We start from the raw sequence: 288,358 nt of genomic DNA on the forward strand, positions 1-288,358 counted from the left end.
TATGCTGCCTTCCAGAACCAGCTCTTCTACCTCCCACTCGGAGGTAGAATTGACCTTGCAAAACTTTCTTTGTGCTCCTCTCTCACCACTATCACAGCTCCAATATAGTTCCTGTTTACCACATGCCAGGCACTAACCTAAATGCTTTCTGAATGCCTTTCCACTGATGAAGTAGGTGCACATATGATCCCTATTTTCCACATGAGAAAACTGAGTCAAACAGGCTATCTAGCTGAAGGAACGTGCCCTTAAGCACCCCAACAGCCTGTCACTTGACCACTGAATGCTATCCTACCTCTATCTCCACAACCATCTTCCTCTTCTAACCTCCTCTGACAGAGGACACTGGGTCTTTCTCATTTCTGGAATGCCTGCCACAAAGCAGGTACTGGATGAAAGAGGAATCTGCAGAGCCTGGCTCAGCTATGGAGTGGGGATCTGACTAGCTCAGAACTTGGGCTGTTTGAATGGCTTTCTTTTCTAGACTCCTTACTCTAAACTTGACTCTCAAAAAAAATCTTTAATTGGCAAAAATTGTACGAAGGAGTTTCCTTGAAATATTTCCATATATATATATATATATATATATATATATATATAATGTGTTTTGATCAAATTGACTTCCTCTATTCCATTTTCTTATTCCTCTTTCCCTCTTTTTTTTTTACATTTTAATGGGTTTCATTATTCTATTTTCATACATGCATGTAGAGTATTTTGACCGTGTGCACTTCCCCAATAATCCTCACCTTTACCCTTCCAGCTCCTCCTAGTTTCTCTTAAACTGTCACTCTTTTTCATGTCATTGTTTTCTGTCAATCGTAGGGCTTGAACTCAGGGCCTGAGAGCTGTCCCAAAGCTGCTGAAAGCTAACGCTCTACCACATTAAACCCCAGCTTCACTTCTGGTTTTCTGGTGGTTAATTAGAGATAAGAGTCTCATGGTCTGTCCTGCGAGGCTGGCATCAAACCACAATCCTCAGATGTCAGCCTTCTGTGTAGCTAGGATTACAGGCATGAGCCACCAGCACTCAGCTTTGTCTTTTCTTTTTAGGTTTAGATTTTACATATGCAAATGTCTTCCTGAACCTGGTTTATTTCACTCAGCATAATGATCTCCCATTCCATCCATTCTTGTGCAAATGACGTAATTTTCTGTCTTTATGGCTCAGTAAAACTCCACTTGTCTTTTTTTTGTGCAATGGTTCTAGGGCTTGAATTTAGAATCATGAGCTCTCACTTAACTTTTTCACCCAAGGCTGGCACTCTACCACTTGAGCCACACCTCCATTTCTGACTTTTGGGTAGTTAATTGGAGAAAAGACTCTCATGGACTTTTCTGCCCAGGGCTGGCTTTGAACTGCAATCCTCAGAGTACCCAGGGTTACAGGTATGAGCCACCAGTGCTTAGCAGATATCTTGTCTTTTTTAAAATTTGTACATTTATTTTCATTTATTAGGTGATGGACACCTAGGCTGATCCCATGGCTTGGCTATTGTGAGCAGTACTACTGAGTATACAGGGATTTCTGTTTTGTGCTGACTTCCATTCCTTCAGATATATGCCCAATATAGGAAGATGATATGGTAGTTCTAGTTTTATTTTCTTGGCTCTAGCTCCACCCTTTGCCTCCTCTCCTTTTCCCCCTCAACTGCTTACTCCTGCTAAGGTTCTTCCTGTTTTTCACTCTCCTTGCCCAAAGCTGACTGTCCAACATTTCTGTGCCTCATACTGACCAGGGTTCAACACAAGGTTAGTGGCAACTAAAAGCTCTTAAAAGACAGGTTTTACCTTCTCAGCAGAATAATTTAAGAAGTCTAGAAACATGGACATGCCATGGCCTTCTGTCCCTGTTAGCTTCATTTCTCTCTATGCCAACCTGTCCACTTCCATAGGGTGTCTGAGCCTGCACCTCTGACCCTTCCCTTTCAGGAAGCGCCACATTGTCCTACCTCTACTCCCAACCCTGATCTGTCTCCTTAAGGCATCACTTACAATCTATTAGCATGGTTAATTGTTTATGTCTTTAACTAGTCCTTTACTGGTCTCAATGAACCTAGAATCTAGTGAGGGAGCACCAAGGAAGTAAATGATTGAGGTCAGAATTAACACCTTAGGGTGAAGATGCAGTGAGAGGCTGTAATAGGGGATCTACTTAGAAGAGGCTCCCAGGCAGGGCTTCTTGGGGGAGCTTTCAGGTTGAGATCTATAGGATCTTTGGGAGCAGCCTGGTGGGGGAGGGGATATCAATAGGAGTTTATTAAACACCCTTCCCTGTACCCATCCAAATCTGCTCTTATACCATTGGCTCTTGTTATTTTTCTACAAACCAGGGTAGACTGTTTGCCTTTTTACTTAGAAGGAAGACCTCTGCAGCATTTCCCACACCCATCTCTTTTCTTTCTTTTTCTTTTAATTTTGTGCCATTTCTGGGGTTTAAACTGAGGGCCTAGTGCTCTCACTACTCAAGGTTGGTGCTATACTATTTGAGCCACACCTCCACTTCTGGTCTCTCAGTGATTCATTGGAGATAAGAGTCTCACAGGCATTTCTGCCCAGGTTGTCTTCAAACTATAATCCTCAGATCTTTGCCTTCTGAATAGCTAGGATTACATGCATGAGTCACTAGTGCCTAGCTTCCAGCTTTGCTTTGCTTTGCTTTGCTTTGCTTTCCTTCTCCTTCTCCTCCTTCTTCCCCTTCCTCTTCCTCTTTTTCCTCCTCCTCCTCCTGCACCTCTTCTTCCTCCTCCTCCTCCTTCTCCTCCTCCTCCTTCTTTCTTCTTCTTCTTCTTCTTTTTTTTTTTTGCTAGTCCTGGCACTTGAACTCAGGGCCTGAATACTGTCCCAGAGCTGCTGCTTCTTTTTTTTTTTGTCAGTCATGGGGCATGAACTCTGGGCTTAGGCACTGTTCCTGAGTACTTCAACTCAAGGCTAGCATTCTACCACTTGAGCCACAGCCCCACTTCTGGCTTTTTTGTTTATGTGGTACTGGGGAATTGAACCCAGGGCTTCATGCATGCTAGGCAAGCACACTACCATAAGCCACATTCCAAGTCCCTCAGCTTTTCTTTAATGAAACTTTTTAAGCTCTGGTTGAAATGACACCTTCCATGAGGATGTCACTGAGCACTCTGGAAAACTTTATCTGCTCTCTTGAACCATGTAAGTGATTATATGACCATCCTCTGTTCTTTCTTGCATGGTGGTTGTTGGCCCATAATATTCTTCTCCAGGTAGACACACAGCTTCTAGAAGGTCAGGCTTCTAGAAGCCACCCATCTAAAACACACAACTGGTGTGTCTTGCCATCCTTCAGAGTAGCTAATACATGCCTTGCATGTGACTGATGCTCCATAAATGATTGTCCAACTTACCCCCATTGTCTTACTTGAAAACATGATGAGACTGGGCAAACATGTCCACAGCCCCCTCCCAATTCAAACATTTATTAATAAGAAAATTGAAATTTTTTTTGTCGGTCATGGGTCTTGAACTCTGGGCCTGGGTGCTGTCCCTCACTCTTTCAGCTCAAGGTTAGCACTCTACCACTTGAGCCACAATGCCCCTTCTAGTTTTCTGGTGGTTAATTGGAGATAAGAGTCTTATGGACTTTCTTGCCTGGGGTGGCTTTGAACTGCAATCCTCAGATCTCAGCCTCCTGAGGAGCTAGAATTACAAGTGTGAACCACCGGCACCCAGCTAGAAAAATGAATTCTAAAGCACATGTACTATACTGATTCTCTTTGCAAAATGACAGTCCCTGCCTTTTGTGAATTTGCAGTTACAAAAAAAAAACAATGAGGCAGATGACATAAAAGGCTTCAATACAGCTGCCAAAGAACATGGCACATGAGCACATTCAGTTCCACACAATTGAACATTAGGAATTGGGAGGATTGGTGCCTGCAGCAAGGGAGCAAAGAATCCCTGGGACATGCCTGGAGTAGGACCAGGGGAAAATGACCTCAGGACAGCTTGAGAAAAAAAAGAAACTTTGGAACAGACTGGACCAAGAAATGGTGCTGAAGAAATATGGGAGTGGAAGTGCAGAAAGTGCCCAAGATGCCCTCTTAAAGCAAGGAGTGGTATCTCCTTAGCCTGAGTGGGAGTTATGAATCTGGTGGGAGGGCAAAGGGGTGGCAATACTGGCTGAGCCTAATCAGGTATAGAACCTGCTTCATGTCCTACAGTGAGTTATGACTAGCTTTGTGAATGTGAGGCTCTGCTGCAGTACAAGACAGTCCCCTTCTGCTATCACTGTCCCTCTCTGGTTTTCCTGGAAATTTTGCATTTTCCCTCACCAGACTGCTAAAATTGTGCTCTCGAAAGTGACTTTCAAGCCGGTGCCATTGGCTCATGCCTTTAATCCTAGCTATAGTGGAGGGGGGGGCTGGGCTGAGATCTGAGGATCATGGTTCAAAACTAGATCAGGAAAGAAAGTTCCTAAGGGTCTCACCTCCAATTAAGCAGCAAAAAAGCTAGAAGTGGAGGTGTGGCTCAAGTGATAGAGCACTAGCCTTGAGCAGAAAAGCTAAAGGAGAGCCCTCAGGTCCTGAGTTCAAACCCCAGAACTGGCACAGACAAAAACAATCATTTCCATGCTTACCAGATCTCATACCTTTGAAAGACTATATTCCTTCATCCTTCCTGCATATGTGTCACTATGAATTACAATCTCCTTGACTTTGGTAACAGTGATGCTACCTTGTTGGTTCTCCCATGTCCCTCCCTTTTCCCCTTCTCTGCCTCATTTAATTCATTTTTTACCTCCTTGCTTAAATGTTCGTTACATTTATTCTTGCTCCTCTTCACATTCAATGCCATTTCCCATTTTCAAGCTTCACCCAGACTCAAAACCTTTGCAACATTCCTGTGTCCCCACAGCTGCCTTGACCTTGGCTGCCCATCGTTTTTGCCACTATCAACTTAGTCTTTCAGTTATTGTCATCCATTCCCCAAACAAGGCCATCTGTGTCAGGCAGGGAGGGGGCGTGACAGGGAGTAAAACACACTTAGTCTCTGCCCTGAAACAGCTCACAGTTTCAGAGGTGAATCATATGGTAGCAATCAATCATACAAATAAATTCCATTTACAGATAAGCACTATGGATGGAAACCCTGGGGATTTTTTCAAGGATGAAACAGGAAATTACAATGACTTCCAAATTCATATTCCTTCTCCAATTTCTCTGCTGTGGCCAACATGAACATTCTTGTTCGGGCACAGGTGACCCACTACTGTAATCCTAGCCACTCAGGAGGCTGAGATCTGAGGATTACAGTTCAAAGCCAGGCTGGGCTGACAGACAAATGCAAGAGGCTTATTTTCAATTAGCCAGGAAAAAGTGTGAACTCGAGGTATGACTCAAGTAGTAGAGCGCTTGCTATGAGTAAAAAATCCAAGTGAGAACATGAGGCTCTGAGTTCAATCCCCAGTACTGGCATGCACACAAAAAGACTAATATTTCTACGGACTACTTTTTTTTTGCTAGTCCTAGGGCTTGAACTCAGGGCCTGGACACTGTCCCTGAACTTCTTTTGCTCAAGGCCAGCACTCTACCACTTGAGCCACAGTGCCACGTCTGGCCTTTTTTGTTTATGTGGTACTGAGGAATCTAACCAAGGGATTCATGCATGCTAGACAAACACTCTACCACTAAGCCACATTCCCAGCCCTCTAGGGGACATTTCTGACCGCAGTAACTTCCAGCTCAAATTCTTTTAATGGTTAAGGTCAAAATATGCACCAACTGAAAAAAAAATATGCACCAACTGGAAGGCTAAATGAGGAAGATTGCTTGAGATCAGGAGTTTGAGGCCATCCTGGGCAGCATAGGGAGACCATGTAGATAGTAACAAAAACATTCAGTGGATTATGTAGTGCAGGCCACACTTCACAGTCAAATAGTAGACATGCTCCGGGCTACCTTTATAACCTCTCCACTGTTCGTCTGTGAGCACTCTGAACTACTCACTGTCCACCAAGAAGGACCATGTGCCCTTACCCTGCCGTTTCTTCTCCTGAGAAAATCTTTTCCCTAATTCCATAAGTCCAAATTTTATGTATTAATATACATATTCTTTTCTTTTCCCTTCTTGACTATTTTCTATTCTTTTTGAGACAGGGTCTTACTATATAAGGCTGGCCTTGAATTAGAGATCCTCCTGCCTCAGCCCCCTGAATGCTGGGACTACAGATGTGTACCACCAGGCCTCGATCAAATGATCTAAAGCCCAGTTCACTCTTCTGTATAAATCATGTTGTAATGTCTCCCTTTGGAATCTCAGATATTTTTTATATTTAATATCTTTGTGGCACTGGGGTTTGAACTCAGGGACTCATGTTTGACAGGCAAGTGCTCTATCACTGAGCCATGCCTCTAGCCAACTTTTTTCACTGTCGTAGCACTCAATTTTCTTAAATATTGTATTGGCTCTACTTGAGTGAATAAAGCCTAAACTCTTCTCCTTTTAGCCCATAAGCTCACTGAAGGCAAGATTTGGATCTAAACCACAGTCATTCATTGGATGGAGGGACAGATGAGCAAGTGTACAAAGGAATGTGTGGATGAATGATCATCATATTTTCTTGACTGATGGATAATACAGAGGAACTGTGGGTCACAATTATGTCTGTGTCACCTCACATCATGTATTCTCACTGCTATTCCACAGAAGGCTTGAGGCAATGCTAGCAAATCAAGCATTCTGCTCTTTGCCACCTTCTTCCTGTTCTTATTCTAACAAGTGTAGACTCACCAACCTGCATAGTCTCACCAAAGGAAACAAATAATTCTCAAGGACTATGAACTTGCAAGGAAAGAATTCAAGGATTTCAGGGGACCAGACAATATATATTTTTTCTTTCTTTTCCTTTCACTTAAAAAAAATTGTGTGCCAGTCCTGGGGCTTGAACTCAGAGTGTGGGCACTGTCGCTGAGCTTATTTGCTCAAGGCTAGCATTCTATCACTTGTGTCACAGTGCTACTCCTGGCTTTTTGAGCAGTTAATTGGAAGCCAAGAGTCATGGATTTTCCTGCTCTGGCTGGCTTTGAACAGTGATACTCAGATCTCAGTCTCCTGAGTAGGTAGGATTACAAGCATGAGCCACTGGCACCCAGGTCCCCATTACCCCCTTTTTAGAAAGAGGGTCTCATTGTGTAGTCCAGGCTGTCCTAGAATTTGGATTCCTCCTACCTCAACCTCTTGAGTATTGTGACTACATGCATGTACTACTATGCTCCACCTTGTTTCTTTTCTTCTTACAAAATAAAACTGGTGCCCTGGAGTAGTAAATATATAGAATATGAAATAGCTGTCTTGTTATTTTATTTTTTGGTGTGCTGGAGTTTGAACTCAAGGCCTTATGCTTGCTAGGAACATACACTCTACTACTTGAGCTATACCCACAACCTAATCTGCTTTAGATATTTTTATTTTAGATGGAGCATCAAAGTTTTGCTACAGTCAACCTCAGACTACAGTCCTCCTACCTACATGCCTCCAACAAGTATGTGCTACTGCATCTAGCCCCAAATATTTTTTGTTAGTGATGGAATTTCATATGGGTTTTTTTGGGTCCGGTTGTGGGGCCTGAACTCTGGGCCTGGGCGCTGTCCCTCAGCTCTTCAGCTCAAGGCTAGCGCTCTACCACTTGAGCCACAGCACCACTTCCGGCTTTTTTCTTTTTGCTTATGTGGTGCTGAAGAATCGAACCCAGGGCCTCATGCATGCAAGGCAAGCACTCTACCACTGAGACACCTTCCCAGCCCCATATGGATTTGTTTTATCTGGACCATGGTTTAAAATACTGTGTTGTAGAGCTCTTGGCTAAGGATGGGGCTGTCTGTGATAACTAGAAAAATGTGTTTTTCAGAGCTTTGCTGATCTTATAAAGAGAGCTTGAAATTGAAAATAGAGGAGGAAAGGAGAAAAGTGCCTGATAACATTGAATTTTATTGTTATGGATGACATCAGATAAAACAGCAAGAACAGCATGGGGGCAGGGCATGAAGCCACAGAAGAATGTACCTGGAAAAAAAATCACAAATTGAACAGCTTCAGCTGTTTCTATATTAATAGATACCATACCGCCAGAAGCTGGTGGCTCACATCTACTCATAAGGTTGAGATCTGATGCTCACAGTTCAAAACCAGCTCAGGCAAGAAAGTCCATGAGACTCTCATCTCCAATTAACCACCAAAAAGCCAGAAGTAGAGTTGTAGGTCAAGTGACAGAGCACTAACCTTGAGTGGAATACCTCAGTGACAGTTCCCAGGACCTGAGTTCAAGCCTCAGAACTGGTACATACATTAAGAAATTGCCAAATCATAAGAAATTGCCAATACTCAACAGTTTTCAATCTATAAAAACAGAAACTTCATATGATTCAGCCTACCAGTAAAAAAGTGAACCTGAAACCTTAATACATACCAGCTAACAGGAACCATTAAGACATGGAAGAATGCAACTTACAACTGGAATCTGGCATTAGAGGACATGCATTATCAGGATCACAGCTGTCATCTCGGCTACTTAGGAGGTGGAGATCAGAAGGATTGTACTTTGAAGCCAGCCTAAACAACAAAAGTTTGTAAGACACCCATCTCAACAGAAAAAGCTGGGTGTGACGGTGCTTGCTTCTCATCCCAGCTATGACAGAAAGTATAAATGGGAGGATCACCATCCAGGAGATCCTATTTCAAACAGTGAGATGCTATTTTAAAATTAGCCAGAAGAGTCAGGTGCTGGTGGCTGCACATATGTAATCCTAGCTACTCAGGAGGCTGAGATCTGAGGATTGTGTTTGAACCTAGCCTGGGTAGGAAACTCCATGAGATTCTCATCTCCAATTAACCACCAAAAAGCCAGAAGTGGAGCCATGGCTCAAGAGGTAGAGTGCTAGCTTTGAGCAAAAATAGCTCAGGAAGAGCACCCAGGCTCCCAGGACTGGCATAAAAATATACAGCCAGAACAAAAGATAGGAGGCATCACTGAAGTGGTAGAGTACCTTCCTACCAAGCACAAAGCCAAGTTCAAACCTCAATGCTAAAAAAAACCCACATTTAAAAATATTTTACTGTTATTATAAAGGTAATGTACACAGGGATTACAGTTATGTGAGTTGGGTAAGGAGTACATTTCTTTGTAGACAATGTCATCCCTTCCCTCAATCTCCGTTTTCCCCTCCCTCTTATCCACAAGTTGTATAGTTCATTTCAACATAGTGTCTAGTAAATATCACTGCTGCATTTGTTCACCCTTTCTCCCTCCATTTCTATGCTCACCCCTTATCCTCCCAAAGACATATAAATGAACAAAGAGAACAAAATGGGGAAAAAAACTAAAACAGCAAAAAAGAAAAAAAACTCCTGAAAACCCACATTATTAAGATCAGAAGTAGAGATGTGGCTCAAGTCCTAGAACTACAGCCTTGAGGGGAAAAAAGCCAAGCAAGAGCACATGGACTTAAGTCCAATGAAAAAGAAGAAATCTTTTAGAAGGAGAGGTAGAATTGTGCTCTATGTATTGACATCCACAAAAGTTGAATAGAGTTTTGTTGGTTCCAAAGGGAAAGGAAGAGAAGCTGTACCTGGGGAAAAAAAATCATTTGCTACCACCCTATGGAATGTCACAAATGGCTAATGTTCTGATGGAAGTAAGTCACAAAAACTGGCACACGACAGAATTCCGCAGCAATGAGGGACTTTGTTTAAAGTTGCCATTAAGGTTCATTTGCCTAAAAGTAGCACACTTAGAAATCCCTTACGATATTACTCTTCAGAAAGTAAAGAAATCAACAAGAACTGTTAGTAATACATTCCTTAAATCTGACTCATGATGAAGATGTGATGAGTGAAGTGGAAACTTGAAGAGGGATCATTTTCTCTCAGAGAATGTGAGCACAAGGCTGGATGTGGCCTTGACTTCAAGCAGGCAGATCTGCAACAATTCAGAGATGATTAAAGGAAACACACAGGCAAAGAAAGCGCATGGCTTTGACAGATCAGACTTTAAACCATAGCGATGCTGTTGGTAAGCCATTAATGAGCCATGTTCCTCTGGTTAAGCTACACAATTTTCAGGTTCCATAGGAATAATAGGGGAGAGGGGGAAAGGGAGAGATAGAGGAAGAAAGAGGAGAGAGGGGTAAACAGAAGGGGAGAAGAGAGAAGGGGAAAAGAGAGGAGAGGGGACAAGGGGGAAAGGGGAAATGAAGGGAAATTGAAGGGAGGAGAGACGAGGGGAAGGGAAGAGAGGAGGGGGAGGAAAGGGAGGGGAAGAGAGGAGGATAGAAGGAAGGAGAAGAAAGGAGGAGAGATGGGAGAAAAGATGAGAAGAAAGGGGGAGTGCAGAGAGAGGAGAAAGAGGGCATGGAGGAGAATGGAGGGGAAGGACAGGAGAGAAGGGCAAGGAGTGAAGAGGAGAGGTAAGAGATGAGAGGAGAGGGGAGGGAAGGGGATAGGAGAAAGGAAGAGAGAAGAGAGGGAGAGGATGAGGCAAGGAGAGGTGAATGGAGGGGAAAAGGAGAAGGGAGAGGGAGGAGAGGGAAGAGAGAATGGAATGGAATGTTTTTACCTATTCACAGTTTTGATAAGCAATGAGTAGCTTATGTGTGGCTCTTAGCAGTTAACTATTCATTGTTAGTTGTCTTGAAATTTCTGCTAGGCTGCTCTCCCAAATGCTTTGAAAGGCTATGTTTTGTTGTTATTAGCCATGGGGCTTGAACTTGGGGTCTGGCCACTGTCCTTGATCTTTTTCACTCAAGGCTAGCACTCTACCACTATGAGCCACAGCACCACTTCTGGTTCTCTGGTGGTGAAATGGAGATAAGAGTCTCACAGACTTTCTTGCCCTCTTGCCTCGGCTGGCTTTGAATTGTGATTCTCAGATCACAGCCTCCTGAGTAGCTAGGATTACAGGTGTGAGCCACCAGTGCCCATCTGAAAGGCTATTTAAAACTAAATTCTGACCATAGAATCAAAATGACAAAGAGATGTAAAGAGAATGATACAAATGCAGATCATTGATGATGAGCCATTAAAAACATGGAAAGGGATCCCAAGGGCTGAATGCAGTATCAGAGCATGTGTGTCATGTGCACCAGTCCCTGGTTTGATTTGCAGTACCAAAACAATGTGCCAGGAGAGCATCTGAGTAAGGATGAATGGGAATCCCAAATCCTATCAGGAAAGCCTCACCACAAGGAGTGAATTGTAGGAGTTAGCAAGGAAGCTGCATGCTGCGAATATTTTTGCTGCATCATAGAGCAGATCAAGGAAACCTGCAGGCCCATGGACTGGGGCAGACAGAATGTTTTGTTTAATTCCAATAGCTATTACCAAAAATGATCTACAAATTTAATGTGATTCCCATCAAAATCCCAATGACACTCATTACTGTGATAGAGAAAACAATCCACCACTTTATATGGAACAACAGACCTTGAATAACCAAAGCAATTTTAGGTCAACAAAAAAAGAAAAATGATCACAATGATCATAATCCCAGACCTTAAGCTCTACTATGGAGCTACAATAACAAAAGCAGGTTGATATTAGCACAAAAATAGACTCAAAGATAAATGGAAACAACTAGAAGATCCAGAAATAAACCATCTACTTACAGTTATCTGATATTTAACAAGGAAATAAAATAAATGTATGGAAAAAAGATACCCTTTTCAATAATCGGTGTTGGGAAAACTGGGCATCCATATGCAGAAAACTAAAAATGGATCCTTATTTGTCACCATGCACTAATATCAACTCAAAGTAAATCAAAGACCTCAACATCAGACTTGAAACTCTGAAATTACTGCAAGCGGGTATTTATAGACATAGGCAGACACTTTTTGAAAAGAGTCCCAGGGGCACAGCAGATAGGAGAAAGACTTGACAAACGGGATTACATCAAAATAAAAAGTTTCTGCCTTGCAAAGGACATAGTTATTAAACCAGAAAGAGTCAACTGATGGGGAGAAGATCTTTACCAGCAATACATCCCACAAAGGCCTAATATCCACAATACACAAGGAGCTCAAGCATGTAACCACTAATATAGCTAATAAACCAATCACTAAATGGGCAAAGGAGGTAAGGAGAGACTTAGAATAAGAGGTAAGAATGGCAAAGAAACACATGAGTATATGCTCATCATCCCTGGCCATTATGGAAATGCAAATCAAAACAGCTTTGAGATACCATCTCACACCAATTGGATTGGCTAACATTGAGAATTCCAACAACAACAAATATTAGTGAGGATGTGGGAGAAAGGAACCCTAACCACTCTCAACAGCAGTTTGGAGATTCCTCAAAATACTAAACATAGTTCTTCTCTAGGACCCAGCCATACCACTCCTAGACATCTACCCAGAACATCCTAAGCCAGGATACCATAAAGACACTTGCACACTCATGTTCATTGCTGCACTATTCACAATAGCCAACATATGGAAACAGCAGCCACAGATGCCCTACAATAGATGAGTGGATCCAAAAAATGTGGTACCTATACACAATGGAATTTTACACATTAGAAAGAATAGTACTATGTTATTTGAAGGGAAATGGATGAACCTAGAACAAATCCTGTTAAGTGAGGTAAGCAAGCTCAGAGACTAAAACTGCATGTTTTCTCTCATATGAGGAAGCTAGATAAAAATATATGATAAATTATATACAAGACTCTAGGCATTCATACCCAGTGAGACCAAAGGAGGATACTCTTAGGAGAGGAAGAGAAAGGAAAAATACTGTTGTATTGTCCAGGAATCAATAGACACTAGGACCAAAAACCACTGATTTGTGTTTTGTTTTTTTTTTGTTTTTTGATTTGTGGTTTAAACAAAATTTTATTTGAGCGAAAGAACAACGCTCTGACGCATCAGGACTGTGCCCAAGGTCGGGATCTCAGGGCATGGCCTTGAGCCTGCATCAGCTTTTTAAGCATTTTTGACCGGAAAGGGGACGGGGGGGGGGGGGGGAACTTAGGCCTGCGCAGTTGGGCTCTTTGTTCATTTTGGCCAATGGTCACTCCAGAAGTGTTTACAATTTTTGCCAGGGCCTTCTGCCTAGGGACTGTTGATGGGAGTGATGCATTTGGTTATAGCGGAGTTACAGTTGGATTTTACCACCACAAAACAAAAATTACAATATCATCCATTATTGATAAGCAGACACTTCTAATTTCTACATGGCCTAAGTACCTAAATCAAACATTATATCTTTAATTTTCATAACACAACAATACCTATGTGTACCTGATCATACAAAATGATATTTATCAAAATGAACTCCAGGAAATGGAAGCAAGAATTTTTTTTCTTTTGCATTTTTCTTACTTATTCATTTTCTGGCTTTGGGGCATAAAGGGGGGGGGACAAAAATGGAGGGACATAGGGTGAACAAGTGCAGCAATGGTGTTCAATAGAAACTATGTTGAAAATGAGCTATACAACTCATGGGCAGGGACAGGAGGGAAAAACTGGCAGAGAACAAAGGAAGGAACAACATTGTCAAAAAAAATGTATTCATTACCTGACTTAAAAATGGTAACCCCTTTGTACATAGCTTTTATAATAACAATTTTTTGAAAAAAATCAATTCATTCAATTCTAAACAGCAAGAAAAAAATTCCACAAAAGGTATAAAATGCTATCTTTCATCCGAAGCTGATGGTTCACACTTTTAATACTAGCTACTCAGGAGGCTGAGTTCTTTTTTTTTTTTTTTTGTCCAGTTGTGGGGCCTGAACTCTGTCCCTCAGCTCCTCAGCTCAAGGCTAGCACTCTACCACTTGAGCCACAGCACCACTTCCGACTTTTCTTTTTGCTTATATGGTGCTGAGGAATCGAACCCAGGGCCTCAGGCATGCAAGGCAAGCGCTCTACCACTGAGCCAACTTCCCAGCCCCCAGGAGGCTGAGTTCTGAAGAACGTGTTCAAAGCCAGTCTAGACAAGAAAGTTCATGAAACTCGTGTCCAATTAACCAACAAAAAGCCAGAAGTGGAGCTGTGGCTCTAGTGTTAGAATTCTAACCTTGAGCAAAAAATGTCTTGGACAATGCCCAAGCCCTGAGTTGCTTAAACTAAGAAAGAACATTCATTCTCTAATCTGCATTGCTTTAGTCTTTTCTGTCGTTCATACTGTCCACTAGACTGGAGACATCATGGAAGGAGGCAACTGATGAACTTGGAAAGACAACTGCAAGAGAGTGCTCAGGTGGGAGACGGATTTTGAGCTTGTAGGCCCAGCCACAACATATAAATGTACTGGGAGAAGCTGCACTGACCTAGTCTCTGTGACCTTTAGCAATTGGGAAATTAAGAGATACTAGAAGCCCGAAGAAGGACATATTGTTTCATTTTTATCTTTTCAATTATTCAGCTATAATAATTACTACTAATTTTAGTGTTTTTGAGACAGTGTTAGCCCAATGAGCCCCCTTCCCATAGCTTAGCACACTCCTTCCCCCTTCCACAGCTTAGCATACTCCCTTCCTAGGCAACACTAGGCCCATTTAGTAAAGGCAGTAAATAATCGGCCTCCAACCCCCCTTTGCCTTGAGATGGCACTTCTCTGGGGCAGCTACCACCATATAAGGCAGCAAGAGCCTCTTGGAGTGACCTTCAGGTCTGGGCAGCTGCAGGACCCTTTATCTACTACTTGGGCAGCAGCCATAAATCCTGGTTTACCCCTGGTCCACAGATCCACAGCAGGGTCTCTGCCTCCTAGCTCCTTCTAGGCCCTCCTAAATAAACCTCCTAAGTTATATAGGTCACCTCAGACAATAGCCACCACTTCTCTCTTGTGAGAAGGGGCCTTGCCAGTCCCTTTACTGGCAATAAACCTTATCTTTGTTCTTTGTACCTGGATGCCTCTGTGGTTTTCTGGCAAAGTCTAATATACTCGAACAAACAGGGACTTGCTATGTAGCCCCTGCTGGCTGAACTCCTGTCTCAGCCTCCTTGTGTAATTGGCTTATAGGCATGCATGACAATGCCCAGCTTAATATGCTCGTTTTCTAAAGAGAAGAAGCTGAATTCCACAAGCTGTAGACAGGTAGTTATATCTTCATCTCAGATAAGTTTCTAGAAAGTGTTACTGGGAGGGATGGTTTATATGAGAGTGCAGAGAAGTACAAAGTATGTACACAATCCTTGAGCTTGCAAGAGCTCAAGATAGCATGAGCTCAGCACTTTCTGCACTAAGCTAAGTAAATCAGGGCAGATAGTGAAGTTGGTGAATGTTGAAGCAGTATAGCTGAGCTCCAGCAGTCATTGAAAAATCATTGCTGGTAATCTCCTTGGGTAATGCAGACAGTACAGTGTTTTTTTTTGTCAGTTGCAGAGCTTGAACTCAGGGCCTGGGTGCTGTCCTTGAGCTTTTGTGCTCAACGTTAGTGCTCCACCACTTTGAGTCATAACTCCACTTTCAGTTTTCTGGGTGTTAATTGGAGATAAGAGTCTCATAGCCTTTCTTGTCTGGGCTGGCTTTGAACCATGATTTTCAGATATTAGCCTCCTGAGTACCAGTTCAAGACATTACTGGCATACTGAGCGAATATGCAGATAAATGAGCTTGAGAGAGATAATACCATATGAAGGATAGACATTACCCAAAAAGACCCACTGGCAAGAGCAATTCCATATTGACATATTTCTTTTAAATTTATTTTCATTATTTAAATCTTTTATTTTTAAAATAAATTTATTGTTATTAAAGTGTTACACAGAAGGGTTATAATTTCATAAGTCAGGTAATAAGTACATTTCTTTTTGAAATTTTTTGTCAGTTGTGAGGCTTGAACTCTGGGCCTGGGCGCTGTCCCTCAGCTCTTCAGCTCAAGCCTAGCGCTCTACCACTTGAGCCACAGCGCCACTTCCAGTTTTTAAGTAGTTAATTTGAGATAAGAGCCTCACAGGGACTTTCCTGCCCAGGCTGGCTTTGAATCGCAATTCTCAGATCTCAACCTCCTGAGTAGCTAGGATTAAGGTGTGAGCCACCAGTGCCTGGCTATAAGTACATTTCTTATTCTTCCTTTACTTTCCCCCAGTTTTCCCTTCCCATCACTGCCCACAAGTTGCATAGTTCGTTTTGCACACAGTGTCTAGTGAATATCATGCCTGCATTTGTTCACCCTTCCTCCTTCCATTTCTGTGCCACTTTATCCCCTTTAAAAGATAGAAAAAAAGAGCAAATAAAACAAGCAAAATCAAAACAAAAAGCAACACTTATTTTAGTTTTATCTTTAAATAATTGTACAAAGGAGTTGCCATTCAGTGAAGTGGAAGTATATGAAGACAATGAAACTTGATCAATGTCACCCCTTTCATCATACTCCTCCATCCCTCCCAACCTCACCCTTTCCCTCAATTTTCTTAATTTTGTAGAATATGCACTGAATTTTATGACTATTTTCACCCCTGCCTAATTTTTTTTTTTACATTGAGTCTGACCGTGTTGCCCATGCTAGTCTCAAACCCCTGGGTTCTAGCAATCCTCCTGCCTTTCCCTTCCGAGGCATTGGGACCACAGGTATGTATTACAGTGTCTGGCCTCTGATAAATTTAATTAGGTCTTGAAGAAAGTGACAACATTAATGAACAGCAGTATATGTGAAAAACAGGCTTGGAAATTTTTAGTAATTCTTTCAATAATATTTATGGTAAATGAAAGAGTCTGGAAATATAGTATAGAGAAAGCATATTGTCTATGCTCCTGGAGCTTAAAGACGGTTGGAGGACACAGACACTAATCAAGTTATTCCACAGACAAATGTATATTCAAAAGCTGTGAAGAATCAAATGGAATGTTGAGAGAGCCCTGAAAAAGAGAAATGGACCTAGTCAGGGAAGGAAGGTTGCTCTGAGGAACTGATGTGCAGGTGACTTCTCAAAGTAAGAAGAGGGAAACTCAGGAGAAGACAGGGGAGGGTAAACAGAAATTCCAAAGAGGCCATAAAATGAAGTGCCTGTTTAAATGCTAGAATGGACCCAAGAGTGGTCTCCTTGGTAGGGGTTGGGGTGAGCATCAGTACTAGGGTGTGATTTCATCTGGCTTGCTCTCTGAACTAGGGCTCAGGGCTCCATAGATGACTCGGCCAGTGTCATTGAGGCTCAGCCAAAGGGGCAGGCCTCTTGGTCAAGATGGCAGGGCTAGGACTGAGGAGACAGGCTACATGCCCATGATATTGGGCATATGGACAAATAACCAAATATTTGAACTTAATGAAGTCTACATTTCTCAATGCTGAGTTACAATACTAAAAAGAAAGAGGACAAAAATAAATACAGTGGGGTTAGATTGAAAATGTAGTTGAGCATAATGGCACAATACCTGTTATCCCCGTGTTTGGGAGGCTGAAGCAAGAGGATCCAGAGTTCAATGCCAGCCTGGGCTATACAGCAAGACTCTGTCTCTAAATTAAAGTTCAAATCAAATAAAATGACTGTAGTCATCTAAACACATGACCAATGGAGGATATTCTTAGAGGAGAAACACAAAGGTACAATGCTTATGTGAATCTGATCATATAAAATAATACTGATCAAAATGAACTTCAAGAAATGAAAACAGGTTTTTTTTCTCTGTTGTTTTGTTTCCTTTCTTTTTTGTCTTGTTTGCTTATCTGTCTTTGGGAAGGTAAGAGGGGCACAGAAATGGAGGGACAAAGGGTGAACAAATGCAGCCGTGGTGCTCACTAGACACTATTGAAAATGAACCATACAATTTGTGGGTGGAGATGGAAGGGAGAAACTGGGAGAGTGCAAGGGAAGGGATGACATTATCCAAAGAGAAATGTATTATACCCGACTTCTGTAACCCTTCTGTATATCACCTTTTTAATAACAATAAAAATTAGGAAAACATTTATGATAACAATAACAACAAAAAGAAAAGGAGCCTTTTTTGTTGTTTTTGGTTTTGTAGCTTGAACTCAAGGCCTGGGCGCTGTCCCTGAGCTCTTTTGCTCAAGGCTAGTGCTCTACCACTTTGAACCACAGCTCCACTTCTGGCTTTTAGTGATTAATTGTAGATAATAGTCTTAGGAGGGTTTTTCTGCCAGGGCTGGCTTTGAACCATGATCTTCAGATCTCAGTCTCCTGAATAGCTAGGATTATAGGCATAAATCACTAGTGCCCAGTGCTAGAAGGAACATTTTTTTAAACATTTTTGCCTGGGCTGGCCTCAAACTATAATCCTCCTGATTTCGGTCTCCCAAATAAGATTACAGGTATGAGACACCAATACCCAGCTCAAATAAATTTTTCTTTTTCTTTTTCTTTTCTTTTTTTTTTTTTTGGGTCCGGTCATGGGGCTTGAACTCTGGGCCTGGGTGCTGTCCCTCAGCTCTTCAGCTCAAGGCTAGTGCTCTACCACTTGAGCCACAGTGCCACTTCCAGCTTTTTTGCTTTTTGCTTATGTGGTGCTGGGGAATCGAACCCAGGGCCTCATGCATGCAAGGCAAGCGCTCTACCACTGAGCTACCTTCCCAGCCCCAAATAAACTTTTCTTAATTTAAATGTTCCAGAAAAAAAACAAGTAAAATAAAATAGTGGTATCATTATGATCTCAAGGTTTAAAAGAGAGTATGTTTATGGATAAGCATGTATATGTGTACATTTGAGTATATGCATATACACATTTATTTCCTAGCTCTATCCACTGAGGATATCTAGAAACAATAGCACGTCAATAACAATAAATACACCTGGGATCCAGATCTCAGGCACAAACTACCATCTCCATTGAAAGGAACCAGGGCTTGGAGAAATGACTGACTCCATGTCAGCTGGGAAAGCACAAGGTGATCCTATAACATTTCACTATGCCAGAAAGTAAGGAAATGCTCAGAGATGATGGGGCCATGCCAGCAGGCCACAGAATCCAGCTCTAGGTAGCAAAATCATGAATGATGCCAGTAAATAATTTTTTGTGTGGAACTCAGGGCCTCACACTCTCACTTGGCTTTTTTGCTTCAGGCTAGTACTCTACCACTTGAGCCACAGCTTTATTTCCAGCATTTGGCTGGTTAACTGGAGATCAGAATCTCACAAACTTCCCTTCCTAGGTTGGCTTTGAACCACAATTCTTAGATCTCAGCCTTCTAAGTAGCTAGGATTACAAGTATGAGCCACTGGCACCCAGCTGATAATTGTGAATTCTTATCCACTGAATAAAATATTGAATTCACTTAGTGTGCACTAAAATGTATTCTTAAAGCATGAAAAAAGTAATTTAAAAAAGTGGGTGTGGGCTGGGGATATAGCTCAGTTGTAGAAGGAAAGTGCAAGCCCTGGATTTGATTCCCAGCACTACAAAATAACAACAACAACAACAATAATAATAATAAGTAGTAGTAGTAGAGAAGAAAAAGTTTTACCTTACCAAAGCCAACTAATAAACCAGGAGGGAATAACGGAAACAGGAAAATCACATTAAGCAGCCTTCACAAAAATGGATTCAGGTCAGAGTTATCACGCTCAAATGAGCATGTAAAAGTTTAATGAGGAACAGGATATTTACTTAGTCTCAAAATAACTCCCACCAAATACTTTGTAATTACTTACTAATTACAATGGACAAAATATTTATCAATTAACTGCATACCAGAGAAACCTGTCAGATAGTATCATAACTTGAAGCACTAACAGGGCAAATTACTGCTGGGGCTCTGCGGCTGGGGGGCTTGGGGATCTCTCTGTGCCTGCTCAAGGCACAGTGGAGATCTAATCAGTAGGACAACAGACCCACCTAATCTGAGGCTCCTGCTACAATGTTATTAATTAGCTCATACTCTTCCAAAATGTCAAGGTTGTTTCAAGATATAAAAGTCACAGGGAAACAGAGTTCATCTCATGACCCTGAATTTAGGAAGAACTATCAGCACCAACAGTAGAGTCTGGATAAGAACTGTGGATTCCATGGTAGAATTGTATACAGCTGATTTCCTCTTTGTATTTTTATTTTTTAATTTTTTGGTGCAGACACTGGAGCTTGAACTCAAGATCTAGGTGGATGCTGTCCCCTAGGTTTTTCACTCAATGCTAGTGTTCTACCACTTGAGCCACAGCTCCACTTGTAGCTTTGTGGTAATTTATTGAATAGTCTCACAGACTTTCCTGCCCTGGCTGGCTTTGAACCATGATCCTCAGATCTCAGACTTTTGAGTAGCTAGGATTATAGGTGTGAGCCACTGGTGCCCAGCTTCTTTCTTTTCTGTGACAGAATATTTCATATAGGTAAAACTGGCTCTAAGGATAATACACACTAATACAGACTAGGCAACCATTTCTCAAGACCATCAGAGAAAGACTTCATGAATCAGAAGTGCTGGATCTCATGACCATGAAGGTCTTCCTGGTGAAGCTTATGGTTCTCTCCTTTGTTTCAGCATTGGAAATTTGAGCACTCTGGGAATCGAATACTCCCTGTGTTGAACTGGGATGAGGACTCCCCTCTGTTCACATGGTGGCATGAAGCACCTTACTTCAGCATGGGGTATTTCAGTACAATCCTTTAGCGCTGTGAAAATTTCACTTGCCCACTAGATATGAAGCCAGTCACTGAGGTAAAAATCATAATACTTTTATTTGAGAAAATTTTGCTCAACAACATGAAAGCAGGATCCAGAAAAACAAAACCAGAAACTCAAAGGAACATTTGGAGTACAAAAAACCAGAAATATTTAGTAGGTCAGGATGATACATATTGCCACTGCTGTGATCCTGCCTGCTCGATGAATAGGCTCCAGTCACTCTCATGCTTCATGACACAGGGAATGTTTTCTCTTTATTTATAAGTTCCAGGACCTCACTATACACAGCATTCATCTGGGAAAGGAAATAGTAAATAGATTTTTTAAGGTGTCTCAGACTCATGATAAGGGCTCAAAAGTCTGGCCCTTAATCTAAGATTTTAGGAGCCAATTGAACCCTCTCTTAAAAAGAAGAATTCCAACAAGACACCGGTGGCTCATACCTGTAATCCTAGCTACTCAGAAAGCTGAGATCTAAGGATCTCAGTTCAAAACTAGGCAAGGTAGGAAAGTCCATGAGACTCTTTTCCCCAGTTATTCACCAAAAAGCTGAAACTGGAGCTCTGGCTCCAGTGGTAGAGCAAAAGAGCCAGTGGTAGAGCACTAACTTACAGATGTTGATGCTCATGACTGTAATCCTAGCTACTCAGGAGGCTGAGATCTGAGGATCATAGTTCAAAGTCAGCCAGGGCAGCAAAGTCTGTGAGACTCTTATCTTAATTAACTACCAGAAAACTGGAAATGTAGCTGTGTCTCAAAGTGATTGAGCAAAAGAGCTCAGAGACAGTGCCAAGCCCAGAATTCAAGCCTCAGGACTAACACACATACACAAAGAAATAGTAAACAAAATTAAAACAGGATTCCAGGCACTAGGTGTCTTCTACATTAGGAACAGGCAGCTCTTGCAAGTGAGAAGGCACTTAAAACAGGAAAGATTCTTTCCTTTAATTTGCTAACAAGAATCTTCCCCTACCAAAGCTCTCCTGGTTAGCTAATGGTCCCATTGCTTGCAACTGAGACTAGATCACGGAGAAAGGGCCTATTTAAGCCACAGTGTTTGGAACAGAGGCAAGCCCCCCTCAACCTCCACTGGTATTGACAGTGATGCATCTTTGCAGAGCTCATTCTAGGCAGGCCTTTTAATCAGATCCCATTTGCTAGCCCAAGTTTCTCCCTGGTTTCCATCCTTTCTGGTTTCCACTCACAATGCCCCGCCTCTTGAAGAGATATGGACCCACAGAAGGGAACAAGATGAAGATCCTTGCTTAATAGAAGAAAGTCGGGTGGGTCCTTATGAGAGCCCCAACCTGCTGCACACACCCTCCCCTCACCCGTATCTCATAGCGTGTCTTGAGCAAGCGAAGTTGGTTCAGAAAACACAATGCCAGGCCACACCATTTTTCAACTGATATTAACTTGTTCTTGGTATACATAAATATTCCAATATTCCAGGACTTGGTCATCAGCCAGACAATCTCTGTTTCTGGGTAGCCATCCTGAAATCCAAGAAGAGTAAAGGTTTTACACTTGTCACTAACTCATTGGAGCACTATCTATGCCACATCTTGTTACTGGGAAACCACTTTGCTGCCGCTAGCACTAAGGAAGGCTGGGCTGAGGGACAGTGGGAGGGCACATGGAAGGTTTGATGACTATAGAATGTTCTGTAGCAAGGTCTCCTGAAGTGATGTAAAAATGGTAAGACAATGAGGCCCTCTTCTACTGAAAAAAAAGAGACTGGAAACATGACAAAGCTCGTGTCAGACTGGAGCTTCCCATGATACTGTCCACAGACAGGTACCTCCTCACCATCTTCATCTATTTTTCACAGGAGGTCAAGAAGCAGCTTTACTGAATCTTAATTTCCTTGACCAGAATCTATTTCTATTCCTGGAATAGAAATTATATTAGTTTTTAGTGCTGACAGTATCTAGCAAGCTATGAACAAGGGGCATATTCTAAGATGGTCCCTTAGCCTTATCAGTGGCCTTTGACATGACTGATGACAAGATTATATTAGGTGCTTCTAAGAACTTGGCAATAGTGGAAAGGAGTGGTGGAAAGAACTACTCTCTGGTTCTTGGACAGGAGATGAAGCATGAAGCCAGCATTCACATTGAAGCTGTTCATCTATATGATAGGTGTCGGATCCCTGGGTCCCTGGATGAAGATATGTGATAGAAGCTTTGGCAGTGTCTTCCTAAAGGTCAAGGATGTTATCTCAGCTGTCATTGATTTTCTTTTCTCTTGTTTGAGATAGGGTCCTGCTATGTTGCACACAATATTCCTCAACTCCTGGGTTCGAGGCAGTACTCAAGTCCCCAAGTACTGAGACTATAGGCCTGTGCCACCATGGCCCACCGTCATTTATTTAGATCCATAGAAAAGTACTATGCATAAATACTATGCTAATGAGGACACAGAGAGATGAGACAAAGTTCTCAATTCCAAAGGACACACACAGAACTTTTAGGGAATCAAGGCATGTCACATACAAACACTACTTCACAGGCTAGGGTGTGGCTTAGTAGATGAGTGCTTGCTTAGCATTTGAGAGGCCCTGGGTTCCATCCTCAGAATCACGGGGAGAAATTACTTGCTAAGATATGTGATTACTCTGAGTGACACAAATATTGGATGCTCTGATTCAGTAGAAGAGGAGCACAGTGGTGGAAATTCTATTTCAAGGATATAGTACTCTAGTGCCTGGTATGACAGTAGGGCAAAGAGTATGAGTTCCATTGCAAATTACATATATGTCATTTCTGTACATTGAGTCTAGGCAATATAGTGTTAAGTGTTAATGCATGTATAGATGATCATTTGCTGGTACTGAGACTATAGTTTACATCACTTATATCATGAATACATAGTTTGTACTTAAAATGACAAAAATAATTTATAATTATTGCACTTATTAACAATAGTCGATCAGATCGTTACATGAAAAATTTCTCTATAAAGAGCCCCAATATTGCTAGGCCCTGGATGAGATCTGAGGAAAGTCCATGTCATGTTTTGAAGCCAGCCAGGGCAGGAAAGTCCATGGGACTCTTTTTTTTTTTAAAGTATGTTTTTTATTGTAAAAATACTGTACAGTTACAGGAGCAAGGTAATGAGTACATTTCCTATCAAGCATTGTTACCTCCTCCTTTGTTTTTCCCCTACCATCCCTTCCTTCCCATCTCCACAACTACACTCTCCCTCTTCCCCCCCTCCTCCCTTCCCTGCCTAAATTGTAAAGTTCATTTTTCAACATAGTGTCTTGTACATCTCATTGTTACAATGGGTCAACCTGTATCCCTATTTAAGTATTCTGCATCTTGTCCATGGGACTCATCTCCAATTGGCCACCAGAAAACTGGAAGTAGAACTGTGCCTCAAAGTAGTAGAGTGCTAGCATTGAGCAAAAGAGCTCAGTGACAAATCCCTGGCTCAGAGTTCAAGCTCCACAACTGACAAAAAAAAAATCTTTAATATTGACCATGTGAACTTTGGCAAGTTTTTAGTAGGAGAGTGGTGAAGTACTGTCTGAGGCACTCTTTCCCTAGATCCTTTAGAGATTATTTGATATTTGAGGATTTCAATCAATTGTAAGTTAGCAGATTTTTCAGATAATATCTACAATGTCTGTCACAATGGAACACATTAAATTATTCAACCATATTTTTGCCCAAGAAGTTACTCTTTGGAATACTTGCTTCTAATATAGTTGTTAATTTGTTTACTGGCTTATTTGTTTTTTTTTGAATTTTGCTTGTTTACTCATTTTTATTACTATATTTGATAATCAATAAATAATGTTAGCAGTTAAAAGAGGGGGAAGCACGATGCAATTCTGATCAGAGGTGGTCTAGTTTGCCTTAAAATACCATCTTCAGCCAGGTGCTAGTGGCTCACACCTGCAATCCTAACTACTCAGTAGGCTGAGAAGTAGGCTGAGATCTGAGGATAACAGTTCAAAACAAGACTGCGCAGGAATGCTCATGAGACTCTTATCTCCAGTAAACTACCAAATAAGGCAGAAGTGGAGTTATGGCTCAAGTGATAGAGTGCTGGCTTTGAGTAAAAGAAGCTTAGAGACAGTGCCCAGGCCCTGAGTTCAATCTCCAGGACCAGTGTACAAAAGAAGACCCCATATCAACTAACAAAAATTGGGTATAGTGAATGATGTGCCTGCCACTTAAGCTATGTGGGAAGAATAAATAGGATCATTTTAAGCCAGGCCTTCTGAGCATAAATTTCAAACTGCTTTAGAAAAAAATAACAAAAGCAATATAGTTAAAACAAATGGTAGAGTGCCTGCTTATCAAGTTTAAGGCTTTCAGTTCAAATCCCAGTACCCCCCAGGGGGTAAAAAAGAAATGCCATAAACTGGGTGCTAGTGGCTCACATCTGTTATCTTGGCTTCTCGGAGACTAAAATCTGAGGATTGAGGTTAGAAGCCAGGCCCAGCAGGAAAGTCCAGGAGAACCTTATCTCCAATAAAGTATTCTAAAAAAATCTGGAAGTGGAGCTATGGTTCAAGTGGTAGAGAGCTATCCTTGAGCAAAAGAAGCTCAGGGACAGTATCCTGAATTCAAGACCCAGGACTGTCACGCACACATAAAAACACCTGTCACCCTTGTCTACCTTGGAAATGTCTGCTTTTCCTTCAAATTCACAAGCAGAGTTATGTCTTTCTCAGTGTTTCCCTAGCAAGTTTTACCTACCACCATTATAATATATCATGCACACTATTTGGAAATATTACATATTTATCTACTCCAGATTGTTCTTTGAGAAATTTTTTGTTCATTTTTGTATCCTCAGAGTCCTGTCACATAATACACATACAACACAAAATTTTCTAGATAAATGAATGAATTTATAAGCAAATGATTCCATCTCCAGTCAACTGTGAGCTCCTCAGTGAGGTTTTCCCTGGCTCTCCACAATTTCTTGCTGAAACTTCTTTGTTCCTCTGACACTTTGTGCATGGCATCATAATAGCACCTTTTTGTGTAGTTCCTGGGCTTGAACTCAAGGCCTAGTTATTGTCCCGGACCTTTTGTGCTTAAGGCTAGCACTCTACTGCTTGAGCCACAGCTCCATTTCTGGCTTTTTGCTGGTTAATTGGAGATAAGAGACTCCTGGACTCTCTTGCCCAGGTTGGCTTTAAGGAACCCTCAGATCTCAGCCTCCTGAGTAGCTGTGATTACAAGCATGAGCTGCTGGTGCTCAGCTATAACAGCTTTCTGATACAGTGTTCTCTGTCCCTCTACTATGCTGAGGAGTTTCCTGAAGGCAAAATGTCATTGACCTGTATGTGTTCACAGCCTGGCATAGCATTCATACAGAGGATGCATGTTGTGATCTTAGCTAAATGCATGGAAAGATGAACAAGCAAACATGACCTTAAGGTAGACCTATAGGGATTCATTGAAATGTCTACACAGACAGATTCATAAGGAAACGAAATTTATTGGTGCTGGCTTGGGATAGGAGGAAGGAGAAATCGGGAGCAACTGTGAATGGCTATAGGATTTCTTTTTAGAGTGATGAAAGTGTTCTAGCGTTAGAAAATGAACAGACAGAGTACACTTAAAATGGCATGTTTTAGGCTATAGGAATGAAATATATCTCTAAAAATAAAAATATAGATACATAGCAAAGGGAAAGGAGATTCCTTCTGTATGGGCAGAACAAAATAAAGACACAGATTGTAGTTGAGATTGAGTGCTTTTTCAAGGAAAGTATGAGTCGTTTGGCCCATACAGAGAATTTATTACAAACACAGTGGCCTGTTGCCTACGGGAGGCACTGCACCATTCTGAGTGATGTTTTATGTTTTATGTTTTTTTCCTTTGGTTTTTGAACCAGGATCTCATTATGTAGACCAGGCTGAATACATAACTATCTTGCCTCAGCCTTCCAAAGGCTGGGATTACAGTTGTGAACCACCAAACCTGTTTGACTGAGGCTCCTATTTGAAATCAGTATTCTCTGTCCTCAGCATCTTTGTAGACATGACAATCATGTACATCACACGGGGAACTGCCTATTTTGTGTTTGTGCCAGTACTGGGGCTTGAACGCAGGGCCTGGATTCTGTCCCTGAGCTCTTTTTGCTCAATGCTAATACTCTACCACTTTGAGCCATGGTGCCACTTCTGGTTTTCTAGTGGTTAATGGGAGATAAGAGTCTCCCAGACTTTCCTGCCTGGGCTGGCTTCAAGCCACAATCCTCAAATGTTAGCCTACTGAATAACTAGGATTACAGGTCAAACTACTGGCATCCAGAAACATCTAGGGGTTTTAAAAAGTTACTCATTTTACTAATTGGGAAGATCTCAAACTGAATGAAAAAAAGACAATCACTTGATGCCAATATTGACATGAAAAAATGTGCAAACATCTGACAAAAATTTTCTGATGACTTTGAAAATAGTGGTAAAATACACACAATATAAAATTTATCCTCTTAAACATTTTAAGTGTTCACAACCATACCGGTATACTATCACCAATGCTATCCACCAGCCCACATAAAGAGATTAATCTTGCAAACTATAATCTCTACACCTATTGGACAACCCTATCCCAGTGCCTAGCAACCACCACTCAATTCTCCATCTCTAGGAATTTGCCTACTTTTCATATTTCTCATAAGTGAAGTCATACTACACTTGTCCATTTTATGACACATAATAACTTGATGAATGTCCAGAGAATTATGCTGAGTGGAAAAAAGCTAATCTGAGAGCATTTTCATGAACTGTACTATTCCAAATCTCCATATATATAGAAGGATTCCATTTAAATAACCTTCTTGAAATGATAATACTATAGAACTTGGTAATACATTAGTGGTTGCCAGAGTTTAAGGAACTGCTGGGTGAAAGTGGGAGAGAAGTGTGGTCAATGAAGGGGCAGCAAAAGGAAATTTTGGTGGTGATGAAAATTTTCTATCTTCAGTGTAATAATGCCAGCATCCTGGCTGGATATTGTGCTATTGTTTTATAAGATGTTAGTAACATTGGAGAAAGCTGGTAAGGGGTGTATAGGATTTCTCTGTGTTGTTTCTTACAAGTGCATGTAAATGCATAATCATTTCAAAATAAATGTTTTTGTATGCCAATCCTGGCTCTTGAACATATGGCTTGGGTGCTGTCTCTAAGCTTTTTCACTCAAGGCTAGCCTCTACCACTTGAGCCACAGTGCAACTTCCAGTTTTCTAGTGGTGTACTTAAGAGTCTCATGGACTTTCCTGTTCAGGCTAGCTTTGAACTGTGATTCTCAGATCTCAGCCACCTGGGTAGTTAGAATTACAGGTGTGAGCGATTGGTACCCGGCTCCAGCTTTTTTATTTAAACACTTATATTTGTTGTAATACTAACTCAAAGTATGTATTTTTTCTTTTTATTATTATCTTTAAGTACACTTGTAGGTTTTTTGATGGTTAATTGGAGATAAGAGTTTCATGGACTTTCCTACCTGAGCTGGGTTCAAACAGTAATCCTCAGATCTCAGCATCCTTAGTAGCTAGGATACAGGTTGTAAGCCATCAATGCCTGGCTTCAAGATAAAATCTTTATTAATAAACAGCATGAGGGCTGGGAATGTGGCTTAGTGGCTTTGCATGCATGAAGCCCTGGGTTTGATTCCTCAGTACCACATAAACAGAAAAAGCTGGAAGTGGCACTGTGGCTCAAGTGATAGAGTGCTGGCCTTGAGCAGAAGAGGCTCAGGGACAGTGCCCAGGCCCTGAGTTCAAGCCCTAGGACTGGCAAAAAATAAAAGAAACAATCTGAAATGATGCTTATTGAAATGAACTTCAAGAAATGGAAACAAAAGGTTTTTTTATTGTATTATTTGTGGTCCCCTGTTTGGTTTATTCCCTTTTGTCATAGCTTTTTATTTCTGTATGCTTTGTCTTGAATATGTTTATCTGATTTGGGGAGGGGAAGGAGAAGCACAGAAATGGTGGGACAGCAACCAACCCAGCACCCTGTAGTTGTACAGACATTAGAGGTTCAAAAGCATAGATAGGCATCCCCCTATTTACTTCTCCTTTTCTTTGGTTGGAGAGAGATGTTGCGGTTCAGGAGGGGGGATTACATATAGTTATAACCAGCGATAAAAAATAGTCTGAGCAGAAAGGATAACAAGATGAGCCAGTTAGGCTCAGTCAAAATGGAACTAAATGCAGTTTCACTCAGATACAACAATGATACTCACTTGACACTATGTTGGAAATAAACCATACTACTTGGGGGGAGGGGAAGAGGGAGAGAAAATGAGGGGGAAACAGTGTTTACAAAGAAATGTACTCATTATCTTACTTATACAACTGTAACCTGTAATACTCCCAGCGGGCCCCCCCCCCTCATCACCTTTACAATAAAGACACTAAAAAAAGAAATGGTGGGACAAAGGGTGAACCATTTCAACAGTGATACTCACTAGATATTATGTTGGAAATGAATCATACAACTCATGGAGAAGGGGGTCAGGAGGGAGAAAAACGGAGAAAATGAGGGAGAGGGTGACACTGTTCAAAAAGAAAAGTATTCATTACCTGATTTATATAAGTGTAACTCCTCTGTATGTCACTTTTACAATAGCATTTAAAAATAAAAAATAGAAACAACCTGAACAATTTTAATAGTGTAATACAATTTAATATTCACCTATAATCTAATTCTGAATAATCTAGAATGAGGATTTAGAATATAAGCCAACTGTGAACACACACACAGGCTTGCTGCTTTAGCATATGTTGTGTTATGTTCCTCCACCTTTCATCAGCACTAACTTCTGAGTAGCAATCTAAAGCTCTTTATTCAACTGAATTTTGCTAGTGAGAACTGTTAAAGATTCAAGTTCTAGAGGAGAAAACCCTGTAATTAAGGACAATAGACTAAATATTTAGGTCCTTCCCTATTCATATGCTGAAGTCCTGATCTTCAAGATGATATATTAGAAAGTTGGGCTATTTGGAGGTGATTAAGTAATGAGGGCATAAACATCATTAATAGAAGTGTCTTTATAAAGGAGATCTTAGAGAAATTCTTTTTTTTTTCTTTTGTCGGTCATGGGGTTTGAACTCTGGGCTTGGGAGCTGTCCCTACCGCTTGAGCCACAGCACTACTTCTGGTATTCTAATGGTTTATTGGAGATAAGAATCTCACGGACTTTCCTGCCCGGGCTGGCTTTGAACCGCGATCCTCAGGCTCCTGAGTAACTAGGATTACAGGCATGAGCCACCAGCACCCGGCTCCTAGAGAAATTCTTTATCCCCTCTGCCAAGTAATGTTATAGCCAAAAGATGGCCCTTCTACGAGCCCTCACCAGTGACTGAATCAGTGCCTTGATCTCGGGTTCCCCTGCTTCCCAACCAGGAGAAATAAATTTGTACTACTTAAAAGGTATCATATCTATGGTATATTTGTTATAACAGCTCAAACTGACTAAAACATGAGACAAGAAAGCCTGGCTTCTAGTTCTTCTCTCATTCATTAGACACAAATGATCTTACCCAAATTAGTAACTTTACTTTTTTGAACCTCTAAGTTTTCCATTTGTAAATTAAAGTTAATAATTGTAATAAAGTAATAAAGTTAATTATTTCAGTGATAGACATCACTGATGGAAGTGTTGTAGGGGTAGATGTACTTTGTGAACTGGAAAGAATCATACTCTGAGGCAAGAGGGCGTATATATGTGTAATAGAACTTTGCCAGGCTTTATAAGGCTGTTTAGAAACTGAGTGATTGGCCATTAAAAATGTCAATCAAGCAAAAGCAGAATTTTCTCCCAAGCATTTAAAACAAAAGAGATGCATCATAGCACATTTGATCAAACAAGGAAAAAACAACAAATACAAGATAAAGAACAAAGAGGGTTATTAAATTATCTCTATTAGAGAAAACCTAACTAGCCAGTCATATATCAAGGTATGAGCAACAGTGCACAGAAAACTCATCATAGGGGCTTGGAAGGTGGCTCAGGGGTAGAGTCTTGCATGCCTGAGGCCCTGGGTTCGATTCCTCAGCACCACATAAGCAAAAAGAAAAAAGCCGGAAATGACGCTGTGGCCCAAGTGGTAGAGTGCTAGCCTTGAGCAGAAGAGCTGAGGGACAGCGCCCAGGCCCAGAGTTCAGGCCCCACAACCGGACCCCTCCCCCCCAAAAAAAGAAAACTCATCATAAACATAGAAAAACATTAAGCTCTGAGACAGGCAAAAGCCAAAATATTGGACTTGTAATAACAGAGAATAAAAGTGGCAAAGTTAGGTGCTGAGGGCTCACCCCTTTAATCCTAGCTACTTCAGGAGTCTAAGATCTAAGGATCATGGTTTGAAGGCAGCCCAGTCAATTCTAGGAGACTATCTTCAAAAGCTGTACACAAAGGTGAAGCTCAAGTGATAGAATGCCAGCCTTGAGTGAAAAAACCAAGCGAGAGCCCAAGGCCTAGAGTTCAACCCCCCCAAAAGTGACAAAAGTTAATGCTCAGAGAAGTCTTGGCCCCATTCAATTATTAAAAGCCATCAATTTGGAGTTATAATACTATCTAAATTTAGTTTGCATTAGTTACTATGGCAAATGCACTTGAAGGTACAGGTGAAGTTCATCATTAATAATTTGATTTTTTTTTTTTTTTGGTTGGTTGTGGGGCTTGATCTCTGGGCCTGGGCACTGTCCCTGAGCAATTCAGCTCAACGGGAGTTCTCTACCACTTGAGACACAGCGCCACTTCTGGTTCTCTAGTGGTTTATTGGAGGTAGGAGTGTCATGTACTTTTCTTGCTGGGGCTGGCTTTGAACCACAATACTCAGATCTCAGCTTCCTGAGTAGCTAGGATTATAGGCATGAGCCACCGGCACCTGGCTAATAATTTGATTTTTTTTCTTTCCAAAAGATAGCAAAAGAAAAAGATCTGAAATGTTCAATGCTATTTTTAAACTGAAATCCATGCTAGCCATAATTCTAGAGCTCCAGGAGAACTGCAGGTTTCTTAAGTCAATGCTAGCTTGTACTGGATTGTCACCATGCCATACTGTTCCATTTTGGCTTGTGATTGCAAGTATTTGTATATGAAGAAGTAGGTGATCCCAGAGCTTTTGAGACCCTGAGACATTAACATGGAAGGAAATAATGACTTTCTGTGTAACTTTAAGCAAGCCTTTTAAACTTCCTTAATGTTTTATACCTCCTTTATAGTAAACAATAATGCCTTATATGTATATGAGCTATTAAAATTTACAATACATACCATTTTCTTTGGCTCTTAACTCAAGTGTGAGACAGTCAGAGCAGGAAAGATTCCCATTTTACAAGTGAGAAAACTCAAGTCAAATAACAGAGAAAAATATACCCCGATGCAAAAGAAAACAAACCTTGACCTATTTAGAACCTTATTTCACATCACACACAAAAATTAACTCAGAATGGATCATATTTGAGAGATGAAAATATAAAAATGCAGAAGAGGAAAATCTTTGTAGATTTTGGTTAGGCTAAGATTTCTTAGTATGACCAACCCTCCTACCCCTACAAACTACCTATAAAAGTGGAGAAATTAGACTTTAATGAAAATCATATCATCTACTTTTTTCTTTTTTTTTCAATTTTTTTATTGTGAAAATACCGTACAGAGGGGTTACAATTACATGAGCAAGATAATGAGTACATTTCTTATTAGCATTGTAGCCTCCTCCTTTGTTTTCCCTTCCCATCCCTTCTCATCTGCCCCCCCACCAAAGTTGTAAAGTTCATTTTTCAACATAATGTCTTGTACATCTCATTGTTGCAATGGGTCCACCTGTATCCCTATTTAAACTATTTGTTTTTTCCCTTCCCGTCCACAAAGTATAACAACATCAAATACAGTGAAAACAGGGGTTATATTGTGGGGGAGGGACATACAAAGCAACAAAGAAATATCTTATAAATACGTTAGAAACAATAGCCAGAAAGAAAAAACATTTGAATCCTTATCTTGGGGTTCATTTCACCTAACATCTACTTTTAAAATGATCTACTAAGAAAAAAATGGAAAAGACAATTCATGCATTATGGTTTATGCCTGTAATCCTAGCTATGTGTAAGGCTGAGGTAAGTTATGTATAAAGCAAGCTTAGATTTTTAAAAAAGTCGCAATCCCCATCTTAACAGAAAGTTTGGACATGGTGGTGCAAATCTGTCATCCTAGCTACAAAAGGAAGCAAAGAAGGATTGCTGTCCAGGCAACTAAGCAGAGCGAAAACCAGAGCCTGTCTAACAAGCACTAACTCCTGAGCTCAAACCCAGCATTGTAACAAAAAGGATGGAAATGAAAAGACTGGAAGAAAATATTTACAAATAAAATATAAAAGGATTTCTGACAGTCCAATAAAAGTACAATCCAACTTTAAAAATGCAAAAGTAATTGGGTAGACATTTTTCCCCAAACACAATAAAACACTATTAGCGATCAAGAAACTACAAGTCAGACAACAATGAGCTAGAATGGCTATAATTAAACGATAGGCAATAACACTGCGAGGGAAGAGGGGAAAATTTGGTATCTTTATACACTGTTTGTGGTGCTACCACTGTGGAAAATATATTGAAGCTCCTCAAAGCACTACTCTTAGATACACATCCAAGGGAATGAAAACACATGCTGCACACACACTTGAACTTAAATGTTCATAGCAGCAGCATTCATAATAGTCCCAAAATAGAAATGCAAATGTCTATCAATTCATGAATAGATAGATAAAATATGGCATATCAAATCAACAGAATATCATTCAACAAAAAGAATGAAATACTGGTAATGCTACAACACGGAAGAGCATCAAAACATTAAATGAGTCAGATACCAGAAAGCAATATTGTATGTACAATTCTATTCATATGAAGTGTCCAGAAAGGGAAAGTCTATATAGAGAGCAAAAAGTCTGTGCTTACATTGCACAGGCTGAGTACAGATAGGCAAGAAGAAACTTTTTGAGGAATGGAAAATTCTAGAACTGAATTGTGCCCATAGTTGTACCTCTCCATAAATTTACTTAATTGTACATGTACAAATAGGTGAATTTTATGCTATGTAAAATATGCTTTAATAAAGGTAATTGTAAAAAGTTATTGAAAAAAACCTACATTGAAAAAACAGCAGAAGGACTATGGGGTAGATAGCTGTTTCCTCTACTTTATCATCTATCTCTGAGGAACAGTAGCTTCTTTACAAAGTTTGTATCATCACAGGGGAAGCTATGATTCTGACAGGCGCTGAAAATACAAAATCATTCAAGACACCTACTACTAGTCATGCTATTTTTACCTAATGCTACTAAAATTTATATTTTTAAATGTCTAACTTTATTTAGCTCTTTATATTTCATAAATTTAGGGAAATTTTCTAGTGCCTAAGTACACAGTAATATGAATTTAGCCTAAAACTCATATCAAAAAGCATTATTGTGTATAATTTCGAATATACCAAGCAGTTCAGTTCTTTAAAATTAGCTGCAAGTTGAATATAACTGACTTACATTGTGGCTAATGAAGCTCAAAGCATCTTGAAAATGGCTCCAAATTTCTTTCAGGGGACAGAACTCTGCAGTCAATGGTCTAGTTGGTAACAAAATGAATATCAGGCTATGCATACACTTGCTGAAAACCAAAAAGAGCAAAGTCAGTTGGGTGACAGTGGCTTACACCTGTAATCCTAGCTAATCAGGAGGCTGAGAAATGGAGGGAAGTGTTCAAGGCCAGCCTGGGTGGGTAAGTTTACTAAACTCAAGCCAAAAATAAACAGCAAAAAAGTATAGCTGGAGTATAGTTCAAGTGGTAGAACTTTGGCTTAATAAGCATTCAAACCACAGTACTGCTAGAGGGTGACGGGGTAGGAAGAGAGGAGAGAAGAGAGAAGAAAAAGGAGAGAAAAAGTCATCTCAAGGAAAGAAATCACTGGCTTCATAGCTAAGTCAAATCTAGATCTCATCCCAGACTAAAAAAAAGGTTCAGGAACACTTCTGTTTTTCCCTTGGTTTTAAAGGGCATCCAACCTCAGAAGATAGATTTCTGGTTGGCTAGTTCTTCCTCTCACATGTCTATGGTTGTCTTTCACTCCTGTTTAGTTCTTGCATGAAATAGCTTGCTTGTTTATTTGAATTTATGAGCTGGTTCATTTAAAGCATCATGTTACTTTCTCAAATAAGCAAAGGAATTGGGATTTAAATTGGGAATCATTCCGGAATTGTTTCTCATCTCTCAGAAAAGACCGTAATAAAGTTTTCCAGAGAAAAATCTTATCCCATTTTTCCTTCACACACACAAAAACCTGCTCCAAAAATAGTATATTATACAACACGTATTGTTACTTAAAGTTCTTATAAAAATCGGATGCAAATGTAACAGAAGGTTACCCAGGTGTCTGATTTAAGAGTTGGATATTTTGGTGTTTGCTGTATTAACCTCTGTATTTTGCACATTTGGGATATTTAGCAAATGAAATAATAAAACTACTAAGGTACTTATTAAAAGAGAGAGAAAAGTCATCTTATAGTTCTACTAAGTACTTTAGTAGTTTTATTATATACATAGAATCAAAGAAGCATCCTTTTTCTTCTTTTTCTTCCTTTTTTTTTTTTTTTTTTTTTTTTTTGCTTTTTTATTGTGAAAATACTGTACAGAGGAGTTACAATTACATGGGCAAGATAGTGAGTACATTTCTTATCCAGCATTGTAGCCTCCTCCTTTCTTCTTTTTCTTCTTTGGGAAGTGCAGAATCCTTGACTTTGCTAAATAATCCTTGGTTTTTTTCAGCCAGCTTCAAAATGAGGGCTACCATCATGTTTTAAGTTGAGCCAGTTGATTGTGATTAGTGATTGATTGGGAGGAATTGACTACAGTTCTCAGGCTATTACTACTATTACTATGACTGCGGTTCTTTGGATTAGGTGTTGAATTGCATTTACTAACCTGTATTTCAAAACATTGAGAGATTCTTTCGTTTTGTGGATCTGCAGAGCCTTTTTCAAGGCTTTGAGTGCAATGCTAGGATAGTGTACAGGACTTTCCATAGCTAATGCTATAAGGGAAGAAAAAAAGGTTCTGAACACCATAATCTTATATATCCCAGTTTGTATTCCAGGCTACAACTTGTTTCTGTAATGAGATTACTCTGAAACAGGTTAATAGCCAAACAGTAAACACACACACACACACACACACACACACACACACACACACACACACACACACACACACACACACACACAAACACACAAACTTTATAAAATGTTGCATTCAGAGATGCCTCTCCAGGTAGCCTCTTCTTTCTAGACCATGTAGCTTGGTAGGATCACCAGATTACACTCTTTCTTCAGCAAGCCCCAACAGAAAAATCTATTGCACCTATGACTACTTAGTCATAAAGGTAAAGCAATAATCTTATGAACACAGTCAAGGAAGGGCACACTAAGAAAGAAACAGAGAGCAGATTTAGTGAGAGAGCACTAATCAAAACTAGATTTAATTAAATGAATACCAGGAAGCTGGAATTTGGGGTGTGTGGGTGGGGACTGAGGTCAAGGGAAGAAGATAGATGAATGGAGAGAGGAAAGGTGGGAGAATACAGTACATATGTGGAAATGGAACCAGGTGACTTGAGGGAATGGATTGGGGTTGGGAGAGATGGTTGAGCATGATGGAAGGGGAGACCTTGATCATGATGCATTGTACTCACAAACTGACATGTTGGATCAAAACTTCTTTGAACAATTACTTAAAGATAATGAAAAAAGAAAAATAAAACAAAACCAATTTAATGCTGCTTTTTTGTTTGGCTAGAGGCTAAAAACTGGAAACATTCCACATGAAGAATATCAGAGATAACCTTAAAACTTCCAAATACATTTAGTAGGCCTCTAGAATGGACTTCCATTATACAAGTGGTCAACATCAACATCCCACGTGTTTATAAAGCATACATTATCTGCTCCATAGCTCTAGAAATTGTCTTGGAAAGACCAAGGAAAACAAAGCAATGTGACTGACATATTTGTAGCTACCTAGCATCTTTACTAATCACACTCACATTCCTGAGGAGAGGGACAGATGACAAGGGAAGGTAACTAGGTCATTTCCTGCAGTGTATTCCCCAAATGCTCTGAGCCACCATATCCCACTTACAACTCAAGCAGAAATTAGAGAGTGGCAGTAGTGTTAAACTACTTTCAGTATTTCTCTGTGTATTTCAGTAAACTATGAGGTAGTCAATGATCATTTTAACTTCCTCAAATTTCAACTCCGTCTATTGTGTAGTTGCATAATTTAATTTCACACAAAGACTAAAGGTGAACACTTATGATGAGCAATATACTTCACTAGAGTTTGTAGGTATACTAAAATATATGTGTTTATATGTAATTATTATTCATGACTGTAGGGAGGTAAGAGTCTCATAGAATGGAAAAGCAAAATGCACACATGATTGTAATAAAAATAGTTTAAGAATGTCATGAGAGAGGTAGAGAAACAAGTGCTATGAAAAAAAGTTGTTTCTGACCAGAGGAAAGAAAACAATAACATGTAAATGGGTACAAGCCATACAAAAGTATAAATACAACACTTACTTGCGATTGCTTCAAGTATTTTACTGTCTAAATGAGGCAGCTCCCACATTGTTTCCAGGAAACTGTCCAGTGATGGGTCATTCATTTTGATCTTAGCTTCAAACTCATACAGCAGAATCAGTGCCTCAAATGAGTGATGTGAGAAGTTCTCTAAGGGGGAAAAAGCAAAAATGTAATATTCCCTGTGATCTTGTTTAACTATTCTATTAGGTTCTAATCTCTCTAACTGTAAAGGGTTTTCCTGTTTTGGAAAATTAATTTTCCTTACAATTTGAAGGTCACTGCAGCCATTGTAGACAGTGATTTGTGCCATTCCTGGGTCAGGGCCTAAGTGCTGTCTCTGAGCTTTTTTGCTCAAGGCACCTGAGTCAGTCACTTCTGGCTTTTTGCTGGTTAACTGGAGATTCTTATCTCCAATTAACATCTAATGGGCTTTCCTGCCTGGGTTGGCTTTGAACTGTGATCCTTACATCTCAGTCTCCTGAAACACTAGGATTACAAGTGACAGCCACTGGCACTCGTGCAGACTTCTAACATTGTAAAATCTATAGGCTCACCCTTATTTTGAGGAACTGTAATAGATAGCACAGCCTGTATTTTCTGAAGCCATTGTTGTGGTGCTCCCAACTATCTGGAAAAATAGTCCTGCTCCCAACATTAAGATTCTAATCAAGGAGCAGGGATATAACTCAATGAGCACTTGTCTAGCATGCATAAGACACGGACTTCTACCTTCAACATAGAAAAATATGAGATTCTTATTTAAAAAAATACGTGTACTTGTGAGTTTGTATTAACTGGGACCCTGCTCTAGACAGAAGATACAGATTCTATACAAATTGTGGTCATGTGGCTGAAGTGTTCTTACATTGTCTTCATTTAGTTTTGATTTTATAAAATCAACTGGCAATTGTGCCTTCTATTTTTCTTTTTCTGGGGATCAAGCCCACGACCTTGTGCGTACTAGGGTAGTGTTCTACCACTGACTACATTCCCTTTTTCTCCTGGAAGGGTTCGTACAAGTTTGGTATTAATAACTTTGGTACAATTCTTCACTATGGTTTTCTTTGTTGGAAGATTAACTATGAATTAAATTAATTTAATAGCCATAGGATTATACACCTTCTTAAGGGAATAGTTTGTGATTTAATTAATTTGTCCATTTCATCTAATACGTCAAATACATAGATAAAATAGCATTCACAATGGTCCCTCATTACCCTTTTAGATGTCTCTAGACTCTCTAGAGGTGACAACACCCTCATTCTTGACACTATTAACTTGGTCTTAAACTACCTGGAAAAAAGTTTATCAAAGATAAAGAAAAACAGCTTTCATTGATGTCTGTTTGGCATTTTCTGTTTTAAATTTTATTGGTTTATGCACTTCATGATTTTGCTTCTTCTTTATCCTGTTTAATTTGCTATTTAATTTCTTAGTTTATTAAAGTAGAGGCCTAGATTGAGAAAACAGAAATACTACTATTAAATGGACTTTTGTGGATTTTTCTTCCTGAGATGACTTGGTACCACAATCCTCCTGCTCTCAGTCTCCTGTGTATCTAGGATTACAGGCATGAGCCACCAGCACCTGGCTTCTCATTTCTTTTGTCATTCCCCTTTGGCCAACTGGATTATTTTAAAGTATGCTGTTTAATTTCAAAATATTAGGAGATGTAACCTGGATATTAGTGGCTCAGCTGAGATTTGGGGGTGGGAATTTTGGGTTGAGGCCAGACGAGGAAGAAAACTTTGTAAGATACACATCTATTAAAATAACAGCTGCAGTGAGAAACCTACAATATGCAGACAGCAGTTCATGTGTAAGCTTGGGTAAGAAGCCAGAACCTATTTCAAAAATAACCAATACAGCTGGGCATCCTAGCTACTCAGGAGGCTGAGATCTAAGGAACAAGGTTCAAAGCCAGCCCTGGCAGGTAAGCTTTTGGGACTCATCTCCAATTAACCACCAGAAAACTGGAAGTGGTGCTGTGGCTCAAGTGGAAAAGCGCTCGCCTTGAGCTGAAGAGCCCAGGCACAGCACTCAGGCCCAGAGTTCAAGCTCCACAACTGACAAAAAAAGTATCCAGCACATGAAAAATTTAGAAGCATGGATCAGCAGTAGAGCACCTGCCTACTTTGTTCAAGGTCCTGAGTTCAAACCAAGTAATGTGTCTAAAAATATTTGGAGATTTAACATATACCTTTGCTTTCAAGTCTTGTCATATAATTTCATCATGGTCAGAGAAAATATCTTGTAATTCCAGTAGTTTGTATAGAGGACTGATCCCAGAGGCTCACACCTCCTTATCAAGTACTCTCCCGTTGAGTTACTATTTCAGTCCGAATACTCAGTTTCTTAATGTCAGTATTTAAGAATTCATAACAAAGAATCAAATTTATTGCAGAATCACGTTTCATTTTTAAAATAGAGCTGTTTGACAATTATTGTAACTTAAAATTTGCTATCAGAAGTGCAAAAAGCATTAATAAGCTATTAAATATTGCAGTGAATAAAATTACTGGACCATGCATTTACAAAAGCCATGATTAATAGTTAAAATTTCCAGTTATACTACTTATCTGAAAGAAAGATTCTATAACTCTGTGCTTCTAATTATAACACATTCTCTTTTTGACATAATTTATCCTATTCATGCAATTACTACTGTGTCTAACAAAAAGTTTTACAAAATTTAAACCTGCCACTTAAGGAAGCATAACTTTACTGTTAACTCTTCAGTTCTTTAAAAGATTTTTGAAATTAAAATATCTCTTAGAAAGGGCTTTGTCAGAAAGTTTGAAAATCATGCCTAGAACCTTAGCTACTCAGAAAACTGAGATCTGAGGATCTTGGTTCAAGGCCAGCCTGACAGGAAAGTATATGAGACTCTTCATTTAATCACCAAAAGTTGGAAGTGGAGGTGTGGCTTAAGTGGTAGAGCATGATTTTAGGCAAAAAAGCTCGGGGACAGTACCTAGGCTCTGAATTCAAACCCCAGGACTGGCATAAAAAAGAGAATATAAGGATAATAAGCAATTCATCCAAGAAGTAATTTTAAATTTCAAGACTCTAGTCAGCACAAGAAAAAACTGGGTACAGATTACGACAGTGTTTGGCATTTTCCCCATTACCAACATCTGGCATTTTATTTTACCACAAGTTTTAAATCTTAATGTCTCACTTCTCAGAAACTCACCTCTAAGAAAATACCTGTGTCCATAAGGACAAACCTTGTTATATCCAATATCAATTTGTGGCATTCTACAAAGTCATGTAATTAGAAATTTCTTATACAATTAGATCTTTTTTTTATTGTAAAGATACTATACAAAGGGTTACAGTTACGTGAGTGAGGTAATGAGTACACTTCCTCTTGAACATTGTTACCCCCTCCATACAATTAGATTTTTAAACATAGTATGCCTTAGCCGGGCGCTGGTGGCTCACGCCTGCCTATAATCCTAGCTACTCAGGAGACTGAGATCTGGAGGATCTCGGTTCAAAGCCAGCCGGGGCAGGAAAGTCCGTCAGACTCTTACCTCCAATAAACCACTCAGAAAACCGGAAGTGGCGCTGTGGCTCAAGTGGTAGAGTGCTAGCCTTGAGCTGAAGAACTGAGGGACAGCGCCCATGCCCACAGTTCAGGTCCCACGACTGACAAACAACAACAACTACCAGTTGTGTCCAAAGGCTAAAATCAGTAAAATGCTGAAAATGGAAGTACTTATTGATTAATATTTTTTTGCTGTGAAAAAGCCGGAAATGATTCCATTCCAAGTAATAGGCGATAATAATAAAAGATATGATAATATGTAATATCTCTTTTAAGCCAAAGCATACTTTTCACCTTGGAGAGAATGATTCTTTTATACTTTTATCCTTTGTCTGTAACAGGAACTCATTCTAAACCACCATATGAATAGAGTTGAGAATCTAAAGTCATTTTTCTCCACAGGATATTTTCTTTTACAAGCTGTAAAATGGCAAATAGCTAAGACTGTTATAAATAATTTGCAATACAGATTGAATATCCCATATCTAAAATGTTTGGCTAAAAAATACTTAGATCCAGAAGTGTTCCTTCAGATTTTGAATATTTGCATATACATGAAATATCTTAAGTTTGAGACCCTAGTATAATCACAAAACTTATTTGTGTTTCATATATACACTTTCAATGCATAGTTTGAAAGTAATTTGATACAATATTTTGAGTGCACCTGTAAGTTGATTCTCATGAGGTTAGGGTGGAAGTTTCCACTTTGTCACAGCATGCCTGTGTTCATAAATATTTTGAGAATATTTTATGTTCTATATTTTCAGGTTACAGATACTCAACCTGTACATTAATACAATATCACAGTCATTACTAGCAGATAACTAACAAACTAACAACTCAGCCTGGAAGTTACTACAATATTGATGTCAGTACATAATTCTTCCACAAGCTCATATTTAATTTACTAAATCATATCATCATAATATGTTCTTAGAAAGCTGTATAATTTTCCAAATGGATTTTTCTAGTCACAGAACTCGTTTATCCCTTCAATCCTTTTTGAAAAAACCTGTTTAGCTTTTTGAAATATCTTCTTGATGGACTTTTTTTGGTCAGTCTTGGGGCTTGAACTCAGGGCTAGCTAGCTCTCCACCACTTTGGGCTGCATCTCCACTGTTTTGTTTTCTTTTTTTTTTGGTGGTTAATTGGAGATAAGAGTCTCACCAACTTTCCTGCCTCGGTTAGCTTCAAACTGCGATCCTCAGATCTCAGGCTCCTGACTATCTAGGGTTACAGGTGTGAGCCACTGGCACCCTGGCATTCTTCTTGATGTTTTTGTTTCATATTTTGCTCCTTATCCCCGGCTTCAATCCTCTTGGTCTATTTTGTGGATAGCATGGCACTTTGTAGAAAAGTGGCTTAAGTACTACAATAACTCTTCTAAGGAAACTATATGGGTCCTTTGCAGCCCATTCCACAACATACTTAATCTAAGCCTTATGTTCATCCTTGTAGCAGTTTTAGGAAAATTGAAGCTTTGAGTAGTAATCTCTAACTTTGTCCTAGGATTATTGGTGAGTCTATGATATTTTTGGATGATTTTTGATTGTTTACATTCTTTAATTCTACCATATACTTCTGAGAGGTTTAAATTTCTAATGTATCCAATAGCCCATCGGGAACACATTTACCCCTGCTTCTTGGCCTTGCTAAGATTGTCATGCCCTCGTTCTGGCCTGCAGGGGCCAGGTACTGCTTGCAGAGCTGAAGATTCCTGGGAATCCCAGGTAAGATATTCACACATTACACTGGTTGAACTATGTCTACCTCTAGTGGGCACAGGGACAATACCTTCATCACAACAGAGGTTAGAAGTCTCCCAAATCTTTTGCATGATTCGGCTTTTCTAAAAAACAGTACTGGAGATCAAACTCAGGGCCTTATGCTTGCAAGGCAGGTACTCTACCATTTGAGTCGTGCTGCCACACATTTAAATTTTTTGTGTCAGTGCTGAATTCTGTATTCAAGGCCTTGTGCTCATGTTTATCTTTTTTGCCCAAGACTGACACTACCACCTGATCCACACCTCCATTATTAACTTTTGGTGGTTAATTGGAGGTAAGAGTCTTGAGGAGTTTTCTGCCTAGGCTGGCTTCAAACCTTAGTCCTTAGATCTCAGCCTCCTAAAAGTAGTGTGAGTCACTGGCACCCAACCACTTTTTAAACCTTTTGAGCTTTAAGATTCAGATTGTGCTTTATGGTGTTAGATGTTCCATGTGCATTTGAAAAAAACATGTTCTGCTGCTGTGAAGCAGTATTCTATAAATGCCAATTAGAAGTTGATAGTTGTTTCCATCTAGTATATCCTTATAATTATTTGTTGATTTGCTCTATTATTATTGAGATGAGCATTAAACTGCCCAACTATAGTTAAAGATTCATCTATTCTTCATTTTAGTGCTCTTAGGTTTTCTTTGCATATTTTGAAGCTCTGTAAGTCACTTCCACTTATAATAGTGACAAAAATAGATTTCAGCAGGATGCCAGTGGCTCATACATGTAATCCTAGCTACTCAGGAGGCTGAGATCTGAGGATCACATTTCAAAGCCAGCCTGGGTAGGAAAGTTGGTGAGACACTTATCTCTAATTAACCACCAGAAAACCGGAAGTGGCGCTGTGGCGCTGTAGAGTACTGGCCTTGAACTGAAGAGCTCAGGGACAGTGCCCAGTCCCAGAGTCAAGTCCTACGACTAACAACAACAAACAAAATCAGTGTTATTAATAAGGTGATGCAATCTTGTGAATAACATTCTAAGCACAGCCAATAAAATAAAAACAAAATGCAACTAGAACTAATAAGTCCAAAAAGTCAATATACAAAAACCAATTCTATTTTTATATATCATCAATGACCAACCTGAAAACCAAATTACAATTTCATTTAAAATAATGTAAACATACTTAAGAATAAATTAAACAAAAGAACTTATGCTAAATAACTTAAATATTAAATAAATAAAATTATTTTTTATTTTTTTATTTTTTTTGGGTCCGGTCATGGGGCCTGAACTCTGGGCCTGGGTGCTGTCCCTCAGCTCTTCAGCTCAAGGCTAGCGCTCTACCACTTGAGCCACAGCGCCACTTCCGGCTTTTTTCTTTTTTTTTTTTTTTTTTTTGATTATGTGGTGCTGAGGAATGGAACCCAGGGCCTCTGGCATACAAGGCAAGCGCTCTACCACTGAGCCACCTTCCCAGCCCCAAATAAAATTATTAAATAAAATTAAATAAATTAAATGAAAGAACTTAGACATTAAAAACCATAAAACCTCATTGAAAGAAAGCTGAGATAAAATGGAAAAATAACCCATGTTCATGGATTAGAAAATGTAGCATTGCTAAGGTGACAGTATTCTCCACATTGTTCTACAGATTCAGCACAATCACATCGGAATCCCAACAGTACATTTTTCTTCAAATACTGACAAGTTCTTTGTAAATTTAGTAGAAAAATTCAAGGGGCCCAGAATAGTCAAGACAATCGTGAAAGATTAAACTTGAATGATTAAAACTTGCTAATTTCAAAGTTTAGAACAAAGCACTTATAATGCAAACATCATGAGATTGGCATAATTACAGATGTACATATTAATGGGTAGAACTAACAATACAAACATAAAAACATATGTTTATGTTCAACCAATTTCTCACAAATGAGCAAAGACCAACCATGGAGGAAAGCATGGTGTCTTCTAGTTATTGTTGTTTATGTCAGTCCTGGGACTTGAACTCAGGGTCTGGACACTGTCTCTTGTTTTTTTTTTTTTTGCAAAAGGCTAATGCTCTACCACTTTAGCCACAATTCCACTTCCAGATTTTTGGTAGTTTATTAAAAATAAGAGTCTCACAGACTTTCCTGTCCAGGCTGGCTTTGAACCACTATCCTCAGAGCTCAGCTTTCTGACTAATCAGGATTACAGGCATGAGCCATGGGTGCTGGGCAAGAACAGTGTTTTGAATAATTATTTCTGGAACAAGTAGTCAACCATATGATAAAGAATGAAGCTGGACCCTTACTTCATATCATACATAAGAATTAAGTCAAAATGGAGCTGATGGCATAGCTCAAGTAGCAAAGCACTTGCTAGTAAATGTGAGGCCTTGTGTTCAGTCCCTAGCATCACAAGACATAAAAAGAATTAAAATGGATCAAACATCTAAAAGCAGGAGTTAAAACTACAGAAATCAAAGAGGTGAGATCTTCATGACTTTACATTTGACAATGTAGTTTTAGATATGACACAAAAATCCTAAGCAACAAAAAGTGGATACCTAAATTAGACCCCAACAAAGTTAAACAATGTATTTCAAAAGACACTGTCCAGAAAGTGATCTAGAATATGACTCTTGGACATTTATCTGAGGGAATGCAAAGAAGGACACAACAGAAACACAAATTTTTGGTAGTTGTGGGGCTTGAATTCAGGGCTTGGGTGTTGTCCCTGAGCTTTTTTGCTCAAGGATAGCACTCTACCACTTTGAGCCACAGTGCCACTTCCGGTTTTCTGGTGGTAAATTGGAGATAAAGAGTTTCACAGACTTTGCTGCCAGGCTGCTCTGCAGCATCCTGAGTATCTAGGATTATAAGAGTGAGCCACTAGTTCCCAGCTGTTGCATGCCTATATTTATTGCAGCACTGTTCACAAAAGTCAAGTTTTGGATATAGCCCTGGTGCCCTAAAACTGATAAACGAGTTGAGAAAATATGGCATATATACACAATAGAATCCTATTCAGCCATCAGGAAGAATGAAATTATGTCATTTGCAGAGAAATGCGTGGATCTGGAAAATGTTATATTGAGTAAAGTAAGCTAGGTTCAGAAAAACAAAGTGTGCATGTTTCCACTCATACATAGATTTTAGACCTAAGATATAAACATATGTTAATACATACACATATAATATATATGGCTTCTAGTGGTTAATTGGAGTTGAGACTCTCCTGGACATTTTATTTACCCGAGTTGGCTTTAAACTGTGACCCTCATATCTCTGCCTCCTGCTAGGATTATAGGCATGAGCCAATGGTACCTAATATGTTTATATATTTCTGGTCATGAGGCTTGAGCTCTGGGCCTGGGCACTGTCTCTGAGCTCTTCAGCTCAGTGTTAGCACTCTACTGCTTGAGCCACAGCGCTACTTCCAGTTTTCTGGTGGTTTATTGGAGATAAGAGTCTCATGGACATTCCTGCCCAGGCTGGCTCTGAACAGTGATCCTCAGATGTCAGCCTCCTGAGTAGCTAGGATTACAGGCATGAGTCACCGCACCCAGCTGTTTATATCTTTTTAAATGTGTCAATGACCAAGTGTTTGTGTGCTATGTCCCTAACATCATTTTTGCACATGCACCTTTTTTGCACAATACAGTCTGCTACAATAATTTTTAGCAACGTATGTGCCATGTTCTAGCAAAAGCAACTGCACATACAAAGTATTTTCTTAATTTCTAACCTCATACACAGGAAAACCAAATTTCTTAATTAGAGCACAGTATTGTACATAGTTCATCTTGTCTTCAGCCTTGTGTCCAGTCACAATGGTATTTTTTAAAGTAATTTAAGTCAACTTTATTTCCTTACCTCCTTCAGGTTTTTTTTTTTTTTGTCAGTTGTGGGGCCTGAATTCTGGGCTTAGGCGCTGTTCCTCAGCTCTTCAGCTCAAGGCTAGTGCTCTACCACTTGAGCCACAGCGCCACTTCTGGCTTTTTCTGCTTATGTGGTACTGAGGAATCAAACCCAGAGCCTCATGCATGCAAGGCAAGCACTCTACCACTGAGCCACCTTCCCGCCCCAGTTGCACAGGTTTTAACAAATGTCTAAAGTTACACACCTAAAATCACAGATCCTTACAAAGCAGTGAACATCTCATCTATCTAACTTTTGGAAACCTCCATTTTACTTTCTGTTCCTATGCTTCTATGTATCCCAGGATGTCCTTTAAATGAAATAATATTCATTGTAATCTGTTTTATTTTCACTTAGCAAAATAAATCGAGCACTCATTTATTGCTGAGTAGTATTTCTTTTACTCATTTCAGGCTACCACTTGTGTTAATATTAGGATTATGTGGTCAGCTCCTGGAATGGCAGATGGACCAGTTATATATGATACTTTCAGTCATGGTTTAGAAATTGTGGTACTTTCATGATCCCTTTTGACAGGCAAAAGTCCCAACCAATGCATATGAATGGCAGGGATAGTAACTTCACTTCCCAATGCAGAAAAATTATGTACTCATGTATTCCTAGCATTGGGTAACTGAGGCAGGAGAATCATGAGTTAAGACCAGCCTGGACCACAAGTAAGTTTCTGGCCAGCCTGAGCAATATAGAAAGATCCCATTTGAAATAAGTTTAATAACAAATAGTTAAGGCTGAAAGAGTAAAGAACCTGCCCACAGAAATGCAGGTATCAAGCAGGGCACCAGTGGCTCACGCCTGTAATCCTAGCTACTCAGGAGGCTGAGATCTGAGGATCGCAGTTCAAAGCCAGCCCGGGAGGAAAGTCCATCAGACTCTTATCTCCAATAAACCACTAGAAAACCGGAAGTGGCACTGTGGCTCAAGTGGTAGAGCGCTCACCTTGAGCAGAAGAGCACAGGACATCACCCACACCCAGAGTTCAAGCCCCACGACCAACCAAAAAAGAAAAAAGAAAAAAAAAAAGAAAAAACAAGAAAGAAATGCAGGTATCACTTTGGGGATTTGAATTCAGGGCCTAATGTTGGAGTAGAGGCACAACTTGGCCTCAGAATTGGTGCTCTACCACTTGGCCTATGCCTCTTGTATAACTTTTAACTGGTTAATTGGAGATAAGAGTGTTTGCAGATTTCTGTCTGGACTGGCTTCAAATCCTAATCTTAAAATCTCAGCCTTTTGGGTAGTTGGGATTACTAGCATGAGCTATGAGTGCCCAGCTCAGAAATGCAGTAAATTAATGGAGAGCCAAGGCTATAATCCCAAATGTTCTCATTTACAATTCACATGTATGACTGATCAGAAGGTTGGAAAATAGATCTTAAGAAAATTACTTTTTAAATATTTGGTTTAAAAAGGAGAGAGCCTAGCAAATATTTTGGAAATGATCTTGTATTGAGACAATCAATCATAAATGGTCTTTAAGAAGCAGCAAAGATCTATGGTTTAGGAGCAATGGGTGACAGTGTTGTCAGACACCTTGTATTCGTATACTGTTTAGTAGAATGGGAACTTCTTTGTACAACTACTTAAAGACAACAATAATAAAAAGTGTAAAAAAAGCAGCAAAGAGTAATTAATTAAACCAAAGATGTGAAATACCTTATTGGGAGGCTTAGAATGATTCAAACACAATGCTGAATGGAAGTGATAGTAGTATTCACCATAACTCATTCCTGACATGGGTGAGGAAGTCTTCATATTTCACCGTTAAATATGAAAAATAGAGCTGGGGGCCTGTGGCTCATGCCTGTAATTCTAGCTACTCAGGAGGCTCAGATCTGGGGATTGTGGTTCAAAGCCAGCCTAGCCAGAAAAGTCCATGAGCCTTTCATCTCCCATAAAACTACTCCGAAAAAATGGAAGTGTCTCTGTGGCTCAAGTGGTAGAGTGATAACCTTGAGCACAAAGAGACCTAGGAACAGTGCCCAGCCCTCAGTTGAAGCCCTAGGGCCAGCAAAATCCAAATCTATAAAATCTATATATCTATGAAATACAGAAATGTGCACTTGGTTTTGTAGAATGCTTATCAGAGAGGAGTCACTTTTTATTCTTAGTCTGTGAGACTCTTATCTCTAATAAGCTAACACACAGAGATACTTTTAAGGTATATCAAATGCTATTGAATGTAAAGACTTTTAGGGACAACTTCAATCAGAGATACTTGGGTGTCTCAATATGTTAGTTAGCTTTTCTGCCATTGTAACAAAATACTTGAAATAATCAACTTAAAAAATTAATTTGTTTTGGCTCACAATTTTGGAGCACATCACTGATTTGTCCCATTGCTTTGGGCTTGTGGCAGCACAGCACATTATGGCAGGAGATCATGGTGGAGGGAGATACTTATTTCATGGCAGCCAGGGAGCAAATGAGAAAAGAAAGGGAAAATATAGGGTCCCAGTATTCCTTCCAAGAGCGTATTCCAACCTCCTTACTTTCTTTCATTAGCTCTCATTTCCTAACATTTCTACTATCTTCCAATAGTGCCACAGTGAAGACCAAGCCTTTAATACATGAGCCTTTTGGATACATATCCAAATGCTCCCCTAAGCTCAAGTTCTCCTATTTCTGCAGCTTAACTCTTGTCTTTTCTTTTCTTTCTTTCTTTTTTTTTTTTTTTTTTGGTACTGGGGATCGAACCCAGGACATTGCACTTGCTAGGCAAGCGCTTTGCCACTGAGCTACATCCCAGCCCTCTCTGCAGCTTAACTCTTAATTCAGAATGTATTTATAGAAAATCCACTCACATATGCCTGAAGATCAGTTACAACTATCTTTTCTCTTGGCTGATTTCAAAACTATTAACTCTAAGATCCTATCAATTGAGCTTTATCAATAGAGAACTAATACCTGGAACTAAAATAACCCATAGAAGATTGCTACTTATTAAGGTTATTAAGTTAAGGATCAAGAAAGTCTGCTTGCTGAAGGAATAAGCATTTAACTCCGGTTTTGATGTGTATAACTGAATAAACATAAACATTGTTAAATGGGAGCTTTTTTCAGTAGCATTTGAATAAAATAGAATGACTTCTCCAATTCTCAGCTGAGGAGCCCATAATATATAAATATCACACACACACACACACACACACACACACACACACACAGAGCTCTGCTATCAGCTGAACTGTATTTCTTCTGGCTGCAGATCCCATATTTGCCTTTGTTCCAAAGCTCTTAGGAGGTTTATCTGATTTGCTCAAACCACTAAAACTTTTAATGGTGGATAACACTTAGATACTTTATACAAAATTGAAATGATACCACTGAAGATAAGTGAATTTTTTCCTTGTGATGGTTTCTGAAACCACTAAAGACATTTCCCTATCTTTATGCTTTTGTGATAACAATTCCACTCACATTACAAAATAAACAGTTTTAAATAATCAAATAAATGAGATTACTTTCTATCCTCAACATTTAATTATTCTCTACATAGAAAGTCTGATTTGAAGGATACTCCTAGCAATACCCACAAGTGACAGGAGACCCTGAAGGGGATGTTTCCTTTTAGTCTAGAATCAGATGCAAACTGTGAGCTCCCTTAAGTCAGATGGGGAATCACTCATCAGGATATAGCATCTTTGTTGTAATCCCAACTTCCCTTTAAGTTCTTTTTCTTAGAAATCTAACCTATGTTTCTCTATTCCCTATCTCAAGTTCAGCCCCATCATGTATCTTCTAATATTCTTCTCCCAAGATGATAAAACTTCCTAGGTACTTTGCAGAGAAGTTCTCAGAGACCAAAATATAATAAAACTTCAATTACTCTAATGACAGAATTTATAGTGACATAGCTACATTTCATTTAATAAATATTTACTGACTCCTAATATGTCATAGAGCTATAAAGTACAAGCAAGACATACAACTTCTCTGCCTATATAGAATTTAGATTCTAGTTGGAGAGACAACCAAAATGCAATATGCAATTAGCAACACATATCATAAAAAGAAAAATATAAGTTGGAGGATGGTTAGTGATGAAAGGGACTCTGATGGAAAGGATGTGGTTGTTTAGCGGGCAACACTTGAGCAAATAGGGGAATAGGTCAAATGAGTATCTACAGCAAGAGCCTTCTAGGCAAGGTAAAGACCTAGAGGCAGGAAAGAGTAGATGTTAGGGTGATAGAGCATGGTTAAGCACAGTGAACTAAGAGGCAGAATGGTAGGTGTTAACCAAGGGTCAGATCACATCCAGTCCAAATAAATGCAAGAATATATACCTGATCTGATTCATGTTATAATACTCCAGTTGCAATGCGGCTTTTTGATATTGAGATGGCATAAATGAAAGTTGAGAGGTAAGCTGGGAGGCTGCTGCGGTATTGGAGGTGAGAAATAATATAGTTGGGAATAAGTTCAAACTAATGGCCTAATTGTTGGGAAGGGGTGCGAGACAAATTATACTACTTTTAGTCTTCTGTGGTTCAAATGTATCCTTCACAATTTAAGTGTTGAATCTTTTTTTTTTTTTTTTGGTAAGTCCTGGGGCTTAAACTTAGGGCCTGGGCACCGTCCCCGAGCACTCTACCACTTGAGCCACAGCACCACTTCTGGATCTTTCTGTTTATGTGGTACTGAGGAATGGAACCCAGAACTTCATGCATGCAAGGCAAGCACTCTACCACTAAGCCACATTCCCAGCCCATAAGTGTTGAATCTTATTGGACAATGTCAAAAAACTAAGATAGGGTGCTACTTAGAGATGATTGAGTTCTGAATCCCTTGAATGGAACTAAGGCTCTAATAAAGGAGGCTTTATGTGGTGTTACATTCTCTTGTTCTACCTTCCACCATGTGAGGACATAGCATCAATTTCTTAATGACAGATACAGGCATTCATTACCTTGTTTCCATAATTCCTAGTTGCCCTTAGGATTGTAATATTTAATAAAGACTTTGCAAAATGAATGTGGTTAGCTGATTTCCTTAGGTTACTCATATAACAGCATGCCACGATTAATCCTTTTGTAAAAGCCAATTCCAAAGCACTAAAATTGTAGTCATTGTTTATGCAGTTTGTAATTCATTCTGATTTTCAAAAGGATGATGTTTTCAAATTTGTCCCCAAGAGCTTATGATTCACTGGCTTTTCACTTTCTCTAGATTTATATATTTACAGTTAGTAGCTTAATGATTTATTTACATTACTCACATACTAGGCTCATAACTTGAGGCATTATCTCATTGGAAAATAACTATCTTAAGAAATATAAACCTCAGCTGGGTGCCAGTGGCACATGCTTATTATCATAGCTACTTTGGGAAGCTGAGATCTGATAATCACAGCTTGAATCCAGCCTGAGCAGGAAAAATTTGTGGGACTTTTATTTACAATTAGCACAAAACCCAGAAATGGAGCTGTGGCTCAAGTGGTAGAGAACTAACTTTGAGTTAAAAAGCTCAGAGACAGTGCCTGGGCCCTGAGTTCAAGCCTCAGGACAAGAAAAAAAGTCCCTTAAACTCATTCCTGTCCTCAAAGGTAAAAAATGTAAAAATTCTGTACATCCTTCCAAGAATTCATATATAACATATACATTATGTATATATTTGTACAAATATGTATGCATGTACATATAAGTTCACTTACATACTAACCAAAGATATATTATATACTAGTTATAGAATATACAAAGGCAAACAAAATTAGTGTCTTAGTTCATTTTTGCTATTATACTAGAATACTACAAATTGAGTAAGTACATAAAGAAAAGAATTTATATCTCAAAAAAAAAAAAAGAACTTATATCTCACAGTTCTGAAGCTAGAAGTCCAATATTGAAGGGGTACTTCTGTTTTGTTTTGTTTTGTTTTGTTTTGTTTTGTTTTTGGGTCCAGTCGTGGGGCCTGAACTCTGGGCCTGGGCGCTGTCCCTCAGCTCTTCAGCTCAAGGCTAGCGCTCTACCACTTGAGCCACAGTGCCACTTCTGGCTTTTTTCTTTTTGCTTATGTGGTGCTGAGGAATCGAACCCAGGGTCTCATGCATGCAAGGCACGCGCTCTACCACTGAGCCACCTTCCCAGCCCCAGGGGTACTTCTGGTGAGGTCCTTCTTACTGGGTAACATGACACCTTTTAAAAGTGCCACTGGCCAATACTCTCACCATAGTCAGTAAATTTCAACAGGGATTTCTGGAGGATACATGCAAACCATAACATTCTCCCTGTCTCACCCTGCAGTCCATGTGCTTTTCACATACAAAATGCATTCATCAAAAGCCACAAAATCTTAATGACTTCACCTTAAACATACAAAGTATAAATAGCCTAAAAAATAAAATATTTAGGAATAAACCTAACCAAGGAAGGAAAAGACCTCAATGGTGAAAACTATAAAAGAAATCTGAAGAAATAGAAGACAACAACAGGAAATGAAATGATTTTTCATGTTCATGGATAGGTAGAATTAATATTGTGAAAATGGCCATACTGCCAAAGGCAGTATTTTTTTTTGCCAGTTCTGCGTCTTGAACTCAGGGCCTGGGCACTTTCCCTGAGCTTCTTTTGCTCCAAGGCTAACACTCTACCCCTTGGGCCACAGGGCCACTTCCGGCTTTTTCTGTTGATGTGGTGGTACTGAGGAATTGAACCCAGGGCTTCACACATTTGAGGCAAGCACTAAGTGGTAGCACTAAGCGACATTTCCAGCCCCCAAAGGCAGTATTTAACACAATCCCCATCAAAATACCAATGACATTCTTCATTGAGCTAGAGAAAGCAATCCAACATTTCATATGGAACAACAAAAGACCCCAAATAGCCTAGGCAATTTTAGGCAAAAAAGCAATGCTGGTAGTATCACAATCCCACACCTCAAGCTTCACTACAGAGATATAATAGCAAAAACAGCTTGGTACTGTCAATAAAACAGACCTGAAGATCAATGGAACAGACCCGAAGACCCAGAATAAAATCATGTTGCTAGAATTATCTGATATTTGATACAGTAGCCAAAGACACATGGTGGAAAAAGATAGCCTCTTCAATAGTTGGTGTTGGAAAAAATGGGCATCCATATGCAGAAAAACTAAAAGCGGATCCCTGTTTGTCACTATGAACTAATGTCAATTTTCTCAGTGAGGTTGGGCCTCTAAGGCCCTGGGGAAGGTCTGCATTTCCATAGCTTTGTCCTGGCAGCTTTGTTCCTGTAGCTCTACCAGACTGGAATTGTGTACCAATGGCTCAACAATTCTGAGATCTTGAGGTTGCCTTTGTCTCTTTAGCTCCACTAGGAATTCTGGTGGCTGACTCCATATTTATGTTGGCATTCCCCTAGTAGGTGTTCTATGAGGTGGCTCCACTCCTATGGCAAGTCTCGGTATGGGTTCCAGGCTATCTGAGATAACCTTTGAAAACTAGAATGGGAGTAACCATGCCTCCACAGCACTCTTATTCTGTGAGCATGCAGACTTAAAACACCACCAAGGCTTATAGCTTATTTGTTCTGGACTGGCAGTCCCAAGCTATATCTGGGTTGACTTGAGCCATAGTTTTGGCAGCCTGGGAGCAAGAAGTGCTGTGTTAGAATGTGGAAAGTAGAGACTTGAAGGCATTCCAAGCAATAGGCCTGGGAAGGGTGCCCTGCACCTATTTTCCACAATTCGTCAGCCTTCTTAAGAGTTCTGGACGTGTGAAGGGAAGATCTCTAAAATAACTTCAGGGTCCTTCTCTCACTGTCTTGATGAATAATGCTTGGCTCCCTTCTGTCTGTAGGAATCTCTTTAGCAAATGATTTATTGGCCACATCGTGAATATTCTTCCTGAATGTGTACTTTTTCCATCTTTTATATGGCCAGGCAATGAATGTTTCAAGTATTTCCAGTTTTAATGATAAACTTCGACTTTAAGTCAGTTCTTTACTCCTTCATCTCACTGCATATGGTTAAAATAGCTATGCAGTATCTTGAACACCTTGCTTCCACTAGAGATCTCTTCCACTAGAGATCCCAGTTTCTCACTCTTAGATTTTGATTTCTACAAAGTCCTAGGGAATACACACAATATAGCCACTATTTGAAATGGTATAACAGGCTTTTCTTTATCCAGAATCAAATACTTTGTACCTTATTTCCATCTGAGACTTCATTAGGTAGAAGTGTTTTTGCTGTTCATATTTCTATCAGCATTCTTATCATAACTACTCATGTAATCTCTAAGAAGACCCAAGCTCACCCTTGATTTCTCTTTCTGAACCCTCACCATAATCATGCTTGATGTTCTATTTATGGCAATCTAGGCTTATTTTTGCCTCTTTCTCCAAATTCTTCTATCTTCTACTCATTACTCAGTTCTAAAGGAGCTTCCACATTTTCAAGTATTTGTTATAGTAGTAGCTCACATCTTGGTACCATTTGTGTGTGTGTGTGTGTGTGTGTGTGTGTGTGTGTGTGTGTGTGTGTGTGTGTGTGTGTGAGTAATGGGGTTTGAATTTGGCCTCACACTCTAGCTTGGATTTTTCACTCAAGGTTCTACCATTTGAGTCACACCTCTAATTCTGGCTTTTTACTGATTAGAAATGAGAGTCTCTGTGTTTGCCTGGCTTTGAACTGTGATCCTCAGGTCTCAGCTTCCTGTGTATTTAGAATTACCAAAAGCATGAGCCACTTGGTACTATAGTACCAGCTTGGTACTATTTTTTTGTCTTAGCCTGTTTTATGTGACATTCTAACAACATCACAGGCCTGGTTACATAAGGAAAATAAATGAATTTCTCTAAGTACTGGAGCCTGGGAAATTCAAGATTAAAGAGCTGAAATTAGAAAGGGTCTAATTTACATGAGGGTCTTCTTGCTGAATAATCCAGTGGAGGGGTCATATGGCAACTAAATTGCAACGTGCATTTTGGAGAGGACATTCAAACCCTACCAGGCAGACACAGTACTTGTCCTGATAGAACTTATAGATATAGATGTAAGTTACTCCATGTCCTGTTTCTGGAAATGGTAGAATGACATAGGGCCTCTTAGTGGTGTGTATGTGTGTGTGTTTGTGTGTGTGTGTGTGTGTGTGTGTGTGTGTGTGTGTGTGTGTGTGTGTGTTTTAATAATGAAAATAGAATTCGAAAAAGTCAACAAAAGTGCAAGCTAAAGTGAGTGGCACACCCTGAGTTGCTAGTCCTTGGTCTTGTAACAAAACCAAGTTTGTAATCCAATGACTGGAACTTTTCTGAACTTGGTTTGACTCAAGAAACACAGAAGAAAAGACTGAAGAGCAAGTAAATGATCATGAGGCAGTAGAGAAGAGTCTTTATGTTATGAGATGTCCTATAGCTGGCTATATCCTCTAGATGTAAAAAATGTTGACTACAAGAGCTCACATACCAAACACTAGATCATGAATAAAAACTTATACTATCATCTTGTGCAACAAAAAATTTTTGTAATGAAGTTTTTAAGTCAAGCAAAAACTTCAGCAGAGTATGTATGTGTGTATGTATGTATGTGTATATGTGTATGTATGTATGTGTATATGTGTATATGTGTGTATATATACATATATACATGAAAATATGATTTTTGTGTATACATAGGATGGAAAGAACAGAAAGATTGGCAGATGGAGAATACTTACCAGAGAAACATAAAATATTTTCAAATGGTGGCCAAACATGCCAGAATCAATTCTATAATATCAAATCAGTATAAAAATTACAAAGTTTGGGTGTAAGAGCTTATAGAAAGGCTGGTAGATGATAAAAAGAAATGGAATGTGAACCAGTTCAGAGATAAAGAATGAAATTTTAAAAAGCCATCACACAAACAAAAGTAAACTTACAAATAGCAAAAGGGAGAACAGACATAAGAAAAAAATAGCTATAGGGAAAAAATGGGAATTGAAATGGATTGCATGTCAGTTTCCTTGTTAATTAGTGAGTCAAATAAAATGTTTGGCATGTGTTCATTTTGTATTCATAGAGGAATGATTGTTATATTGGTTATTGACTGAAATGCCTACATAGATACATGTAATAGAACCAGGTTAATTGTATTGCCAGGTTAATTGTATTGCAAGTCATATTTCTTCAACCATCTTTCCTTGGCTCCAAGATTGTATGCCAAGTGGCAACAGAACTTCTTTGAAAATCCCCCACCCACAAACTTTCTATTGAATTTATATTTTGTTTTAGTTTCTGGTTTATGTATAGGCAATAGATTATTCCCTCATACTAACAGCAATGACAGGGAATGTGGTTTTATGGTCTGATAATTTGGTTATCTCTATAATTAGATTAATGGGCTATCTGGCCTCTGATGGGTTAGAAACAACAGAAAATTTAATTTGTCTTTTTTATTGTTCTATTTGTCCATTTTGAGTTCAAGTTAATCAATAATTTCATGCCCACAGGGGAAGAGAGCAACACTTGAATATCTCACTAAGTTCTATATTTTTTTTGCCCTATAGCTTAAATTGTAGATAGGAAGTCATAGATCTTTGTATGTCTTTGTTTATGTGTCTAGAATTGAGAAAAGCCTGTGAACTGTTTTCCTATTTCTGGAGGTTGTTGACAAATAAGCTTATAAAGACTCCTAAATTAGAGGATCTCTGTTTATAGATGTAATAAGGACTTACATATACATATTATTATACATGCATATATTATTATACACACATATTATTGAAATACCAAAAAGAAGTTGAATTTCTTATAATAAAATGTGCTAGATATTCTTACAAAATTTTTTCTCAAGTAGAAACATTTTAAGTACTCAAAATTAAGATCTTTGGCAAGTGAGATTATTTAATAACTTTTTTAAAGAGCTGTATTTCTTTGATGATTTACTTCTGTGAAGTAAAACTACTACATGTTTTATTTTTCTTGTGTCTGTTTTTCCTTAACTCAATTCTTCAATAAAATAGAATACTTAAACATGTAAACTTGTTCAACAACTCTGGAAAGCAGTGTGGATGTTCCTCAAAAGACTAAACATAGAGCTTCCCTAAGTCCAAGCAATCCCACTCCTCTGTGTTTATCCAATAGACCACAAACAAGTCCATACTAAAGCTACCAGCACAATCATGTTCATTGCAGTATTGTTTACCATAGCCAAGATATGAAATCAACCCAGATGCCCCTCAGTGGATGAATGGATCAAGAAAATGTGGTGTATATACACAATGGAATTCTATGCTTCCATCAGGAAGAATGATATTTTACTATTCACAAGGAAATGGAAAGACTTGGAAAAATATTAATTGAAGTAAGCCAAATCCAAAGAAACACAGGTCGCATGTTTTCCCTAATTTGTAGTTATTAGAATGTGTCTATAAATCAACAAGTCAACACACTGGATGGTAAAAGACAAAAAAATACTTGGACATGATAAATTATATAGGTTTCTAGATATTCACACAGTGAGAGGATCACAAAGGCTCAATAGATATGTGCCTATGATCATATAAAATGATGTTTATTGAAATGGATTCCAAGAAATGGATACAAGGGGTTTTTGTTATTTTTTTTGTTATTTTGTTTTTGTGGGGTTTTCCCCCCTCCTTTGTCACTGTTTTTTAGTTTTGTACTTTTTGTCTTATATGTATGTTTATCTGCTTTGGGAAGGGGAAGGGGAAGCACAGAAATGGTGGGACAAAGTGTGAATAAATGCATCAGTGATACTCCCTAGACATTATGTTGAAAATGAACTATACAACTTGTGAGGAAGGAGGGTCAGGAGGGAAACACTGGGAGAAAATGAGGAAGAGGTAACACTGTTCAAAATGAAATGCATTCATTACCTGAATTGTGTAATTGTAACCTCTCTGTATATCATCTTTACAATAAAAAATGAAAAAAGCTCAAAAAGTTGCAAGTCATAAATATTAAAAAATGTCATTTGACATACATTAGAAAAAGATAGTTATAGACAAAATGTAGTAAAATGTGCTCATGAAATCTACTAGTCTGCAGTAATGCTGTGGGTGAAGATGGGTCTCAATTGCACCCCTCAAATTTTCTCTTTGAAACAGAAATTCTTGTAATTAAAAGATATAATCAAGCTGGGCACCAATGGCTCATGCTTGTAATCTGAGCTACTCAGGAGACTGAGATCTGAGGATCATGGCTCAAAGCTAGCCGGGACAGAAAAGTCTGTGAGATCTTTATCTCTAATTAAACCAACAAAATTCTGGAAGTGGAGTTGCAGCTCAAGTGGTAGAGTGCTAACTTTGAGTGAAAAAGCTAAGGGACAACATTCAGGCCATGAGTTCAAACCTAGTACACACATCAAAAATAAAGTTACAATTAAAACAAGTGATTTGTGCCATACATTTATAATCTTAGCACTTGGGAAGCTGAGGCAAAAGTCACAGGTTCAAGCTCAACCTGAGCTATGTAGTGAAACTGTGTCTCAGAATATCATCATTACCACCACCACTACACCGTACTACCTCCAACAACCCACAAAGAAAGGTACCTGAAATTATATTATGACAGTAGTGACAAACAGGTGTCTGCTTTTCTTTTTTACAAGTGGAAGGAGTTTGTCCCCAAGAAAGCGGTTCTCAAGCTTTCTGTTTGTAGTTAGGATCCCTTTGCATTCTAAAAGCATTACTAACGACCTCAAAAAAACTTTTGCATATGTATATATTTTTATTATATTAAGAAATTGAAACAGAAAATTTCAGTATATTTACTGAGTGAACTGATTTGGGAAGAATGTATTGCATGTTGAAGCCAATTCTCACTATAATAATTATAGACCTGGGGTAGAGCTCTGTGGAAGAGCACTTGCCTATCATGCATGAAGCCCAGGATTCAATCTCCCCTACCACCATAAATAAATCAATGTAAATAATTATGATTTAAAAATTAATGAGAAGATTGCTTCACATTTTTGAAAAGGTCCTTAATGCCTGACTGAACATAAATAGCTAGATTCTCTTAACTGCTTGTACTTTCAGTCTCTTATAATATCACACATCATGTACCTTTCTTTGAAAAACGTTTTAATGTTACTATGAAATTAGTTTGTTTTTATCATGGCTGAGGCCCTAAATATAATAGATAGTAATTAGAGGAGAAATTTAAAAAGTGAATTTTATTTGCTCTATCTTAAACCTAAGTTTAAAATAAAACCATGCAATATGTGAAAAATGCACCAAAGTTACCTTAACTTTGATGAGCTTCCTTCATTAGTTTAGTGATTAATTTCTTCTCCTACAATGTAAAAAGTATGTTTTACTTTCTGTTTATTTTGCCTAGGTAGTAGATTCTGTATTTATTATGATGATGATTATGATTATATGATATAGTTGTACAAAGGGATTACAATTCCATAAGTCATGAATACAATGCTTCTTGGACAATGTCAATCCCTTCTTTATTCTTCTCCATTCTCCCTCTCTTATCCCTACCCTCAAGTTGCATAGTGAGATTCTGTATTTTACCACAATACTTGTCTTTTAATTTCTTTGTTCTTAGCTATTAAATGTCAAAGAAGCAAAAAGAATATTTCCTCACTTATCAATGAGTTGTAGATTTTAGAATAGTGCTGCTGAATATATGGGGTTTTTGGAAAAGTATTTGTTACTGTTTAGATAAGTTAACCAGGTACTATTTCTCAGACACCCATGAACAAACTTATGTTACTTAAGTGCTCAATTTGCTTCTACAAATGCTCTTGATTTTGCCTTCCAAAAGTTGCACCCCAAATATAGAAGAATGAAAAATTAAACTTTCAGCATGTTACATATCTTTTAAATGTAAAAGTATTTTTGAGATTACTAAATGATCTCTGAAAAATTTCAAGGATCCCTTTTCCTTATAAAGACAGGTACTGAGGATAGTTTGATTTGATTCTGTTGTAACACTTGCATAAGAATTATAAAATCAAAACAGTGCCCAGTCTTTTCTATGTTTTGTTTTTTTGCTGGTTGTGGGGCCTGAAGTCTGGGTATGGGCGCTGTCCCTCAGCTCTTCAGCTCAAGGCTAGCACTCTACCACTTGAACCACAGCACCACTTCCGGCTTTTTTTTCTGCTTATGTGATGCTGAGAAATCGAACCCAGGGCCTCATGCATGCAAGGCAAGCGCTCTACCACTGACCCACCTTCCCAGCCCTATGTTAAGTTTTTAAATAGATGAAAGCATTCATATAAAATTTACAGAAATAACATTCTTTATGGTCAATACTTAGAGATTTTGTAATGTCCTCCTTGTCCCGGTATTATCTTTTATTCCCAAGCTCTTCTAAACTGTTTCAATAATGAACAAAATATCTATCCAGAAGATCAACAAGGAATTTGAGGAGGTGAACAACAATGAAAAATGACTAGACTTAGCAGACAGTATAGATCATTCCATCATGGAAAAATAGCAAAATACTGTCACATTCTTGTCAAGTGCTCATGCATGGAACATTCTGAAGACCATGTTTGGCAACATGGTGTCTCTCTCAACCAGAGAGAGAGGTGAGAGAGAGAGAGACAGAGAGAGAGAGAGAGAGAGAGAGAGAGAGACAGAGACAGAGACAGAGAGACAGAGATTTTAAATGATTAGAATTACCAAAACATATTATCTGATCACAATGGAATAAAACTAAAAATCAGTAACAAAATGAAAGCTGGAAATTTCACAAAAAGGTAGAATTTTTATGCAAACTTTCTTTTTAAAATGTTTATATTTTTTGTTTTTTATTGTAAAGATACTATACAGAGTGGTTACAGTTACATGAGTAGGGTAATGAGTACATTTCCTATCGAGCGTTATTACTTCCTTTGATTTTCTCCCATCACTTCCCTCTCCACCTCCCCAATTCCTCCCTCCCCCCCACGCATTGTAAAGTTCGTTTTCAACATAGTGCCCTGTATATCTCATCATCACAATGGGTCAACCTGCATCCTCATTTAAGCATTCCACTAAAGCCCCTTCCACTCCCTAAATTACAAAAATGTTTATACACACTTTCAAAAACTGATGATTCAAAACTCACAAGGGAAACTAGAAAATACCTATACATGAATGAAAATGTAAACTGTATAACACAACTTGGGATACAGTAAAGGTGGTGCCGAGAAGGAAATTTATAGCTATAAATGCCTATATTTTAAAAAAGGATCTCATTGTTCTAACATATTTATAAGATTATGTCTTTGTTGCTTTGTATGTCCCTCCCCCATGGTATAACCCCTGCTTTCACTATATATGATGTTGGTGTATGTGGAGGGGAAGGGAAAAAAAACAAATCGTTAAAACAGGGATACAGGAGGACCCATTTCAACAATGAGATGTACAAGTCATTATGTCAAAAAACGAACTTTACAACTTTGGTGGGTGGAGGGTGGGGAGGATGAGAAGGGATGGGAAGGGGAAACAAGGGAGGAGGCTGCAATGCTTGATAAGAAATGTACTCATTATCTTGCCCATGTAATTGTAATCCCTCTGTACAGTATTTTCACAATAAAAAAGGATCTCAAATCAATAACCTAACTTTAAACTTGGAGTATCTAGGGAAAGAAGAGCAAACTAAACCCAAACCTGGCAGAAGGTGGTAATAAACATTAGAGATAAGTGAAATAAAAAATAGAAAAACAAACAATAAAATCAAGAGTTTGTTAATTGAAGACATGAACAAAATGGACAAAGGGAAAAAAAGACAGAAATTTGTACTGGAAAACTCATTCATTTTTACATAAATAAAAGTGATGATAAGATATTACTGTAAAGTGTTATATGACAACAAATTACATGAAATGACAAATTCCTAAAACATATAATTTGTTAAGCTGACTTAAACAGAAATAGAAAATGTCAAGAAACCTGTAACAAATAATGAGATAGTCACTAATCCAAAACAAGATCTAGACCAGATGGATTTATTGGTAAATTCTACCAAATACTTAATAATGAACACCAACTACTCTCAAACTACTTCAGAAAACTGAAAAGAAACACTTTCAGACTGGGATGTAGCTCAGTGGCAAAATGCTTGCTTAACAAGTGCCATATCCTAGGTTCTATCCCCATTACAAAAAAAAATCAGAAAAGAAAGAAAAAATACAGTTAAAAATTTTTAAGAGAAAAGAAACAGTTGTAAGTTTTGTATGGAGTCAGTGTTATCTTGGAATAAACTCCAGAAAAAAATCCTCAAAGGAAAAAATACCATAAACCAATGTCTTTTTATTAATGTTAACTCTAAAGCCCAGAACAAAATACTAGCAAGCTGAATCGTTTTGGATATTAATGAATTGTGATTTATTCCAAGAATAAAAGAATAGAATAACAAAAGCAAATAAATACAATATTCCACATAGAACAAAGGAAAAAACCTACAATCATCTCAATTGTGTATAAAAGCAACTTGATACAACCTAAGATTTTCTCATGATTAAAAATGTGTAGGACACTGGGCTCTGGTGGCTTATACCTGTAATCCTAGCTACTTAGCAGGCTGAGAAATGAGATTCATGGTTTGAAACAAATCCAGATAGGAAAATCTATACTATTTTTATCTCCAATTAAACATCAAAAAGCCAGAAGTGGAGCTGTGACCCACATGGTAAAGTGCTAGCTTAGAGCAATAAAGCTCAAGGACAGCATCAAGCCCCAGGATTGGTACACACACACACACACACACACACACACACACACAAATATCTAGGACAACATTAATTGAATATCTTCAGTTTAATACTCTGTGTGTGTGTGTGTGTGTGTGTGTGTGTGTGTGTGTGTGTGTGTGTGTAAAATCCATAGCTAACAAAGTAGCAGGGTATAAAATTAACTCTCAAAAATCAATGGCGTTTCTGTATGCCAACAATGAGAAGAGAGCGGCTGAAATCAGGAAGGAAAGCAACTCCATTTGTAATAGCCCCACAAAAAATAAAATACCTAGGAATTAACTTAACCAAAGAAGTGAAGGACCTCTATGATGAAAACTTTCAAAACCTGAAAAAGGAAATCAAAACAGAACTTAAAAAGTGGAAAAACCTCCCATACCTCTGGATTGGAAGGATCAACATGGTGAAAATGGCAATACTTCCCAAGGCTATCTACAAATTCAATGCGATACCTATCAATATTCCAACCTCATTCTTCAAGGAAATAGAAGAGGCAATCCAAAAATTCATATGGAACAATAAAAGACCCCGAATAGCAAAAACGATCCTTAACAGAAAGAACAGTGCTGGAAGAATACCAATACCAAATTTCAAACTCTACTACAAAGCCATAGTAATTAAAACAGCTTGGTACTGGCACAAGAAGAGACCTCAGGACCAATGGAATAGAATTGAAAACCCAGAAATTAACCCACAGACATATAGCCACCTAATCTTTGATAAGGGAACTAAAAAAATAGAATGGAAGAAAGAGCCTCTTCAGTAAATGGTGCTGGCAAAATTGCTTAATCACTTGTAGAAAACTGAAGCTAGATCCTGATATCACCCAGGACCAGAATCAACTCCAAATGGATCAAAGACCTCGGAGTCAAAGCAGACACCCCTGAAAACATTACAGGACAGAATAGGAAAAACCCTAGGTCTCCTTGGCACAGGCCGATATTTTCTTAATAGAGATCCAGAAACACAACAAATCAAAGAAAGGTTGGACAAGTGGGATTGCATGAAATTGCAGAGCTTCTGCATGGCAAAGGACATAGCTAGCAAGATCAATAGACAGTCCACGGATTGGGAGAAGATCTTTACTAGCCATACAACAGACAAGGGTCTCATATCTAATATATACTTAGAACTCAAAAACCTAGATCCCCCAACAACAAATCTTCAAAGAAACAACTGCTCGATAAATAAATGGGCTAAAGACTTAAAGAGAAACTTCTCTGAAGAGGAAATAAGAATGGCCAATAGACACATGAAGAAATGCTCAACCTCTCTAGCCATAAAAGAAATGCAAATCAAAACAACATTGAGATACCACCTCACCCCAGTTAGAATGGCTATAATCAACAACTCTAATAACAACAGATGCTGGAGGGGATGTGGACAGAAGGGAACCTTACTGCATTGTTGGTGGGAGTGTAAACTTGTCCAACCACTTTGGAAAGTAGTGTGGAGTCAAAAGACTCCACATAGAGCTCCCCTATGACCCAGCAATCCCACTTTTGGGCATTTACCCAAATGTTTACAAACAAGACCACACTAAAGCTACCAGCACAACTATGTTTATTGCAGCATTATTTACCATAGCTAAGATCTGGAACCAATCCAGATGCCCTTCAGTAGATGAATGGATCAAGAAAATGTGGTATATATACACAATGGAATTCTCTGCCTCCATCAGAAAGAATGACATTGCCCCATTTGTTAGGAAATGGAAAGAACTGGAAAAAATTATAAGTGAAGTAAGCCAGTGGGCTGTCAACTCTGTCCCGTTGTGTCGTTGATGGTTATGAGTCCAGGCTCAAGCTTGTAATAAATGACTCTCGTGTGCTTACATTGGAATCAGCTCCTTGGTGGTCTTTGGGGATCCTTATCTAGGCATAAGAAACCAATTCAGCAGTGATACTAGACACTATGTTGGAAATGAACTATTCAACTTAGGGGGGGAGATAGGAGGGAAAAACTGGGAGAGAATGAGGGAGGGAGTGACACTATTCAAAAGGAAATGTACTCATTACCTGACTTATGTAACTAACCCCTCTGTACATCACCTTTCAATAAAATTTAAAAGTAAAAGGGAAGGAAATGTAAGACAGCCAAAGTAGAAAGGAAGAAGGAAAAAAAAATCACTGCGTACGGATGTCATGATCTTTTATTTTATTTTATTTATTTTTTATTTATTTATTTATTTTTTGTGAACACACTGTACAGAGGGGTTACAATTACATGGGCAGGTTAATGCATACATTTCTTATCAGGCATTGCAGCTTCCTCCTTTGTTTACCCTTCACATCCCTTCCCAGCCTCCCCCCCCCCCACACCTAATCCTCCCCGCTTTCCCCCCCCCCCCATGTCATGATCTTATACACAGAAAATTTAGCCTGGTTAAAGTTGTATTCTATTCTTTTGGAGTTATTATAGATTAAATTGTTTTATTTATTTCCCTTTTAGTTTGTTCATTTCTAGTACATGAAAATACATCTGATTTTTGCATGTTAATCTTATAACTACAACCTCCCTGTATTCATAGCTTCTGGTTTTTGTGCGATTTTCCATATATAGGATCATGCCTGGCAGGTTTCACAACACAAAAATCCTTGATCGAATTAAACACCAAAAACCTGGAAGTGGAGCAGTGGCTCAAGTGTTACAGTGCCAGCCTAGTCTTGAGCAATGAAGTTCAGGAACAGCATTCAAACCCTGATTCACACACCAGGACTGGCACATACACACACACACACACACACACACACACACACACACACACACACACACACACACACACACACACACACACACACACACACACACACACACACACACACACACACTCCTTTATCTCCAATTAACCAAAAGAGCCTGAAGTAGAGCTATGGCTCAAGTGGTAGAGAGCTAGCCTTGAGCAAAGTAGCTCAGGGACAGTGCCCAGGCCCTGAGTTTGAGCCCCCAGGACCAGCACACACACACACACACACACACACACACACACACACACACACACACACACAACTCACAATTATTTTTTCCAAGAATGCAATGGTGACTTAATCTTAGGAAAACTTATTATAATTCATTACATACATAGTTGAAAACAGAAAAATAATGATTCTCCCCAGAATTTGAAAAGGAATACACTATTCAATTCAATATATACTGACTTAAAAAATTCTATAATATGAACATATGGTAGGTATCTTTATGAAAATGTTTCCTATAACAAGATCCAATGTTATCCTTTTTTTGGGTGGTGGTACTGGGATTTGGACTCAGGGCCTTGCACTTGATAAGCAAGTGTTGTAAACCTTGAACTACACCCTAAGCCAAATACAATCTTTACTGACGAAAGTGTAAGAAGCCACTTAAAAACATTTAATTATGATAATTTCATGATGAAATTTAAGAATATCTGATAATTTGATTGTGGTTCAGAAAACTCTGTAGTCTACGTTAAAATTTTGATTAGATATTAAATCTGGTAACACAAGAGCAGAAATGTCATGTTAGGCAGTAACAATCCTACTTTTGTACTTACCATTATAATTTTATTTTAAGATAGCAAAGTGGATAACACTCTCACTCCAAACTTTGTGTTAAATGACATTAGTAACATACATTGCAGAAATATTTGTTTTTAAAGAATCATTTGGTTATCAAATTTTGTACAAATTTCTGGTAGCATAAATTTCTGGTGAAAAAAGATTTTGTTATTCAGATTCTAAACTCCTTTCAGAACTGTTACCAAACTTCAAGTTCCCACTGTACCTGTTTGTTTTAGTTGATTCCAGATGACTTTACACTTCTGGATCTGATCAAGCACACGGTTCAATAGCACATTCTATTTGGCAAGAATGTAATAAGATTATACTCTAAACAAAAGATAGCTTTAAGCAAATTAGTATAATATCACAGAATTTTCACTAAAAATAGTTTAAAATGATAGTTTAAACATCCCATTTGGGGACTGATAGAGAAATATTACCTTCCAAGTGTAGTTTTTCTTACTATCTCAAGAAAATGGGGATCAAATAGACAATTTCAAGTATATCAATAGGTTTTTTATTTTGACAGTACTAGGATTTGACCCTAGGATTTCACACTTAGTAGGCAGGCACTCAACCACATAAGCCACATTCCCATCCTATTTTGCTTAAGTTATTTTTCAAGTTGGGTTCCATGTTTCTTTCCCTCCGTCCTCCCCAACTCCCTCAGACAACTATCCTACCTAGAACCTCTGACCTCTCATGTAGCTAAGACTACAGGAGTGAAAACTATTGCATATGGTATTATTTACCAATTTCTTTAATAATTTAGAGCCAAAGAGAAATATTTCTCAAATGGTTTTATGGTATTTGTTTTTCAAGCAAAATAAAAATAGCTGTTGAAAATTATAAGACACAATTAGGTAGTGCTGGGGGAATATCTCAACAGCAGAATGACTGCCAAGCAGAGAAAAGCCCTTGGTTCAACCCAGCAAAAGCAAAACAAATACAATATAATTATGTAAAGTCCCCAGAAACTGCCTCAAGGCATATAAATAATGAAAAAAAAACAACATTATTCCACAGATCTACTAAGTATTTGTAAGAATAGTAAGAACCTGTGACATTTGAACCATGGCTTCCTTACCACCCTCTGACTCAGTGTGATGTAAGCACTGCTTTAGGTAGGTGTGAACAAATTTCTAGGCTAGGTATTCCTAGGAGAGCCAGATTTTAGGCACTTCTCATGCTCTCCCCCACTCTGAGAGCTCTACTACAGAACCTCTATTATGAACAAACACAACTGAAATGCCTGGAGCTCCATTCATATACCTAGTCCTTCATTTGTAAGACAAAAGCTGCCCTAGACCAGGCAACTTCTGAACACTCGATCTCAATTGTTTTCAACTCCATCTGTGTAAAGAATAGAATTTCCACGTTGGGAGAGTCAAGGCAAACATATGAAGGACTACAAGGCTTGCCCAGTTCTCCACTCACAGAACTGGATTTTCTCTCTGATAGAATTGGGCCACAGGGCTGGGAAGGTGGCTCAGTGGTAGAGCGCTTACCTTTCATGAGGCCCTGGGTTCAATTCCTCAGCACCACATAAGCAAAAAGAAAAAAGCCGGAAGTGGCGCTGTGGCTCAAATGGTAGAGCGCTAGCCTTGAGCTGAAGAGCTGAGGGACAGCGCCCAGGCCCAGAGTTCAGGCCTCACGACTGCCCCCCCCCCCCCAAAAAAAAAATTGCGCCACAATCTCTACACCTAGTTCCAAAACAGGGTTTCATTTTCATAGGTCTGCCTGTAGTTTTCTGTGAAGGGAATCCTTGTAATCACAATAGAGACGAATAATTTCTCATCTATTTTGAGCACTTGAGTAATTTGGTAGTGAGCAACTGAGAGAAGGCTGGTGGCTCAACACTACCAAGACAAAACATTAGAACCACTTGAAGTTTACAGAGAAACAGACAAAGAGGCAATGATGATGATCCCTATCGCTGGAAAAGGAGCAAATTATGGCCAACAGCTTTCACACACACACACACACACACACACACACACACACACACAACAGCTTTCTCTCTCTCTCTCTCTCTCTCTCTCTCTCTCACACACACACACACACACACACACACACAAGAGAAACACATTTTAAATTAGGAAATTAGTCAAGACTAGCAGCTGCATGGAACATTACTAGAAGAAAACTATTTAAATGCTTAACTGGGATACCAGATAAGAGATATGTAGTATTAAGGCACCCCACTAAAACTACTGTTATCTGTTTTTGTAGGAAGATGGGTCAAAGTGATGTCACTGGCAAAGACTGCCCCCTAAGGAGTGACATCAGAGTCTGTATACTGTGGAGAAACAAACCTTACTGGATTCACAAAACAAATAAAAAAGCAAATATTAACAATATGGAGCTCTACAGGAGGTCAGTATCAAAGATACCATATTATCTAAAATATTAAATTTTCAATAAAAATGACAGGATAAATAAGTGAAAAGAAAAAAAATTGACCCCCCCACACAAGAAAGGAACAGTTAACCAAAAACAGATTTTCAAAAGGCCCAAGTGTTAAATTTAACAGATTCATATTTTAATGCTGCTATCTTGGATATGTGTAAAAAACTAAAAGATACCACACTTAAAAAAGGAAAAACAGTTAAAAAAAAAAGAGAGAGAAAAAAATCTCATCATATACAAAGAGACCTCATTAAGATTAACAGTTGAGCCAGGTGCTAGTGGCTCTTATCTGTAATCCTAGCTATTAGGAGGCTGAGATCTGAGGATCATATAGTTTGAAGACAAGCTGGGAAGCAAAGTCTATAAAAGTCTTATCTTCAATCAACAACCTAAAAGCCAGAAATGGAGCTATGGTCCAAGTGATCGAACACAAGCCTTGAGCAAAAAATCTCAAGGACAATGCCCAAGCCCTGAGCTCAAACCCCAGGACTGGCATACATACACATATCAACAAACCCTCACCCACTCACTCACTACACAAAAAACATTAATAATACATACAAAAGATTAATAGCTGACTTCTCATTAAGAACAATGGAGGTCATGAGGCAGTTGGATAACATATTCAATTTGCTTAGCCATTGTGAGGCCCTGGATTCTATCCCTCATACTGCATAGTAATGAAAGAAAAGTAATAGTGCACAAAACTATTGTTTAGAACTGAAGGTGAAATAAAGATATTCTAAGATAAACGAAAGCTGAGAGAATTTCTTCCTAGGAATTTTTTTTTCTAGGCTGAAAAATGAGATCAGACAGCAATTTAAATTCAGACTATAAGAAAAAGCACAAGTAAAAGTAATTATATAACTATAAAAGACAGTATAGTGAGTACTGGTGGCTCATGCCTGTAATCCTAGCTACTCAGGAGGCAGAGATGGAGGATTGTGGTTCAAAGCCAGGCTGGACAGGAAAGTCCATGAGATCCTTATCTCCAATAAACTACTCAAAAAAGCCAGAAGTGGCACTGTAGCTTAAGTGGTAGTGTGCTCACCTTGAGCAAAAGTAGCTTAGGCCCAGAGTTCAAGTCCCAGGACTGGAAAAAAAATAACATAACACACACATATATATGTATGTATGTATGTATGTATGTATGTATATATATATATATATATATATTTCCTCTTCATTCTGTTAGCCATTTTAGCAATTGTAGGGCTGGGAGTGTATCTCAATGGTAGAGATTTGAGTTCAATCTGCAGTACCAAAAGGAAAAAATGAATTGCCTAATAACTAATATAAACACATAAAGATATATTTATATATGTGTATATTTACATAAGTATCCCTCTAAAATAAATATACTTGACAATCACAACACAAAAAGAAAAATGGAAATGAGCTGTTTGGGGGTAAGAAAATGAAATTGTGTAACAACTTGGATTCATAGGAAGAAATGAAGAGCAGGAGAAATGGTAATTTTAAAAACTTATAATAACAAATTATAATTTATACTTCCTTTCTTCAGTTTCTTCAAAAGATGTAGAATCCTATAGAGTGAAATGATAAGATATACTGATGCATAAAAAAGATCTATTGATGTTTGAAATATATACATATATAAATGCAATATGTATAATAGAATAGAACAAAAAGAGGAAGAAGACACTGGAATGACATTTTATTTTTTCCCTTTTCTTTTTGGTACTGAACCATACCTCCAGCCCTTTTTTGCACTAGTTATTTTTGAGAGAGGGTCTAATTTCCTGTCTAGGCAGACTGTTGCACTGTGATCCACCAATGTTATGCTTCCCATCATAGCTGGATGACAGGTATACATCGCTGAACCTATCTAGTGTCATCTCATGGACTTTTCTACCCAAACTGACCTTGAATGGCCTCAACTGTGATCCTCCTGCTCTCAGCCTTCTACATAGCTGAGGTTACAGATGTGAAGGAATTTGTAATCAGATGTGAATGCATACAAATTAAGATCTCTATGGTAAGCTCTAGAACATTCACTAAGAAACTAACTAAAATACTTTGTAAATTTTATTAAAAGAACTAAAATATTACATTAGAAACATTAACTTAATACCAAAAAAGGAGGACAATCACACAAAAAGTCTGACATATAGAAACAAAAAAACATAAAATGACAGAAGAACATATAGGAAAAACATTAAATCTGCCTAGATTAAATATAATATAAGAAAAGGAAGAAATTGTCACAGTTAAAGCATGGCTATACTCTGTTGCAGGAAATAGACATTAGATCCAAAGACAATAGATTGAATGAAAAGAGATGGAAAAGGCTGTAAAGTTAGAGACTTCAAAATCCTGTTGTAAATAATATCTAGAACAACTAGGTAGAAAAGCATCCAAGACATAGGATGTTTAAACAGCACTATAAACAAACTAGGCCAAACAAATATCCATACACTATGCCATCAACCTAAATCCTATGAATACCAAAATGAAAAGATGCCCACAAAAAACATGTACTTGACTGTTTATCATAGCCTTATTCATAATAACTGAAAATTGGAACCTGTCAATGCCCATCAATGGATGAATAGATGAACAAAATTTGACATATCTATATAATAAAATGTTTTCAACTTTAAAAAAGGCACGAAATATTGATACATACTATACTATGGAAAGCCTTGAAAACATTTGAAGTTTTCTAAAAGAAGCCAGTCAGAAAAACTATGAATTATATGACATGTATATAAAGTACTTAGAATAGACAAAACTATAGAAAATATATTTGGGATGGTGGCAGGGATAAGAAATAAGTGCCAGTAGGGAAGGAGTTTTTTTGTAGGATGATTATGTTCAAAAGACATATTTATAGTTGCATATGTATGAATATTCTAAAAAGCATTAAAGAGTACCTGCAAATGGGTAAATTTAAGATGGCAGTGAGGCTTAATGGAACCATGTTTATATAGCATGCATGAGGCCTTGGTTTCATTTTCAGTATTATTAAACATAAAAACAATGAGTGAACTATAATGCCCACAAATTATACCTCAAAAAGTGTGTTAAAAATCAAGGTAGGAGCCGGGCGCTGGTGGCTCATGCCTGTAATCCTAGCTACTCAGGAGGCTGAGATCTGAGGATCACGGTTCAAAGCCAGCCCGGGCAGGAAAGACTGTGAGACTCCTATCTCCAATAAACCACCAGAAAACCGGAAGTGGCGCTGTAGCTCAAGTGGTAGAGTGCTCGCCTTGAGCTGAAGAGCCGAGGGACAGCGCCCAGGCCCAGAGTTCAAGCCCCACGACCGACAAAAAAAAAAAAAATCAAGGTAGGGGGGCTGGGAAGGTGGCTCAGTGGTAGACTGCTTGCCTCACAAGGCATGAGGCCCTGGGCTTGATTCCTTAGCACCACATATGCAGAAAAAAGCTGAAACTGGTGCTGTGGCTCAAGTGGTAGGGCTCTGACCTTGAGCTAAAGAGCTGAGGGACAGTGCCTAAGCCCAGAGTTCAGCCCCTCCCCTCCACCAATAAAAAAAATCAAGGTAGGGTTGGAGGCATGGCTCAGTTGGTCGACAGCTAGCCAATGAGCAAAAGTTTGAATCCTAGTCTCTGATAAAGAAAAAAAATCAAGGAAAAGGATCAGGAAACATTTTGTGTAAAATACCAGTAAATATTTTAGGCTTTTCTACTTGTTTTTATGTTTCTTTTTTTTAAATTTTCACTCACAATCCTTTAAAAAAGTAAAAAAAAAATCTTTCTTAGTGTATAGACTGTGCAGAACCAGTTGGTTGTTTACCCAGCCCTCTTCTAGAGAAAAAAGATGTGAATATTGACAAATTGCAGTAATGTTTTTATGTTTTTTTCACTTCCCCTTAACTCATACTGAGAAAAATTGAGGCAATGGTGATAAGACTATACAGTCTTTTGTCATCTAATTTGGAAACACTTGAAGCTATGAGTGATTAGAGAACAGAGTACAGCTGTATACAATACACTTCAAAAATAGTCTGAAACTGAACATGATAGTATATGCCTGTCATTACTGGAAAGCTGGGACAGGCTAATAATGAGTTTGGGCCATGCTGGTCTACAAAGATGAATTTGAGGACAACTTGAGCTACACTGGAGACTAAAAATACATACATACATACATATATACATACATACATACATACATACATACATAAACAAACATATAGAGGAAGTGTGGTGGTGAGCACCTGTAATCCCAGCACTCAAAAAGCTGAGGCAGTAGGATCTGGAGTTCACATCCAGTCTGGGCTACGTAGTGATACAGTGTCTCAAAACAACAAAACAGACAAACTGACATAGAATAAAAGAGAACAGTTATCCAGGTGTCAGTGGCTTATGACAAACTGGAGTTGTGGCTCAAGTTGTACAGCACCAGCAATGAACAAAAAAAAGCTTAACAATAGCAAGAGTGCAAGGCTCTGAGTTCAAGATCCAATAGTGGTACACACACACACACACACACACACACACACACACACACACACACATATACACACACACGTGTTAGAAACAAAATAAATAAGAACTGTGTTTAAGAGTTGTGATGTTTTCTTTGTGTCAATTTGATCTTTATTTACTGAGATACAGTTTAAGAAATCCAGGACCATCAGCTGAAAAGGAACAACTTTTTTTTTTTTTTGTCGGTAATGGGGCTTGAACTCTGGGCCTGAGCACTGTCCCTCAGCTCTTCAGCTCAAGGCTAGTGCTCTACCACTTGAGCTACAGCACTATTTCCGGTTTTCTGGTGGTTTATTGGAGATAAGTGTTTCACAGACTTTCCTGCCTGGGCTGGCTTTGAACCATGATCCACACATCTCAGCCTTCTGAGTAGCTAGGATTACAGGTGTGAGCCACTGGCGCCCGGCAGGAACAACTTTTTAAAAGGTAAAAGCACTATAGAAGAACTGGATGTTACTAGTATTTTTAGTGAATAAAAATGCCTATTAAGAAATTAATTTCATTTCCTATGTTAAGAAACAGACTTGTTTTCTGTTTGCTATGTTTTTCTCTTGGGCCTGGTGGCTTTATACATGTAATTGTAACTATTTCAAAGGCTAAGATCAAAGATCACAGGCCCAAGCTAGCCTGGGAAAAAAGGTTGTGATTCTTCATCTCAGTGAAAGAAGATTGCACACTGGTCTTTGCAGCTATGGCAGGAAGCACAAATTTGTAGGATCACAGTCCAGGCATAGGCTCAGGCAAAAAGTGAGATCTTATATCAAAATGACCACTACACAAGAAAGGGGCTGGAGATGTGACTCTAGCTGTAGAGCACCTTCCTATCAAGCATGAGTTCATATTTCTAGTACCACCATCAAGGGATGGAGGGAGAGAAAAAGAGGGAACCAGATTCAGGCAAAGGTAAGTGATTCAGGATTGTTTTTTTAAATGAGTCAATGAAGCTGGGTATAAGTGGCTCACACTGGTAATCCTAGCTACTCAGGAGGCTAAGATCTGAGGATCATGGTTCAACAACTGTGAGACTCATCTTTAATTAGTGTTCACGTTTCTTTTTTTTGGGGGGGGGTCCAGTTGTAGGGCCTGAACTCTGAGCCTGGGCGCTGTCCCTCAGCTCTTCAGCTCAAGGCTGGCGCTCTACCACTTGAGCCACAGCGCCACTTCCGGCTTTTTTCTTTTTTTTATGTGGTGCTGAGGAATCGAACCCAGGGCCTCAGGCATGCAAGGCAAGCGCTCTACCACTGAGCCACCTTCCCAGCCCTCATCTTTAATTAATCACCAAAAAACCCCAGATGTGGTGCTGTAGCTCAAGTGGTAGAGTGCCAGTCTTGAGCAAAATAACTCAAGACACGATCCAAGTTCTAACTTCAAACCCCAGGACTGACAAACAAGGGACATAATTTCAAACGATTATCGAAGCTTTATAAATAGATGAATTCTTCCATAGAATAATACATGAAAGGAAACATTAAGTGGAGGATAGACTTCTATGGGCCACATGTAATTACAGGAAGACAATGAAGTAAAGGATTTTAAGGAAATGATAAAAAAAAAAAAGTGGTCCGTGAAAAGGAACACATTTTAGAAGAAGGCATATTTAATCTTAAAGGAAGAAGCTAAGCTAATATAACCTTTACTTGTTAGAAGGGAATTAGCCATTGCAAACCTTTGAAATCAAGATGTTGCCAGAATGGTGGAAAGGGTTCTCTGAAGTCAACAAAAACTGTATCAGGGAAAGTAAACACCAGTAGCACTTAACTCTCATCTTTTCATTGAAGGTTTCACATTACCTCTTCAATAGTTGTTACAGCTTTTCTTCCTTGTGCAAGATCAATTGAAGTTGCCAAAAGCAAACATGTACTCTTTGCAATCAGAATTACTTTATCAGAAGGACAAAGCAGGGACAGCTGATGAGAAATAACCAGAGCATCAATGAATAGTGAAAATTATGTCAGGTGAACACAATCAGAATGAAAATCAGCAACATCCTGTCTGACAGAAAAGTCAGCTGGAAAAGCACATGACACCTTAAAAATGAAACAGACTGTAACCCTGATTTACAGTTTTAATTTTACATTGCTTTCTATTGTTTTTAGCACCTTCCTAGAGATAAAAAAGCTTCATTTCTTCACTTTGCATATCTTTCTCAGTGACAAGTGCTGTCATTTGCTCCTGTATTTCTAGCTAGTGATTCACTTCTCAATTTATGCTACAAATTGTAAGTGATTTTCCCCTGGCAAATACGTTCCCCACTGGATTGAATGGAACTGAAATTAGTACATATATTGTCCTTGTTGAAGGAGACAATGTCAAATCATGACAAGCATTACAGATAACTTCAGCATTAAACCTTGCTCTTCACTTAAAAAAAAACCAAAAACCTCTCAGGTTTGGGCTACAATAAAACTCCAGGCCATTTTGATTCTACATGCCAATCTCACAAGAATTCTCACAAATATCAAGACTAAGACTGATTTACCCACCTTATTAAGATGGTGATTATACTTGAAGTTGCTGAGACTCTTAATTTACTCCCCTCATATTTAATAACCACAATCACGACCATCACTGAATTAATAGCATCTCAAGACATCCAGTGTTTTAAATCTCAGGCTATTCTTAGGTAAGATTAAAGAACTGTGCTACATAATCTCTCCAATTCTTTCCAACTCTAAAATTCTAAACACTTGATGACCTCAATCTATAAGATTATACATTTCTAGATATGCAGTAGGAATATTCTCTAGCCCTTCTCTTTTATTCCTTCATTAATACTCAATCCTCTTTTTGGCATTTAATCTCTAGGCTAATAACCACTTTTAAATGCTTTTTTTTGTATTGTATCCTGGTATCAGTAGATCAATTTGTAATCATAGCTACTTGAGAGACTGAGAATGGGAAAGTCACAGTTTGAGGCCAGCTACAGCAGAAAAGTGCAAGAGACCTTTTCTCAACTCATAGCTGAGCACTTTGGTACACATCTGTCATCCTAGACTATGTGGAAAGCTGAGATTGAGTGGATTGTGGCTCCAGGCAGCCTGGGAAAAAGTTCCATGAGACTCCACATCTCAATGGAGGGAAGCTGTACATGGTGGCAAGAATCTATCATCTCAGAAACTACACAAAGCATAAAATATGTGAATCATAGTACAGCCACATGCTAGGGACAGAAAGCAAGACCCTACCTCAAAAATTATCAATGAGCCAGTGGCTCATGCCTGTAATCCTAGCTACTCAGGAGGCTGAGGTGTGAAGATCGCAGTTCAAAGCCAATTCAGGCAGGAAAGCCCGTGAGACTCTTTTTTTTTTTTTTTTTTTTTTTGCCGGTCATGGGGCCTGAACTCTAGGTCTGGGCGCTGTCTCTCAGCTCTTCAGCTCAAGGCTAGTGCTCTACCACTGAAGCCACAGTGCCACTTCTGGCTTTTTCTGTTTATGTGGTGCTGAGGAATCGAACCCAGGGTCTCATGCATGCAAGGCAAGCGCTCTACCACTGAGCCACTTTCCCAGGATTAAATATCAGATGTTCAAGGCTCACATCTGAATCTTATCTACTCAGGATGCTGAGATCTGAGGATTGCAATTCTTTTTTTTTTTTTTTTTTTTTTTTTTTGGGTCCGGTCGTGGGGCCTGAACTCTGGGCCGGGGCACTGTCCCTCAGCTCTTCAGCTCAAGGCTAGCGCTCTATCACTGGAGCCACAGCGCCACTTCTGGCTTTTTCTGTTTATGTGGTGCTGAGGAATCGAACCCAGGGCCTCATGCTTGCAAGGCATGCACTCTACCGCTGAGCTACCTTCCCAGCTCCCCCCCCCCCCCCCCCCCCCCCGTGAGACTCTTATCTCGAACTAACCACCAGAAAACCGGAAGTAGTGCTGTGGCTCAAGTGGTAGAGCACACACCTTGAGCTGAAGAGCGCAGGGACACTGCTCAAGCCCAGAGTTCAAGCCCCACGAATGACAAAAAAAAAAAAAAAAAAAAAAAAAAAAAAAAACTAATGAAAAATAGGACTGGATGTGTGGCTTCCTAGCAAGTCCCATAATGGGAAAAATGCTTTTAATTCAAAACAGATTTGCAAATATTCACACAACACTCCTTTTAAGAAAATATGAGCCGGAGGAAGATGGCAGAGGAGAAGCTGGAGGCTAAACAAACTCTCACATAGAAACAAGTTTTATTGTTCTGGTGAAAAATCCAAGACTAGAAAGTCACACCAAGTGTGCCATCATACTAAAGAGAGTTTGGCCAGAGAGGGAAAATTCAGGCAGCTTAGTTAGACAGATTCGAGCACTCGTGGGTGTCCACAACAGCAGTGGCGGCTGCTGCCTTGGCCACCGTATCAACAGGGAGAGCCTGGGACAAAGGTGCCAGAGGCAGTGTGCAAGCAGATTCTACTCACAGCAAGAACTGAGAAGGAGCAGAAATCTTCATCCTGCTGACCACAGACAGCTGCAGACTGTGGACGGCCCAGAAACCAAGGGAAAGGCGTGAGTACCCCACAAAAATTTTATTTAACAGGATGCTAGCAGAGAACTCCCCAAACATGCAAAAAGATAGGCCCATTCAGATACACAAAGCCTTTAGAGCCCCAAATAGTCCAGACAAGAACAGGACATCCCACAGTCACATTGTAATCTGAACAGGATCAATTGAGACCAAGTAAAGGATCCTTAAAGCTCTTAGGGAGAAAAGATCAATCACCTATGAAGGGAAACCAATCAAAATAACTTCAGATTTCTCAGAAGAGACCATGAAAGCAAGAAGGGCCTGGAATGATGTATGCCACACCCTGAAGACAAACAGCTATCAATCAAGAATAGTGTACCCAGCTAAATGCCCCTTCATAATGAAGGACAAATAAAAACTTTCCACAGCAAAGAAAAATTGAAACAATATATCTTCACCAAAGCAGCCCTACAAAAGATACTTAAAGATGTCCTACACATAGAAAACCAACAAGACCACAATAAAGGCCAAGAAACATCACCCAAACTGAGAACCCAAGAATCATAGGAAGAACAGTTGCCCCAGCCCCAAAGAAGGTGGCTAAAATGGCAGGAACTCCCAAATACCTCTCAGTCCTAACTCTCAATATTAATGTACGTAACTCTCCAATTAAGTGACATAGATTGTTTAGCTGGATCAAAAAGCAAGATCCTTCTATCTGCTGCCTTCAAGAGACACATCTTGCCCACAAAAACAAACATATTCTCAAAGTGAAAGGCTGTAATAAAATCTACCAAGCAAATGGCCCACATTAACAAGTGGGAGATGCAATCTTAATATCAGATAAAATAGACCTCAAATTAAAATTAGCTAGAAGAGGTAAAGAAGGTCATTACATACTAATTAAGGGATCTTGCCTTCAGGAGGATATTACAACTCTATTTATTCACGAAATATTGGAGCACCCAAATTTATCCAAGAAACACTACTTTCCCTAAAATCTCACATAGATCCAAAGACCTTAATTGTTGGGGACTTTAATATACCACTATCCCCGCTGGATAGATAAACCTGGCAAAAACCTAACCGAGAAATCTTGGATCTAGATCAACTAAACTTAACAGACATCTACCGAATATTTCACCCAGCAGCATCAGAATACACATTCTCAACACCACACGGAACATTCTCTAAAATAGACCACATTTTAGGTCACAAAGCATATTTGTCCAAATTCAGAAACATTGAAATTATGCCCTGCTTTCTCTCAGACCATAAAGGAATAAAATTATAATTCAACACCAAAAGCCTCCAAAGATAATCCTGTAACATATGGAGGCTGAACAACACACTGTTGAACCACCAGTGGGTCATGGAAAAGATTAGAAAGGAAATTCAAATGTTCATGATATTCAACAAAAATGAACACACAAATTACCTCCTCTGGGACACAGCAAAGGCAGTACTCAGAGGCAAATTTATAGCTCTGAGTTCCTACATCAACAAATTGTAGAGATCTGAAACCAACAATTTAACGAGGCACCTGAAGCTCCTTGAAAAAGAGCAACAAGCTAAACCCAAATCCAATAGGTGGAAACAAATAGTTAAAATTAAATCAGAATTAAATGAATCACAGTCCAAAAATATAGAAAATATCCACAAAACAGTTGGTTCTTTGAAAAAAAATAACAAAATTGACAGACCCTTAGCAAATCTTATCAGCAAAAGAAGAAAACACACCCAATTAAACATACTCAGAGATGAGAACGGAAACATCACCACAGAAAAACCAAGACTCAATACCTTATAAGGGAATACTTCTCAAACCTTTATGCTAATAAAGGTTTAAGAATCTGGAAGAAATGGAAGAATTCCTAGCAAATATTGACAAGATGACTTAAATCAACTTAACAGACCCATATCAAGCTGAAATAGAAACAGCAATGAGACCTCCCACCCAAGAAAAGCCCAGGACTGGATGGATTTACACCTGAATTCTACAAGGTCTTCAAAGCAGAATTCATACCAATATTCCTCTAACTCTTCAATGAAATTGAAAGTGAAAGTTCAGTACCAAACTCTTTCTATGAAGCCATTCTCGTCCCAAAACCAGGCAGGGACTCATCAAAGAACATGGATGTAAAACTTCTCAACAGAATTTTGGCCAACCAATATCAACAACTCATCAAAAAAATCATACACCATGATAAAACAGGATTTATTTCAAACATGCAATGCTGGTTCAAGATATGCAAATCAGTTAATATAATTAATCACATCAACAAGAGCAAGGATAAGAACCACATGATTATCTTAACAGATGCAATAAAAGCATTTGACAAGATCCAATACCCCTTTATGATGAAAGCTCTGGAAAAATTAAGAATCCATGGAACATTCCTCAATATAATAAAGGCTGTGTATGACAAACCTACAGCCAGCATTATACTTAATGGTGAAAAGCTAAAGCTATTTCCTCTAAATTCAGGAATGATACAAGGATGTCCACTTCTCTATAATTTAGTATTAGAATGCTTAGCTAGAACTATAAGACAAGATGCAAACATCAAGGGGATAAAAATAGGGAAAGATGAAGTAAAACTCTCCTTTGCAGATGACATGATCTTATATTTAAAGAACCCCATGTACTCTACTCCCAAGATAATTGAGCTTATTCAAAGCTTGGGCAAAGAAGTAGGGTATAGAATTAACCCTCAAAAAATCAGTGGCTTTTCTGTATGCCAATAACGAGAAGAGCATGGCTGAAATCAGGAAGGCAATTCTTTTTGTAATAACCCCACAACAAATAAAATACCCAGGAGTTGACTTAAAGAACTGAAGAATTTCTATGATGAAAACTTTAAAAATCTGAAAAAGGAAATTAAAGCAGAACTAAGGAAGTGAAAAAACTTCCCATGCTTCTGGATTGGGAGGTTTAACATCTTGAAAATGGCAACACTGCCAAAACACTATCTACAAATTAAAAGTTATACCTATCAATATTCCAACCTCATTCTTCAATGAAATAAAAGAAGCAACCCAAAAATTTATATGAAACAATAGAAGACCCCAAATAGCAAAAACAATCATTAGCAGAAAAAACAGTGCTGGAGGAATATCAATACCAAATTTCAAACTCTACTACAAAGTCATAGTAATCAAAACAGCTTGGTACTGGCACAAAACAGACCTGAGGACCAATGGAATAGGACTGAAAACCCAGAAATGAACCCACAGACCTATAGCAACCTAATCTTCAACAAGGGAGCTAAGAAAAGTAGAATAGAAGAAAGGCATCCTCTTTAGTAAATGGTGCTGGCAAAATTGCTTAATCACTTGTAGAAAACTAAAGCTAGATCCTTATATATCACCCTGCACCAGAATCAACTCCAAATGGATCAAAGACCTCTTAGTCAAAAGAGACACCCTGAAAACATTACAGGAAGGAATAGGAGAAACTCTAGGGTTCCTTGGAACAGGCTGAAATTTTCTTAATAAAGACCCAGAAACACAACAAATCAAAGAAAGTTTGAACAAATGGGATTGCATGAAGTTGCAGAGCTTCTGCATGGCAAAGGACATAGCTAGCAAGATCAATAGAAAGCCCACATATTGGGAGAAGATCTTCATTAGCCATACAACAGACAAGGGCCTCATATCTAAAATATACTTAGAACTAAAAAATTAAAACCCCCAACAACAAATCCTCAAAGAAACAATCGCCCCATTACTAAATGGGCTAAAGTCTTAAAGAGAGGCTTCTCTGAAGAGGAAAGAAGGAAGGCCAATAGACACATGAAGAAATGCTCAACTTCTCTAGCCATAAAAGAAATGCAAAACAAAACAACATTGAGATACCACCTCACCCCAGTTAGAATGGCTATAATCAAGAAATCTAATAACAACAGATGCTGGAGATGGTGTGGCTGAAAGGAAACCCTACTGCATTGTTGGTGGGAGTGTAAACTTGTTCAACCACATTGGAAAGTAGTATGGAGGTTCCTCAAAAGACTCCACATGGAGCTCCCCTATGATCCAGCAATCCCACTTTTAGGCATTTATCCAAATGATCACAAGGCCATACTAAAGCTACTAACACACCTATGTTTATTGCAGTTTTATTTACTATAGCTAAGATATGGAACCAACCCAGATGCCCCTCAGTAGATGAATGGATTAAGAAAATGGTATATATACACAATGGAATTCCATGCCTCCATCAGAAAGAATGACATTGCCCCATTTGTTAGGAAATGGAAAGACCTGGAAAAATTATATTAAGTGAAGTAAGCCAGGCCCAAATGAACATAGGTCCCATGGGTTTTCCTTATTTGCAATAACTAGTGTATGTCTAGGACAAGCAGAAAAGATCAAAAGGTATGTGCATATGACCATATAAGATGATACTAAGTGAAATGAACCCTAAGATAGGGACACAAGAGGTTTTATCTTTCTTTCTGTTGTTTTTAATGTATACATAATGTACTATGTCATTTTTTGTTTCTTTTGTATGTTCTTCCCCCATGGTATAACCCTTGTTTTCACTGTATTTGATTCCAGTGCCCTGCATCTTTTATATTCTCTTTTCTTATTTGTGGAGGGAAAGGGATATAAGAAAAATTTTAAATAAGGATACAGGTTGATCCATTGTAACAATGAGATGTACAAGACATTATGTTGAAAACTAACTTTATAACTTCAGGGCTGGGGGGGAAGGAGTTGGAAAGGTGAGGAGGGAAGGGATGGTAGGGGAAAAACGAAGGAGGGGATAACATTGTTCAGTAGGAAATGTATTCATTACCTTACTCATGTAACTGTAACCCCTCTGTACAGTATCTTTACAATAAAAATATATATTTAAAAATATGAAAAATCTTGAACTTCTTAGCTCCTTTTTCATCCCCTGCCTGCTATGTCCAGATACTTATTCTATAATTCTATAGACTTATTTGCATAGGCCTTCCTAATATGTTGGTAACTTGCAACTCCTTGGCATATTCCTACCCACTATAAGGCATTGCCTGAAATCCTTACAAACCTAAAGGAGTGACTTTATAATGGTAGCCCTTTAGGCTCCAGGTGGGTGTTTGTGATATGTTTGTGATTTGTTTAACATCCTTTTTTTGTGCCAGTTCTGGGGCTTGAACTCAAGGCCTGGGTACTATCCCTGAGATGTATTGCTCAAGGCTAGTGCTCTACCACTTGAGCCACAGCTCCACTTCTGGCTTTTTGGTGTTGAATTGGAGATAAGAGTCTCACAGATTTTCCTTTCCAGACTGTCTTTGAGCCATGATCCTCAGACCTTAGCTTGCTGGGTAGCTAGGATTACAAGAATGAGCCACCAGTTCCTAGCTCAACATTCTTATATTATGTTCTTTAGCAAAGAGATTGTCTTTGGTCATTTCTGCTTAGACACACATTACGAATTCCTAGATTAAAAGCCTATCTGAATCTATACTTAGCTGTTTACCGTAACAGTAGTAGTTAGAACCTTGCTGTGTCCATATATGAAGTACTTATTAGAAAATACTTACATTATAAGAAGCCATTAAAAACTCTCTCATTATCATTGGTTCTTTCTGAGACTGTGCTGCCAAGTTCCAAGCTGCAAGTTAACACAAAATGAGAAAATTATGAACATCTACTATGTAGTTGCTATCATTGTAATCTCTAGGTAATATATTACTAAAGGAACTCTTAGTGATTAAGAAATTAACTATAGGTATGTAGAGAAATTTATTTTCAAGTAATTTTGCCAATTCCTGTCACTTGCAATCTTCCACTATAGGCCAAGTATAGTGAAGGCACTGTTGATTTTGATTTTTTTTAACTAGGGACATAAAAAAATAATTTTTGACCTTTAGCAAGGGTTTATTTTAGTATAACAGGTTAATGGAGGGAGGGAGGTAAGGAGAGACAGAGAGAGAGAGAGAGAGAGAGAGAGAGAGAGAGAGAGAGAGAGAGAGAGAGAGAGAGAGAGAGAGAAAGAGAGAGAGAGAGAGAGAGAGAGAGAAGGAGGGAGGGAGGGAGAGAGAGAGAGACCCATACTCTTTCTTAAGAATAGCATGGCTCAAGCTCCATTAAAAAAGGTGGGTTTCTTTTGTTTTGGTGTGTGTGTGTGTGTGTGTGTGTGTGTGTGTGTGTGTGTGTGTGTGTGTGTGTGTGTGTGTGTGTGTGTGTGTGTGTGTGTGTGTGTGTGTGTGTGTGTGTTTATGCTGATAATGGGGCTTGAACCCAGGGCCTGGGTGCTGTCCCTTAGCTTTTACAATAAGTCTGGCACTCTACCACTTGAGCCATAGCTCCACTTCTGGCTTTTTTTCTGGTTAATTGGAGGTGAGTAAGATATGCCTAACCTGGCTACCAACTGCAATCCTCAGATCTCAGTCTCCTGAGTAGCTAGGATTATAGATGTGAGCCATGTGTATCCAACTCTATTACTGTTCTTTTTAAATTTTTTATTCTAGGGCTGGGAAGGTGGCTCAGTGGTAGAGTGCTTGCCTTGCATGCATGAGGCCCTGGGTTCGATTCCTCAGCACCACATAAGCAAAAAGAAAAAAGCCGGACCTGGCACTATGGCTCAAGTGGTAGAGCGCTAGCCTTGAGCTGAAGAGCTGAGGGACAGGGCCCAGGCCCAGAGTTCAGGCCCCACGACTGGACCCCCCAAAAAATTTTTTTTATTCTATTGTAAAGATGCTGTACAGAGTGGTTACAGTTACATGAATAAGGTAATAAGTACATTTCTTGTCAAGCATTGTTACCCACTCTATTACTGTTGTTTATATTGCCCTTTTCCCTTACCATATCCCAATGTTCCACTTTTTATTGGATATACTGCCCCCTCCTTGGTTCCATATATGTAATACTCATCTTGCTGAGACTGGCTTATTTTGTCTAACATGGGAACCTCTAATTCCAGGCATTTTCTTGAAAATATCATAACTGTATTCTTTCTGGTTAAAATCTCAATGTGTATATGTAATTCATTTTGATTACCCATTCATCCATTGATATCTAAGCTGATTCCATAACTTGGATTACTATTACTATTGTACTATTCGGGATAGTACAATAATAAACATGAGTATGCAGTTATCTCTGTGTTTAGCTGATGTTGATTCTTTTTGGTACATAGAAGTGATCCAGTTGGGTCATAAGAAGATCTATTTTTGGGGCTGGGAAGGTGGCTCAGTGGTAGAGCACTTGCCTTGCATGCTCGAGGCCCTGGGTTCGATTCCTCAGCACCACATAAGCAAAAACAAAAAAGCCGGAAGTGGCGCTGTGGCTCAAGTGGTAGAGCGCTAGCCTTGAGCTGAAGAGCTGAGGGACAGCGCCCAGGCCCAGAGTTCAGGCCCCACGACCGGACCCAAAAAAAAAAAAAAAAAAAAGAAGATCTATTTTTAGTTTTCTGGAGAACCTCCATAGTGCTCTCCAATGTTGTTGGGCTAATTTACATCCCAAGCAGTAGTGTATAAGAGCTCCTTTTATTTTATTTTAATTTTGTGTATGTGTTTTGGGCATGGGAGTGTGTACCTATAGCTTCATCCACTTGGAAGGCAAAGATCCGAAGGACTATATATACTTTGTCTTAACTCAAGCTAAAAGATAGGGAGGTCCTATCTCAACAAATAAGCTGGGCTTAAGGGTATGAATCTGTGATCTCAGCTCTTCTGGAAGCATAACTAGGAGGACCTATGTCCAAGTCCAACACAGGGCAAAAATGTGTCACCTTATCTGAAAAATAAAGCAAATATGACAGGGAGCCATGGCTTCAGTAGTAGAGCACCTACTGAGCAAGCACATGCACCTGAGTTCAAATCCCAGCATTGCCCAAAAAAGAGTTCTTTTTCTCTGTATCCTCATCACAATTTGTTATTTGTTTTGTTGATGACAGGCATTCTGATGAGGGTGAGATGGAATGTCAATGTGCATTTTCCTGATGGCTATAGATGTTAGACTTTTTTCATGTAATTATTGGCTATTTGTGTTTTTCCATTTGAAAAGTCTTCAGTTCATTTGATCACTGTTGTTTGGGTTATTTGCCCTTTTGTTGTTTCAATTTTTTAATTCTTTATATATTCTGGATATATAACTCCCTGCCAAATGAATATCTGAAAAAAGATTTTTCTCCTATTCTATATTGTATCATCATTCTCTTAACTGTTTCTTTTGCTGTGCAGAAGTATTTGAATGTAATCTCATTGTCATTTCTTGCTCTCATTTCCTGAGCTTCTGGAGTCTTATTCAAAAATTGTCACTACAACTGTATCTTAAAGTGTTTTCCCCTATCATTTCTCCTAGTAATTTCAAAGTTCAAGATCTTACATTGAGGTCTTTGATCCATTTTGAGTTGACTTTATATTGGTTTTGTTTGTCTTTTACATATGGATATCTACTTTCCCAAGTATCACTTACTAGAAGAGGCTTTTTCCCCCAATGTATGTTTCTGCAACTCTGTGAAGAGTCAGATTGTTATAACTAAGTGGGTTTGTTTCCAGATCCTTTATTCTATTGATCTGTTCATTTTTGTGTCAGTACCATGTTATTTTTGCTACTAAGGCTCTGTACCATAGTCATAGTTTGAAGCCTGGTATTATGATACAGAATATGTTTCTGCTCAGAATTGCATCAGCTATTTGGGGTTTTCATAAGAATTTTAGGATTGTTTTTGTCTATTACTGTGAAGATTGCAAGTGGTTGCTTTTTTGGGGGTAGGGGAGATGATGCCTATTCATTAGATTACTTATTAATTGGATGATGTGTTCTTTTGGTGTTTAATTTTTTGAGCCCTTCATATATTCTAGATAATATTTTATCTGATAATGGGAATGTTAAACAGGAAACTGGAAGTAGTAAATAGCAGGAGGGTAAAAGGAGAAAGTTAATGAGGGGTTATATGGTCAAAACTCTTAATACACATATTTTTTATAAGTAAAAAAAACTAAAATTGCTTAAAAAGGGAGCGAGGCTAAGGAGGAGTAATTGAGGGTGTGCATTTGATGAAAATATATACATGTAACAAAATATCACAATGATACCTCTTTACAAAATTAACATATAGAAACAAAAGAGAGACAATCTTACATACATTTTGAGTTATTTGTGTGTGTGTGTGTGTGTGTGTGTGTGTGTGTGTGTGTGTGCATGCATGCGTGCGTGTGTGCGTGCGTGCGCACCAGTCCTGGGACTTGAATTGGGGGTCTGGGGTTGTCTTTGAGATTTTTTTGCTTAAGGCTTGAGCCATAGCTCCACTTCCAGTTTTTTGTTTCTTGAGTTTTTGTAGCTAATAGGAGATAAAGTCTCACAGACTTTTCTGTACAAGCTAGCTTTGAACCACAATACTCAGATCTCAGCCTCCAGAGTAGCTAGGATTATAGGTGTGAGCTACCGGTGTCTGGTTGAATTAATTTTTGTACAGGATCAGAAACAGAGGTCCACTTTCAGTCTTATACATGTGGATTTCAAATTTTCCCAGTACAAATTAGTTGAAGAGACTATCTTTTCTCCAACATATATTTTTGGTACCTTTGATAAAAGTCATGACTTTAGATGTGTTTTATTTCTGGTTCATTCTATTCCCTTAATGTACATGTCTGCTGTTATGCTAGTGCCATGTTGCTTTTGTTTCTATTTTTCTGTAATATGATTTTTAAGTTTGGTGTTGTGATACCTCCAGTATCTGTTTTCATTTTTAGTATTACTTTTGCTATTTGGTGCATTACGTGTTTTTGTGTGTTATTTTTAGGATTAATTTTTGTATTTCTATTAAGAATGAAACTGACACTGTGTGTGTGTGGGTGTGTGTGTGTGCGCGCGCCCATGTGTATGTGTGCATCTGCTGGCACTGCATCTTGAACTCAGGACATGGGTGCTGTCCATTAGTTGTTTTGCTCAAGGGTGGTACTCTACCATTTGAAGAACAACTCCACCTAATGTCTTTTTGCTCATTGAGATGTCTAACAGATTTTTCCTACCTGTACTAGTTTCCAACTGTGATCTTCAGATCTTAGTCTCTTGAGTAGCCCAGATTACAGGCATGAGTCACTGGTATCCAACACGATTTAATTTTTTGGTTTACAGCTGGAGGGGTTCTGCGATGAGGTGTTTGTGTGGTCTCATCAGTTGTTAATTTTCTCACTGCAGTGCATCTTGATCCTTAACATTTTCACTACTCTTTGACCTATCCCTTCCCTTACTTTTTAAATTATGTGGTATATACAATGAATTATTGACTATTCCCCCTACCACATTGTTATTTGTCTACCCCTCTCTCCTTGCCCTATCTCTTGCAAGTACCTGTTTTCCCCAATGGACAAAGAGATCAAGAAGATGTAGTATATATACACAATGTAATTTTACTCATCCTTCAGAAACAATGATTCACCCAGAGAAAGGTTGCATGATTTCCCTCATTTATGGTACATAGAATGTACCTACAAATCTATAAGTAAACACACTGTGTGGTATGCAAGCAGTTGCAAGTGAATTAACAGAAGTATAATAAACTGTATGGATAGTCCAAATAGTATAATTCTTTAGAAAGGCTAATTCTCTGTAAGACTAAGTCTATGCTTTTCATGTGTATACTTTATTTTTTGCTATTAAAAAGGTGATGTACGGAGGGGTTTCAGTTATGTAAGTAGGTAATGAGTACATTTCATTTTGAACAGTGTCACCTCTTCCTCATTTTCTATGTTTTTCCCTCCCAGTTCCCTTCCCCCACAAGCTGTATAGTTCATATTCAACACAGTCTAGTGAGAATCACTGCTGCATTTATTCACCCTTTGTCCCACCATTTCTGTGTTCTCCCTTAAACTCCCCAAAGCAGATAAACTTACATGCAAGACAAAAGGTACAGAAATAAAAAACAGCGACAAAGAAAAAAAACCCTCACAAATATAAAAACAGAATAACAAAAAGCCTCTTTCTTCCATTTCTTGGAGTTCATTTTAATAAACATCACATTATATGATCATATGTAAATAGCTATTGAGCCTTTGTGATCCTCTTCTAAGAATATCCTCCTTTGGTCTTGCTATGTGAATGTTTAGAGTCCCATGTAATTTATCATGTCCAAGTGTAATTTTTTCTTTTTTACCATATAGTGTGTTACTTGTAGATATATAGACACATTCTAATAACTACAAATGAGGGAAACCATGAAACCTATGTTTCTTTGGATTTGGCTTACTTTGCTTAATTTTTCCAAGTCTTTCCATTTCCTTATACATGGTGTGATTCTTTCTCATGGACACATAGAATTCCATTGTGTGTGTGTGTGTGTGTGTGTGTGTGTGTGTGTGTGTGTGTGTGTGTGTAACATTTTCTTGATCCATTCATCCACTGAGGGGAATCTGGGTTGATTCCATATCTTGACTATGGTAAACAATACTGTAATACCTGGTTTGTAGTCTATTGGATAAGTGCCCAGGAGTGGAATTGCTGGGATGTAGGGAAGCTCTATATTTAATCTTTTGAGGAACCTCCATATTGCTTTCCAGAGTGGTTGAACAAGTTCATATTCACATCAACAGTGTAGTAGAATTCCCTTTTGGCCACATCCCTGCCAGCAGCATCTGTTATTGTTAGTTTTCTTGATAACTGGGGTGAGGTGAAATCTCAATGTTGTGTTGATTTGCATTTCTTGTATGGCCAGAGATGTTGAATATTTCTTCATGTGTCTATTTGCTGTTCTTTTTCTAAGAAGTATCTCTTTAAGTCTTTAGCCCATTTATTGAGCTGTTGTTTCTTTAAGAGTTTATTTTGGGGCATTTAATGTTTTGAGCTCTAAGTATATTTTGTTTCATTTTTAAATAACTTTTTAATGTGAAAATACTGTACAGAGGGGTTACAGTTATATGAGCAAGGTAAGGAGTACATTTCTTATCAAGCATTGTTGCCTCTTCCTTTGTTCTTTCCCTACCATCCTTTCCCTCCCACTTCCATAACTACACCTCCCCCCAACCCCACCTAAATTGTAAAGTTTGATGTTCAACAATGTCTTATACATCTCATTGTTACAATGGGTCAGCCTGTATCCCTATTTAAACATTTTGTTTTTTCCTTTCCCCTCCCCAAATTATACCGACATCAAATACAGGGAAAACAGGGGTTATACCGTGGGGGAGGAACATACAAAGCAAGAAAAAAAATCACATGTTAACTTATAAATATGTTAGAAACAATAGCAAGAAAGGAAAACCATTTGGGTCCCTATTTTGGGGTTCATTTTGCTTAACATCATCTTATCTGGTCATATGTACATAGCTTTTGACCTTTTCTGCTTGTCCCAGACATATACTAGATATTGCAAGTAAGGATAACTATAGGACCTATGTTTCTTTGGGCCTGCTTACTTCACTTAATATAATTTTTTCTAAGTCTTTCCATTTCCTAACAAATGGGGCGATGTCATTCTTTCTGATGGAGGCATAGAATTCCAATAAATATATATACATGTGTATATATATATATATATATCACATTTTCTTGATCCATTCATCTACTGAGGGGCATCTGGATTGGTTCCATATCTTAGCTATGGTAAATAATGCTACAATAAACATAGTTGTGCTGGTAGCTTTAGTATGGTCTTGTTGGTGATCGGTGGGTAAATGCCCAAAAGTGGGATTGCTGGGTCATAGGGGAGGTCTATGTGGAGTCTTTTGAGGAACCTCCATACTGCTTTCCAAAGTGGTTTGACAAGTTTACACTCATGGCAAAAGATATAGGTAGCAAGATCAATAGAAAGCCCATGGATTGGGAGAACATTTTCACTAGCCATACAATGGATAAGGGTCTCATATCTAAAATATACTTGGAACTCAAAAAAATAAATCCCCCAACAACAAATCTTCAAAGAAACAACTGCTCGATAAATAAGTGGGCTAAAGACAAAGAGAACTTCTCTGAAAAGGAAATAAGAATGACCAATAGACACAAGTAGAAGTGCTCCACCTCTCTAGCCATAAAAGAAATGCAAATCAAAACAACATTGAGATACCACCTCACCCCAGTTAGAATGGCTATAATCAACAACTCTAATAACAACAGATGCTGGAGGGAATGTGGACAGAAGGGAACCTTACTGCATTGTTGGTGGGAGTGTAAACTTGTTCAACCACTTTGGAAAGTAGTATGGAGGTTCCTCAAAAGACTCCACATAGAGCTCCCCTATGACCCAGCAATCCCACTTTTGGGCATTTACCCAAACCATCACAAACAAGGCCATACTAAAGCTACTGTAGCTAAGATATGGAACCAACCCAGATGCCCCTCAGTAGATGAATGGATCAAGAAAATGTGGTATCTATACACAATGGAATTCTCTGCCTCCATCAGAAAGAATGACATTGCCCCATTAGTTAGGAAATAGAAAGACTTGGAAAAAATTATATTAAGTGAAGTAAGCCAGACCCAAAGAAACAGGTCTCATGGTTTCCCTTATTTGCAATAACTAGTATATGTCTGAGACAAGCAGAAAAGGTCAGATAAGTTGATATTAGGTGAAATGAACCCCAAGATAAATATTCAAATGTTTTTTCTTTCATGTAATTGTTTCTAACATATTTATAAGATGATTTCTTTGTTGCTTTGTATGTCCCTCCCCCATGATATAACCCCTATGTGTGTTTTAGGTTCAATAGTATTTGTTTGATGAAGTTGGGTGCTCTAGTATTTGGTACACAAATATTTAAAATTGTTATATCCTCCTGTAGGAGATCCTTTTATTGTTAGGCAATGTCCTTCTTTGTCTTTTCTCACTAATTTTATTTTATTTTAATTTTTGTCAGTCTTGGGGCCTGAACTCTGGGCCTGGGCGCTGTCTCTTAGCTCTTCAGATCAAGGCTAGTGCTTTACCACTTGAGCCACAACGCCACTTTTGGCTTTTTCTGCTTTTGTGGTGCTGAGGAATTGAACCTAGGGCCTCATGCATGCAAGCAAGCACTCTACCACTGAGCCACCTTCCCAGCCCCTCTCACTAATTTTAATTTGAAGTCTATTTTATCTAATATTAGGATTGCTATTCCAGCCAGTTTATGGGGGCCATTTGCTAGAAAGATTTTTTTCTAGCTTTTCACTTTGAGAATATGCTTGTTTTATTGTTCTTTGGTCTCATTTTTCTATAGCTAGTAGTAATTCTGACATAAGTATGTCAAGTTTTTTTTACTTGATTTTGCTTATATATTGTATTATGTTTATCAATATGCACATGCTAAACCATCCTGCTTACTAGAATGAACTCAATTTGTTCATGGTGTGTGATCTTTTAAATGTGTTGTTGAATTTAGTTTGTAAGTATTAAATTAAGGATTTTGCACCAATGTTCATTGAAGAAATTGATCTATAGTCTTCATGTTGAGTCTTTTTCTGGTTTTGTTATTAGAATAATACTGGCTTCATAGAATCGAGTTTGGAGGTGTTGCTTCCCTTTGTATTTTGTGGGATAGTTTGAGAAACATTGGTGTTAGTTTTCATTAAAAGCCTAAAAGAATTTAGGGTAAATCTGATGGAAGTGATTCTTTGTTGGGAGATTTTATTTTTGCTCGAAATATTTTTTACCCAAAGATTTTTTTTTCACTTTGTCATGTAGAGTAGAACTGGTAAGTCAAATCAGATTCACTCATTTTCAAAGTAAGCTAATTGCCTTTTTACTACTGAGGACTTTGTGGGGTGTGGGCTGGGGAGGGTGTTCTGGGCCTGGGGCCTGAGTGCTGTTTCTGAACTTTTTTGCTCAAGGCTAGTACTTTTTTTTTTTTTTTTTTTTTTTTTTTGGGTCCGGTCATGAGGCCTGTACTCTGGGCCTGAGCGCTGTCCCTCAGCTCTTCAGCTCAAGGCTAGCGCTCTACCACTTTAGCCACAGTGCCACTTCCGGCTTTTTTTTCTTTTTGCTTATGTGGTGCTGAGGAATCGAACCCAGGGCCTCAGGCATGCAAGGCAAGCGCTCTACCACTGAGCCACCTTCCCAGCGAGGCTAGTACTTTTAACACTTGAGCCATAGTTCCACTTTTAGGATTTTTTAAAATGTATTTGCACAAATGGTTTCAATGCAACATGTCAATTATTGGGCACAATGCATCTAGATCACTGTCATAGCTATCATGCTCCTTCACCTCTCCCAATTCCACCCATTCTCTCAGTTTCCTGCTCACATATTCTATATGTACTTCAAATATTATTTATTGCCCCACCATTCCTCTGTTGTTTCAACTGTGTTATTACCTAATTTTAAAAAGCTTAAAATTATTTCTTTTTCTTTTTTTTTTTTTTTTTTTTTTTTGGTCCGGTTGTGGGGCCTGAACTCTGGGCCTGGGCGCTGTCCCTCAGCTCTTCAGCTCAAGGCTAGTGCCCTACCACCTGAGCCACAGCGCCACTTCCGGCTTTTTTCTTTTTGCTTATGTGGTGCTGAGGAATCGAACCCAGGGCCTCAGGCATGCAAGGCAAGCGCTCTACCACTGAGCCAACTTCCCAGCCCAAGCTTAAAATTATTTCTAATGTTATAAATTACTTTTGTCTGTTTTTCCATATGCAATATTGCATATTGCATTATGCAATATGTATTCTTCAATGTTTGGCTCCTTTTATTGAAAATTAAATTTGTGAGATTCACTCATATTGTTGCATGTAGTCAATTTCTGGTTGACCATACTCATAAATAATTTAGGCAATCTAGACAAGGATAACTTTGAGGGCCTGAAATTATAATTCACTATTGTGCTCTTCAATTATTCTCTATAGAAAATGAACAAAACGATTTAGAATCATGGCTCAGTTGGTAGAGCGCCAATCAATGAGCAAAGTGGCAGGTACTGAGTTTTAGTACTGGTCTTGCAATAAAAAAGAAGAAAAAGTAAAGATGAACAAAATTGAAAACTGAGGGGCTGGGAAGGTAGTAGAGCGCTTGCCTTGCATGCCTGTGGCCCTGGGTTCGATTCCTCAGCACCACATAAGCAAAAAGAAAAAAGCTGGAAGTGGCATTGTGGCTCAAGTGGTAGAGCGCTAGCCTTGAGCTGAAGAGCTGAGGGACAGCGCCCCAGCCCAGAGTTTAGGCCCCCCCAAAAAAACTGAACACTGATACTGAATTCCCTATTACTATGTACCAAGTACATATAATGTTACATATTAAACCCTTAGTAAGTAACCACATAAAGTACATATACTTTTTATCATATAAGTAATGAAACAGAGATTAAGCAACTTATACTACCCATAACTATAAAGAGCAGAATTTGAATCCACAACTGATTCCTAGCCTCACACTAATCCCCAAATGCAATTTTCATTTACCTATTTTCCGAAACCAGTGAGCTTCATTAATCCTGTTATCTTCATTAATTCTGTTATTCTGTTGTTCATCACAAAGCTGAGTAAGTTTCAGGAGTGCTACATCAAACAGGAAAATGTGATACTGAGGCCTTTTATCTTATACTCTAGCAAAGTTGTTAACTCTGCCTATTAAAACAATCACACATGTATTCGAATTCAACAAGTTCTCTTCGTGTGTATGTATGTGTGGGTGCATATCAACAATAATTAAAATGACAAAAAACATTGCCAACCTCCAAGAAGCAGTTAATTCAGGCTTTGAGAAAACAAATGCATCTTTAGAGAGATTTATAATTTTAATTGGTGTAATCATTTACCATGTGACATAGAAAGATATGATTTACATGTAAGGAAATGAACAGGAATGATAATTAAAATCCTGAAATGATGCTTAGCATGTGAGAGACTCTAGGTTCAATATTTAGTACCAAGAAAACAACCCCTTAAAAAGTCTAAAATTGAGAGTGAGAATTGGAAGAGTACCAATAGACTGGCATAATAATTTATTGCTATTTATTTCATTCAAAATAAAGATCAGTGTAGAACCAGAACATGCTTTTATTACCAGAAAGTACTTATTATGCTTTCATTGCCAGAAAGTACTTATTACTTACCCAATACTTTTCTGAGAAATAAGAATGTATACCAGTAAAATTTTCTTCATTTGAAAAGCTTTGGCTTCAAATTGGTTTGCTATGTTTAATGCCCTGATGACAGGAAATTGAGGTATAAATGCAATAGAATTTCTAAGGTATGGAGTCTTTGGTATGTTTTGAGTATTAAAAAAATAAATTCATGGGCATTAGAAATAAAAAGACCTGTTATACATAAAGGATACCTTCAAAGAAAGTGGGGTGAAAATGTGATGTTGCTAGAGATTAGTTTGCATTAAGTAGTTAAAAAGTAGTATGAGTAAATAGAGGATATGACAGATGGGTAGATAGACAATTCAATGTAGGAGTGTTGAGAGGGTGAGTCTCATCAAGGTATAATGCATGCATATATGGAGATGGGGAATAAAGCTTGCTTGTACCACTAACTGATGCTAATAAAAAATAAAAGAGTTAACAGTGTTAATTTGGTTTAGAGAGCATGAAAAACTAGCAGAGTTTTGGGCTTGATATCTTTTTTATTACATGTTCAGTTCATAGATTAGGATCATGTGGAAATTGGAGAGAAAAAATCAGTAAAGAAAGAAGGGAAGAACAGAAGAGAGGGGCATGTCTTTAGAACAAACTAAAAACAGAGCTGAAGTCTTTTCTTTGCTTGTGGATGAAGAAACCAAAATAAACTTCTATGGTCAACATTAATAAGGAACACGAAGCTGAACTCAAATATTAGGTTGAAATCTGTGTGCTTAATGTACTTGAAGAATTCAATGGAGGATAGAGGCAAGTTAAAGAACTGAAAATAACCAAGGAGATATTTACCTGTATTGAAGTAAGTTATAAGTCTATTCATTTCATTCTTTCTAAAAAAAAATAAAGAAAAAAGTTTTCAATTGTTCTAAACCTTCACTATGAATGAAACACTGAAAAAGATACTATTTTAAAATGGGACTAAAAATTTTAAAGGGTGCAGTTCATTGTTCAAGGCTAAAATTTACCCCTTTAATGCACCCCTCCCTCGCCCATGACATAGTTACTTATACCCAGTGCTTCCACACTTCTAGTTCTCTTTTTTTTCTTTTTCTTTTGCCAGTCCTTGTGCTTGAATTCAAGGCCTGGGCACTGTCGCTGAGCTTCATTTGCTCAAGGCTAGCACTCTACCACTTGAGCCACAGTGCCATTTTCAGCTTTTTCTGTTTATGTGGTACTGAGGAATCAAAACTAGGGCTTCATGCATGCTAGGCAAGCACTCTACCATTAGGTTATATTCCCAGCCCCATTACTTCTATTTCTGCATCCACTTTTATCAGAGGATTTCAGTGACATATATGGTTTTATATTACAGGCTCATTAAATTTGGGAGTAAGTGATAACCCCTGTCATTTATAACCTGTGTTTTTGTAGTGGGTCTTGCTGTGTATGTGTGCCAGTGCTGGCATTTGAATTCAAGGTCTGGATACTGTCCCTTACCCACTGGCCCTCCTGCCAAGCTTTAAAAACATTGAAAAAAATAGTTTTATTATTATTAACGTGTTGTACAGAGGGACTACCATTTTATGTCAGGTAATGAGCAAGTTTTTTTCTGGACAATATCATTGTTTTCTTTACTTTGTCCTGGACTTTTTAAGGAAGGGTAATTAATAACATGCATTATTATTAAAATGAAGTTTAGAACCATTATTTCAAATAAAATATATAGAAATCTTCTAAGAAAAGATAGGGCTGGGTATAGTTTAGTGGTAGATCATTCATCTAGTGTGCATGAGGTCTTGGGTTCATCTCTAGTGATTGGAAGGAAAGGAGGAAGGGAGGAAGAAAGGAAGGAAGAACATTTCTACCAGAAGAAGATGGAGAGCAGAAGCTTCAAATTTCCAGGTTTGTGAAGCATCCCATTTAAAAAGCCATTGCTCTAATACTGACCTCTCATTTTACAGATGAGTAAACTAATATGGTAACACGCAGTTAGAATGGCTATAACCAAGAACTCTAATAAAAACACATCTTGGAGTGGATGTGGACAGAAGGGAACCTTACTGCATTGTTGGTGGGAGTGTAAACTTGTTTAACCACTTTGGAAAGCAGTATGGAGGTTCCTCAAAAGACTCCACATGGAGCTCCCCTGTGACCCAGCAATCCTGCTTTTGGGCATTTACCTGAATGATCACAAACAAGGCTGTACTAAAGTTAGCAGCACAACTATGTTTACCGCAGCATTATTTATCACAGCTAAGATATGGAACCAACCCAGATGCCCCTCAGTAGATGAATGGATCAAGAAAGTGTGATTATATATATATATATATATATATATATATATATATATATATATAATGGAATTCTATGCCTCCATCAGAAAGAATGACATGGCCTCATTTGTTAGGAAATGGAAAGACTTGGAAAAAATTATATTAAGTGAAGTAAGCAGGCCCAAAGAAACATAGGTCCCATGGTTTTCCTTATTTGCAATAAGTAGTATATGTCTGGGACAAGTATAAAAGGTCAAAAGCAATGTACATATGACCAGATAAGATGAAGTTAAGTGAAATGAATCCCAAGATAGGGACACAAGTTGTTTTTTCTTTCTTGCTATTGTTTCTAATGTATTTATAAGGTACCATGTGATTTTTTTGTTGCTTTGTATGTCCCTCCCCTATGGTATAACCCCAGTTTTCAGTATATTTGATGTAGGTATAATTTGGGGAGGGGAAGGGGAAAAACAAGATGTTTAAATAGGGGTATAGGTTGACCCATTGCAACGAGATGTACAAGACACTTTGTTGAAAAACGAACTATACAATTTAGGCAGAGGGAGGGGGGAGTGTAGTTGTGGAGGTGGGAGGGAAGGGATGGTAGGGGGAAAACAAAGGAGGAGGCAACAATGCTTGATAAGAAATGTACTCATTACCTTGCTCATGTAACTGTAACCCTTCTGTACAGTGTTTTCACTAAAAAATTATTTTAAAAATCTGGTGACAGAGATATTTTTCCAGGTTGATGCAGTTAGTGACAGTCAAGTCTACTATCTATATCTCTTGGACTTCCTGTCATGTTTCTTTAAGCAGTATGAAAATTTCAGCACATGACTTCAACTTTTCAGTTCTACATTATGTAGACTGGAAATTGCCACTCTGTCTTAACAAGTAAAAAGCTCAACAAACTAAAAACAAAAGACAACTACTTTTATTAAATCCATAAAACAGTGAAGAAAAGTTGCAAGCCATTGCCACAAAGACTGAAGAGACAGTGAGTGAGTATAGGGAATCACATTTTACTGAAGTAGTGACTCACTTTGGAAACTGAAGCAAGATACATACATGAGAAGACAGAAATTATGTTTTTCATGAACATAATTTGAATTAAAATTTTAAATTGTAATTTTTATAGATTTAAACAATTGTATATATTTTTATAAACATTTATAAAATTTATAAATTTTTATTTTTGTACTTTAAAACTTTAGATTTTTTAAGTTATATTTTATTAAAATTAAAATTTATAGTTTTAAAACTGCCAGACTCAGAAAAAAACCCTCCCATAACAATTTAGATGTTACAAGAACAAGGAGACACACATGGACTATCTGCATCTATCTTCTGCATTCAGATGCCAAGATACTGTAAACTCTTCCAAATAGAGACAATACTGGAAGTCTTAAAAGTCACTTAGTAGATGGGCACTGATGGCTCATGTCTGTAATCCTTGCTACTCAAGAGGCTGACATCTGAGGATACTGATTTGAAGCCAGCCTGGGCAAATAAATCTGAGAGACAACTCCAATTAATCAGCAAAAAGCTGGAAGTAGAGATGATTAGAAATTACAACACTTTTTTGCTTGTCCTAGACATATACTAGTTATTGAAAATAAGGGAAACCATGGGACCTATGTTTCTTTGGGCCTGGCTTATTTCACTTTATATATATATATATTTGGGGGTATTTTTTGCTGGTCGTGGGGGCTGAACTCAGAGCCTAGGCACTATCTCTCAGCTCTTCAGCTAAAGCTCTACCACTTGAGCCACAGCACCACTTCCCGCGTTTTCTGCTTATGTGGTGCTGAGGAATCGAACCCAGAGCCTCATGCATGGGAGGCAAGCACTCTACCACTGAGCCACCTTCCCAGCCCTCACTTAATATAATTTTTTCCAAGTCTTTCCTAACAAATTGGGCAATGTCCTTCTTTCTGATGGAGGCATAGAATTCTATTGTGTGTGTGTGTGTGTGTGTGTGTGTGTATGCGTATATATATATATATATATATATATATATATATATATATATATATATAATTTTCTTGATCCATTCATCTACTGAGGGGCATCTGCGTTGTTTCCATATCTTAGCTATGGCAAATAATGCTGCAATAAACATAGTTGTAATGGTAACTTTAGTACAGCCTTGTTTGTGATTATTTGGATAAATGCCCAAAAGCAGGATTGCTGGGTCACAGGGGAGCTCTATGTGGAGTCTTTTGAGGAACTTCCATACTGCTTTCCAAAGTGGTTGAACAACTTTACACTCCCACCAACAATGCAGTAGGGTACATATGACCATAAAGATAATGTTAAGCAAAATGAACCCTAAGATAGGGACACAAGTGGTTTTTTTCTTTCTTGCTATTGTTTTTAACGTATTTATAATGTACTATGTGTTTTTTTGTTTCTTTTGTATGTTCTTCCCCCATGGTATAACCCCTGTTGTCACTGTATTTGACTCCAGTGTTCTGCATCTTGTATATACATTTTTCTAATTTGGGGAGGGGAAGGGAAATAACAAAATGCTGAAATAAGGATACAGGATGACCCATTGTAACAATAAAATGTACAAGACACTATGTTGGAAACAAACTTTACAACTGAGGGGGGAGGGAGAGTTGGGGAGGTGAGGAGGGAAGTAAGGGAAAAACAAAGGAGGAGGTAACAATGCTGGATAGGAAATGTACTCACTACCTTCCTCACTCATGTTACTGTAACCCCACTGTACAGTATTTTTACAATAAAAAACAGGAAAGAAAACTCTAGTCAAACAAGCAAACAAAAATAAAAGAATTAGAGCATTTGCCAGGCCAGTGGCTCATGCCTGTAATCCTAGCTACTCAGGAGGCAGAGATCTGAGGATAACAGTTCAAAGCCAGCCCTGGCAGGAAAGTCCATGAGACTCCTATCTCCAATAAACCACTGGAAAACCGGAAGTGTTAGAGCACTCTCCCTCAGCTGAAGAGCTCAGGGACAGGGCCCAAGCCCAGAGTTCAAGCCCCACAACTGACAAATAAAAAATTAGAGCACTAGTCTTGAGCTAGGCTATAGAATCATCTAGCTCTAAGTTCAAGCCCTAGTATTAGCATTAAAAAGTAATCTATTACCCATGTGTTTGGGATAATAGATATTATCTGTGTTTTAGAATATTAACATCACCCATCTTAGCCACATTGCTTAGTGATTAGCAGTTAATAGATACATGAGCAACTTTATTACTCCAACTCCAAACATTTAAAGTATAAACTATTAGGCCAGGGGCATGGTTTAAGTAGTAGAGTGCTTGCCTAACAAGTGTGAGATCTGAGTTCAATCCCTAGAACTGAAAAAATATATATAAGGGATATAGAGTAAAACTGCCATTTTGAGTCCTTTGTTTCTATATCCTGCATAGGGAGCAGTTTTGTGAACTGTGCTTCCAGTAGCTTTGCCAGGTTCTCACTGTGGATACTGAGACAGTGTTGTTAGGGAGTGCTCTGTTCTTAACAAGACCCTTCCTCAAGAGAAATATTCAGTAAAGTTACCCTTTGGAGATATTATTGATATGGATTTCTTTTGCTGTGTTTGCGTGGGAAGGACATGATGTTTTCACAGTCCTTACAGCCTGACAGCCCTTCCAGCTCCACAGTCATCAGAAACAGCCAGGGTTGCAGCTCTCATTGCCTGTTACTGTTGTAGCTCAGCAACAGGTTAGGCCTGAAGACGATTGCAGTTTCACACTGTTGCAACCTTCTTGAGTTCTTGTCTAAGAAATGTGATGAAAGAAGTCCACAAATAGGGCTGGGATGTAGCTCAGTGGCAAAGTGCTTCCCTAGCAAGTCCAATGTCCTGAGTTCAACCTCTAGTACTAAAAAGGAAACAGTCAAAAGGAAAAAAAAGTAGTCCACAAATAATGAAGGTTGAGTGCAAAAAAAACTTTATTTAGAAAAGTATCTTACTTGAAGGCCTCTTTATTTCTCTGGGTTGCTTAGTTTTGTGGTTTTGATACCTGGGCTGTGCTCTGATTTGTTCTATTATACTTAGATGTTTGTAAGTTGATGTTATATTGGTCAAGTCCTGCAACATCCTGACTGGGTTTTAAAATTCCCAGTAAGGGCCTTTCCACAAATCTTCATACCACATTCATGGATAGACTATGGAACTTGAGGAAATCAAAAGGGGTAGGGAGAGGATGTTTTGTTTACTGCTAGAACCTCATCTGCAACAACATGTCTCCTTATCTTGTGGTTTCTTTTGCTAAGCCAGAATTCTGTTTAAGGGTCCTGAGTCCTACCTAATCTACCCTTCCATTATCAGAGCCTAATTGACTTGAGAAAAGGGAAACAACCAATGCAGTGTACTGTAGCTATCTTGTCTTTCTTAAGAGTGGAGGAAACAAAAATAAACCTTCAAAGAAACAACAACTTAATTAATAAATGGGCTAAACACAAAGAGAGACGGTTGAAAGCAGTATGGAGGTTCCTCAAAAGACTGACATAGAGCTTTCCTATGACAAAACAATTCCACTCCTTGGGCTGGGAAGGTGGCTCAGTGGTAGAGCGCTTGCCTTGCATGCCTGAGGCCCTGGGTTCGACTCCTCAGCACCACATAAGCAAAAAGAAAAAAAGCCAGAAGTGGCGCTGTGGCTCAAGTGGTAGAGCGCTAGCCTTGAGCTGAAGAGCTGAGGGACATCACCCAGGCCCAGAGTTCAGACCCCACGACTAGAACCCCCCCCTCAAAAAAAAACAATTCCACTCCTCTGCATTTATCTAACAGAACACAAACCAGGCTACACTAAAGCTACCAGGACAAACATGCTCACTGCAGTATTATTTACCATAGCCAAGATATAGATGCTCCTCAGGGGTCGAATGAATCAAGAAAATGTGGTATATATACACAGTGGAATTCTTTTTTTTTTTTTTTTTTTTTTTTTTGGGTCCGGTCGTGGGGCTTGAACTCTGGGCCTGGGCGCTGTCCCTCAGCTCTTCAGCTCAAGACTAGCACTCTACTACTTGAGCCACAGCGCCACTTCCGGCTTTTTTTTCTTATGTGGTGCTGAGGAATCGAACCCAGGGCCTTGAGCATGCAAGGCAAGTGCTCTACCACTGAGCCACCTTCCCAGCCCTACACAGTGGAATTCTATGTTTCCATCAGGAAGAAGGATATTGCACCATTCATAAGAAAATGGAAATACTTGGAAAAATTATATTAAACAAAGTAAGCCAGACCCAAAGAGACACAGGTCACATGGTTTTCCTTATTTTTTTAACTAGAATGTGCCTATAAATCTACACTTGATGGTAAAAGACACAAAAAATAAACTTGGAAATGATAAACTATGCAGGTCTCTAGATATTCACACAGTGGGACCAAAGGAGGATATTATTAGGAAAGGATCACAAAGGCTCAATAGTTATGTGCATATGATCACATGAAATGATGTTTAATGAAATGAACTCCAAGAAATAGAAATAAGAGGCTTTTCGTTATTCTGCTTTTTGTTTTTGTGGGTTCCCCCCCTCTTTGTTGCTGTATTGGATTTCTGTACCTTTTGTCTTATATGTAAGTTTATCTGCTTTTGGGAGGGTAAGGGGAACATAGAAATGGTGGGACAAAGAGTAAATAAATGCAGCAGTGGTTGAAAATGAACTATACAACTTGTGGCAGAGGGAAAAACTGGGGGAAAAAATGAGGGAAGAGTTGACACTGTTCAAAAAGAAATGTACTCATTGCGGTAACCCCTCTGCATATCACCTTAACAATAAGAGTAAAAAGAAAGAGGAGAGGAAGCATTCTGACAAGCACTAGAGATGTTCACTTCAGAGGCACAGGCTCACTGAAAGTCAGATCTATTTGTAGGATCATATGATTATTTCTTTTCTCACTAATTCACCACCACAGTACTAAAGTTCTGTTATAGCAGTCAGTTTCTTTGAATGTTGTGTTTGGATATAAAAAAAATTAAAAGACATACTAACCAGACAAAAAGACACAAGTTGAAGAGACACAGCAAGTATCAGAAGCAAGCAAGGGAAGAACATTGCAATTAATAGACGTAAGAGTTTAAAAGAATTATGATTAAATATGGTTAAGGGCTATAACAGATAAAATAGACAACATATAAGAATGGATGACTAGTGTTATCAAAATAGAGAAAATTCCAAAAAGGAGACAAACAGAAATGATGGAGCCACAAAATACTGTAACAAAGTTGAGCATGCATGTGATGGACTTATTGATAGAGTGGATACTGTTGACCTTGAGAATATACCAATAGAAATCCTCATTATTAAAAAGCAAAGAGAATACAAGCTGGCAAGTTAGCACATAATATCACAGGAGAGTCAAGAAAGTGGTTTGCTGAGAGCCACCTTTCTTTTTCCTTCAGACTTAAAAGAGAGCCCACATCTCCACTTCTGGATTTTTTGGTGGTTAATTGAAGATAAAAGTCTTATGGAAATTCCTGCATGAGCTGACTTCGAACCAGTCCTCAAATCTCAGGCTCCTGAGTAGCTAGGATTAGTGACTTAAGCTCCATTCGTAATAGCCCCACAAAAAAAAATAAAATACCTAGGAATTAACTTAACCAAAGAAGTGAAGGACCTCTATGATGAAAACTTTAAAAACCTGAAAAAGGAATTCAAAACAGAACTTAGAAAGTGGCAAAAACTCCCATGCTCCTGGATTGGAAGGATCAACATCGTGAAAATGGCAATACTTCCCAAGGCTATCTACAAATTCAATGCGATACTTATCAATATTCCAACCTCATTCTTCAAGGAAATAGAAGAGGCAACCCAAAAATTCATATGGAACAATAAAAGGCCCCGAATAGCAAAAACGATGCTTAACAGAAAGAACAGTGCTGGAGGAATATCAATACCAAATTTCAAACTCTACTACAAAGCCATAGTAATTAAAACAGCTTGGTACTGGCACAAGAACAGATCTCAGGACCAATGGAATAGAACTGAAAAACCGGAAATGAACCCACAGACCTATAGCCATCTAATCTTTGATAAGGGAGCTTAAAAAATAGAATGGAAGAAAGAGCCTCTTCAGTAAATGGTGCTGGCAAAATTGCTTAATCACTTGTAGAAAACTAAAGCTAGATCCTTATATCACCCAGGACCAGAATCAACTCCAAATGGATCAAAGACCTCGGAGTCAAAGCAGACACTCTGAAAACATTATAAGATGGAATAGGAGAAACCATAGGTTACCTTGGCATAGGCCGATATTTTCTTAGTAGAGACCGAGAAACACAACAAATCAAAGAAATGTTGGCCAAATGGGATTGCATGAAATTGCAGAGCTTCTGCATGGCAAAGGACATAGCTAGCAAGATCAATAGAAAGCCCATGGATTGGGAGAAGATGTTCACTAGCCATACAATGGACAAAGGTCTCATATCTAAAATATACCTGGAACTCAAAAAATTAAATCCCCCAACAACAAATCCTTAAAGAAACAATCGTCCCATTACTAAATGGGCTAAAGTTTCAAGAGAGGCTTCTCTGAAGAGGAAAGAGGGATGGCCAATAGACACATGAAGAAATGCTCAACCTCTCTAGCCATAAAAGAAATGCAAATCAAAACAACATTGAGATACCACCTCACCCCAGTTAGAATGGCTATAATCAACAACTCTAATAACAACAGATGCTGGAGGGGATGCGGACAGAAGGGAACCCTACTGCATTGTTGGTGGGAATGTAAACTTGTTCAACCACTTTGGAAAGTAGTATGGAAGTTCCTCAAAAGACTCCACATAGAGCTCCCCTATGACCCAGCAATCCCACTTTTGGGCATTTACCCAAATGATCACAAACAAGACCACACTAAAGCTACCAGCACAACTATGTTTATTGCAGCATAATTTACCATAGCTAATATATGGAACCAACCCAGATGCCCCTCAGTAGATGAATGGATCAAGAAAATGTGGTATCTATACACAATGGAATTCTCTGCCTCCATCAGAAAGAATGACATTGCCCCATTAGTTAGGAAATGGAAAGACTTGGAAAAAAAATATTAAGTGAAGTAAGCCAGACCCAAAGAAACATAGGTTCCATGGTTTCCCTTATTTGCAATAACTAGTATATGTCTGAGACAAGCAGAAAAGGTCAGATAAGTTGATGTTAGGTGAAATGAACCCCAAGGTAAGTATTCAAATGTTTTTTCTTTTTTGTGATTGTTTCTATTTATTGTTGTTTGTTGGTTTTTTGGTGTGTTTTTTTGTTGTTGTTTTTTGTCATTTGTGCGGCTTGAACTCGGCCTGGGCGCTGTCCCTCAGCTCTTCAACTCAAGGCGAGCACTCTACCACTTGAGCTACAATGCCACTTCCTCTAACATATCTATAAGATGATTTCTTTGTTGCTTTGTATGTCCCTCCCCCACGATATAACTCCTGCTTTCATTGTATTTGATGTTGGTATAATTTGTGGAGGGGAAGGGAAAAAACAAACCATTTAAATAGGGATACAAGTGGACCCATTACAACAATGAGATGTACAAGATGTTATGTCAAAAAACGAATTTTACAACTTTGGCCAGAGTGGGTCGGGGAGATAGGAAGGGTTGGGAAGGGGAAACAAAGGAGGAGGCTATAATGCTTGATAAGAAATGTACTCATTACCTTGCTTATGTAATTGTGACCCCTCTGTATGGTATTTTCACAATAAAAAAATTTATTTGATTGGTTAGTAGTGGGGCTTGAACTCAGTGCCTGGGCATTGCCCCTAAGCTTTTTTTTGTTCAAAACTAGCTCTCTACAAACTGAGCCACAGCTCCACTTCCAATTTTCTGGTGGTTAATTGGATATGAGAGTCTCACGGATTTTCCCGCTCAGGCTGGCTTCGAACCACAAGTCTCTGATTTCAGCCTCCTGAATAGGTACGATTACAGGCCTGAAGCATAAGTGCCCAGCTTTTCTTTGTTATTTAATTCAGTGTTTCTCTGTAAAATAATCTATGAAAGGTCCATGACTGCATATAAATAATAAAAAAAGAAAATATAGAATAGATTGGATATATTATCAGTTTGCGTGAGATTGCTAGCCAGTTGTTGCTGCCTAAGGTAAACTAAGCTAATGATGTAACTCAAACTCAAATTCAATTACCTTGGGTTTTCTCACTTTACTAGATGCTTTAAAATTTTTAGTGTCAGCTGAGTGCTAGTGGCTCACAACTGTAATCCTAGCTACTCAGGAGGCTGAGATCTGAGGATCATGGTTCAAAGCCACCCTGAGCAGTAAAGTCCTCAAAACTCTTATCTCAATAAACTACTCAAAAAAAGCCAGAAGTGGTGCTGTAGCTCAACTGGTAGAGCACTATCCTTGAGCACAGAGAGGCTCAGAGACAGTGTCCAGGCCCTGAGTTCAAGCCCCAAGACTGGCAAACAAAAAAAAAATTAGTGTCTTTTTTTGTGATATCTCATGTTGAATTCTACATGAAAAAAAACTACTAGAAGATGTTCTTTACCTACTTGGAAACAATAAAGGCATATATTTTAAATTTCCTGCCATTTGTCATTAATTCTAACAAGAATTTCTTCCTTACATTCTTATGTGTTTCAAGGATGCATGTTAAAAACAAAACCTATACTATTAACTTCATAATATCAAATATTTGGGTTATTATACAAATTTCCATGTGCTTCATCTTTCTTTTATTTTGATTTCCCTTTTAATCAGTTCAAAGAACCTGTAACATCAAGATGTTTTGGGGGTAAATTGTGTTTATTTTATTTTTTGTTTTTTTTTCTTTGTTGTTATTGTTGTTAATGGTAATGATGGTGCTTGATTTTGCTTTTTTTTTTTTCTTTCTGGAGGGAGCAGGGGAAAGGGCTACAGAAGGAAGGGAGGAAGGGAGAACAAATGCAATTTTTCTATTCAGTATATACTATGTGGAAAATGACCACATGACTAGTGGGCAGGGATGGGAGGGTGAAACTGGGGGAAAATAAAGGAAGAGGTGACATCGTCTAAAAAAAAAGAAATGTATTCATTACCTCATTACTGAAATGGAAGTCCCTCTGTACAACACCTTAATAATAATGCAATTATTTTTTTTTAATTTCAGATATTCTAGATGGACTCATTTTGGAGAAGGGCAGAGGCAGATAGTAGGTCATGTGGGAGTGGCTTCTGTGATGGATATGGAAGGAGAATATTTATCTAGCAACAAACATACAAAGATGGAGTGATAGCACCTGCTTCTCAGGGCATTGGACAGGACAGAGTGGGAGGACTGCCCTTGGAATAGCAGTGTGGAGCCAGGGAAAGAACTGTGGCTCACACTCATGCTGAGTGCGTTCTGTATGAGGTGCAGGAGGGAAGGCCCCGAGTTAATAGGGCAATATGGGAACCCACGTCTTTAAGGGAAAGCCAAGCTCTATTCAGAGCAAGACAGTGAAGGGACTTTCCAAAGATGTTTCAAGATGGTTACTATGTCAAAGAGTTTGCTCCAGAGACTCATCTATGGGGTACAGCCACCCATCCTGGGTGTGAGGGTGTGGTTAGGGATTGAGCCAGATTGAGTGAAAGGAAGAATGTTCACACAAGAATCTCCTGGGCTCTTTTGTTATCACAATTAAGAGAGAGAGAGAGAGAAAGAGAGAGAGAGAGACAGAGAGAGACAGAGAGACAGAGAGAGAGAGAGAGGCAGAGGCAGAGGCAGAGACAGAGACAGAAATATGCCTGGTGAAATTATTCCCAAGGTTTGCTCTGAGTAGGAGGAAGATCAGATCAGGTACCCTCTTTCTAGGGAATTCTCTTCAGCTCCTTAACATTGATTTTGTATAATTGAATTACATGTCCTTCAGAATTAAATAGTGTCCCTTCAAGATGACAGATGAATGTAGTTCCCTGAGTTTGAGATAGTCATTTATAAGAGAAAGAGAATGTCACATCCAGCTGCTATTTATTCCAAGAGACATAGTAATATCCTGCTACAGCAGTGATAATTTTTTTTTCATTTTTATAAAATGTTTTGCCCCCTAATCTGACTTTAGGATATCCTTCTCCACCTTTTTTTGGTAATAGTTTACTTTGAGATTTCCTTGTCTTCCCCAGGAAATTTTGTATTTCTACCTTTAAGTAAGAAACAATGGATCTTTGTCTAGAGCTAAGAGATTTTTTTCTTGTAAGTTGTGTTTTATAGTAAGGTGAATTTTAAATCCAATTTTATCTCGGTCATATATATTTTGCCCAAATTAAGTCAAAACAATATATTACTGCCACTTATACAAAGCAAAATTACTATGGAAATACATTATTACAGAGCTTATTTCCAAGCAGAGACTACAGAACTGGCTCAGAAATTCTCTGAACATTATCCCTAATCTAGAACTTGAATAATTTCCTTCAAATCATCAGGAAGTAGTGGATTCTTGATATCTTTTATACCACAAAAACTATGAGCTGAAACATATTTCAATAGCTCTAACTGAGCTTGTAGAAAACCAGAATCAACAAAAAAATCAGGTTGTATGCTCTGTGGGACTGTAAGTGTGTCTCTTAAGAAATTTGTTATTAAAAAAAGGAAGAAACAGGTTCAATCTGATAATCAGATCATATACATTATTGAGGATTTATAAGCAGCCTGGCACTCATGTGTATTTACTTGCACTCTGGTTTCTCTTCAGATCTCATCCATCTTCTGCCTTATACATGTATTACTGTATCAGTGAGTAATCACAGCAATTCCATGAGGCATATAATATTATTATTTCCATTATGGAGAAACTGAAGTCAAGAAACATTTAAAAACATGCCCAAGGTTGCACATGTAATAAATAGCCAAGCCAAGATACGAACTCAGCAAACCTTATGCAATGCACAATAAATCTCTTTTTTTTTTTTGTCTTTTCTTTTTTGGTACTGGGGATCGAACCCCTGATGTTGCACTTGCTAGGCAAGCGCTTTTGCCACTGAGCTACATCCCAGCCCACAATAAATCTCTTAAAATAAGGTTTGTACTAGAAGTTACTATACTTTTTTCCATTTGTGAATACATCATTCTGTTGAAATAACTTACTTATTTTCAGATTCTGGCATTTGAGAAAACTTTGGAAGAACAAGACGAAACAGACACCTGTATAATAAAATGATATCAAAAGTGATTCTTAAGAATAAACACATGGGAAAATTTATACCAAGTTATTCATCTTGATTACCCTGAAAGGTAGAATTGAGAAAAGATGAGGAAATTAATCTTGTCCTGTGTGTGTGTGTGTGTGTGTGTGTGTGTGTGTGTGTGTGTGTGTGTGTGTGTGTGTGTGTGTGTGTGTGTGTGTGTGTGTGTGTGTGTGTGTGTGTGTGTGTGTGTGTGTGTGTGTGTGTGTGTGTGTGTGTGTGTGTGTGTGTGTGTTCGCAGTTCCGGTCCTGAGGCTTGAACTCAGAGCTGGGCACTGTCCTTGAACACTTTCTTTTTTTAATCTCAAGGCTAGTACTCAACCACTTGAGCCACAGCTGCACTTCCAACTTTTTGGCGGTTCATTGGAGATAAAAGGTCTCATGGACATTCCTGCCTTGGTTGGCTTCAAACCTTGATCCTTAGGTCTCAGCCTCATGAGCATCTGGCTTTACAGGCATGAACTACCAGCGCCCAGCTTAATCTTGTTTTGTTTATAGATCTCTATGTTGTAAAATGATTACAATGAAAACATACCCATTTTGTGATTTTTTTAATGCAATTTAATAATTTTGAAACAAAAGAATACTTTTTAAAACAAAATGTTAATGTTACATCACTCATATTATCAACCCAAATCACCACTAGAATGTCAGAGATAATATACGTCTTTATGTTTTTCTTTCTATAGGGAACCTGGAAATAGTTTTTGGATGTTACACAACTGAGGATCCCTATTCTTTGAAGGGAAATCAGAATGACAAGCTGACATAATAAAGCAATTTGTAGTTTCACATCTGAAAATGTTCTTTAAGAAATACCATCTGTCTTGAATGATATTCATCATTTCCTTAGTGCAACTATCTCAAATCCTTCTGACACATTTATTTCAGTCACTCCATTTGACTTTGTAAATTTGACCTGTAGCATATAGTTCGAGCAGCAGGAACACCGAAACCCTGCTTTCCATTTGACATTTGTTCAGTCAAAACTACAATAGCTATCATGTTATCACATCCCGACTTCACTCTCTGCCCTTTCACTACTGTATGTACTCCATATAGCCATACATTCAGAAATTACTTTGAGCAAAAATCAATTTTCCTTTCTAGAAATAAATGTGGGGGAAATTCAACTGCTTACTTTTTTAACTTTGCATCTGGGTTAACAGTTTTTGTAGATATCAAACTCATAGAATTATTTGGCATAACTTATACAACAATACTAAGATGAGTAGATGGAAATCCTTTTACTTCCACAGAATGTGATTTCCTTACTTTAAAGATGAAAGTGCTTGTTTTGGATCTTCTGAGTGTTGAGCTAAATATTCCAAAGCTTTTCCTGCCACAACTCGTTGTCCATTCTAAAAAGAACAGATAGAGTATTTTAATTACATTTTAAAGTGATGCTTGCAACAGGTGTTCATATTTCTGCACATTCAAGATTATATACAAATATGAACATGTTCATCTTATTTTTTTCATTCTGTCAGAGACCAGGACTCAAATTCTGTATCTAATGTTTTTGCTAATTGGCTGGTGCTCCACCACCTGAGCCATGCCACCAATCTCTCATTTTATAATCTCAAAAGAGCTACTGTGGATGGTAAAATGAAGATACAAATCATTGTTGGACATATGTTTATCATGTTTATCATCCCAGCTATTTGGGAGGCTTAGGTTATGAGTCTGGGGCTGAGATTAGGAGATTAGGATCTGGGATGGATGTCAACTGGGACAAAAAATTTATTGATACCCTAGCAACAAACAAATCTGGTTATACTGGCACAGAGTGGAATCCAACTATAAGTTAGGTAGGAATACTGAGGTTGAAAGTTGGCTTTGAAAGAAAAGTAGATAACCTATCTGAAAAACAACCTAAAGCAGAAAGGGCTTGGAGTGTGTTCAAGTAACAGTGTTTGCCAGCAAGCAGTGAATGAATGCTTCCTTAAGTTTGTATTCCAGATGTCTTAACTGTCTCACTCTATTACCCCACTGCAGCTCTCAATTTCACCTTTTCTACTTTCTGATCTATGTCTCTGATGTTTCCTACCAACTTCCTCTATTACCCTGATCCCAAAAGACTTTATTTTGTCAGTCATGGTGCTTAAACTCAGGGCCTGGGCTCTGTCCCTGAGCTGCTTCTGCTCAAGGCTATCACTCTACCTCTTGGGACACAGCACCACTTCTGGCTTTTTCTGAGTAGTTTATTGAAGAGAAGAGCCTCATGGACTTTCCTACTTTGGCTGGCTCCAAACCCCAATTGTCAGATATCAGCCTCTCAAGTAACTAGGATTATAGGCGTGAGCCACCAGTGCCGGGCTTCCTAAAGACATTTAACCTATGGATATTACTAACATTTTAATGATGCTCATCTTCATAATATCTTCCTTTACTCTCAGCTTAAATTCCCTAAGGCTTAATGATGGAACTCCCTTGGTTTCTGGATTTTCTTCCCCTAGACAAAATCCATATCTGGTTAAGATCAACATTATACAGATATTTGTGTCTGCATCTATGTAGCAGAATATGGCTGGAAAAATTATATAACTACTTTATTTTAAAATGATATCAAATGAACCTTAATGCTAATGGCAAGCATATCCCATTTCCCTAGTCCTCTCTTTGCCTGCTTTGCTGAATGATTAGTTTAAACCTTATCCTCTCTTTTCGAACACCATAAACATCTCTTTTTCTAAGGTCACCGTTTGACAAGGAGTTTGGGAGAAAAGAAACAATAAAGGAGAATGAAAGAGTATGATTCATGAGGTAGGAAAAAAACAAGGATAATGTTGTGTTTCAAAGGTGAAAGAATGGTCAACCTTGTAGACTACTGCTGATAGGTAAAATACAGTGAAAACTGAGATTTAACCACTACAATTTTCAATACAGAAGTCACTAGTGACCTTGACAAAAGTAGCTTTGTGACAAAAGTGTGACCAGAGATGGTTTAGGAGATATGGAGGAAAGGAATTAGTCACTAAGTATAGAGAGTACATTAGAGGAGTTCACAAAGGAATAAATAAATTGGGCAGTCGCTGGTGAGAGTGGGTCAAGGAAGATTTTTAGCTTTAATGATATAATGGACTTAGATTCTAGGGAAGTGAGCCAAAGAGAACAAGAAGTTCATGGGGTGAGAGATAAAGGGCAAAAGGTGATGGACACCAGTGTGTAAGTTGAGTGACTGGCTTTAGAAAGAACATGAATAGCACATCCATCAATAATAGGTTGAGGAGGCAGAAAATGTGGCATAATTCCTAGTGTGTGTGGAGTGGAGTCTCGGTAGTAGAAGAAATCTGTGAAGTTTTCTTCCTGACTAGTTTCAATCGAGATGAACCCCAAGAGATGGGAACAAGAGGTTTATTATTTTATTTTTTGTAGGTTTTTACTTTTTCTATTTTTCACCTTTTGTTGTTTTTGATTCCTGTCCCTTTTGTATGTGTTTGTCTAAGTTGGGGAGAGGAAGAGGAAGCACAGAAACAGTGAGGCAAAGGGTGAACTATTTCAGCAGTGACACTTCCTAGACACTTTGAGGAAAATTAACTATACAACTTGGGAAGGGGAGAGGGAGGGGAAAACTGGGAGAAAATGAGGAAAAGGTGACACTGTTCAAAAAGAAATGTACTCAATACCTGACTTGTGTAACTGTAACCCCTCTGCACATCACCTTTGCAATAATTTTTTTAAAAGCTAGAATATGCACATTGTCTCTTCTGGGGTGTAGAGGGGATACATTTTTTGTGTACTGATCTTGGGGCTTGAATTCAGGGCCTGGGTGCCGTCCCTGAGCTTCTTTTGCTCAAGGTTAGTGGTCTAGCCCTTGAACTCCACTTCTGGATTTTTCTAAGTAGTTTATTGGAGATAAGACTTTCCTGCCAGGGCTGGCTTTGAACCGCAATCCTTAGATCTCAGCCTCCTGAGTAGTTAGGAATACAGGCATAAGCCACCAGCACCTGGCAAGGAGGGTAAATTTTACAAAAAGTTTAAAAGATGAGATAGATTATTTTAAAAGAATAGAAAGCAATGTGTTACCTGCCTAATATCTCATTCTTACTACCATGTCTTACTACCATTCTTACCACTGGATTATTACCACCATTTCCCATTCTGTACTGCCTCCAATTTCTTCCTCTACATCTCCCAAGGCATAGCCAAAGTTATTTCTCCAAAATAACTTTTTTGTACTTTGTTTTGTATTTTTATTTTTAAGACAGTGTCTCATGTATCCCAGGCTGATTTTGAACTCTGAAATCTTCCTACCTCAGTTGTAGAGCAGGTATCATAGGCATGTGCCACTATGCTGGGTTTCCAAGAACTGCTTTCACATAGATTACCACCAAAGTTTTCTTACTGTTCAGAATATTTAAAAGTATACCCAAGGTGTGGTGGTGCTCATCTGTAATCCCAGCTACTTGGGAGGTAGAGATAGGAGGATCACAGGTCTAGGCCTGATCAGGCAATAGTTAGTGGGAACTTATTTCAAAATCAAGCTGAATGTGGTGGTGTCACAACTGTAATCCCAGGCAACTCAGGAGGCTTCCTCCTGAGTGATCTTGGCCAAGGCTAGCCTATGTAGCAGCTTGAAATCCTATCTGAAAAATAAGTTAAAAGCAAAAGGACTATAGGTGTGGTTTAAGTGGTAGAGTGACTGCCTAGCAATGTTTGAGGTCCTAAGTTCAACCAGCAGTACATTACCTCTTCAAAAAGGAAAAAATAAATAAATAAAATATATAATCTTGCCAAAAAATTAATTATACTTTGTCATAACATAATAATAAATTGGAAGTTGAGCTATGGCTCAAAGTGGTAGAGTGCTAGCCTTGAGCAAAAAAGCTCAGGGACAGTGCACAGGTCCTGAGTTCAAGCCTCATGACTGAAAAAAATAAGTTTAAAAAATTACAACAAAATAAAAAAAATTTTAAATTAGAATAAAAAATAATAAATCAAATTATATTACACATAAATAATAGAAAATTAATTAGGACAAAATGATGGAATGATAGAAAATTAACCTACTACAATTCTAACCAAATACAGTCTGTCAAGGCAATCACATTCCTTTTTGTATGTCTTGTTTACTTTCATCTCATCCTATAAAATATATTCTTACATATCTCAGTGCTACCCTTTTTAAAGCCCAACTGAAGGATTCCTTCCACTGTAGAGAATTCTCAAATCAATTCCAGTTCTCAGTGCTCTCTGCTTCCTCTGAATTTCAATAATATTTAACATGTATATTAGTTATCTGGTCTTTATCCTGTATATTGTCTTATCTTATATACTGTTTGGCTGTTTAAATGGATTTCTGAGATCCTTGAGGACCGTATTTGTAGCACCTAGACCAATTTCTTGCTTAATGTAGTTGCTAAGTACAGTTAGATGAGTAAGGTAACAATTTCTGAAGGAAGAAGCCAGACAAGGTAGAGAATATTTGTAATCTTGACTCTCAGGAGGCTGAGGTAGGAGGATCATGAGTTCAAGGCCAGCCTGGGCTACATAATGAGACACTGTCTTATACAAAAATATTGTACGAAGAGAAAAAAGTATTTAGCAGATAGAGACATAGCATGTGTTTTTGCAGTATGGGGAGAAGGAAGGAAGAGAAATTCTGTAGTAAGAAACCCAAAATAAATACCTTTTTAAAATTTCAAAGTTTGTATTTGATATAAAAAGCAGGGAATATCTATTAGAAGAATTATGGAACTATGATTCTGAACAGATTTTCATACAGAAGGAAGAATCAGAAAACAAAGTACTTTATAAGATCAAATTTCATAGTTTATGAACCATATTTTTAGTTATCTTTTCAGTTAATTTTCATATCAAATCTAGATGCAGGTAATTGACTTTATTGTACAAATGAAACTAACATTCAAAGAAAATCAGGTGCTTATTAAGTGGCAGAGTCAGTACTCAAAGTCGGTTAAAAAACTCTAAAGCTGCCACCATGCTTTTCCACGTCTGTATGTGTGTGTGTGTGTGTGTGTGTGTGTGTGTGTGTGTGTGTGTGTGTGTGTGTGTGTGTGTGTGTGAGAGAGAGAGAGAGAGAGAGAGAGAGAGAGAGAGAGTGTGTGTGCACGCACAGGCGCACTGGTACTGGGGGTTTAACCTCAGGACCTCGCACTTTTGCTTGGTTTTTTACTCAAGGCTGGCGCTCTGCTACTTGAGTGACAACTCCACTTCCTTTTCCAAGATTTATAAAATAAAAATCCGAAAGAGAAAAAAAGAAGTCCAAGTATTTATTATATCTAAACTAACATTGTTTTATGGTTATGACTAAAAAGTCCACCAAATTTATTTTGTTTAAATTGGTGAGAAAGATAAATTTCAAATAGATACATACTAATTTGTATGGTGCCTTTTTCTCTCCCTCTCCTTCTCTACTCTTATTTTGTTGCAGGGATGGGAATCTAACCCAGGGCCTTGTATATGCTATGTAGACTCTACCACTAAGCTATAACCTATCCCTTGGCATGAAAATTTTAAATCTGTAATTTCTTCCTAAAATTCATGTTTTATTATTTTTACTTTTTTCTATTAAGCACATCTGTTAGTTGACTTTAGAGGTACTAGGGTTTGGTCTGAGGGCCTCACATCTGCTAGGGAGACACTCTATAGTTGAGCCATGCTTCCAGCCTTTCTTACTTTACTTTGTTTCATTTATTTCAGTCTACATTATGAAGATATAAAGAGAAATAAAGCAATTTTGCAAGCAAGATAAACATGAAAATGTGACAGAAACAAAGATTGAAGAAAGGGCTCTCTTGTAGCCTTTGGTCATTCTGTCTTTCAAACAAGAAGAAGGAAAATCTAGTAGATTAATGCATGTGAATTACCGCAAGAGCAAACTGGGCAGCTAAATTTATGAGTGAGGTAGGTGAAATTCCATTTAGAATCAGGTCATTATTTCTCAGTTCTTCCTGTTTCAGTACTGATGCTAAAGCAGCAATTGCCTGCAAAGCTGAAAAACAAGAAAACAATAAAAGCATATTTTCTCAAATATTATACTTATCTATCATTAATTATATGACAATAAATTCTGAATTCACTTAAGAGCATTAATATCTTTAGACTAGTGATTAAAATTCATAAAGTCACATGAGTTGGTAAACCACCAAAAAGGATTTGATTATCAGAAAAATACAACTGAGCAATCATGCATCTGTGAACTTATTCTATAGGTATATTTGCAAAAGTAAATAAATACACTCAAAGGTGTTCATCTGGCATTGCTTAAAAGAGTAAAATATCAAACCTGGAACTGAAATTCCATTAATAATAGGTGGGCTGAATACATTTTGGCACATCCATAAAATGGAATGCAAAAACAACAAACTTTAAAATGGAATTGCTATATTATATTCCATTGTGTCGTAAAGGTAGATGATTAAGTCAAATGTGTGTACTGCTAACATTAAGTAACAAATAAATAACAAAGTTGTATATAGCAAGCCAAAAAGAGATAATCATGAAAATTCAATTTAACCAAGGAATTCAGTTCTTTCTTTCTTTCTTTCTTTCTCTCTTTCTTTCTTTCTTTCTTTCTTTCTTTCTTTCTTTCTTCCTTTTTCTTCCTTCCTTCCTTCCTTTCTTTCTTTCTTTCTTTCTCTCTTTCTTTCTTTTTTTTTTCAGGTAAGGGGTAGGTTTATTCATCGTTCTGACTGGCACCAGGCCACGTTGGCCCTCCACACAGTTGGGAAAGGCCTGGGAAAGAGTTTCTTTCTTTTTTTCTTTCTTCCTTTCTTTCTTCCTTCCTTCCTTTCTTTCTTTCTTTTTTTTTTTTTTGTCGGTCGTGGGGCTTGAACTCTGGGCCTGAGTGCTGTCCCTCAGCTCTTCAGCTCAAGGCGAGCGCTCTACCACTTGAGCTACAGCGCCACTTCCGGTTTTCTGGTGGTTTATTGGAGATAGGAGTCTCACGGTCTCTCTTGCCCGGGCTGGCTTTGAACCACGATCCTCAGATCTCAGCCTCCTGAGTAGCTTTCTTTCTTTCTTGCTTGCTTGCTTCCTTTCTCTTTCTTCCTTACTTTCTTTTTTGTTGTGCTAAGAATTGAACCTACAACTTTACATATGTAAGGAAATTACTCTACCACTAAGCTACATCTCTAGCATTTAATAAGAAAATTAGAAAAAAAAATTGGCAAACAAAGAGCAGATGAGATAAATTGAAGACAAACCAATGCTAAATTTAAATCTAATCATGTTAACAATCATATTAAATATAAGTGACTAAGTGAACCAATTAAAAGGCAGATCTCTGGCTTAAATTAGAAACAAAACCATATACTTGTATGCTACTTTCAAACGAACACATTTAAATATAAAGATGAAACTAAGTTAAAAACAAGGGATAAGATAATATATCTATTAGAAGTGGAGCTGTGGCTCAAGTGGTAGAGCACTTGCCTTAAACTGAAGAGCTCAGTGACAGAACCCAGGCCCAGAGTTCAAGCCCCATAATTGACCAAAAAAATAAAGATAATATATGTATTAATAAGCCATCAAAAGAAAGCTGGGATAGCTATGTTAAAGTCACATGAAGTACATGTCAGAGGACAGAACAATTACAGTAATAAAAGGTAATTACAAGATTAAGGGAATCAATTCATTATGAGGACATAAACCAAAATGTTTATCTACCCACTTTTATACTCAAAAACTTAAATATTTTCTCTCAATAACAGAATTGGTAGAAAATCAGCAAGAATACAACACACTTAGCACTATTTATCAATTTAACCTGATTAACATTTATAAAACACTCAACCCAACATTAGCAAAATCTATATGCTCCTAATGAATATGGAATATTTACCAAGGAAAGCAACATTCGGGGCCACAAAATATAACTCAATATATTTAACAGGATTCAAGTATAAGTGTGAATTTTTCTGCTACAATGGAACTAAACTTAAAGTGAATAGAATATTTTCTAGAAAATTTGAAAATAAATATCATATTTCGTATGTATTCTTTGAAAGCAAAGTCAGTATGACTATGTGAATATCATTCACAATAGATGAAAAAGGACATAGGCATCTAATCAAACATATGAAAGACTGCTATGATGAAAAACTAGAAAGCAGTGAAGAAATTGTGAAAGACACTAGAAATGGAAAGATATTACATGTTCAAGATTGGCAGAAATATTGTTAAAAGGAGCCAGGTTCTGGCGGCCCAGGTCTGTAATCTAAGCTACTCAGGAGACTGAGATCTGAGGATAGCACCATTCAAAGCCAGCCTGGGCAGAAAAGTCCATGAGACTCTTATCTCTAATAAACCACTTGAAAACTAGAAGTAGCATTGCGGCTCAAAGTGATAGTATGCTAGCCTTGAGCTAAAGAGATCAACAACAGTGCCCAGGACCTGAGGTCAAGCCCCCAAACCAGCCAAAAATAAATAAAGATCACATTACCAAAAGCAATATATGAATTCAAAATTCCAATTGCATTCTTCATTGAAATAGGAAAAAAGTCCTGAAATTCATACGGAAGCATAAAAGTCCCTGAGTAACCAAACAATCTTGAGCAGAGTAATGCCAGAGGTATAATAATTGATTTGAAACTACAGAGCCATAGTAACCCAAATGATAGTACAGGCACAAAACTAGACATGGAGAACAATAGAACACAACAAAAAATCCAGAAATGAGCCCAAATACATGGGAGAAAGTGAGCCTCTTAATAAGTGGTGTGAAGAAACTGGATATCCACACATAGATGACTAAAACTAACCATGTGTGATTTCTTACATCCATAACCCCAGCTACTCAGGAGGCAGAGATGAAAGGATCATAATTTGGGGCTAGCCTGGGCAGAGAATTACTGAAACTCCACCTCAATAAGCTAAGCCAACTGTAGTGCTTCATGTCTTTAATCCCAGCTATGTGGGAGACACATATATGGTTAAAGGTTAGGCCCAGGCAAAAGTGAGACCCTACCTGAAAAATAACTAAAGTAAAAAAGGTTGAGAGTGTGGCTCAAGTGGTAGAGTGCTTACCTACCAAGCATGAGGCCCTTCCAATAAAGAGACTGACACTAGATCCCTACCTTTCAACCCTGCACAAAACTCAACTCAAAATGTAAGATCTCAAACTCTGGAGCTGGGCTGGGCACTGCCAGTGGCTCATGCCTGTAATCCTAGCTACTCATGAGGATGAGATCTGAGGATCAAGGTTCAAAGCAAGCCTGTGCAGGACTCTTAACTCCAATAAACCACTCAAAAACCAGAAGTGGCACTGTTACTCAAAGTGGCAGAGCACTAGCCTTGAGCAAAAGAGCTCACAAACAGAGCCCTGAATTCAAGCCCTATGACCAACCAAAAAAAAAAAAATTTAATTCTGAACATACTAGAGGAAAATAGAAGAAACACTTCAGGATCTAGGCATACGCGATGACTTTCTTAGTAGATTCCAATAAGCTCAGAAAATAATAGCAAAAATTGACCAATAGAATTCCATGAAATTGAAGAAAAAAAGTTGTGTACAGCAAAAGAAGCACAGAGAGACTACAGAATGGCAAAAACCTTTGCCAGCTATTCATCTGACAGAGGATTAATAGATAGAGTGAATAAAGAACTAAAAAAAAATTGGGGGGGGGTCCGGTCATGGGGCCTGAACTCTGGGCCTGGGCATTGTCCCTCAGCTCTTCAGCTCAAGGCTAGTGCTCTACCACTTGAGCCACAGCGCCACTTCCGGCTTTTTTCTTTTTGCTTATGTGGTGCTGAGGAATGGAACCCAGGGCCTCACGCATGCAAGGCAAGTGCTCTACCACTGAGCCACCTTCCCAGCCCTAATAACTAAAAATTTTTAAATAAACAATCTAATCAATAAATGGGCAAGGGGATTGTACACTTTTGAAGAAGAAACACACATGACCAACAAATACATGAAAAAAACACTGAACATCTTTAGCCACCAGGTAAATGTAAATAAAAAGTACACAGAGATTTCTTCCCACTCCAGTTAGAATGGTATTATCAAGAAGACAAACAGAAGCAAATACTGGCAAAGATATGAGAATGCAATGTTGGCAGTCATGTAAATGAGTGCAGCCACTAAGGAAATCAGTATGAAGATCCCCCCAAAACCAAACAGAAACCATTGAAAATGGAACTGTCATGTGGTCCAGCCATACCATTTCTAGATACATATCCAAAAGAATCCGTCAGACTACTATAGAGATACCAGTGCATCCATGTTTATTGTAGCACTATTCATAATAGACAACTTATGCAGTCAACCAAAGTGCCCATCAACAAAGAAATGAATAAATATTGTATTCCTTCATTCATATTAAATAACATAATTTACAGGAAAATAGATGGAAGAAGGGATCATCATGTTACATGAAATAAGGCAGACTCACAGAAACAAGTATTACACTTTTTGTGTTATACATGGGATCTAATGAGGGAAGGACATAAAAGTTATAAAAGGGAAGAAATAAAGGAGAGTGGAAGGGGTATAAGAAAGAGGAAGAGGGAATAAATATCCATGAGTGTATAGAAATGTCAGAATGAAACTTTTGTACAAATAATGCATATGCTAATAAAACACATTTCTAAATAATCTGTGTTTAAAAAGGAATCAGAAGCCACTCTTTCTGATGGAGGCATAGCATTCCATTGTGTATATATACCACATTTTCTTGATCCATTCATCTACTGAGGGGCATCTGGGTTGGTTCCATATCTTAGTTATGACTCAAATGTTTTTTCTTTCTTTCTATTGTTTCTAACATATTTATAAGATATTTCTTTGTTGCTTTGTATGTCCCTCCCACACGGTATAACCCTTGTTTTCCCTGTATTTGATGTTGGTATAATTTGTGGAGGGGAAGGGAAAAATCAAATTGTTTAAATAGGGATACAGGTGGACCCATTGCAACAATGAAATGTACAAGATGTTATGTCGAAAAACGAACTTTATAACTTTGGCACGGGGGTGGAGGGGGGTGGGAGATGGGAAGGGATAGGAAGGGGAAACAAAGGAAGAGGCAACAATGCTTGATAAGAAATGTACTCATTACCTTGCCCATGTAATTGTAACCCCTCTGTACGGTATTTTCACAAAAAAATGTTAATTAAAAAAAGCAATCAGAAGTCAAAATGGGTGTATTGTCTATATTATTTTTTAAATTTACATTTTTGTAAAGATGCTGTACAGAGGGGTTACAGTTACATGGGTAAAGTAATTAGTAAATTTCTTGTCGAACATTGTTACCCACTCCTTTGGTTTTCTCCTTCTATCCCTTCTCTCCCCCACCAGAAGTTGTAATGTTCATTTCCAACATAGTGTCTTCTGAGCATTATTGTTGCAATGGTCATTCTGTGTCCTTGTTTCAGCATTTTGTTATTTCCCTTACCCTCCCAAAATTGGATAAATGTATATACAAGATGCAGGGTACCAAAATCAAATGCAGTGACAACAGGAGATGTACCATAGGGGGAAGAACATTCGAAAGAAACAAAAAAAAAAACCACATAGTTCATTAGAGCAAAATAAGTTTTTAAATTAATGACCTCACCTGTCAACTTTGGAAACTGGGAAAAAGAAACTCAAAATAAGCAGAAGGATGGATATGATAAAGATTGGAATGTAAATAAATGAAACAGAAAACCGAAAATGGAAAAAAATTAATAAAACCAAAAGCTTGGCTCTTCAAGAAAAATTATTAAATTGCTCAAACTCTAGTTACGCTGACCAAGAATAAAATAAAAGATCTAGACTAGTGGTTCAAGAAGTAGGTGCCCACTTAGCACCTGCCTAGCAAGTGCAAGACCCTGAGTTCAAACTTCAGTACTGCCCCCACCCGAAAAGAATAAAAGGGAAAAGCACAAAATATAAACATCACAAAGAAAAGTAACATCACTAGAGATTTTTTACAGGTGTTAAAATGCTAATAATATAAGGGATACTATCAACAACTTTAGGTCAATAATTTCAATAACTTAAGCAAAATACATTTTAAAATATATTAAATTAAGAAATACCCTAAGTAACCTTACATTGATTAAAGATTGAAACAATCGCAAGAAAGAAAAAAACATTTGAATACTTATCTTGGGGTTCATTTCACCTAACATCAACTTGTCTGACAGTTTCTATTTGTCTCAGACATATACTAGTTATTGCAAATAAGGGAAGCCATGGGACCTATATTTCTTTGGGCCTGGCTTGCTTCACTTAATCTAATTTTTTCCAAGCCTTTCCATTTCCTAACTAATGGGGCAATGTCATTCTTTCTGATGGAGGCAGAGAATTCCATTGTGTATAGATACCACATTTTCTTGATCCATTCATCTACTGAGGGGCATCTGGTTTGGTTCCATATCTTAGCTATGGTAAATTATGCTGCAATAAACATAGTTGTGCTGGTAGCTTTAGTATGGCCTTGTTTGTAGTCATTTGGGTAAATGCCCAAAAGTGGGATTGCTGGGTCATAGGGGAGCTCTATGTGGAGTCTTTTGAGGAACTTCCATACTGCTTTCCAAAGTGGTTGAACAAGTTTACACTCCCACCAACAATGCAATAAGGTTCCCTTCTCTCCGCATCCCCTCCAGCATCTGTTGTTATTAGAGTTGTTGATTATAGCCATTCTAACTGGGGTGAGGTGGTATCTCAATGTTGTTTTGATTTGCATTTCTTTTATGGCTAGAGAGGTTGAGCATTTCTTCATATGTCTATTGGCCATCCTTCTTTCCTCTTCAGAGAAGTTTCTCTTTAAGTCTTTAGCCCACTTATTTATTGGACAGTTGTATAAGCCCTGATTTCACTGTATTTGATGTTGATATAATTTGTGGAGGGGAAGGGAAAAAGCAAAGTGTTTAAATAGGGTTACAGGTGGACCCATTACAACAATGAGATGTACAAAATGTTATGTCGAAAAACGAACTTTACAACTTTGGCAGGGTGGTGGGGGTGGGGGTGGAGGGGTGGAGAGGGGAAGGGATGGTATGGGGAAACAAAGGAGGAGGCAGTAATTTAAATTAAACTAAAGAAAAGAAAAAATAAAGGTCTTTTGACATAAAAAATTGATTAAAGTTTGATTTAAAACTTCAGACTCAGACAGCTTCATTGGTAATCTCTACCAAACATTTAAGAAAAAAATAACACCAATTTACACAATCTGTCCCAGAAAATTGAGACAAAGGTTATATTCTAACTCATTCTGTCAGTGTTTGGATTTCCAGGAAATGAAAACTGTAGACCTATATCACTCATGAACATAGGTACAAATCTTCTGCATAAGTTTGGCAAGTTAAGTTATATAAAAAGAATACTCCATGACCAAGTGAAATTTCTCCAGAAATATAGCAGTGGGCTAACAGTTGAAAACTCAATGTAACTGGCCCTATTAACAAACTTTGAAAAATTTTAAATCATTTTAATAGATGTAAAAAGTGGTCAAACTTATCATCCATTCCTTGTAACAACTTCCAGGAAACCAGAAATAAAAGGGCATTTTCCCCAACCTAATTATTATTTGAAAAATCTACCAATAGCATTATACTTAATGGTAGAAGAATGAATGCTTTTTCTTGAAATCAGGAAAAAGACAAGGACTTTGCCAATTTTATACATTGTATTACAGGACAATCCAAAACGTACAACAAGGTAAGAAAAAAACTGTACCTAGATTGGAAAAGAATTAGTAAAGGTTGCCTTATTCAAACAATATGATTGCATATGGAAAAAATCAAGTGCAACTCACAAGAAATCTACTGGAATGAGTTTACCAAAGTTGTAAAATACAGCGCAATACAAAAATCATTTGTGTTTCTGTACACTAGCATCAAGCAATCAGCAACTTAGGTTCTTTTGATATTAGTAAAATGATAAATTAAGAATTTCCAGCACACATTGCCTACAAGAAACATCCATTTGAAAACCTTTACAAGAGCTAAGGAAAATAAAGAATTACTGCAGGTGGGTCAAGTACAGATATAAGAAAAGATGCACTGAAGAGGGAAGAAAGGATAGCCTTTATTACCATGTCACCCCTTTTCTAGTCCCCAGCTACACAACACACACAGAGATACCCTCTATTTTCAGGAAGGGGAATGAAGCAGGTGCAAAACATTGTCTCAAAACTGGGTTGATCCCAGTAAAACCTACTACCAAATAGGTCTCCATCCTCCAGCCTCACTGGACCCAGGCTTTTGTAAAGTACCAATGCGGTTTTCAAAAACTCAGTATGCTGAAATAAGGATACAGGATGACTCACTGTACATGACACTATGTTGGCCAGGCACTGGTGGCTCACTCCTGTAATCCTAGCTACTCAGGAGGCTGAGATCTGAGGATCGTAGTTCAAAGCCAGCCCGAACAGGAAACTCCGTGAGACTCTTATCTCCAATAAACCACTAGAAAACTGGAAGTGGCGTTGTAGCTCAAGGGTCCACCTGTAACACTATTTAAACACTTTGTTTTTTCCCTTCCCCTCAAGCGGTAGAGTGCTCGCCTTGAGCTGAAGAGCTGAGGGGGAGGTGGGGAAGGAAGGGATAGTAGGGGAAAAATGAAGGAGGAAGTAACATGCTCAACAGGAAATGAACTCATTACCTTGCTCATGTAACTGTAACCTCTCTGTACAGTATATTTACAATAAAAATATATATTAAAAAAACACTTCAGGCTTTAGGTCTGCTCTGAATACTCAGTCTCCAGGCCTACCCCCAGAAAGAGTGCTTGCTGTGGCCTTGGGCTCTGATTGTCTCCAGCATCAGTTTAATTTCCACAGCCTTAAGCTTCAGGCCCGTTCCAGAACCAGATCTGTACTCCTAGTGTAAAGCATCAGGTCAGCCCTATGGACAAAGACCTCAGGGCTGCCAAGATTTCCCTGTCCAAGCTTATTTCAGCATCCTCACATACTAGCACTCAGGATCCAGGCCTATTTCAATAGATTCCAGTGTTGGGTTAGGCCCCCATGGACCCAGTATCCAAGAATGCCCCTGTGCAGCTAAGTTTCAGAAGAGCTCCTGCAGCCCTAGGACCCTGGCCAGTCCACGTGGATCCAGTCTCCTGGCCAACACCCATACTATGCTCTAATACATATTCTATAGACCCAAACTTCAGGCTAAGACCCACATATCCCCATGCTCTAGGCCTGCCCACTCCAGGTAGCAAGAAAGCTCTAGGTATTCAAGACTTCAAATCAGACCCCGTCATCACAAACTCTTGCTGTATTTCAGTAAACTCAGTGGCTAGGCTCATTTAAGTAGATCCAGGTGCCATGATAGGGCCCATGGATCCAGGATCCAGTCTTGTCCTTGAGAAATAAGCTCCATGCCTGCCCGAGCACTAAGTCAGGATCCAAGACCATCCCAGGGGATTCAGGCATCAAGACCATCACAGCATCTGGATAGCACTTACAGACTCAGACTAATGTGGTTCCTCTGAATTCAAGGTTAGCTACTAGGAACGCAACTGACAACCCAAACCCAATAGATCCAATCTCTCTCAAAAACCCAGTTTATAGGATCAGTATAGACTGTTCCAGTTGGGGCACTCAAGATTCAACACTATAGATCCAGGCCCAGGCCCAGGCCAGCCTGTCCAACAACTGGAGCAGTAACTATATCTGAAAATCATATCAAGCATGGTTTCCAGAATCTCTGGGTGGGCTGATTGGTGAAAGGCCTTTCTAGGTAATGATGGAAAAACACACCACCAAAACACAAGAGGTTTTTCTTAGTTGTTGTTGTTTTTAATGTACTATGTGATTTTTTTTGTTTCTTTTCTTTTTTTTTTTGTCGGTCATGGCCTGAACTCTGGGCCTGGGCCTGGGCCCTGTCCCTTGGCTCTTCAGCTCAAGGCTAGCACCCTACCACTTGAGCCACAGTGCTACTTCCAGTTTTTTCTGCTTATGTGGTACTGAGGAATCAAACCCAGGGCCTCATGCATGCAAGGCAAGCACTCTACCACAGAGCCACCTTCCCAACCCATTTTTTTTGTTTCTTTTGTATTTTCTTCCCCCTATGGTATATCCTCTGTTGTTACCATATTTGATTTTGGTACTCTGGTATTGTAAAAACGTTTATTTGAATTAGGGAAGAGAAGGGGAACAGCAGAATGGTGAGACAAAGGACAAGGGGAAACCAATGCAACATCGATATATACAAGACAATATGTTGGAAATAATCTGGACAACTTGGGATGTTGGGGGGAGGGAAAGTAGGAGAAATTGATGGAAGGAATAACAAGATTGAAAAGAAATGTACTTATTACCTTACTTATATAACTGAAACCCCTATATATATCAACTTGACAATTAAAAAAATTAAAAATTAAAAAAACACAAAATAAAGTAGTAGTAAAATAGACTAAAGAAATGAGAATTTCAACCCTATTTCACTGTTGGTGGGAATATAAACTAGTACAACCACTCTGGAGAGCAGTCAGAGGTTCCTCAAAAAACTAAACATAGATCTTCCCTATGATCCAGCCATACCATTCCTGCGCATTTACCCAGAACCTCACAAGCCAGGATACTGTAAAGAAGCTTACATATCTATGTTCATTGCTTCAGTATTCATAATAGACAAGTTATGGAAACAGCACAGATGCCCTACAATAGATGAGTGAATCCAAAAAATGTGGTACCTATACACAATGGGATTTTACACAGTCATTAGGAAAAATAATATTATGGGACATGGAAGTGAGGTTTGTTTCTTTTAAAAAATAAAGAATAATATATTATTTGCAAGGAAATGGATGGACCTAGAAGAAATCATGTTAAGTGAGGCAAGTCAAGCTCAAAGAGACAAATAGCCTGTGTTTTCTCTCATATGTAGAAGCTAGATCCAAAATACTGTTGGACATGATAAATAATACTAAGCATTAACACACAGTGATACCAAAGGAGAATATTATTGGGGGAGAAATACAAAGACACAATGCCTATGTGCCTCTGATTATGCAAAATAATATTTATCAAAATGAACTCCAGGAAATGGAACAAGAGAGTTTTTTCTTTTTTGCTGTTTTTGTTTTCTGTTATTTTTGTGTTGTTTATTCATTTATCTTTGGGAGCGTGGGGGGGCACAGAAATGGAGGGAAAAAGGGTGAGCAAATGCAGTAATGGTCCTTCCTAGACACTATGTTGAAAATGAACTATACAACTTGTGGGTGGAGATAGGAGGGAAAAGGTGGGAGAGAAAAAAAAGAATTATACTCTTTATTTGACTTACATAACTGTAACCCCCTCTGTACATCATCTTTATAATAACAATAAAAATTAAAATAAAAAAAGAATTTACAATTTCTGCCAGGATGCAAAGGTACAGGGTTATATTCCCAGCGCTGAGGTATGAGGATATCTTGAGCCTAGGAATTTTGAGGGTAGCCTGAGTGACATGAGACTACTCCATCTAAAACAAATGAAAGAAATGAGGATCTGTAAACTGCCTTTCAAACAATTCTAAATAACATTTTTAAGGAAGCATAGTGAACTTCAAAAAGGTAAACAATTTAACAAAATTGGGAAAGTAATAAAAAACAAAATGAGAAATTTAATAGAAATTGAAATAATTGTTTAAAAACAAATAGTAGCCTTGGGATGTAGCTTGTGGTAGAATGTTTGTTAACATACAGATCGAGAGTTCAATCTTCAGTAGGAAAGGAAAAATAAATACAAAAAAAAATCAAAAACTCAGGTTGGATGGGGTGGCACATATCTATAATCCTAGCACTAGCACTCAGATGCAAAAGCAGGAGACTTTTAGTTTGATGCCAACCTGTGCTGCAAAGTGAGAACTTGTCTCAAAATAAAAACAAACAACAAAAACTTCCAGAAATTCTAGAACTGGAAAATGCAATAAAGAGCAATGGCAGAATGGATCAACTCGAAAAAAAGAACCTGTAAACCCAAAGACAGGTTATTGGCAATACATAGTCAGAAGAGAGAAAAGAAAAAAAATGAAGAAAGTTTATGAGACTTTTGGGGCAAAATCAAAAAAGCAAATGTTCAAATTGTAGCAGTAAGAAGACAGATACACAGATGAAAATTTATGTAAAGATTTGACGCAGAAAACTCAACAAATCCAGGGAAACATATAAAGACTCAGGTAGAAAAAAGTAACAGATGGCCAAAAAGATTCAATCCAGATAAGACTAAATACTAGACATGATCAAATAATCAAAAAAAAAAAAAACAAAAAACAAAGTATACTACAAGATTTTGAAAACAGCATACAAGTGAATGCTTATAGTCTAGCAGCATACTTATCAGCAAAAATAGTACTGCCTGGGAAGACATACTGAAAATGTTTTATCTGGCCAAACTTTTCTTCAGAAATGAAGGGCCAATAAAAACTCCCAAATATACCATCACCATCACCATTACCAAGCCTATCATACCAGAAATAATAAAGGGAATTCTTCAAGCCAAATCGAAAAGATGCTGATAAGTAGCAGGAAATTTTATGCAAGGATAAAATTCAATCAGGCATGGTGGTAATATGCTTGTAATTCCAGCTACTTGGGAGGTTGAGATAAGGGGGACTTTTACTTCAAGGCAAGTCCCAGCAAGGTTATCAAGACCCCATATCAAAACCAAATAGCCAAGGTGGCCATAGGTGGTTCATGCTTATAATCCCAGCTACTCATGAGGCGAGGATCTAAGGATAAAGCTTCAAAGACAACTCAGGCAGTAAAAGTCCATGTTAATCACTAAAAAGCCAGAAGAAGAGCTGTATCTCAAGTGGTGGAGCACCACCCTTGAGTGAAAAGACAAAGGGACAGCACCTGGGCCCTGAGTTCAAGCCCCACTTCTGGCATGAAAAAGTAAAACATGACAAGGTATACATAATAAAATATGTTGCATTTTTATATGATCAAAGCTGAGTTGTTTACCAACTTAAAATAGCGTGTCAAGGGCTCTGTTGGAAGGAGGGGAGGGGAGGAACAGTGAGAAACGGAAGGATCAATAGAGAGGGTGAATATGTTGAAGTGTTCTATAAGCAAGTATAAAAATAGAACAATGAAGGCTGGTGCTTGTGGCTCATGCCTTTATTCCTAGCTACTCAGGAGGCTGAGATCTGAGGACTTAGGTTCAAAGCCAACCCAGGCACCAAAGTACCCACGACACTATTTATTCTCGAATTAACCACTGGAAGTGGAGCTGTGGCTCAAAGTGGTAGAGCTTGCCCTAAGCAAAAGAGCTCAGGAACCACACCTAGGCCCTGAGTTCAAGCCCCACAACTGACCAAAAAAGAAAAAAATAGAACAGTCAAACCTGTTGGAATCATTTTCAGAAGTGAGGAGAGGGGATGAGGTAGAGCAATAGAGGAGGTGAGTTTGATTAGGATATATTATATGCATATATGACACAATGAAACCTCCTTTGAACAACAAATATGTGCTAATTAAAATTCTTTAAATCACCTGCTTTAAGTATAAGATGTTTAAACGAAGCCTCACGGTAGACAAAAGACAAACTATATAATTAATATACAAAAGATAAAAAAATAAGTAGTCAAAACATACTAGTACAGAATATCACCTAATCACAATGGAAGACAGGAAGAGAGGGGAAAAGGAACAAAAGATCTCCAAAAGAACAAAAGAAGAGTCAACAAAATGTTAGTTATAAGTCTTTACATACCCATTATTATCTTGAATGTAAATGGCTTAAATTCTATAATAAAAAGATGTAGGGTGGTGAACAAATGGATTAAAAAAGGATTACATGCTGTCTATAAGAGACACACTTTACCTTTAAGGACTCACAGACAGATGGAAAAAGACATCTTAATATAAATGGCCGATAAAATAGAGCAGCAGTAGCTGTACTTGTACCAGAAAAAAGAAAGAGTTTGTCAAAACTGTAAAAGAAAAAAAAAAAAGGACAAAGACCATTGTATAATAACAAAAGTGTAAAATGCTTTAAAAAATTACAATGCATATGCATCCAGTATTGAAACACCTCAGTAACAAGAATATATTGCAATTATGGACCTAAAGGTAGATAGAGACTTAATATAAAAGCCGTAGGGGTCTTCAATACTCTACTTCAACAGTGGGCTGATTATCCAGGTAGATAATAGGAGAACTTCTGATCTACAGTTCAGATCAAATTAGCTGACAAAACACGTAGAGAACAATCCATCTGATGGCAAGAGAATACAAATTCTCCTCAAGTATACATGGCACATTCTCCAGGACAGACATGTGTTAAAGGCTAGAGAACGGCGGACTGAAACCAGCCTTGAAAAGTTTAGTAAGACCTTCTTCCCAAGCAAACTGGGAGTGATTGTGCATGCTTGTGATACCAGCAATTGAGGGGGTATAGGTAGGAGGACTGCAGTTTGAAGCCAGCCCCCAGCAAAAAGCATGAAACTCTGAGAAATATCGAAGGCAAAAAAAGCACTGGAAACATGAAATAAGTGGTAGAACATCTGCCTAGCATGCACAAGACCATAATTATGTTACTGCCCAACAATGCATTAAGTCAGAAAATAAGTATTAATGAATTTAATGTTTGAAGGCATATCAAGTGTTTTTCCAAACATAATAATATAAAGCTAGAAATTAACAAAATGAAGAGCTTTAGAAATCTTTCAAATATGTAGAAATTAAACAGCATGCACCTGAATAACCCAGAGGACAAAGAACAAATTAAAGGAAGAATTTAAAAATACCTGGTGATAAATGAAAATGGAAACACAACATACCAAAACCTAGAGTGTTCAGTAAAGGCAGTTCTAAGAGAGAAGTTTATATGAATAAATGTCTACATCAAAAGGGGACTGAAGTTGTAGCTCAAGTAGAAGAGCTCTTACCTAACAAGGGAGAATTCTTGAATTTAAGCCCCAATACTGAACGCCCCCCAAATATGCAAACATGAAAGGCCAGGTGTAGTGCTATAAGCCTGGAATTCTACTACTCTGGAAACTGAGGTAAGAGTGTCAGAAGTTTAAGGCCTGTCTGGCTACATGAAGAATTCTAGATCATCCTGGGCAACATAGTAGCTCACCAAAAGAAGAAAGGATCTCAAATATTATACCTCAAGAAGCTAGAAAAATAATAAAATAAGTCAAACTTCAGTAGAAGGAAGGAAATAATAAAGGTCTAAAAAACCAATGAAAGAGACTAGAAATAATAAGTAGGTTTTTGGAAAAGGCAAACAAAATCAATACATTTTAGCTAGACTAAGAAAAAAAACCAGAGAAGACTCAAATGAGAAGTAAAACAGAAGACACTATAATTGATACTACAGAAATCAAAGAATCATAAGCACTACCATGAAAAGTTATATGTCAACACACTGGATTACTTAGAAAAAACTGACAAATTCTTAAGATTCTACTCACTGATTCATGAAGAAATAAAAAATCTGAACAAATAATGAGTAAGATGATCAAACAATTTCCTGACATCTTAGGATCTCCTGGCTTTGCTACTAAATTCTATCAAATATTTAAAGAAATAACACCAACCTCTTTCAAATTGTTCCAAAAATGAAGAAATGGAACACTTCCAAACTTATTTTACAAGGTCAGCATTACCAAGATAAAAGCCAGATAAACAACATTACAAGAAAATAAAATTACAGGCCAATAACTCTGATTAACATAATACAGGCTCATGCCTAGCTACTCAGAAGGCTAAGATCTGAGGGTCAAGGTTTGAAGCCAGCATAGGCAGGAAAGTTCACGAGTCTCTTATCTCCAATTAAACATCACCAAAACGCCAAAAGCAGAGCTGTGGCTAAAGTGGTAGAGCACTAGCCTTGAGCAAAGAAACTCAGAGACAGTGCCCAGGCCCTGAGTACAAGTTCCATGACTGATATTAAAAAAAACTCAACAAAATACTAAAAAAAAAAAAAAAATTCAAAAGCACATTGATAGATCACTTATCTTGATGAAGTGGGATTTATCCCAGGGATGCAGAGATGGTTCAACATATGCCAATCCACAAATGCAATGTGTCAAACAGAATAAAGGGTAAAAACCATATCATTTTAGTTACAAAAAATATTCACAAACATTCAATATTCTTTCATAACAAAAGCGTTCAACAAATTAAATATAGAAGAAATATATATCAACACAACAAAAGACAAAGATGACAAGCTATTTTTTTGTTACCCATAACAAAAGCTGAGGCTAGTACTTAAGAAAATAAAGAAATTTATTTGGCTCACAATTCTGAAGGTGTAAGAGCTCTGATGAGGACTTTATGGGAAATGTTTTCATAGTAGAAGCATATGTAAGAGAATGACACCACATGCAAGACAAGAAGCCACAGCTATTGGGGTCCCAGGAAAGCTACATTAATCTCCTTCAAGGGCATATCCTTAACGACTCAATGACCTCTCACTAGGCCCCATCCCAAAGGTTCCAGCATTTATTGTTTTTTTAAAATTATTTTTATTGTTATTATAAAGGTGATATGCAGAGGGGTTATAGTTATAAGTCAAATAAAGAGTACATTTGTTTTTGGACAATATCATCCCTTCCCTTGCTCTCTCTGTTTTCCCTCCTGTCCCCCTGTATAGTTCATTTTCAACATAGTGTTCATTAAGTACCATTGCTGCATTTGTTCACCTTTTGTCCCTCCATTTCTGTGGCTCCTCTTACACTCCCAAAGACACATGCACCAGTAAACAGAACAAGAAAAAAAGAAAAGAAAAGAAAACAGCAAGAGAGAAATAAATCCTCATTTCCATTCCCTGGAGTTCATTTCGATAAACATTATTTTATATGATCAGAGGCACATAGGCATTGCACCTTTGTGATCCTCTCCTAATAATATCCTCCTTTAGTCTCACTATATATGAGTGCCTAAAGAACTGTATAATTTCTTATGTCCTAATATTTTGGATCTAGCTTCCCCATTTTAGAGAAAATATGTGCTGTTTGTCTCTCTGAGCTTGGTTTACCTCACTTAACAAAGTCCATTCATTTCCTTGCAAATAAAATATTATTCTTTCTAATGGCCGTGAAAAATTCCATTGCATATGGTACCACATTTTTGATCCACACATCTATTGCAGGGCATCTGGGCTGTTTCCACAACTTGGCTGTTGTGAATGGTGCAGCAATGAACATGGATGTGCAAGTATCTTTATGGTATCCTGGTTTGTGATGTTCTGGGTAGATAACCAAGAGTTGTAGGGCTGGGTCCTAGGGAAGATCTATGTTTAGTTTTTTGAGAAATCTCCAGACTGCTGTTGAGAGTGTACATTTCCCGCAATGGTGAAATAGGGTTCCTTTATCCCCACATCCATGCCAACATTGTGAATTCCAACAACAAACATGTTGGCCAACCTAACAATAGGGTTCCTTTATCCCCACATCCATGCCAACATTGTGAATTCGAACAACAAATATGTTAGCCAACCTAACTGGGGAGAGGTGGCATCTCAGATTTGTTTTCATTTGCTTTTCCTTTATAACCAGGGATGATGAGCATTTCCTCATACACACACACACACACACACACACACACACACACACACACACACACACACACACACACACACACACACACACACACACATACACACACATACATATGTAAATTGTCATTCTCACCTCTTCTTCTGAGAATTCTCTTCTTAACTCCTTTTCCTATTAGTATTTGGTTTATTAGCTTTGGGAGGTGTTAGTTTCTTAAGCCCCTTGTGTATTTTGGATATGAGGCCTTTGTGGGATGTATTGCTGGTAAAGATCTTCTCCCAGTGTGTTTGATGCCTTTCTAGTTTAAAAACAATGATCTTTGTTGTGCAGAAACTTTCTATTTTTCTGTAATCCCATTTGTCAAGTCTCTCTTATCTGTTGGGCCCCTGGGACTCTTCAAAAAGTTTCTCCCTATGTCTATCAGTTCTAGTGTTTTTCCTATTCCCTCTTGCAGTAATTTCAAAGTTATGGGTCTGAGACTGAGGTCTTTGATCCACTTCAAGTTGATATTTATGCATTGTGACAACCGGGGATCCACTTTTAGTTTTCTGCATATGGATGCTCAGTTTTCCCAACACTGATTATTGAAGAGGCTATCTGTTTTCTACTGTGTGACTTCGGTTCCCTTATCAAATATCAGATAACTGTAAGTATAAGGTTTTATTTTCAAGTCTTCTAGTCTGTTCTATTGATCTTTGGATCTATTTTTGTTGCCAATAACAAGCTACTTTTTGTTATTATAGCTCTATAGAAGAGCTTGAAGTCTGGGAGTTGGTTTCACCATTTCTTAACATTGCCATGCTACGATCATATCTTCCAGTAAATGATCCATTAGGGCACAAACCACATCCACTAGAGCAATACCCAACAGTGAAAAGTGGAAAGCTTTCCCTCTAATGTTCTATTCAACATTGTACTGGGAGTCCTAGCCAGAGCAATTAGGCATGAAAAAGACAAACAAGTTGGAAAGGAAGAAGTTAAACTGTTGGTTAGCAGATGACATAAAATGGTAACAGTTAACTGGGGAAGAAATAGAAAGCTTAAGCTGCTGTATTATAATATAAAATAATTTTATTTAATATTATTTTAAAGAAATAGTTAATAATAGGGAATCTATTTTTGCCACTTCTGCTAGCAAAAATGTTTAAGTTTGAAGTTCTTTCATTATTAAATGTATGAGATCAAATAAAACAAACACCCAGCAATCTCTAATGCAAAATTGAAGATGGACATGACAGGACTATTAACCTCAGTTCCAGAGCTGGCTCCAAGTCACTACTTCTTAATTGTTTTACAGGTCTGTCTTACTATTTTCACTGAGAATAAATTACATATTTCTTTCAGAATGAATAACAGAACCCCATAAACATAGTAACTGTTCATAATAGATGCTTAGTTTGATTGGTGTAAGTTCTGTTTGGATGTATTAATTCAAGCTTCTCTACTTCCTTCATAAGTGACAACCAGTCTGGAATTCAAACTACTTCAACTACCTTGAGGGCTGAAAGCATTAATATCTGAGCACAGGCATATCTGTAACTAAGAATCCATTTGTGTGTGCAGACACACCAGCTAGGAAATTTGATGGGAAGATATTGCACTTTGTGGAGAAAAAAATCCATTTTATACCAAATATTTTATCAATAGCCTTGAAAATAAGTGCAAAGGTATGCTGAAGACCTTCATTTCCTGAGAATGTTTACTATATATTTCAGTGCTGGGAATGGACTCACACATTCTAGGTAACTGTTCTACAACCCAAACCTTCTCAGGGCAGTTCTTCATTGACACTAGTTTTCATTATAATCTCCCCTCCCAACAGAAAACAGAGAAAAATACACAGTGACAAGGCCTTCCACCAATTCTTGTCCCGTATCACATTCCCTAGATAGATATGCACTTTTACATAAAATTCCACAGGATTTTTTACATTATTATAGCATTTTATTTGAGAAAAATGTAAAAGAACATTCAGTTCTATTGCCTTCAAAATGTGGGGATTTTTTTTACTGTGGATAATTTATTTTTTGAGGACTTTTTAGTCTTTTGCATTAACATTAACACATCACTTATTAAAAAACATATATACCTTTGTCGGAGTTGTTCTCTAGAATTGCAATCTTGAATACATAAAACTGAGTGAAAATGTTTGTAGGATCCAATCGTTCAGCCTCTAATACTGCCAGTTTAGCCTGGAAAACAAAACATTGGGTCTACTTTAGAAAAACTATAAAGAAGTTCTTACCATATTTTACTAAGGTCATTAAAATATTCACAATGGCTAAGAGACACACCAAATGAAAACACAAGACCTTTAATGTTCTGTCCTTAATGTACTTTTCTGTTAAATGACAAAGAAATAGTGAGTTCTGCTTCTGGAAGTAGAGTGAGCTAGCCAGGTTTGAATAGCCTATTTCTGATCTAGACATAAAAGAATGAATGACACAAGTAAAAGATGTGAATATGATCAAAGTCCTTCATATGCACATATGAAAATAGAATAATGAAACCTATTTACAATTTTTTTAAAGGGGGGAGATAAAATAATAGAGGAAGTGAATTTAATCAAATACATTTTATGCATGTATGGAAACATCACAATAAAACTTTTTGGTTCAATATAAACTAATAAAAAAGAGAAAGAAGCGGGAGAGAGAAAGAGAGAGAGAGAGCAAGAGAGAGAGAGAGAGAGAGAGAGAGAGAGAGAAAGAGAGAGAGAGAGAGAGAGAGAGAGAGAGAGAGAGAGAGAGAGAGAGAGAGAGAGGGGGAGAATGTTCCTCCTTTTGAAAATAACCAAAAACTCTGGAAAAACTCTTTTTTTTCTCAGAAAAAACAGTAATTGAGAAGAATTAGCAAGCCAAACTAAGGCAAAGTGAGGTCTCAGAGAAGCAAGTAGCTACTTTTTATCTAGTAGGTGACTGAAATTCCAGGCAAATGTTAATTGTTGGTTTGACAAACCTTATTAAGTAAATATATATTAATATACATACATACATACATACATACATACATACATACATATGCCCCATGGGATCACATTGTTTGATTAAAGCTAAATCAAAAGTAAACCTGCTCTTACCAAGGAGATTTTTAAAAAGCTACCTTAATACTAATTGAAAACAGCACAGGAGGTAAGGGAAAAATAATCCCTGAAGTATAACACATTTATTTACAGACATAAATTACTATATGTATGAAGGGGGGATTTCAAAAGCCTTAGTGCTGTGGATTTTTTCCAAACAAGTATAGAAGCAAAGAGATATCTGTTTGAGGTGAAGACATCTTCATGTTAGGCTCTAAAATATTTCATTAAATAATTTTTCAAGAATGATGAGTTGTACACATTAAAAAAATAACACAAGCACCCTTTGAGAAAGAATTGTCAGAAATAAGAAATATCAGAAACAGATCCTCAAGATACAACTGTGGGAATAAAAATATTTATAAGCTGTACTCCAGTGGCTCATGCCTGTAATCCTACACACTCAGGAGGCTGAGATCTGAGGATCCAGTTTGAAGCCAGCCTTGGTAGAAAAGTACATGAGTCTCTTATCTCCAATTATACACCAAAAAAGGTATAAGTGGAGCTGTGGCTCAAGTAGCAGAGTGCTAGCCTTGAGCACAAATGTAAAAGGGCAGCAACCAGGCCCTGAGTTCAAGTACCAGGACCAGCACACAAAACTATATTTATGAAACACCCGTGCTTTCAAAGTTTAAAGAAATAAAAGATGCTTAAAACTCAAGTAGGTAAGTTTGATTCACAGGAGAACATTTATTGTGATGCTGATTCATTTATTGTGATGCTTCCAGTTGCTAGCCTTTCTGAGTTCTAGCCCCAGTAACAGCACATACACAAAAGTTGTTGCCTCTCATTCCAACACTGTATTACAGATATGCTTTAACAAGAGCAGAACAAAGAACAATTGCTAGTTTACTCCTATATATTCTATAGTCAACCCTCAGTATCTGTAGGATACTGGTTTCAGAGTCCTCCTACCTCTGGGCAGATACCAAATCTATAGATGCTCAATTCCTTTATTTGCATATAATCGACACAAAGTCACCTATATACTCCAAATCACCTCTAGATTATTTATAATACCTAATACAATGTAAATGCTGTATAAATAGTTATTGTATTGTAGGGAAAGTAATGACAAGAAAAACAACTGTATGATCATCTACGCATTTCAAATCCATAGTTGGTTGTATCCACAGATGAGGAATCCATGGACATGGATGTCCAACTGTATTTCTATTGATTCAGTCTAATTTGAGTGAACTTAGTATTATTAGCTTTTATTGAGCTCAGAGTCAGCAAGAAGCCCCAAGTCTTTCTCATGTGCTTCTGTTAAACTATATTGCACCCATTTTCCTCTAATACAGAATGTTTTATTGTTACCCACTGGTCTTCATTTTGTTAGAATGAGCTCATTATTTCAGCATATTAAGGTTCCTTCAGATCTGACTTTGTCTTCTAACTTATCAGTTACTCTTTTCAGCTTCAGATCACATGTACCTTCCAACAATATTTACAAATACACCTTACTTTCATATTCCACATGCTATAGATCACATTAAATACTGGATTGTAAGCTGTGCTTTATTACCTTCTAATTATTTTGTACATATAACTCTTGCTTCTGCATTAATACTTTAAACTCAGCTATAGAAGACAGCAAGCCTTGTTACTTAAGTATTCTATAGTATGAGGCATATATTTAGCACCTAAATAATTGTTCAACTGTCTTGCAACCTCAATTAGGATTTTTTTTCTTTACCTCAAATGAGCCACAATGAACCATTTTCTTAAAGTACTTTCTTTTATATCCATGCATCCACGCAAACAAATTTGTGGGGAAGGCATTACAAATAACTTCAAAATCAATGAGCTAATCAAGTACAAGCAGAAGCCACAGTGCCATCTAGTGAGTATCATTAGATTACATGTACTCACTTTCAATCCTAAATGGAAAAGCATGATTGCCAAACCTTTATATAGTGAATACAGCAGTATATAACCAGCACGTGAAATACAGTTTTTTTCCACTTTACATTAGATACACATTCTATAAATAGTCTTACCTCTGTAGTTGTTGCAAATCTTATAGCCATTCTATGGTTTGAAACTGTGTTTTTGTTTTATCAATCAATTGTAGAAGTAAAATCCACATACCTAAACTTCAGTTGCAAGCTGAGAATGGCATTTCTGCATCCATTCATGCATAAGCATTACCGTTAACTTACACAGATCATCACTAAAACAGTCCTTTATCCATTTGTCAATTGATAACATTAAGGTTTTATTATGATGAGCAGCAAAGTCTTACAATATCAAGCTATATGAATTGTTTCTATATTTAAAACCTAAGCTCATTTGTTTTATTCTTAAGTTTATCTAGCCCAAAACTTGCATATATGAAACACTTAAAAATTATCAAAAATAATATAACAAAATTGGGATACTGGACTTAAGGTTCTATAAACTCCCCAAAGGCAGAGCCAATATCTATAAAATTACATTTGTTTTGGTACTTGATAATCAAATTTAAGGACTCACATATGCAAAGCACACATTCTATCACTGAGCTATAACCCCAGCACTCTATTGCTTAATATTGTCTCATTAAAAGCACTGAAGATACCTCAACAGATAATGGCAATTTAAACATTTGTTCTTAAATAGCTTAGGGAGCGATCCAAAGTAATTACTTATACTTAGTATTGTTATCACAAAGTGATACTACCAAATGTGTGAGCTAATGGATTTGTAACCTAATCTAACAAAAGTGTAAAAAAAAAAAAAGAATGGAGAAAAAGAAAAAAAAACAAGTGTAGAGGAGACTGTTCTTCAAATTCTTGGATTCACCTAAATTAATTTCTGATCTTTGATGCAGCATTTCATTTTAAGGAAAATCTAATACAATGTTTCTCCTTCCAAATAGAATGGAGTTTAGCTGCTTCAAAGGACAGACAAATTGCAGATGGAAGTACATAACTCTGTTTAACCAATCATATATTCTTTTCAGAATACAGTGTAAAAATAAATAACAGAATTAATGGTCTTTCAAATTCTCTCTTCTTTTACAGTGCACAAACAAAAAAAAGGTCAATTTGACCTTGTTCTGTATGAAGAAGCTCTCAGACTTCCGAATCAGCTAAGTCACAGAACTGTATCTATCTCTCTGTCACTGCACTGCATGTAAGAACATCTGCTGACTCTGAAAACAGATAAATCAAATGACCTTATGAAAGTCTCTTAAATTCAGGTAACAGGAAGCCACGTTCCTCTGTAACTTGGCCACATCCAGATCCGTTTTTTGAAATCCATAAAACTTCAGAGAGTAACAGTACCAGTTTAGGGCATCAGCAAAAACTTTTACCTAAAATTTAAGAAGAAGCATCAAAATCACAGAAATATCTTTACATTTCACCCTCATTTTCCCCAATTCACTTCTACAAATAAAATATGGCATTGGTTCTATTTTTAGGCAACCAAAACACAATACCCTTTCTATTTAATTCTAAGGGTTTTATTCTCATTTTTCCTACCAATTATAAGCTTCAAGGACTAGAGATATACCTCAATGGTAGTTCACATACTTAGCATGCACAAGGCCCTAGGTTCAATACATAACACTAAAAAGAAAACAAGAAAGATACTTTTCACACAGGATGAAGAGCTGAAGTGGGTAGTAAATCACCCCAGAAAACTCAACGTTCAGTTTTAAGTCATTGAAAGTGGAAAACTGTTTGTATAGCCACCTAATAAAAAATGCATTGAATCAATAGTGACTAAAATTTTCAAAATAAACATCCATAAATCAATATAGGTATTTTAATTTTTCCATGATCCTTTTAAATTTTATCTTTTTGCATATTTACATGGTTGTCATTACTGTTTCATAGAATTTCATGTTCTATTCTTTTCACTTAATTGTATCTTGTACATGTTCTTCAGTGTTGTTATATGGTTTTCACAGTTACTAATTTTAAGCTACACATATGTTTGATCGAATTAATATATCATGATTTTCTTATTTTCATTATGTTGGACATGTACTGAATTTCCAGGTTTCCCACTATTAGTATGAATGGTGGTTTATTTTATATGAATTTTTCAATTCCTTTAAAATTTAAATGGTAAAAAGCTATTGGGGAAAAATAGCCAGGATATCCAGAGAAACAAAAGATGCATGTTTTCTCTCATACGTGGAAGCCAGAATTAATTTAGAAATATATAAGTAAATATATTGGGTGTATCCAAGTGTACACAAATGCATTAGCCAATATATGGTAGATTCAGGGTAGAACTTAGTGTAATTTCTTAGAAAAGCTAACTCCAACAACAAAAATAAACACCAGGAATGAGGTACTCAAAAAAGAGGTGTGTGTGGGGGGAACAGAGCAATCATAAAATTCATTGCATATCCTACAAGATTAAGAAAATTGAGGGAAGGGGTACAACTGGAAAGAATGATGAAAGGGGTGATATTGATCAAGACACATTATATTCATAAACTGCTTTGTTGCATGGCAAGTCCTTTATACCACTACTAAGATAATAAAAATATATTCCAAAAAGAAATAGCTTGGATACTTTTTAATATAAGGAAACTGAGCTTCATATTTTCACATTTAGAACAGGAATCAATTGGACCTTCATGAAATCAAATGTCCTTTTCAAGGTAGACAACACACTGTCTTTAACTATTTACACGTAAGATTACATTCTTCTTCAGAGTTGAATGTGAAAGTTGAAAAAAAATCTTTCAGTAAGATTGGAAAATCAGTGGTAATAAAAAGAATCCATAGGAGGAAATGAATATTGAAGTAATTGTTCACCTTCTCAGTATAGAAATAAAGGCCCTCTAAAAGAGAAAACAAAGAATATTACTTTATAGCAGGGGTGAGGAACACCTGGCTCAAGGGTTTTATTTGGCTTAGCCTTGCCAAGGATCTTTTGTCATAGCAACATAAACTGATATTAAGCCAATCATACTGACAATGTATACTTTCAAGGACAAGCAAGAAACATCACATAAAACAGACAGGACACATATGACTACATGAAAGGACAGGCATTATACTTCTCATAGGCTGCCAATGACACATCACTTGTATTGTGGGGACTCGGAGGATAGTCAGTGTTCCAAGTAGGACAGGAGTGTACATGTTACAGAAGTGTTAACACACTGCAGCAAAACTATAGTGATGCAGTAATGATGAGATGAGATGGTTTGAGACCTTGCCTTTGATGACTGATGATATTGTCAACTTGCTTGCCAATACAGATGATAACACCAATCCGACCTTTATCCACATGTCCAAGATCAACAATCCTTGCAGAAAGTGAAGCTCAGATGAAGATTAAGGAAATTATAGTACATAGAGATCTCACCAGTCGATGGATATCAAATATGTTTCAAATCCAATATGTAAGATTAGAACAGTGGAAAGTAATCAAGTCACTGATAGCACACACTGGATAGCTATTAACACTTAAGTGGTGTGACATCCTACAAATAACATTAAAAAAGATTGATGCAGAGTGCTGATCTTTCAAAGACAAAAGGGACAAATTATTATTTTGTTGTTGAAGTCAAAGGCAAACCTGTGTGCTTTAGTTTTTGGTGATATGTTAATTGATTTTTTAAAAGCCAATCTGAAGTGACATTACAGGTCAAAACATGTAAAACTCAATGAATTGGGAAGCCAAACAATCAGGATAAAATCAGTGTTCAAAGCTTTGTGATTCTAAAGCTGAGTTCAGAATCACAAGAAGCCACTTTCCCTAGGCCTCTCTGTGACAGACTCAATGTCATTCAGATGATTTAAGTAGCTGAGGTTTCACATAGAGGCAGATTAGTAAAAGAGTTCATCGAAAGATTCTACAGGTTATTCCCAATTTTTCTCCCTGACTTGTGATGAGACAATGGACATAACCAACCAGTATGGTCCAACTGGCTGTTTTCAATCATGGGACTTTGACGCCCATGCCTGCCACTACAAGAAGTGGGGGTTTGTTTGAGAGATGTTTCATCAGTGAAAAGACTTCATCTGGACACTGGTGGCTCATGCTTTTCAAATCCTAGCTACTCGGGAGACTGAGATATGAAGACAGAGGTTCATGGCCAACCTGCCCAGACAAATTGTAGAGACTATTGTCTCCAATTAACCAGCAAAATGTTGAAAGTGGAATCATGTCAAGCTTTGAACAAAAAAAAGCCAAAAAAGGTGAAGGACCTGCATTCAAGCCAGGTATCAGAAAAAAAATCTAGCTCACAAAAAGGGTTAACTGCCTTTGTCAAGAAAGAACTGAATCATCTCAATTCTGATCCAAGTGACTTAATTATAGCCACGCATTTTATACCAAGAAAGTCTGTACACAGTAGTTGAAGCTAAAAATGTGATGTCAATAGTAGTGTTATATATAAATTTTGTTCAAAGTAGAGGGTTTAACAGCTGCCTGTTTAAAGAGTTACTGAGGAAGCTTGAGTCTTGAATTCATTGATCTTGTATGTCACTGTGAAATACAGTGATTGAGTCACAGAAACAATGCTTATGAGGTTTTACAAACTGTGGATAATGTCAGTGGATGGACTCAATGATATGGAGAGTATTACCAAGTTACCTCCTGGATCTGAATATCAAGCTGCACCAAGCAGTTTCTCATTTCCATGAATAAAACTCTATTAATGAATATAGTTTCAATGTTGGTGATTAAACATAATTCTTTCCCATGGATCCATATTTCCATTTGGTATCAGTTGTACTCTAGGTAGTTCATGAAAGTGGAACAACACTATCTGTCTTTTTGTGACTGGCTCACTATTATTCTTTCTAATATTTTTAAATAGTTGCTCCTGGATTTAGGTAACTATATCCAATGTGTGTTTGACAGTACTCTGCTGAACACTAGAAGATGACCTTCTGAAATCTGGGGCTCCGTTTCTCCATGCTATGCACTCTCCTGTAGAACTCTGTCCTATGAACTCTAGGTCTTGGTGCCTTCAGGCTCTCAGCTCCAGCTACTCAAATCAGGATGCCTGATGGGCTGCACTTTAGTCTCCCTCCCCAGCCATCTATAGGCTGAAAATTCATGACAGTAAGCCATGCAATTGTAGTGCTCAACTTATTACTAATCTCCTAGGGATCATTCTTTATTGCCTGATGTCCAGTGTTATCAGAACCACTTTTTCATGTAATCTGTCTTGTATTTTTGGGAAGAGGGTTGGCTCAAGCAGGGACAAAAAAACTGATCCTTGTTATTATATGTTAATTGGAAATACAAGTATAACATCACTTTATAAAAAGTATATCTCCCTTGAGGTGGAGCTGCGGTTCAAGTGATGAATACCAGGCTTAAGCAAAAAGCTAAATAACAGTGCCTAGACCCTGAGTTCAAACTCCAATATCAACACAAAAAATGAAAATTGAAAATGTTTTTGCACAGACATAAAAAAATTAGAGAAAATGTAGCAAAATTTTAAGAATGACCCAATTGTGATTGTTCTGTGCTTTAAAAAATACTCTTTAGGTTCACATTATTCTGAAAGAAACCTAATAAAGTTTTTGTTCACATCTTTACAGTATACCATGACTTTTTCTGTGTGTGTGCCAACAGAACTCTGCGCCTGGGCAATGTCCCTTAGGTTTTTTTTTTTTTCTCAAGTCTGGCTCTCTACCACTTGCACCACAGCTCTGGTTCTGGCTTTTTGCTGATGAAGTCTCATGAACATTCCTGCTCAAGCTGGCTTAGATTTTAGCCTCCTGAGTAGGTAGAATTATGGATATGAGCTACCAGTACCCAGTTTATACTATTACTCTGTGGTGTGTGTGCGTGTGTGTGTGTGTGTGTGTGCGTGTGTGTGTGTGTGTGTGTGTGAGAGAGAGAGAGAGAAAAAGAGAGAGAGAGAGAGAGAGAGAGAGAGAGAGAGAGAGAGAGTATGTTGGGCCTTGAATTCAAGGCCTGGGTGCTGTTCCTGAGCTTTTTTCTCAAGGCTAGCACTCTACCACTCAGCCACAGCTCCACTTCAGGGTTATTTTTTGGTGGTTAATTGAGGGTAAATGTTTCATGGACAGGCTGTGCAAGCTGGCTTTAAGCCATGATCCTCAGATCTCAGCATCCTGAATAGGATTACAAGCATGAGCCACCAGCACCTGGCTATACTGACTTTTAAAAGGGAATAAAACCTCTTTGACTTTCTATATCCTTATGTTAAAACTAAATTACATTCCAGTATCTTGATATCAGTGATGCTATTTTCCTATAAAGTCCTCAATGGGGAGAAAGCATATCTACACTATTTTAAGACATTTTTATAATATCCATTAACACTATACTGTAAGGAATTCGATTAGTTTGTGTATGGTGCTGGGGATGGGAACCCAAAGCTTTGCACATCCTAGGCAAAGTACTCTACCACTCCTGCTCTATAATTTTTATCTTGAAAACTGCTTTGTTTCTGGCAGAAAAGAAAGAATACACAGATGAAAACAGATTATTCCCAAACCTCAAAACTTCGGGCAGCTTTTCTCCACAGAATGTTGTGTAACCAGCCTAGTAATTCTGTTTTCAGTGGTCTTCCCATTTGGTAACCTGAAGGAAAAAAAGTCCAAAGCTCTGCAAACAAGATTCTAGATCGATTATATTTGAGTGCTATCTATATTCATGCTACATTTAATCTTATAACTATACTTAATCTTTAAGTAATGGCTATATAAACAATCACATTCAGACAGGTTTTTATCATCAATTGTAAGTTTACCACCAAAATTGATTACATAATATAATCAGTGTTCACTAGGTCTTGGTAATTCTCCCATCAGTCTGTGATAGATTTCCAGCCTTGTCTCGTTTTAACTTATTTTCCATGTTCTAAATTAGATAATCATCTGATGCCATAATACGGTTATTTTGAATGAGCAGACAGCAATGCCGGAGATCATTAATAAAAACTGCTTATACTATTATGTACTAAGTAGATCAGCTCAAGTTCACAAGAAAGGCCAATTATACCTTAAAGCCTCTGGAAAATACTTTACGAGCACGCTTACGGATAAACTTTATTAGATTAAGTCACAATTTATGTCTGATTATTTGTTGGTCTAGACATTTACAGTGTAACAATACATTAGCACATTAAGGTAAAATTTAAACTATAATAGAATTCTATACTCCCTTCTCTTTTGCCCCTTTGGCACAAACCATCAATTTCTACAAGTCTTGATTAGAACTGTAAGAATCTCTAATCCCTTGGCAGAGTCAGCAACCATAGATTGTTCTATGATTTAGTTAAAGATATTCAATTCAAGGTATCTACTTAAAATATTATGACACATTGATAATATAAATGTGTAATTAGATATAACAATAAAACTTTGTCTAACTAGGATTTTAGGAAAAACATTTTGTTAAAAAAAAGTTTTTTAGTTAGCTGTTAGTTTACTTTCCTAAATATAAATATTTTTCATTTAAAAAGTCTATATTGGGATACAAGGACACATGCACCTCCATGTTTATTGCAGCACTGTTCATAATACCCAGGATATAGAAACAACCCAGATGCCCCACCACAGATGAATGGATCAAAAAATTGTGGTATCTATACACAGTGGAATATTATGCAGCCATTAGAAACAACAAAATAATGGCATTTGCAGAGAAATGGATGGAACTAGAAGAAATCATGTTGAGCGAGGTAACCAAGAGCAAAGAGACAAACATCACACGGTCTCCCTGATAAGTGGATGTTAAATCCAAAGCGTAAGGTGATACGACAAAGTTAACAAGACTTGAGAAACAAAGGACCTCCACTCATCTGGTCGAATCACCACTAAATAACCCCATGCTGCTGATCACATATATGGGATATATGTGAACACCAGAGGGAAACTAAGAGGAGGACACAGAACTAGAAGGAATCAGGGAAAACATACAACAGTGGGACCCATCAGCTGCACTGGACATTGATCAAAACAAACCAAGCAACTCAATGGCAGCGATGGGAGGGAGGGAATGAGTGGGAAAGAAGGAACAGCTGACACTATGCAAAAGGAAAGGAATGTGCACATCACCCGATATGGAAGAAGTAACTGTATTGTCAAAGCTCATATAACTCATAAACTTTATAGACCACAATAGACAATTTGTCCCATGAAAGTTAGAATGTGTTTGTGACTTTAACTAAGCATCACTACCCCACAATACAGTAAAATTTGTGAAATTATGTAATCACTTAATCACAATAGAGAATTTGCAAAAAAATAAAAAGTCTAAATCATTTAATTAAATATACTCCTTAGTTTGAGAAAGAGAGAGAGAGAGAGAGAGAGAGAGAGAGAGAGAGAGAGAGAGAGAGAGAGAGAGAGAGAGAGAGAGAGAGAGAGTGAGAGAGTGTGCAGTTCCTGTGGCTTGAACGCAGGGCCTGGGCACTGTCTCTAAGCTTTTGTGTGCTAGGCTAGCACTCTACCACTGGAGCCACATCAACAGTTGCAGCTTTTTGCTGGTTAATTGGAGAAAAGAGTCTCACAGACTTTCTTGCACAGGCTGGATACAAACCGCAATCCTCAGATCTTAGCCTCCTGAGCAACTAGGATTATAGGTGGGAACCACTGGCACCTGGCTCTCCCTAGTGTTCTTAAGCACAATTTAGCTATTTTTTTTTTTTGTGAGTCGTGGGGCTTGAACTCTGCGTCTGGACCCTATCCCTGAGCTCTTAAAGCTCAAGGCTAGCCCTCTACCATTTGAGCCACAGTGCCATTTCCAGTTTTCTGTTGGTTAACTGGAGATAAGCATCTCACAGCCCTTCCTGCCCAGGCTGGCTCTAACTGCAATCCTCAGCTCTCAGCCTCCTGAGTAGGTAGGATTACAGGCGTGAGCCACCGGGGACTGGCACCATTTCTTGACTGTTTAGGATCAACAACATTAACAACTGCTGTAATTTCATTGTCCCAATAATCTATAACAGTAAACAGGGCTCTTGTAGTTCCAACATCTAGGAAGCTGAAGCAGGATTACATGAGCCTAGGCATCTGAGACTAGCCCAGATCGCTCTTGTCTTTTGTCTTCTGTCTCCTCTCTGTCTCTGTCTGCTCTGTGTGTCTCTGTCTCTGTCTGTCTGTCTGTCTGTCTGTCTGTCTGTCTGTCTGTCTGTCTGTCTGTCTGTCTGTCTCTCTCTCTCTCTCTCTCTCTCTCTCTCTCTCTCTCTCTCTCTCTCTCTCTCTCTCTCTCTCTCTCACAGACACATGCTGCTTGGGGGGCTCATGCTCTCTCTTGCCTTTTTTAACTCAAGACTGACTACTGGTTGAGTGGAAACTCTACTTTGTCTCTTATAGATAGGTATATACAGTAATGTTTGTCGAAATTATAATATAGTAAAAAGTTCTATATTTTTAAAAATATTGGAATCTATTTTTAAAGTATTGTAGGGCTATGTACAGCGCTTGCCAAGTATACAAAATATTGTACCTTATGATCAGATTATCTGTATATTTCCCTGATGATTTTTTATCTAGTTCTAACAAGCTATCATTAACATTTTGAGTTTTTGGAAAACCAGATAACTAAGCTTATCAAAAGTGGATCTAAAACACTGAATTCTTAGTGAAGATCTGGAGAGAGGGTGCCATTAATAAAATTATGTCTTATGGAATCTAAGTTCAAAAGGCTCTTAGCATTAACTAGTCAGATGATTTCCTTTTAATAACTCAATGAGTGTATATGAAGCATACTTACAAAGATTCAAGCAATGTGGTAAAGTACAAAGATGAGAGCAGCACATTACCTAAAATGTTCCATTCCCAATAATCATTAGCACCAACCATTAATGATTGTTGTTCCAGTCTCTTCACGTATAAAGTTGGAAGGGTGAGGTAGGAGAAAGAATTTTCTAATTCAGGGATCATATTAACTGTGTTCTTTAGGGTATGAAGACTCTGAAGAGAGGTGGAAGGTTAAGGGAATGTTGAACAGATTTAGTTCTATATCTGTTCTTACCCAGAGAGTAGAGTTTGTGTAGCAATGCAACTGAAGTCAAGATATTTACTTGCCCAGCGCACAGAGCTAATTTAAGGTCAAACTGGAAACATGAAATTAGGCTTGTAACCTCACAATTTTCTACTACAGATAAGATTTTAGCACAGATATTTGTCTATGTTTGAACATATTTTATCAATTTTTCTTAGTTTCTCATTCTGTTGTACCAAGTTCGTAAAATTAGGGCAAGTGAGATATTACTAGGGAGAAGTGTGAGAAACCTGTTGATTTGCAGAGTTCATTATTGCTCAGACATTTAGAATTATATGCAGACTGAAATATTTTTAAAACATTTACAGAAATCTTACTAACCTTGAATGATTTCTTCAATCTTCTCCCTGGCAAGAAGATCTTCCTTTCTTTGTAAAAGCATGTCAATGTGGAACAATTTCGCTTTCCCAACATGTTCTGATGACTTGAAATGGTCACAGATTTTCTTTAGGAAAACAAATCCAACAGATTCTCTGCTCAAAGAGATACAATTTTAGATACAAATTTAGATAAAAGAACTCATTTCTGGTCAATGGGACTAAAATTTATTCGAGTGTGAGCAAAGCAATCTAGATAAAAGTATATCTAACATAGGGGTCCGTTCTACACTATTTTTGTAGAGGGAGCGAGCAAAAGCAGTCTCTGGAACAGAATTATTTACACATCTCTGTGTCACGACCCTAGGAAAAGAAAGACAAGTACAGAACTGTCTATATCAAAAGAACTTATTATCCAAAAATATACTAGCTTTTTTCAGTTAGTAAATAAACATAGTACCAGTATAAATGTAAAACAAACAAACAAAAACAGACAGCTTTTAAGAGAGAAATCCTTCAATAATGGTCTAGAATATTTTAAGTATATCTGAGTTTAGATAATGACACTAATGTCTAAGTAAGCCTATTTATTAACAGTAAATAATTGAATTTAACTTAATTTCTGTTTAATTAAGCTATACACATTAGATTTTTATGAAAACTTATAGTCTTTCTGATATACCTACTCTACAAGATTAGGACTTTTCTGAACTCCCATACCAAACTCTCATTTACACTATTTTCCATATGTTGGCTTGCATTGTTTCCTTTACACATACTCTTTTCAGCAAAACTTTTAAATTTTTTTTTTTGGTTGGTCGTGGGGCTTGAACTCTGGGCCTGGGCACTAACCCTCAGCTCTTCAGCTCAAGGCTAGTGCTCTACCACTTGAGCCACAGCACCACTTCAGCAAAACTTTTAAGTTCCCTGAAAGCAATGACTACATTGTCCACATGCTGCCCTTGGCATAAAAGCTAAATTACTTGATTAGACTAAGTGACTGGCCCAAACTGATCTTGTGCTCACTCTGATATTTTTGCCAGGAAGTCCAACACAAATTGTATTCATTTCTAAGTTCTTATCTCTTCCATAAAGTATTCTTTGATCAATACAGCTCACAGCTGATTCTTACATGCTCATATATTATTTACAATTTTCCATGTTCTGTATTTTATTGTCAGTTGAATGATCAAACACATATATGCTTAACTTACTACAACAGACTATACATTCACCAAAGGAATGTCTGTTTTTCATGTTTCTTATTATGTATAATCAGACCCTAGACAACATGCAATAATCACAAGTTTTGTTGAAAGAATAAATTTCAGTACCAACATGCTAATAAGGAAAACAGTTCAGTCTCCAAGAGCAATAAATTCCACCTCCTTTTCTCACGTCAAACTCTCTAAAAATAAATCTCCCAGGAGAAAAAAAAGCAACTTATCACAACAAAATGTACTGAAAATACAAGACCTTAGTATATTTTCTCTGCCACCTTCATTTCCTACATGCTGAGACTATGAGTCTTAACAGTACATTCATTTAAAAATTCATTACAACAAACATTTGGATGTCTTACAAAGTACATTATGTGGACATTTGAAGGAAACAGGAAAGGAGATGGAATATCTAGTGCTTAACTCTTACAAATGGTTTAGATATGTGGGACTTTCTCTATGAACATAATTAACTAAAATCCCATGGGCTGGTGAATATTCATTTTTATTTTTAGTGGTCAATGACAAACTATAAGTTCTATTCCAGGAAGGAATTACTATTGAATTTGTTCCTCATTATTGTACCTGTATCATTTTCTATGGAGTTGCTTTACTATTTCTGTAACTCACTTCAAGTACTTGCTATTAAATTCGAGAAGAATATATATCATTTATACATATAATTTTACATTATTGTTGTATTCTAAAGTATTAATTTACCAAATCTTAGGGCCAAACATTTTGGAGACAAGCAATTACTATTTTTACAGTATTAAGTGTATTGAAAAATATTAAGCATATCAAATTTTCTTTCAGAAGATCATTTAATATGCAGAATCTGTAATGCTCAGAAATATTTTATTGTAATACCCAAGAGAGTATTCAGAAACAATTATCTAAATAAAGTAACGTAGTGCTATATGCCTGTAAAACTAACACCCGAGAAGTGAAAGCATAGAACCTATCAGGTCAGCCTGGGATACACAGAGACCTGTCTTTAAAAAAAATAAAGGAAAATGCCCTACATTAGTGTCAGTGGCTACTACCTGTAATCCTACCTACTCAGGAGGCTGAGACTTGGAACACTATGGTTCAAAACCAGCCTGGACAGAAACATTCCAAAGCTCTATCTCCAAAGTAACCATCAAAAAGCTGAGTTGAGCCGGGTGCCTGTGGCTCATGCCTGTAATCCTAGCTACTCAGGAGACTGAGATCTGAGAATCTCGGTTCAAAGCCAGCCCAGGCAGGAACATCCATGAGACTCTATCTCCAACTAACCACTAGGAAACTGGAAGTGGCGCTGTGGCTCAAGTGGTAGAGTGCTCGCCTTGAACTGAAGAGTGGAGGGACAGTGTCCAGGGCCCAGAGTTCAAGCCTCATGACCAACAAAAGAAAAAAGAAAAAAGAAAAAAAAGCTGAGTTGAAAGCATGACATAAGTGATAGAGTGACAGTTGATCAAGCAAACCAAGCAAGCATGAGGCCCTGAGTTCAAACCCCATTATAGTCCCCTGGAAAAGACAATGCCCAATCTTACACAACAGGAAACCTGAGAACAAAGTGGTTAACGTGCAAGACTTTGTGTTCTCTATTTTAACCCGATAAGCCAGAACAAGTTGTTTATAAGTCAGATGCTACTTTACTCTTGTTCTTGATTTTGGTTCAGCAATGTCAGGCTCATCTCATACATTTGTGTTCATTTTTATTTGATCATTGATTTTTTTTTTCTAGATCACTGTCTCTGGGTTTCTAATTCTATCTTGGTAGTTTGGTTTCAATTCAAAATTATGGATTATTTGATTTGGAATTCTTTTGGTTTTTGGCAGTACTGGGCCTCTTGCTTGCTAGGTAGGCATTCTAATACTAAGTCTAACCTCCAGCCCTTTTAACACTGTTTATTGTTGTTGTTATTTTGCCAGTGCCAGGGCTTTAACTCAGGGCCTTGTACTTGCTCAGCTTTCTTGTTAACAGCTTTCTGCTAGCTAATTAACTGGAGATGGAATCTCAAAGACTTTTCAGTCTACATTAGCTTTGAACCTTGATCCTCCAGATTTCTACTTCCAGAGTAGCTTGGATTACAGGCACTGGTGTCTGGTTTGTGCTGGATATTTTTTAATTAAAGCATCAAAAATATGTTTATATATGTAAATTCAATATAAATCATCAAAAATAAACATAAATTCAATATAAATTATCAAAAAATGTGTTCAACCACAGAAAATAACAACTTTGCTTCTATATATTTTTCTCTGTCTCGTGGATACTGTATTGATAATTCTACAGTCACCAGGATTAATTCTCACTGTTGTATTGGGAATTCACACCAATCCACTGAGAACCATTTTGTTAGGCAGAGCCAGGTAGTCCTCACAGGACTATTGCATTGATTGATTAGAGTTGGACATGGAGAGTCTGATTGTAGCTAGTACTCAATACACAATGATTTATTTCATATTTCTTTAGTAAAAATAAGCAAAATGTAATCAAAGAAGGGGAGACAGAAGGGGTTATGTCTCTTAAATTCCCATCTTCTCAACACATCTCATGTGCCCCCATACATTCCCCACCTTACTGTTATGACCCAGATAGATGTTCTTTCTCCAGCTGAAGGGTAGCCCCACTCTCTTTTCTCACAGAAAATATATTCCACTCTATGTGTCAATGGATTAAATACTGGAGGTTTACAAACAATCATTCTGTACTTTAAAAATTTTAAATTGTTATTATAAAAGTGACGTACAGAGGGGTTACAGTTACTTATGTCAAGTAAAAAGTATCTTTCTTTTTGGACAATGTCATTCCTTTCATAACTCTCCCACTGTGGTGGTTATTCTTGATATATGGTCTTACTTCCTGCCCAGGTATACACCTGAGTTGTGATCCTCTTGTTTTAGGCTTCTCATCCTGAGATGACAGATGTGCACCACCATGACAATATTCTCTTCGTTGAGATAGAGTCTCATGAACTTTTTTTATCTGGGCTCCACTGGAACTAAGATTCTCCCAATCTCAATCTCCAACTTAGCATAGGATGACAGGTGAATACCACCACGGGCTGAGATATGGTTTTGCAAACTTTTCTGCCTGAGCTAACCTCAAATCACTATTCTCCAGATCTCAGCCTCCCAAATAACTAGGATTACAGATGTGAGCCACTGGTGCCTGACTTGATTTTGCATTCTTGTGAAGGAATGTACAGTAACTGATTATTGCCACCTAGTAAGAAATCAAAGGCAAGTTCTTAAACTTTTCACCACCAACATATGATGATTTATACTAAGATTCTTAACTAGAAAAATTTACATATCAATAGAGACAAAGAGTAAGGAAATAAACTAAATTATTTGTAAGAACAATATTAGATATTACTTTTTATTTCATTATAGTCATAGTATGTTTGTAGAATTTTAAAAGTAGGAACTAAATTCCAATGTGAGGAGAAACAACCTAATTTTTTTATTGTGAAAATACTGTACAGAGGGGTTACAATTACATGGGCAAGGTAATGAGTGCATTTTTTTTTTTTTTGGGTCCAGTCATGGGCCTGAACTCTGGGCCTGGGCGCTGTCCCTCAGCTCTTCAGCTCAAGGCTAGCGCTCTACCACTTGAGCCACAGCACCACTTCTGGCTTTTTTCTTTTTGCTTATGTGGTGCTGAGGAATTGAACCCAGGGCCTCATGCCTGCAAGGCAAGCGCTCTACCACTGAGCCACCTTCCCAGCCCGGTGAGTGCCTTTCTTATCAAGCATTGTTGCCTCCTCCTTCATTTCCCCTTCCCATTCCTTCCCATTTCCCACCCCCCCTGTGCCGCTCCCCCCCATTCTAAAGTTGTAAAGTTTGTTTTTCAACATAATGACTTGTACATCTCATTGTTGCAATGGGTCCACCTGTATCCCTATTTATTTTTTTTTCTGTATCCCTATTTAAACAATTTGTTTTTTCCCTTCCTCTCCACGAATTATACCAACATCAAATACAGTGAAAGCAGGGGTTATACCGTAAAGCAACAAAAAAAATCTTATAAATGTGTTAGAAACAATTGCAAGAAAGAAAAAACATTTGAGTCCTTATCTTGGGGTTCATTTTGCTTAAAATCAACTTATCTGACCATTTCTGCTTGTCTCAGACATATACTAGTTATTGCTAAGGGAAACCATGGGACCTATGTTTCTTTGGGCCTGGCTTACTTCACTTAATACAAATTTTTTCCAAGTCTTTCCATTTCCTAACAAATGGAGCAATGTCATTCTTTCTGAAGGAGGCAGAGAATTCCATTGTGTATATATACCACATTTTCTTGATCCATTCATCTGCTGAGGGGCATCTGGGTTGGTTCCACATCTATGGTAAATAATAGCACATGGTTGTGCTGGTAGCTTTAGTATGGTATTGTTTGTGATTGTTTAGGTAAATGCCCAAAAGTGGGATTGTTGGGTCATAGAGGAGGTCTATGTGGAGTCTTTTGAGGAACCTCCATACTACTTTCCAAAGTGGTTGAACAAGTTTACACTCCAACCAACAATGAAAAATATGGAACGCTTCACGAATTTGCATGTCATCCTTGCACAGGGGCCATGCTAATCTTCTCTGTATCGTTCCAATTTTTAGTATATGTGCTGCCAAAGTGAGGACACAACCTAATTTCTGTAAGAGGTCAGGGCTCCAGGATCAAATATAATTGCATTATATGGGACTAAGAAAATTTGTAGATGAGATTAATAAATTATTGGTCTTTAAGAAATTATGGAAAGCTGGAGGAATATGAAAATCAAGATTTGATGTTTTGATGTCTTAAAACAGGAAGTAGATTCCTAAACCTTGCTAAAAGTGTAGGACAACAGCCCCGGCATACCCTGAAAGTTTGTTAGAAATGCAGTCAGGCACCATCGCTGACCTACTGAATCAGAAACTGCATCTTAACAAGATATTCAGTTGAACATCTTAACATTAAAATTTGAGAAGCACTAATATAAAGTAGTAAGAATGCTCTAGAAAAAGGCATGACAGGTTTACCTTGTTTTATATTTTGTATATTTACATAAATGAAAAAGTCAGATTAAATAGCTATAACTGAATCATTTCAGAGAAATGACCCATAGTAACAGAGTATCAAAATCCATCTACCTGCTTTTCTAGAATCCAGAGTATACATGCTACCTTCCAACAGTGCCATATATAATTTGAATCTCACAAATGTGTTACTTAGAATTGTCTGCTCTGTAAAAGGTGAAGCTTGATTGAAGGTGAACATTTTGAAAACATCACCTAAAAGGTAAGTTATTTCCATCAATTTTGTGTATTTAAATTTTTATGTATTAATATTTATGTGTTCAAAAGTTAATTCTGCATCCAAGTGAGTATCACAAAACTAGGTCTGGACTACATTAGCTCAGTCTACTGCAAAAAAATTGCATTCACTTTGTTAACAGTAAAGTACTGCACACTTAGCTATTGTTGCTAAAAGCCAAACTTCTCTACATAAAATGATCATTAAAAGCATTGTCCATCTTATAATGCAACTTTCTATGCCACCCACAGATGTCAAAAGTATAATGTAAAGGAGCAAAGCAGATTGTAAAAAAAAAACCCAGTTTTAGATATGTAATCAAATTTTATTATTAACTGGATGACGGTAGAAGCATGTTACATGACACAAACAGATAAGAAAATATAAGCTATATTTTAAAATTGAAATCTTAAGATATAAATTATTTTTTTTTGTTCTTCATGGGGTTTGAACTCATTTTATTGGTCATGGGGCTTGAACTCAGGGCCTGGGCACTGTCTCTGAACTCTTTTACTCAAGGCTAGTGCTCTATCACTTTGATCTAGAGCACACTTGCAGTTTTTTGGTGGTTAACTGGAGATAAGAGTCTCACAGGCTTTCCTGCCCCAGCTTGCTTTGAACCGTAATCCTTAGATCTCAGCCTCCTGAGTAGCTAGCATTACAGGTGTGAGCCACCAGAGCCCAGTTAAAAATATAAATTCTCAATTGTCAAAAATTGTGTGCCAGTCCTGGGGCATGAACTCAGGGATTGGGTGCTACCTTTGATATTTGTTTTTGCTCAAGGCTACCACTTGACCACACAGCTCTGCTTTGGGCTTTTTGCTGTTTAACTAGAGATAAGAATCTCACAGAATTTCCTACCCAGGTTGGATTTGAACTGGTATCTTCAGGTGTCAGTCTTCTGAATAGCTAGGATTATAGGTGTGAGTCACCTGTGCCTGGATAATTTTCTAATTTTTTTAAATGAATTATTCTGATGATTTGTAACTAGCAACCTGAAAACTGTTCTTTTATATAAGTATGTCAATATCATCATGGGCTTATGTAGGGCTACTATATATAAATGGAAAATGTGGGTACTAGACAAAAGGGAACAAATGAGTGAATGGTTGAATGAATGACAAATGGCTAAGAACATAATGTATTCTAATTCTGATATTACAAAGTTGTCTAATGTGAATTCAATACCATGCTTACAATGTCATTCAAAATTTTCATATTAGTATTATTAACTTAAAAAGTGAATGTATGAAAAGGGAACAGTGAATGAAAACAATCATATCATTCAATGTTGAAAAGGATGTGGGAAATTTGATGTGACTATTGGAGGAAACCGTAGGTGGAGAGGCAAGAAAGATGGAATGGTTGACGCTGATCAAGATGCACTGTACATATAAAGGGACATACTAAATTGTAACCCATTTTCACAACCACTTATAAATAAAAATTTTTAAAGAAAAGCAAACTAATGTTTCCCATTATAAGAATATTGTAAATCAAAAATTCTTTTTAGGATTCCATTGTTAAGACTATTCTTGTAAGTTTGTAGATTAGGTCATTAACATCTCTGGAAACCAATTTGAGCACAGAACAGCAAACCAGATTATTCCTTGTCAAATGAGTTTCCCAAAAAGTGACTTCTCTAAGAATAGGTGAATTTAATTTTACATCTGTATTACTGCCTATGAGCACATTTTCAGAGAGAAATTCAGAACATTTATATGAGCTGTCATATTCATCCAAAAGGTCAAGTCATCGAAGTGAGGCCAGGATTTTTCCCTTGGTTGACATGAATAAGGCAAATTCATTCAATAACTCAAAATTTATCTCTACTGCCTCTTGTAAATGTTATGCTGTAATATCCAAATAGCCCCTTCAAGGCCAAAGTGCTTATTCCCCACTTTCTCTTCATGAATTTGTTAGGCTGCAGAGAGCTACCAACTCAAGGTCCCTTTCCAAGGCAGCCACCAACCAATGACTGGCTAACAGTGGTTTGTAAGTAAGTCTCAGCTATATTATCCTGATTGAGAACAGCACCAAGGGATTTTCCCATCACCAAAACTCCTTATGCTTAAGGCTGAGGCCTAGTGACTGTATTTTGACCCAATTTCTCCCATATGTCATGGACAGATATATGGGTTATTTTATATTTTGACAGCTATGAATGATGTGGCCATGATTATTGGCATATGGTACAAGTTTTGTATGACTTCATGCTCAGGATGTTCTTGGAGGGCTATGATTTAGAGGTGGTTTATTCTGCAAAGTTTCATGCCTTGAAGTCATGACAGTGTTGAGAGGATGCCTTGGGTTGGATTCTTAGGCCACGGTTGTGCTGCCCTTTCAAAGACATGCCTATGTCCTGGAAGGAGTTCTTATGAGAATAAATGGGTAGGAAATCCTAAGCCTGACACCTCAGTCCCTCTCTGGAGACTGTACTAGGATGGAATTACTTACACATATGCTTGCATCATCGCCATTGGCTGAGGAAACATGCCCCAACCAAGGTGATACCACTGCCACAACCTTGAGCCTTCAAATCTATAAGCTCAAGAAATCCCTTTTCTTCATAACTAGCCTACCACAAGCATTTCATTATAATGACAAAAACATTAACTAATATACCGTTACATAATGACTCTATGGTGTATTAACACCATTTTCCAAAGCAGATGCACTATTTTACATTCCCAGCAGCAGTATATGAGCTTTACAATTTTTTCATCCTTATCAATACCTGCTATCACTTGGGTTTTTCTTTAGTATAGTCATCCTAGTGGATATGAAGTGGTTTCTCATTATGGTTTTGATTTGCATTTCCATGATGGCTAATTACGGTTGAATATCTTTGCAAGAGGTTATTTCACAGTGATTCCAATGGCACTGAAGTCTGAGAACATTGAAAGGTCTGTAAAATTCTCAAGGTCTCTTTTGACATTATTAATCTCAGAGAAATATATAGCTTTCAAAACCGTACCCACTCATTTCTTTTTGTTCTATATTATTCTGGCCTACAGCTTAACTTAGAGCAAGCAACTCCTGTTTTATAAAGTCATATTTTATTTATTTTATTTTATCTCCTTCAAACATAATATGAATTTCAAAATTGTTTACTATTGTATAAATTACTAAGGAAGCAGTACCACCTAAAGTGATCAGCACAATAATAAATATGCTCACAAAAGTATGTGTGTATACATACATATAACTCAGTAAATTAAGAAAGCCATGGAAAATGTTAGTCTTTAAGAGAAAAAAAATCAATTTTTCTGTACCTTCCACAATCCATCAGCAGCTTAGCAATGCTAAGACAGAAGTCAATACTCATTTCACAACGTAGTACTTCTCTAATAGCTAATAAAAGAAAAAATAGAATAATATTAACATCTTCATTTTCATGAAGTTTTTTTCTTTTATTCAAAATTCCTTATTAAAGTTTTCCATACACCATACTTTGCCTAACAATTCATCAACATCTTTTCAAGTAGAAATATCCCAAAACTAGAAATAGAGTGGTATCACAGCCTCTTTACTATGGATGGCAAAGTAACTTACTGCAAAGCAATTGGTAAACATTATATGATAAGAACACTCGGGTCAAAAGCTTGGGATCTGACTTCAATAAGCCATTTGCACCCATAAAGCATAGGCAAATCACTTCATTTTTCTGCACCTTAATATGTAATCTGCAATATAAGGAATATGCTACCAATGTCTTAGTGTTGCTGAGAGGATTTTTTTTGCATGAGCCAGTGTAGGGAAATAATATAGCAGTGTACTTAGTAAACCTTGTATAAATTACAGTTAGTGTTACTATTATTTCCTTTATTTCAGAAATTGAAAAATGGGAAAGGGTTTACAAATAAAGACATTAAAAACAATGCTTATTATAACAATAGAGAAGATATAAAACCCTGTAGCAGCCTTAAACTATCATGCAATTACTAAAACTACTGAATATAAAATAGCATGGAAAAAGAATATGCACTAATATAAAAATGACTAATAAGTGAATCATTGGAATATAACACTGTCAATAAATACACAGAATAGACTAAGCAAAAGTACTGAAAATGGATTTTCAAATTTTCCAGTTGAGTTTAGTGACTGTGTTTAGTTTCAATATTTATTCAGCAAATGTTTAATAAGTATATTTTCTGAGCTAGGAATTGTGTTTGTACTGGGAACTAACAGTGAACAAAATGCACACACACTCCAGTGTGTGAACTCAGGCTTGATGTACACATACTCCAGGCTTGAACTCATAGCTCTGGTGTTATCCCTGAGCTATTTTGCTCAAGGTAGCACTCTATCACATAAGCCACAGCTCCATTTTCAGCTTTTTGGTGATTAATTGAAGATAGAAGTCTCATGGACTTTCCTGCCAAAGCTAGCTTCAAACTATGATTCTCAGATCTCATCCTCCTGAGTAGCTGGTATTACAGGCATAAGCCTAACTAACCATGGATGTTTTTAATCTCCAAATTTTTCTTAGAGAATTTGTGATATTTTGTCATAATAATAAGTGCGTATTTTTAGATATTTTTCTACTATTAAAATGCCAATATAATTTTAATGCCAGGAATTAGATAATTCATTCTACAAGTGAAGTTCTTCCCATTAGTAATGAAATGATAATGGTTTGTCTCGGGGGATGAGGTCAATGAGGAAAGATGAATGGAAAGAGAAAAGGTAGGCAAATACAGTCATAATATTCAGTGTACTATATCAAAAGCCAGAAAACTTGAGGGATGAGTGGGATTTGAGATAGATGTTTACAGAAGAAGGATGAAAGGGATAACACTGATCAAGATGCACTGTACACATAAGTTGACATGTTGAATTGAAACACCTTTGTACAACTACGTAAATATTATTTTATTTCTTTGTTTTTTGGGATTAGTCCTGGGGCTTGCACTCAGGGATCTAGCACTGTCCCTGAGGTTTTCGCTCAAGGCTAGCACTCTACCACTTGAGCCACAACTCCATTTCTGGCTTTTAGGTGGTTAAATGGAGATAAGAGCCTCACAGACTTTGCTGCCCAGACTGGCTTTAAACTGTATTTAGGACCTCAGCCTCCTCAGTAGCTGAGATTACAAGTGTAAGACACCAGTGCCTGGCTCAAAGATTATTTTTAAAATAAATAAACTAGTGCTTGGGATGTAAATGCTTGGTAGAGCACTTGCTTAACATTAGAATCCTGGATTCAATCCATCAAGAAAAATAAAGCAGACAACAAAAAGAAAAATTCATACATTTTCTCAATGTAATAAAAAATTTAAGTCAATTTTATTATTTAAAAATATTTAAAATTTGGGCTGATGAGGGGGGGTCTGCTAATTTGTAACTAAACTTTTTACTCTAAGAGGAGTTTCTAGGTTAAGTGAAAGCAATCTTAAACAACAATCATTGTTGAACTCCACTTCTTAAATATATTTGGATGAAAAATGTAATGAAAAATTGTAGTTCAAAACTAATCAACTTCAAATTTGATGACTCCAATAATCTACCCAGTTTTCTATATTGTATTATATGAATAAGCCTATTCATTCAATAGGTGAATTGGCTTGTTTATTCCTCTAAAGCAAAACAGTGGATTGTCTCCCTAATTCATAACATTTTCCACCTGTGTATGCAAGATGGTACTGTCATCCAGTTATGCAGGATCCTCTCTACATTTGAGTTTCTAAGGTCTCAAGTGTTTAAAATTCCAAAGCTCACAGAAAGATTTATCAATACTAAATTAGCATAAAATTTAGAGCTACTTCTAAATTTATTGTCCTAATTATTAAAAGTGATTATTCGTTGAATAATCCATAATTATACTAACAATTATATATGTAAATAATTCAGTTCTTAAAGACTGATAATATACTAAAACATGTGCACATTAAGAGAATTTAAAGAAAATTATTTTTATGAATAAACAAAACTGAAATATTGTTATGAGCCAGTGTGCATGGACATATCTTGCCTCTTTTACTGTAGCTACAAAGTAGTAACTGTAGTAGTAATAAAAATATATATAACATACATTGCACAGTTGCAACACAACATATAAGATAATTATTATTATTACTACTACTATTATTATATCTCATATATTTATTTATTCATTTATGTATTTTGCCAGTACTGGGGCTTGAATTCTGGGTGCTGTCCCTAAGTCTCTTTGTACTCAATGCTAGTGCTCTACCAGAGCCACAGCACCACTTCCTGCTTTTTCTGAGTAGTTTATTGGAGATAAGAGTTTTATGGATTTTCCTGCTGGGAGTGGCTTTGAACTGGGATCTCAGCCTCCAGAGTGGCTAGGATTATAGGTATGAGCCACCAGAGTCCATCTCTTTTTAAGATGAAAAATCTGAAGCACAGAAAAGTTAAGTGCCTTGTCAGCACACACCCATATATCAGAATATTCTTTTGTGCTATGTACCCTTAAGAATTATGAAAAGCAGGAAATAATATTCTATAAGTAATTATAAACAGTATATTATTAGACAAGCTCTCTCCATTTAATAGGTACTCTTTTTCCTTTGGCAACTGTGAAACCTGGGAGATCTCAGCCTGGCTGTGGACACAGATCTCATTATTCTCTTCACTCAGCACTTTTTTAGTATCAATCCCCACTTTCAAGCTCCTCAATAAAATACTCCCTCACTGCTACCAGAAAAGGTGATTTTTCTTCAGGGATGTTAAGACTTCAGAATGCTTGGATAGCTGACATTCTCCACTAGACTAAAAGAAAACTGATTGCTTTCATTCAGTCTTTTTTAACCATCTTTTCAATTTGCTGCTGTTCTTTTTTCTCTTCCTTCCTAGTTGATAATCATTTTCATACGTGATCAGTTTCCTTCTCAGCCACCACTAAATTATACCTATTGTGAGTATACTACAAAAGATCTTATCTTTAACTAATTAGTGGTGATATTTCAAAATGTTTGCGAATCACACACACACATACACACACACACACACACACACACACAGATGGTACCTTCAAGGATATCGACATTAGCTGCTTCAGCTTTCAATAGGATTCTCATCTTTAAGAAAAGCCCATCTGGATGTAAAAATTCCTATTTTAAATAAAGAAATCACAATATTATAACTCTGGAATTTAAAAGACAATTTTCAAGTACAGTAATTGTTTTATTCAACCACTGCATGATAACTCAAGATCAAAGAAAATCAGAATTATAAAAGACCACATACCAACATTTGGCTTATCCCTGAGCTTATTTTCTTGAATCTAAACAAAATAATACTAGGAAAAGTCTAATAAGACACTTCCATGAAAAGAAGGGGTAACAACGACCAACAAGTAATGTACTCATTGCCTTACTCATATAACTGTAACCCCTCTATATATCATCTTTACACTAAAATAAAAAAGATATTAAAAAAGAAAACACTTTTATGGAGTGACAAACATTTAATGGCAAGGTCAATATGTTTACTGTGTGACTATCAGCCATATTCTCAGTAAGTAAAACCTCTTGAGATTTTAATAAGTAAAGTCCTTTGTAAACAATGGTAGAATAAAATTAAAAATGTATTTTTTACAGGATATGCATGTCATGTCTACTGTTACTAACAATGTGCTCTAAATAATGTTTCCAAGTTATTAGCCAGCCCTAAGACAACAGGCTGGCTCTAAGTTTTGCTTCACTGGTTACATCTTTAAACAACTGGTTAAAATTAAAAGTGCACATGGCTGGGGAAGGGAGGGCAAAACTGGGAGAGAGTGAGGGAAGGAGTAACATCGTCCAAATAGAAATGTACTCATTATCTGAGTTTTGTAATTGTAACACCTATGCATATCACCTCTATAACAACAATTTAAAATTATAAAATAAAAACATAAATTAATTAAAAGTGCAGGTACTAGTGGCTTATGCCTGTAATCTGAGCTACTCAAGGAGGCTGAGATCTGAGGACCACGGTTCGAAGTCAACGTGGGCAGGAAAGTCGGTGAGACTCTTCAATTACCCACAAGAAAAGCTGGAAGTGGGGCTGGGAAGGTGGCTCAGTGGTAGAGCGCTTGCCTTGCATGCATGAGGCCCTGGGTTTGATTCCTCAGCACCACATAAGCAAAAAGAAAAAAGCCGGAAGTGGCGCTGTGGCTCAAGTGGTAGAGTGCTCGCCTTGAGCTGAAGAGCTGAGGGACAGTGCCCAGGCCCAGAGTTCAGGCCCCACGACTGGAGCTCCCCCCCTCAAATAAAAGCTGGAAGTGGAGCTGTTGCTCAAGTGATAGAGTGCTAACCTTGAGCAAAAAAGCTCAGGGACAGCTCCCACGCCCTGAGTTCAAGATATAGGACCTGAACAACAACAAAAAAAGATATTGTTTGAGTCAGTGCTCATGGCTCACACCTGTAATCCCAAGTACTCAGGAGGCTGAGATCTGAGGAGCTCAATTTGAAGCCAACCCAGGCAGGCAAGTGCTTGAGGCTTATGTTCAATTAACCACCAAAAAGCTGTGTAGCTGTAGCTCAAGTAGTAGAGGGCCAGCCTTGAGCAAGAAATCTAAAAATTGCTCTCAAAATTCAATGGAGTTCAAAGGTTTGTTTTTAGTCCTTGTGAGCTGCTGTAACAAAATACCATAATTGGGTGGCACATACACAACAAAATTTACTTCTCATACTTCTGAAGGCTGAGAACTCCAATATTAAGGTACCAGCAGACTGAACATCTGGTAAGAGCCTTCTTCCTCCAAAACTCTACTTTCTCCTATCTTAAGTCCTCGCATGGGAGAAGAGATAATCAAGCTCCCTTTTGGGCCTCTTTTATAATGGCACAATGCCATCATAGAGAAGTTCACTATAACATCATTACCTCCAAGTCCCAACATAATACTGCAATCTTTAAAGTTATGATTTGCACATATGAATTTTAAGGGGACACAGACATTTAGATTACAACAATATTTTACCTTGCCTTTCTGGTACACAGAACAGATTGTAACAATCCATTTTTAGGAGGAATACTGAAACAAATGACTAAACTGGATTTCAAAACGTGAATCAAAGCTTTTTTAAAAAAGTATTAATATTCAAAAGTAAAAATTGCTTATACCTTGTTTGCTAGATTAATAGCAATGATGCCCTTAGTATAACATTCTCCAGTATGGCAATCAAAATAAACAGTGGCTAGGGACCGTAGAACTTTAGCCTATAATTTTTAAAAAAGGAAATAAAAACATTTAGCTGAAACATAAGCTACAACTCAATAGTTGACTAGCATTTACACAGTGACAGGCATCTTTCCAAACAACCATCTTTTCCATCCACATCTTTAAACAACCACATAGTTTTAAGATATATCTCATGATTATGATACTTCCAACATCAAATGCCTACTTTTGCCATTTACAGTTATGGAATAATACAGTTATGTGTTTTATTATTTTATATCTTGATTTTTTTGCTGTTGGATTTCTGCGTGTGTGTGTGTGTTTCTGTGTGTATTTGAGATGGGAACTTGTTCCTTTCAAAGATATGGATTTGAACTCCTAGGCTCATACAATCAATCCTCCTGCCTCAGACTCTAAGTGGCTGGGTTAACAGGCACATGATATTGTGCCTAACATGTGTCTTGCTTTCTTTGTTAAATATTATATGTGAAAACATCCCATTATAATCATTACAGTTCACGGAGTCTCATGATTATATAATATTAGGTTAAGTGACAATGTCACTAAATATAATATATTAGCATATTCAATATTTATTGCAGTGCTAAGGATCAAACTCAAGGCCTCATGAACTTTAAGCAAGCACTATAACACTGAGCTACATACACAGCCTTATAAATTTTTAATTGTGATAATATAAACATAATTTTGACTATCTTAGCCATTTTAGGTGTACATTTCAGTAGTATTACATATTTTTACAGTGTTGTGCAACCACCACCACTATCCATCTCTGAAATTCTTCATCATCCAAAATTGAAACTGGACTTATTAAACAATGTTCCCTACTGTTTGTACGTCCTAGTCTCTAAATTTGACTACACTGGGTACTTCATATAGTAGAACCATTTGGTATGTTTTCTTTGAAGGGTTTATTTCACTTAATGTAATGCTATCATAGTTCATCCATGTTGAAATGAGTCAGAATAGCTTTCATTTTTAAGCCTGAATAATAGTTCATTACATTCACTTGCATTATTTTTATCTTTCAAACATAAGGGTAGAAGCTATATTTCACATTTTTCTTTTTCCCATTTTCACAGTACTAGATATATAACGTAGATGTTCAGTTACATTTTGATTGGCATATCATAATGGTACAAAGATATATTCAAAATTTTCCATTTTGCTATGGCATGTAGTAATTTTGTTAGATTTGCTTACATAATCACATTTTATTTATTAAATATTTAAAGTAGCATTCATACCCAGGCATGTTCTATTTAGGTGGTTGGCAGGAAAACCTCAAACAATTAAACATGTAATAATAAAAGAAAAACTAAAAACCCAAACATTTTCCAAAATATTATATGTATATAAACATATATGTACTCATGAGTACATTTTGAACCTATGAGGTATATTATATTATTATGTAAATTTTCTGCAAACTAATTCACTCAGATATTAAATGATGTGCCCAATGGATAATCTAATCACAAATGGGAGATTAGAATATTATGACTTTATAAATATTATAAACTATATTTTTTCAACCTAATCCAATATTTAATAGGATCCTTACCAGCATATCTGGTCCAATAGAACTTTTATCCATCTTCCCAATATCATAGCTTTGGCTATAATTAAAAAGGGGAAAAAGTATGTATAAATACTCATTTCAAAGTACATATAATTTTTCAAGATTATATATTACAAAGAAGGCCAAGCAAATCATACTTTATTTCAATTTTCTATGCATTAAACAAATTATTAGCCAACTGAGATATGAAAATCAATTTTATAAAGCAAAATATTCTAACTATAGAAAAAACAAAATTTCCTTAGGAGATACCTAATAATTGACATTGTAATTACATTAATGCTTATTTCTATTTGGATATCTGTGCATGTGTGTATGTATTTTGTTTACTAAAATAGTTTAAATACACACACACAAGATTTTATTTAGTGGATGTATAATTGGAGCAGTACTGGGAATTGAATGAAGACATTGCACCACTTGGGCTATGCCCCGAGCTCTATTTAATGAACACATCTTCAATGTATAAGAAATATAAATATATAAATATATTTTAAAATAAATAAGTACAGCTACAGCTGTTTTCACCAAAACAAATATATTAACAATATTCAGTAGTTCCCTTTTGTACCTGAATTACCTGATTCTAACCAACAAAGTAGGAGTGATTTCTTTCTCTTTTTTTTCCCCGAGATTAGGACTCAAACTCAGTGTCTGATGCTTGCTTTTACTCATTTTTGCCTGGTGCTCTACAATCTGATTCATGCCTCCAACCCCAACTGATTTTTAATATATCCTAGATTAATATTTAAAATTAGAAAGCATGAGGAGTAAGTAAAATCGACTTTTAGTTTGCTGCATTAGTTACCAAATCATGTTGTCTATGGGTAAATCTAATAACCACAAATAATATGGTAATATAAGTCTCAGAGTTCCAAAATCTAAAACTCAAAAAGCAAAACAAGTTTGGTACTCCATGGGAGTATGTCAATGAAATTTGGTGAATTGAACTAAACTGAAGATAATACTTTAAAATACAAAATCTCTTTAAAAATAAGCTGAAACTACATAGTGAAATCTAGGCCAACCTGGGCCACATAATGAGACCCTATCAAAAGCAAACAAAACACAAAAAGTGCAGAGTTAGAGCTGAGAAAAGTGAATTTTCAGCATCTTAACAAGGACATAATGCTGGCCTAATCACTGTAAGCCCTTTTTCATAGCGGTCTGATTTAGAACACTGAACTGTCTATCAATAAGCAGTATGAGAAACTTTCAGGACACTTCCTAGTGAAAGAACCATTCTATGGAAAATTAAACATTAAAACAAAAAACAAGCATTTAAAGTCTTCAGAAATTATCCCAAGGGAAGATAAAAAATAGGCAAATACATCTTAATGAAAGTTGGCTAATTCTCAGCATGAACAGCAATGCTCAGGTTAAACTACTTGACCTATGAACTGCTTCCATCCATCCTGATGGAAGCTGTAACAGACAGTTGTAGTCAAGAAGATGGACTTTTCTTCTTTCTCCAGTCACTAGAATCCAGGCTGTTTTGCATTTGAAATGGTAGGTTGTCAGCTTTCCTTACCATTTTCAGGCCAGCGTTGAAATGCTACTTGGTTGGAGCAAGCAAACTTGAGAGGTCTTGGCTTCCTTTGCCTACTACTCAGCTTAACAACTACAACAGCTATGACAGATTAAGAATACTGGGGCCCTGCTCACCTTTACCCTATCTATTTCATCAGGAAAATCTTCCAGTTCAAGAAGGTACCTTGAGAAAGGGGCTAACATTCTTCTAGCATCCACTCATTCAGCAGGGATGACATTCCAGGAGAAACAGACCATACTCTTGCTTCTAGCTGTAATCATATGGCACAGAGGTTTTGGAGGTGGGGAGGGTAAAGAGGAAGATCTCTGCATTTCTTCCTGAGGGGTCTGATTTTATGTATACAGAGAAAGGAGGAATTTATGCCTAAGGGTATTGTTCTGTGTGTGTGTGTGTGTGTGTGTGTGTGTGTGTGTGTGTGTGTGTGTGTGTGTGTGTGTGTGTGTGTGTGTGTGTGTGTGTGTGTGTGTGTGTGTGTGTGTGTGTGTACAATATGTTATATATAACATCACACCCTATTTCTTGACTTTAGAGGAAATTGTTTGTTCCCATTTAATATGACATTCACTCTAGATTTGTTATACTATAGCCTTTATTATGTTGAGGTACATTCCTTCTATTCCTATTTTCTTTAGAGTTTTATTGGAAAATGTTGAATTTTGTCAATGGCTTTCTCTGCTTCAATCGAGATAATATGATTTTTGTCTTTGATTCTGTTTATGTGCTTTATTATACTGATTGATTAATATAGGTTGAACCAACCTTGCATCCCTGACATAAAACTTGATCATGAAATGTGAACTTTTATTGTGCTACTGAACTCTTGTCTATAAGAATTTTACTAAGAGTTTTAATAGACTATCAGAAAGATGGTCTATAATTCTTTTTGTTTTACTTTTGTCCAGTTTTGGAATGAGTGTAATACAGACTTTATAGAATTATTTTGGTAGTATTCCTTCTCTTTCTATGGAAAATTTAGAAGAGTATTACTATGGTAAAATTTGGGCAGTGAATCCATCAAGTCTAGGATTTTCTTTTTTGAAGGAATCTTTATTACTGCTTCAATTTTATTATTTGTTATAGATCTATTTAAGTGATTTATATCTCTTGATTCAACTTTGGTAGATCAAATGCATCTAGACATTTATCTATTTCAACCACCTTTTCCAGTTTATTTGCATGTAGGTTTTTCAAAGTGTTCCAGTAAGATCTGACTTTAATTTGTAAATGTTGTGATATCCCTATTTTTGTCTCTAATTTTAGTTATTTTTATATTTTTATCATATCCATTCTCCTTTTAGTAAGATTGGCTAATGATTAATCAACATTATCATTTTGGAGAACCAATTTTTGTTTCATTCTTTCTTTCTTTTTTTTTTTTGGTTGGTTGTGGGACTTGAACTCAGGGCCTGGGCACTGTCCCTGAGCCTCTTTGTGCTAAAGGCTAGCGCTCTACCCCTTGAGCCACAGCTCCACCTTAAGTTTTTGAGTGGTCAATTGGAAATAACAGTCTCCTGGGGTCTTTTCTGTTCAGGCTGGCTTCGAACTGCATTCCTCAGATCTCAGCCTCTTGAATGGCTAGGATTACAGATGTGAGCCACTAGTGCCTGGCTTCATTCTTTTTCTAGTTCATAAATCCATGAACTAGGGATTATTTCTTTCCATTTGCTAGTTTGGTGTTTGGCTAGTTATTGTTTGTCTAGGCACTTGAAAAGCATTATTAGGCTATTTATTTGACATTTCTATTTTGTTCTGTTTCTGTTTTTAATGTAGGCATTTATATATATAAACTGTCCTCTTAACATTGTATTTGCTGTTTCCCAGAGGTTCTGGTAGGTTGTGTTTTCATTCTCACTGGTTTCTACTTTTGGATTTCTCCCTTATTTCATCAAGGACTCACTTACCATTAAATGTGTTGCTCAAACTATGTTGTTTAATTTCTATGTGTTTGAATATTTTCTGTTGTTTCTTTTGCTGTACAGCACTACTTTTACTCAGCTGTGGTTTGATAAAATTTAAAAAATCATTTCAATTTTGTTATATTTGCTAAAATTTGCTTTATGCCCAAAAATATCATCTAATCTGGAGAAAGTTCCATGGATTGCTGAGAATGTGTATTTTATAGATTCTGGATGAATACTCTGTAGATATCTGTCATGTCCATTAGTCTAGGTGTCATTTAATTCTGATATTTGTTGATTTTTCCCCCTGCATAAACTGTTTATGCTGAGAGTCAGGTATTGAAGTCTCTTTCTATCACTGTACTGGGGGAGGGGTTCTATCTGTGTTTTAAGTCCAATAGTGTTTGTTTAATAAAGTTGGGTAAACTTATATTTGGTACATAAATGGTAAGACTTGTTATGTCCTCTTCATGGATTGCTCCCTTTATTAAAAGAGAGCTTATTCATCTGTTCTGACTAAATTTGAAGCTTACTAATTAGACATGAGTATAGAGGCTCCTGCATACTTGCAGGGATCATTTGCTTAGAAGATCTTTTTCCAACCTTTCATCCTAATCCAATATTTATTTTTCTTGGTAAGATGTGTTTCATTAATTTAAAAATTATCCATTTAGGGCTGGGAAGGTGGCTCAGTGGTAGAGCACTTGCCTTACATGCTCAAGGCCCTGGGTTCGATCCCTCAGCACCACATAAGCAAACACAAAAAAGCCGGAAGTGGCACTGTGGCTCAAGTGGTAGAGCGCTAGCCTTGAACTGAAGAGCTGAGGGACAGCGCCCAGGCCCAGAGTTCAGGCCCCACGACCGGACCCAAAAAAAAACAATTATCCATTTAAGACAAAAGGATGTAGTACAGAAATAAAACTAAAAAGGATTCATGAGACATACAGATTTAAAAAAGGTAATTATGTAAAATAAACCTAAGATAATAACATTAAGTATAAATGGGTTAAACAATATAATCAAATGGCAGATTTTTGGACTAGTTCTTAAAAACAAGACCCAATCACATGCTGTCTATAAAATACAGAATAGATTCAAAAATACAAAAAATTAAAATGTGAAGGGATAAAATAAAAGATGTCATATAAATAACAATTGTTTGAGAACTAGAGGAGCTATGCTAGTATCAACAAAATGGATGTCAAGACAAAAATTGTCTTCAGAGATAGACATGTTATTTTATGATAAACAATCCTTTCAGAAAATTACATATGCCCCCAAAATATTGGTGGAAATAGGACAAAATTGAAAGAAGAGATATAATTCCACAATAATAGTTGCAGTTTTCAATACCCCTCTTCAACAAGTGAGAGAGCAACTAAATAGAATATCAAAAAGTATGAACCCCAAGATAAGTATTCAATTTTTTTTCTTTCATGCGATTGTTTCTAACATATTTATAAGATGATTTCTTTGCTGCTTTGTATGTCCTTCTCTCACGGTATAACCCCTGCTTTCACTGTATTTGATGTTGGTATAATTTGTTGAGGGGAAGGGAATAAACAAATTGTTTAAATAGGGATACAGGTGGACCCATTGCAACAATGAGATGTACAAGATGTTATGTCAAAAAACGAACTTTACAACTTTGGTGGGGGGGGGAGGATTAGGTAGGGGGGTGGAGGGAATGGCAAGGGATGGGAAGGGGAAACAAAGGAGGCTACAATGCTTGATAAGGAATGTACTCATTATCTTGCCCATGTAATTGTAACCCCTCTGTACAGTATTTTCACAATTAAAAAAAGTATACAGAAGACTTAAATGGCACTATAAACATACTAGACCCTAACAGACATCTACAGTATACTCTACCTACATTCTTGTCAACTGTACCTAGAACATTCTTCTCAAATGTGCACATGACATACTTTAGAATCAGAACATATACTGACCACATGAAGCCAATTAGATTTAACTGAATTGAAATTATACAAAGTATTTTATCTGTCAACTTAGTATTAAGTAAAAAAAATCAACACAAAAGAAAATCTGGTGAATTAGTGAGTGTGGAAATTAAGCAACAAATACCTAAATAACAAATGGGCCAAAGAATAAATGACATGTAATATATGAAAATATCTTGATGTGAATAAGAAGGAAACTATAAACCTATGGGCTATAGCTAAAGCAATGCTTAAAAGGAAAACTTATAGCTATAAATTTCAACATTAATAAAGAAAAATGATATCAAATCACTATTCAAAGACTTGAAAACAGAGGAAAAAGTTAAATGTGAAATAAGCAAAGAAGAAAAGAAATCACAAAGACTAGAGTGGAAATAAAATAGATAAATGAAAAGCAATAGAAAAAAATCAACAAACACAAAGGTTGGTATTTTGAAAAGATCAAAATTAACAAACTTTTAGATACATGACTAAAAAAACTAGAAATAGGATTTAAATTGTTAAAATCAAAAACGAAAGGGTCCCTACTGACCCTTAGAGGAAGATTGTTCCTAAATGACTACAAATCTAATGCCTCAGCTATGTTCTCTTAAATCTCTTACTCTCACTATATTTCTATTTCTTTATCTGTACAGAGTTGAAATTGATCTAAATCTGCCTTATTCAAGCCTTTTCTAAACATAATTTTTTTCAAAATCTTACAAGAAAATATTAAGCAAAAAATTATTTAAAGCTTAATTTCTGCATTTCGAATTAAATAATCTCAGAGAACTATGTAAAAAATTTTTCTTCCTCTTTAAGAAGATATTGATGCTATCCTAGTAGAATTCAAAAGAATCACAGGAATGGTTTCTAAATTCTGGAACTAGATGATCTGTAATATGTCTCCCAGCCCCAAATCATTAACTGCATTAAATTAGAAATTGCTAGTACTCAATTCCTTATATTTCCACCAGATGGTGCTAATACATTCCATTTTACATTAAAAATAGTTTTGTACATGCTCAGTTTTAGAATTAGTAATTTATCGTAGTAGCATGTCATAGTATAATACCTTTAACTTTTCAAATTACTGTTATGCCACTTATGTTTTCCTCACTACAAGTTTGTGACACAAGTAATAGTGTGCTTGTTTTTCAGGCAAAAACTTTGTGGTATATAGTAATGAACTTAAAATTGGAGCTATAGTTCAAGTAGTAGAGCATCATCAGCCTTGAGAAAAAAAAGCTAAGGTACAGCACGCAGGCCCTGAGTTCAAGCCTAGTTCCCACAGCCCCACACAAACACACACCCAAAAAAAAGGAGGAAAAATTCACAATTAACTAGATAAGATGTTGTCCACTCTGAGATTTTTCTCTAGATTATAGCGCATAGTTATATACAGTAATATCAAATCCTCAAGATCTGAGGCTAACTGTAGAAGGAAAATAAAAAACTTAATATTAAATAGTACCTAAAACTTATACCAATTTTCATTAAGCTCATTTTAATCAACCATTAATACAACATTAATAATGAACCATTAACATTTATATGTTCTTTATTTCTTATTATAAGATCTTTAGTGATATCCATATATAACAATACTGAAAACTGAGAAATTATAAAACTATCCCATGCTTACTGTACATATGGTAAATAATAGCACTTTTAAATATATCATACAAATTGCAAAATCCAGGTTCATTAAACCTAAGAACTATGAAATTTACTCTTTGGAGCTGGGAAGGTAGCTCAGTGGTAGAGTGTTTGCCTTGCATGCATGAGGCCCTGGGTTCAATTCCTTAGCACCACATAAGCAGAAAAAGCCGGAAGTGGCGCAGTGGCTCAAGTGGTAGAGCACTAGCCTTGAGGTGAAGAGCTAAGGGACAGCACCCAGGCTGAGTTCAGGCCCCACCACTGACAAAAATAAAAACGAAATTTGTTCTTTTGATATTTATGAGACATTCAAAAGGCTTTATACAAACAGAGATACTACATTCTAAATAATTATTTGTGACCAACAAGGACTAACTCAAGTTAGCTACTGAGACAGGTTTCACATTAGTATTCAGAGAATTAAAAATTATGTTGGGACAGGAGAGAAAAACTGGGAGACAGCCAGGGAAGGGGTGACATTGTCCAAAAAGGAAGGAACTCTTTACCTAAATTATGTGCTCACTTATAGTAACAATAAAAAAAAATTAAAACTTAAAAAAAAAAACATGTGTTGTAAGGGTTTCAAGTGTGACTCAAGTGCTCAAGCAGTTGTCCAGCAAGCACAGGATAAGTTCAAATCCCAGTAGTGCACCCCCTCAAAAAATGGTGTTGAAAAAGAATTTTAAGACTTAGTTCTCTTCTGTCATACTGCTCATCCAGTCACTGACTCTCATCCAAAAATACCCAGCAAAAATGATTTTTGTTTTAAAATATAAAACAATGTAAACTTGTAACTGTGAAAGAAAGCATAAGAAACCATGCTCTGGAAAAGAAAGCATTGAGCTCCCACACAAAGGGCTGAAAAATATTATCACTGTTATTACCCTGCAAAGCAATGGACTCTCCTCTTCGAGAATGTATAAATATCTAATGTAAATCAAATAAAGTCATTAAATTTTATTTATTAAAATCAGTGTGCAGTGGAGGAAAGCAAAGGAAGGGGTGACATTGTCTAAAAAAGAAATGTACTCATTACCTCACTTCTGAAATGGTAATCCCTTTGCACAATACTTTCATAATAACAATAAAATTATATATTTTTTATTCTGTATGTGAGCCAGAAACTGGATTTTTACACCTGTAATCCTAACTATTCAAGAAGTTGCGATCTGAAGATTGCATTTCAAAGCCAGCTGGGGCAGGAAAGGCCACAAGATTCTTATCTCCAATTAACCTTGAGCAAAATAGGTTCAGTGTTCAAGCCCTGAGTTCAAGCTCCAGGACAGACACAGGCACACACACAGACACACACACAACACACACACACACACACACACACACACACACACCACCACCACCCCCACCACCACCACCACCACCTAGGAATAAATTTAACCAAAAAGGTGAAAGATCTCTATAAAGGAAACTGTAATGTATTGATGAAAAAACTCAGAAACCTATGGAATAAGAATCACTATTACAATACTACTCAAATGATCTACATGTCTAATGTAATCTGTCATATGGAGCTATAAGAAAATCTCCATAGCCAAAGCAATCTTAAGGCAAAAAGAACAAAGAGGCACTATACTAACTTTAAAATATAACACAAGCTGTAGTGCCAAAACAGCATATTATAGGCATAAAAACAAACATAGAACAGACAAAAATCCCCCACACTGAGAAATATCTCTGCAGAGACATTGCCAGTCACATAGAACAGAATAAAGTACCTGGAAGTAAATCCAAGCATCTACAGACATTAGATTTTCAAAACAAGATGATAAAAACATGTATTGAAGGATAATGTTTCCAATAAATAATACTTGGAGAATTGCGTATCCATAAGAATGAAACTTGATCCCTACTGTAAAAACTGTTCCCCTTATCCCCACACCTCACCAGCATATTTTTATTCACATTCTTGATGACGGAAATTCTGACTGGAGTGAGATGGAATCTCAATGTTGTTTTGATTTGCATTTCCTTTATAGCCAGAGACACTGAACATTTCTTCATGTGTATATTGGTCATTCTTAACTACTGAGAGGTCTCTTTTTAGCTCCTTGGCTCATTTATTAATTGGGTTATTGATTCTTTAAGGGTTTAAGTTTTTTGAGCTCCTTGTATGTTCTGTTAGGCCCTTGTCAGACAAATAGCTGGCAAAGATCTCTCATCATATAAGCTGTTTTTTTGTGTGTGGTTTTTATGTTTGTTTGTTTGTTTAGCTATATTCTTTGCTGTGTAGCACCTTTCTAGCTGATGCATTCCCATTTGTCACTTCTCTCTCCAATTTACTCAGCCTCTGGAATTCTACTCAAGAAGATCCTGTATATGCCAGTAAGTTCTAGTGTATCCCTCATTCCTTCCTGCGGTAGTTTCAAGGTTTGGGGTCTTACAGTGAGATCTCTGATCCATTTTGAATTGACATTAGTACAAGATGACAAACAGAGGTCCAGTTGCAGTCTTCTGAATGGATGTACAGTTTTCCTAACAACATTTGAAGAGATTTTCTTTTTCCCAGCATACATTTTGACTCTTGTTAAATATCAGATAGGATTTATTTCTGAGTCTTCTAGTAGATTGGTCTTCTGATCTGTTTCAAGCTCTGTGCCCCTGTAGTAAAGTCTGAAGTCTGGAACTCTAACGATTCCAGCATTGGTTTTTAGGACCAGAATTGCTTTGGTTATTTGGGACCCTTTGTGTTTCCATAGAATTATTGGACTGTTTTTTCTATCTCTGTGAAAAATGACATAAGGAGTTTGACCAATTTATAGAATGCCTTTGCCAGTATGGCCATTTCTATAACACTAATTCTGCCAATCTATAAACATGGGAGATCTTTCTACCTTCTGGGGTCTTCTTCAATTTCTTCCTCCTTAACTTCCTTGGTTAGGTTTATTCCTAGGTATTTTATTTTAATGGTTATAGATTCCACACAATAGAATAAACTCTGATATAGTACTCAGCATACAGTAAGTGATGAATACATACTTACTTGACTGATACTAAAATACCAAAATTCATCCAAAGGCTAATAATTCAAGCTGATCCTACTCCTTCCTACCCCTTCTGACACCTTATATTCTGGAGTCATTAGACAGCAATAAGTACCAAAACAACAACATTCCACACACATATGAAGATAAAAAGAGTAATAGAGACGTAATTCTTTTATGATATATTAAGAGGTTAATACATTTTTCTATCAACTAGCAGCATGAAAAAATAATAAAAAAGCCAAGCACCAGTGGTTCATCCTGTAATTCAAGCTACTCAGGGGCTTAGATTCAGAGGACCATGGTTTGAAGCCAGCCCTAAAAGAAAAGTCCAATAGACTCCATCTCCAATCAGCCAGCAAAAAAATCTGGGATTAGGAGCATAGCTCAAGTGGTAATTTACCAGCTGCAGCAGAGAACATAAGGCCTCTGATCTCAAGTCCCACTACCAAGAAAATAATAGCAATATTAACAATAACAATAATAATAGGCAAAATATATTAAACTAGCAAGTCAATTTGGTATATTGGCTTTGGAAGTCAGCAAATGTTTACTATGCCAAAGTACCCTATAGTAAGGATTAACTGATCTTTATGATAATATTCCTGAATTTACATTCATTTTTGTTTACATTACCTCAACCAGAATGTACTCTCATTATATTTATTCTGCTTGTGGGTTTGAACTCCAAACTTGTAACAGAGCACATGAAGATAGCCGATCTGTAATAAAAAGAAAGAAATGTGTCTGAGTCATTATTTCCTTAGAGATAAAAATATCAACAGTTGTTCAGTCTTTAAAACATACCTAGCTGGGTACTGGTGGCTTACTCCTATAATCATAGCCACTCAGGAGACTGAGATCTGAAGATTGCAGTTCAAAGCCAGCCCGGGCAGGAAAGTCCGTGAAACTCTTATCTCCAATAAAAACCACCAGAAAACCAGAAGTGGCGCTGTAGCTCAAGTGGAGAGTGCTAGCCTTGAGCTGAAGAGCTAAAGGATAGCACTCAGGCCCAGAGTTCAAGCCCCATGATCAACAAAAAACAAAAAATAAAATAAAACATACTAATATGTTTCTGCACATCAAAATAGCCATCCTTACCAAAGCTTCTCAATTTGATTAAAGAAGAACTACAGGACACTAAAGTTGAGACCCTAGTTAGGTATGGCAAACATCACAATATATTATGAACAGAATTTGGAAGGTCCTGTGTAATGCAAATGAGAAACCCAATTATAACCTAGCAGGTACACTAAAGTAGGAAGTTTACTCAAAGATCTAAAAAATTACCATTGAAGGGAGAAAAGTGTGACTTTTTTAAAAAATTCAAATGAATGGGTATCAATGACTCACACTTATAATCCTAGGCACTTCAGGAGGCTCCAATCTGAGGATCACAGTTCAAAGCCAGCCTAGGCAGGAAAGGCCATGAGACTCATCTCCAATAACCTAACAAAAAGCTGAAAGTGGAGCTGTGGCTCAAGTGGTAGAGCACTACTAGCCTTGAGCAAAAGAAGCTCAATGATGGTGCCCAGGCCCTGAGTTGAAGCCCTAGGATCAGCACCAAAAAAAATAAAATAAATAAAAATTAAGACAAAATTTAAAAATTCCAAATTCTGAAGCAGATCCAAAGAATTTTCCAAGCATAGGGCTTATTTAGAAATAATTATTTTAATAGACCCTCTGTAGTAGCAACAAACATCCCCTTTATATGAATTCCCATTGGGATGAAAGCAGCAACAAGTATGTGGATTATCCTATAGGAAAATATTCTTAAGAGTTAATCAGCATCCCAGTTCCTGCATTGGTGCCATGTTCTATAGAATTTCACCTCTCAAAATAATGACATAGTGCCAGACGCCGGTGGCTCACGCCTGTAATCCTAGCTACTCAGGAGGCTGAGATCTGAGGATCACGGTTCAAAGCCAGCCCGGGCAGGAAACTCCATGAGACTCTTATCTCCAATAAAACCACTAGAAAACCAGAAGTGGTGCTGTGGCTCAAGCGGTAGAGCACTTTCCTTGAGCTGAAGAGCTGAGGGACAGCACCCAAGCCCAGAGCTCAAGCCCCACAACCAACAAAAAAAATGACATAAAATGATTTCTTAATTCTAATAATTTATCTAAAGATCTCATTGGTATTTAAATCACCTACCCAGAATTTGACTCTATCCATATGAAGGAGTCCTTTATTTTTTTTTTTTTTTTTTTTTTTTTTTGGGTCCGGTCGTGGGGCCTGAACTCTGGGCCTGGGCGCTGTCCCTCAGCTCTTCAGCTCAAGGCTAGCGCTCTACCACTTGAGCCACAGCGCCACTTCCGGCTTTTTTCTTTTTGCTTATGTGGTGCTGAGGAATCGAACCCAGGGCCTCGAGCATGCAAGGCAAGCGCTCTACCACTGAGCCACCTTCCCAGCCCCTGAAGGAGTCCTTTATAAGTCTTAACCTGAGCAAGACTATAGAAGCAGATCCTCAATTAAGAATCTAAGATCTGAAACCGTTTATTCATAAGTAACATGCAAAGACCTGTTTTTCTTCCAAAGTTTAGTACAGTATATTCAAAAAGTAGAAATTCTATATGCATTCCTGAGCACATCAGACCTACTGTATATTTGAATCTAAAACAAAGAATACTCTTGTTAATGTATGCCTGGCAAGAATCCATTGGTATTCTTGACACTTCAACAAAAAACAGTTTAACTCATTACATGCCCCAGACCCCAGAGGTTCACACATGGCCACCTCAATTATGTAACTATACTAGAATAATTTCGCTCACATTTAGTTGCTACAGAGAGGCCTGAAACAGAACTTACACACAGGCAAAGGAAAATAAAATTTTAGAAGAACATTTAAGTGTACTAAGCCTTTATTCAATTTCCTCAGTCTTTGTCTCTGCCCTCCCTTTACCCTCAAGTGTACTAATATTAAGTTCTACTTCCTGGGGAGAAAAGAATTCAAAATAATAGCAAACTTATAATGAAGCTATTAAAAGACTAGAAGATCCTTCAGGAGACCTGCAGCATTTTTAATACAATGGCCAAAATGTTTTTACTACCAATACTGCACCACTGACTCACTCATTTATATATTCAGGGTAACTACTGACTAAGCATCTACTGTCTACTGAGCATTATTCTAGGAACTAGAGATACGTCAGTGAACAAATTGACAAAATCCCTGACCTTGTGGAACATTTCAAAGGAGCTATGAAGAAGATTCATAAAAATATGTTTAAAGAAATATGCTGGACTGGAAGCTGTATGAGTCAATGGTAGAGTGCTTCCCTAGCACAAGAAAGGCCCTGAATTCAATCTCTAGCACATCCAAAAAGGAAGGAAAGAAGGGACAGAAGAAGGGAGGGAAAGGAAGGAGTGAGGGTAACAGGGAGGGAGAGAGGGAAAACGAAAGTCACCTGATTTTGTCAGCAAAAACACAGTAACAAAAACATTCCAAAAAAGGTAGATCTATAAATCCACTGTAATACAAAATGAGAGCTCCAGTAACCTCCTGCCACTGGCTCAGAAATGATAACTCCAACCTATTCCTACTTTACAAGGACAAAATGAGACTATGTAAATAATAAATAAACTTAATTGTGTCTGGTGCTGGTGGCTCATGCCTGTAATCCTAGTTACTCAAAAGACTGGGATCTGAGGATTGAGGTTCAGGGAAAGTCCATGGGACTCAACTCCAATTAATCACCAAAAAGAAGTGGAGTGATGGTTCAAGTGGTATAGCACTAGCCTTGAACAACAAAGCTCAGGAATGGTGCCCAGGCCCAGAGTTCAAGCCCCAGGACTGGCACGCACACACACACACACACACACACAGAGAGAGAGAGAGAGAGAGAGAGAGAGAGAGAGAGAGAGAGAGAGAGAGAGAGAGAGAGAGAGAGAGAGAAACCTCAGTTGCTATTATTGGTTAAAGAGCTTAATCACCAACTTTTCAGGTCAATATGAGGCCTATAGTTTTGTTTACTGGTTTTTGAGATAGGGTCTCACTTCAACTCTTTGATCCTCTTGCCTCTGCCTCTCAAGTGCTCAGATTACAGTTACATAACACCATGTCCAGAATATGCCTTTTACTGATAGTAGTTAAATAATATCATTTTCTACAACTTATTATGTAAGTTATGTTTTCAAAATTCAAAGAAACAAACCTATTTTTTTCTTCAGCCTCACATTTGAGTTATTCTCTTTCTTTCTTTTTTTTTTTTTGCTACTTTATCCATTTATTATATTACAAGATTAAGGCACAAGTTTAAGCAGCACAGAATAGGAAAATCTTTGGCTGACAACAGTATCCACATCTGTTCTTGTACTCCCCAACTCTGTACAGACCGGTACACCTCTCAGTGAAGGCCAGCGACACAAAGATGCCAGAGGTAACCCGCCTAGATAAGCAGGGTTTGCTAGAATACATGCCTGGAGCAGGATGACACAAACAGCAGGTGAAGAGGATGTGGCACCAGGACTTCCATCTACCGGCTGAATCAGGCACTTGCACTCACCCTGTTACACAGAACTTTACACAGATGTGCAAGAGCCTCCTCTGTCCCCCCTCAAATACTGGATAAATCTGACTTGTAATAAATACAGGCATCTATCCAAAAGCAGAATCCTGGGCAAAATCACATTTAACATACTGAGCATCAAAACAGCAGGAGCTGATACAAGAAAATGCTGCGCTACACACTGCCTTACGCAGAGGGCAGTACTTAATCCTGCAAGGAAGCCAAGTTTCATGACCAGGACGTACTTCAATCACTGCAAACATGACAACATGCACTTAAGTACGACTGGCTTTACAAAATACCTACTGGATATTCAGACCAGAGACAAGGCCAGATAACTCTTCTAGAAGTTGCCCATGAGTACTCTTCTTCCACTATAACAGACTCATACCAAGAGGCTTCTTAAAAATGGTGACTTACCTTCACTGCTATCTGTATTTATTCATCCAAACATTCAACAATTTAGGATTGTTTCCAGAGCTTAAATCTATCCTCAAAGGATGAAGATTTTTCCCTGCGAAGGGAAACTGAAGCAGACCCTGAAGGCCACTCTAATAGAGGAATTTCCAAATGTTTTTATTACTTGGGCAGTTCTGTAGTAATAACCCCAAAGAGGGGTAAGATGAAGCCCTTAGAGTAAGAAATGCTACTCAAGTCCTACAGCCACACCTTGCACACATACATATCCTGATAGATAATTCAATTACTAAATGAAAAACAGGTTCACTACTTAAAAGGAAAAGCTGCCCATTAATTCCAAGAGAAATGTATTAGCTTCGTGAAGGGGGGCAAGTCTGCATGCTCCCGGCTTGACTAACTTCTGGTAACTTCTTAATTATCTGCTCATCTTCCATGGAGCCACAGACCAGAAGCAAATACTTCAACAACCCTTACATGAAATAGAGATCACTTAAACACAAATCAGCAAAACAATAAAGTCAACAGTTATAAAGCACAGAAGCCTTTTTCACGTCTGCCTCAGGTGTGGAGAAGCTGTTGGTGGCTAGCTTGTTCTCGGCTTCTTAAAGCCCTCACTACTCAGGAGACCCCAGTTGACAATGGCCACCAGATTTCTTCGCTTAGAAGTAAGGAAGACTTGAGTTATTCTCTTTCTGATTTTATCTTTAAAACATTTATAGGGCCGGGCGCTGGTGGCTCACGCCTGTAATCCTAGCTACTCAGGAGGCTGAGATCTGAGGCTGGCGGTTCAAAGCCAGCCAGGTCAGGAAAGTTCGTGAGATACTTATCTCCAATAAAACCACTAGAAAACTGGAAGTGGTGCTGTGGCTCAAATGGTAGAGTGATTGCCTTGAGCTGAATAGCTGAGGGACAGCACCCAAGCCCAGAGTTCAAGCCCCATGGCCAACAACAACAAAAAATCAGGGCTAAGATTATGTATTTTTATATTTTACTCAATTATAATAGAGAAGAAATAACTAAGTGATATTTGGCCTAGTTTTAAAAACATTTGCCTTTCAACTCCTCCCTTATTCATCTTTCTCTAATTCTAAGATGTCTCAGTAATAATTAACATACAACATTCATTATTTCTCATGCGTTCAAAGATACAAAATATAGATTCAGTTTTCCAAATATTTTTCTCTCTTCACCTGATTAACAATATAGTATTACCTTCTGCCTTTATGTCACTGAACAATGAGTCCTAATCTAATTTTGAGATACAAAAAAGATATCAGGGGGGAAAGAGAGTTGAATTACTTAATTCATTAATTCCTTCTAAGCAAATAACACTCTATTAGCTCCTCTCCAACCTTTATCTGATCATTTCCTCTCATTATGAAATTTTCTGCCCTAGATTTTTAGGTCCCTTGTCAAGTCCTTAAGCCCATCAAAAATACACATTCTAAATAATTGCATTGACCTTTAGATTTAAAAATATAATTGTCCTAATAGCAGAGTTCTATCACCTATCTTCTAAATAAAATAAAAACTCTCAATTTGAACTGTAAAGTTTTTTCTTACTGGCCTACTAGTGATATAGACATAATTATTCCTCCTACATATCATCCTGGGTACTCTAATTCAGCCTTTTATTCTCTCTACACTTCATTTACCACCTCTAACATTGCACAAGATTGTTTTCTTTCCTTCCAACATCATTCAAGAGTTTCTTTTTTGTATTGTTGGATACACAATTTAATATCCACTTATTTTACAAAGCATATTTTAAAAGGTCTCTGTCCTCTAGTAATTTATCATCTGAAATAAGTAGCAAAAGAGCCAGAACCAAAAAGACAGTAAAACCATATAAACGTAAACAATTTAAAAGGCCCTATAGAGAGAGTTAATAAAACTAATGAAAGAGCTTGAAAAACTTGCTGGATAGTAAACCAACATTTTAAAGCAACTAATGGGGCATCAGTGACTCTCACTCATAATCCTAGTTATTTAGGATTCTGAGATCTGAGAATCGCAGTTTGGAGGCAGCTCAGGCAGACAAATCTGAGAGGTTTTGTTTTTTGTTTTTTGGTTTTTTTTGGTGTTGGTCTTGAGCTCCCATTCCCTGGGAGCAGTCACTGAGCTTTTTGGTTTTTGCTTTTTGCAACAAACAGCTCTGGTCTTGAGCTCCCATTCCCTGGGAGCAGTCACTGAGCTTTTTGGTTTTTGCTTTTTGCAACAAACAGCTCTACTTCAGCTTTTTGCTGGTTAATTGGAGATGAGGGTCTCTTGTACTTTGCTGCCCAGGCTATCTTTGAACCATGATCTTTATATCTCAGCCTCCTGAGTAGCTAGGATTATAAGTATGAGTCACTGGCACTTGGCAGGGACTCTTATCTTCAATTAACCAGCAAAAGTCTGGACTTGGAAGAGATAGAGTGCTTAGCCAGGCGCTGGTGGCTCACACCTGTAATCCTAGCTACTCAGGAGGCTGAGCTCTGAGGATCGCGGTGCAAAGCCAGCCCGAGCAGAAAAGTCCATGAGACTCTTATCTCCAATAAACCACTAGAAAACCAGAAGTGCTGAAGAGCTGAGGGACAGTGCCCAGGCCCAGAGTTCAAGCCCCATGATCGACAACAACAACAACAAAAAGAGGTAGAGTGCTAGTCATGAGACAATAAGCCAAGAGAAAGAAGCCTTGAGTTCAAGCCCCAGCATAAGTGAGCATGAGCACATGCATGCATGCACACACGAGTTCACACACACACACACACACACACACACACACACACACACACACACACACAATTCTTATATAGCAGTGATTGTTGAAAAACATAATCTTTAATATTTATTACTGACAACAGCAATTAAATATTTAAAATCTTTTATTTGTCAGTCATGGGGCTTGAACTCAGAACCTGGGTGCTGTCTCTGGGCAGTTCTTGCTCAAGGCTAGCTCTCTACCACTTGAGCTACAGCTCTACTTCCAGTTTTTTGATGGTCAACTGGTGATAAGAGTCTCACAGACTTTCCAGCCTGGGCTGCCTTTGAACCATGATCCTCAGATCTCAGGCTCCTGAGTAGCTAGGATTACAGACATGAGCCACCAGGGCCTGACTAAATGTGAAAAATCTTTATAAAAATCACAAAACTATATTTAAGACATGAAAAAACTTTATGTAAGTCCTGGGGCAGAGGGATAGAGCACTTGAGTAAAGCCTTGGGTTCAGTCGCTAGCATGGCAAAAAGAAAGTTTACATACATTAGAATATATCACTTTCATGATATAAAGATTCACTATCATAAAGATACCCCAGTTGCTGCTTTTTTAACCAGACTAGTAAACTCTAAATGAACTTGGAAACACAAGAGATCAAGAATATCTAACATCATACCATCGAACAAAAGCTTTGTGCTCCTAAAGAGCAACCACTAACTCTAGCCTAAGCTTGAAAGTCAGTGCACTGATCTTTAAAATAAAACTCTAAAACAACATGATTTCAAAAAAGAATTTCAGAAATAAATTGACCATTTTCTTTGTGTCAATAAAAGTTTTACAATGAAGTAAAACTCATTACTGAAGATAAACTCTAGAAGAAATGAAAGATTAATGGTGAAACATTAAGGCAAGCCAAAACACCTCCCCCCCAAACAATCAAAATGGAATTCTAAGATCCTAAATTTTACAACAAAAGAAGTAAAAAAGAATATACATGTAGACACACATAACACCTTGAAAACGACCCAGAGCTTCTCTAAATTGAAGACTAGAAGTTATTGTCTTAAAGGGACCTTTGAAATCATGTTGTCATAGTCTTATTTTTACCTATCATGGCACTGATTTTCAGAGCATTCACTTCTCTGAAATTGTGACACTTCACATGTCATATTTTGTCACACTAGAGCAGCTCCTACTTCAATACTGTATGCAAGCCACAAATGATTTTCAGTCTTAAATAACAAAGTAAAGAAATTGATTTATTTTTTTGTTTTGAACTCAGGGACCTATTAGGCAAGCACTTCACTACTAGAGCCATATCCCCAGTCCCAAAAGGTCTTTAAACAAATGCTCAAAATAGAATTTTCTGTCTCTCATTAAACAAGAAAGTACTATCCAACAAAGCATCACTATGTCCCAATTTACCTATGTAATTTTTTACCATGTACCTGCAGAAGCTGAACACTGAACCATTATTTCTAATCATTTCATTATTTGACTTCAAAATACTTCTGTCAACCGTCTAGAAGTGTCTATAGATGTGTTTACTTGAAATGGAAGTTAACTGCTAGGTATGATAATGCATACTTGCAATCCCAGCTCTTCTAAACTCAGCACTTAGGAGAGAAACAAAGTTCGAGTCCACACTGGACTACACAGAGAGATTCTGCCTCAAGAAAACAATAAATTTTTACTTATCCATTAGAATGATATTGTATCATTTGTAAAAAAATGGAAAAACCTAGAAACCATATGTGGAGTGAACTAAGTCAGGCCCAGGGAGATAAAGAATGCATGTTTTCCCTTATATGTGGAAGCTAGAATTAGCTAATAATAATATAAGTAAGTATATGGGTGGTATGCAAGTGTACACAAATGTACTAATTGAAATATGGAAGAATCAAGAACTCAAAAATGTAATTCCTTAGAAAGGCAAAGTTCAACAAAATAAATACCAGGAAATGAGTACATGAAAGGGGTAGGGTGGGGTCAAGGGAAGAGGGGTAAACAAATGAATAGAAAGAGGGGAGAATGCAGTCAAGAATTCAATATATTCCTACAAAATTAAGTGAAGCAGGGGAAGGGTGGGTTGGGAGAGATGGGTGAGAATACCGAAAAGGGTGACATTGATCAAATTGTATTATAGTCATAAACTTCTTTGGCAAAAAATAAAGCACTTGAACACTTGCAAATGGAAGCTACATTTAACTTGCTTTAGAGTTTAGTTTTTGATTATTTACAACTTCATAAAATTATCTATAAAGGATTATATTAGATATTTAGATAGCAAGCAATCCATAATCTTTAAACAATTTTGTGTACTCTCTCTAAATGTATCAGTAAGCCACTTGAATTTTAGAAATTTGTTTTCACAGTTCTCTAATTTTCCAGGAGTAAAGAGATTCTGAGAATTGTGTTTTCTGTCTCTGATAAAACTCCATGTAATCATTCTTGTATAAACAGGATGCTAAACATTCACACAGTGAGACCAAAAGAGGATATTCTTAGGAGAGGATCACAAAGGCTCAAAAGCTATGTGCATATGATCATATAAAATGATGCTTATGGGGCTGGGAAGTTGACTCAGTGGTAGAGCGCTTGCTTTGCATGCCTGAGGCCCTGGGTTCGATTCCTCAGTACCACATAAGAAAAAAACCGGAAGTGGCGCTGTGGCTCAAGTGGTAGAGCGCTAGCCTTGAGCTGAAGAGCTGAGGGACAGCGCCCAGGCCCAGAGTTCAGGCCCCACAACCGGACCCAAAAAAAAAAAACAAAACAAAATGATGCTTATGAAAATGAACTCCAAGAAAAGGAAACAAGACGTTTTTCATTTTGCTTTTTGTGCTTTTTTCCCCCGTTTTTCCCCTTTTGTCACCATCTTTGATTTCTGTACCTTTGTCTTTCATGTAAGTGTATCTGATTTGGAGAAGGGGAAGGGAAGCACAGAAATGGTGGGACAAAGGGTGAACTAATTCAGCAGTGATACTTACTAGACTGAACTATACAATGTGGGATAAGGGGGTTGGGAGGGAAAACACTAGGAGAAAACAAGGGAAGAGGTGATCTTTCAAAAAGAGTACATTTGAGTGCATTTCAAAAAAAAATGTACTCAATACCTGACTTATGGAACTGTAACCCTTCTGTACATCACCTTTAGGATAAATATTTAAAAATTAGAATTAAAAGAAAAGAAATATTGCTTGCCAGATACCAGTAGCTTATTCCTGTAATCTTAGATACTAAAGAGGCTGAGACTTGAAGAGATCTGCCCAGGCAGGAAGGTTTTCATTTCCAATTAACTATCAAAAAGTGAAAAATGGAGTTGCAGCTCAATTAGTAGAGTGCAAAAGCTTAGAGATAGAGCCCAAGCCCTGAGTTCAAGCCTCAGAACTGGCACAAAATAAAAAAAGAAGAGAAGAAACTATTACTCATCCACATAGGGAACAAGCAGGTAGAGACAATCTTGGGAAGTGAGAGTAAGTTGAAGAAAGTAAGCTCCCAAGGGTAAAAGTCAGAATATAAGCATGCAGATGTAGAATTTAGGTCTAAAAAATAAATGATAAGTGTCATATGGGGACTGTTTTGGAGGAAGTCAGTGGGAGGGGAGAAATTAAAAAGAGATAGTGAAGGAAATGACCATGACTGAACTATTTTATATGCATATGTGAAACTAGAACAATAAAACCTGATTTTTAAAAATTCTTTAAAGGGGATAAGAAAATAGAATGGATAAACTTGATCAAAGTACATTATATGCACATATGAAAATATTACAGTGAAATCCCATTGTACAATTAATACATACTTATTTTTTAAAAAAAAAGAACTGCTGAGTGCTGGAAACTCATACCTGTAATCCTAACTAGTCAGGAGGCTGAGATATGAGGATTGTGGTTCAAAGCCAGCTTGGTAAAGTCCATAATACTCTTATCTACAGCTAACCACCAAAAAAAAAAACATTAGAAATGAAGCTTGGGTTCAAATGGTTGAGTGCCAACCTTGTGCAAAACTGCTAAGGGACAGTGCCCAGGCCCTAAGCTAAAGCCTAAGTTGTGGCACAAAAAGAAGGAAAGAAAATGAGTAGGAAAGAGACATCCTTAAAGTACAGAGGGTGGCAAAGGAAATGGGAGACTGCTAATATCCAGCAGTAATTATATAAACAAATATATTAAGACTAATTGAAGGCAGGTTTTTGTCATGAAACAAGAGCATTCAAAATGTTTTGGGAAGAGAGACAACAACAATGAACATTTTATTGCCGAACTGAAATAGCAGATATCATAATTTGCAGTACCAGAGCCATAGGGGTAGCTCAATGATAAAGCATATGTTTAGCACATATAACACTATGAGTTCAATCTCCAGCGTCACAATATGACAATCATTTTCAGTATATTAGACAGACTGATGGATAACAGATACTTTTTAAATACAATGGAAATGTGTGAGTGTATAAACATGTATATGCTCTTCCCACTGAGAGGGCAGGCCTAAGAGCAGTGACACCCTAAATACAGTAAGCATATACCTTGTGCCTAGACTTTGGATTCTACAAATGAACAATGAATTCCATTCCATTAAAGGAGTGATGTTTCCTGGGGGAAAGTTAATCTCATAGACTGTAAAGGGAAAGGACAAAATGGGTCTGGAATAGTTTATTGTACCAGAAAGGAAAGAACTGCTCAGAAGTGACAGTAACATGCAAAAACATGAAAGTTGAAAGCAAGATGGATGACTAGGGGATCTCAGCCCTCATTTCTCCTTTAAAGCAATGATTTAACAACTACCAATAGACTAGAAAAGGCGCCAAGAGAGTTCAACAGTCCAGAAAACCACTGAGGTTACCAGTGAGGATAACTGTATAGAAAAATGTGTAAGAAAGAATTTCATTTTATTTGCGTTATCCTGCCCTACAAACCAGGTCAGCTTAGTAACTAAAGGCATGCCCTCTGCTCTGAGTTCCAAAATGGGAGGAAAGCCTTTGTCAGTGAGGAACACTGCAACCTTCACAGCAGAGGACCTTTGGCAGCCTTTGGTAAGATGGACTCCAGCTGTAACAGCAACCTGAATCTCATATGTCATTCTGCATCTCCTCTTAGCTGGTATCAATGCATGCCTCCCAGAGCTGCTGTCATAATAAAGCCCTGGCCCTGACACTTGCACATCCATGTTCACAGCTGTACTTTTCACAATAGGCAAGCTGTGGAAACAGCCCAGATCCTCTACAGCAGATGAGTGTACCAAGAAAACATGGTACATGTTATACAATGGAATTTTACCCATCTCTCTGAAATAATAATATGTCATTTTCAGGGAAATGAATGGATATAGAAAAAATTATGTTAACTGAAGTTGAGCACAAAGAGACAAGTGGCACATGTTTTTTGTCATATGTGGAAGCTAAGTCTAAAATACAAGCATGCATAATAACATATGCAGGGCTCTATGCATACACACACAAACAAACTGATTAAAGGATAGTATATAGGACAGGATAGGATATTTACAGGAAGAGTCAAAAGGTGTAACTCCTCTGAAAAACTAAAGAACTGATTATCAAAATGAATACCAGGAAGTGAAAATATGTTTTGGGGGGAGCCTAAGAGGGTTATGCAAATGGAGGGAGTATAGGTGAGCAAATGCAGTCAATATGTTCTATGTATATTATATAAAAACTGAACTATGGGATGGGGAGGAATAAATTGGGAGAGAATGATGGAAGGAATGACATTGGTAAAGAAGCACTGCACTCATAACCTGAAAAAAAAAATTGGCTGAAAGCTTCCCAAATCTAGATAAGGAAATAGACATTCAAATTTTAAAAATCCAGATGAAACATGTTATAATTGTCAAAAGTTAAAGACAAAGAGGAGTCTGGAAGAAGCAAGAAAAAAACTACTGGACACACATCCTTTGAGGGAGGGAAGACTTATTTCAGTGCTACAATATTTTTAAAACTGGGTAAAATTACGTCTTGCTCTTTTCCCTCTAGCTTTGTCTTTCCACTGTTTGACACTAGTTACAGTGCAACTCTAAATATGGATGGGAACTGACCAATAGATTGAAGAGAACCTGAAAGGGGCTAGGAGCTACGAAGATCAAATAAAAAGTAGCTCATAAAAGTAACATCATAAAGTTGATTATTAAGTCCTGGAATCATGCCACAATGTGAGCAACCATAGAGTTAATCCTAATTTGCATATCAAAGGCTTTTGATAACTGAACTAATGGATAAACCATTGCTAGGTATTAGTCAATGTTGCACATAAAGGCGAAATCTCAAGAGCACTGCCAAACTGAACCAACACTAAACCATATCCCATGGAAAACAAGTTGAAAAACATGGCCTGAATCTGATTTTGACTAGGTTGATTGCCTTCTGAGATTAAAAAACAACATTCCCATAAAATTTAAACAAGACCCTCAACCTAAAAACAAAATACTAAATATGCCTGGGACCGAAACCTGCTAGGGGAGGGAATCCATGAGACCCTCATCTCCACTGAACTACAAAAAAAGCTAGAAGTGGAGATGTGGCTCAAGTGGTAGAGTGCTAGCCTTGAGCACAAAAGCTGAAGGACAGTCCCCAGGCCTCGAGTTCAAGCCCTAGGATCAGAAAAAGAAAAGAATTCTGGTCAGTATTTACTCAGAGTATGAAGACTTTTGAAAATCTCAACTTACATAAGAAAATAAACAGATGTTAATGATAAGATGACATGAATGTTGAAAATAAAACTGTGTGAAAGTATATATAGTTTTTCAACAAAAAGGTCAGCAAACTGTGAGCTAATATGGATAACATAGACAGTGACATAAAATTTAGATTATTTTTAAAAGAATACAGTAGCACATAAAAATTAAGAAACTATTTTCCAATAGATCAACTCTTTAAAAATGTTTAAAAAATTCTCAGAAATTCTGAAAATTACACCTGCAAAAAATGTCTCCATAAACAAAAGGATATCATCAGAGGGAAAAACAAGTGAAAGTAAAATTTAAAAAATTCTCTTAAACATTTTTTTGGAAGGGAGAAGTATTGGTGTTTAGTACTTGGGCTATTTAACTGATAAGCGGGTCCTCTACCATTTGAGATACTCTACCAGTCTCTTCTTGTACTGATTGTTTTCAAGTTAGGATTTTGCTTTATGCTTGTGCCAGCCTAGATTCTAATCATCTTATCTGTGCTTCTTTTTGTCATTAGGATGACAATAGAAGGAAGTAAAAATACTCATATTTGCAGCCCTGTATAGTAGCACACATCTGAAATTCCAGAAATAAAGAGGTATAGACAGAAGGATAGTGCACTAAAGGCAAGCGTATGATACAAAGAGAGAAATGCTATTGCATTTTTTAATATGGAGCATACATATTGGGAAGAAGTGTTTGCAGAAGGCATAATAGTCTGTAGAAAATTCAAAATAAAATTTAAAATTCTGGAAATAATAAGCAATTACAGATTCATACACCAATGGAGTAGAATAGAATAGACAATTGAGAAATATATCCTCACAGTTAGAGTCATCTGACTTTTTACAAAGGTACCAAAAACATATGTTGAAGTAAAGATAGCTTCTTAAACAATTGATGACTCAAAATGAGTCAAAGACCTTAATATGAAATCTGAAACTTTTAAACTATTACCAGAAGCCATAGGGAAAGCTCCTCAAAATATAGGTATAGGGAATGACTTTCTGAATAAGAATTCTATACCTCAGGAAATAAAGAATGAATCAAGAAATAGCATTACAACAAATAAAAATCTTCTATACTTCAAAGTAAACAAGTGTCAGAAGGAAGAGAAAACCTACAGAATGAGAGATCTTAAAGCTATTTAAAAAGAGGGGAATAATAACCCATATATAAAGAACTAAAAAATTAAACACAAAATGAACAAACCAATTAATAAATAGGTAAATGTTTTCGTTCTTAAAAGAGGTAATACAGATGGTCAATAAGTACATGAAGAAATGTTCGACCTCCTTAGCCATAAAGAAAGTGATAGTCAAAACATCAATAAGGGCCAGGGATGGGGGCTGACGCCAGTAATCACAGCTACTCAAATGTGGAGATCAGAAGGCCACCCCAGGCAAGAAATGAGTGAGACCCAATCTCAATCAATAAGTCTGTAATCCAAGCTACATACAAGGTCATAGGTAGGGGGACCACAACAAAAAAAATGAAACTCTATCTAAAATAACTAAACATTTTAAAAAAAATTGTTGAGATTACATCTTATCCCAAACAATGGCAATCATCAAGAAATGAAATAACAAATGCTGGCAACGTTGCAGGGGGAGGATGATGAAGAACCCCAATACTGATAAACTGTTGTAAAATAAACACGGAAATTTCACTTACCATTTTGGGGAGCCTCATCAACATATCTTTACATCGCATTATACAACCAGATGCTTTTTGAAAATTCCCTTGAATGACTGCCTAAGAAAGAGAATGTCAATAATTGGTTAAAATTAAATGACAAGGTAGCTGAATCTAAGTCAAATTTAGCAATTCTTAACTACTGTTTAATTTTTTATTATAATGTTTTAATATTCTAAATATTTCTAATATTCTAATATTTTTAGCAATGCTAGTTGGTCTAATTTAACAGCTAGGTTAAAATACAGAAGAATAAATGCTAAGAATCTTTGTTAACAGAGTTGCTATTGAATCAGTAGACAACATTTAGTATTTCTGGACATGCAGAAACTCATCTACTGCCTGAAGAATTAAGTTAAATAGAAGTCCTAAAACAAGTTCACAATAATCTTCACAATAATCTAAATTTTCCCAAATATCCACTTTGAAGGTAGCTCAGTGTAATCTCATGTTGAAGCCAAAAGAACCACTCTGTCATTTATTATGTAACCTTAAGCATTAAGTACTCTTCAATTCTGTTGAATTCTATAAAAGGATTATCTCTACAATGCCTTTCAGTTTTACTATTCTGTGACTGAACACTCAAATGAACAAAATGTCACCCATACATTATTTATGCACTTGACATAAAAGCTTGTTTCAGCCATTCAAGAATTTAGCTGAGGGACTGGAGGCATGGCTCAGGTGATAAAGCACCAGCCAATGAGTGAAAGTGTCAGATACAGAGTTTTAAGTCCAGGTATCAGAAAGTTCTATCTGTGTAAGACAATGATATACTACCTTAAAGATAGAATCTAACTGATAAAGTATTTTATTTAAAAGGAAACATGTAGGAAAATAAGTTTATTTTTATTATTTTTAGTTTTGCAATATTCACGTTTTGAACTCAGGGTCATTACAGGTACGAGCCAGCACATCCAGCTTTATTTTTTTTTTATTTTACAAAAATAATTTCTATTGGGCATCTACCCAGAACATCACAAGCAAAGATATAATAAAGACAGTTGCATATCCATATTCATTACTGCACTATTCACAATAGCCACATTTTGGAAGCAGCCCCGATACCCTACAAGATAAATGGATCAAAAAATGTAATAACTAATAAACAATGGAATTTTACACAGCCATTAGAAAGAATAATATTATGTCATTTGCAGGGAAATAGATGGGCCAAGAACAAATCATGTTAAGTGAGGTAAGCCAAGCTCAGAGAGGAAGCTAGATCTAAAATACACTAGGACATGATAAATTACACAGGACTCTAGGCATTCACACACTGTGAGAGCAAAGGAGGATATTCTCATGAGAGGAACAAAAAAAGGCGCAATGCCTATGTGCATGTGATCATATAAAATAATATTTATCAAAATGAACTCCAGAAAATGGAAACAAGAGATTTTTTTCTTTGTTGTTATTTTTTTTCTTTTCTTTTTGTATTTGTTCATTTATCTGTCTTTGGATGGGTAAGGGGAGCACAGAAATGGAGGGACAAAAAGTGAACAGATGCAGCAGTGGTACTCACTAGACAATATATTGAAAATGAACTATACAACTTGAGGGTGGAGATGAGAGGGAAAAACTTGGAGAGAGCGAGGGAAGGGTGACATTATCCAAGAAAAAATATACTCATTACCTGATTTATGTAACTGCATTACTTCTGTACATCACCTTTATAATAACAATTTTAAAACCTTAAAAAAAATTAAGCAGGGCATACATATGTGGCTCACACCTATAATCCTACCTATTTGAAAGACTAAGATCAGGAGGATAGTGGTTGAAGGCCAACCTAGAAATAGAGGTCAGAACTATTCATTTTTTCTTACAAATTTAATGATTAGAAATCAGTGTTTGGCTATGAGATCTTGGTATTATCTTAAAGCTCTTGAAGAGCCTCATAAAGACAAAATCTGTATCCTAAATTTTACATTTCAAATTCTTCTAACAGGCTGGGAAGGTGGCTCAGTGGTCGAGTGCTTGCCTTGCATGCATGATGCCCTTGGTTTGATTCCTCAGCACCACAGAAGAAAAAAGAAAAAAGCCGGAAGTGGCGCTGTGGCTCAAGTGGTAGAGCACTAGCCTTGAGCTGAAGAGCTGAGGGACAGTGCCCAGGCCCAGAGTTCAGGCTCCACAACTAGACCCAAAAAATAAAAATTAAAAAAAAAATTTTTTTAATTCTTCTAAGAAGAAAAAATAATGACTTCAACACCTGGTCACACTCAGCTGTCAAAAATGTCTGTTGTTTTTGGGGGTAAAAAAATAATGTTCAAGTGTTTTGTTTGAAGGTCATCTGTCAACTGTCACCATTTACCTGCAAGTTTTGATAGATCTTTAGCATCAATAAATAACGAATTCCTACTTTGCAATATAAAAATAAGAAATGCAGGTAAGACTCCTTCTTAGCCAATAGCTGGGCACAGTGATGTGTACCTGTTATCCTAGCTGTGTGGGAGACTGAGGTCAAGAGAAAAGTGGTCCCAGGGCAGTCTGGGCAGAAAAGTCTGGCTTCCAAGCATAGCAGCATATAGTCTCTCATCTCAGCTACAGCAGAAAGTACAATATAGGCAGATCATAGTCCAGGTACATACCTACACAGGAAACCAGACCTGATTCATAAATAATTAATGTGGGGAGGGAGAAGCTAGAGGCATGGCTCAGTGGAATAATGTCTGTCTAGCAAGCACAAGGTTCAAACTAAATTCAAACTTCAATACTCCCCCTAAAAAAGAATTCAAGGCATTTTTTGAGACAATTGGCCTCAAACATTTAATCTTCCTACCTCAGACTCCTAAGTGGTGGAATACTAATGTACAACACGACCCTTAACAAAAAGTACTTTCTAAGAATGGAAAAAGTTGGAGGATGGGAAGGAAAAATTGGGAGAGTACAAAGGAATGAGTGACATTATCAAAAAAAAAAAAAGGTACTCTTCACCTAACTTATATAACTGTAACCCTTCTTTACATCATCTTTATAATAACTATAAACATTTTCAAAAATAAAATAACTAATAACTTTCTATATGTACCCCACAAGAAATAAATATTAAAAGGTACAGAAAAGAAAAGGATTAAAAGTTTTTTTTCTTTCATGCATTTGTTTCTAACGCATTTATAAGAATATTTATTTGTTGCTTTGTATGTCCCTCCCCCACAGTATAACCCCTGCTTTCACTGTATTTGATGTTGGTATAATTTGTGGAGGAGATGGGGAAAAACAAGTCGTTTAAGGATACAGGTTGACCCGTTGCAACTACGAGAAGTACAAGTTGTCATGTTGAAAACGAACTTTACAACTTTGGTGGGGGGGGGATTGGGGGGGGAGGCTGGGAAGGGATGTGAAGGGTAAACAAAGGAGGAGGCTGCAATGCTTGATAAGAAATGTACTCATTATCTTGCCCATGTAATTGTAACCCCTCTGTACAGTATGTTCACAAAAAAAAAATTTTTTTAAAGAAAAGGAATGGAGAAACCCTACAGTTGCTATTTCCTTTATGTGTTATCAAATATTCTTGTGCTTTGAATGAGAAAAGGATTGAAAGACTGGAGATATGGCTCAGTTGTACAGTACTTTCCTACCATGTTTGAGGTCCTGGATTCCATATTCAGCATAAAAAGGACAGCCAAACAACAGTGGCTCATGCCTGTAACCCTAGCTACTCAGAAGGCTGAGATCTCAGGATTGTGGTTCAAAGCCAGCCTAAGCAGGAATGTCCATGAGACTCTTATCTCCAATTAAGCTCCAAAAACTGGAAATGGAGTTGTGGTTCCAGTGGTACAGCACCAGCTTTAAGCAAAAAAACAACCTAAGAGACAGCACTCAGGAAAGCTCCAGTACCATCACACACACACACACACACACACACACACACACACACACACACACACACACACACACACACACACACACACACAAACACACACACACACACACACAATTAGAAAGAAGAAAATGCTGTGGCGGGGATGTAGCTCAATGATAGAGCAAAACTGCATCCTTTGGTTCTATTCCCAGTAACAAAAAAAAAAAAAAAAAAAAAAGAGTAAAATGTCGATTTCTCTCTAGTTTTCCCTTCTGTCAAATCTATAGAATATAAACCTTGGCATTTTACTAAGTAGAAACCATGCTCTTTGCTTTTAATCCTATATCTTATTCAAAAAGGAAACAAATTATTAATACAAAATCCTCAATAGGGCAATTGTCTATAACAATTTCAAAATAATATTCTCATCTGCACAATAAACATTCAATGAATATGCTCTGATTGAGTCCTTATTCACAGGGGAGAAAAAAATGTTTGCAGTGCTGGAAAAGAAACCAGGGGCCTTATGCATGCTAGGCAAGTTTTTCACCAGAGTTACACTCCCAGAAGAGAAAATCTTATTGAAGAGAAATGCTGAGTGACACACTTTATATTAAAGGATGGTGCTTTCTGTTCTTAATACATACAAAACAATGAGATTTTAATGTTCAAATCATCTACAAAATGTTTATCATTATTCCAGTCTTATTTTATGAATATAAGGTCTGTAATAATCTAGGCTAATTTTGAATAGTTATTCATCTCTTGAAGCAAAATCCCAGCATTTTAAACCCAAAAGATAGAAAATTCAAGTAAAAGAAATGCTAATGTGGCAATGTTGAGGGTATATAACTCAGTGGTGGAAAACTACGTAGCATTGTAAGTTCTGAAGTTCTATCCTAAGCAAGACAGAGAAAGACAGACAAAGAGACAAAGACAAAGATAGAGACGTAGGCAGACAAAAATAAATAGCAGTAACAATCTTTGATGTCAGAAAACCATATTGCCAGGTCTCATCATTTGGACATTATGATTCATTAGATGTGAGATGATCCCCTGCCTAAACTGATACAGTGAAAATAATGCAGGCTTTGGATTCCTAGTTTTTGCAACTCTTTGCTTACTAATCTTAAGCAAATCACAACTTCTTTTGGGGGAGGGGATGACACTGAGGTTTGAATCAAGTGCTCTGTGTTTGCTAGGCAGGTGCTCTGCTACTTGAGCCACACCTCCAGTCTTTTGTGCTAGTTAGTTTTTAGTTAGGGTCTCAATATTTTACAAGGGTCTAACTCAGCTTCCATCCTATTCATGCTTCTCGTTGTAGCTGGGATGACAGGCACATACCACTGTACCCAACCTCTTCTGTTGAGATGGAGTCTTGCAAACTTTTTTTCTGCCAAGACTGGCCTTGAACTTTGGCCCTCTACTTCAGCCTCCCACGTAGTGGGGAGGACATTGTAAGCCACTGTACCCAGCTATTAGTTGAGATGGGTTCTTATTAACTTTGTGCACCTGGTTGGCCTCCAGCCCCAGTCCTCTCAGTCTCAGCCTTCCCAGATAGCTTGGATTATAAGTGTCAAATGCCACACCTGGCCACAACCTCTTTAAGTTTTAATTTTCTTCATTGTAAACTAGAATAGTAATGTCCACCACTTAGGATAGACCTTGTGAAGATCAAATGAGACCACTGATGTGGAAGCATTTTGTAAATATTCACAAAATGTGCATATTAGGAGTGAGCATAGCTCAGTGACAGAGCACTTGTCTAGAATGCACAGAGCCCTGAGTTTGATCCCCAATATCGCAAAAGAAAAAAGTGAAGCTTTGTCAGTCAAACTACCATCAGTGCAAGAAATAAAGGAATAAAATAATATTACTTGTTCCTATGTGGTATTAGTGCAGATGAAGAGACCTCTCTGAAATCATATCCTAGCAGAGCCATAAAGTATTTTCATTTATACTGATGGTTTACCCTTCCTTATAGACAGAAGAAAATCCTCAAGACTGGATTTGAACTCCTGCTCGACAAGAAGCCCATTATACAAGGAATACCAATCTACTAAGTGATGAGGACAACAAATCAATCCAGAGACAGCAAACCACATTGAATAGATCCACTACAAATGAATGCCAAGTTAACTGCACTCTTGTTGCAGATATGCACCCTAAGATGTTGCAGCTATCAACAGGTACTACATCAAACATATAGTAGATAGTAAAAATTAGTTCCCTTCTTTGTTGATTTGCTTAATACAAATCCTTTGCTATTTCTTCAAGTCTCCTATAACATGTCAAATCCACCAAATGCACTGTTCTCCCAAATTGCTTCACATCCCACTTTAATAGAAATGTATTGACTGAAATATGCTAGATTCAAAGGAGAACCCAGTGTAATTCCTTAGAAATGCAAATTCAAGGTTATAAAAAATAAACACCAGGAAAAGGGGGATGAAGTGGGATCAAGGGGCAAGGGGCAGAAAAATGAAGAGAAGGGGGAAAAATGCAGTTAAGAATTCAACATATGGGGCTGGGAAGGTGGCTCCGTGGTAGAGCGCTTGCCTTGCATTCCTGAGGCCCTGGGTTCGATTCCTCAGCACCACATAAGCAAAAAGAAAAAAGACAGAATTGGTACTGTGGCTCAAGTGGTAGAGCGCTAGCCTTGAGCTGAAGAGCTGAGGGTCAGCGCCCAGGTCAGAGTTCAGGTCCCAAAACCAGACCCCAAAAAAATATAAAAATAGAAATAAAGAATTCAACGTATAGCCTATAAATTTTAAAAAGTAAGGGAAGGGATGGGTAAGGGAGTGATGGCCGAGAATGTTGAATGGGGTGACATTGATCAAGATGTACTGTATTCATAAATTTCTTTGTTAAATGCCAACTACTTAAAGATAATTTAAAAAACCCTCAGATATCCCTTATGAAACATCTAATTCTCTACAATTTAAAGGGATGATGTTGATCAAGATATATTGTTTTGGAAGTGGCACTGTGGCTCAAGTGGTAGAGCGCTCGCCTTGAGCTGAAGAGCTGAGGGACAGCACCCAAGCCGAGAGTTCAAGCTCCACGACCAACAAAAAAAAAGATATATTATTTTAATAAACTGCTTTATTGAATGGAAACTCCTTTGTATAACTACTTAAATAACAATAAAATAAATAAATATCTACTTTATGTTCCTTTTTCATCTCAGAAAATTTCACCATCTTTTGACATCATTTATACTGGACAAGCCCTCTCCCACTAAGCAGAGTTACCCACTCATCTTTTGCTTTACTGTGTAACTATTTTTTTTTAATTGTATTTTATTTTATTTGAGAACATACTGTACAGGGGGGCTACAATTACATGGGCAGGATAATGCATACATTTGTTACCAAGCATTGCAGCCTCCTCCTTTGTTTACCCTTCACTTCCCTTCCCCGCCTCCCCCCTCCCCCCACCCAATTTTACCCTCCTCCCCCCACCCAATTATACCCCCCTCCCCCCCACACACCGACATTGTAAAGCTGGTTTTGACATGACATTTTGTACTTCTCATTGTTGCAACAGGTCCACCTGAATCCTTAAACGACTTGTTTGTCCCCATCTCCTCCACATGTTATACTGACATCAAATATAGTGAAAGCGGGGTGTAACTATTTTTTTTGTCGGTCGTGGGGCTTGAACTCTGGGCCGGGGCGCTGTCCCTCAGCTCTTCAGTTCAAGGCTAGTGCTCTACCACTTGAGCCACAGCACCACTTCCGGTTTTTTCTGCTTATGTGGTGCTGAGGAATTGAACCCAGGGCCTCATGCATGTGAGGCAAACACTCTACCACTGAGCCATCTTCCCAGTCTTACTCTGTAACTTTTTATTTCTTCTAAAGCAATTGCCCTAGTTATAATACATCTATTTATGCACTCATATTTTCCATAAAACTTGTAAGTTCCAATAAGAGAGGAACCACATATTAATGATCTTTTTATCTTTAGGACACAAAGCAATGACTAAGCAGACATAAGTAAATGTTTTCCCTATACATATGAACCTGACTAGTTTCATTTCCAGCTCCATATATGTACTTAGAAAATACTCTTTTCAGGTATTTGTCAGTATTAGATCATACAACAAATGATAGCTTCTTAAAATTTAGTTGCAATATGAATACTGGAACCATATCAATGAACTATTCATACTGTCTACATTAAAACTGTCTATCTTAACTATCCTATACTTGGAATGTACCTTTTATATATGAGTGATTTTATAAAACTATGGGATGGAAATCTGAAAATATTGATTTCACAGTTATAGGCATGCAGAACTTTTGTGTCTCCAAAAATCTGAAATGAAAGCTCAGATGTACAGCAAGGAGAGTTGTGTGGTATGGAAAGGCATAGGGGAGTAATTAGTAAACAGCAGTCAGAGAGCAGGTAAAATGTAGACATACTGAACTTTAGACTTGTAAAAAAAATGATAAGAGTACTACTAGTCAAAATAGCAGAGAAGAGGGAGAATCGTCCTCTTCCCCACACCCATTAGACAAAGTCTGTGCTGCTTCTAATCTATGCCATCATTCTGGTACTTAATATTTTCCCTTTTCCATTTTTCAACAATGTTTTCATGGCCTGTCTCCTAAATTCATTTATAGTTTTCTTTTGAAAAGTACCATACTGCCTTGCTCAGGCTGACTTCAAATCTCTGTATGCAAGTCATCCTCTTGCCTCAGCCTCCCAATTTGCTAGGACCATGAGCACACATGTCACAGCCTAGAGCATCAAGCTATAATTTTCTTGAGCAAAGTGACCATACTTTATACTTACATCCATATATAGCACTTAAGCTTAAATATAGATCATTTATCTGCACAATTCTCATGGGATTTACTACTTTAAATCTTTAGTTCTTTAACCCTTTATTTCACTAACTATAGTCTCCTTGATATTAAACTATATTCATCTTATGATTTTATGGATTTTCCCACATAGTAGCTACCAACTCTGCTCATAGAAGCTACTCATTGACTGTTAGTAACTTTAAAATAATAAAGCAACTGTCTAAACAGTTCAATGGAAAGTGCCTAGAGAATTATAAAACCTATATGTGCCTAGAGAATTATAAAACCTGTATGATCTGTAAGAAATATCTCCAAGATTCTTTGGGACAGAGAAACCCCACTAACAAGCACAATTGTCAAAATGGCCTTTAAAGGCATCTTCTGCCTAGCAGGTTTCAATAAAATTCGTAGACTCTACTAGTGAGAATGTTAAGAGAATTAGACTTCATTTCAGCTTTTAAAGGTGTCACCACCAATCAAATAATAATTATATAGTTCATTTCTGATCAGCCAGCTGAGGAAGATGTCATTTACATATCAACCTCTACAACACTGAAAAAAATGGTATAAGCCTATCTAGATTCACAGAACTGTAGCATTAAGAAGTGACTGAAAGGTCATACTAATATCATTCTAAATGAGTGAAGAATTCCTTCTACAATGCATAATTCTTAGGATGTTTACACTTTTATTAACTGCCTTAAAGTGACAACAGACATCTTCTAGCAAAGATGTCTCATTGTAAGAATACTGTTATTAACAAAAGGTTACTCTCTACATTGAGCTGAAATTAATCTTGCAGTAAATTTTACCAGTTGGTCTTTATTCTATTCTGTCCATCTTGCTCTTTAATATGGAAGACTCTAAAATATTCAAAGAGGGTTATAGTTCTTTTTAAAAAAACAGACATCACTATATTCTCCAAATAACGTTTTCCACACTATTCCAATGATTTTATAGTGATTCCCAGAATTGATCACAATACTCAAAATGTGAATTAACTAGTATAAATATCCTAACTAGATCTGCGATTGTGTTAATTTTTGTTCTCATAGCTATATCACAAGACTGAATTAGCTTGAGATGAGCCTTGCTCTGTTGCCAAGTATATTCTCAAATTCCTGGACTCAAGAGATCTTCTTGCCTCCAACTTCTGAACAGCTAGGTATAAAGTTATGCACTACCACAACAGGCTATAGTTTTTTTTTTCACATGAATACTGTCAAGCCAAATGTACTTCTGTTGCACGCTAATATATAAGCTTTTATAGGCTGAGAGATATTAAGTGACAGACCAAAGGCATACCACAAGTCGGAAAAAGACTCATTATATAAAACAAAAACTTGTGTGATAGTGCACACCTGTGTTCCCAAGACAAAAGAAGCTGAGGTAGACAAATTGAGAGTCTGTAATTCTATTTCAAAATAGCAAAACAAAATAGAACTGGGAATGATGCCTTACACTTGTAATCCAAGCTACTCAGAAGGTGGAGATTGGGAGGTTTGTGGTTTGAGGCTAGCATGAGCAAAAAGATCAAAAGACCCCCATCTCAACAATAAAAAGCTGGGTGAGGTAGTATGCACCTGTCATCCCAACTAAATTAAAAATGTGTTCCATACTAGCCTGAGCAAAAATGCGAGAATTTATTCAAAAAATAAAGAAAACAATATAATAAAAAGCTTTAAGAAGATATAGAGTACATGCCTAGCAAGAGAAAAGCACTGAGTTCAAATCCCAGTATTGCCCCCCAATAGAGAGCTAAGGTGCAATATCAACGTCTGCTATCAGTATTTTACTAGTTGACATAAAGTAGCCCACAAAGGACAGTGACACTAAAAGATGAGTTAAAATTATAAAAAGGAGGCTCATTTGTACAATCTCATTTGTACTACCAGGAGCAGTAGACAAAGTCAGAAAACCTTAGTTCTGGTTTTAGATATTCAAATAAATCATGTTATAGCTATGAATTTCAGTTTCATCATTTACAAAATAAGGGGATATCCCAACTATATGAATATATGGAAATCACTGAAACATTATAAATGGGTGAATTTTATGATAAAAGAATTATATAATTCAAGCCACATACCAGTAGCTCCTGTCCATAATCCTAGCTACAAAGTAGACTGAGAACTGAGAATTACAGTTCCAAGCTAGCCCAGGCAGGAAATTTTGTAAGACTCTTACCTTCAATTAATGACCAAAAAAGCCACAAATACAGCTTTTACATATATACAAAATGTCCTACTGAAAAGTTGTAGTGTTTATGATACCTACTGATTCTGCTTGGTAAGTAAGTACTTTGAAAACTTCCTTCTCCACAACAACCTTCTGAATGAGCAAATGGGTTTCAGTGCAGCACTGGTCAACTAATATGGCATAAAATTGTTCCAGCCTCTGCAACAATAAAACAATACAATGCAATGATGAGGATAACCACATGTTTTATTAATAACTGTCATAGCTAAAAAACAATAGTAACTTACACTCATGGCAGAGTAAAAAAACCCATCAGCAATCAGAGCATTTCCAGCATCCATCCATCCTTTTCCTGCTTTTATATTCATCTAGAAGAAAGAAGTTAGAAAATAAATTTTAAAAATTCACAGTTCCCCCAATCTGACTGGGTGATATTAGAGGAAAACAATCCTGTCCATGTGACTTAATAGTTACATACTCCACAGAATATAAAAAACAATCAATATTTATTAGAATTCTAAATCTAAAAAAATTTGTTAATCAAAGAAATATCCCTTATATATTAAGCATCAGAAAAAATTTCACAGTATTATAACTAACATCCAAATAGTTAATATATAATATGCACAATTGCTACGGAAGCGAATACCAAATCCACCTGAAAAAAATGAGCACATGTAACAGCCACCTCTCTACTATAAATCCTTAAAAATGATAACATACATAAATAAGAGGAAACATATGAATTTTTACTCTTCTTCTATAAAACTCATGGAAAATAAGGAGTATTTTCAACAGGCATGAAATTATGAAGAATGTCTAAAATCAAGCAGCAAATGGGATGAGGCAAAAACTGACATCTCAACATAGATAAAAGTAGAAAATGCAGAAAAAGCTCTGGGTGTGAACAGTAGGAGCATCAGACAGTTGGCCTCATTCCAAAAGCTATCCACAGATTCAATGCAATCTCCAGGAACATACTGATGTCAGATGGGCACAATGAATCAATCAGATTGTCAGTCCTACATACTTGGATGGTGAAGATTAAGAGGCAGCCTGGTCAAAAAGTTAGCAAGATTCTATCTCAACCAATAAAAACCTGGGTACAGTGGCATGCACCTGCCATCTCAGTTACATGGTTAGTGTCAATAGGAATATCATGCCCCAAGGCCAGTTTGGGTATAAAAATATACCTAAATCAAAAAGGGCTGGGATGTGATTCAAGTGGAAGAAGGCCTGCCTAGCAAGCACAAGATCTTGAGTTCCATCTTCAGTACTGCTATCCCCAAAATTCCAATGTCAATTTTCCAAGAAATAGAAAAGTTGAACATAATATTTATATGGAAGCCCAAATTACACTATGAGCCAAAGAAATCCTGAGCAAAAGCAGCAATGCTGAAGGTATCATACTACCTGTTCTTTATTATTATTATTATTATTATTGTGAAAATACCGTACGGAGGGGTTACAATTACATGGGCAAGATAATGAGTACATTTCTTATCAAGCACTGTTCCTCCTCTTTGTTTCCCCTTACCATCCCTTCCTTCCCACCCCCCTCGGCCCCTCCCATCCTATCCCCCCCCCAAAGTTGTAAAGTTCGTTTTTCGACATAACAACTTGTACTACCTGTTCTTAAAAACTATACTACAGCCAGCCCTGTAATCCTAGTTACTCAGGAGGCTGACATCTGAGGATCACATTTCAAAGGCAGCCTGAGCAGAAAAGATTGTGAGACTCTCCCCCATAGTATAACCCCCGCTTTTCACTATATTTGATGTCGGTATAATTTGTGGAGGAGATGGGGAAAAACAAGTCGTTTAAGGATACAGGTTGACCCATTGCAACTACGAGAAGTACAAGTTGTCATGTCGAAAATGAACTTTACAACTTTGGTGGGGGGGGGGGGTTGGGGGGGGAGGCTGGGAAGGGATGTGAAGGGTAAACAAAGGAGGAGGCTGCAATGCTTGATAAGAAATGTACTCATTATCTTGCCCATGTAATTGTAACCCCTCTGTACAGTATGTTCACAAAAAATAAAAATAAAAATTTAAAATAAAAAAATTTTAAAAAAAGATTGTGAGACTCTTATCTCCAATAAACTACTTAGAAAAAGCCAAAAGTGGCACTGAGGCTAAAGTGGTAGAGTGCTAGCCTTGAGCACAAATAGGCTCAGGCACAGTGCCCAGCCAGGCCCAGAGTTCAAGCCCCATGATCCACAACAACAACAAAACATATCTATACTACAGCCAGTTGCTGGTAGCTCATGCTTATAATCCTAGCTACCCAGGAGACCGAGATCTGAAGGTCACAGTTCAAAGCCAGACCAGGCAGGAAAGTCCATGAGACTCTTATCTCCAATTAACCACCAGAAAACTGGAAGTGGCACTGTGGCTCAAAGTTTTAGAGCACTAGCCTTGAGCTAAAGAACTCAGGGACAGTGCCCAGGCCCTTAGTTCAAGCTCCACAATCAACAAAAAAAGCTATACTACAAAGCCAGTTTTTAAAAATAACATAATGCTGGCACAAAAAATAGAAACACAACTCAAGAAACTAATCCCTCCCAAACCTAACAAACCAATTACTAAATGGACAAGGGAACTGAAGAGAGACTTCTCAGAAGAAGAGATAAAAATGGCAAAGAAACACATGAGGAAATGTTCACCATTCCTGGTTTGAAGGAAATGCAAATAAAGACAACCCTGAGATACCACCTTACCCCAGTCAGAATGACCCACATCCTAATGTCAGCCAACAACAAATGCTGGAGTGGATGCGGAGAAAGAGGAACCCTATTATACTGCTGGTGGGAATGTACACTTATACAGCCACTTTGGAAAGCAGTCTGGAGGGTCCTCAGAAAGCCAAATATTGACCTCCCTTATGACCCAGTCATACCACTTCTAGGCATCTATCCTGAACAACAGGAACCAGTATACAAGGACACATGCACCTCCATGTTTATTGCAGCACTGTTCACAATAGCCAGGATATGGAAACAACCCAGATGTCCCACCACAGATGAATGGATCCAAAAATTGTGGTATCTATACACAATGGAATATTATGCAGCCATTAGAAATGACAAAATAATGGCATTTGCAGGGAAATGGATGGAACTAGAAGGAATCATGTTGAGCAAGGTAAGCCAAGAGCAAAGAGACAAACGGTACATGGTCTCCCTGATAAGTGGATGCTAAATCCAAAATGTTAGGTGATATGGCAAAATTAACAGGACTTAAGAAACAAAGGACTTCTACTCATCTGGTTGAACCACTACCAAATATCCCCATGCTGCTGATCATGTGTATGTATATATGTGCACACCGGAGGGGAACCAGGTGGACAACACAGAACTAGAAGGAATCAGGGAAAAACACACAACAGCAGGACCCATCAACTGCACTGGACATTGACCAAAATGAACTAAGCAACTCAATGGCAGCGATGGGAGGGAGGGAACAAGTGGGAAAGAGGGAACAGCTGATGTTATGCAAAAATAAAGAAATATACATATCACCCAATGTGGAAGAAATAACTGTATTGCAAAGCTCATAGAACTCATAAATGTTATAGACCATGATAGACAATTTGCCCCATGAAAGTTAGAATGTGTTTGTGACTTTAACTAAGCATCACTATCCCACAATACTGTGAAATTTTGGAAATTATGTAACTACTTAATCACAATAAAAAAAATTGAAAAAATAGAAACATAGACTGTGTATTGTATCTCTTTCATGAGACCCATAATCTGTGTGTCTATGGAATTGAAGAGAACCTGCAGAAGTAAGCCCATGCAGTACAGCCATTAATTCTTTGACAAAGGTACCCAAAACATACATTAGAGAAAAGACAATGATTTAACAGAGTGTTGGCAAAACTGAGTATCCACATGTAGAAGACTTAATATAGGCTCCTTTCACTCTGTACAAAAAAGAAAAAACAATTCAAAATGGATCAAAGCATTTAATGTGAAACTTTGAAGCTACTGTAGGAAGCCATAGGAAAAAATTCAAGATCTAAGTATAAACAACTTTCTGAATAAAACTTCTACAAGCTCAGTAAAAATAAATAAGAATTGGCAAATACAATTGCAACAAATAAGAAGTTTCTATATATCAAGAAAACAATTATCCAAATAAAGAAAAAAATCTACAGAATGGAAGAAAATCTTTCCTAGCTGTTCATCAAAGTACCAGTCAGACTATAAAGAGCTTTAAAAAAAAGTAAACACTCAGAACAAACAATCCGATTAATAAATGGGCAAATGAATTGATAGACAGTTCTCAAAATGGCCAATAAACACATGAATATCAGTGCCCTTAGCCATAAAGAAAATGCAAATCAAAACTACACTGAAATTTTATTTCATCCCATTCAGAATGGCAATCATCAAAAAAAAAATATGCTGGCAAGGATGTGAGGAAAAGAACACATATACACTTTTGGTGGTAATGTAAATTAATGCAGTCACTATGCAAATAAGTACAGAGCTTCTTCAAAAAAGCCTAAAAATAAAACTATCATATGATCCTACTATACCACTCCTGGGAATATATCCAAAGGAACGTAAATCTGCATACAGTAGAGATATATCTGTACCGCCATGTTTGTAGCAGTACTATTCAAAATAGCCAAGCTATGTGCCCATCACCTACTGAATAGATAAATAAAATGATGTAAGTAAACTAAGCCAAAATGGCATGTTATCATCTCATATACAGAATCTTGACCTTAGAGGGGATAAAAAAAATGATACAAATGTAAAATGGGGAAGGGCTTGCTTGGGGTGGCATTCAGTGGTGGGAAAGTGATGGGGGAGTGATTTATTTAAGTACTTCATATACATGTATGAAAATTGAATGACACTCATTAAAGCTTCTTATAAAAGGGGGAAGAGGATAAAAAATAATAGAGATAGCAACCTTAATCAAAATATATTATAGACATGTATGGAAATCACAATAAAATCTCATAGTACAATATACATGTGTACATATAATATGTATAATATGTATGTAAAAACTTTCCAAACATGTCTATATATGGGTAACCAAATAAATGAGGAAAACCAATACTACCAAAGGGCATTATATGCAATGAACAATACCTGAGAAAATAGAATTAAGACAGCTAACAGATGGAAGAAAAATAAAATTATTTAAATAATAGTCACAGTCAACAATGTGGTCCTTGTTTTCATTCTTTGGAATCATCAAAACCAAAAAGGCAAACTGAAGTGACAGAAACTGAAAGACTTAAGGGGAAGGGTAGAATGATAAAGATAGCAGTATCCCCACAAAGTAGGTCATACATATAATATCCAAAACTGATGAAAAATAAATTTAAACACATTATCTAACATTTTAAAAAGTATCTATCTGGGCTGGGAAGGTGGCTCAGTGATAGAGTGTTTGCCTCATATGCATGAGGCCCTGGGTTCCATTCCTCAGTACCACATAAACAGAAAAAGCCAGAAGTGGTGCTGTGGCTCAAGTGGTAGAGCGCTAGCCTTGAGCTGAAGAGCTGAGGGACAGCGCCCAGGTCCAGAGTTCAAGCCCTGTGACTGACAAAAAATATAATAAAATTAAAAAATAAAAAGATCTATCTGATAAATTTTATATAATATGACAAAAAATCAGAAGAGATTGAGGGAGATATTGTGAGATGATATGAAGTGAATCCTCATCTATCATAACAACAATTGAACAGAACATAAACAAATCTGGTAAATCAAGAATTAGTTTTTGGAGCTGTGGCTCAAAGTGGTAGAGTGTTAGCCTTGAGCAAAAAGACTCAGTGACAGTGCCCAAGCCCTAATTTCAAGCCCCATGACCGACCAAAAAAAAAATTAGTTCTTAGTGGGATTTTTCCCCCTTTTTTCAATGTTAGAGATTGAACCCAGGGTCTTATGAAAGAAAAGCACACATTCTTCCATTTACTTACACTTCAGACCAACAATTAGTTAATATGGCAAGAATTAATGATTATTCTATTTAAGTGATGGATAAGTGGAGAATTCATTGTACTATCTTATCTGATTTTTGTGAATGGTAGAGCTTTACCATAACATAATATCATTTTTCAGTTGTGGGATACAACTCAGTGCTTACCTAGCATGTTCAAAGCCCTGGGTTGGAATCTCAATACAATGAAAAACATAAATGATATCAAAACCTTGGACAACCATGAGGGCGACCCGCAGAACCAAGAAGGAGCTGCTCCGACAGACCTTTTGTAAAGGGAGAGATGTGTATCTTGAAAGCTATTTAAAATCCACCTACTTGAAAAAGAAAAAAAATAAAACCTTGGACAAATGTTTTACCACAAAAAAATTGCCTGCCTCGGGCTGGGAAGGTGGCTCAGTTGTAGAGAGCTTGCCTTGCATGCATGAGGCCCTGGGTTCGATTCCTCAGCACCACATAAGCAGAAAAAAAAAAGACCGGAAGTGGCACTGTGGCTCAAGCGGTAGAGCACTAGCCTTGAGCTGAAGAGCTGAGGGACAGTTCCCAGGCCCAGAGTTCAGGCCCCACAACTGGACCAAAAAAAAAAAAAAAAGATAAAAATATTGCCTGCCTCTAGGGAGGGATAGAGCAGCACTTTATCATTTCATTACTTTTCTAAACAATTTAATTGTATATGAAACATACATGTGTTATTATTTGCAGTAAATATAATTACTTTTTTGTTATGATGGGGATCAAATGCAGGGCCTCAAGCAGACTTAGCAAGCACTCTCTCACTAAGCTACACCCCCAAACCTGTTCAATTTTTATTTAATAGCAATGAAAGATGAGGATTTTGGAATTCTAGTCATGATTGAATAGTTTGCTTCAAATTGATCTTCCCACTGAAAATAATTTTTATAAAACTGGACAAAATATAACTGCTTGAAGGCATTAGAATGGCTATCATGTTTGGAAGGAGGAAAACACAAAAGGTGAATCCCTATGTAAGTCAGATAAAGAGTACATTTCTTTTTGAACAATGTCACCCCTTCCCTTGCTCTCTCCCAGGTTTTCCCTCCTGTCCCCACCCACAAGTTGTATAGTTCATTTCAGCATAGTGTCTAGTGAGTATCACTGCTGCATTTGTTCACCCTTTGTCCCACCATTTCTGTGCCCTTCCTTACCCTCCCAAAGACATATAAATAACAAAAGCAAACTTAAAAACCCAGCAACAACAACAATAACAACAAAAAGGTGAGCCCTATAGTCATTTCAGCTTTACCATATCACATATGACACACAATTTATCAGGTGGTTGTCATAGAAATCAAAAACAATTACATGGCAAATACTATTACCTGTATATTTACCTTCTCATTTTATACTTTATAAAACATATCCCACCAAAAAACCCCATGATTTAGCCAGGTACTGGAGGCTCATGCCTATAATCCTAGCTAACTCAGGAGACTGAGATCTGAGGATAACGGTTCAAAGCCAGCCCCAGCAGAAAAGTCTGTGAGACTCATCTCCAATTAAGCACCAGAAAACCAGAAGTAGTGCTGTGGTTAAAAGGAACAGAGCACTGGCCTTGAGCAAAAGAGCTCAGGGACATGCCCAGGCCCCATGACCGGAAACAAAATCTCTGTGATCTTTAATACTCTAAGATAGTAATTATTCTTATGTTACAAATGAAAAACCTAATCTTCCAAAGTTACACAGCTAGTAAGTCACAGGGCTGGAATTCAAACCTAGGTAGGTGTTCAGACTTCAATTCTTGTACTTAACTGGATACACATGCCTGTAGTTCAACTACTGGAGAGGCTGGCACAAGATGAGCAACTGAGATCACAAATTAGAGACCAACCAGGATAATTTAGCAAGACTTCATCTCAAAATAATAAAATAAATAAATAAGCCAAGGATAGTGGTACACATCTGAATCTCAACACTCAAGAAGCAGAGGCCAGGGCTGGGAAGGTGGCTCAGTGGTAGAGCACTTGCCTTGCATGCTTGAGGCCCTGGGTTTGATTCCTCAGCACCACATAAGCAAAAAAGAAAAAAAGCTGGAAGTGGCACTGTGGCTCAAGTGGTAGAGTGCTAGCCTTGAGCTGAAGAGCTGAGGGACAGTGCCCAGGCCCAGAGTTCAGGCCCCACGACCGGGCCCCCCAAAAAAAAATTTTAAAAAAAAGAAGCAGAGCCAGAAGATTGTTGAGTTTTATGCTAGCCTGGGTGTTATAATTTAAATAAGAAAGATTCCAGGAAGATACAACTGGCTACCATCTAAAGTCTTAGATACTCAGGAGACTGAGATCTGAGGATCTCCATTTGAAGCTAACTGGGGAAGGTAAAGTCAAATGAGACTTTTATCCCCAATTAGACAGCAAACCTGAAGTAGAGGTGTGATTTAAATGGTAGGGTGCCAGCCTTGAGTAAAACTACTAAGGGAGAGCACAAAGCCCTGACTTTAAGCCCCAGTATAAGCACAGAAAAAAAAAGAGAGAAGAAGGGAGGGAGAAAAGGAAAGGGAGGGGGGAGAGGGAAAAGAGAGGAGGGAAGGGAGAAAGGTGGGGAGCTGAAGGGAAAGAGGAAGGGAAGGGCAGGGAAGGGAAGGGAAGAAAGGAAGGAGTTAGGAAAAGAGGGGAAGGGAGTAGGGGGAAGAGAGAAGGAGAAGGGGATAAGGAAGGAAAAAATGTTTCTAACATGCTTAGTCCCCTAATAGTAGTGTTATTTGGGTTCTAGACACAAGGAAGCTGGAAGAAGACAGCCACTGGGACCCAATCCATGCAAGTAGCTTGTCTCTGGCCCTCTTCTTGCCTTTTCTCCCCTTCCTGGCCAGTGTGATGTGAACTAGTCTGTTCTGCCATGTCCTCCCTTTCCTGAAGTACTGCCAGCTCTTAATCCAGGAGCCTAAAGAATACCTTCCTCCAAATTATGTCATTATGTTTATGTCAAGTATTATGTCACAGAAATGAGAAAAGTATTTATCATGCTGAACTACATAATCAGCTTCTATCACAATTAAAATTAATTAATTTACTGATTAACTTTCATTAAGTAAGAAAACAAAATGCTGTACTCTTTTCCTTAACTCAGTGATTGTGCATTTTCACTAGGAAAACTTTCTTTTTGTTTTCTGAGACAACATCTTGATATATATTCAAGGCTGACATGGAACTTACTATGTAGCCAAGGCTGGCCTCAAACTCACATCCTCCTGGCTTCAGTCTCCAACATGCAGATTACTGAAGTGTTACCATAATTTCCAGGTGAGAAATTTTTGAAATTAGCACTTATTTGCCATTTGAGAGGATTTTATTGTGATATTTACATACATACATATAGTGCACATTGATCAAATTGACCCCCTCCACCATATTCCTATATGCTGATCAAATGACCCCCTCTAAAACATTCCAATTTTTTTCTCCCATTGTCCCCTTTTGTGAAGTATTTGGTGCTTTTCATTATGCTTTTCATCATCCTTGTATGTGTGTGTATATGTTCATATTAATACTACATATTTAATGTTCTTTGATTCTCTTCACCTTCTCCCTCCTTTCTCTCTTTTCTCCTCCCCATCTCACTGATCTACTCCTAGACAGTCCCAATTTTATATCCATATCCATTACCAGTATTATTATCATCAAGATTTTAGGACTATATTCCACAAATGGACAAAGAACAGGCAATGTTTAGCTTTGTGAATCCGACATCTCATTCAACATCTCCAGAACTATCCATTTTCCTGAAAATAAATGATTTTTTTGGTGCCAGTCCTGAAGCTTGAACTCAGGGTCTGGGCACTGTCCGTGAGCTTCTTAGTCTCTGAGTCACAGCGCCATTTCCAGCCTTTTCTGTGTAGCATGTTAGAGTCTCACTGACTTTCCTACCCAGGCTGGATTCAGACCACAATCCTCAGAGCTCAGCCTCCTGAGTAGCTTGGATTATAGGCGTAAGCCACCAGGACCTAACTCCTGAATTTCATTTTTAAGGCTAAGTAATATTCCATGATGTGAGTGTATGTTTGTACATACGTACATAGCATTTTTTCTTCATCCATTCATTGACTGAGAAATTCTTTTAAGCCAAAACGATAACATTCCCCTGGGAAGAAAAACTACTGCTCTATAAAGTTAGAGGTGATAAAAGCAAAAAGTAATTCATAGATCCAGACTTATACATTCAATATTTAGTTTACTGAACTACTATAATAAGAATTACAAGTACCACTGACAGCTTTAACTATACTAATGATAAAAAGAACACAACAAAGGAGGAGGCAACAATGCTTGATAAGAAATGTACTCATTATCTTGCCCATGTTATTGTAACCCCTCTGTACAGTATTTTCACAATAAAAAAAAGACATACAATGAGAAGTACAAGTTGTTTTGTCGAAAACAAACTTTACAACTTTGGTGGGGGGGTGGGGAGGATTGGGTGGAGGGGTGAGGGGGAGGATGGGAAGGGATGGGAAGGGGAAACAAAGGAGGAGGCTACAATGCTTGATAAGAAATGTACTCATTATCTTGCCCATGTAATTGTAACCCCTCTGTACAGTATTTTCACAATAAAAAATAAATAAAAATTTTAAAAAAGACATAAAAAATAAAATAAAATAAAAAAAGAACACAACACTAAATGGTTCAACCACTTTCCAGTTTTACACTGATCACTGATTCCATTCATTTTCATAAGAGTAACAACTACCTCAATCATTTGGACTTTCTCCTCAATTAGGACTTACCAAAATCTGTCTCTGAACAGTTGTTTCTGAAGCCAGTGAGGTATCACACATACAAATCAACTTGCAAGCAATATGACACACTGTAAAACAGTAATTAGACATTCATTAAACTTAAAATATTCCTTCTCCTTTCATATACAACTATAAAGAGAAAAGATGGGTAAAGTGAAGCCAGGGAAGTGGAGGTGTGGATCAAGTGGTAGCATACCAGCCATGAGCAAAAAAGCCAAGTAAAAGCACAAGGGCCTGTACTCTAGACACAATACACACACACACACACACACACACACACACACACACACACACACACACACACACACACACACACACACACACACACACACACACACACACACACACACACACACACACACACACACACACAATCAAAGCCAGACTTCTTCCTAAAAATGTGGTTTAGGGTTTCTGTTTTGTAGTGCTGAAACATATCAAAGGAATCATTTGTTTAACACTCCAGAGGTATACAGTGATTCCTCACCTATCAAGGGAGTTACATTCCAGAGACCCCTGTAATAGGTGAAAATCGATGAATCAGCAATAAGTGAACTGTGATATAGCAAGGGACAACTATATAACACTGCTACTTCGTGGGTTTTCACTCACCCATCGTGGAAGGGTCTCTGGAATATAACTCCCGCAATACATGAGGGATCACTATTTATGTTTTTGTTTTTGTTTTTTTTAACTGCAATACTGTGAAGCCACAATGAGTGAATGACGATATAGTGAAGGATGATATAATTCTTAAATTTTAATTTCTTTATATATTAAATTCCAAGACTCAACAAAGATATCTGATGGTACATGATATGCTTCTATGTATCAGCCAAATAAAAGAATTATTCTAAATAGAATTGGAACCCACAGCTACTCCACATCTGACCAAATTTCTGGACATCAATATAACTCTTACTTTTGTTCTCCTAAATGGTGAAACTTTCCAAATACATCTTTTCCTATAGGACATAAAAGTTGAAAGTATGTTTTATTTTTGCCTCAAAATAGCCAAGCCTGAATAATTGCACCCTCCTTATTTTGGTGGTTTGCTTCATCATAAAAACTGCAAGTTTTTAAAAAATGACTTCATATATAATTGAACTAGTCATTATTATGTTAGAGTTTGACAGCCATTCTACCTGTGCTCATGCCACTTCTTTTTTTAATAAGTTTTTTTATCGTGAAAATACTGTATAGAGGGGTTACAGTTACATGAGCAAGGTAATGAGTACATTTCTAATACTCCCTTATTCAAGATTTGCAGAACTGGGGGCTGGGAAGGTAGCTCAGTGGTAGAGCATTTGCCTTGCAAGATTGAGGCCCTGGGTTCGATTCCTCAGCACCACATAAGCAAAAAGAAAAAAGTCGGAAGTGGTGCAGTGGCTCAGGTGGTAGAGCATTACCCTTGAGCTGAAGAGCTGAGGGACAGTGCCCAGGCCCAGAGTTCAGGCCCCACGACTGGAATCAAAAAAAAAAAAAAAAAAAAAAAGATTTGCAGAACTAAAAGTACACTGTAATGGAAGTGGTCAGATTTTTGTTCATTATGAAACAAAATTGGTTCATCTAAACTACTAACAAAGTTAATTTTTCTGGAAAAAACTTTTAGTAAAATAATTTTCTAATCAGGTTTTTAGACTGATGTGAATTTGAAGTTTTGAGAAATTTTGAAAACATTTCCTTTCTTTTTTTGTCAAAGTTTACTAATTCTTTAGTACTCTCAAGGACTCAGTATCTCAGTCATTTCTCCTTACCCTTCTATTTTCTTGCTATACAACTTATCTCCCAAAGCCTCTGAAATCCATTTTGCATCTACTATATCCCCGGTACTTGAGTTAAAAATTGATGCATTTAAATATCATAAAAATTATGTTTCTCTCACAGATAAATTCTTACAGTTCCTTCCAGGCAACTATAAGATTTAAGGGTTCTTGGGAGCAATGACATCAATGCTTAAAAAGAGAAATGTTAGCCAGGTGCTTGTAGTCTTAGCTACTAGGATGCTAAGATCTGAGGTTCACAATTCAAAGCCAGCCCAGGCTGGAAAGCTCAGGGACAGCAATCAGGTCCTGAGTTCAAGCCCCAGGGCCAGCACAAAAAAAGAGAAAATGTTTCCTAAACATCTTAATGAAAAAGTAAACCCCTAAAACTAAGTATACTATTGTTTATAGTAACCATGAACTTAGCTTAGTCCTACATTGAAATGGTATATCTTCATTTATATTAACAAATATAAATACTTAGTGGAAAAATTTATTTTCTGCCTAGAGAAAAAAGTCACTTGTGTTTTACAAAGTCAAGTAAGCCAGGGATTTACCCTTTGGTTTGTTGACATTATAGTGGGGTAATATACATTCATAAATGTATTTGCTGTCACTGTCCTCAATGAAAAGCAGTTATGGTCATCACACTAGACCTTGCTCATTTACCTAAAGCATTAGATAATGGACTACATTCTAAGCATCCAAGAAGATGAGTGGTTTTGGGGTTTTGTTTTATTGTTCTTTTTTTTTTTTTTTTTTTTTTTTTTGCTCTTGCCAGTAGAATTTCTGCATTTTTTCTTTTTTCTTTTTTTTTCTTTTTTATTTTTTTTGGTCCGGTAATGGGGCCTGAACTCTGGGCCTGGGCGCTGTCCCTCAGCATTTCAGCTCAAGGCTAACGCTCTACCACTTGAGCCACAACACCACTTCCGGCTTTTTTCTTTTTGCTTGTGTGGTGCTGAGGAATCGAACCCAGGGCCTCAAGCATGCAAGGCAAGCACTCTACCACTGATCCACCTTCCCAGCCCATTCTGCATTTTTTCTTAGTAATTTATCCCAATATTTAGTGACCTACCTCATGAGGAAGCTATTCTTTTTAAGACCTAAATCTCTCACATGACAATACTTTTCATTTTATTGTTGGTGGAGAAAGAAAGCTACTATTTGTTAGTTCTGCGGAATTCTGAAGATTTTGATTGTTTCTTCTCCACAAGAAATAGTCCATGTTCATTCACATTTCTTCCAGATCTCATACACTCCCAATTCTTTAATCATGTCTATTGTTCACCTCTAGACTACATTTCTGTGATGATTTTAAAACTTGTTTTAGTAAAGAGCTAGCCTCTGAAAAATCATAAAACCGAGAGAGGCTAGTTGCTTAAGAAACAAATGGCATGGATTGTTTTGCTTGATCTCTTTTGTTTTTTGTCGGTCATGGGGCTTGAAGTCCGGGCCTGGGCACTGTCCCTCAGCTCTTCAGCTCAAGGCTAGCACCCTACCACTTGAGCCATAGCGCCACTTCCAGCCTTTTTTGCTTATGTGGTGCTCAGGAATTGAATCCAGGGCCTCGTGCATGCAACGCAAGCACTCTACCACTGAGCCAGCTTCCCAGCCCCTTGATTATCTCTTAACAAATTTCCATCCAAGAACTGGTCAAAAATATTCAAAGGGCAGAAGCACCACTTAATGTACATGTATATTAAGAACACTCTTCAGACGAATGAAGAGGAAAATGGAGGGGAATGTAGACAAGAATCCAATGTAAATCCTACAAAATTAAGAAGAGTGAGAGACAATGGAATTCTATGCCTCCATCAGAAAGAATGACATTGCCCCATTTGTTAGGAAATGGAAAAACTTGGAAAAAATTATATTAAGTGAAGTAAGCCAGGCCCAAAGAAACACAGGTCCCATGGTTTCCCTTATTTGCAATATCTAGTATATGTATGAGGCAAGCGGAAAAGGGCAGATAATGTGATGTTAGGAAAATGAACCCTTAGATATGTATTTAAATGTTTTTTTTCTTTCATGCATGGGTTTCTAATGCATTTATAAGATTATTTCTTTGTTCCTTTGTATGTCCCTCCCACACAGTATAACCCCGGCTTTCACTATATTTGATGTCAGTATAACTTGTGGAGGAGATGGGGAAAAACAAGTCGTTTAAGGATTCAGGTGAACCTGTTGCAACAGTGAGAAGTACAAATTGTCATGTCAAAAACGAGCTTTACAATGTCGGTGGGGAGGGTAACTGGGGGGGGGGAAGGATTGGGTGGGGGGAGGGGGGAGGCTGGGAAGGGAGGTGAAGGGTAAACAAAGGAGGAGGCTGCAATGCTTGGTAAGAAATGTATGCATTATCCTGCCCATGTAATTGTAACCCCTCTGTACAGTATGTTCACAAATAAAATTTTTTAAAATGCTGATGAAAAAAAAACAAAGAAGAGTGAGAGAAGGGATGGTTAGGGGAGGGATGGATGAGAATGTTAAAAGGGGTGACATTGATCAAGATGCATTGTACTCGGGCTGTGAAGGTGGCTCAGTGGTAGAGCGCTTGCCTTGCATGCTTGAGGCCTTGGGTTCGATTCCTCAGCACCACATAAGCAAAAAGAAAAAAGCCGGAAGTGGCACTATGGCTCAAGTGGTAGAGTGCTAGCCTTGAGCTGAAGAGCTGAGGGACAGCGCCCAGGCCCAGAGTTCAGGCTCCATGACCAGACCCCCCCCCACAAAAAGATGCATTGTACTCATAAACCACTTTGTTAAATGGCAACTTCTCTGTATAACTACTTTAAGATAATAGTAAATACATAAATAAGAATACTCCTCAAAAAGAATCACAAAATGTATACATACGTTTAGCTATTTGCTCATCATTCATATATAATTGTACTTTGTTGGTAACTGCCCAATTCCACAGGTTCACTGCCATTCCTTCAATCTGTACAAAAAGAAACATTTCTTTAGCTAATTGTTATTCTCCACCTTGAACGATACATTCTTTCTGGTATGGTTAATGCTTATGTGGATATTTGTGGGTTTCTAGTCCTCAATAATCTAATCTCATTCTATCTCTCTGCCTAAAAATTTTCGTACTATTATGAAGAATTAACTTAACCGGGCGCCGGTGGCTCACGCCTGTAATCCTAACTACTCAGGAGACTGAGATCTGAGGATCTCGGTTCAAAGCCAGTCTGGGCAGGAAAGTCTATATGAGACTCTTATCTCCAATAAACCACTAGAGAACTGGAAGTGGTGCTGTGGCTCAAGTGGTAGAGTGCTCACCTTGAGCTGAAGAGTTGAGGGACAGCGCCCAGGCCCAGAGTTCAAGCCCCACAATCCACCAAAAAAAAAAAAAAATTAACTTACTGTCCCTGAACAAAACTTGTTCTTACCTATCTATATATCTTTATTTATACTTGATAAATACATTTCTTTGTCTTTAGGTAATTGAAATTTACTTCAGTCTCACCAGCAGCATCCATGAAACTTTATGCAAACCCTGAAGCTTTTTTTTTTTTTTTAACCCTGAAGCTTATATGGATATTTCTTCTGTACCATCTTCCCTCCTTCCATGCAATGTGGTTTTGGCAATGCTAGGGATGAAATCCAGGGTCTAGAGAATGCAACCACTCTACCACATCCCCCAGTCCTCTTCCTTCTTTGAATTTTTATATTGATTGTCACACAATTTTTAAAATATAGTACTTTGAATAATTCATTCCTTGTAAGGTTTTTCTGGTTTTGTTTATGTAGGAGGATTTTCCTGGATTGAACCCAAGGCTTATTTTTTAAATAATATACACAAAAAAGATTAAGATTATGCCTCTTGCAAGGAAATGGATGTACCTAGGGGAAAAAAAGCATGTTAAGTGAGGTAAGCAAAGTTCAGAGAGGAGACAAATAGGGCATCTAAAATATAACTGAACATAAGAACCTATACAGGACTCTAGGCATTCACACACCAACAGTCAAGACTCAAGACCTTTACAGGAGGAACCCAAAGGTGTAACTCCTCTGAACATTTAAAATACTATTTACAGAAACAAATGCCAGGAAATGAAAACATGTTTTTGTTGTTGTTGGTGGTGGTGGTGTTTGTTTTTTCTTTTGGGTTTCTTTTCTTTATAGAAGGGTAAGGGGGGGCACAAAAATGGAGGTGAACAAAATGAGCGAACAAATGCAATCATGCTATTCAGTATACACTATATGGGAAAATAATGGGCAGGGACAGGAGAAGAATACTAAGGGAAAGAAAAGGAAGGGGTGACATTGTCCATGAAAAGAAACATACTCATTAACTGACTTATGAAATGGTAACCTCTCTGTATAACACCTTAATAATAACAATAAAATTATTTTTTAAAATAAAATGTACACCAGGTAAATTGCGGGGGGAGGTGGGGTTAGGAGATAGGAGATAATGATGAAAAAGATGACATGGATCAATATGCATTGTACTCACACACTGATATGTTGAATTGAAACCCCTTTGTACAACTACTTAAAGATAGTAAAAAAGAAAACATAGTAAAATAAAATAATATAATCTTGTTATATTTTTAAAAACATAAAATCCTAAAAACCAAAAATTTACCACTTACACTAATTCCTACCAAGTTTTCTATGCACAAGAAAATAAGGAAGTCATTAAATATTTAGGAACATTCACCATCAAAAGATTTTAAATCTAACTAGACATAGTAGTCCCTCAAAAAGCTACAAGCTGAATTTCCAAATAGAATCTTACCAAATATACAAAAGTATGAGGAGTTTTTATAGTGAGTCTAATGAACTGCACTTGAATTTATCATAGCAAAACAACTGCCTGAGCACACACACATTCCAAATATATCTTCAGAGGACAGTTATTTATTCTACATCCTCTTCCTCTTCCTCCTCCTCTTTGTCTTCTTTCTGATCATCTTTGGGAGGGAACATAATTTTTCACCTCCTGTCACAGTGAGCTTGGTCACTCTTTGCCATATCTTCAAACTTTCATTTTTCTTTTGCAGATATGGTCTCCTATCACTCCCAACATGTCTTGCCAATTAGCAAAAGTGACTAAAGAGTCAGAATTTCCTCTTGTGTTCTTCCCAGTAAGTCTACAGTCAAAAGGCATATGAACACACTTTGTCCCACAGTTCATTGGTGTCTCCTTTTACCCATAATGGCAGAGTGACCTGATGCAAGATTTTCTTCAGTCCCACAGTACAATTGGATCAAAGAGACCCTACCTTCCCAGAACTCCCACATGAACTGGTTTCCCCAAGGCCTCTGATGGGCTAAGCAAGGACTCTAACTCTGAGCTATATAGCTCCAACCCTATTTTTAAATTGTTTTAGTTTTTATTCTTGTTTCACAACTGGGTTTCTTGATAACAAATAGAATGTCCTAGACCACTTACACAGCACTTGTAGTATCTTCCAAAATGCTAAATAAAGAATGCAAATTCAAATAATAGGATTTCTTCTTTCATTATATTTTCTTCTGGGGACTGGGGGACAAAGTTTTCAAATGCTTCTTTAAAATTTATCATTTTATTAGACTGAACCTTTTCAACTAAATACAAAACTAAACCTAACTCATAGTATCTCATGAAAAATAATGACATTACAAAATGTGTAATTGGCAACAGGTTGGGTGTTTCCTTGCTTGTTTGTATTTGTGGGTGCTGGTGCCCTGTTGTTGTCCCTTAAATTTTTCATTCAAGGTTGGCACACTACCACTCAAACCATACCGTCACTTCCATCTTAATTAATTGGAGATAAGAGTCTCATAGACTTTCCTGCCTTGGCTAGCTTTGAACTGTAGTAATCAGATCACAGCCTCCAGAGTAGCTACGATTACAGGCATAAGCCACTGACACCTGATATGTTCATTTTTGGCAACAAACCTCTGAAGGCAATAATTGGTCCTAGATGGAACTAATATCTAAAACCAATATAACACAGCCTTGACTTAAATCTCCCTAGGTGCTATGATAAATATGATAGAAATTATATACTTTATAATATACTGGTAATAATGACTAAAAAGAATAACCAAAAAAGTTATTTACAACAATGATATGATTTTGTTTCCTTACTGGGGATCAAACTAAGGGCTTTGTGCATGCTAGTCAATAACTACTTCTCTAATCTTGTTTTGTCCTAATTCTTTTTTCCAGTGGTATCTTTTGCACCTATATTTCTATGTTTTTTCTGAAGTACTTCAATTTCAACCGATGATTTCATTAACATTACTGTCATTTCACTTACAGTTATACTGGAGGAAATTCTCATGCCAATCTCAATCCTTCTGACATAGTATTCTCCTGCCATAGCTGATCTGACAATGACTTTCACATGAAGTATTATTTGATTTGGTGTCACTAAAACATGTGAAATTAACAACTGATTCCAAACTTCCCAAAGGAAAAATGGTTTGCAGTATTTAAAAGGAAAAATGAACATTTAGACTAAAACAAATTAAAGAAGGTACCTTTGGGGGTGTTTTGGAAAACAGTATTGGCAATATTTAAAAACAGTCCAAAATGCTCATTTTGTGTTCTGATAATTGCTCTTCTGAGACTATCCTAATAGCCCAAAATTTATAGGAACATAATCTTTGCACTTAATAGTATTCCTTGTATATTTGTAACTAGTGAAAAATGAGGACTACAAATGAACACTAATAAATGCATATATGAATTATGATAAATCCTTTTGAAGGAATATAATTCAGACATTTTAAATAATCAACATTAGCCAGGCACCATTGGCTCATGCATATAATCATACCTACTCAGGAAGCTGAGATAAAAGGATCACAGTTCAAAGCTAGCTCAGGTAAAAAGGTCAATGAGATTCCATCTCCAAAACAACCAACAAAATTAAGGCTGAAGACATGGCTCAAGTGGTAGAGTACCAGCCAAGCAAGCAAGCCAACAAAGCCAAGATCTTGTGTTAAAAACTCAGTACTAGAAAAACAAAACAAAGTTGGGTAGGGGGAGGTGAGAATTTAGAAATGGGTGACACTGATCAAGATGCACTATATTCATAAACTGCTTAGTTAAATGTCAACTCCTTTGTACAACTACTTAAAGATAATAAAAAAAAATTAAATATAGGGTCATAGCCAGGTGGGTATCAAGGGTCTCTAATCATAGCACACAAGAAGCTGAGGCAGGAGTATCCTGAGTTCCAGGAAAGCTTGGGCTATATAGAAAGAACCCATCTCAAAACACATACACACACACACACACACACACACACACACACACACACACACACACACACACACACACACACACACACACACACACACACACACACACACACACACACACACACCACATATATATGGGAGGAGATGGGAGGGAAAGGCAGGAAAAGAGAAGAGAGGGGTGGAGAGGAGAGGAGAGGAGAGAAGAGGAGAGGAGAGGAGAGGAGACCAGTGGCACACCCATGTAAATCCCATTCAGGGGGCTGAAATCAGTAGGACAGAGGTTCCAAGCCAGTCCAGGTAGAATATTCTGAGACTACATCTCTAGTTAATAAGCAAAAAGCTAGGGTAAAGGTATGGCTCAAGTGGTAGACTATTCACAAGAAGGCCAAGTAAGAGGGGAAGTACTTAGCTCAAGCCTGAGTATTGACCAAAAAAACAGTGAAAGGAACAGAAATGAATCCGAAATAAACTCTCACATTTATGGAAAACTGATGTTTAGTAAGGATTGGCAGACAAAGCTAAATGTCTAGACTACCTTCAAATCACAACCCTCTAATTTCCACCTCTGAAATAAATGATATTACAAATGTGACCCACAATGCCTGGCCAAGGTATACAATTTTTATAAAAAAATATAATGGGAAATCTTCAAAGCCTTGGGCTAGGAAAATCTTCCTAGTTATAACACCTAAGAGCATAAGCAATGAAAAATAAATTATACTAAATCAAAACTTGGATTCACTAGTGATTCATACTAGTAATCCCAACTACATTGAAGGAAGAGAGCAAGGGGACTGTGGTTCAAGATCAACCTGGACAAAAAGTTAACAAGGACTCATCTCAAATAAGACAGAAGTGGTGGGGTACAGCTGCAATCCAGACATGCTATATGCCGTAGGTAGGAGAACTGTACTCTGTAGCTGACCCTGAACAAAACAAAAACCTTACCTAGTAAATAATAATCAGAAAAGATCTGTGGGCACGACTCAAGTGGTAGCACACCTGTCTAACATTGAAAGGCCCAGAGTTCAAATCCCAGTAGTAGCCCAGGTACCAGTGACTGACTCATGGTAGTAATCCTAGCTACTCAGAAGGTTAAGATATGAAGATCAAGGTTCAAAGCCAGGAAAGGCAAGAAAGACCATGAGATTCTCATCACCAATTAACCAGCAAGAAGCAGGAAGTGGAGTTGTGGCTCAAGTGGTAGAACAATAACCTTGTGCCAAAAAGCTAAGTGACTGGCCTTGAGATCAAGCCTTTATAATGCACACACACACACACACACACACACACACACACACACACACACACACACACACACACACACACACACACTACTGAAAAAGAAAATAAAACCTAAATTTTTTATAGCATGCCCAAAAAACCAGGTTCAATCTCCAGCACTGAACTAAAAGAAAACTAAGCTGGATGTCCCATGGCTTATAATTGTCATGTTAGCTACTCAAGGACCTGAAGTTGGGAGTGATCAATGTTCCAGGCCAGTCCAGGCAAAATTGTTCATGAGATAACCCCCCACCCCACCACACACATACATACACACCTCTTCAACAGAAAAGACAGAGTGATGACATATGCCTGTCATCCCAGCTATGAGAGGAAGCATAGAGATAGGAAGGATCATGTTCAGGCTAGTCTGGGAAAAAAATGAGGTCTTATCTCAAAAATGGTCAGAGAAGACAGGCATGGTTGCTCATGCCTGTAATCCTACAACTCTAGAGGATGAATTTGGCAGTTCAAGGCCAGCTATACCAAAAAGTATGCAAGGTCCCTTCTCAACCAAAAGCTAGTTGTAATTATATATGCCTGTCATCTCAGCTGTGCAGGAGGATGAGATCAGATCAGTTTTAAAGCACCTCAGGCAAAAAAGTTCCTGAGACTCAGTTTGGACTTAAACTTCATACCAGCTATGAAAAGCATAAACAGTAAGATCTCTGCCCAAGCATGCACCTAGAAAAAAACAAGGCCCTATCTCAAAAATAACCAGTGCAAAAAATGGAGTGGGGGCTGGGAAGGTGGCTCAGTGGTAGAGCACTTGCCTTGCATGCCTGAGGCCCTGGGTTCGATTCCTCAGCACCACATAAGCAAAAAGAAAAAAGCCGGAAGTGGCATTGTGGCTCAAGTGGTAGAGCGCTAGCCTTGAGCTGAAGAGCTGAGGGACAGTGCCCAGGCCCAGAGTTCAGGCCCCACGACCAGACCCAAAAAAAAAAAAATGGAGTGGAAGTGTGGTTCAGTCTAGCCTGCTTAGTAAGCATGACTATCTGAGTTAAAACCCTAGTACCACCAAAAAAAGAAAGAAATATCAATTGGAACATATTATAAACATGAAAAGTGGAAATGTAACAATGGAATCTCCTCTTCTGCATAGTTAATAATAAGTTAATAAAAACAGAAAAATAAGCCTTTCCTGGTTCAGAGAATATGAGAAAATACTTCTGATGTGTCTCATAAGGAACTTAAGTCTTGATCAAGTATGTAAAGACTTTGCTACTTGTAATGAAAAGAAAAATAGCACAGTTTAAAACTTAGCAGGTAGGGCTGGGCAGGTGGCTCAGTGGTTGAGCGCTTGCCTTGCATTCCTGAGGCCCTGGGTTCGGTTCCTCAGCACCACATAAGCAAAAAGAAAAAAGCTGGAAGTGGTGCTGTGGCTCAAGTGGTAGAGCGCTAGCCTTGAGCTGAAGAGCTGAGGGACAGCGCCCAGGCCCAGAGTTCAGGCCCCACGACCGGACCCAAACAAACAAACAAAAAAACTTAGCAGGTGATCGTAACAGACAATTCTACAATAAAGAAATATAAATGGTTAAATAAGAGGCTAAATAATAAATATTAAACTTGAGCACATATTTTTACTCAGTCTTTAAAACTGTTTTCCCCTAAGTATCTCATTTTAGATACAGATTTCTTTTTACCCATAGTTCAACATGAATAGTATTTTTACTTATACTTCACTTAAAATAAGCATAATCAAAACTTATTACAGTTTAATCCCCAGCACCAAAACACTTAAGATTAATTCTATACCAACCTGAAAATCCTGCAAATCAGCCATAGATGCTCTGTTGATATTTGGTACATCCATGAACATTCTCTCAATTGCTTCATGTATTCTAGGTACATCAGTGCATAAGACAATTTTTTCAACAATTTCTGAAATAACAATAAGTGATAAATGAGCTGTCAACTATCACCATTTGCTAAAAGTAGCAAACTGTTTTGAAACTTGTCCCAAATGCACATAGTATGAATGAGCTTGATGGGATCCTTAAATGGTAAAAACTGAGACTAAAGTATCTTTTATCTAAAGGTAGAGTGCAATTTCAAATAAAATTTGTATTCCCTGTGTCAATTGTTTATAACTTACTCATCATGACTCATTCTCAGAAAGTAAAATGTATTTACACAAATAATGATATTATAGGTAATCTTAGCACTACAAATATAAACAATACAAAATAGAAGTTAGCAATATCTTGAAATCAAGAAAATGTAGACATTTGGGAAGAGGCTAGAAATGTGCTGTATAAACCTGAAATACTTAATATTTATGTGTTAGACTTTCATTTTAACTGGCTCTGAGATCTTAATTTTGTGAGAAAAAATGACATATCCAATTACAGATAACGTTAACCATTTATTGAATCTGTACAAATTATGTCAGCATTTTCTAAACAGGATAAGCCCCAGATATTCCCTGTAGCTGAATTTTACTGGGCCATGGAGTTCCCTACAATCCTACAATCCAGGCATGCTGCTAAACCACAATTGATGGTTTGATACTTTTCATATTATCAAAGTTGAGGTTTTTCCCAAACTCATATAACAGAAGTTTTAGGTACATGTCTCTATTTTCTTTCAACATTTCTAAGCATCCAAACTAGTAGGAACAGTACCATAAAAACACCTTCCAAAAGATCTTTTAATGACTAAAACAGGAGTGTGTGAGAGCGAGTAGGAATCAAATGAAGGCCTCACAAAAGCTAGGCAAGTAGCATTGAGCTAAACCTTCAGATTCAACAAATATGACTTTTAACTTGCTACAATAAACAAATTAGCTATTTTTATAGAACTGAAATCTTCTGTATACTCTGAATAAGCCAAAATATTAAAATATTACCACAAATACATAACTTCAGGTGATAAAACATATATGAAAAGAAAAAATCTGTATCTTCCTTCCTCCTTAATGGAAAGACTTAAAATATCAGACTAGGCATGAAGCTCAATATTAGACTGATTGAAAGACTGCATGAGTTCTGAGTTTGATTCCCAGAACTGCAAACTCAAAAGACCAAATAGCACACATTTTCATTCATGTGCACAATCTAGAGCTAAAATGATGATTGTGATGATGATGATGATGACCATAATGCTGACCATGATAGGACAGGAATATAAAGGAGGAAATATTTGGCAGAGGAAGAGAGAAAAGTTTTCTGGAGGTGAAAATTATTCAAGTGTGTGTGTATGTGTTTGTGTGTATGAGGAAAAGATAATGAAACCTACAAAATACTGCTTGAAATGAAGAAAAGAAAGAAAAAGTTAAGAGTACATGCTAGAGGAGGTGAATTTAATCAAGAGGTGAATTTGATTCAAGTACATTGTATACATCTAGGAAATGCCTAGGAAATTAATTTATACTAGTAAATTAAGTTTACATTGGTCTGAGTATATATTAGTTAGTTCATGATCAAAATATTGGTAAGGAATCACTGCCATCATTTAAGATAAAGTGCAGTTAGAATCAGAGAGGTTTTGTGTGTGTGTGTGTGTGTGTGTGTGTGTGTGTGTGTGTGTGTGTGTATGTGTGTGTGTGTGTGTGTGTGTGTGTGTGTGTGTGTGTGTGTGTGTGTGTGTGTGTGTGTGTGTGTGTGTGTGTACTACATGCCAATACTGGGACTTGAATTCAGTGCCTCAATCTCTTGCTTTGTTTGTTTGCTCATGGCCAGCACAGCTCCATTTCTGTCTTTTTTCTAGTTACTTAGAGATATGACTCACAGAATTTCCTGAGTAGCTAGATTTAAACCAGGATCCTCAAATCTCAGCCCCATGAGAAGCTAGGATTGCAGGCACAAGCCACCAGTGTTCAGCAGGTTTTTAATGTTATTTTTAAAAAGACAAACATTGCCACTAGTGGCTCATGCCTGTAATCCTAGCTACTCGGGAAGGTGAGATCTGAGGATAGCAGTTCAAAGCCAACCCGGGCAGAAAAGTCCGTGAAACTCTTATCTCCAATAAACCACCAGAAAACCAGAAGTGGCACTGTGGCTTTAGTGGTAGTGTGCTAGCCTTGAGCTGACCTGAAGGACAGCGCCCAGGACCAGAGTTCAAGCCCCACGACCAACAAAAAAAAGTTTTTTTAACATATTTTCTTCAAAACATTTCAGTACAGCATATCTTAGGGGCACTGGCATCCTAGAGTCAACACTAAGCTATTTATCTCCAGCCCTGAAATATTTTTTCAAATAAGACAAAATCTCAATATAATTTATTTCTGTGCTGGAGATTGAACATAAATCATTCCATGTGTCCCTCAAGTGTTTTATCACTGAGCTAAAACTCTTAACAGCTCCATATGAATTCTTGAGTTCCTTGTTTAAAACATGCTAAGATATTATTGCACAAAGCAATTATGATTTCTGCTTATAGGATATATACAATTGTGAAAATATTTATTTTGATTTGTGAATGTCTTCCCCAGTGGTTAATTTTTTCCCAGTCCTGGAGCTTGAACTCCAAGCCTGGGCACTGTCCCTGAGCTTTTGCTCAAGGCTAGCACTCCATACTGAAGTAAAGAGGCCAGGTCTGGCCGGTGCCATATTGGCCACATGGTGGATAGTAGGGTCTGGCATCTTGTCTTCATGCTGGGGGAAGGAACCTCTCTCCCATCACCGGCCTCCAAGGTAATGGGTATGCCCAGGCCCCTGGAGGCAGGGGCAGGCATTTGGCTGATAGGTTACTGAATCTGTCAGTATAGTGCCTGAGTCTGGGAATTTCCTGAGGATCTGCCCCCTGCGTCGACCTATTTAGGCCTGGACCACCGGACCAGCCTAGCCACAGGACTCCATGCCACGTTTGTCTCTGTGATTGTGTTCGTCTCCAGCCATCATGGCATCCCAATTCAGCTCTCCATTGAGGCTGAATTGGCTTGTTGGCATTGTTTTTGTTATTTCTTTGCTCTTTAACAGGATTCCTAGCTGTGTTATGTGTATTTGTGTGCTGCAGGCCTTTGTAACAACTGGCAGCCTGCAGCCTGATAACTGTATATTAAAGACTCCAATATTATATATTTTTAAATGTGGCTTCTGAGATGATTTACCTTACAACACTACCACTTGAGCCACAGTGCCACTTCCGGCCTTTTCTGTTTATGTGGTATTGAGGAAGTGAACCCAGGGCTTCATGCATGCTAGACAAGAACTTACCGCTAAGACATACTCCCAGCTTGATGGTTAATGTTTTTAAGTAACTCACTTTTGTCAAAGGAATTCTGGTCCTTTCAAAGCATATTTTCAATGTCATTCAGTGGAACAAGTGAACTGGCACAGTCAGGGCAATGAAAGCACTGCAGTCCTTTAGGATAAAATGCAATAAGGAAAGCTAGTAGATAGCAGAGACCACAGAACTGAAGAGCTGCACTATGAACAGATGAAAGATAGATTTGTTTCTGAGAGGAGCTGCAATATGTGGCAACATGCCACATGAAGATTATGTCAAGCAAAATTATACAGTGGGTATAAAAATTAGCAAATTGTCTTATGGGCTTTTGAAATATGATTTATAACATGACTTCGGTCTGTTGAATTTAAATGAGATTCACCCTAGTTAAAACTAGAGGGTCATGCTGTTGAGACAGCCATGTTAATCAGTATCAATTAATTCTGATTAGGTAGATAGCATTCTCAGTACAGTATAATAGAAATAAATTTTCCCCCTCTTCTAGTGGAAGGAGCTTCTTTTATAACATGGAAAAATCAACAGCCCTGCCAAATCTCTCTCTTTGACCTCCATCAGCTCGTCAGTCATTCAAAAGCCAAAGCAGTCCAAAGACCTGCCAGGGTCAATTCAAGATTCTACTTCAAGTCAGAATGATTACATGCAATTTCTTCAGTGAGAAAAGAACAAAAAGACAATAAAATTAACATTTGCATAGGACTTTACATTCTTAAACATTTTCAAATGCATTTTCATTTGCTCTTTAACCTGGCCTTAAAAGCATGCATACACAAGATCTTGGGTTCAATCCCTAGCATTTACAACTTGAGAGGTGGTGGGAGGAGGGGGGATAGTGGGGAAAAAAGAGGAAGGGGGTAACAATGTTTGACAAGAATTGTACATATTTCCTGCTTTTTTTTTCTTTTTGCTTATGTGGTGCTAGGGAATCGAACCCAGGGCCTCATGCATGCAAGGCAAGTTCTCTACCACTGAGCCACCTTCCCAGCCCTGTATGTATTTCCTTATGTAACTGTAACCCTTCTGTACATCACCTTTACAATTAAAAAAAGAAAAAATAAAGGAATAGAGACAAAAGAAAAAAGTAGAAACTGACACAACAAAATAAAGTAAGAGCTGGAGCTGTAACTTAGTGGTAGGGCACTAGCCAAGCGTGGACAAAGGCCGTAGGTTCTATCCCTGGCACCATGAAGATAAAATAAAATAAAATTTTTAAATAAAGAGTCCTCTTAGAGAAGATACAAAGACAGGGGCTGGGAAGGTGGCTCAGTGGTAGAGCACTTGCCTTGCATGCATGAGGCCCTGGGTTCGAATCCTTAGCACCACATAAGCAAAAAGAGAAGATACAAAGTAGGGAACTAGGTCTTGAACTCAGAATTTCTGATTTGAAGCCTTTCTTTTTCCCTATACTCATCATACTGAAAAGGGCATAGAAAACGTGTGACTCTGCAGAAACTAAAAAGAAACAGAAAGACAGGAAATGCACCAATACCATTCATTCCAAATGCTCCACTATAGTTCAGATTGAAAACTAAGATCAAGGATTCTAACTGCAGAGGCTGATTTGAATGAAAACGGCCAAATTATTCAGTTTCAAAAGGGAAAACAGGTTTAGAAATAAATTGAAATCACACTGTAAATCAGAGTTTATATCCATGGTCAGGACGACAATAGGTTTTTGTTTTGTTTTGTTTGTTTGTTTTTTTGTCAGTCTTGGAACTTAAACTCAGGGCCTGAGCACTGTCCCTAAGCTTTTTTGGTCAAGGCTAGAACTCTACCACTTTGAGCCACAGCACCACTTCCAATTTTTGAGTGATTTATTGGAGATTAGAGTTTCCTGGACTTTCCTACTTGGACTGGCTCCAAACCTCAGTCTTCAGATCTCAGCCTCTTGATTAGCTAGGATTAAAGGCATGAGCCACCTGCACCCAACAAGAGGATTTCTTCCCCTATACAATTTTCCAGGAATCCCAGCAGACAGACTGGGTTTGGTACAAGTCATCATCATTATCATCAAATTACCAAATCATCATCAGAAAAATTTCCAAACCAAGCACCATGGCTCACACCTGTAATCTCAGCTACTCAGGAGGCTGAGAACTGAGGATAACAGTTCAAAGCCAGCCCGGGCAGGAAAGTTCATGAGACTCTTATCTCCAATGAACCACCAGAAAACTGGAAGTGGTGCTGTGACTCAAGGGTTAGAGCACTCACCTTGAGCTGAAGAGCTCAGGGACAGCACCCAGGCCCAGAGTTTAAGCCCCACAACCAACAAAAAAAATCATGCAAGTAATGTATAAAGTATAAAGGAAAGATTACATAACTGCCTAGTGTGAGGATGGGTTTAGGAATGACCAGATAGGTGTCACTGAGATGCTATTTTATCTTGAAGAATAAATTACAGATATCCAGATATGAGGGGCAAGAACATGCCAGGGGGAGAAGCACAGAAGTGTGTAAAAACACAGTGGGTTCAAAGAACCATAAGTAGTTATGTATGGATGGAGAAAAAGATAAAAATGGTTACAAGAAACAGCAGCAGAAAGGTACGTAGGGGTCACAGCTGAAACACATTGTATAGCACAGTGAGAAAATTGAATTCTGTTGGCCACTCATACCCTTTATTTCATAAACTGTATTGCTTCTACTTAACAGGTGCATATGATGTAGCCCCAATATCTCAATGAGATTTATGCTATAAGCACGTTCATGACACTGAAAATGATGTGATTCCCTTTCTTAGCATATTTTCTTTGTTATTTTTGCCAGTCCTGGGGCTTGAACTGTCCTCCAGCTTCATTTGCTCAAGGCTAACACTGTACCACTTGAGGCACAGTGCCACTTCCGGTTTTTTCTGTGTATGTGATACTGAGGAATTGAACACAGGGCTTCATGCATGCTAGGCAAGCACTTTACCACTAAGCCGCATTCCAAACGGCTCCTCCTGGCACATTTTCTTGGCACTAATTCTGCCATTCGTAACCTGATGAGCCCATTGTTGCACTTAAGGGAATGGGAAAAAAATAGCTCAGGAAGGTTTCCAAAAGAAGTCTTTGGGAGATTCAGTAACAGTCAATTATCTTGAGTAAATTTTTCTACCACCTATTTTACTCAACAGCTCTGCAAATATGGTAGTGACAATGAGCACTTGAAATGTGGCTAGTCCAAACTGACATGTGTGGTAGTACAGTTCAGACTCAATTGTGAAACACTTGCCTAGATGCATAATAGCCCTGAATTCAATCTCTAGTACTACAGAAAAAAATGAAATGCATTGTAGTTGTAAAATACCAAACCAAATTTCAAGGACTTAGTATGAAAAAAATGGAAAATAGCATCAGTAATTCTGTATACAATTTACATATTGAAACAATATTTTAGCTATGTTGAGCTAAAGAATCAAACTAAAACTGTTATTAAGTTCACCTGTTGCTTTTTACTTTTTTAATGTGGTTACTAGAACTTTTTTTTTTTTTTTTTTTTTTTTTTTTTTGTCGGTCGTGGGGCTTGAGCCTGGGCGCTGTCCCTCAGCTCTTCAGCTCAAAGCGAGCGCTCTACCACTTGAGCTACAGCGCCACTTCCAGTTTTCTGGTGGTTTTATTGGAGATAGGAGTCTCACAGTCTCTCCTGCCCGGGCTGGCTTTGAACCGCGATCCTCAGATCTCAGCCTCCTGAGTAGCTAGGATTACAGGCGTGAGCCACCAGCGCCCGGCTAGAACTTTTATATTAAAAAAAAAAGATGAAGGTAGAGCTCCTGCCTAGCCTGAAAACTCAAAAGGTCCTGAGTTCAACCCTGAGTGCTGAAAAAAAAAGAAAATTTAAAATTATATTTGTACATCCTTACATTTTTATTGGACAAGGCTGATGTTGAGTATATAGTCTATTTTCCGGAGCTTTTATTATTTTCTTTGAGACAAGATCTTACTAGGTAGTGAAGCTAGCCTCCAGCGCCCGGCTTTGTACAAATTTATAGAGTACATACTGAATTATTTCATTTATAAACTAATCTTCAGTGATAAAAATCGGAACAATGGCCAAGCACCAATGGCTCATGCCTGTGATCCTAGCTACTCAGGAGGCTGAGATCTGAAGATATCAGTTCAAAGCCAGCCCAGGCAGGAAAGTCTTTGATACTTTTATCTCCAATAAACCACTCACAAAACCCGAAGTGGTAGTGTGGCTCAAGTGGTAGAGTGGCCTTGAGCTGAAGAGGTGAGGGACAGCGCCCAAGCCCAAAGTTCAAGCCCCATGCCCAACCAAAAAAAAAAACAATCAGAACAATGTTTGCCTGGGTAGTGAGTAGGGGGTAGTTTAGTTGCAAGGAGCATGACAGACCTAGGAAGACAAGAATGTTCTATTGCTTATTCGGAATGCTGTTTAGACAGTTTACATATGCCAAAATGTTATCAAATTATGCATTGTAAACATTTGGATTTTATTGTACATAAGTGATACTTTGAAAAATCAGAATTATCAGAAAGAGAGAGGGGAGAAGGGGGAAGAAGGTGGAGAAAGGGTAGAAGAAAGTAGAGAAAGAAAAAGTATTTAGAGACCAAATCCTTGAAGGTAAGCCCACAGGTCAGAAACAGGAGCAGAGTGGAGTCAGACTTCATTCAACATCTAGAAAGGTAAACAGGAAAGTTGGTAACACAAGTGCATACATGGAGAGTCTCAAGAGCTCTTCAAGAGAAGAACTAAGAATTCTAAACGTAAGGTCAAACCCAGTAAGCAGCAAGGTTGAAAGACTTTCAAGTCAAGAGCAAATCAGATAGGTTGAACAAGTATAACCAAAGCATGCCACTTGATGTTAACTTGATAAGGTTCTTAGTAGCATAACATTCTGTCCTTCACCCTGTCCTGTTCAACAATTTTATCAATGATTTGGATGAAGAAGCTGAGAGGAAAAGATAACAGATGACACAAACAGTAACAAAAATTAAATTTTCCATTTTATCAATGAGATTAATATAAGCAAAAGCCTAATTCTGCTTTTAAATCTTCAAAACTAACTGCACCGTAACAGGCAAAATTATCTTTAAAAAAATCTTTAAAATCTTTAAAAATGACCAAGGGCCTGGATATGAAGATGCACACTTGTAAGCCAGGATGCCCAAGCAGAAAATTGAGATTCAAAGCCAGCTACATAAGGAGACTCAAACAAAAACAACAACAACAAGAGAAGTAGGTATGGTGGCTCATACTTGTAATCCTTGCTAATTGAAAGGCAGAAATTAGAGGATCATAGTCCAAGACTGACCCAGGCACAAAGAATAAAACTATCTGAAAAGAATGAAGGCAAAAAAAGGTCTGAGAGAGCTTGCCTAACAAACATTAGGCCCAAAGTTTAAACTTCAGTGCTACCAAAAATGAAAAAAGGATAAAAATAAAGTGTTGAAGATGTGTGTGATACTTTCATGGGCTAGCATATAAAAGGCCCTGGCCTTGACCCCCAGCCTCACAAAAGAAAAAAAAATAACAGAACTGTTCAGAGGGCAACACTCAATATGATGAGACTAGATATTATGTAATATGAGGAATGACTAAATAAACAGATACTTCACCTGAAGATGAACTTGCCAGGGAACATAATAATTCTCTTCAAATAGCTGAATAACTGGCATGCAGAAAAGGGTACATTTGTTTAATGTCAACTACTATAGTCTAGGCCAATTTATATTATTTCTTGGCCTTGAAAATAGTTGGGATTGGCAGTGCAAAAAGACTGATTGGTTAGTTTTCCTAAGAAGGAAATGAACTGGAGCAATTTCTTCCCATCTTGTGGACTCTTTTGTTTTGAGTTGTTTTGTTATTTGATTGTTATTTTGTAGTACTAGGGGGGGTGGAAACAAGGACCTCATACATTCTAGGCAAGTGTTATACCAGTGACACATATCCATAGTTCTTGTGGTACATTTTTTTTTGCTGGGCCTGGAGCTTGAACTCAGGGACTGGGCACTGTCCTTGTGCCTCTCTGAGCTCAAGGCTAGCGCTCTACCACTTGAGCCACAGCACCACTTCCGGCTTTTTCTGTTTATGTGATACTGAGGAATCGAACCCAGGGCTTCATGCATGCTAGGCAAGCACTCTACCGCTAAGCCACATTCCCAGCCCCTTGTGGTACATTTTTACAAAACTTGACTAAAAAGATTATGTATACAAGGAAAAAACTCAAATGGTCAATAAACCAATGAAAATACACCCAACTTTACTAGTTACCAAAGAAATCTGAATCACATCAACATCTATGTAAGATGATAACATTAAGGAAAATTAAAGTGGCTGAAGAGTTCATCAGAATGTTCTTCACTATCATTGTAAGTTTTCTCTAAATCTGACATTATTCTGGAGCTAGGTATATAGTTCAGTGGTAGAACATGTGCGTAGCAATCCATAGATTCAATCCTCAGAATTAAAAAGCAAAACAAAGCTGAGCACCAGTGGCTCATGCCTGTAATCCTGGATATTCAGGAGGCTGAGATCTGAGGATCGCGGTTCAAAGCCAGACCGGGCAGAAAAGGCCATGAAACTCCAATCTCCAATAAACCACCAGAAAACCAGAAATGGCGCTGTGGCTCAAGTGGTAGAGTGCTCACCTTGAGCCAAACAGCTGAGGGACAGCACCCAGACCCAGAGTTTAAGCCCCATGACTGACAAGAAAAGCAAAACAAAACAAAGAAAATTAGTGCAAAAAATGTTCATTGACCATAACACTAAGGATGGAGGTACAGCTCACACAAGAGAGCACTCCTTAACAAGGACAAAACCCCGATTTCAAAACCCCAGTACCACCATTTTAAAAAGAAAAAAAAATCAACACTCTTCATATTTGGAATTTTTTCTGCAGGAATTCTAGAGAAGAGGATGGGGGGTAAGGGAGAAAGAAAATGTGAATAATTTTAAAGTATATACGAGGGCTGGGAACATGGCTTAGTGATAGTGTTTGCCTAGTATTCATGAATCCCTGGATTCGATTCCTCAGTACCACATAAACAAAAAAAAAAAGTGGTAAAATGCTATCCTTGAGCAAAAGAAGCTCAGGGACCAGTGCCCAAGCCCTGAGTTGAAGCCCCATGTCTGGCAAAAAAAAAAAAGTATATATGAAAGCAGTGAAAGCTGGGCACTGGTGGGTCATACCAATAATCCTCTAAGTACATCACCTAAGACATAAGAATCCCAATTTGAAGCTAGCCTGGGAAGACATATCTGAGAGACTTGTCTCCAATTAACCAGCAAAAATCTGAAAGTAGAGGCACAGTTCAGGTGGTAGAGCACCAGCTGTGAGCAGAAGCTTAAGGCCCTGAGATCCATCCTCAGTACCAGCACACACACAAAAATAGAACCCAATGAAAGCTGTTTTTCAATAGGAGGATTGGGGGAGTGAGGAAAGAGAACTAGGGTAGGGGAGTGGTATCAGAGGGAAGAGGTGGGGCTAACAAAGAGGAGGAAAGTGGATGAACACACAGAAAATAGCTGTGGAGTTGGGGGAAGGAGGCAAAAGTGATAGAGTGAGAGTAATTGTAATGTATTATAAATCTGTATGGAAATGTAATAGTGAAAATAGTGAAATCTCCCTCCTGCATAACTAATGACGCCAATTTTTTATATATATATTTTTTAAAAACTTTAATAGCTTATACAACCTCTCTTATAGGCTTTGCCCTTGGCCAATTTTTTTAATTTTTTTAAAAAAAGAAAATGTTAAAAATAAACGAAGAAAATATCATAGTATAGGGATAGGGTTTGGCTTAGTGTTACCTAAGCATGCAGAAAGCCCTGGGTTCCATCCTCATTTCAAAACAAAACAGAAGGAGAGAGAAGAAAGGAGGGCATTTTGGCCTTTGATTTTTTTTTGCCAGTCCTTCAGGTTGAATTCCAGAGTTCAGGCCCAGCCTGGGTGCTATCCCAGAGCTTTTGTGTACAAAACTAGTACTCTACTACTTGAGACACAGCTACACTTGCAGCTTTTTGCTGATTAATTGGGGAAAAGGATCTCACTGCCTTTCCTGCCCAGAAGCCTTCTGAGTAGCTAGGACTAGAGGCATAAGCCTCAGAACCCTAGCGGGGCCTTTGATTTTTGTTTTGTTTTGGCCACTGGAGGTGGAACCCAGAACAAGGGCCTTCCATACATGGCCTTGAACATACTAGGCAAATGCTCTACCACAGAGCTGCAACCTTAACCCAGCCTTGTAGTTTTAAAATGATAAATCTTAACAAAACATTGATTTAAATCTTTAAAATCATAAATTTGCAACCACCTTGGTTATATTTCATTATTATGTGAATGTAGCACAGAATCAATCTATACTCCCAAACACACAAAAAAAAATGCATAAACTCTCCCATATCTGGCATAGTTGAGAAACTTGATGTTCTGGTCAAATAAATTACTTTATTAAATGTTATCATAAGCACTATACAGACATTATTAATTTTCAAAATACATACTTAACTCCAAAACTACAAAGACACAGTAAAACATATTTAAAACAAAAACTATACAAGGTATAATGTATTTTTCACTGATAAAGGTACTTCAAAGTTTTGTAGCAAATTAATAGTTGGTAAATTTCTGTACATAATTTGCATGTACAGAAATATCACAATGAAACCCCTTTCTATAATATGCTAGTGAAAAACAAATATAAACCTACTTAATTTAAATTGATGGAAAAATTGTATATATATTTTATTTTTAAATTATCCTTATAAGGTTGTGCAAAGAGGTTTCAACATGTTCATTTATGACCTGATTAGTGTCTCCCCTTCCATCACTCTCCTCCTTGATGGAAAAAAATCATGAACTTTTAATGCAGATTTATATATTCCTATTTATGCATAATTAATTGTTTTTCTACACTAGCTCAAAAATGTTCCCAGTCTATCATTTTCGGTACATAGAAGAGAACATATGGAGCTATAGGGGCAAAAATCAGCAACAAAAATGTATATAGAAGATCTTAAATAAGCAGCAATAGTTTGACATTTTTTTACTATCAAGCAAAGCCAGATACCTTTAAAGTCCATAAGATGAAAGTTGGGTTCACCCATCTTTAAATCTCTTGCTCCAGTCTACGGAATAAAAAAAATATGTTAGCCAGATTCCAGCGGATCTTGCCTTATAATCCTAACTACTCAGGAGACTGAGATCTGAGAAAAGCAGTTCAAAGCCAGACCAGACAGGCTAGTCTGTGAAATTCATCACACATACAAAAAAAAAAGCCCGTACCAAAACAAAGCCAGAATAAGGCCAGGCACTGGTGGCTTACGCTTGTAATCATTGCTACTCAGGAGGCTGAGATCTGAGGATGACAGTTCAAAGCCAGCCTGGGCAAGAACAATCCGTGAGATTCTTATCTTCAATTAATCATACAAAAAGCCGAAAGTAACAATAAAAATAATAAATAATAATAATAATAAAAAAAAAGAAAAAGCCGCAAGTGTAACTATAGCTCAACTAGCGTAGACAGCTAGCCTTGAGCAAGAAGGAGCTCAGGGAAAAAGCCCAGGCACAGACTTCATGCCTCAGGACCGGCAAAAAAAAAAAAAGCCAGAAGCAGAGCTGTGGCTCACAAGATAGAGCATTAGCTTTGAGGGGGAGGGGAGAGGAAGGTTAATGGACACCACCCAAGTCCTGAGTTCAAGCTCTAGTACTGGCACATACACACCAAAAAAAAAAAAAAAAAAAAAGGAAAAAAAGAATATTCTGTCCTTTATGCTATTTCTCAATAATTTTTTGTGCCTTTTTTTTTGTCAGTTGTGGGGCTTGAAATCAGGGCCTGGGCACTGTCCTTGGGCTTTTTGTATGAATGCTAGGGCTCTACCACCCAAGCCACAACTCCACTTCCAGCTTCTTTTATTGGAAATAAGAGTCTCGTGGCTTTTTTTGCCTGGGCTGGATTCGAACTGCAACCCTCAGATCTCAGCCCCCTAGGTGGCTAGAGTTACAGGCGTGAGCCACCGGAACCCAGCCTATGATAATTTGTCTAATCTGAAGGTTAGAGTGCAGATAGGAAACGGGATTTGGAAAGGGAAAAGGCGGAGGGAATTCATAAAGGGGGCATAGGAGTTTCCATTCCAAGTTTTTCCGCATCCTGCTGTCATCGCGAGAACAAAGATTGCGCGCTACCCTGTGATTGGTGCTACTTAGCACTCACTGTGTCCTCCCCGTTGCCTCAAAACCTCCAAGTATCCAATGGTTCATCAAATTCTTCCCTCCCACCACTGCCCCTCCTCCCATTATTGTGGTTCATCTCTTCGCAGCTCCTAACCGCCACTAACGGTCTCCTTACGTGGCATCCACAAAAGGAGGGAGTTCACGTCTAAAGTACAATAACTACTCTCTCCTGCTTTCACTGGCACAGAAACACTCTTCATACTCCTGCAATGTCATGAAAAGAAAAGAAAAAAAAAACACTTTTGCCCTTTCTTCCTTCACCGGGAGACTCAGCCTAAAGCAGCTAAAGAGTTTAAAGTCACAGTGGCTAAAGTTTGAAGTCATTGTTGTTAGCCTAAACGGCCACATCTTACTGGACTGGAAATGCTGCTTGCATTAGTAGAGCACCTGCGTAGTACACTCGAGGCCCAGGATTCCAATGCCCGCTCTTCCTCCCCCACCCCAGAAAATAAAACAATGTAAAAGAAAGAAGGAAGAAATAACCACATAAACCAAACCCATGTCTAAAGCCACCTCTAGCTCTGCTCTTCTTGCCCATTAATTACTCACTCCAGCTGTGACCGTCCACCCGACGGTCGACCCAACTGTCCGACCTGCCGAAGACTGCGCAAGCTCTGGTGCGCAGCTCTGCCAGACCCTCGAAAAGCTCCGCCCCCTGTCACGTCATCAAGGCCCTGCCTACTTTCTTTCCTGGGTATGGTGGAGCCTAAGCTTTGAGGTTCACTAGGAGTAAGCAAGTCGGATGTAGAAACATACTGAAATTAATTGCGCAAAGAATGAGGCTGGCCACGGTTATCGGAAAGAGAAGAGCATACATTATTTTTTTTAATGGGGAGATCAACTAGACAATGCTACCCAATGTTACTAAAAGGTGAAAAATTTGCCAATTCAGTCTCTGAAATAACTACCAAAAAGCAGGTAGACCCTAGCCAAACAACCACGAAACCCTTGAGTTCAAACTCCAGTACAAAAAAAAAAAAAAAAAATTCCAAAGGTCTAAAGCATCAGAAGTTGAAGAGATTGAACAACTCTAGCTCCTAGGCATGTTTCTACTGCTCTGCCTTTCTCAAATATGAAGAAATAACTCTCCTGGACTGTCCTAGACCCATGTCAAGTTCATATGTCTGACTCATCTTCAAATAGTTTTACATATTGGAGGGGAGAATATGTCAGTAAACATATTTGATTCCACCCAATCTTTGCACAGTATGTGCGACTATCCCCTCCCAAAATGTCCTCTGAGAAACAACGATGTCTCCAATTTTGAAGATTAATACAATATTAACACAGTAACAAAAAGCTTGGCTGGGGATAAACCGGGCACCAGTGGCTCAATCCTGTAATCCTAGTAGGCTGAAATCTGAGGATGGTGGTTCGAAGCCAGCCCAGGCAGAAAAGTCCCCGTAGGACTTTATTTTTTTGTCGGTCATGGAGCTTGAACTCTGGGCCTGGGCACTGTCCCTCAGCTCTTCAGCACAAGTCTAGCGCTCTACCACTTGAGCCACAGCGCCACTTCTGGTTTTCTGGTGGTTAATTGGAGATAAGAGTCTCAAGGAGTTTCCTGCCCAAGTTGTCTTTGAACTGTGATCCTCAGATCTCAGCCTCCTGAATAGCTAGGATTACAGGCATGAGTTACCGGCACCGGGCCCTGTCGAGACTGTTAGCTACAATAAACTACTTCAAAAAGCCGTAAGTGGGGCTGTGGCTGAAGTGCCAGAGTGTTAGCCTTGAGCACAAATAATTCCAGGACAGTGCCCAAGCCCCAGAACCGGACAAAAAAAAAGAAGTTGTGGATGTAGCTCAGTTGTAGAGCATTTGTCTATTACATGCCAGTCTGTTGAGTTCTAATACTCACCCACTGCAAAAGAAAAGAACCTCTTTAGAGAGGTTTCTCCCATCATAAGCTGTGCTTTTTAGTTTGTTTTTGCTCCTGCACCTGTTTAAATGTAGGTTTTCCTGCTTGCTCTACCACTTTACCCACATATCTAAACCAACTTTCAGCTATTTATTTTGGAGAGGGAGTGTCTAGGACTTTTCTACTCTAGCCAGCTTATAATCCACAATCCTCAGATCTCAGCCTCCTAAATAGGATCAGAGGCATGAACCATCAGCACCCAGCTCATTGTATGCTGTAATTTGATACCCTATGCAACTTAGTCAAACAAGATGTGGAGCTAGAAGGATGATCAAGAAGAGACTATGAATCCCATTCTCAGAACATTCAGGTTCCCTCATGGCCCTGAAAGTTTGAGAATCAGCCATTGTCTATCATAGAAAGTATTCGGTCTCTAAATATAATTTATTTTCTCTTTTCAAATTTTTCTATCTCCAGATCACATAATACAATGAGGAAAAAAGAAAAAAATTCACTTACCTACTTTCAGTTGTAACTGGAATATATTAGAAGGGAAATTCCACAGATAAGTAATTAGTAAATTTTAAATAAGAGTGTGTCATTTGTAAAAGAAGAGATCGCATTCTTAATGAATCTCAAGTAAAAGAAAAAAACTGTGACAGTATCAGTTATGGTATTCTCTTATTTTATTTGGTTTGTATATATCTTTGAGAGGAAACTTCTCTGGTAAGCTTTTTTACTCATTTGGGATTTTCTCTGTTTAAAATGTTTTTTGACTAAATTGTATATTTAACATGTCTGTTAAATGATTAAGTGAATAAATTATTAAGCATTAAAAAATAAGCATGTGTATCTTGCCCATGTAATTGTAACCCCTCTGTACAGTATTTTCACAACAAAAACAAAAAACAAAAAAAAAGCATGTGTGTGTGTGTGTGTGTGTGTGTGTGTGTGTGTGTGTGTGTGTGTGTGTGTGCATGCATGCAGACACAGTACTAGGGATTGAACTCAGGCACTGGGCACTGCCCCTTAGCTCTTCTCACTCAAGGCTACTGCTAAAAGACTTGAGCCATAGCTCTACTTACAGCTTTTTGCTGGTTAATTGGAGATAAGAGCCTCATGAACTTTCCTGCCCCAACTGGCTTTGAACTTCAGTCTTCAGATCTCAGCCTCCTGAGTAGCTAGAATTACAGGCATGAGCCACTAGCTCTTCGTCTTAAATAATCTTTATTAGTTTATAACAATTATCATAGTCAACCCATTTTATTGTTATTGTTGTTAGTTTCTTACCATGAATAATTTATAAATTAAACTTAATTATAGGTGTATAGAGAGATGTGTGTGTGTGTGTGTGTGTGTGTGTGTGTGTGTGTATACATGGTGCATACACACAGTGCTCATTCATAGTTTCAATCCTGTCACTGGAGGTATTGAAATATAGCTCCCAAGGCAAGGGGGAATATTATGCTGCTACTAACTCCTATCCCTTTGCATCCTGCAATTTGGTAGGTCTTTATAATCCTAGTTTGCCAAATTGGGCAATACGGTGGAAAAAGGAAGTAGAATATTCCAGAGTTGAGTAAATCCCAGGGTACTACATGTTGTGTGGCTGTGCTGCTTCTTAGCATCTTAGAACTACAACTTGCTCATTTGTCAAATGGAGATTAAAGTAGTTCTAGGCTTCTGTCTCAATGGACAATTTACATAAAGCATCTAGAACAGTGGGTGGTGGGCATACAGTTACTACTTAACAGATTCCTTCCTACCAGTGCCAATGGTTCACACTTCTTTTTTTGGGCGGGGGGGGGGAGGGGTGGTCGGTCGTGGGGCTTGAACTCTGGGCCTGGGCTCTTTCCGTCAGCTCTTCAGCTCAAGGCGAGCACTCTACCGCTTGAGCCACAGCACCACTTCTGGTTTTCTAGTGGTTTATTGGAGATAAGAGTCTCACGTGGACTTCTTGCCCGGGCTGGCTTTGAACTGTAATCCTCAGATATCAGCCTCCTGAGTAGCTAGGATTACAGGTGTGAGCCACCAGCGCCCAGCTTAGTTCACACTTTTAATGCTATTTACTCTAGAAGCTGACATCTGAGGATCATGGTTCAAAGCCAGCTGGAGAAGACATATCTAACAGACTCATATCTCCAATTAACCAGCAAAAAGCTGAAAGTGAAGACATAACTAAAGTAGAATGCCAGCTAGAAATGAAAAAGCTGAGTTCAAATGTGAGGTCCACAGTTCGAGGCTCAAAGTTCAAGCCTGGGTACTAGCATGTGCTCACACATACCCCCCCCAACCCCCTTCACAAATGTGTGTTCTTATTATCATTTTCTATTTCCTAGTTAGCCAACTAAAGTCTTCTTCATACCATCTTCCCACCTAGGTCCCTGGCTCAACAACAGCTTTTTTGGTTCATGACTGAACAGATGAACAAACCTGGCAATTATTAGCTTGGTTCTTAGACCTACAACAACCCTTTCACTGGCATCTTAAAGCTCTGAATGATGTACAATGTCTGCAATGGAATTAATATTACAGTATCCAACATTAGATAAGATACATAGGATCTCATGACTCCATTAATACTGATTGCAAATAGGAATGCAAAGTCAGAGCGACTGAGCTGCTGACACCCCATTGGACCAGAGAAAACTAGAAAATATAGATTGAAGGCCGGATGTTCTGTGAGTAGCTCCACACTGTGGATCACAGTTTAAAGCCAGCTGGGGAAGACAAACCTTTTTTCTCTCCAAGTAACCAGCAAAGTGCAGGAGCTATTGCTCTCAGTGGTAGATCACTAGCCTTGAGCAAATAAACCTAAGAGACAGCACCTGGGCCCTGAGTTCAAGCTCCAGTACCAGAAAAAAAAAGCAAGTGTATTCTGAGGCTATAAAAGAATTAGTAAAATGTCATTGGATGACATGTTACATTCTGAGGATAATTACCCTTAACCTGACACAAGCCATAAATTGTCTGTCCTATCCTTTTACAAACTGTTATTTAAATGGTGAAATAGTACAAAAAGTGAATGAACACCTTGGATTCTGATGAGAACCTATTAAGACTATCATTAGTAGAGCAGATTAAAAGAGAATAAGCAACGAAGAGTGCATGTCAGTTACACTCTGTTTAAAGAAGAAAGACTTTTCAGAACAAACCTACAGTTATAGTTAGGAAAATTCTAGAAACAAAGTATTAATGGTGGAGAGGAGGAGGTGATGAGGGATGACTATGATCCAAGTACATTATACATGATAGATATGTATGAAAGTATCATAATGAAACCCGTTAAAACTGTTAAAGGGAGGAAGAAGGGAGGAAGCTAAGAAAGAGTACTATAGATAGGATGAACTTAATCAAACTACACTACACACACACACACACACACATACAACAAAATCCCTTAGTAAACCTGACAATGCTAATAATTTTTATATTATTACTAGAGTAAAGAAGAGAAATTTGTTCCACCAGACACCAAAACTGCTGCAATAAAAACCTATATCTTTATTTCATTCACCAAAATAAATTCTAAAGTAATCAAAATTTAAATAATACCAAACTGGATGTAGTGGTGCATGCCTGTAATCCAACACTCAGGAGGCAGAGGCAAGAAAACTGAAAGTTGAAGGATAGCTTGAATATAAAGCAAGATCTGTATAAAATAAAAGGAGTTAACATCTCTAACATAAAACAGAGTTTTAAAATAAAAATAAAAAGACAAATAGCCTAGTTTTTTTTTAATGATCAAAGGACGCAAACAATTCACACAGGAAGAAATATTGCCAATAAACACATGAAATGATCTTCAACCTCATATGGTCAAAATAGATTTTTTGCATGCATAAAAATAGAACAATGAACCTATTGAAATTGTTTTAAGAAGGGAGTTTAAGGGGTAAGGGTGAATGACATCGGGGTTGAGATTGAAATATGATGCATGGAAATACATGTATGGAAATGTCACGATGAAATCACCCATTTTGTATACCTAATGGATGCTAAAATAATAAATAAATATATGGTTGAAAGCAGAAAAAGATATTCTATCTCACCAGCAATCATAAAATGCAAATTAAAGCAAAGTAGATTTTTTTCATCTATCAGATTGGCAAAGCTTAAAAGATTAACAAAACCTCAGATTTGGCAAGATATACAAAACAGGAACTCTTGTGTACTGTTGGTAGGAGTACAAATTATTGTAACTGGAAGAAAGGCAGTTTGGCAATATATATCAAAATCCTCTTTTCTTTTTCCACTGCTGGGGATAGAACCCAAGACCCCAGACAAGCACTCTACCACTGAACTAGAGCCTAGAGGCTATAAATCTGCCTTAAATGTAGCCTTTTAGTCCTGTGGATTTGGCATACAGATCTGTTGCTATTCTGTAGACCAATCTGGAAGGGGCCTTCTCAGGCTGCTGTGAGAACCCTCTCCAGGACCAACCTTTAACTTCTGAAATATTTCTCTAGAGTCTCATAGATGCAACTGACCCAATTCTAAGTGCAGGTTGAAAAAAGGTCCACATAAGCCATTGAAGCTGTGTTGCTCTGATTCTAGTATTTCCATGATTTTAATTGGCTATACCAATTATCAGTCTACAGTTGCATTAGGCAATTACCTCTAATGAGGTGAAATAGTCTTAGTTGTAGTAACCAGAGTCATGCATGGCTCAGGACAGTACTTTTGGTGACAGGCCCATGTGACAAGTGCATAATGTACACCTTTCATTTAATTCTCAATACTCTGAGGCTGGTACTTTTCTCCCATTTTACAGATGAAGAAAGGGGTGATAAAAGGGAAGAATCCTCACATATACAGCTTTGTCCCTACCTGAGTAATAGAATTCCTTAAAAACCACTGTGCTGATAATAGCAAAAAAAAATTCAAACAGATTAGATTGCCTCAGTGGACAAGGAACCATATCCAGTGGGACTGTTAAGAATCTAAGCTCTTACCAAAACATGCTGATGCAAATCTGTAATACTAGTTATTTGAGAGGTGGAGACCAGGGGAATTGAGGTTCAAGGCCAGTCTGGGCCAAACAGAAAGAAAATTTTAAAATTTCACCTCATTGGGCACAATGGAACACTTGTTACCTCAAACTACTAGGAAGCCAAAATTGTTGGGTGTGGTGATATACCCTGTCATCCAAGCTATACAAAGAACCACAATCAGGATGATCACTGTTCAGGCCAGTCAGGGTATAAATTTAGGTCTTTTTTCAAAACTAACCAACCCAAAAAGGAGTGGTTCAAATGTTAGGGTACTTGCCTAGCAAGTATAAGGCTCTGAATTCAAATCCTAGAACTGCCAAAAAATAAAAAGAACCTACTCTCTTTGTAATTTTTATTTTTATTTTATTTTATTTATTTATTTATTTTGCCAGTTGTGGGGCCTGAACTCTGGGCCTGGGAGCTGTCCCTCAGCTCTTCAGTACAAGGCTAGCACTCTACCACTTGAGCCACAACGCCACTTCTGGCTTTTTCTGCTTATGTGATGCTAAGGGAATCAAACCCAGGGCCTCATGCATGCAAGGCAAGCACTCTACCACTGAGCCACCTTCCCAGCCCTCTTTGTAATTTTTAATTGCTAGCTTCTCAAAAACTGGTACAAATGCACCATCTTTCAGTATGTTGGGGTTTTCCAAAGATATGTATCAAGTAAGGGTGTGGTGGTGCGTGCCTGTCCAAAATACTGAAAGGGCTGAGAACATGGTTTGTGGTAGAGCCCTTGACAAGCAAGGGGCTCTGAGTTCAATCTCCAGTACCAAGGTGTGTGTGGAAGGGGCGGGGGAGGGAACATGTGCAGCATAATGAGGTATAAGAGAGAATTTAAAGGTCAGAGTGTTGCTAGCTTGTTAGCATATGTGATTATTGGAAGGTAATGGGGAAATTTTCACATGAAAAAAAATGTTAAGCCAGGGACTGGTGGCTCACACCTGTAATTCTAGCTACTCAGGATGAGTAGCTGAGATCTGAAGACTGTAGTTCAAAATCACACAGGCAGGAATGTCTGTGAGACCTGTATCTCCAATTAACCACCAGAAAACTGGAAGTAGAGCTGTGGATCAAAGTGGTAGAGCACTAGCCTCGAGCAAAAAAATTCAGGGATAGAGCCCAGGCACTGAGTTCAAGCCCTATGACCAACAAAAGAGAAAAAGAGAGAGACAGAGACCAAGAGACAGACAGACAGAGACAGAGACACAGACAGAGGGATGTCAGTCCAGCAAGACGCAATGGTTACATGCTAGGACAAAGTTCATTCTTAGTAACCAGTCTGCATTCCAACAACTGAGATTTGTGATGTGTGTGTGTGTGTGTGTGTGTGTGTGTGTGTGTGTGTGTGTGTGTGTGTGTGTGTGTGTGTGTGTGTGTGTGTGTGTGTGTGTGTCCCACATGTGCTTGTGCCAGTACCAGGCTTGAATTCAGGACCTTGTACTGTTCCTTAGCTTTTCACTTGACAGCACTCTACCACTTGAACTCCACTTTCAGCTTTTTGCTGGTTATTTGGAGATTTAAAAAACAAAAACAAAACTTCACTTGGAGTTTTCTCCCAGTTTGACTTCAAACCTTCATCCTCAGATCTTCGATTCCTGAGTTGTTAGGAACATAGGCATGAGTCCCAGTGTCCAATCAACAATTAAGATCTTTTCATTATCCTATGTGAGCTACAAAGTTTCCAGAATCTTTAAAGATACTCATTTTTATTTTATTTGTTATTTTAAGTAATCAATCTACTACAATTTTTTATTTGTTTGGTTGGCTTTTTGCCAGTCCTCAGACTTGAACTCAGGACCTAGGTGCTGTTACTTAGCTTTTTCACTCAAGGATGGCAAGGTAACACTAGAGCCTCAGATCCACATCTGGCTTTTAGCTGGTTAATTGAAGCTTAGAGTTCCATGGACATCGCTGCATCAGGCTGGCTCCAAATCTCAATCCTCAGACCTCAACATCCTGAGCAGCTAGGATTACAGGCATGCATCTCTGGCACCTGGATAACAATCTATATTCATAAGGGAAAAAGTTTACCAAGAATAAAAACAAGATTTTAAGGACTGGGAAGGTGGCTCAGTGGTAGAGTGCTTGCCTTGCATGCCTGAGGCTCTGGGTTCGATTCCTCAGCACCACATAAGCAAAAAGAATAAAGCCGGAAGTGGTGCTGTGGCTTGAGCTGAAGAGCTGAGAGACAGCACCCAGGCCCAGAGTACAAGCCCCAAGACCAGACCCAAAAAAAATTTTTTTAAGCATATTTGGATAAAAAGATCTAGAAGAAAAATTACCAAAACAATGTCTTCTTTAAGTAGTGGGACTTTGGAGAAGTCTTACTATTTTCTTTCACAGTGTTGGGGATCAGACACAGGCCTCCTGCATGGTGAGCAAGCACTCTATCCCTAAGCTACAACCCAAACCTACTTATCCATTAAATTTCCTACAATAGACGTATATTTTATCACTAGTTGGGGAAAAGAAAAACTAATGTGCATAAAAGGAAAAAATCTACAGAAAGACAAAGTCTTTATCTGATGGGCATATATTTTCCTTAATAAAATAAGAGGCAAAATCAACAACCGAGAGTAGGAGGAAATGAGTTGAAGAATATGAATGAGGTAAGAAAGCACTGTTTCAGAGACAGGGGAATTGAGAGAAAAGTAGAATTTTCAGTGAAAGGCCTTGCCAACATTAACCCTCATTAAACTGTTGTCTCCAACAATCATGAATGGCACAAGGACGATTATGAATGTGTGGATCCCTTGATATGGGGGGAAATCTCTGGAGAATTCAGTAGGAAATTGGAGGTATTTGCAAGTAGTGATATGATAATAAATTCAAGAATTTAGATGAGTAAGAGAGCAAGCAAAGATTGGAGGAGGCTGATGAAAAGAAAAAGAGTGATGTCAGTGAATTAGAGGCTTCATGAGGTCAGAGAATTGTTGGAATAGTCACTGGAGCAAGTGATCTGGGAAAGCCTGGCAAATTGTATATAGAGAACTTGTCTGAATTTGTGATTTTTGAACCCAACATTCTGGAAATATCTAGGAATGAGGAATTTTAAAAAATCAAATCATAGAACCACTCCCTGCTTGCATAATTTACCATTGTCATTCTTACATGCCCCTTCCTTGCTTCCTTTCTTTCATTCATTCTTTCTTTTTATTCCTTTAGTGGGGTTTGAACTCAGGGCCTCACTCTCTTGCTTGTTTGTTTTTTTGTTCAAGGCTGGTGCGTTACCACTTGAGCCGTACCTCTACTTATGACTATTTGCTGATTAGTTGAATATTAGAGTCTTTCACCTTTGTCTGCACAAAGTGACTGTGAATTTGTATTCCTAGGTCTTTGCCTCCTGAATAGCTAGGGTTATAGTCATCCGCCCATCATTTCTTTTTGAGTTTTTAAAATTTAACTGTTAACATAAGACTGTACATATCAATGGTATAATATGTGATATTTCAATATATAGGCATAATGTATATATTTATCTTACATATTTATTATTTCATATATATTATCTTTAGGTAGTCTACAAAGGACTTGCCATTCAACAGAGCAAGTTATAACAATGTGTCTTGATCAATTTTACCCTTTTCAAAATTCTCACTCATCTCCCAACTTACCCTTTTCTTCATTTTTCTTAATTCTGAAGGATATACTTGAATTTTTACTGCATCTCCCCCTCACCTGCCTTCTTCTCTTCATCTCTCCCCTCCTTCTAGCCCCACCCCACTCCCCTTCAAGTACACATTCCCAGTTTTAATTTTATTGAACTTTGTCTTTGTCTTTCTAAGGAATTAAGCTGTTTGAGTTCTCCCCTAAATCTACCATGTATCTGTGACTACATTTGTATACACTTGTAGATTATCTGAAGTGTTTACTAATATAAATTATTTCTTTATGTAAATATATTCAACATGCTTTCTTCTACATTTAAAATGTATAGTAATATCACATTATCATTTTTATGTATTAGAAACCATTTTTTACTTTCCCCCTACTGAGTTGTATTTTGGTCTGAGAGTGGGACTTGAACGCAGTAACTGATGCTTTTGCTCCCTATTGATTCTTTTTTTTTTTTTTTTTTTTGCCAGTCCTGGGGCTTGAACTCATGGCCTGGGCACTGTCTCTGAGCTTCTTTTTCTCAAGGCTACCACTCTACCACTTGAGCCACAGCACCACTTCTGGACTTTCCTGTTTATTTGGTACTGAGGAATTAAACCCAGGGTTTCATGCATGCTAGACAAGCACTCTACCACTAACCCACATTCCCAACCCTTCCCTACTGATTCTTTGTAAAATAATAAAGGGTTGGGCTGGGAAGGTAGCTCAGTGGTAGAGCGCTTGCCTTGCATGCCTGAGGCCCTGGGTTCGATCCCTCAGCACCACATAAACAAAAAGAAAAAGCTGGAAGTGGCGCTATGGTTCAAGTGGTAGAGCGCTAGCCTTGAGCTGAAGAGCTGAGGGACAGCGCCCACGCCCAGAGTTCAGGCCCCACGACCGGACCCCCCCCCAAAAAAGAAAAAATAATAATAATAAAGGGTTGTAAAATATAGTCACCTTACTATACTAAAGAATACTAGAACTTAATCTTTTACCCCACTGTAATTTGGTGCCTACAATGCAATCTCTGTCTCCTTTCCACACACACACACACACACACACACACACACACACACACACACACACACACACACACACACACACACACACACACACACACACACTTCTTGTCATTCAGTTGCAGACTCCGGAAGAAAAGGACTTCACAAGTCTCACTGGAAGCCTGACTCTGGAGGCTGAAATCATAGCCATTTTGGAAGTTGAAATCAGGAGGATCACAGTTACAGATGAGCCCAGGGAGAAAAGTCTATAAGATTTCTTCTCAATGGACAAAGCTTGACCTGTTATCCCTGCTACAATAGGAAGTATAAATAGGAGGTTGGTGGTATAGGCAAGGGACCAGGCAGGACGTGAGACCCTATCTCAAAAGTAACCAGTGCAAGCTAGGCACTGGTAACTTATGCTCATAAACCTAGTTACTCTGAGGAGTCTGGCATCTGGAAGATTCAGGTTCAAAGCTAGCTCAGGCAGAAAATTCCATGAAATTCCATCTCCAAAATAACCAGCAAAAATCAGAGCTGAAAGAATGGCTTAAGTGGAATAGTCACAAGTCACAGGGAGAAGTGTTCAACCTAAGAGATGCAAATCAAAAAAAAAAAAAACATTGAGATTCCACCTCACCCCAGTTTGAATGGTCATTATGAAGAAAACAAGTAATAGTAGATGCTGGCAGGGATGTAACCAAAAGGGAATGCTACTACACTGCTGGTGGGAATGCAAATTAGTTCATCCACTCTGGAAAGCAGTATGGAGGTTTCTTAAAAGACTAAACATAGAGCTCCCCTATGATCCAGAAACCCCACTCCTGGGCATTTACCCAAATGATCACAACAAAGGCCACACTAAAGCTAACAGCACAACTATGTTCACTGCAGCATTATTTACCATAGCTAAGATATAGAACCAACCCAGATGCCCCTCAGTAGATGAATGGATCCAGAAAACATGGTATATGTACACAATGGAATTCTATGCTTCCATCAGAAGGAATGACACTGCCAAATTTGTTAGAAAATGGAAAGACTTGGAAAAAAATAATATTAAGTGAAGTAAGCCAAACCCAAAGAAACATAGGCTCCATGGTTTCCCTCATTTGTAATATTTAGTAGATGTCTAGGATAGTCCTAGCAGAGGATCACAATAGTTCAATAACTACATACATATGACCATATAAAATAATGCTAATAGAAATGAACTCCAAGGGATGGAAACAAGAAATTTTTTCTTGTTGTTTTTAATGTACTGTTTGAAGTTCTTTCGTTTCCCTTTGGTTTATCCCCTGTAGTCACTGGTTTTGATTCTGATATCATGTCTTGTACACACATTTATCTGATTTGGGGAAGGGAAGGGGAATGACAAAATGGTGAAACAAGGACACAGGGTAAACCAATACAACAGCAATACTCACACACAAGACACTAGGTTGGAAATGAATTTTACAACTTACAGGGGGAGCAGGGGGCTCGAATAGTGGGAGAAAAATGAGGGACAGGGTAGCAATGTTTGACAAGAAATGTACTCATTACCTCACTTATGTAACTGTAGCCCCTCTGTACAGCATCTTTACACCAAGATAAATTTTTTAAAAGAATGGCTTAAGTGGTAGAATTTCAGCCTAGCAAAACAAGCCAAGTTAATACAAAGACCTTAGTTAAAAACCCAAATACCACCTAATAAAAGAAAAAAAAAGAGATACAGAACCCACCTTTACTATCTTACTTTTATACTTCACTACTCAGAAATCCTAAACTCTGAGAAAATTGACTAGTAACTTTTTCCATCCTTATGTACAAGTTTCTTCCCTTCTGGAATGTTCCCTCCATTCTCCAATGTCTGGACTGAACCTTGAGAGGAGCAGTACCTGAGTTTAAACTCAAAGCCTTGAGCTCAGCTTTTTTACTCATGCCTGGCTCTCAGCCATTCCTCCATTCCAATATTTTTGATAGTTAATTGAAGATAAGAGTCTCAGTCTTTGAGGTTTTTTGTTGTTGTTTGTTTTTATTTTTTTTACAAGTACTGGGACTTGAATTCAGGACCTCAACTGAGCTTTTTCACTCACAGATGACACTACCATGTGATCAACACTTTTGTCTTTGCTTGTGTGAGGTGGAAGTGGGGGTGTTTTCTGGTAAATTGGAGACATGAGTCTCACAGATTTGTCTGCCCAGGCTGGGTACAATCCAAGATCCTCAGATCTCTGCCTCCTGAGTAACTAGGATTACAGGTCTGAACCACCAGTGCCCAGACTATTCTGACCAATTTTTACCTGTCCTTTAAGCTTTAGTTTAAAAGATTAAGTCAAAGCCCAACAAAATAACCACCAGATAAGGGGTACTTGCAAGAGGGGATGGGGGTAGGCAAAAGGGATAGAGGTAGACAAATATAGGGGGAAGAGATGGAGAATGCAGTTAAGAATTCGTTGTTTATACCACAAAATTAAGAAAATAAGGGAAGGGGGTGTGTCAAAGGGGGGGTGAAAAATGTTGAAAAGAGTAACACAATTCAAGATGCATTGTATCCATAAACTGCTTTGCTAAATGGCAAATGGCAAACATTCAATATATACCCTACAAATTCAAGAAAAGTGAGGGAAGGGATGAGTTGGAGGGGTGGGTAAAAATGTTGAAAGAGGTGACATTGATCAAAATGCACTTTATTTACAAACTGTTTTGTTCAATGGCAACTCCTTTGCATAACTACTTACAGATAATAAAAATATTTTTCAGGGGCTGGGAAAGTGGCTCAGTGGTAGAATGCTTGCCTAGCATGCATGAGGCCCTGGGTTCCATTCCTCAGCACCACATAAGCAGAAAAAACCAGAAGTGGCGCTGTAGCTCAAGTGGTAGAGCACTAGCCTTCAGCTGAAGAGCTGAGGGACAGTGCCCAGGCCCAGAGTTTAGGCTCCATGGCTGACCTATCTATCTATCTATCTATATATTTTTTAAGCCTTACCCACCTTGAAGATTTGCTAGAACTCCCTGTGAGAATTTCTCTGTGTGAATCCTCACAGTACTTCATGTTTACCTTTCTAGGGACACTTATCATTTTGTACTTTGTGTCGTTTTACTCATTTTGGATCAATTTTATCACTGTCTCCTTCAGGAGATCAAGATTAGATCAGACTTCCAGCAATTTTCTCCTCCATGTTCAAGCCTAGTGCCTATTGGAGATTAGTCACTGTGGTCACTGTATGAATGCTTCCAAAATGTGGTATGTGTGATGATTTTTGATGTTGCATGGACACACATTTTTAAATGGTTGGATATTTATTTTAATATGTATTAGAAAAATTCTTAATTTTCTACTTAGGATGGTGGTAATTTTTTTTGTCAGTCATGGGGCTTGAACTCTGGCCCTGGGTGCTGTCCCTCAGCTCTTCAGCTCAGGCCAAGCGCTCTACCACTTGAGCCACAGTGCCACTTCTGGTTTTCTAGTGGTTAATTGGAGATAAGAGTCTCCCGGCCTTTCCTGCCCAGGCTGGCCTTGTTCGGAAATCCTCAGATCTCAGTCTCCTGAGTAGCTCAAATTACAGGCATGAGCCACTCGTGCCCAGCAATTTTTTTTTTTTTTAAAGTAAGTTTGTTTAATGGGGACAGCGGATTGTGGATCAGAGGTAGAGTACTTGCCTAGCATGCATGTGGCCTTGTATTACAATTTCTATCACTGTTTTAAAAAGTTTATTTAGGCTTTAAAAGAGTATTTTTAGAAAAAAATAGTGCTGGAATTACACATCTAGAGAAAAAAATCATGAAGTTTACACTCAGATGTCTAAAATCTAGAAATACTATATGGAATGTACAAGAGATATAGAAAATCAAAACAGAACAATTCACTTCTTCACAGCCCATTTGTTTGTTTAGTACCAGTACTGGGACTTGAACTCAGTGCCTCCCAGTCTTGCTCGGCTTTTTTTTTCTCTCAAGGTTAATATTCTGCCCCTTGAACCATACCTCCACTTCTGGCTTTTGGCTGGCTAATTGGAGTTACAAGTCTGAATTTGTCTGCCTAGACTGGCTTTAATTGTGATTCTCAGCCTCCTGAGTAGCTGGAATTATAGGAATGAGCCAAGGGTGCCCAGCTACAAATCATTTATTTAGATAGTAGCATCAGGGCTTATTAGTTTTAAGTGTTGACAATCTTCTTTAACCATATAAATGAAAGCACTGCCCTTCTGTTTGTTTGTTTGTTTGTTTACTTTTTCAAAAATTATCTTTATGGAGTTGTATAAAGGAGTTGCCATTTAACAAAACAGCTTATGAATATGTCACCCTTTCAACATTCTTATCCATCCCAACCCATTCCTTCCCTTACTTTTCTAAATTTTGTAATATATACACTGAATTCTTGACTACTCTTGATTTAACTATACTTTTTTGTTTTTTGTGTTTTGTTTTTTTGGTACTGGGGATCAAACCCAGGACATTCCACTTGCTAGGCAAGAGGTCTGCCACTAAGCTACATCCCAGTCCAACTATCCTATTTTGGGGCGGGGGAATGGGGCCTGAACTCTGGGCATTGTCCCTCAGCTCTTCAGCTCAAGGCTAGCACTCTACCACTTGAGCCACAGCGCCACTTCCGGCTTTTTTCTTTTTGCTTATGTGGTGCTGAGGAATCGAACCCAGGGCCTCATGCATGCAAAACAAGCACTCTACCACTGAGCCACCTTCCCAGCCCTCAACTACCCTTTTTTCTTAAAAAAAATTCTCCCTCAACTTCTTCCATCTACTGCTGATAGGCCATTCCCACTTTCTCACACTTCATTTACTCAACCCCCATGGCTTCCACCCCACCACTAAACTTGAAATCAACTGCACTCTCACTGACACAACCAATGAACTTGGTTCTGTTCTTATTTAACTTGGATTTTCAGGTTGCTTTTGGTATTGTCAATTGTTTCTTAAAATGTTCATTCCTCCTGAGACTTCCATATCACTCTTGTTTCTTCAGTCATTCCTTCACCTTCTTCACTGGGTCCTCCTACTCCTTCACTTACTAATCTCTTATTACTATGGTAATTATAAAATAAATGTGAAAATGATGGTGGAATCTAGTTTTTAAAAATGGAAAAATTAGAGGCTGGGAAAGTGGCTCAGTGGTAGAGTGCTTGCCTTGCATGCATGAGGCCCTGGGTTCGATTCCTCAGTACCACATAAGCAAAAAGAAAAAACCCGGAAGTGGTGCTGGGGCTCAAGTGGTAGAGTGCTAGCCTTGAACTGAAGAGCTGAGGGACAGCGCCCAGGCCCAGAGTTCAGGCCCACAACCAGACCCCCCCAAAAAAAGGAAAAATTACAGAAGAGAAAGTGGAATTTAGTAGTTTCTTACATATTTTTTAAAAATACTATCTTTTAAATACTATCAAAAATACTATTGCATTCTCTTCTGTTTCTTAACAAATATTCTACACTTTGAGATTTCATTTATCTTCTCCCTTTTTGGCAGTCGTAGGATTTACGTGTGTGTGTGTGTGTGTGTGTGTGTGTGTGTGTGTGTGTGTGTGTGGCTATTTACTGAGACTTTTTTTTGGTGCTGGGGCCTAGGGTCTCATACACGCTATGTATGTGTTTACCACCGAGCTGTTCTTGGACCCCTACTGAGACATTAATAATAACAAAAACTTTATTGGCAGTCCTACAATTTGACTTTGCTAGGCAGACGCTCTACCACTGAACTACATCCTTAGCCCTTGTAGATGGGGGTCTGCTTTCTGGGGTAAGAACATCCTTAGACTGTGATTTGCCTATTAATACTTCCTGCCGTATTTGGAATGACAGATGCACACCACCAGCCCAGCTTCTGTTGAGATGGAATCTTGTAGACTTTTCTGCACCGGCTGGCCTGTGCTGATCTCAACTTCTTGATAACTGAGATTAAAAATATGGGCCACTGAGCCCAGCAATTGGTTAAGAAAAGGTCTCCTAGAAGATATTCACTAACCACACAACAGCAAGGGCCTCATATCTAAAATATACTTGGCACCCAAAAAATTAAATCCCTCAACAACAAATCCTCAAGGAAACAACCACCCAATTAATAAGTGGGCTAAAGACTTAGAGAGACTTCTCTGAAGAGAAAATAAGAATAGCCAATAGACACATGAAGAAATGTTCAACTTCTCTAGCCATAAAAGAAATGCAAATCAAAACAACATTGAGATACCACCTCACCCCAGTTAGAATGGCTATAATCAAGAACGCTAATAACAACAGATGCTGGAGGTGATGTGGCCAAAAGGTAACCCTACTGCACTGTTGGTGGGAATGTAAACTTTTTCAACCACTTTGGAAAGTAGTATGGAGGTTCCTCAAAAGACTCCACATAGAGCCCCCTATGATCCAGCAATCCCACATTTAGGTATTTACCCAAACAATCACAAACAAGGCCATACTAAAGCTACCAGCACAACTATGTTTATCGCAGCATTATTCACCATAGCTAAGATATGGAACCAACCCAGATGCCCCTCAGTAGATGAATGGATCAAGAAAATGTGGCATGTGTGTGTGTGTGTGTGTGTGTGTGTGTGTGTGTGTGTGTGTGTGTGTGCACGTGCGCGCACAATGGAATTCTATGCCTCCATCAGAAAGAATGACACTGCCCAATTTGTTAGGAAATGGAAAGACTTGGAAAAAATTATATTAAGTGAAGTAAGCCAGACTCAAAGAAATCTAAGTTCCATCGTTTCCCTTATCTGCAATAACTAGTATATGTCTAGGACAAACAGAAGTCAAAAGCTATGTACATATGACCATATCACCTGATGCTAAGTGAAATGAACCCCAAGATAGGGACACAAGAGATTTTTATCTTTCTTGTTCTTTTTAATGTACTTATAATTTACTATGTGATTTTTTTTGTTTCTTTGTATAGTTGTAAGGTAAATCATCCCAGAAGCCACATTTTAAAATATCTATATTGGAGTCTTTAATATACAGTTAACAAGCTGCAGGTCGCCAATTGTTACAAAGGCCTGCAGCACGCAAATACACAAAACACAGCTAGGAAACATGCTAATGAGAAAAGAAATAACGAAAACATTCCAACAAGCCAATTCAGCTCCAATGGAGAGCTGAGTTGGGACTCCATGATTACTGGAGACGAGCCAGGATCCAGGACACAGGACACGATCAGGGAGACACACGTTGCATGGAGTCCTGCGGCAAGGCTAGTCCGGTTGGCGCAGGGGGCAGATCCTCAGGAAATTCCCAGTCCCAGGCACTAGACTGACAGATTCAGTAACCTATCAGCCAAGTGCCTGCCCCTGCCTCCAGGGGTCTGGGCGCACCCATTACGTGGGAGGCAGCATGAAGACAAAATGCCAGACCCTACCATCTACCATGAGACCAATGCTGGCCAGACCTGGCTTCCTTACTTCAGTATGTTCTTCCCCACGGTACAACCCCTGATGTCACTGTATTTGATGTCGGTGTCCTGCATCATATCTTGTATATACGTTTTTTCTAATTTGGGGATAGGAAAGGAAGTAACAAAATGCTGAAATAAGGATACAGGATGACCTATTGTGACAATGAAATGTATAAGACACTATGTTGAAAACGAACTTTACAACTTTGTGGGAGGAGGGGAGGGAGGAGTTGTGGAGGTGGGGAGGAAAGGGATGGTAGGGGAAAAACAAAGGAGGAGGCAACAATGCTCCATAGGAAATGGACTCATTACGTTGTTCATGTAACTGTAACTCCTCTGTACAGTATCTTTACAATAAAAACACATATTTACATTTTTAAAAAAGAAAAACAAAAGGTCTCTTGAATTTTCTTGCCTGGGCAGACCTTGTACCACAATCCTCATGTTCTCAGCTTTCCATGTAGATAGTATTGCAGGTATAATCTATTCGTGTACAGCTCAACAGAATATCTTGAAGATTTTTTCATATCATCTATTGGCGTATACACTTCTCTGTGTGTGTGTGTGTGTGTGCATTACTACTGAGTTACACCTCCAGTTATGAATTAATATGTTAGTATTTTAACTTATTAATTAGTTCCTTGATGTTCTACATTAGGTAGCTTCCAGGAACATAGGTCAGTGATAAACACATGCATAGCATATGTGAGACTCTGGATTCCATCCCCAGCATCCAAAAATATCTCCGTTAATAGCCTTGTGTTTGTGTGTGTGTGTGTGTGTGTGTGTGTTTATCTGTGTATAAATTGTGAAAATTCTTATAGGTGGAATTACCAGATCAAAAGAAATTTTTTTTAATTCTTAAATCAAACTGTCCTTCACAGAAATCACAAGGTGTACAACTCTGGGATTCTATTTACCATCACTATTCCAATGCCTGTCCTTAATTTCCTTTGCCAGATAAGAAGTCTATGAGGTTCTATGTCTATAAAGCAAGAACTGATATCTCATAGTTTTCTGGACTTATGTTTCCTTAATTGAGTAAAGTTGAGAATCTTCTTGTATTTGGTGGTTTATTTTGGTGGTTTATATTGTCTGAAAACTATATAATTTTTTGTTCATTTTTCTACCAGATTGCTCATCTTTCTATTGATTTGTAAGATGATACATATTGTGCTGAAAATATTTTTCAAAATTTTCAGTACTAAGGTTTGAACTTGGGGCCTTGTGCTTACTAGACATGATTTTTACCACTTGAACCACACCTCCAGACAAGCCCCATGACAGTCTCTTATCCACACAGCTTCTATGATATTGTACAACCTGAGTTGATGTCTGACTCTTCAACCTATCACTCTGGCCTAGTCCTATGTCCTAGTTCCAAGTTCTAATTGCTGACTTTCTATCTTCATCAATGTGAAGCTAAATTCTGGAGAACTGGAGCTGAATCTTTCTTCACACATTCTAATCCTCTTATGTTCACCTTAGGCTAACAATTTCCAACTTTATCCAGAATTTTCTTAAGAAATCTATACAACCCACTTCTTTGCTACCTTATATCCAAGTGACCAAAAGCCCCAGAGTATTTTCCCAACTGACCACAGTGCCCTCAAAGTAACTATTAGCAATGCTGCAGAGTGGCTAAAGAGCAAGCTCACTAATATCACAGACAGGTTTGTATCCTGGTCCTGATCTTTTGAAGTGTTGCAATTTAGGACATTTCCCTACTTACAACCTGTTCCCTGCCAAGTGCAGGTGACTCATGACTATAACCCTAGCTACTCAGGAGACTGAGATCTGAGGATATTAGTTCAAAGCCAACCCAAGCAAGAAATTCCCTGAGACACTTATATCCAACAAACCACAAGAAAACTGGAAGTGGTGGTGTGGCTCACAGTGGTAGAGCACTAACGTTAAGCAAAAGAGCTCAGGGTCAGTGCCGAGGCCCTGAGTTCAAGCCCCACAAGCAACAACAAAAAATACTTCTCCCTCCTCTACACAAAAAGACTACAATCCAGGCACCCATGGCTCCTACCTGTAATCCTAGCTACTCAGGAGGAATGTTTGTGAGACTACTTATCTTCAATTAACCACCAAAATGCTGGAAGTAAAAGTAGTGGCTCAAGTAGTAGAGTTCTAGCCTTGAGCAAAAAAGCCCAGGGACAGTACCCAAGCCCTGAGTTCAAGCCCCATAACTGACGAAATTAAAAAAAAAAAAAACCAACTACGATATCTACTTCATAAGGTTAGTAAAAGATTAAATACGATTTAAGGAGACTATCTGTGTAATTACTTAATAAATGATAGGCATGATCTCTCTAATACAGCTTAACCATGCTCCTAAAAAATGAAATGACCATCACCCATCTTGGAATCTTTGTGATTTCTGACCCTTTTCCTCCTTTCAAATACTATCCACTGACAACTTTGGAATTCCTTCGTGGGATGGACAAGGATAAGGTATGCTACCTTTCGTAGCCATAAGCATACTATTCATCGGCAACATTCAAATTAGATGTTATACCTCAGATAATCTTTTCCGTAGTTTCCTGCACACTGTGTGTAGATAACCAAGCCCCGCCCTCCCATCAGTCTACTTCTGCATAGAAAATATACAGGCCAAGCTTCTCCCATGCCTCCTCAGAAGTCCAGCAAGCCTGGATCATCTGTTTTTTAGCTGGATTTATCTGCTTCTCGCCCCATCTAGGTTGCCAGTTCCTCGTGAGTGCAGAGATTATGTTTTATTCATGTTTGTATCATCTGACCCTAGGATAGGGTTTAACACTTTACATATCTGTTGGACAAATGGATGAATGAATTCCAGGTCTGAGCACAACTCTGACCTCTAGTCCCGCACTACTCTAACAATCCATAGCCTTGCATAGGTACAACCCTTTACCAAAACCTCTTCCTCCTAACATTGCCAAACAACCAGCCAAAAGTTCTATTGCCCAGACAGTCACTGGATCTGGGGCTGATCCAGTGGGACCAGAAGAAAATAGTGTCAGTGTAGGCCCTAACCAATACCAGTGTTGAGATCAGATTCCACCCCCAAATCCCAGAGACAAGTATTGCAGTTTACTTATCCATAACTTAATCTTTAACAAGAAGAAAAATATATCTCAAGGTCATTCTTACACTAGGCTGTTTCCACGACCCTCTTCAAATTGGAATCTAGAAAGGACACCCAGGAACAGATCATTTTGTGGTGACTGGAGAAAAGACAAAAGACACTTCTCTGAAGTTCTTTAGTGTTTTTCTGCGAGTCCTGGGGCTTGAACTCAGGACTTAGGTGCTGTCCCTGAGCCTCTTTGCACTCAAGGTTAGTGCTTTACCACTTGAGCCACAGTGCTACTTCCAGCTTGTTCTCAGTAGAGATGATAGAGTCTCATGGACTTTGCTGCCTGGACTGGCTTCGAACTGTGATCCTCACATCTCAGCCTCCTGGTAGCTAGGATTACAGGGTGTAAGCCCCTGGCACCCAGAACCCCTCTCTAGTCTTAAAGACAGGCTCTACATCATCTGTGACTAGCATAGAACAGGACAGAGTTGGATTCTTTAATTTCCATTTTCTTTTAATATTTTTTCAAAGCCAGTAAGCAACTACAGAGACCATTTAAAAGTAGACAAATCTAAAAAAACGAGAGAGATGAGAGATGAAAAAGATACAGCCTTCACTCCATAATAAATGCAAGTTCTATCAGTACCCTCTAAGTAACAAGACATGGAGGATCAGCTCTCCATGGGGTCAAGGGTGCTCTTCATTATTGTGCAGGGGGACCAGATAGCACTTCAATAAGATTAGATCAAATGGACTGGATACAGGAACTGGTGAGATCAAGGTCTATAACCTGGGCTGTGCTCTTTGGTGGAGGTTGCTGCCTCTTAACCTCCTCAACACTGTGCCGGATCCCATAGCCGAAGTAGATAGTAAAACCTAGTGGGGAAAGGTAGTTGTGAGATGGGAGGTAATGACCTTCAGGAAAGGTTTACCAGACCTTTTACTGGAGGTCAATAAAGAAAGGTGTTGGAATAAGGCATACAACAGGCTTATTCTTCCCAACTGTGTACATACCAATCAGCATCCAGACCCCAAATCGGGCCCACGTACCAGCAGACATCTGCATCATAAGGTAAACATTGACAAAGATGCTCACTAGTGGGAGAAAAGGCACAACAGGTACCTGAAAACAAAGGAAAATCTTCATTGTGTATACCAGAATGGCCCATCTCATCCAGGCGAAAAATAAAAGGCAGAATTCAATGCCTACTCATACTATGTTTCAGTGCTATTCTTTTATTATAACTCATATGGGACTCTCCAAATATACTTTGGGTAAACTGATATGGAAAGCAACTAAAAAGGGTCAAGCAAAGAAGAAGTCTTGGGCTGGGCACTGGTGGCTCACACTTGCTATCCTAACTATTCAAGAGGCTGAGATCTGAGGATCATGGTTCAATACCACCCAGGGTAGGAAAGTCCATGAGATTTATCTCCAATTACCTGGCAAAAGGCAGAAGTGGAGCTGTGGCTCAAGTGGTTAAGAGCATCAGTCTTGAGCCCCAGGACAGGCACAAAAAAATAAAGACGTCTTGGCCTAGTTACCTCTTATCTTCCCTTTTGATCCAATAAAAAAATATCTATATACTTTATTAGATCACAGGAGTTTGGAGCCTATTATCCCAAGACAGGTTGGTAGGAGGAAAGAGATACCATTTACCTTAAAGTGAAGAGGAGCAGGGTTCTGTGGCTGTCTCCAGACAACCCCAGTGATTCCAGTAATGAGCAACAGGAGCAGCACAACCACGGTGGCCCACACTGGTTCTCCAGAAAGTAATGGCACTGTCCACTGATTCAGCACCAGGCAAAGAATAGTCAGCAGTAGAGCTTCAGTAGTCAAGTTAAGAGACATCAAAACATGAGATGAGAACAACATGCTAAGGTATCAGGTAGCCCATTCCTTTGGAGGTCACATTCTCTCTGGGCCTTCCCTCAACCATCAAATGCCACCACACATGTTCACCCCATCTGGCTGACCTCCTGAAAGCTACCCCCAAAGAAAGCTGTCACTGCTCACCAAGCAGTGAAGAACAAACATAGACAATTTGGCCAGAGAGTGGAGTCGGAACAGAGTTAATTGGGCAAAATAGATCCTGGAGGGTCAGCTTCTCTGCTTCACTTGTCTGCTCCTCCTGAATCTCTATTTCCTCTTCTTCTGTCTTTATCTTCTGGTCTGGTTGATATCTGTGGTATAAGTAAGAAAAGATGGCAGTTCTAAGAATAACATTTAACTATTATCTTTCTCCTAAGCAATTTCCTCATCAGCATTAGTGGTGGACACTCTTTGGGATGGAAAGGGATACTTGAATTCCTCAAGTTATTGACAAAATGGAGGAGGGAGAGGAGTAGTACATCCTCATCGATCCTCACCCAAGAATAACAACACAAATCAAAACCACCTTACAGCTGGGAGCCGGTAGCTCACCCCTATAATCCTAGCTACTCAGGACGCTGAGATCTGAGGATCGCAGTTCAAAGCCAGCCCGGGCAGGAAAGTCCGTTAGACTTTTCAATAAACCATTCACAAAACTGAAAAGTGGCAGTGTGGCTCAAGTGGTAGAGCACTAGCCTTGAGCTGAAGAGCTGAGGGACAGCGCCCAGGCCCAGAGTTCAAGCCCCATGAACAACAAGAAACAAACAAACAAAAAAAATCTTACATAGAGCCAGGAGATCTCACCTGAGGATGAGAACACAAATGGATACCAGAGAGTAAGCCAGCAGGGTTCCAATTGACATGAGGTCTACAAGATCGGTGAGTTTAAAGAGGAATGCCATGAACGCTTCAATTGGTGGGCAGAAAACCAAAAGAGAAAGAAAGGAATAACTAACCAAGTTAAAGAAATTCATGAAACCACAAAGAGGACTTTTTTTTTTACCTGCAATAATGCCAGAAACCACAGTGGCCAAGATGGGTGTATATGTACCACTGTGGACCCGAGCAAGGACATGGAACAGAAGACCATCCTCGGCCATTGCGTAGATCACCCGAGGCATAGGGAACATTGAGCCCAAGAGGCTGCAGGAGAGAATGGCCAGCCTGGTATGAGTTGACTTGAGGGATATCTTTCCAACCCTACACATTTTAGGTGTCTCCATGATCCCTCCACGACCCTTACAAGGGACATTTTATTGCCTACTATGAAATGATCTTACTCTGAGATCCTGGCCTGGGAGGACCTCAAACCATTTGTCACTGACCTAGTAGAAAGAGCACAGAGGGAGCCAACAGCCACAAGATAACGGGCAGGAGCCCATCCCACGTGGAGGAACGCCTCAGGCATAGGGCTTTCAGGCTGAAGCTGATAGTAAGGCATCAAGAGGGTGAGAGCTGAAGACACACCAAAATAGGCCAAAAAGCACACCGAGAGGGAGATCACGATGCCCATGGGGATGGAACGCTGTGGGTTCCGAGCTTCTTCTCCTGAACAAAAGGGCACAGCACAAAACTTCTGAACCAGGGAAGCAGATTGCTCCCCTATTACCCCCAATCTGCATGAAGCCTGAGCACCCAAGCCCCAGACAGAAGAGACAGTGTTACCTGTGGTGGCAATACAGTCAAAACCAACAAATGCATAGAAACAGGTAGCCGCTCCACGAAGAATCCCTTCAACACCAAAAGGCATGAATCCTCCAGCGCCCAGAGGGCCCAAGCTAGAGTGGGAAAGAGAATGGACAAGGTAAGGATATGTTGAGTCAACCCCTTACCTTTTCTCTAATGCCAAAGTACTTTTCTAGGTCTTCAATGCCCAACCAACCATTATTTCCCACCCCTTTCTGAATCCCTCTACTTTCCATTGTGTCAGCTCCCAAGAGAGGCTCTCTAACCTAGTAGTGTCATTGAGTCCAGCCTTCGTCAATGCATAGTCTTCTCCTGTGAGTTTCCAGTTTTGCAGGTTTCCCTTAATGAAGCCAGAGATGATGACAAAGCCGAGAACCAAAAGATTCACTCCTGTGAACACTTTGGTCACAAGGGCAGACTCACTAGCCCCTAGAGCCAGCAATCCTGTGGGGAAAATTCATTCAGGACCATGAGAAAGAGAATCCTCACTCCATGCTACCTTTTTCTACCTCTTTCTATGACAGATTCTTTCCTTCCCAGGGTGTCTACCTCTTTTCCATCACCACCTCCATCACACCCTTCACAGACCCAGGCCTTTCCCATCATTCTGCCCTACCCCTGGCCTCACCAGTGAGCAGCAACACAAGGCCCATAGCAAAGAAGTCTGGATATTCTGCAAGGACATTGGGCACATGTAGTGCAATGGTCCCTTTCAATGTCTGAGATATGTAGTTCCCGACCAAGTTGTCAAAAGTAGAACTCCAGGCCCGGGCCACACTGGCTGTACCTGATAAAGCAGAGGAGAAAATGTGGTTGGGGTCAAGATTCCTCCCTTCCCCACACCAATCCCATACAAATCCCTGCCATTGTCACCTATTTTTATCTTTTCTTTTTCATCATCATCTTCTTCTTCTTCCTTTTGTTTTTATTGTCAGTCATGAGGATTGAGGTCTAAACCTGAGCACTGTCCCTAATAGGCTGTTTTGCTCAAGGCTACCACTCTACCACTTTAAGCCACAGCGCACTTCCTGTTTTCTGGTGGTTAATTGAAGATAAACTCTCACAGATTCTCCTACCTGGGCTGGCTTTGAACCATAAGTCCTAGATCTCAGCCTCCTGAGTAACTAGAATTACAGGTGTGAGCCACCAGCGCCTGCTTGTTTTTTTGTTTTTTTTTTAAACAGAGTCTCACTATGTAGCCCAAACTGACCAGGAACTCTCAATCCACTTACCGCAGCTTCCTGACTTCTTGGACTACAGCATGCACCACCATATCCAGCTCCACCAAAACCAAAGCCAGTCACTTAATGAAGCCAACCCAGACAGAGATGAGTAGAATAAATAATTTCTCCACACCTTCAACTCTCCTAGACTCCCACAAATATGTACATTTAGGAGTACTGAAGTCATGATATTAAGAAGAAAGAATAATTAGCTTTACCCTTCTATCCAGATTTTCTGGCCCCAAACCGCTCCCCTCCTTCCCAGCTGACTGTGGCCCCCCACCATCTCACCGAGGACATAGGAGAGGATAAGGTTCCAGCCAGTAGTGAAGGCCCAGAGTTCACCAACAGTGACATAGCTGTAGAGATACGCAGAACCAGAATGGGGCACCCGGGCACCAAACTCAGCATAGCACAGCCCTGCCAACAAGGAGGACAGGGCGGCCACCAAAAAGCAGATCACAATGGAAGGTCCTGCTTTATCTTTGGCGACCCCACCAGCCAAGACATACACGCCTGCACCTAGTGTGCTGCCCACACCCAGGGCCACCAAGTCCAGAGTGCTCAGGCATCGGGCAAGGCGAGTCTCGGTCATGCTCGGATCCAATATGCGTCTCCGCATCAGCTTCTGACCAAATCTGCGAAGAGCCTGACACGACATTGTAGTTTGTAATGGAAGAGGATGCTGAAAAACAAGACCAAAAAAAAAAAGCCCTTCAATAGGGCTCATTATCCCTAAGCTCTAAAAGTGAATTACAAAACCCACTCCACCCAGAAAAAGAATGGAGGGGAGAGGGGAGAGGAGAATTACATGGACAAAAGCAAGCTCCTTTACCTCCAAACTGTTTTTCACCGGCAAGTAGAAATGATGCAAGTAGGGATTACAATACCTAGAAAGGTTTTTGGAAGGGCTAATTTCAGCAGAGGTATGTGAAATTCCCCTGTAGTAGTACAGTGGTGGGTACCTAGTAAGTTTTAAGACAATATTAGATTTATTCTTTCTTTGGCCAGGAACCTATAGAATTTATCCTAGACCACAACCCAGTAACTCTAAAACCTAGTATCTGTTCCCTAGCCTGTGACTCCTTAGGAATTCAAGCAGAGCTCAACTAACGAGAGGCCAGCAACTCTGGAAGAACCCCCTTCTCACGCCCAACACCCACGATCCTTTCAGTGCACGTCCCCTGAGCGAGAGACGTGGCTCTCAGATCGCCCAGGGGAGGGAACCGACGTCCGCTGCAGATTAAAAGTGACCCACCAGTTCAATTATTTCCCTCCTCAGCAAACCCGCACCGCTCAGCGGGTGCTGCCTTCGCCCAAGGGAGTAAGCAAATGTCCCCCCATTTCCTTTCGCCCCTCTAGTCTGACCTGTAATCATCAACTGTGAGGCGGAGCTTCTACATCTAAGATTTGGGAGACGCTGCCCGAGAAGGGCCCCAGAGCCCTTCTCTCCACGAGATGGCTCACAGTTCCCTCCCGTAAAGGTGAGGGAAGACCCCCACCCCACCCCCGCCCTCGACTCAGCTCTCAGTATTTTTTTTTTCCTGTTTCTATCTAGAAACAGTCTGGAGCTCGGGTGGAGATGGAAGCCCTGGCTTCCGGGGCTGGGGTCTCGCCAGCAACAGGTCATTGCCAGGTTGATGCAATTGCATGTGATGGTTGCAGGAAAACCCTAAGTATGCCAGGACCCACCCCGTCTCCCCCTCCAACACATGTGTCGGCCCCCGAAGGCTTACCAGAGAGCTGTGGCAAACCCAAGGAGTGAAGCAGCTCGGACTGGGTTTGGCGAGGCTGACTTAAACCGAGTTGGGTTGGGGATGCTGAGTTCGGCTGCTCGGGCTTCAATACTGCTGCTTGGGGTCGTTGCGCGCCAATCGCCCCTTATATGCACCAGGAGGCGGAGCCAATACGTCATGGGATCCCACCCCCTGTCCTCCTCCCTACACATAACACACATCACACAACACAAAACACACAACACACGCGCGCGCGCACACACACACATGCACACACTTCGGCTTTGTAATAAGGAATTCGTGGACCCCAAGACTGTTTCCCACCCGCAACAACAAACCTGGTATGTGGAGGAGCGAGAAAGGGACAAGGCACAGCCTTTACCAATTTGCCTTGTTCGTTGTCTGAACAGGACAAAAAAGAGCTCTCTGGCCAGATGACCACCCCCTCCTCGGGATTTTTTGTACCTTCATGCCAAATTAGAATCAGTGATTTGTGGGGGGGAGGGCTTTAGGAAGGGGAAACAATGGATAAAGGGGATTAGATATCTGCCTAATGGGTGGAAGGGGCAAATGGCACCTAGAGTCTCCATCTCACTCATCCTCAGCCTTCCTTAGCTTACTTCGCTCCAGGAGGGACCCCCACCCTCCCATTAAATCTTTTCCAATGCAGATAGCAGTTAGCCACGAGCAATGGGAAATGCAAAGTGACCTTAACCTTTGGAGAGAGAGATAAACAGTAGCCAGGGCGAAACAAAGGCCCTCTCTGGACAACAAGCAAGCTTGGAAAAGTTCAAACCTGTATGTCCTCATACATTGCATGCGATGTACTGGACAAACAGAGCATGAAGGAGCGCTAGAGTTCATGAGATTATCCCCACACACACACACATTAAGTATTCTTTTTTAAAAAGTAATCTTAGTTGTAATTATGAAGAAAACATCTTGTGATCCTACCCCTTCTGACTGCTTACTTCATCACTACTCTTGGCTTGTTAAGTTAGGCTAATAATGACAAGGTGGCTCTAATGTTCAGGACTGACTCTATGCAGAGCAGTCCTTCAGGACCACTGGGGTGCAGATCCTGTAGTCTGAGTCATCCATTGCTCACAGAGCTCCTGCACCTAAAATGGAGGATAAGATTACAGGGGCTCTGGGAGGAGGGGGAAAGTGTTGGAATTAATTAAGTGGGAAAACTTAAGGTGACCAGCCTATGTAGCCACCAAGGTCATAGAATCTCACAAGATGAACCTTTTGTTTTGTTTTCTTTAGTGCTGGTAGAGGGCTTGAACTCAGAGCCTCATATTCTCACTTTTTTCATTCAAGGCTGGCACTCTACCACTTGAACCACACCTCTACTTCTGCTACTTGCTGGTTAATTGGAAATAAGTCTCAAGAATTTGACTGCCAGGGTTGGTTCTACTTCTCAGATCTCAGTCTCTTGAGTAGCTAGGATTTTCTTTTTTTTTTTTTTAATCTTGGGTCCAGTCGTGGGGCCTGAACTCTAGGCCTGGGCGCTGTCCCTCAGCTCTTCAGCTCAAGGCTAGCGCTCTACCACTTGAGCCACAGCAGCACTTCTGGCTTTTTTCTTTTTGCTTATGTGGTGCTGAGGAATCGAACCCACGGCCTCATGCATGCAACGCAAGTGCTCTACCACTGACCAACCACCTTCCCAGCTCCAGTAGCTAGGATTTATAGGTGTAACGTACCTGTGCCCAGCTACAAAACATTTGTTGTTTTGCTTTGGTTTGGTATTAGTATTCCACTCATCTGAGGATTAATAGGCTTCATTCTAACCAAAAATAGATCAACAAATAATTCTAAAATGATAGATCTTTAACTTCCAAAACAATAGATCTTTAAATTTAGTACTTAGAACAGTAAGCATTGTCCTAAAGATCAAATGTAACTCAGTAAACCTCCATTTTCCCTGGAACAAGGATTCTGCCCCATTGGCTGGTTCTCAGGAGGGTCTTAATGCTTCAGAGCTTTCCTCCCCCACAGCCACTTCACAGCAATGTAGGAATCCTTGAATACAGGAAAGGCTGAACCACCTGCTAGGCTTTAATGACTTATTTTTGCCCGGATGAGGCAGACCAAACCTGAGATAATAGACTATCTGACTGCCAACATTCACTTCCAAACCAGCTGAACCAGCTGTGATATGTTCATTATTTGGACCATTTTAACTATACATAACTTCTCACCTCCTTCGCTCAATTCTGAGGCTTGCTTGAAATCACTTCATGGAGACTGCAGCTGATTGTGGTAAATTTCCAGTAACACAAGGGCTACACCAACATTGTGACTCTGCTCTAGGCTAGCACTCTACCTCTGGAATCATATCTCCAACAACCCCCCTGCTCAGTTCTCACCCTCAACTGATGTGGTTATGATGCATACAGCAAAATAGATAATGATTTCATATCACTTGTACATCAATCATTAATCTCATCTACATCTCTAGATCCTGATGTCTCTATAGTGTATCTTCTAGCAATATTAAATATGCAATTCTAACAATGCTAAAATATTGGAGGATGGACACTACACTCTTTTTAAAAGAAAATGCGGCTGGGCGCTGGTAGCTCACACCTGTAATCCTAGCCTGATATCTGAGGATCGAGGTTCAAAGCTGGCCTGGGCAGGAAAGTCCATAAGACTCTTATCTCCAATTAATCACAGAAAAAGCCATAAATTATGCTGTGGCTCAAATGATAAAGTGTTAGCGTTGAACAAAAAAGAGCCCAGGGACATCACCCAGACCAGGAGTTCAAGCCCCAGTCTGGCAAAAAAGGGGGCAGGGGTGGAAAGAGAAAATGCAGTGCTAAGGATGGCACTTTTGGCTTTTCATTTGCTAAAGCTGAACCACTTAGCAGCCCCATGCCTTCAGGTCCATTTTACTGAGGACTAAGCTGGGGTCCAGAGAAATTACTTGTCTGATACCACACCATAATTCTAGCTGATCACCTTTCTGGATAAAATCTAACCTGATAAAATCTTACCTGTTGAATTTCAAAGACACTTCCAATAGGTATTATGCCTCATTTAAATGCACAAGAAGGGAAGGCAGGCAGCTAGCAAAGACAAACCAGAAAGAGCACATACCACAAGTTAGGTCCTTTCAGACTAAGAGTTACAAGGAGAACAGAGAGGAGTTGAACAATTTAGAAATGATCACACTAGGGCTGGGATATAGCTCAGTGGCAAAACACTTGCCTAGGAATTGCAATATCCAGGGTTTGATTCCCCAGTATTATAAAATGGGGGGAGGAGTAAAAAAAAAAAAAAGAAAGAAATGATCGTACTTGTCAGACCCATTGTGTATGTGGCCCAATCAGGTCTTATGCATGCAAGGGGCAAATAAGTTGTGAAGGTATGGTTCTCTTCTACCTGATATCTTGGATTAAGGATGCACCCAAAGGTCCTTGTTTATTTTACCAATACACAAAGAATATGCTATCTGTGAATTTAATTCTAAATCCTTTTAGAAGTAACTGGTGTTTTCAACTAACTGAAGCTTCACCTAGGCTTAAAGTAGACATTGGACTAGGGTATAACTCAGTGGTAGAGCACTTACCTTGCATATGTGAGATTCTGGGTTTGAATCCCACCACTGCAAATCAAGGTTTATATTTATTGAGCACTATGTATAATAGCTAATATAACAATGAAGTACTTCCAAAGGAAAACGCAAAATCCTTGTCCTCTTTGTCTTAATAATCTAAAGAAATTAAACATCTATAACATAATTCAAATGAGAAATTAGGAGTACAGTGTTTGGAATTATGCTTTGGTTAAATTGCCACCTCAGCCACTGTGGTCTCAAGCAGATTACCAACATCTCTGGATTTAACAGATATATTTCACAAAGCTGATGTGATACATAAGTGAGATTATGAAATCAAGTCTCCTTGCCTGATCCATGGAAAGTATTCGATAACAATTTAATACAAATTCTGAATATATATTAGTGTATATAATGATTTAACTGCTTACATTTTGTGATGATAGGGTTATGTAATTAATTGAACTACTGATAATATAAATGTTCAAGACAGGATGACAGTACAGATTGGAATGAATAGAGAAGGCCTCTTCATTTGTAAGGGGTTGAGAAGGAAGAGTGGTAGAGACATATCTGAGCCTTGAAGAATGTGGGATGGCTCAGTTTTGGATCTACAGAGATTCAGGAAGCAAGGGACAAATATGAAGAATCACATAGCAAGTACAATGTGTGTCAGGAAGCAATGGAAAATAAGGTTGGAAAAATGGATGACTCTCCTTGGAATAACACATATAGTAAGTATATTAGCCAATAATTCCAAGGTTGGTTCCCTTGGCAACAGTCCTATCTGGAAGCTATTCTGGAGACCCTACTCAACAGTCATTCTTTAATACAAAAAGACACTTATCCACTTTGGAGATTCCAAGGATTTTAGGAATTAGATGCCAGGAAATTGGACTTGAAACCAAATATATGCATCTTCTAAATCACAACATAAAAGAGATAAAAACTATGTGCCACAAAGTTCATTCCTTTAAAGGTGTAAATTCAGTAAGTTTTAGAATAGTTTAGAGTTGTACATCCATCACTACAATCAATTTGAGAATATTTCACCCCCTCCCACCACAAAAGAAAGTCTATACCTATTCCCAGTAGTCCTTAACTCCCTTGAAGCAGATTAGCTTTAGGGAAAGGATACTAAAATCAGTCCTCAATCCTAGTCACACCCTAGAAGATACCCAGGAGTCCTATCTCCTTCCTAGTACCTCCCAGGCCACTCCTCCTTGGCAAGTCAAGTGATCAGTCTGAAGTTAGTCCTTCTCCCTAGAAGTAGAAAATCTCCAGGCTAGTTCTGACCAAACCGAGGTTGAACTTTGTGCAATCCCCACATATGGTTTCACTCATTTGTGTTACATCTTATACATATACTTAAAACTATGGTACAGCAACCTTGTACATACACAAATCACCCTTCCAAACATCTGCCAAGTCATGAGCCTTTATTTCCCTAAGATCAGCCCATTGTCATTACTATGAATGCCTCCCATATTCCTCAAACTATAAAAAACTGAAATTCTTAACTCCTTGTTTGTTCTTGAGCATCTTAGCTTGAGCCTACTGTTTCCATGAATAGTGTCCTCTCTCCCTCCCTCCCCTGCCTCTCTCTCCCACTTTACTTTTCTTGTGTTTGTGCTTTCCCCAATTCTTTGTTGGAGATACCAAGAATCTGAGCTCTTCATCTCTGAGACAGACTATCCACTGGTAACACCCTTTACCCCAGCATTCTGCAATCATAAACCTACTTCCCATCTCTGTAAATATGCCTAGATACAAAGTTCTAGTTTCACAGAACTGTGAAGGTCTAATATATGACATGATAATGATAACATAAATATACTAATTACCTTGATTGTGGTGAGCATTCCACAATATATGCATATATCAAAATGTTATATATCATATATCTTATATAGGTATACTTTGTATTGAGCAATTATACCTCAATAAAATCAGGACAAAATTAAGAAAATGAATGAGTAATTCTGGTATGAAAGAAAAAAAATCACCATTTTATACTCACCAAAGTATTAACTGATTCAGACATCCGTAGGTGTTGAAAAACCCAATATTCAGATGATCTCAAAGTATAACCCTGTAGATTATGTATTTATCATAAGGGAAAGTCTCCTTAATTCATTTTCTATTTATGTTATAACAAATGTCTGCAACCCCCCTAACTGCTAAAAACAGCACAAACAGATCTCATATTTTTGTGTGTGTGCCAGTCCTGGGTCTTGAATTCAAGGCATGGACACTGTTCCTGAGCTTTTGTGCTCAAGGCTAGTGCTCTACCACTTGAACCACAGCTCTACTTCCAGCTTTTCGGTGGTTAACTGGACATGAGTGTCACCGATTTTCCTGCCTGTGCTGGCTTTGAGACAGGAACCTCATATCTCACATTCCTGAGTAGCTAGGAATAGAGGTATGAGCCATCAGCACCCAGCAGATTCCACATTCTATGAAGCTCAGAAGTCCAGCACTATGTAGTAGTACTTTTCTCAATGGGCTAAAAGCAGCCAAAGTATTTGCAGGTATATGAATCTACTTCCAAACTCATGTCAGTTGATAACAGAATTAATTTCAATGAAGTTAAACTGAGATTCCTGGTTCCTTGACCATGTGGTCTTTCCATCTTTTTTATGTATGATACCACAGCTTCAACTGAAGAGCCTGTACATTGTTCTTCAGCTTTCTCCACTCAAGGCCAGCATTCTACCACCTGAGCCACAGCTCTACTTCCAGCTTTGGGCTGATTAATTGGAGATAAGAGTGGACCAGACTTTACTGACTGGGCTGGCTTTGAACCATGATGCTCAGGTCTCAGCCTTATGAGTGGCTAGAATCACAGCTGTGAGCCACCAGCACCCAAACGGTCTCTCAATGTTTAAGCCACAGGGACTCAACTTTTTCCTGCTTTGAGTCTTCCCCTTTTCCACTTTTCTTTTTTGTATTAGAGATTGAATACTAAGCATGTGTTCTACCACTGAGCTACTTTTCATCCCTGTTCTACTGTTCTTTGTGTACTATTACTCCTGAGGCTTAAAGTCCAGACCTGGGTGCTGTCCCTGAGCTTCTTTTGCTCAAGACTATCACTCTTATCACTTGAGGCCTAGCTCCACTTCCAATTTTTTTTTTGTAATTTGTCAGAGATATAAATTTCCTAGACTTTCCTGCCCTGGCTGGCTTCAAATCATGATCTGTATATCTCAGTCTCCTAAGTAGCTAGAATTGCAGACATGAACCACCAGCACCTAACAAATTTCTTTTTCCACCCTTAGGTTGGAGACTGGAACTCAAATTCAGTACCTGATGCTTTTGCTTATTGGCTAGCACTTTACCCTCTGAATCATGCCTCCAACTTCCCTCTTTCTTTAAGGGGTTATGTAATTATATCAATGATAATCTTCTCTTTTTTGTTGCGGTTGTTGTTTTTTGTTTGGTTTAGTTTGGATTTTGAAATAGGGTCTTGCTATGAAGCTCAGGCTGGCCTCAAATTCATGATCCTTTGGCTTCAGACTCTAAGTTACAGACTCCACAGTTACAGGCATGACTCACCACATCCATCTTCCTATATTAGCATCAGCTAATTGGTAACCTTAATTGCCTCTGCAAAGTCCTTTTATACCAGATAGCATAACAAATTCACCATTTCAACAACTAGGAAGAAGGTAATAGGGGCTGAAATTGTTCCTATGACTGCACATTTACAATGGAAAGACCCAGTATTTCACTGTATTTTTGGTGCTAGGGATGGAACCCAAGGTGTCATGTATGCTAAGCCCTACCCCCAGATCCAGTGGAAACCACTTTTACCAAGTGATCAAGTGACTAGAAAAATCAAAAACATTTTATGCCTCCAGAAGATATGCAGTGAGATACATTTTTGCAAAAAAAAATGTTTTAGCTTGAATCCAATTATGAGGAAATAACTAGATAAGTCCAAAGTGTGAAAACTTCTACAGGAAAAAGTCAATTATAGAACCCAGAAACAAAGAGAGGAAGGGGAAGAAAAGAAAGAAAGAAAGAAAGAAAGAAAGAAAGAAAGAAAGAAAGAAAGAAAGAAAGAAAGAAAGAAGAGAGAGAAAGGAAAAAAGGAAGGAAGGAAGGACGGAAGGAAGGAAGGAAGGAAGGAAGGAAAGAAGGAGCGGGGGGAGACACAGAGAGATTTGGGATGCTGAAATTTTGGGCTACTAAAAACAGAAAATGTAGACAATTATGCTCAAAGTCCAAGCTGCCTGTAATCCTAGCTACTCAGGAGGCTGAGATCTGAGGATCACAGTTCAAAGCCAGCTCAGGCAGGTAAGTCTTTCAGACTCATCTCCAGTTAACCAACAGAAAACCGAAAGTGGTGCTGTGGCTCAAGTGGTAGAGCACTCACCTTGAGCTGGAGAGCTGAGGGACAGAGCCCAGGTCCTGAGTTCAAGTCCCACAACTGACAAAAAAAAAAAGAAGTGGTATATACTCTGCCACCATTTACCAGCTACATGTACTCATTATGTGTGTGATGAGTCACACCCTTCACAACAGGTACCTTCTTTCTACCTCTCCACAATGCTCATGACTTGTAATCCTTTGAAGTTCATTTCTACAAACAAATTTGACGTCTTTTTTTATTCAGTACTTCAGGTCTTTCACATAGTTCTTATATTAAACGTGAAAAACTGTGATGCCATTTTCATTAAGTTCCTTTCTTTCCTGTGTATGTCACTGGCAGAGATTCCTCATGGAATGCCTCTAATCCCATGTTACCCAGAAGCCCTGTGGTTTTAATTGCACAATTTCGCACAGCTGGGTGAGTTTTAGAAATGCATATGTTGCCTTAGAGCTGAGCTGACTATCTCATTCCAGGAAAACAATTTTGTTGACATTCTGGATTGAGATCACAATAAATTCATCAATTTATTTTAAGAGAGCTAATTATTCTGATATTCAATTCTATTCAGAACCAACAAAAAGGGCTGGGAAGGTGGCTCAGTGGTAGAGCCCTTGCCTTGCATGTCTGAGGCCCTGGGTTCAATTCCTCAACACCACATAAGCAAAAACAAAAAAGCCGAAAGTGGCACTGTGGCTCAAGTGGTAGAGCATTTGCCTTGAGCTGAAGAGCTGAGGGACAGCGCCCAGGCCCAGAGTTCAGGACCCACGACTGGACCAAAACAAAAACAAAAACAAAAACAAAAAAAACAGAACCAACAAAAAAAGTTTCCTATTTCATAGTTAAATTGTACAGTTTTTGTTAGATCATATATATATATGCACATATATATATATTAGTCATTGAGTTTACTTAAAACACTATAACACATATATTTCTTATAGTCCTTCATAGAATCTCCTTTATTATCTTTTGTAATTGCTATAGATTTGTGTATATTTCTGGAAGAAATTTGACAATGACTCATTTTGTAACCCAAACTCCACTTAGCACTTTAGTGACCACTCCATAACTTGCTGACATGCCAAAAGAAATATATTCAAAGAGCAGGAATGTCCCAAGGATTTTGTATAAACAAAATGCTTTGCTACAACAATGTTATGGTCTGAGCTGGGCTGGGCTGAATCAATGAGCTATAGAAATAAACTCACCCTACAATCATAATTCCTAATAAATAACCTGTATAACCCACTTAAAATCCTTCTTTTTTACTGTTCAAACAACGCTCTGAGCTGGGCATTAGTGGCTCATGTCTGTAATCCTAGCTAGTTAGAAGGGTGAGATTTGAGGATCTGGTTCAAAGTCGGCTGACACAGAAAAGTCCAAGAGACTTATTTCCAGTTAACCAGCAAAAAGACAAAAGTGGAGCTGTGGCTCAAGTGGTAGAGTGCCAGTCTTGAGTAAAAAAGCACAGAGACAACATCTAGGTCCTATCAAAGTCCCAGTACCAGCATACCCTAAAAGGACCCTCTAAATTCTTCTGAATGGGACACATTCTGGTTTCTCTTGGAATCTATGTATTCAAATTGCAATTCTAAGACCTCAAGCAATGTTCTTGTACCACATCATCTGAGTCACTTTGCATGACATTTCCTCTTATCTAGAGAATACTTAGGCATTCAACCATGTCAACTGCAAATATTTTTTATCTCCTCTCTTCAAATATTGATTCTTATTACTTCTGTTTCAAATCTCATTGCACTAATCAGAGCACCCAGCCAATATTAAATAATAATGGCAATAATAGGCATCTCTATTTTATTTTCAATTTAAAAGGGCATGATTATTGTTTTGGGAGTCTCTTTAGCACATGAGGAAAACATCCTATTTATATTTTTTAAATTATTAAGAAGAGATGGTTCTGACATGTTCCCTACAAAGTATTTTCTTTCATTTTCAATCCTCTCTTTTCAGTTTGACATTCTGTGAGCTGCACTGAATGGTTAGTTTTTCCCCCACATTCTTTCTTTTATCCAAAATGCCCTTGCCTAAAATTACACAGGATCTGTCTTTTCTCTTTTTTTCAATTATTTTCTTCATTTTTAATTTATTTTATTTTATTGCTATTATAAATGTAATATACAAAGGGGTTACAATTACATGTTAGGTAGTGAGCATAGGATCTTTCTTTATGATAAGTGACAGATATCTACCACAGACTAATATAGGTAATAAAAGGGGGGACTTTATGTGGCCTCATAAGTATGGGAAGTGAAAGGAAATATCTCACTTCTTATTTTTATATATATTTTAATGAGTAAATAACAATTGCATTGAGGAGTTTCACTGTTATTTACATACTTTGGTAACATGTATATTGATCAAATTTGCTCTATTACCTTATCTTTTCTCCACACTTTTAAAACAATTTTTAACAAGTTTCATAATCCTGATTTGTATGAAGTACTTCAACCATCTTCACCCTCCCTCCCTTTCTCTTTAGCCTCATTCCTCCCTGTTTCTACTCTTGAGTGTGTGTGTGTGTATGTGTGTGTGTGTGTGTGTGTGTGCGCGCGCGCGCACGCACGCGTGTGGGCACAGGTGCACCCACCAGTACTAGAGCTTGAACTCAGGGCCCCGTGCTCGCTCTTGGCTTTTTTGCTCAAGGCTGTTGCTCTACGACTTGAGCCACAACCCCACAGCTGTCTTTTTGCTGTGCAATTGGAGATAAGAATCTCAGGGACTTTCCTGTCTGGGCTGGCTTCAAACTGTGATCCTCAGATCTCAGCCTCCTGAGTAGCTAGAATTACAGGAATGAGCCACCATTGCCCAGTTTCATTCTTTTTTTTAATTTCTAGATTCCACATACAGAGAAACCATTGATATTTGTCTTTCTCAGTTTGGTTTATTGCGCTTAACATAATGATTTCTAGTTCCATTTTCCTACTTTGGGAGACTGGTCCCATTGAAAGAGAAAAACAGAGCCAACACTGAAGAGACTGAGGATGAAGGATTCTAAGTATAAGGCACACCTAGATAGAATACATAGTGAGATCTTGTCTCAAAAAAAATAAGTATGGGGGCTGGGAAGGTGGCTCAGTGGTAGAGCACTTGCCTTGCATGCCTGAGACCCTGGGTTCGATTCCTCAGCACCACATAAGCAAAATGAAAAAAGCCGCAAGTGGCGCTGTGACTCAAGTGGTAGAGTGCTAGCCTTGAGCTGAAGAGCTGAGGGATAGTGCCCAGGCCAAGAGTTCAGGCCCCATCACCAGACCCCCCCCCCAAAAAAAACAAACGTGTTTTAAGTTCAGCATCTTCTCAGGAAGGGAATTTAGACATTAAAGTAGGGGCCAAATAAAAGTTTTTAGAGGGACATTTATGAGTAGTAAATGGTTGTATTATCATTATTTTGATCTAATCCATGATTTTAAGGTAAAAAATAAAAAGGTTGTTAGCCAGGCAATTGTGTCTCATACCTATAATCCTAGCTACTGAGGAGGCTGAAGATCTGAGGATCATTGTTCAAAGCTAGCATAGATAGGAAAGTCTGTAAGACTCTTATCTTCAATTAACCACCAAAAAACTATAAATGGAGCAGTGATTCAAGTGGTACAGCATTAGCCTTGAGTGATAAAGCTAAGGGACAGCAACAAGGCCCTGAGTTCAAGCTCCGGTACAAACATACACACAAAAGTTGTTTGGCCTAGGAATGTACCTTGTATACATCCTAGCCCATGTGTGTACCTTGGCTTTGATCTCCAAATACAATACAGGAAAAAGTTTTCCATCATTTTACTTGAAAGTGACCTAATTCAAATAATTCTACTAGTACCTATAATTGAACAATTGATGCCAATTTTGTCTTTCCTTGTCTTATTTATTGTTAGGAATTGAACATAAGCCTTTGAGGATACTCGGTAAGCACTGTCATAGTGAGCTACATTCATAGCACTTTTAAAAAAAAAGGCCTGGGAATGTGACTTAGTGGTACAGTGCTTGCCTACCATTCATGAAATCCTGAGATTGATTCCTCAGTTCCACATAAACAGAAAAAGCCAAAAGTGGTACTGTGGCTCAAGTGGTAGAGTGCTAGCCTTGAGCAAAGGAGGCTCAGGGTCAGTGCCCCAGGACTGGCAAAAAAATTAAAAAACAAGTTAAAAAATATTTTTAAAAATTTGAGACAGAGTCTAAGTTGACTAAGATGGCCTCAAATTTGGGAACCTTTTGCCTCCATCACTTGAGTGCTAAGATTACAAGCATGTACCACTACATTTACCTTGGTGTAATATACTTTTTTAAGTATCCAGAACTCACTCTTCTCCTTTGGTTATTTTTAAATTTTTATGATCATAAACAATGCTTCAATGAATATGAAATGATATTCTTTGGGGGTAAGGGGGTAGGTACTGTACTGGATTTGAACTCAGAGCCTCGTGCTTGTACAGCTTGCTTGCTTACCTCACACTCTACTCCAAGTTTCACCTCCAGCCCTGCATTTTTTGCTGATTATTTTGGAGATGGAGTCTCGAAGACTTTTCTGTCTGAGCTGGCTTCATACTTTGATCCTCCAACACTCAGCCTCCCAAGTAGTTAGTAGTAGATTACAGATGTGAATCACCAGCACCTTGATAGAAAGTGGATATTCTGGGCTGGGAAGGTACCTCAGTGGTAGAGCACTTGCCTTGCATGCCTGAGGCCCTGGGTTCGATTCCCCAGCACCACATAAGCAAAAAGAAAAAAGCTGGAAGTGGCGCTGTGGCTCAAGTGGTAGAGCACTAGCCTTGAGCTGAAGAGCTGAGGGACAGCGCCCAGGCCCAGAGTTCAGGCCCCACGACCGGACCCAAAAAAAAAAAAAAAAAGAAAGTGGATATTCTGAGCTGGGCACCAGTGGCTCACACCTGTAATCCTAGCTATTCGGGTCACTGAGATCTGAGGATTGAAGTTCAAAACCAACCAGGACAGGAAAATCCATGAGACTCTTAATTGCCCAAAAATAAAGCTGGCAGTGGTGCTGTGGCTCACGAGGTAGAGAGCTAACCTTGAACACAAAAGCTCAGAAACAGTGCAGAGGCTCTAAGTTCAAGCCCCAGGACTGGCAACAGAAAAAAGTTGTAGACTTGAGTAGCTGGCAGTGCTGGTGATAACTACATACCCTACAAGGTATGTTTAGCCTATCCACTTCTAGATTATATTCTCCGGCACTATAATGTCTGTATTGAGAGCACGTTGGAATATATATACCTGGTGAACACGGCTCAGGAAAGGAAGCTTTACAAGTTGCAAAAGAGAGCCAGGCTGTAGTGGCCCAGACCTGTAATCCTTGATACTCAGGAAGCTGAGATATGGGGTTTTCAGTTAAAAGCCAGCCCAGACAGGGAAGTCTATTGAGACTTTTATCTCCAACTATCCACCAAAAAGCCAGAAGTGAAGGTGTAGCTCAAGTGGTAGAGCACTGATCTTGAGCTCAGGAACAGCACACAAGCCATGGTTTGTTTGTTTGTTTTCACCTGCCAGTCCTGGGGCTTAAACTCAGGACCTGGACACTGTCCCTGAGCCTCTCTGTGCTCAAGGCTAGTATTCTACCACTTGAGCCACAGCACCACTTCCAGCTTTTTTTTGTTTGTTTGTATGGTACTAAGGAATTGAACCCAGGGCTTCATGCATGCTAGGCAAGCACTCTACCACTAAGCTACATTCCCAGCCTTCAGGCCATGATTTTAAGCCCCAGAAATGACACCAAAAAGGAAGAAAATAACAGGGTGTCAGTGGCTCACACCTGTAATCCTAGCTACTCAGGAGGCTGAGATCTGAGGATCGCAGTTCAAAGCCAGCCTCGGCAGGAAACTCTGAGAGACTCTTATCTCCAAATAAACCACTCAGAAAACCAGAAGTGGCGTTGTGGCTTCAGTAGTAGAGCACTTACCTTGAGCTGAAGAGCTGAGGGATAGTGCCCAGGCCCAGAGTTCAAGCCCCATGACCAACAACAACAACAAAAAGAACAAGAAGAAGAAAATATGGATACACATTGCAATATAGGTGAAATTTTAAGAGTTTGTTATAAAAAATAAGTTAGTAACAAAAGGAAAAAAGTTTGTAGTCAGATTCAGAGAAGAAAGCACTGGGAACTGACGGCTCATGTCTATAATCCTAGTTACTCAGAAGTCTGAGATCAAAGCCAGCCCAGGCATACAAATCTGAGGTTATTTACTATTTATTATATTTTCAGAGTGAAATATTATTTTGTGATTCATTTTTCATAAATTTCAGATTAATTGAAATATGCTGTCATAAAAATGTAATTAATAACTATGTACACTTTTATATCTATAACATAATTTCTTTTTCTGGGTCAAATAGAAATATAAATCATTTCAGCAAATGTTGCTAGGTTGCCCTCTTTTTGAGCTTCTAGTAGTAAGATTAGAGCATCTATTTCTTCATGCTCTGGCCATCATAGTGTATTATAAAACCTTTCAATCTTTGTTAACTTTTTTATTGTAATAATCCTGCACAGAGGGGTTACAGTTAAATGAGTAAGGTAATGAGTACATTTCTTGTCAAACATTGTTACCCACTCCTGTTAATGTTATTATATAAAGAATTTTGTGTAGCCTTGGGGATTGAACCCAGAGCCTTGCACTCACTAGGAAAGTGCTCTACCCCTTCAGTTATACTGCTAGTTGTGAAAAATGGGTTTAAAATGGAGTTTTAATCTGTAGTTTGGTTTTTTTTTTTGGGTCCGGTCGTGGGGCCTACACTCAGGGCCTGGGCGCTGTCCCTCAGCTCTTCAGCTCAAGGCTAACGCTCTACCACTTGAGCCACAGCGCCACTTCCGGCTTTTTTCTTTTTGCTTATGTGGTGCTGAGGAATCGAACCCATGTATGCAAGGCAAGCGCTCTACCACTGAGCCACCTTCCCAGCCCTGTAGTTTTCTTATTATGAATAACACTTAAATATATTTTTATAAGATCAGCTTCCTGGACCTGAGTTCAGCTGCAGGACTTGCACATGAGCGCACGCACGCACACACATACACACATACACACACACACACACACACACACACACAGAAGCATGCACACACATGCACCTCCCATACACACACAGAGAGCTGGGCACTGGTGGCTCATACCTATAATCCTAGCTACTCAGGAGGCTTAGATTTGAGGATTTTGGTTCAAAGCCAGCCCAGACAAGAAAGTCCATGAGACTCTTATCTCTATTTAATTACCAACAAAAGCCAGAAGTGGAGCTATGGCTATAGTAGTAGAGAGCTAGACTTGAGTAAAACAAAACAAAAGAGCTTAAGGACAGAGCTTAGGCCCTGAGTTCAAGCCCCAGGGCCAGCATTAAAAAAAAGCTATAGATCAGCAGTAGTTAGGTGCCAGTGATTCATGCCTGTAATCCAGGCTACTCAAGAGGCTGAGATGTGAGGATCATGGTTCAAAGCCAGCCCAGGCAGAAATAGAAATGTCCGTGAGAAACTTATCTCCCATAAATTACTCAGAAAAGGCCTGAAGTAGGCTGTGGCTCAAATGGTAGAGCGCTAACCTTAAGCACAAAGAGGCTCATGGACAGTGCCTAGGCCCTGACTTCAAACCCAGGACCAGAAACAAGAACAAACAAAAAAAAAGGTTCAAAGTTCAGCAGTTTAAGTGTATTTATTCTCAACTGCTGTGTAACAAATTGACCCAAAATTAGAAGCTGAAGATAGACTCATCTGTTATCAATTCCTCTAGCATCAGGTTGCTCCTCCAAATTCACATGATTGTTGGCAGAATTGTTTCCTGTGGTTGTCAGACTGCTACTCATCCTCTAGAGGTAGCTAGCAATTCTCTGCTACATGCCACAGTCCACAAGCAATTTGCTCCTTCAAGGTTAGCAGAAAAGTTTTTCTTCTGCTGATATAACGTAATATGATCACACAGGTGACATCACATCACCATGGCCACAGAATGTAATTTAATCAAGGGATGAAATCCTATCATCTTTTCCATATGCGTTGGATTAGAACCCAGTCATAGCTTCTGTCTGTTCTTGAACATCGGGGATTATGTAAGGCGTGACTCTCGGGGCACATCTAAGCTCTGTCTACAACAGGAGAACAGGTGCTAACTATGAGAAAAGCAAAGAGTATCCACTGATTTGAATAACATTTACAGATGACCTAGAGATATAGACAGGAACAAAACATCAGCTCTATGCATAAAGACAAAGCTATTCAGAAATAAATAAGTTGACTCCAGATAGATGAAAAATTAAATATAAAATTGAAAGGTGTGACAATGATCAAGGTGCATTGTATTCATAAACTGCCCTGCTGAAGGGCAACTACTTTGTACAACTGTCTAAATATAATACAAATATTAAAAACAAATAAGTAAAATAAAATATAATCAACTCTCTGAAAATTAAATATAAAAATAAAAGTATAATCATCACCATGTTAGAAATAATCATAGAAGTTTTATTGTTGTTTTTATTATGTCAGAACAGGAAGGGGAGAGATCCTTCTAAGTGTAACCTAAATCTATAAACCACATAAGAAAATATTGACAAACTTGACCTATTGAAATAAAGGAAATTCTAAATTGAAAATATACAAACTTCATTTTTTTTTTTTTTTGCCAATCCTGGAGTTTGAACCCTGGGTCTGGGCACTGTCCCTGAGCTCCTTTTGTTCAAGGCCAGCACTCTACCACTTGAGCGACAGTGCTACTTCTGGCTTTTTCTGTAATTAATTGGAGATAAGCGACTCACAGGCTTTCCTGTCTAGACTGGTTTTAAACCACAGTCCTCAGATCTCAGCCTCCTTAGTAGTTAGAATTATAATTGTAAGCCATGATTTCCTGGCTGAAAAATACAAAAATTTAAAAATCAAAAACATCTTTAATGAAATGATTTGCAGTTCATATGGCAAAGGGCTAATTATCCTAATCTATAAATTACACTTACAAATCAGTAAGCAGACTGTAACCCCAATTTAAAATGAACAAAAAGTAAAAAGTAATGAACTACTGTTTATAAGCTTAGAAAAATATATTTAATGTCATACATAATAAGAAAAACAAATTAAAATTCCATTTTACAACCACATTTTCAGGACTAGAGGTATAACTGAAGGGGTACTTGCTTAGCAAATGCAAGGCTCTGGGTTCAATCCCCAGCACTATAAAAAAAAAATTCCTTATATTAAAAAGCTAACAAAAATTGGGCTGGGAAGGTGGCTCAATGATAGAGCACTTGACTTGCATGCACGAGGCCCTGGGTTCGATTCCTCGGCACCACATAAGCAAAAAGAAAAAAGCTGGAAGTGGCACTGTGGCTCAAGTGGTAGAGCACTAGCCTTGAGCTGAAGAGCTGAGGGACAGCGCCCAGGCCCAGAGTTCAGGTCCTACAACTGGACTCTCCAGAAAAAAAAGTTAACAAAAATTGAAAGGTTTTATAATATACTATTATGGCCAGAGTATGAAGAAATAGACACTCTTATATTACTACTAGAATCTCGAACAGAGGGCGACCTAGCAACATTTACTGAAATGATTTATATTGATAGTATTTGACCCAGAAAAGTAAGTTTTCCTTACAGATATACTAGTGTATATAAAGTTACTAATTATAAGTTGTTGTTTTTTGGGTCATGGGGGCTTGAACGACTTCTGGTTTTCTGGTGGTTTATTGGAGCTAAGAGTCTCATGGACTTTCCTGCCCGGGCTGGCTTTGAACTGCGATCCTCAGATCTCAGCTTCCTGAGTAGCTAGGATTACAGGGTGAGCCACTTGTGCCCAGCTAATTATAACATTTTAATAACAGTATATTTTGATTCATTTTAAATTTATAAGAGGTGAATCAAAATAATAATCGTATCTCACCCTGAAAATATGAGATAGCAAATAATATTTTTCTTATATGTATTACTTATCATTCTGACTAGATTTGTATTATAGATATAACGAAAAATAAACATTTTTCATTGAAAAATGGAACACAATCATCAAAAGCAATCTTATTAATGTATGAATTAGATCTTAGCTTTTTGATGTATTATTGTATCTAGTAAGATACAGTCTGCAATCTCTAGATAAGGTTTGAAATTCTAACCTCTATTTTTCACTAAATTTTACCTATATTTTTTATGCTCTCCACCTGTCCAAAGCATGCTACAAGAAGTCATTTGAGAATAAACACTAAAATTATTCAAAAGCAAATGCCAGTAAAAATCATTAGAGCAGAGGAAATATGTATAGTTAGAAATTTAAAGTAAAGGCTGCTAACTTTTTACTATGCTTATATAATTAATGGCAAATAAAAATTACAAAAAAAGAGAAGGCTTCATTCAATCCGTTGAAAATAAGATGACACAGCTCCAATCTTTTTCTCTTTAGAATGTGTTTACTTTGAAAACATTGCTGTTGAGACACAGCAACGTCATCCTCAGGACCAGGAAACCATCTTGACTATAGTATTTTAAATACCTTAAGTGTCAGTTAATGCACAACCTCAGTATGGAACACAATGTAGTTTTTTTGAAAATGAAGCCTCTTTCATTCCCAAATGGCAGTATAAGGAGCTCCACAGATCCATTTCCCAAGGAAACATTATTTAAACACACAACCATTTAAACTCTCTAGAAATTGCCTTAAAGGCATAGAGCAAAGGAAGAAACATTTCAAAAAGAGGAAGAGTTACTGACACTTGAGCAATGACCCACATCCTCACCTACCCCAGGGATGGAAACTCTGCTCCAGGCCAATGTGACCAAGAAGATAGGACTTCTCTCAGGTCCCAGTCAATGGCTACGGCATATATTCAGGAAGGGAAGGCATCCAGTATTTTGCAAACACCCATACCTCCAGCAGGCGAGGCAACAGAAGTCAAAAGATCAAGGGGAGCCTTCTTCCATCCAGCCCCCACTCACAGCAGTGGGAGAAATATTTGCAACCCTCAGGGCCCTTATCCCAGCTACCTTGTAGACATTGGTTCTACATGGGCAAGCCAGTAAGATCAAAGGCTACCAGACCTTCTTAGTTCCTTGCTTCTAAGATAGGTGTTATTCTTCAAGAGATGTAAGCCCACCGGACGCCAGAGGCTCACACCTGTAATACTAGCAACTCAGGAGGCTGAGATCTGAGGATGATCACAGTTCAAATCCGGGTGAGGCAAGAAAATCTATAAGACTCTTATCTCCAATTAACCAACAGAAAACCGGAAGTAGTGCTGGCTCAAAGTGGTAGAGCACTAGCCATAAGCAAAAGAGCTGAGGGATGGCAACCGGGCCCTGAGTTGAAGCCCCACTACCAACCACAAAAAATAATTATTTAAATGTTACCAGGCACAGTGGCTCACACATGTAATCCTAATCCTAATTACTCAGGAAACAGATCTGAGGATCATAGTTCAAAGCTAGCCTGGGCAGAAAAGTACATGAGATTTTTATTTCCAATTAAGCACCAAAACAGCTGGAAGTGGAACTGTGGCTCAAGTAGTAGAGCACAAGCTTTGAGCACAAAAAAGCTCAAGGACAGCATCCAGACCCTGAATTCAAGCTCTAGGACCAGAACAAAAAAAGTAAATGTTTCTCAAAGAATCAGGAGCAAGACGTGGCCAATCTTACTATATCTTATTCTATATTGTACTACAAGCTCAAGCCAGGAAATTAAGCAAGAAAATGAAACAAAGTCACCTTAACTGGAAAAGAACAGCGTAGTGTCTACCAAGCAAAGAATACATAAAGTGTGGTATATACATATATTGGAATATTATATGCCATTGAAAAGAACGAAATACACTGAGTGCTGGTGGCCTGTAATCCTGCCTATTCAGGAGGTTGAGATCTGAGGATTGCAGTTCAAAACCAGTCAGCCTGGAGAGGAAAGAATGTGAGATTGTTCTCTCCCATTAACCACCAGAAAACTGGAAGTGGAACTGTAATTAAATGGTACAGCCTTGAGCAGAAAAGCTCAGTGACAGAGCCTAGGACCTGATTTTAAGCTCCAGGAATGACACAGAAAAGAAGGAAATATGTATACACACTGCAATGTAGGTGAAATTTGAAGAGATTATGTTGTGAGAAATAAGCTAGTAACAGAAGGACAAAAATTGTATGATATGAGATTTGTGGAGTAGTCAGATTCAGAGAAAGAAACACTGGGCACTGGTGGGTCATGCCTGTAATCCTAGCTACTCAGGAGGCTGAGATCTGAGAATTACAGTTCAAAGCCAGCCCAGGCAGACAAATCTGAGAGACTCTTATCTCCCATTACCCAACAAAATGCCAGAAGTGTGGGTGTGATTCAAGTGGTAGAGAACCAACTTTGAGTGAAAAAGCTAAGGGATGGTACTTAAACCCTCAGTTCAAGCCCTAGGAATGGCACAAAAAGGAAAGAAAAGAAAAGAAAAATCAGAAAGCAAAACAGTGGTTGCCAGGGGCTGGAGGGAAGACGAGGAGAGTGAGTGTTTACAGGATACAGACTTTTAGCTGGGGAAAATGAAAAACTGCAAACGGACAGCGGTGATAGCTGCATGACAATACGAGTGTACTTCATATCGTAGAACTGTATACTTTCAAATGACTAAAACTAAATTTTGTTTATTTATATATATAAACAATACAATGACAAATCATCTAATTTTTTTTCCCTAGAGATTGTGGAAAGATGCTCTCTCCTGTTAATATAAAAATTGGCAGAAATGGTT

At 38.2% G+C, this 288,358-nt stretch overlaps 2 protein-coding genes and 1 non-coding gene across 4 annotated transcripts in view; all 3 read right to left on the reverse strand.

The window, feature by feature from the left end:
* Positions 1 to 20,774: 20,774 nt before the first annotated feature.
* Positions 20,775 to 239,897, reverse strand: Tex11 (testis expressed 11). The gene is made up of 30 exons (XM_070039363.1): positions 239,868 to 239,897; positions 238,156 to 238,213; positions 225,720 to 225,841; positions 218,324 to 218,408; positions 213,699 to 213,778; positions 203,285 to 203,365; positions 203,076 to 203,195; positions 192,159 to 192,239; positions 176,808 to 176,893; positions 166,103 to 166,157; positions 164,460 to 164,555; positions 162,382 to 162,463; positions 158,663 to 158,741; positions 148,888 to 149,039; positions 145,052 to 145,137; positions 139,781 to 139,918; positions 135,625 to 135,727; positions 115,970 to 116,094; positions 110,412 to 110,497; positions 109,039 to 109,095; positions 95,586 to 95,626; positions 94,117 to 94,212; positions 83,367 to 83,437; positions 75,183 to 75,299; positions 66,730 to 66,807; positions 37,154 to 37,301; positions 35,499 to 35,607; positions 34,067 to 34,187; positions 21,877 to 22,041; positions 20,775 to 20,840 (listed from the first exon to the last, which is right to left on the reverse strand). Exons 2-30 carry the CDS (start codon positions 238,190 to 238,192, stop codon positions 20,775 to 20,777), a joined length of 2,763 nt encoding a protein of 920 aa, XP_069895464.1. The 5' UTR covers positions 238,193 to 238,213; positions 239,868 to 239,897.
* LOC138840629 (U6 spliceosomal RNA) lies at positions 154,625 to 154,732 on the reverse strand. The gene has a single exon (XR_011376180.1). It is a non-coding gene; the product is annotated as a U6 spliceosomal RNA (small nuclear RNA).
* A 21,848-nt stretch (positions 239,898 to 261,745) lies between the features above and the next one.
* The window catches only part of Slc7a3 (solute carrier family 7 member 3), a 57,585-nt gene continuing 30,972 nt past the window's right edge, over positions 261,746 to 288,358 (reverse strand). Inside the window, exons 1-13 of one of the 2 annotated variants that reach the window (XM_070040276.1) lie at positions 267,726 to 267,793; positions 266,825 to 266,879; positions 266,281 to 266,674; positions 265,395 to 265,553; positions 265,033 to 265,210; positions 264,746 to 264,858; positions 264,406 to 264,628; positions 264,084 to 264,223; positions 263,885 to 263,987; positions 263,225 to 263,391; positions 262,868 to 263,034; positions 262,222 to 262,330; positions 261,746 to 262,083 (exon numbers count right to left, since the gene is read on the reverse strand). In XM_070040276.1, coding sequence (XP_069896377.1) covers positions 261,953 to 262,083; positions 262,222 to 262,330; positions 262,868 to 263,034; positions 263,225 to 263,391; positions 263,885 to 263,987; positions 264,084 to 264,223; positions 264,406 to 264,628; positions 264,746 to 264,858; positions 265,033 to 265,210; positions 265,395 to 265,553; positions 266,281 to 266,650 — 1,860 coding nt within the window. In that variant the 5' untranslated portion in view covers positions 266,651 to 266,674; positions 266,825 to 266,879; positions 267,726 to 267,793 and the 3' untranslated portion in view covers positions 261,746 to 261,952. Of the gene's footprint in view, positions 262,084 to 262,221; positions 262,331 to 262,867; positions 263,035 to 263,224; positions 263,392 to 263,884; positions 263,988 to 264,083; positions 264,224 to 264,405; positions 264,629 to 264,745; positions 264,859 to 265,032; positions 265,211 to 265,394; positions 265,554 to 266,280; positions 266,675 to 266,824; positions 266,880 to 267,725; positions 267,794 to 288,358 lie in introns of those variants that run through there. The other variant, XM_070040277.1, reaches the window with a different exon arrangement.

Source organism: Dipodomys merriami, unplaced genomic scaffold (genome assembly GCF_024711535.1).
Source record: "Dipodomys merriami isolate MVZ:Mamm:240054 unplaced genomic scaffold, mDipMer1.0.p SCAF_3, whole genome shotgun sequence".
Taxonomy (NCBI): Eukaryota; Metazoa; Chordata; class Mammalia; order Rodentia; family Heteromyidae; genus Dipodomys; species Dipodomys merriami.

What these genes read in the sequence shown, in the direction of transcription:
- Tex11 (XM_070039363.1), bottom strand. Translation starts at nt 238,192, where the DNA reads ATGGGTGAACCCAACTTTCATCTTATGGACTTTAAAG. An exon ending in ATTTAAGAGACTTTCATAAG is followed by an intron (nt 135,728 to 139,780) that starts GTCATTTGATTT and finishes TTTGTTTTCCAG; the next exon opens with GCTAAACTGGCAGTATTAGA. An exon ending in AGACACGCTATGAGATACGG is followed by an intron (nt 20,841 to 21,876) that starts GTGAGGGGAGGG and finishes TTCCTTTCCCAG; the next exon opens with ATGAATGCTGTGTATAGTGA.